The sequence below is a fragment of the Mastigoproctus giganteus genome, chromosome 9 (assembly GCF_048544385.1).
Source record: "Mastigoproctus giganteus isolate SK-2022 chromosome 9, ASM4854438v1, whole genome shotgun sequence".
Taxonomy (NCBI): Eukaryota; Metazoa; Arthropoda; class Arachnida; order Uropygi; family Thelyphonidae; genus Mastigoproctus; species Mastigoproctus giganteus.
Window position 1 is genome coordinate 177,842,073 of NC_143583.1, and position 221,299 is coordinate 178,063,371.

At 37.8% G+C, this 221,299-nt stretch overlaps 1 protein-coding gene across 1 annotated transcript; it reads left to right on the forward strand.

Moving 5' to 3' along the window:
* Positions 1-78,663: 78,663 nt before the first annotated feature.
* LOC150080908 (glutamate receptor ionotropic, kainate 2-like) lies at positions 78,664-197,584 on the forward strand. The gene is made up of 15 exons (XM_090381807.1): positions 78,664-78,896; positions 104,987-105,142; positions 145,358-145,609; positions 146,801-146,979; positions 151,022-151,075; positions 179,931-180,098; positions 180,227-180,379; positions 180,609-180,713; positions 186,090-186,197; positions 186,689-186,892; positions 189,846-190,207; positions 190,747-190,945; positions 193,705-193,927; positions 195,411-195,682; positions 196,582-197,584. The coding sequence occupies exons 1-15, from the start codon at positions 78,803-78,805 to the stop codon at positions 196,726-196,728; spliced, it is 2,676 nt and encodes an 891-aa protein (XP_090237933.1). The 5' UTR covers positions 78,664-78,802; the 3' UTR covers positions 196,729-197,584.
* The last annotated feature ends 23,715 nt before the right edge of the window (positions 197,585-221,299 follow it).

Here is a 221,299-nt window from a genome sequence, read left to right on the forward strand (position 1 = left end):
TAACGTCATCATTCACGCGCGCACGAGATTAAATTATATTTCTGATGTGAAGTTGAAAGTTAAACTGACAAAAAGTTTTGGTCAGTTTAATTTCCAACTTGATCATTCGCGGAAGGATACAGATAATGAGTCGAAGTTCTACAGTTTTATTGGAAGAAGAACAAAAGATGGGGGAAGACGTGGCTTTTTCATTTACGGTGACCTGGATGAATGTTGCTATAGTAACTGCAGCATTGTTAGAAGAGTTAAACGTGAACCAACTTTTAGAGGCGCATAAAATGTCTAGGTGTTTCGCGTTACTTTCTCTCCCAGGAACAATAAATGGCGAAAAATAAAGTCGCAAAGGACTGAGTGTATGTGGAAATAACAAAAAAGTATTATTCAGACACAACGCGTCAATTTTACTAAAGGAGTGGACGAATAGAAACACGTTGACCGACCCTTTGTAGGAGAAATAAATAATAACGTTAAAAGGTTATCATTTCGTAGTAAATAGCTAACTTACTGTGGAATGTGTGGTGACTATGGAGATAGATAAAAAAAGGGGACAGCAATTTCTCCAAGTCACAAAAAGTCGAGCCTTCTCTCCGCGTATGCGTCTCACGTAGCCCAATCGGCACTTCTGAAAGGAAAGCTGGAATGTCACGAAACACAGTTTATTTTGTGCAACGGCCATTACCTGACATCCCTAACAGGCAAGGTAATGGCTAAAAGCTTCCTCACATCTCAGAGATCAGACAATTTCCACACTCCTCTTGGCACGCTAAAGTATCTCCTTCCGTCATCTTACATATCCAGCATTGCAACAGTGGCGCACCCTCTCATCTAGATTGTATTTTTTCTTTCTTTCGCTTGCTTTTTTTACATAGCACTTCTATTTTTCCTTTCAGGGCATTTTCCAACGTTGATATTATACTTTATTTGGTTTTGTCTCTTACGTTACCTGTCCCTGTGCATCCCTAGCCTCTTACACTCGCCTGATAAGAGCATCCAGAATTAGAGTTGTTATTCATAGAAATAATAAAGTACAGTATTTTCTTGGAGAAATTTCAGAAGTAACGTTAGCACTTCAATACTGAATATGACTTAGCAGGTAATCTTTGATTAATCTGCCCTTCTCCCGTGGTCAGATACCTGTTCTGCTATGCTTCGAAATCTTAAGGCTTCATATGGTTAACACTTCCACCCTACCATCGGTACATAAAAGTATAAATCAAGACTCTTCAGTCCACATGGTCTTTTTCCACAGTCGTCTTGGCTTTGGCGACACCACTCCAGTCGAATCTTTCGATTTTTCCCATGCAAACACACGAATCTTCGAATCTTTCATATAGGCACACGACTGCAATATCCCATATTCTTCAACTCCCGCTGCAAATTCAATTAGAAGTGGGTCTTTCTTTTCCAAAATTAATTTTTCAATGATTGGCTGCACACTGAACCTTCTATCCTTACACACAATTTGCTTTAAACTCCTGCGATTTCATTCTTAGAGTACAGACTTTCTGCTGCATTTCTTCCTTTTATACCTGCAGTTTTCTTCCGTCTTCCACTCCATCTTTCCTTCGACTTCCCAGTTATTTTCTTTTTTCCTGAATTTTGGTGCCTAAATGTGCTCCATAAATACACCTTTTAGAAAATCAGAAAGATCTCCTGTTTTCCCCATGACTAGATCGACTAAGAAGCCCCAGAAAAGAGTTCATTTGCAGAACTGAAACCTTTATTGGTAAGAGCACCTCTCTGTTCCCCTTCACAAGATATTGTAACTGTTTCTTGTTTCACTTATATGCACACCCAGGAAATTTGGTCGCCTCATTTGTCTGGTGCAATTCATTTGGTCTATTCTGCACACATGAATACTTTAAAAGGTTTATTAGTTGAAATGTCCAATGACTCATAAGAATTCCTTGAAATTTCAGCTAACTTTGTGTTAAATTCAGAAACCATCCCTTTTGTTGCCTCCATTACGTGTAAACTATTATGCTTGTAATATAATCCACAGTTGTCAGCCATGGATAAATTGAAAGACCCATTTTTCATCCTTTTGGGTTCAGAAGTCTCATGGTCTTAGTCTTTGGTTTGCAGATTACAGCACGCTGGCCCTATTGATGGAAATATTATGAAGTCCATTTTATACTCTTTTTGGCCCTGAGAGTTGATGTTTTATCACTCAAGTTGCCGGCTCAGCCATTGGAAGGCAGGAATAATGCCACGAGTGACTAAGCAGTGGTAGATCAGTTGGGTCAGTGAAAAAGGAAATAAAAAGGAAAGTGACTGACTTTGCTTACTACTTGTAAGGTTGAAGTTTAAATTTGTAACTTTTTAGGCGCATCAGCAACTTGAGCCATATTGTGCAGAAACATATCCAGCATTGAAACAAAGAATCCAACGCGCTCTAATATTTGCAAGTGAACTTTCAAGCAAACCCATTTATCATTTCGAAATCTAATTGTTTAGGAACATTCTTATAAGATAATATTAGAATATGAACTGACAGAATAATGTACATAGTAGTACAACTGCGAACTTGAGATAGTTATGACTTATAAGATAAAGGAATTTTTAACAAGTTTGTCATTATGTTGTGATTGCAGATAGCAATTGTGGAGTTTTACGTTTAAGAGAGTGAGTCTCTCTTCTCCCGCCAGCTTAAGTTGAGCTCTCAAGCTAGGCTGGGGAAATGTGGCTAGGGTGAGGGATGCTCGCTCCAACAGCTCAGAAATGGTGGAGTAGAGTTAAAATTTTTAGTTGATCAACGAGTTGTTGATCGATTAGGAAAAGGTTTCCTGGATGGGGCGACCAACCTCCTCGTGGTGAGGACGGTAACTCTTGGCGGGGGAGGAGACGCAGTCCTCGCCGCTAGGCCAAAGGTCGTTGCGTCCCTTGTCATTCAATTATGTTTGCTGAACTTTGATATAATAACCATGAAAGGTTTAGTTACGGCTATAGCTGAGGACTAGAGGTATATGGACCTAGGTGGCAGTTAGGACAAAGGTTGATGCAAATACCAATCAACCTAAATCACTCAATTCCACTTTTTTGAATACGTTCGTAATTATTATATACAGAACAATATAAAACATCATTTTAAAAACTAAATGCATACAAGCGAGCAGGATATCTGGTTGTTTCAAAATTTCTTAACACTGCGTATGCTAAATGCCATTCATCAATATTACAAACCAGCGCAATAAAACTTCCCGAATTCAAGAGGCTTGACTGTAAACTTGGGACCTTTTACATCTTTGAAGTGGGATCTACACTCTGAAAAATCAGCTCTGACAGGATGCTTGGGAAATCTCCGATCTGAGAGCCAAATTATCCCATTCCCTGTTAGTATGTTGGATTTTGGATGCCAGTGCTAGCGAATGAAGATAAAATATCAGAAGAACAATTTTATAGTAAAAAATGGTAGAACAACGGAGAAATCCCATTTCCTAAGAGACGATGTTAAAAAGAACGAGCTTAGATGAGCTCCATAACTGTATGTTACTAAATTAGTTCACAGGACATCATCTAATTTTATAGAATAGGCTAATTGTAAATAGAAATTGGAAGAGGAAAGTATTTTTGTCCCAATAATTTTGATAAGTAGTATACACACACCCCACACAAACTGATATCCTTTTGTTCATACGATAATCTCTTATGGAAAGCTTTTTCGGTCTGAAGATAGACGTGAAGTGCCACAACGTATTTGTGTAAAATTACTGGGTGGAATCGATGCGCTACAGCACTTTGCAGAAAATTCCATGGCATTACGAAATCTTTCAGTACAATCCCCAGAACCAAGAACAAACATCTCGGAATACTTGTAAGGTGTAATGCAGCCCATATACGTACTCAACCAGATGGAAATACTGGAAGGAGAAAATAATATTTTGCAAGGATAGAAGTGTCATGGATGTACCCGTGCAGAATAACGCAGTTAAATGGTGATGCTTTTTAACGCCCTGTCCACGGGAACTAAAAACAACATCCGAAAAAGAAAACAGATTCTCTCGACAGCGATGTTCATCCGCTAAACCATCAAGTAAATAATCTTCGATAATGTGACCATTTATTCTTTTAGATGATATAAGAAACCAAACATTTTATGTCATTCCCAGTCCTTTGAAGTTCTGATATTTTTCTCTAAACTATTCACCACAGAAAGCGACCTATTATTAGTTTGGATCGTTATAACTACAATAAACAGTCTTTACAATTGTCATTAGATGTCAGTACAGTAGTGGTAGTAGATGGAGGCAATTAGGAATCCAATTTTGCGAGCGTGTGCCAATTCATAGAATATGTCAACTGCATTGACGCAAGCAACAATGCGATTATACCAGGATTAAACTACGCTGCACACTAAATGTGGAAAGTATATTAAAGCACAGTTATTACGTACAATAGCACTTATTAAATCCATTTGGGCGAGTTTGCCCATAGCAGAGAACTCAAAGTATTCAAATCAACTGTAAATATCACCGATAGTTCACTAACGAGATTTTGTAGCAACTATTTGGTTTGTTTGCCAAATAATAATGGAAATGAAACGAAGGAGGAACGTAATTAATATTAAATGAAATTACATGTTTTGGCAAGTAGAACAACCACGATAATTTTGCTAGATAATGAAAGAAAGAAAACCAATGATAGAAAGAGAGAGAAAGATTCAAAGAAAGATATTCAGAGAGAGAGAGAGAGATCTTCTGTACATAAATCAGGAAGAGGATGAAACACTGAAGAGCAGGACGTGGAAAGGATGTGGGATGGGATCCCATAACTGTGATTTAAAGGAAGAAAGATGCGGAAGGATAAATACAGATGGTCAGGAAAAAGTCAATGTGCTCCTGTGCCCAATATACTCTGATGGAAGTTAATAACAGGAATCGTTCTTACATGCTACCAGGATGTTATGGGAGCTAATGGCCCCATCTGGGCGGCACTCTTATCAAAAATGAAGCATTTGCTCTTTTTCTGCACCTGGATACTGAGGAGTCTCATAGGATCGAAACCTCTTCAAAGTTTCCTCCGTTTAATGGGAGGAAGGAATTCCACTGGCAGCGTGATTTATACGCTCATTTTTGCAGCAGGTATCTCACTGTTAACCCCATCTCGTCGGGTTCTCCAGTCCTAATAACCAGTCATGTGTGGCTGCGAATGGACAAGCTTATGTTAATGTTTGTCATCACAAACATCCGGAGTCGTTCACTACAAGGCAAAAGTCCGTTTTGACTGATAAATCCCGGAGAACATTTGTCAGTCTGTGGTTGCAAACTGCAGCCGTTCTGCGTGTGGGTGCTTCGTGCTTCGCTAATATCGTTTTAGGTCGGGCACATTAATCGTTAAGAGTTCATCAGATTAGAACACGATGTCATATTTCTGAAACTCTAAAAATGTTTAATAAATGACATCACTTTTTCATTTTATCCGTGGAACTGTTAATTCTACTCTTTGTTCATAATTAATGATTTGAATTAATATTTGCGCCATGAATATATTTCATTACCACCGATTTTGAGATGATTTGTTCCATAAATAATGAAATCAACGGTGGCATTGATTTTCTCCGTTACAAATGTAGTCCTGCCATCTTGCGATGGAAAATAGAATGATTTCAAACAGACTTGAATTTTGTTTTGAAAATGGCATCCGAAATGTGAAGCTTTCCCAAATAAAGAACTTCTATCTTCAATGTGATATTTTGTAAAGTCATCATCGGAATTCCTTTTTTGGATATTTATTATTTTAAACTTGTTTTAATCTTATTGAAACATCACTCTTCATTTTTAAATAACGATTATCAACAAATTTATTATTAGATTCTAGTAGTAATTCTAAGTAGGAAAACCATTTAAATAAACCGAAAACATAATGGAAAAAAATAAATTAATAAACTTGATATTGGATAAATGGGTGTGAGGATTATTTAATTTGCACTAGTTCATTTTGCAAAAATAATGCTTTTGGTAGTAATGGAACTGTTGAGCGGCTTAAAAAATTTCAAAGTTCAGTAGTACGAGCCAAACTACTCTTTTTGGAAATCCAATAACCCAACGTTGGGTTTGGGATTTATTTCCATGACTGCTTTGAAATATAACATCGTGCCTTTTCAAATATTATTCATAAGAAAATTACAGACAAAAAATAAACAGAGCTAAGGTTTGGTATATCATCACCATCTCTCTCTCTCTCTCAGAATTCATCATATATGTCCTTACTAAATTCTAGTGTTCTATTCACAATTTTTCAAACTATTAAGAGTTTTAACGTTGTTTTTTTTACTGCTACTTATGTAGTAATTCGTGAATTACATACAAAAAAATTACTATAAACAAATCTTATATTGCTGCGTGCGAATCAAGAAACTTTTAAAATAACCAGAAGACGTCATCAGATAACCAAAAGATGGGTTAAGTTCCAAAGGATTAGTATTACCTAAGAAGAGCACTCCCTGTTCAGATAATTAATAGTTGGTGAACAATTGCCTTCTCCGATAGCCTATAAGACAAGCACGTGAGCTTTTCTCGGAATTTAATACTAGAGCACATCCCCAAGAAAAAAAAAAAGATGTCGCGTCTACAATCTGAGGTGATTATACACAACTTCAGTATTGGTAGTGACAAAATTATACCACTCCAGTCGAATCTTTCGATTTTTCCCATGCAGACACACGAATCTTCGAATCTTTCATATAGGCACACGACTGCAATATCCCATATTCTTCAACTCCCGCTGCAAATTCAATTAGAAGTGGGATTATACAGTTTGTACAGTACCAGTCAACACAAATTATCCACTTCGTTTACCTAATCTTTCTTATACATTTATTCAAACCACCACTTCCATAATACTAGACAGTTTAGAGCAATCAATCATTCTCTGGCTGAAGGCAAATTTCTGCATGTCTCTCTTACAACCAGACTTTTCCCAATATAAAAATTCTCTTATGTTATCCATGAAAGAGTAAAGATACTATTATCATTTAGAGTTCTCAGTCCATTTAAATCCTTAAACACTTTAATCAGTTGTGCTCAATACCTAGTTTTGTTGTTGTTCTCTACACAGTTTCAACAGATACATATCATTCTTATAATAAGACACCCAAGACTTGTATACATTAGTCAAGGTGCGGCCTAACACTTGCTGTACACGACAGGATAATCACCTCTTTGCCCGTGCTGGAAAAATTTCTCTATATGATTGACAGAATCTCATGAGCTGTCATAGAAGCCAATCGCCACCGCTCACAAAATTTCATGTTGGATTGTATACAATTATAACAAGATCGCTTTCATTTCCACTACCTTGCTTGTTGTTATTTTGGTTTTTAGGAGCATTAGCGACTAAGGCCATATTGCTCCGGGAATATGCGGTGGTCATTCCCTGACCTTTCCGCATCCTCCGTATTTGGTGGTGACGGGCTCGAACCCCGGTCTAATCAAGAAGCGTGTGCTATGCACTGCTGCTCCTTCCCACCTGGCTACGGAGGCGCCTCCACTACCTTGCGTATGGGATGCTATTGGTGTGTTATTCAAGGATTACTGCTACCCATATGCAGTACCTTTCATTTATCAATATTAAAATCAATTGCTCTTATTAGCCCGTGTGCGTAATTTCTCCAGGTCTTGTTGCAGTATCTTATCCTGATTACTATCGTTAACCCACGTCACCGACCTTTTAATCAGAGCCATACTTAGATATTATACTTGATATGCGTATATCAATATTGTTAATAAATATAGCAAAGAGGAAAGGATCCAACACCGAAAGGTGTGGGAACACACTTAACTCAGCCTATGAAGAGCAGTGTCCATTAATAACCTCTGCTTTCTGGCATTGTCCTTTGAATCCCTCCCCTATCCCTTTGTGAATAGGAGAGACATTTCATCATCTGCAGTAATTGCCTAATATAATTTTAGCTTCAATCATTTCTCCTCCTGCTATCACACAAAAGTATTTAACTCCCACTTAAAATTAAATATAATTATAGTATTCTCATTCCTTATTTTCGTGTGAATGTAGACGAAAAACATTTTTTTTTTTTTTTCAATCCACTTTAATTTTTTTACTTTGTTTTATTTTATTCATCAAGGTTTATTAACACTTCCTTGTAACTTACTTTTTTTTTCTGGATTTATTTTTAAACTAACAGGGTGTACGAATTTAAGTTTCTATCGGCTACATGAATACTTGATAGGAGTAACTATTTTCCCTTTAAGAAGGCTCGTGTCGCTTATTTGGAAAGATTTCCTTTGAGAGCTTTTAGAGTAATTAAAAAAAGAGTAATTAATTAAAGCAATAGAAGCAAGCAGCGCTGTAAAGCAACTAAGTAATACCGTGGAGCAACATCTACAGGGGCTATAATCGTTTCCTCTTTTAAGTTGGTTTTGAAATGGCACTATCTTCGGGACAAGATTTTCTCAATATCGTCCCAAAGATTATCGAGTTCCTCAACAATTTTTCATTAATTTACCACCCACACCTAGCAGGTGTGGATGTTGAATTAATGCCAAGATAGCAACACTTAATGGGTTGATATCTTCTCACTGTGTGGGTATTTTTCGTTACTGATAGTTTTGGAAGAGCAGAGCAAACTTAAGAAATAAGAAAAAAATCTTGAGGATACTAATATCCATCGAAAGTGTGTTAAGCAAAAACTTAAGATGGACATGTATAAAAGATGGGAGAATGAAAATTAGCTAAAAAGACATTCCAAACAAAAATGAATGCTAACTAACCCAAGAAGAAGAAGATGGATCCACGGTCTCAAGCAAGCAAGCAAGCATGAAATGAAAAGAGGCTTAACTCTGGACGGGATTACAGTGAATGGAAGGCTGGCAGTATAGTCGTAGTTCTCCACGAGGACTAATTTAAACTAGATTTTATCACCAACTAAATATAAAAGATTTGAATGATGATGATACATCAGTAGTATCAATTATTAAAACCGAAATTTTTATTATCCTTCATCTCTCTCTCACACACATACTGGTAGAAAAAACAACATTCCACCTTGTTAAAATAACAGTCGAATCAGCCCATTTCGATTAGATTTCACCTGCTGATATTAATAGCTAATGTTAATACTCTGGAAAATTTCACTACATGCTTTTCCAAAGCATGGGAGATTTCTTGGACCTTGAACGAAGGAAGATTTTTGGGGACAGGAGATAGGTTGCTCTCTTGAAACAGCATTTCTAATGAACTGTTCATAAACTGTTGTTGTGATAGTGAACTGAAGATTTACTGCCAGCAACCATAAGTAGAGTGGTAGAAAATAGAAAATTGATGTAAGGGATGAAAGAAGGATCGAAAGTTTAATATTTACCAATCGGTTTATACTCGTAACATTACAAATATTCACCTCGAAATGCTTTGTTTCTTGGCTATTTTTTTTTCTTTTGAGAGCTGTATTTCTGTTGTTATACGGCAGATATACAAGTCAACATCCTCAAATAACCTCCATATTGCAGATATCTACGATTTGTTCATGTCCATTGCCCCACTTTTCCCATTAAAAGAACTTGTGGGTGGGAATGAGTTAATTCGTCCTTCAGACAGTGTGCACTGCCTTTGGTAATGCCATGTTCTGAAAAATGTTTTAAGTCTTTGGGGTCTCTAATACAAGCGTAATGTACATCATGGAACCAGATGACTTGTTCACATACTGTTTTCAAAATATCGCAATATTTTGCCTTCTCTCCTTGTCCTGTTATCTTCTCATGTCCAATTTTATTACTCAATATGATTCGGGATAATGCATTAATTATAAATGATATTTTATTATTATAAAGAGAAAAAATTTCAGAAATGGAGCAGAAAGGAATAAATTCCATTTAAATGCAATTTGCTTGCTGTTTGTAAGTTTCTAGGCAGAGGTAACAATAAAAGGCAGGATATGCTCTTTAAAATAACCAGCCTTTGTTCAAAGATTCCACTGCGACCACATTCTCATAAAGGAGTATACCTAATACTTCTTATGTGGTAAAATCAAACCAGAGTAAATGAAAAGCAATACCAAGACAACCATGTAATATAAAAAATAAAATCCAATTGTGCAGACAGTGAACAATTTTTCTACTATAAAAGAGGGTTAGAAGGGGGAAATTGGGTTAGAAATAAAACAAAGACGAAAGCTAAGGTGTATAGAAAGAAATGGAACGAAACATCATAGAAATGAAGATTAAAGAAGCAGGTGGAAGGGATTATCATTGAAAAGCGAGTTATGAGCCTATTATGATGGGGTAGTATGATAGTAAGAACCAGACCTATAATGCTCAATACGTTCTACGTTGATATCAATATTTATAAAAGAATAAGAGAAGTTTACCTCAATATGATACGTAGAACACTTCCGTATGATACTCTCCAGAAATTAAAACGAAAACAATTTTAAAAAAATCGAAAATCTTACCTTACAGTAAGAAATAATTAACAATAATTAAAAATCAAATGAACACAATTTTAACGCAATTAAAAATAAAGTAAAAAATTAATTTAACGAAAAACAAATGCAGAACGATTTTCCTTCCTGAAGTTGACAAAGCTTTTCGAGCGTGTGTTGTCCTGATCACAGGAATGAAAATTACCGAATAGAGGTGAGCATGGAACTTAAATAGGGATTATTTGTCTTCGCGCATGTGCGTAAAGGGATTAGATATGGCCGGCAAATATTAACAGAATTCTCATGTAATTTAATTTCGACGGTTTCTGCAATTAATAGTCGCGTATAATTACGTTGAACGTTAAGTATTTTGGCCTCGTTAAATAAAAAAGTGTTTTTCATTAACGGCGTGAAAGGCTGATTCTGACGCTGCTCAACGAGAAGCACGAACTGAGGCCGCGTGTTGATTAACACGAAAATTCAAAGGAAATCGCGTAGAACCCTGATAAGACGAGTCGCAAGAAATGCTGTGTACCAGATCATTTATTTGCGTTGAAAACGAGAAAAGGACTGAGCGATTGTTCAGTAGAGTGTGTAATTTCCGTATTGGCCTGGCAACAATTTTAAATTTGGTATCTTTAAAGAATCTGTTAAGCTGTTTGTGCCACTGTTCAACGTATGGGACAGAAATAAAGTATTTTTTGATATTACTATTGTTGGTTGGTGTAGTATTTTGTATCCATCCCTTAGCCTGTACCCTAATTCGGTTTATTGTAGCAAGGGGATAATCCCTGTTTAAGAATCTGCTGGTTAATATTTGTATTCCGTCGTTGAATATTTGTAGGAATTTAGAAATTGATTAAAGATAATCGTTCTTTTGTAGGTGATCGGGTGATAGCTGTTGTAATGTAGAAGTATACCGGTGTTTGTAGTTTTTCGATAGATGTTAAATTGGATTTTATTCGAGTCCCGAGTAAGCGTGAAATTTAGAAAATTTAATGACTTTGTATCCGTATCCTCCCTTTCCAATGTAAATTTGAGTCTAGAATGAATATTGTTAAACGAATGTAAAATGTCTTGGATAGTGCTACTAACGGTAATGACTAGAACATCGTCTAAATACCTCCCACGATATGTGATACGGGGGTTGAAAAGGTGTCAAATGTATCTGCTCAATCGTTGAGAGATGATCTCTGAAGAGCCGCTCAGGCTCAATCCCATTGGCAAACCAAAAATTTGTTTGTACACTTTGTCTCGAAAGATGATATAATTGGCTTCAACTAAGAGTTTAATTAAATGAAAAATTTCCTTAATAGGAAGCTTCGTATAATTAATTGGTATCGAGTTATTATTTAACATATCCCAAATAATATCTAATGTGTATTCAACGTTTAGATTCGTATATAATGAGGTAACATCTAGTGAGAATAAATTGTCATTGTCGCCAAGTCTACAGTCCTTAATGTTATTAAATAATGTATCGTAGTTCTTAATCCCAAATTGTATCGCCTCTCTGAAGGGTTTTATAATGCTGTATACATGTGTGGCTAAGGATGAAAATGCCGAGTTTCTGTAGGAAACAATAGGCCGAATAGGAAATCCAGTCTTGTGTAATTTTACCTGACCAAAAAGAGCAGGAACACTGAAAGTTCTGGCCTTGAATTCCTTTAACTGAGCCATAGTAATGTAGTCGATACATGGTTAACGTTTTATTGTATTCATTATCCAGATTGGTAAGTGGTACCGGGTTTATTCTAACTTATTAATATAATCAGGTTTATCGAGTAATCTCCTTTATCTGCTCTCTAAATAATAATCTCTTTATTTTCCCGAAGTTCACATAAAACTGACTGTCATGTGTATTCAATTTGAAGTACGCATAGAGACAGTTATTCTGAAATAATCTAGATATAGGTCATAAAGTCTCCTATGAAGTGAGTGCAATTTTTTATATATTATTACCCATCTGGCTTTAAAATGTTCAGTGCACAAGTAGTTTCTTAGTAATTTTACTGTATTTAATTATTCTAATTTTTTTAATCAAAGGCCTGTATAACACAAGTAAAGCTTAACGCATTGCAAAATGAAATGAAAGTAAGAAGGGCTCATTTCCCCATAAGAAACGGGTTTCCTTTGAACACGAACTTGACCCTCCATTATCCTCACGGAGAGGCAAAAGAACACGTATAACTTTTAAGTTGTTTCGCTGTGGGACAGTATGAAATTTGAGTTAAATATCAAGTGGACCACAAGTTATGGGCAGCTAGGTCTAGCTTATGTTTCATAGACACTGAATTTTCTGGTTTTTCATATGCTGATACTTCCTGGCGAGTTTTCCAATGACTCTTTCATATTAATGCCATTATGGCAGGCCACTGGCACCAAGATGTTTCAATTGGTACCTCCCCATACAATTAAAATTCTCGGTAGATGATCTTAGGCAGACAGTTATCCACAGTCTCCCACTCTGGCATTTTTGCCGTCAAGCCTTTTGTTCCAAAAAATATCACAATACCGCCTTCGTAGTGTAAGCACAGCTGTCACTATGAAGGCCGTAGTGATAGTTGTACTGACAAGATGAAAAATGGCGTTAATCATACATGCTGGACAGTCCACAAGCTGTGCAGATAAGAGTCAGATGAGAAACGAGTCTCTTCTTCCCTTAGGTGTCTCGTGGCTGTAGACACCACTGTTAACAGTGCCTGAAAATAAAATAAAAAAACACCCACCCCATCTATCCATCCCCTGTACTATTCTTCCTTAAATTTATTCAAATTACTCACTTCCACGACAGCAGACAGATGGAATGTTCCAACATTCAGTTGCTCTCCGGTTGAAAGCAAATTTTCGCACATCTATCTTGCAACCATCTTTTTTAAATTTATTTCGCCATATTTGTGTGTTGTTGAGACGGAGTTAGACCACCACCACCATCATCATTTATTTACTCAATGCAGTTAAAGCTTCAAACAACTCAGTCAGTTTTCCTCTCGATTTCTCAGTTTACACACTCTGCAATTTGCAGAACTGAAATCTTTAATGGTAAGAGTAACCCCCTATTTTGTTGCTCGTTTCTATACCCGTTCCAAGATCAATCTTTATCGCTATGGTACTCATGCTACGACCAAATTATAGGTTACTCGTAAGAGTAACCCCCTATTTTGTTGCTCGTTTCTATACCCGTTCCAAGATCAATCTTTATCGCTATGGTACTCATGCTACGACCAAACCATTGCCTTTTACAATGGTATGATCGCCTCTTTATCCCTGCTGGCGAAATTGTTTATGTCATTAACATTAACGGAACCACTCTGCTCAGAGAACTTCATGTCAGACCGTACAACTATCCATAGGTCTTTTTCACTCTCCGACTACCTGGAGTGTGGGACCAGTTGTATATTACTCTGGAATTACTTCTACCCATATGCAGTACTTTGCATTTATCAGTGTTAAACCTCAGCTGCAACTTCTCGGTTCATCTGTCTAATTTCTATAGATGGTGTTACAGTAATATACGCTAATTCCTGTCCTTAATCATCCTGCTGACCTTTGTATCTTCAGAAAATGTAGACATTTAACTTGAAATCTAATGCTATCCTGGATAACTGCTTGTATAATTAGGAAATGATTGATTCTCTAAATATACAAGCGGTTTATGTCAAAATGCCGGGGATCGCAGAAGTTGACTCAAATCTGGCATAAATAAGTAGGAATTCCTTGGCTGATGCAAAACGTCAATTACCCGGAAACTCAATAGTCTATAAAATCTTCTATTAGTAGGACCTGTAGCCAATTTCCATGAGCCACATAGGAATGCTCTATATCTGCAAATGCTCCAAATCTCAACCTCAACCAAAACTCAACCTCAGTTTAGCTCCGATTTGTAAATCGAGTCTCATGGATGGGCATGTAGGGCTTTGTGAAGACTTGAGCAACCTAGTGACGACATATATCCACAATATATGAGATACGAACACTCACACTCACTCTCTCTCTCTCTCTCTCTCTCTCTCTCTCTCTCTCTGTGTGTGTTTTCTGTTTCTCCCCCATTGTTATTATATGCTCATTAACTTAGTTTCGGATTTCCTTCAAACAAAATAAAAACACAGATCTCTTTCCTATAGGTATTAGGAAATAATTAATTAAAATAACAGGCTAAGCATCCATGGTAAATAAGTTATATTACTTACTCGTATGACTGCCTGCCAAAGACATCGTAAAATAAGGCTAAAACCTTGTTTTACAATGTCCCACCAAACAAAACTTATTTTTTTAAAACGAATATCATTTTTCCAGCTCCAGTTGTTGAACGAGGATGGAAATCTGAATTTTAATAAATGTGAATTGCTGATCTATTCAAGTGAATTTTATTATTTAAAAAGTACTATACATTGAGTGATTAAAAATCCTAAACATAACAGAACACTTAATAACTGGGATGTTGGTGGATTACATGTTGAATCCTATCATCAGGACTATTTAGGAAAGTTTTTCAGATATTATTAATTGTTGTAGGATTTGATGAAGTTGAGTTATAAAATTATAAAATTAAGAAGTCGAAAACTATTATAGCATATGCATATAGAAATCTGCAGCATAATTAAGACCATTAATATCATAAAATTAAATAAATACGAATTCAATTTTTAAAATTTTTATGGATAGCTTTCGAGGGCGAATTCTCTTTCGTCAACTCTTGAATATTACTTCGAATACGCTGTGTCCAAACAGAATCACATTCTGACATCAACACATCACAAAGCGGGGAGGAGTAGACATAATAGTAAGAAGTTGAAAATAAAGCAGAATATAAGTGCAAAGAACTTATTTTTTTCTCCCAGCTAGAGATCACCATTAATTAAAATAACCCTAATATAAACATTTTGTCTCTACTGAATTTGTTGCTCTGCATATGCACCTTGCCATTCGGGCGTTGCTGAGCGTCATTCCAGATTACTGCACACGTACCGTATTCGATGCATGCAGCAGGAATCAGAAGGCTTCTGTCCATTATTAAGCAAGTTAAGGTCCTCTAACTCCGTTATTACACAGTGGGATTATCCTTTGCGTGCACGAATAAGTAGATTAAATCGTACTTGGAGTCTCTCTCCACATCCGTTGTTCTGGTGATAATATCAAGAGAACAACTGTGTGAGAACATGATTATGGAGACGGTTATTCTGTAACATGAATTACCTTTAGCTGTCGATAATACTGCGACTGCTTCCAAAAGGCCTTGGTAATGGTCATTCTGTGTACAGCAATAGATTCTCCAATTCCTTTCACCCTTTTTTCCTAATTCCACTTTTATTGTAATGCTGACTTTCCCTTTCTTCTCCCTTTTCCGATTATCATGCCCCCCTTTTCCTTTGTGGTGTAATGTTGGCATGTGAACCTATTTATGGGCATGGTTGTTAACGTTTTTATTAAGGATGAGAAACTTGAGATGGGGTCACGAACCCATTCCTTTTGCATTAACATTTGGTGGCTGTGAAGGAGAAAAACGCTTGCTTCGATGATCACGTGTGATGTCTGGAAATTTCGAAAAGCATTTTCTTTTCTACTTTGTTGCATACTTGCTGTTTCTCCGCCAACAGTATTATCGTGTCCTAAGGATTTTGGGGGGGTTTTCCATTCGTGTATAGATGTCGACTTCGCAGTATTACACATCTCCTCGGTCAAAATTCCCCTTTAATCGTGGGTTGTGCAAGCATCCCTGTATTTATTAGCAGTTCTCCTTTGGCGTGATTGTGGAAAATCTGTGCTGCTCTACGCGACACCTGGCAGGCACTTCGAGCTGTTTCTTTGCGAGAAAAATATCAGCCAGAGCGTTGTTCCACAGATAAATTTAATTATCTTCCGCTGCCAGTGCCTCGTGTACACGTTAATGTAAACACCGAGAAAGGAAGTCGCGATTCAATATCCTGAAGTCTTCGTGAAGACTGGACGCATTTCTCCACAAAACTCCATAGTAACTGTTGGGTATGGTAAACAATCACGCAGAAATAATGCGCATACACGCTCACAGTGAATAGACCTTAGAAGGATATAAAGATGAAGTGAAAACGCGAGAGAATGAAAATAAAAAGAGCAAAGAGCAGAAATAGAAAGGGGAAAATAAATAGGAAGTGTGAGAAAGAAGGATACTATGGAAAAGGATAGAAAATATCCTTCAGCTACAATATGTGAATAGCCTACGTGATATGTATGAAAAATTGCATATGATTATATATGATTTAGCAAAACCCCTTTTCATCAGATAATAGTGAAGTTTGGACCATAAATTTGTCACTGAAATGGAATATTTATGAAGAAATTAGCAGGATACACAAATAATTATAATTCGGCTGAGCCAAAAATATTAAATTCTTAATTACTAAATACTAATATCAATTAAATACATTATCTAACTGATTTACTGAGAATGATAACTTATTTTTTAAAAGTAACTGCATAATTAGAGAACCCGAATTAATTTCATGCCGTAAATCGGATAAGGTTAAGGTATACCTCTCATTTCTAATCTAGAACGAAATGCAATCATATATTTGGAAGATTCCAAGCAAGTTCTATGGCTAATTAACAAGATGACAACAGGAGAGTCACAAGCTGAGAAGGCCAGAGCAACAAACATGCTAAAAATAATGATAATTTCATGGTTATGATGACAATAGCTGAAGACCGGAGAAGCATCTGGATGGCAAGTTCAAGATTGCCCAAGAGTTCCAACAACCCAGGGTGACCTGATCGCTAGCTGACTCTAAGCGAAATTTACGGAATTCGGGGTCGGGATGACTGCTAAGCAGCTGATGCTCTGTGGAGGCTCTCAAATTCAAGAGGAACCAGAATTTCAAGGAACTAAAATTTTGGTTCCATTTAATTAAAACCCTCAATAAAGAAAGAAAGCGGAGACATGTCTTGTGTTCCCTTAAATTGGCGCACAAGAAATTCCTTATCACGGAAAGAACAACTCTGTCTTTAGAACAAAATTGAATGGATCAATGTTCTCTTTGGAGAACATTGATCATGATTCTCTCCAGATAGTTCCAAATGAGTTCTCTTTGGAGAATACCCACCCATTTGAACCATCTGAGAGAATGCTCCCATTCCTGTATCATCGGGACAAGGCATCATTATGGCAACGGTGGGCTGATCGACTGAGGGAAGTACTTGGTCTTCTCAGTCATCTAATTGGAATCTCTCAAAGATTTAGTTTATGGATCTTTCAGAAAAGAAAAAAAGTTTGCCTTGAAAATATTAAAGTCCTAGCACAACTGAAAGTAATCATCATGAGCCATAACATTAATATTATTAATATGTTCCTAATGTGCGTTCGCTTTGAGCATATTCTTACTACCGAGGATAACACAGTGATAACAAGCCCTGCAGTAATATATTTATTGTTCACAAGTCATTGATTTGGAACTAGCGGTTGCTGTTATTTGTACCTTCTTAATTGTGCCTTTAGTTTTCTATGGAGAGAGAGAGAAAGAATCTTTATTACAACCTTTGTTTCAACACACGTTCATATTGGTTGTTCGCTGTGTGTAAACTCTGGAGAGGGAGGTATGGGTGAATAGACGATCGTTGACGTTACTCCATTTTTTATGGCTAAGTATATTCTTTCTGTCCATTCGGTTCGTCGTGAAACACAGAAGGGTAAATTCTCATCACAATAGTAAATTTTCCACAATCAAAAACATTTCTCAAGGATCCCACCTTTGGGAGGGTTTCTGTTTAATTACCTAATCCCAGTGTATTTTCATCCCGGAAGAAGTCATCATAGAATCGTACTTTTCCGAAAAAAGGCGAAAATGTTATTCTGAATGTAATAACCACCTTGGTGGTAAATTTTGCAACTTCAACAGAAGAATAAAATTTTAAAAATCGAAAAAGATCTTCACATTTTACAATTCTACAAAAGGATGGGGGTGGCATATTTGGAAGAGTCATAAAAGATGGCGTATAGCATTCCAACTGATATCATACGTACCTCATGATGATTTGTCATTCCTTAATGAATTTAGTAGGATAAGTGATATTTCTTACTTAACAATATACACGCAGATGGAAACATGTGTAGAAGACTATTCATAAGAAAAATAAATATCAAATAACGATTTTTCCACCCTGCAGAAACGCTGACGATTTGCAAACTGCCATAAGCACATTATAATATATATTTTTTAAATATTACGTGGTTTCCTACTTAGAGTGTGTAAGAACTATTGCAGGAAACAAGCCAACGAAAACAAGTTAACCCAATGGCCAAATGCAGACACCCACTGAAGAAGAAAAAACAAAAAATGAAAGGAAGTTCAGGAGAATCACAGTGGACACTTTTTCAAGAGTCATCGGTTCTGTGGAAAGTCCCAAACATTGCATTTCCTTGAAAGTGGTAATTGACACCTCAGTACCATTTCTGGTTGCAACCATCTCTTCCACGTTGTATATATAAAAGTGTTTTAATTTTATATAAATCATTATTTAATCGCACCACGTTTTATTTTCAACTTTTGATTTTAAAAAATGATCGCTCTATCAGATAGATGTACAAAACGATATTGTCATCTAATTTTGCATTTGAATTTAGATATGGAAAAACGACATTCATTTGCCGGATGTGGGAGTTAGTATTCCATCCGGAGAGATCAATTACTGTTGGTGTCTGCTGAAGCAAGAATAATGCAACCATAACAATGAACGGTGGAACATCATTAGGGCTAGCAGTGCTGGACAATGAGGGATGATTAATAGCTCCGATGAGATCACTAGGCGTAACATTGTATATTACAGAAAGCAGTCCAGGACTGGAGAAAGGATTGTAAATTATAGTTGTCCGGAGAATATCGACATATGATTGATCAGTTCCTCAAGAGGGAAGGGAATCGGAAGAGATCTTTATTTCAAGAATTCCATTTTATGACACAAACGTTTGGAGGGGATTATTTGGCGATTTGTGAATTTTTGCACTGACATCAATTCGGTCTACTTCAATTTATTCATTCCGAAATATTTTGGAATACTAAGCAAGATTAATCATCAAAGAAATAAATGAATAAAAGGAGAATTCCCAAAAGGGGGGGTAATTGTAAGAGTGTATGATGCTGGGATTACGATAACCATGGGAACGGACAAGTGTGTCATGATCAACCCACACTAGTATTTGACACACGACTGGTATCGTCCTCCCTGACAGGCCACAAAGTTTAATATTTGAAAAAGTGTTCGGCTTTTTTTGAATTGTGCTTGGAGTGCAGCAATGTTTGACCTTTTACCAGTAGACCGCAATATTAATTTTACATCTTTATTTTTAATAATTCACATTTTTTGTAAATGTGGATTTTGACCATAAAAAATACGGATTAGTTGTAATGAAAAAAAACATTATTAAAATGTTGGTGATACAAAGTATAAGCATGAAACCAGTTAGTGGAGTCCCACTGGAAATCAGTGTTGGGCCCTTTGTTATTATCATTATTTATTACCGATATTGAAGGTATATAAAGTTTAAGCTGTTGATGATTTAAAGGTTGGTTAATTAGGGAATACCACTGCAACATGACTTAGAAAAATTAGGCAGATGGACTGAGAAGTAGCAGTAATCCTATCAAAAACATACCATTTGGTATCAGACTCAAAATAGTGCAATTGAGAAAGACTAGGGGTAGTTGCACAGTTCGATATGAAGTTCTATGAACAGTGCAGACAGGATACTAGGACACCTCACGGGAGTTGTCAATGATATACAAGAATTTTATAGCAGAGACAAGAAAATGATTATCCTGTTGTACAAGGAAATTATCATACAACACCCCGCAGTAGCACAGTGGTTATTATATAACCACCATCCTCCTCAACCGGGTGGAAAAGGACCAGGATCGAATCCCATTCAATGACGCGAGGAACTTTTATGGGCTTTGTTCACTCCGTAGCTGAGTTGATAAAGTCGTGGATAACAAGGTCTCCCTAACCCCGGAACCTCCGCTTTTTTGCCTAGTAAAACAGACAAATCTGCCAGAGGACTCACGAAATTATAGACTTATTACACATGGACAGGTTTATTGTCTGGTGGCCCTAATATGACAGATTTTTTAAATGGCTAGGCTACATCCTGAGTACCGCATACAGGTCTGGATGCCTCATTGCAGAAAGGAGGTAGAACTTTTTGAATGTGTGCAAAGAAGGGCAACAAGGTTAGCCTGGGATCACAAAAGGGTTCCCTTATCGAAAGAGTCCTCAGTTTTACAGAATGAAGAGTTTGGAAACTATATGCACCTGCGAGTAGACCGGATTGAAGTGTTTAAATGTTTAAATGGATTGAGTAAACTAAATGCTGATGACACGCACTGTATTTAGTTATGGATACATGGTTGGTTGAGCGGCTCAAGGTAGAAAGGGTGGTTATATGACTCAGTAACAAAAAAATTAAATTAATTGAAATAAATTAACTGAGATAAATTTGCCGATCTGCCAAACCTGCGACAGGTTTGGCAGATCGGCAGCTTAAATTTATTGCCTTCAATAGAAACAGAATCCTCAAAGCTAATTAGCCCGGACGTGGTGGTATCTGCAACGAACAAGATCAGCTGATAACAACATATATTAAATTAGCCACACTCAATATTATGACATTGTCAGGAAAAATTGAGGAGTGTGTGGACATTTTAAAGGAAGAAAAATAAGCATACTTGGATTGAGTGAATCAAAATGGGAAAGAAATAGGCGTAGAGAGTTACGAGGAGGCTATTACTTATATTGGTCTGGGGGGGGTGATGTAGCGAGGAAAGGTGTAGCCATCGTTATAGACCACAGGATTAAGGAAAGGCTACTAGAGGTGAATAATATCAGCGACAGACTCATGTCAGTTAAACTGCAAATGAATGACAGCGAAACATTGAAGATAGTACAATGTTACGCACCGCAAATCAGTTGCGAAGAAATGGAGAAGCTGGAATTTGAGGACAAGCGCGAAGAGAACATCACAGGTGGAGACATAGTTATCATGGGTGACCTGAACGCAAAAGTCGGAGAGGATAGACAAGGACTAGAATACGTTATGGGTCCGCATGGTTGGGAACCTAGGATTGATGATGGTGACAGCTGTTGGATTTCTGTTTACGGAACAGCTTGGTCATAGGAAACACCTGGTTCAAGAAGAGAGAGAGTCACAAAGTGACAAGATACGGTTGGGACCGTCAATAGGAATGCCTCCTTGACTATATACTCGTGGATAAAGAGCGACACAGAAAACTAGTGGACGTCAAGGTCATCCCTAGTGTCTCCTTGGGTAGTGATCACAGGTTACTTGTTGCAGTTTTAAGATTCTCTAAATTGAAGAGGATCAAAATAACAAGAGAGAAAACTAAGGGTGTGGAAGTTGAAAGAAGAGGAAAAAGGGGGCGATGTTCAGAGAACAGTTCAGGAAGGTTGTACCTAAGACAATGGTGAACAGAGTGGAAACAGAATGGAAAGCATTCAAAGACTGTATAGTAGGACTGACAGAGCAGGTTTGTGGAAGGAAAAGCAATAGAAGGAGATGGAAAGAAACCCCATGGTGGAATGACAGGACGAGAGAGGCTGTTAAAATCAAGAATAATGAATTCAGGACCTATTTTCAGAACAGAAATGATGAGAATAAAGAGAGACATGAAACTGTGAAGAGAGAGGCTAAGAGGATAGTTAACGAGGAGAGAAAACTGATTGGAAGAATGGAGACAAGATATTGACGGTAATAAAAAAAACGCCGTATGGTATGGTGAGGAACAGAGCAAATACTTGATGGATAAGAATGAGAACCTAATAACCAAGGGTGAAGAGATAAGAGAAACGTGTAAGAAGTATTTTGAAAATCTGTTGAACGTGCAGGACAGCGAACAAAAAGGACAAAGGCAGGTTGACTATAGAAGAGGGAATGGAAGAGAAGATACGGAATGATGACGTGGATTGATGTAGTGCAGGCATGGAAATACATCAAGACAGGTAAGTCTGCTGGTATGGATGAGATAAATGGAGAGATGCTGAAGGCTGTAGGCGAGGCAGGAATAGTGTGGACATACAGACTGTTCCGTAAGATCTGGGATGAGAGACAGGTGCCGAAGGACTGGAAAGAAGGTTTATGGCTTTAGGCCTGGCAGATCGACGGTGGATCCAATTTTCTGCATCAGGCAACTGATGGAAAAGTGTTATGAACACAAAGAATTATGGATGGCATTTTGGATATAAAGAAAGCGTTTCATGTTGTAAAGAGAGAGAAAGTGTAGGAGGTTTTGAGAAACTTGGGGATAGAGGAATATCTTGTAGAGAGAGAGAGAGAGAGAGAGAGAGAGAGAGAATTGAGAATATGTGCACCAATACAGTGAGCAAAGTAAGAACAGTGATGGGGTTGACGGAGAGCTTCGAAATAACATTAGGTTTGAGGCAAGGAGGCATCTTGTCCTACATTGCACATGAATGATGTGCAATGTAGAGTGATGGATCAACGTGGACAAGACCAGATGAAAGTCATGCTCTTCGCAGATGATCTCTGCATATAGGCAGAGAGCAAGTGCAACGGCAAGTTGATATACAGGCTAGTATGGCCAATGAATTTGGACTGGATTTCAGTCAGGAGAAGAGTGAAGTAATGGTCCTAAAGTGGAGAGCTTGACGGATACACTACAATGGAAGGGAAAGAGCTAAAAATGGTTAACAACTTCAAGTATCTAGGAAGCACCATTACAAAGACTGGAGTGATAGACGAAGAAATAAGTAGAAAGATACAAGTGGGGGTGATTTCTATAGGCAGACAAGAGACCTGTTCTGGAACAGGAACGTACCACTGAAGTGCATGAAGGCTATATATCAAGCCTATTGGGTACCAATTCTGACATATGCATCTGAAACTTGGACTATGAGGAAAAAGGATGAAAACAGAATTCAGGAGGCAGAAATGAGATTTGTGAGGAGCATAGCCGGAAAGACAAGACGCGACAAAATCAGGAATGATGTGATTAGGGAGAGAATTCAGGTTGAAAAACTCCAGAATAGGATTGAAAGGTCCCGTTTGAAACGGTTTGGATATGTCAAGAGGGTGAACGAGAGGCGTTTGCCAAGAAGAATGTTTGATTTACAATTAAGAGAAAAAAGACCAATGGGGAGACCAATAATGAGACGGCAAGACATGATAAAGACCGATGTCATTAAGGGAGGAGGAAACTGGAGTGAAATCAACGAAGGAGAGAAGTACACGGACAGGTCATAGTGGCGCGGCCTTATACGTCGACCCGTGGAATTGCGTAACAATGACAGATTATGATGATGATGATGAAATTTAAAGGATTGCTGCAGGATACATGCAAAGATTGTTTTCAGCCAAACAGTAATCGATAGTTAGACCAAACTCCCTGTAGCGTTAGAAGTAGATAATTTGAATAAAAAGCTGCTGTCCTTTATTTCGACTTCGGTACCTGAATTTCAACTGCAGAACCAGACGATTGTCTATCATAGAAATATTTACAGGATTCATTTAATTTCAAGCCGTTTTCGTCTAAATAAAAGTAATGACCAACATTTTCAAGTCGTTACCTGTTTCTTCCTCATGAATTTATATTTTATGCTCATGACAAATTCCGGATACATTTATGAGAAGGTGCTAAATTTTCTTAGCTTATCTGACTAATCAGAAAAAGTCTGAGAATAAATGCTTTGTTGAATTCCTTCCTCCAAAATTAGTTTTACCTTTCCCTCCTTGCTCATTTGCCTGATTAACTCCCTTGACCCCCCCCCCAAAATTACTGTTTCATTCTTAGTTCTAGTTACAAAAACTACATACAGAAAACATTAACAAATTAATTCTCTCACAAACATCTAAGTGCAATTACTTTAATTCTTTTTTAAATTATGACCTCATGTCTCTGATCTGTTGTCCAACTTTTTATAGCAATCGTTCTACATGCAACTCAACTTGCCTCTGAAACTATTCTCTGAATATTATTATTTTTTGATAACTGCGAGAAATGTTTCTGCAATTATTCTAATTGGTTTAAATTGTAATCATTTGGGACATTAAATGGGTATTTTATGGGGGAATCTTTTTTATCCTACGTAATGTCGAAACATTTCTTTCGCGTAAGATGCTGGTTTAGTTCACTGAGCATAATTACTTCACTATAAACTGTGGAAATATGTTTGCCAATATTTTTCTCTTATTTAAATATTCGCTAAACATATGTAAGAAGTGATATTAAGAATATAAACTCGAGCGCATCAGCACGGCTTCTTTTAAATATTGGAAAGCAATTTCAAGAAAATTCACTCTGTATTAATCGTATTTTAATGTTGAAGTTGTGAAAAAAGAATATTAAATCCAAGTTAGTGAACCTGTCAGGTAGGCGTTGAAAATATTCTAAAACTTTTATTTTCAAAGTTGTGTTTGCATCGTTTGCTTTGTATCTAAAGTCTTCAGATATATTTCAGAGACAACCACTCTCTCTCATATTCATTATTATGTGGAAATGAGAAATTGCAAACTGAGAAGTGCAGTAGTCCTTTTGTGAAGCTTCTTCAACTACTGTTAATGGCAATATGACATCGAAGGACTCTGCAACTCATTATTTCCGTGTAAGATAATATTACTTATTTATTTGTAATGCAGAAGCGATATTTCATTCTAGCTGGAATGCCCTCCCATTTAATTTCATAGTAAATTCGTTCAAACTCGTAGCCCTTGTGATTTCAACCTTTTTCAGTTATTAACTACTAAGCCAGATCAGAAAGTCTTTAATTGTATCAATAAGCGATTCAAAAACACGAAAAACTTTTTGGTTTATGTGAATGGTTTCTGTTTTTGCGAGACGTAAAAACTTTCATAAACTTCCTTTTTCATTGCCATCACCTGGTTTTCTCTATATCCAGACAAATTTATCGTTCTCCTTCAGTTGCTTCTATTCATTTTATGGAAAACCGAATAGTATTACCAATTGCACGAATCTGGGTACTTCTTTTCTCCTTAAACTCTTGACTCAACCTTGTCAATTCTACCTTTCATCCTCTTCGATTTATCAATGAAAAACTTTTGATGATTATACCTTCTGTTTGAGCTCTGAAGAGCAATATAACTTTAATTTCAATTATGTCGATTAATTTTGATTATATATTAAAATCTTAATTTCTCCTTTATTAGTATTTAGTATTAGCCATGTGGTGCACCAGACAAAAAAATAAACTACTTGCTACCTGCGTGATTACACAGGCAACTCTTCAGCTGACCTTTGAATTTCAAGCTCACAGCTTCAACTACCCACTGAGCTAACTTATTCCAGTAATGAACAAATAGCTGGCTAAAAAAAAACTTCTTACAATCCAATCCTAAACCTCTTCCCCCACAGAACTTTAATTTACGGCCCATAGTACTGCAATCATTTATAACGATCAGAATTTCACCTTCACTCATTTTACTTTCTGCTCTCGGTGCGTTATGAACTTCCTTTAGGTCCCCTCTAAGGAGTTTAATTACCATGCTCGAAGTCTTTCCTCATCTGGACGCCAGATCTCATCAGAATCGTTCGTCTTTGTACTCTTTCATGTAGCTCGATATCTTGCCATTTTTAGGTGCAACTTGTATATTTGTACCATTTCATAATAGAATTATTATCTTCTTATCTCTACAAGAAAATGTTTGATAAATCATCAATTGAACACCATGTGGTTTCCTTGCCTCCTGTTTCGCTGCTGCAAGGAGAACATTTTCGCTCCAAGTCCCCCTTATATCTTCATGTACTTTTTTAAATTCAACATCAGTGTGTATTTTGGAGTTGCTATTCCCAAAGTGTGTGACGTTGCCCTTCGCAGCAATTAAATGTATCTGTCTTTTTTGAAGTCATCCTGAAAGGATGCAACTTGGCGCGCTGGTCATTAAAATTCTCTTTCAGCGATCTTGACATAGCAGCCTGTATCCTTCGTCAGTCAACAGCACATTGCGCAAACCGTAAACTTGTGGTCATCGTAAGATTACTCTTCGACGATGTTGCCGTTGATTGTACCTGTCTGTTAATTTATTTAAGTATTTATACAGCATTAACCACATAGTAATTCAATTCTCCCTCCCACCTTTAGCAATGAATGGAAACAAAATAAGTAATCAATTTACAATTGATTACTTATTTAATGTGTTGAACGTAAAATTAGTCAATGGTTGATCTGCCCCTTGAAAAGATTATTCATAAATCCTTGGACTGGCATCCTCTCACAGACTGTAACACAATGATACATCAGCTTTGTTTCAGGAGCATTTTCCAAACATGCCCTGTTCTGCACAATTTGACCTCAATCGTTTTGGCAATTTTAATGAGTTCTTGTTGCCAGTTTAAACAATGCAGAGATAAATAGTGAAGATCTGAGAGTTTTAATCTATTAAACGTCCTCTTGAAATTGAGTCTGTTGCCTAAAATTTTGAGTGCATTATTATACTGCCAACACCAGAAAAACTTACACGAATTTATACAAATTACATCAAACGAAATATAGTCCTTTTCTCGGTTCGGTCCCCTTTATAGTTAAAATCATATTATATAAATAATTGTGTACTATAAAAAAAGTGATTTTTTAAATCTAAATTACAAAGAAATAATTATGACCCTACGAGTACATCATCATAAACACTTTCAACATCGTGAATCTGTACCACATTCTTTTTATTATAATAATGCATATAAACAAAGCTAAATCTCGGTTGCATTCCAGAAATTTTACATCACACTATTACCAAACAAAAGAAAATAGAAATAAGAGCCGAAAACCTTGAAGCTAGTCTTAAAGAACAAAGTTGCTCATTTTCACTGAAGAATACAGATGCTGAAGATACACAGGAGGAAGCTCAAGAGCACCATCTATTGGTGATAACAAGAAACAAAATATTCAATAACTTAGCAATCCATATGCGTTATCATTCTGCTTAGGACATGTCACAAAAAAAAAATTGTTTCGGGGTTACAATAATATTGTATTGAGGCGTACTCTGGCGGCTGCATCCTGAACTAAGTGAAGGTTCTTTTAGTAAGTTAGTACCCGAGTCAGCTTATTATTTTTAATCTTCGTCTCTCTCTCTCTCTCTCATCACTTCCTTCCTTTCTTTCTTTCCCATGTAAGCCAGCTCTTTTGACCCTTTCTTTGGTACACTTTCTTAACTGCATTATTGTAAGAAACTCATTCCCGAAGCTTCTCACTCCAGTTACAAATGAAGACAAATGGGATATTCCTTATGGTGGACGCCATAGAGGTCTGATCCAGAGATAAATGACCTAAGGTCTACGTCCCACCGTATTATCAGGGGAGATAAGGGTGGACAAATGGCAGCAACCTGTCCACGTCTTCCGTATCTTGACCTGGTTGGCGGCAGTTTGGCAAAATGAATAATGTGTTGAAAGATCCTATTTGTCTTTGGCTTCCTGGGACCAATTTATTTTTTGAGGGCGAGTGTAACAGCAGCACCCAGTGTTTCTTAACCCCCCCATACATTCAAAAACCACCTAAACAATTCGAATTCGAATGAAATGTTGTCGAAAATCCGATGTTAAAACAGATCGATTAAATATATCCGTTACAGACTGTGGTTTTCGACTCTCTTTAGAATTGCATTTCTTAAGAAATATTTGGATACCTGTAAAAGAAACAACGGCGAATATCGTAATATCATTTACAAGGAATTGATTATTATAATTCAGGAACCATTGAATTAACATACAGCAAATTTATTTTATCTTAAATACAATCATAAGAAGATTGTATTTAAGAAGAGGAAAACTTCTGATGCAGAATATGTGGAAATTTTCGCCCAGCGATAAGCTTGGCTTTAGATATCGCTCGATAGATGGCGGTATTCCTCCAGAAACGAAATTACTTTTGATAGACGAGAGGGCTGAAAGAACTATCGCTAAGCTTGTTATTATAAGAAATTTTCCGATGACTACAACGCCTATTTGTCTTTGATTCTTGGTACCGTGCGCAATTGTTTCTTATGCCTTTCATGGCTTCTTTATTTTCTCCTTTAGGAGTCCGTTTCCTTTTATGTAAAAGCGTTGACCTTACACATATTGAGCACCAAAATGGTTTTAAGCTCATTCAGGCTAATTGCATTGTTTTTGCTCTGGACAAATACTCACATGTAATCTCACTATCAATGGCCCTTATTCCAGGAACTAAATGATGATCCAGTCATTTTTTTTTTCCTTTTACTTTTTGTCTCGAAGAGATAACGGTCTTGGCCGAATTTTAATGAAATCATTAGCGTGGATAATCGCTTAAATGGATTAATGGTGTGAAAGACCCCGAATCTTTCTCCATTTTTTTTCTCATAGATAGAGACTCGTCCTCAAAGAAGGAACATTAACTTCTTATAATTGCCTGTTCAAGCGGGCACATCTGTTTTTATCGCTCTATCGTATTATGAAGGTGCCTGTTTTTGTTCCTTTTTTATGCAGCGGAGTATATATAATCTTTAATTTAAGTACTCAGCGCAGACAAAATAGCTTCTTTCTCATTACAGATAACATTTTATGGCTTAATGAGACAGCGTAAATCAGATCCCGATGTCTTTGGTTATTCTCTGGAAAACAAATCCACAAATAATTACCACGAAATATATAAGGGATGCGATGAGTCCAATTAAGAAAGCCCTAAAGAGGACCCAACTCATCTCTTGATCCACGGCTAAAGGTCGAACTTTCTGGGTATTTAAACTGAACACAAATATATTGAAACTCCTACTTTTTAATGCCAAACTTAAAAATTATCGTTGTATCTTCTAGGTTGATGATGGTTTGGTGGGTTAGTAAGTGTTATGCAAATATTTGCGATAAAATGAAAAGCATCGTCCTTTTCATTTGGTAATTCCAACATTAGAATACCTTTCAAAGACTCCTCCCTTCCTTTCATTGAAAAGCTAAACTTGTAGTAGAGCACACTACACACATTTCACGCATGTTGCTTAAGCAAACAATCTTTAAAAAATCATTCCACGATATAAAGTGTAAACGAAACCATTATCATAAATGAAATCTGTTTGCTTTTCGCCATATTTTTCCTACGTTTTCTGAAAACTAAACAGAATAAAAATTTCTGCTACCCTAGAGAGTCAACTTGAAGGGTTCTTATTAAAACGCATTTCAATGTTTGTTTTCCCACTTTGTTAGCCAGCTTTGTTCTGACATAAACCACCATATTTCCGGATAAGATTTAAAGCACTGCCTTGTGTGATTTAATGAGGTAAAAAAGGTTTTTTGAAAAGGATACTACGTTCAAAGATATTTAAGAATATGTGTTATAAATGCTAAGAGTTAGTATTATGGTTATATATTTAGTATACTTCTACAACATATATGCAAAATAGCTATTTTACTTTTTTCAGGCAGGATTCTGTGGTCCAGGATGGACCAGGTCATAAAAAATAATCAAAGGATGCACCTTCAGCCTTATAAGTTTTGGTGCTCTTATATTACCAAGAGAAGCCTTAAGAAATGATAAGACAAGCCTTCCGGATGCGCCAATTTACTTCGCAAGCATCCACTGTAATATACGAACTCCTGCATAACACGCATTGTAGGAGAGCTACTTCTAAAAGCCCCTTGTAGTGATCAGAACATCTTTTGCTAATTTTTAGAGCTAAAGATGACACCCACTTGAAGAAAATTCCGCGATATCCGTTTATAGTGAGAAATTTGAATAATAGCAGTGAATAAGCTCATCGTGATGTTGGACTAAGTCCAGTGATCAGATGTAGAGAGAAATGATCAGCTGGTGCACTGGCTAAGAAAGCTAAAGAGTAAAGTATCTAGAAACGTAACTTAATTTTCTAATTTTATTTTAAAAACTAGTTAATAAACTAAAAAAAATCACGAGTAAAAAAACGGCGTTTTTATTTTTTTAAAAGTGTAGCACGGTTAAAAATATCGACATTTCATTTTTGTTGATTGTGGGGGAATATAATTCTTGAAATACAAAACTATCAGAAAACACTCAACAAAATGTCCACTCCAATTCATGTCCGGCTACCCGGTAATTGGCTTTTGGCAGTTCCTTCGCAAAAGAAAAACTTACTAAGGCTACTTGAAAAAAAGAAACGCTGTCACTTCTTAAAAAGAGATATTTTGACACCATCCCAAGGACTTGTTAACTCTTAAAACTAAATGGATAGAAAAAAAAATCAAACAACCTTATGACAACCTCTTGTCAACATACATTCGTTTTTTTTTTTTTTTTTGTAGAAATCGACTCTGTACGTATAATTCCCAGTGACAGACAGATTCTGAAAAGGAGCACGTGAATACTCCGAGGGCATCAATCTCTCCATGTGTCATACAGAAAAGAACAAATCAAAGTGGAAGAAAAATGTTTCTTTCCAATTGGCGAGTTTCTAAGAACATGTGGATGACCTGCCATGCACCATCTCACAAGCTTTTGTTCTTTGTTGTTGTTGAAATAGTGTTGTTGAGCATCCAAATATCCCCTGATACTAATTTTACAATCTGTCCACGTTCCCCTTATTATAATATTAATCCATGCCACGTCAGTACCAATACTCTAATTTTCAAATGCTTCAGGCATTTTTCAATTTTTCCTGTTTTAGTGCATAACTTCTGACCTTTGCTCTTTTCTGAATATTATTATTTGATACCGGTAAGATTACATAGTTTATCCACCATATCGCAACTCAATATCTATTTAAATTCCGTTCAAAGCCTTTAAGCAATACAACTAAGAACTGCGTTCAAGAATTGCAAGAAAAGAGTAATTACGGCTTTCAAAAAAGCAAGTTTTATTTTAAAGTATTTGACAGTTACATACTTTCAAAGTAATCTCCACCTTCATTGCAACTTTATCCTAATCACGGTGAGAAGCGTCTGATACCAATAGCAGTCTGATTTTGTTGAAGAATATCCAGAGAAATCTTAAAGAGTTGGATTTTGACTGACTGTTTCGTCTTGTGAAACAAAGAATTACAAGGAGTCACTCAATAATTTCTGTTGCAAGTGGCAATCTTTCGCATGTCCAATTGTTCTTTTAAAATCAGCAGTATTATTGCTGAAACCCAACCAGCCTGAAGGGCCAACTTTTGCTTTATCCATCTACGTTTATTAATGGAGCAATGACCTGCACCTTCCTCTCATCAATGGATGAACTTCGGCATGCAGTCTCCTTGAACACCACTTACATACAATAGAGAAATTCTTCTGGAAACAAACTAGCTAATAAAGTTAAAAACAAGCTTAGAAAATTTTGTTAAAGAATGTCAAGGGAACGATCTACTTAAACATCTTTGCCCTAAGAAATACTCACTCAAACAACTTGCTCATTCAAGTATACTTACAAAATTGCTACTGCTGTACAACAGTCCTGTTTCCTTTTATACAGTGGCGGTCCCAGGTTTTATAAAGGAAGGGGACTAAAGATGTTAAATGGAATAACTAAAGCAACGTTCGGGGAATCATTAAGCTTTAATAATGAAGCATTAATTTTTCTTAAGTCCTCTTAAATCAAAGCTGAAATTAGCCAATCTCAGGCAGCGGGAATAAGGTTCCGCCTCTTGAGTTATTCCGGGTTTTTTCTGCCTTCACAACAAGCAAATCGGTCCGAACACACATTCGTCTAAAACACAACTTGCACCCCCGTGGCGTGGCTACTACTATTTAATCCCCGTATCATGGACTTTTTCATATTACTGTGCACAGAGAGAGAGAGAGATGATTTATTTTCCATACTCCCAGATTTCAGTATGACAGAGGGTTTTTATATCTCTGCCTATCTCGAAAATTGCTTCAACGGATCTACTTCATGTTCATTGGACGTTTTCAGAAATTTAAACACCATCAGGCAGCCGAATTGTCTTTACAAATTACATCCGCAGTTGTTGTCACTACAGAAGAATTGCGGTTGTTAATTTCATAAAAGTACCATTTAAATGTCACTCGAATGTCGAGATTTCAGTAAAAGCCACACAACTAGACCTCATCAATCTTCCTGGTTCGTACATCGCTGGCAGGAAAAGGAGGAAGACCGGTGTGAGAGACGACCAAGGAAGACAGCTCAGATAAGAAATCTATAATCTGTCTTCTCAGTAAACTATGACAAACTGCCCTCTGGCCAAGACATTATTGTTAAACTCTAAAAGATAAGTGTTTTTATTTTATCGATTTTTTGTTTTTTTCATTTTCTTCAGGATAAGAAATGGTTTGCTATGCATGATGAATAAATGACACTTGTCTGCTACTCTCCCAGATTACTCCCTCACCGGATGACGATCTTCTTTCCTTTCTCTTACGTATCACTCCTTCCAGGAGCACTCACATCTGCGTGACTTTAAAATGTGGTTATCAGTGAGCAAAGGAAGATACAAATTACTTTAAGTGACACTACGAAAAATTCGTGATGTACTTTTCATTTTTAACTCCAAGGATTAGGATACTTAAATAAAAATTATAAAAGCGTTGACAAAAACTTCTAATCGGTAGTTACAGCGAATCGCGCATGCTATACAAATGCACGTATAATCAAATTAAGGGCAAGTTTTATGGATAAGATTTACCCTTAATTTCAGAAAAATCAGAGCTCAACAAATTACAATTTCAATTTGCCAGTTTTGCTGGATGAAAAATCCTAGTTTCTGGGAAAAACCTAGCTGTCTACTCCTGAGACCAACTAACTCAGCAATGGAGTGAAAAATGCCCATACAAATTCCTCTGATCATTGACGTCATTCGAAAGCGGGTCTTTTCAACCCGGTGTGAGGAGGACGATGAGTATACCAACACTGCTCCTCACGAGGGCCATTAAGGTGCACCTTTAACTACTTAAAGAAAAATTAATCTACACGTATTCACGATCAATATGCTTTTCTGCTAAGGCCATTCAAGGTACTATTGCGATATATATTCTTTCCCTATCTATTCCTATTCAGGATTTCCATTCAAAAAATCTCATTTTTAATACCTTTGAAGAAACTGAAATCTAGTTGACGCTTTCACGCTTCTTACATAAACATGTTTTCCAGCAATACCACCACCAGTTTGAAAGATGCGTTTACATAAGAACTGTAATGCTCTTTCGATCAAGAAACTTAGAATGCTGCATTATTTATATCAATACCATTTAATAAACTCTCCATACTTTGGCAAAAAAAAATCGATAACATACAACACGCTATCTTTTATCTGTAAGGGAATTCATACGAAGAGCGTTATCATAAATTCTAAATAGAGCAGGAAAAAGGAAAAAAGATTTCAATTTCCGTTGTCTGATTGAAACACTGAAAACCGAGTTACTTTTAATCACATCTGCCTCTTTCTTTATTGCGCCACTAACAAAATCTTCGCTGTAGCATGCATGAACAAGCCGATGTATTCAATAGAAAATCTGAACTTTAAACAGAATCAGCCTCGCAAGCGCCATCTTAGAAAGAAACGGAAATAACACTATATTCTAACAGCATCAAGTGGAATGGTTCCTTAACGTGGCACTATGTTATTCTCTTCAGGTTAGTCCAACGAAAATGCTTCAGCGTCTATTTCAGCAAGCGCCATTATTATTTTAATAATATCACGAGTGCTTGCATTACAATTTTAGTGGATAATGGAGTTTCTTTAATGTAAGTAGCCGTGTATGGAGGACCCAAATTTTCTATTAGTTTATTTTAAAATCCCTGGAGAGTTATTAAAGATGGATTACTGTTCTTTTTCAATGATTCATCTCAAGCATTTCCGATTTGTATTTCATAGATTGATCGAAGATGACCTCACCGATCACCGAATATTTTTCTCAAACGCTTTGCCCATCAGACATGCGAAATGACAAATATCATCGGCACCTTTCTCTAAATTAAAATGTTAAACCATAAATTGTATCCTAGCATGATTCCCAACATATTTATCTCGGATTGAGAAATGTGAACTCACCTCAGGTCAGTAAGCGCTAGAGAGGTGAGACATTATTTCTGTTACAGAAATACCCAAAGTGAGACAGAAGAAATTATAAAATAGATGAAATGTATTAACCGACATAATTGTATTTATTGGCCCACTGCGAATCCAGATATCCAAACTGAAAATAGAAATGTTACTTCAGAACTATTTATCAAACGTTGCAAAACCCTACTTGTCATAAAATCGAGGATCTTTTTACTTCATGTAGGATGGCCTTTCTATTACATTATCCCCTGAAGTCAGAAAATTCTCTAGATGAAAAATTATCAAAAACATGGATTAGCTATCGCAGTCTTATCAAGTGACGACCCATGACACCAGAATTAACGCCCGCAGATTTTTGTTTTCTGTAGGACTGTTTAAAATATCATATCTGTTCCAGGAAACCTAGAACTATACAGAATCTAGAAACAGTGATAAGTCAAGAAGTCGTCAAAATGATCATTCGCTCTGTCTGAAAACTGCTCCCGACTGATTTATTCTTTTATGATAACGTCCCACTACCTTTTTTCCAGAGAACTTGAGTGTGCCCATACTTCTGCTTATATGTTGAAGTACAAACATGCATAGATAATAACATAACAACGAATTTCACAGGAAAATTAAGAGTTGTTTAATTAAAACTGGCGAACTGTTTTCATCTTTATCAGACAGGGACTCAGGTATCTAAACATAAGGGAAAGTCTCTAGCAGCATCCGTTACCCTGTACACCTTATCTGAGGAAATCCTATTCAGATCGATTGAAAAGGCGTTTAGACATCCTCAACTACATTTGATTGGGATTGATACAAGAGACGACTTTACAACGATACAAACTTTGATTTCTCGAGGTTATTCTCTCCTTCTCGCTGTAGTGCAACTTGAGATCCAGCTAATTTCAAGTGGCATTAACCAGATCTCAACCTGCAATGTTATTGAAAGCGTTAGGTGTCTCCGGTGGGTGGCGTTAAGAAGGGAAATAGAATTCTCTTTCAGGCGGCGGGTATATTTTCAGTAGTTTATTAAACCAACGCAGAAGAATTAGAGTCCAAGGTGTCTTGAGATAAGTGGGAGGTGTGGATGACGTGGCGACAGTGGCAGAAAGGTTAATCGAGGTATTAAATTTGATAATGTATTGTGTGATGGACCTCGATTATTTTCTGCTAATCTTCCAGATAGCAGCGTAATATGATGATGTAAAATAAAATAAAACTTCAGAAAAATCCATATCTTCGTTTTTTTTCAACTTTCTGAATAATTGGTAGTCCGTCGACTAAGGTAAGAATATCATTTATTTACTGCCTCTCAGAGAAAGAAATTTGGGCCATTTTGTTTATTTCTATTACAACAGAAAAAAGCACCGAAGGCATATTTGGATATTACTGGGTGATTCAGAATTTTTCAAGATAAGAAAGGACTTTAGATTGAGAGTGCAGGATAACAAGTTTGGATTAGATGAGAGTAACAGCTCAGAAACAGCCTTGTAATAGGCATCCATATTTTGGAAACTTGCATGGGCCTGCAATGAAAGATATTTGGCAAATTTAAAGACTTTTTAAGGGGTGCTCTTACGAAGAAAGGCTTAGGTTCGGCAAATTGGCAGCTTCTAGAGACTAGGCAGCTGCGAGGCGATTTGATTGAGGTGTATAAGGCCTTGAATGGATTGAGCAGGCTCAATGCTGATGGGATTCTTCCTCCTGCTCAGATTACAAACCTGAGGAGGCATATATTCAAACTGAGGAAAGACAGTTATAGAATAGATGTGCGGAAATTTGCCTTTAGCCAGCGAGTAGTTGATTGCTGGAACAAACTTCCATCTATTGTTGTTGTGAAAGTTAACTTAAAAAAATTCAAGGCAGAACTAGACAAACATATGGACAAACATCAACAGTAGCTGGTGATCAGATACCATGTAAAAAGGGATAAATTCAAAGTAATCATAAAAGACTGGCTAAAACGAAAGATAATTCTCAGATATCTGAAATAAATGGAACTTCGCGTATTTACAACTGTTTCTTCAAAATGACTTTTTTCTGCCTAGAAGAGTCCAAGAACAAGAAATATATTCATTCAAATAACAGTAACTCTTTATGAAATGGCTGGAGTAACTTCAGAGTCACTTTTTTTTTTTATGAAACTCCAAACGCGAAAGGTATTTACAACCTGTAGTACTCAGTAATGTTTATTGGTTGCAGTTTGGAAACGCAGAAGGTAGTTGCCGACATTACACTTGAATTTCTATAGATTGTAATTTTCTGGAAATGCAAATGAAGAAAGGTTGTTCCAGAAACCAGAAGTAGGAGGAATAAATGAGGAAGAGAAGTATGTGACGTTGGATTTGGACAGTGAATGGATGCTGACATCTTGTGATAGGTGTCAGAACTAGTTTGGAAGAAATTGGAACAATTGTAGATGCTTTTTCAAAAGAATAGTGCCCATGGAAGTATCCACAGAAAAGGCAGCAATGCAGCAGAAATAGAATGGCTATGATTAGAGATAAACGAGGGAAGCGAAGATGGATGACTAATCAACCTGACTGCCCTGTTTTGCAGAGTCAAGAAATTTGAGAGGAGAGTTTGGTGGCAACGCATGGAACAATATTCCATGGTAGGGCGATTTGGGATTTATAGAGTTGTTTTTTTTTTTGTTCAGAAGAAATATATCGCAGAGAATGAAAGAGAAAACTATTTTTTTATGCAGAGGAAGCAACGTTTGCGATGGCTTCAGCCAAAAGAGAGTAGAAGTTAGGATAATCCCTGATAAATATATATGATGCTGTCTAGAAATCTGAGTATTATCAATGATGATAATATTCAGATTTCTAAACTCATAGTTGCAATATAACGTTTTTTGCAAGAAATAAAACAGGAACGAATTTATAAAGATTGCAAACGAAAGTTTTCTTCATCTTATTGGAGAATTACCTATAGATCTGCATTTAAGGTATTGCTGATGGATATTTGAAAAGTTGAGGCTGTACGTGCAGGGCATGGTTCCTCAAACTGGAAGAATATACAGCACTATCATCAGCAAAATAATGGATAGGATTTCCAGTCGGCGGAAGTTTGGGGGAACACCAACATTAGTGGAGAAGCTAAAAGACAGGGAGTCGTTCACCATCACTCGCAGTAAACGAGATTTTCTCTTCTCTTTAATGTGAGTAGTGATAGTAGAATGGCACCTGCTCTCCCTCCACCATCCCTCAACGGAAACAAAATTGTGACTCATTATTACTTTATAAAAATAAACTTAGTTGTCAACGAGAAGATGATATCTCCATTCAGGATATATCTGGTTACTACCTTACATAATCTGCTAAAAATAAATCCCCCTTTTAGTATCGCTCATATGATATCGGGTGTTCCCTTCACATAAATATGAGAATTTCACCTAAATGATAAAACATCTTAGCTGAGTAGCAACTGTCAACCGAACAGGCATCTTTTCATATCCGTGAAATTATCTTCTTCTTTCTTTTCTTTCTTTTTGTTACTGGCAATAGTGCGATGCACGCGATATTACTACAAAAAGTGGTTCAAGCTGTCGGGAGACCTGGAAACAGACAAACGACAATTGAAGCTGTCACCATGGTAAGTGCACGCACATGTTGCAAGAAGAAATAAATCTTTCAGTATCGTTAAAATGCAGGTGAAGTTGCTGTTAAGATCTAGACAAAATTCCCTCGGCTACATATTGGGAAAAGAAGAAATCCAATCGATTTTTAGCGTTCGAATATTATGCGTGTTTAATGCGCCAGACATTTAATTAATCCCGTTTCAACCGTTTTGATCTTTCATGGAAATTTTTCGATCAGACAGCTTTCTAATGCCATAATCTGTATATAGGGTGTTACCAAAGTCCCTTGCAACAGAAAAGTTTATTTACAATTCAGCATCAGTAGTAGTGGCAAATAAACACTTTCCACTCATCCAATACATCTAATAATTAGTTCTTCCTTAAATAAAGTTATTCAAACTGTCCATTTCGACAATATCAGAAGTTCACACTGAAACTTTTAGTTTTCAAGATCGAGAATTCGTATGCAGGAGGAAAACAGAAGAAGTTTTGAAAGAAATAAAAATAAAAAACTGAAACGCTCTGAAAAAGTTCACATTGCACTCTAAATTAAATTTCACTAGCAAAATACACATTTTATATTAAAATACATCCATGAGATTGTTTATCAGTATCAGATTGTTCACATTTTATGCTTTTAAAAATTAGATTACCTTATATTTTGATGTCTGTGGATTTCTGTTTCGATATTCTATTAGACATCATCTGATTCTGATCGCTTCAAGAACAAGATGCTTTCGATGCTGTTGCGGACTTTGCCCTCTTCAGAAATGTAGTCAAAGTTTTCTTCATAACAATGGTCCTGCAGCTTAGACTTGGGCATCAGGCGCATTTCCAAAGCTTCACCAAAAAGAGAAGATCTGAATTCAGTTTTTGTGTTTCTAACCTGTATGAATATTCTCCCACACTCGGCATTGCTATGAGGAAATGTTTAAATGACAAGCACGACTTGGGACAATTTTCTACATTTCAAACTTCCTTGGGTACTTCTCAGTTCCCAAGAAAGAAATACTATCCAGCAATTCTTTCATAATTGCATCTAGTAGGTTCTCACACTGAAACTAACAGTGATTCTGCAAAACGTATGTTGCTTCTTCTATTTCTTTAACGACACCAAGAAATACTGGAAACTTGTCACAAAAAATAGAAAATTTGAAAATGATGCACTACCAACTAATGAAATTTTTGCTACCTCTGCCTTTTTAATGATATCATTCTTCCATAGGAACTTCTGCACCAATTAGTCACGTGCAGCAATAAAGTACTTGCTCAGTAAGCAAAAGAACGCCATCTTCTCTTGTTTTAGACACTCCACGACCTTGTCAGTAGAAATGCCTACGACTAAATCAGAATCATCCTTCTGGTTTAATCTGCTATGGTAATCAATTTCCAAAACACAAGAACATTTAAAAACTGTTGTTAAAATAAATGTGCACATAACATTCTTCAACATATCTAGGAGTACATGGATGTGAGGTACGTTCGATTGATGAGCTGCGTTCGGATTTTCAAACGTTGGCATAATATTTAAAAGAAATCAGCAAACTGCTTTATTAAAGTCAAGAGAAGAGAGAACACGAAGAGACCTTCTGATTAGTGAGGGTAATATGACTAGAGTTATAAGCTTGCGTGGAGTGTTTAGGACTATTTTCAGAAGGTCATCAATTTGCCTTTCAAAACTTTTAGATCACGAACTGGATTTTAATATGAATCAGTATACCACCGCTAGTGATCCCTTGTTGTACTTTTTAATTTAGAAACTCTGAAAAGAGCTCAATATTGCTTTTTCTCGCCACCTCTAACCCCTTCTTTAAACAGACTTGTCAAAAGTTGTCACTGTTCCACCAGATCAGGTAATTCAATCTTTCTTTCACGTTGTTTAAAAGATGCCCAATATTGTATTCTGTAGAGTCATCTTCCAAAGCTGGCACCGAAAACAAGATACTTTCGATTTCAAAAAGCCACCACAATGGGATATAGCTTGAAATCACCTTGATTGCTGCTATCTGAATCGAAAATGTCCATTTTTCAAAGCGATCACTACATCTTTCCCAACAATGCCTGATGTTTTTGTTCTTCCACAACCAGTTTCTGTTGTTTTTTGTGCTATTTCAGTATCAGGAAACATCTCTGAACAACGTGCCTGCATAATCAGCGCAACTTAGAGAAATAATGTTCTATGACAACAGATGTAAATAAACATTCAGCATAAGACAGCATCGCTACGAAAACAAATTTGTGAAATAAAAAACAACAATTTTACGTAGTTTTATTTATTATTTTTAGTGCGAAGAAAATACGGAGAAACTCTGTCATTAACTATATTACGACGGCGAGACAGAAAAGGGTCAAAGAGATGGGATGTCCGTCGTAAATCTGAAGAGCTGGCAGCTACAGATGTCTGTCCCAACAATCAACTAATCGTTTGCTGAAAGCTAATTTCCGCACATCCATCCTGCAGCCATCCTTCCTCAACTTAAATTTATGCCCCTTCATGAGTGTCATTCGAAAAAGAGAGGAAGATGCCATCAGTATTTTCAGCTTACTCAATCCATTCGAAGCCTTAAATACCTCAATCAGACCTCCTCGCGGGTGTCCAGTTTCCAGATGCTACAATTTGCAAAATAGAAAAGAAAATTTTAAAGCTGCATCGGGAGTTTGTAACACTCTTTACATCTTCACCCCATTCGCAATGAATCAACTTTTGAGTTATTTTCAGAGAAATGACAGCCATTAATTTAAATTGTCTTTTTGCCACAGAAAATATGAACAATTATCTATAACTACGAATATTCCAGTTATTTTATTTTCAATAAAAAAAAACAGGAGAGTCCCTGCAAGGAAAAACCGTGCTACTTCCTTGGGAGGAAGAATAACTTCATCGTTTGAAATGACCTATGAAAAAGTTCCTTCCATTGATGGGGACTGAAATCCAGACTTCTCCAAACGGAAGGCGCCACAGAGATACAAATGCAACATTCTCGGCAAAAATCTTAATTTTTTTTTCTTCAAAGCCGATAACACCATTTTTTATCAAACATGTCTTATACGGAACACGGAAGGTCTTGAATTCGTTAGAACGCAGAGGTGGACCACTTTGACTCCTCTCGAATCGATGTTTTGAAATGTGTAATTCTAATAAAAATATTCAAAATAGTAACGTTTTAGATAACAGTAACTTTGATTTGAGATTTTTATCTTCGTTTCTTTCTTCGGTGCAAAATGTTTTTGCACTTTCTGCTCCCCAGCAATAAAAAAGCGACAAGAGGCCCAGTTGTAAAACTATTGTTGTGCTCTTGTACGAACACGGTGTTGGTGACAAGAAACGAGACTCGATACGTCGTCATGGTAATAGCACGCAAGTGTTCGGAAATGGATATAAATCTTATACCGAGAACTGAGACTTTCACAAAAGCACCGCGTGTCTTTTGATCGTCATTCCATGCCATCGATAAAGAAATCTACACCGAATAACGTTTGTCGTATTTTTTTCTCACAAGTTTGATGGGAAAGTGTTACAGCGTTCGTCAAGTGGATCGACTCGATGGACCTTCATTTCTCCAGCTAATCCTACACTCCACAACTGTTCCCACACCGTATCTTCCCAAAAATGAAATTTTAAGAGGAAAATATAGTTTTAACACACATGAGAACATTTAGCTGGTTCTCTGACACTCTGTATGATATTGGGCATCACGTTCCCAGTTGCTCCAAATACATTCGTTCAAGTACTTGCGGATCGCGAAACTTCGTTACAAATTCAATTAAAGACTCCTTTGAGTAGCAGCCGTGAAATTTATTTAAATGAGGTACGTGCTTTTTCTTAATCCAAAGAAGGTTTCCTAAAGAGTAAGTAATAAGTATAACCAAGAGTCAATTGAGATAAACTTTTATTCGGATTGGTATGAAGACTACATTTATGGAGGATGTTTGCTGGGTCCATGTCTTATCTCAATGCGTATGCCTGGCTAACGTACATGCCCAGAGTATGCTTATGTGCTGGACGTCTATCGAGTTTTCTCTTTTGACGCTTTCAACATTTCTTAAATTGAACTTAATGAACGTTGTACGACTATTTGCTAGTCTATTCGTATATAATGCCTAGGTACAACAAAAATAAATTTGTAACACTAATTCCTGTATTTATAAATATTTACAAACAAACATTTTTAACATCCTTAATCATTTTATCATCCATCTGCTAAATAATTCAGCACAGAAAAAATTAAAAGATTTCAGAGGGCTTATACTAGTCATAAAAATTATATAATCGATGTTTCTATAAGCTGTTTCTTTTTCTACGTCAATTCAAATGGAACAACTGCGTTCATTTCACTTTTTGTTCAATATAAACCAGATTTAATTTGTTCTGCTGATGCTGTGAAGATTCTCACTCCCACCAGGCCACACAATAATGTTGACTTAATTGCATCAGTCAATGGGTTAGCAAAGTAACTTAATTAGTTTGGCCGTAGAATAAATCCATACAAATAAGAGAACACAGTTCTACTTAAAACACGTATCCATCGGTCAGCCCACTCTACTTGGTGTTCCCATCATCAATAGTCAGACAAACCCAATCCTGAAGTATGCTTCAACTAACACTTAAAAAAGCTCCTTACCCGCTCCAGTCATCTTCGGTGGAATATACAGCAGGTGCCAAGCAGCACCTGCTGTATTTACACTGAGTGATCATTGAATTATGATCACCCCTACGAAAACTGAATGCGACCCGTTGACCACGTGAGGTACGAGAGTGCGCAGTTAGTCGACTACGTAGCATAGATAAGGTGTCAGTGGATCAGTAGGTAGTAAAATTCCGAGCGTGATGGGTAAAAGGAAGGATTTATCGGAGTTTGATAAAGGACAGGTTGTGGGTGCTCGACGAGCTGGTGCCTCGATTTCTCAAACGGCTGAACTGGTGGGGTGTTCGAGAGCCACCGTAGTTAAAGTGTACCAGGACTGGCGTCAAAATGGTCAAACAACGACCCGACGGCAAAACTGCAAAGGTCAGCGAAAGGTTGATGTTAGAGGTGAGCGCCCTGGTCCGATGACTCGTACAGGCGCAGCACTGTTGAAGAGTTGACTACTCAATACAACATGGGCCAACCCGGAACAATGACTGGCATGACCATGCGTCGCACGTATGGGTTATACCAGCAGACGATCCTTACGGCATCCTCTCCTGGCTAAGGTTCATCAGCGTAAAAGACTCACGTGGTGCAAAGAGCATGCACGTTGGACGTTAGAAGACTGGAAGGTGTGCTGGTCGGATGAGTCACGTTATTTACTCAACACTGTGGATGGTCGTGTACGGATTTGGCACAAACAACATGAGGATCTTGATCCATCATGCATGGTATCAAAAGTGCAGGCGGTTGTATGGTGTGGGGTATGTTTCACTGGCAGGAATCTGGATCCCAGGTGCATGCCGAACAACATACCACTGGTCTCCGCTATCGTCAACTGCTTGCTGAATGGCGATGGTGTCTTCTACGATGACAATGCGCCGAGCCATCCGGCACTTGATATGCAGGAATGGTTTGAGGAACACAGTTCTGACTTCCAGTATATCGATTGACCTCCGAACTCCCTCGATATCAATCCCATAGTGCACTTGTGGGACACTACGGAAAGGCATATCAGGCGTCTGGATACACCAATCACCTGCATTTCTGACCGCATTACACACAGCTTGGTTGGCCATACCTCCCGACGTGGCATTGATTCATCTTTTTGAATCAATGCCACGTCGGATAGCTGATGTACTGAGGGCAAAGGAGGACCTACGAAGTATTGGGTAGGTAGTCATAATTCAGTGATCACTCAGTGCAAATAGGACAGCTATCACTGCGAATTATACTGTGGTTTTCGCCTAACTTCTATATTCCGCTGAGATCTGGGCATGAACTTCTTCGATTAATCCGCTCTTTTCAGCTGAGCAGCTCTTAAAACGGGCCATCTCCTAATTCAGAGCAGTTACAGTAGAAATGATTATAGGCAACACATTTCCTCACCCACCATCATCCCGGGACCTGTGGAGTTTCTAACCAACCACGAGGCCAATTCCAGTGCATCTTTATCACATTCACTTCTTTATCCCAAATTCCCCAAACATAATTCATGTAATAAAGAAGAGGACTGTATTTTAACAATACGCCATTACCTTCCCTTTTACTCCTCTCTGTCACTTCTCTATCCCCACATAAAAACCCTTTTAGCAAAGTTTCACTCCATAAGCTGTCACGAGCTTGACGTGGCACGCGTTTTGAGACCGAGAGAAACCTTCTGGCTATAATTTAGATTAATAACTGCGCAAATGCAACTTAATGGTACTCATTGAATTTTATAGCCACGGAATAAACATCTTTATGTTTAAATGGACGATTAAATTACAATTAACAAATCAATACTTACATAAAAACACGTAAAGGAGATTTGCGCCACGCATTTTTTAGCTAATCACCACATTCGTTTATAAACGAAAATTACGTACCCGAGTGAATATTAAACAAAATTAAATTAAAACGAGGCTTTCACACTTGTCAAACCATGACAGCGAAACTACCTCAACTATAATCAGACTTTCTGGATCGTTCACTCTTTTAAAACAAATCGTTTATCATGGCTACAATACTTGTTTTTTCAGTCTTTAACAAAAAAAGTAATTGAAGCAATTTTGAACAGCAACAAACTTATAGTGCGCAATCTTATAGTGATAGAAGGATGAAATAATTTTGATTATCCATCAATGTCAGCTGTCTGTTAATCGACTCTGGCTAGTCACTAAAACGAGTTACATTCCAATAAGTTTCAATTCGACAGTTCCTTAGTAAGACTTAAAATGTCATTGTCAGGAGAGAGACATCGTCTGGATTCAACCTCCACTGATTGAACAGGAACAGATGAATGCAGAATTCTGTTCACGTGATTATAAAAAAAAAAAACTCGTAAAATGGTCTCTCTTTGCTTTCTTTTCATTTTGCAGTCTCACGGTTCTGTCTCCTAGATGCCAACGACCTTTGTAGGCAGACAAAATTCGTAGAACACTTAAGTCTAGAGCCTCTCGAAGGTTCTCTGTTAGACTCGTCAATTTGGGATCAGCCCCTGTTTCTTTGGATCCTGAAACGAAGAATTGATTTTCTAGGAGTCTTAATGTATTGCCTTTACCAGGTATGGATGCCCTTAATGAATTTGCTCTTAAGATCGTTTAACTCTTTGACTACCTAGGAAGACTTGAGTTGCTTCTGAAAGCTGTCGCCTTTCTTTAGAGTCTATCTTCATCTTATATCTATCAGTAACTTAAAGTAAATGCATATAAAAATCTTTTTCTAAGAGAAAAAAAAAAACTTGATAAAAAGTAAAATGAATGATATTTTAAAAATATTTAAATAAACAACTGAACTATATTAACATACTTTTGAAGAGTTTAACTTTATTTCTAAAACCAGTGGATTATTTCTTCGTGTATATAGAAAAACAGGCAGAAATACAGACGTAAAACGCAGGAAAGGTCACTTAATGCTTATAAGCAATGTAAATCTATTTTCGCTTTCTTGAGAAATATAATTTATTTCTTATTTAAAACAATAATTAATAATTATTGGCCTAAACTGTTAAAATAAAGCACGGAAAAAACTATGCTCTTTGTGCGAAAATGGAGATTGTAAAATGATCCAATTGTCGTTTCAGGTTCAGGATAAATATCTTATCGGAATTTTGTTTGGATCGCCATTACGTTATTTAAAATGAAATGTGGAAAAGTTCACTTAAATCACTCATATTAAATTCAAGTGAAATGAGTTTATCTACGAACACCCATACAACTATTACACATATTACTACATTTTAAAATTATTTTGACCTTTGTGGCACCGTAAATTTCATGGTACCAAAGAAAACAAACCTGGCATTGAATCCAGTCCCATTTTCTAATTGAAAGAAAAGATTCATAATTAAGACCATCGAGCGCAACTGTTTTTGCCATCAACTGTCTGTTCCGTAGCTAAAGAAACAAGAAAGAGAGACCTCGTCTTGATGCAACTTTCTTTTGTTACTTTTGTTTTTTTGCTAGGTTTCAGCTCCTGTTATTTTTCTCCTTTTTTTTTCTTTGCTTTACCAAGTTTATGTTCTGTGGGAATATCAAATGACTGGATTTTCTTTTATAAAAATTAACTTTAGTGGAAGAGGATAAAACAGCTAGAATACTATTTTCTACCATGGATTTTTCATCTGGTCTCTTTAGGTCTAATCTTATATAATGTAGGCTGTATTTTCATTTACTACAGTTGCTTTAGCCGCACATGAATTTGATATATTCACCACGGAAGGTCTCAAGTTTGTCATCAACATTATCAATGCTGTTAGATCTTTACAGTTTGCACTGGCCTCAACTGGGGCAAATATTTCGTTAAAAAATATTAAGATTCAACGATCTGGATTTCCTTTAACAGAGTTACCAAGCTGTAGTAAAAAATTCTCCAAATCAAGGTTTAGACAATGGAAGAAAAGGATTGTTATGAACTCGTACATAAGCTTCGGTATGATAAAATGTTTTCAATGGTTTAAACACAGAACGGCCAAGAGGTTCAAGAATATGAGTTGCGCTTGGTGGCAAGCAAAGTTCAGTTTGATTTCTTGGAAGTATTCTACTTGATAAGGAATACCGTGATATGCTCATTCATAACCAACAAGGTTTTCTTGGTGTTCTGTGGTTAAAGCAATTTTCTTGGGAAAAAATGCTTCAACCTTAAAAAGATGGCATTCTCATTGATATAAGCAGTGCTGAACTTCAGAGTGGTAAAACCATCCTTAGACAGTATGAATTTCATCACCATATTATGTTTTAAAATAACACAGATAAACGTAATTATCTTATCCATTTTAGTGATCACCATTTGATCCCAATATCGGTTAAGTGACACAAGTCACTTAACCGATAATTATCAATTAAGAAGTCCACATTTTTAGCTAATAACAATAATCATTTAGCTTAACCGTTATCTTCTTATCGAGCAATGAGCACGTTTTTTCAACAGTTTTATTATATTATTAAGTCATAAAATAAGTTACAAATGGAAAACCTTTCATTAAAATTATTTAAAATAACGTTATACTTCGAATGCAATAAATCCAAAATAAATGCTCCACATTGCCAGAAGCGCATCGGTAACCAGTTGATTAGTGACTTTTGTAAGGTGAGTAATAAATTCTTTCATCACTAATATACGCGACCATCTAACGCCTGTGTAATTTATCTTTTTAAAACCTCATAATAAAGGGAGTACACTTTTCTACCCGCTCTTTTATTTCTCTAACAACGTATAGCTCAATAAAGGCTTTATTCTCAAACAGCTAAATGATGTTGCTTATTATATGTAAGGCATTCTTTAATACTTCAAAGGATAGTAGATAAGCCCTTTAACTTTATTGTTATCTTCAGTTTATTTTAGAAGCATGTTTGCATCCTCCACAAACACAACTTATCTTTCTAGAAACCCACATCATCCTTTGTGTAATTTAGTACCATAAAGTGCTTCCTGGATTAATAAAAAGCTGTTTGTTTAGCGACTTGTTCGTTTTTATTCTTTTACAACCGAGCTCAGCCTTGCAAACGCAGTTCTTTTAAAAAAAACAATAACCTTTGATTTCTTCTGTGTACGATGGAAAATGCATTATCTGATTCAATTATTTTATTTGGACTGATACAGCGTAATAAACTGTATCTGTTTGAATTGACTTCGTATCTGTTTTCACATAGTTTTCATCTATAGCAAACCAGGCTGAAAATCCAAACAATCCAGGCCTTTGACCGTTATGTATTCCTTTAAGGTTGCTTTTATTAGTTCACGCCATAGGGGAGGTCTCTTTTTGTCGTTGCATGCCTGGAATGTGAAAAACATAACATAAAAAGTAGCAAATAAATTTTAAAGAAATGTATCTCACGCGACAATTATTATAATCTGATTCGATAAATATTTAAGCCAAGTTAAACGAAATTTTAGTGTGAAAGCGGTTATTTTCGACTCTGGGAGGAAATGCAATTATAATTGCTTTAATACATTATGTATATGGAAATAAGAATAAAAAAAATATGGCGTCAGCACATTAGAAGATGAAAATTTTGTATTAAAACGTTAAATGTCATTTTTTTGCATTTTATGCTAAACAGTGACTAAAAATGTAATAAAAAACATTGAATTGTAACTGTACAAATTCTCTTATATCTGCTGTGTCTAATTGTTTGCACAGATGCACGCTTGAGGGCGTGATTCTTTAAGCGTTATATATTTTCCCTTTTTTTTTTTCAAATTTCTTCGGGCTCAGATATGAAGAGCCTTTCACATTAATCTAATTTGCTCACGTAATTACCTGTTTCGTTTCGTCTTGCCTCTTTTCACAAACACTTTAATGATCTTACTGTTTCTTTTTAAAGGCTGTTAATTAAACTGCGCTTCCATATTCGTACATATTTTATGTTCAACTTCACTTCCCTTATTTTTTCTCACGTCATTAGTTTCCTTACATCAGAGTACCATTGAGTATAGGTTCGTGTGCCACGTCTTACGCACAATAGGCTATTTTACATTACTTAACACGAAAACAGAGGGATGTAAAACTGCTTACAAACTGAGTTGATGAAAGCGATCCAAATGCAAATTTGAAAAGGCTGAAAATAACAGTTTGGGATTTCTCTTTTACTTTTTTATGTGCGCTACACAAATGTGAGTTTTCTCTTTAGGTTCTCTCCTACAAAATATTTGAAAAATGCCAGAATTAAGAGGGGTTTTTTTTCCCCAGTACATACAAATAAGACTGAAATTCTCCGAAAATCCTGATTCTTTATACTGTACTATAATAATGAGGCTTGTGTACAATTTAACGCGAATGCCATTTCGGGTGTCCTTGATTGATAGTATATGGATTGATATGGGTAAAAACCGGCCAGGAGTCTGCATTACCAGATGTATACACAGATTTCTTGGAAACACAAAGCTTAGATAGAAATATTTTGATGCTCTATGAGCACTTGTTCGCAAGCAAAAAGAAAAGACTGTCCTTTCTGCAGGCTTTGTGGTAAAGTGATATTTACGATTTATTTACCAATTTGCACTTTTCCTAATATTTCGCGAAGGCTCGAATTAAGCATATGTTTGCTTTCTGAGGTGACCCCTTTGAACAGTGTAGGGCTCCTGATTAATCAAACTTTTTGCATTTCTCTAAATCAGATAAGAAAGTACCATCCAGTACGCCTTCTCTCAAATACAGTTATTATGTGGATGACATTTCGCCAATTTATCTTCTGTAATGAATTAAAGAAAGCCGTTCGGTGTCTCAATCGGCAATGAAAATATTCACAATTGCTTCAGAATACTTTAAAGATCATGATCCCACTCTAAGTCGTTTGGATTATCCTTTGACTTTCCTTTCAGTCTTCCATGTACACTACATATGTATTTGTACCCTTGGATCGACTCTTTCCTCATTTCAACGCCCATAGACCTCCTTCCCTTATCTGAACAAAAAAGTGCACATAAACTGAAAAATAACAAACTGCCTACTTGCATTCGGTTATTCTACTCTCTTTTTCAATAATTTATTGACAATGGTTCATATCCTCACCGACTTCCCTATCGGTGTCCATTAAGATAAGAAAAATGCCCTAAACCTTGTTTCAAAATTCTACACGTCGATCTGGCAATTCCAGAGAAAGAACTTTAATGGTCATTTTGGAATTGTTCCAATGGTTACTATACTCGAGATGTTTCCATTAATTTCCATTTGTTTTTTTTTTTCCTTCGTCGCTTGCAAAATGTGATTGGCAGATTATTTCTTATTTGATTAATATTGTGTTCGAGTGTCTTGTCTTGCTCACCCTTTTTCAAGTTGGAGAAATAAATTTCACAAGTGTACTCTGTAGCGAAAAACATACCGCGCTTGTGCAGCCAGCTAGCCTCCTTAACCGTGGTCGATGAATTTCACAACTTCGCAAGATATTGGTCTGTACGAAGTAATAAGATCATCGGCACAGCACACGTCGCAAAGCAAGCAGGATATTCGAAAGTTACTTTATTGAACCTTATTGGTCAACACTAAGAGAATAAATCCAAGAACTGGTATTAATTAAAAATGATTTCTTATTTCCGAAGATTATCCCTAGGTTATTTCGAAATTATCCTTAGCTATGTACTAAGGGTAATCTAGATAAATGCTTACCTCTTGAACCAAATCAATGGTACTCGTAACTTCTTTTGCAGTTAGTTCGCTTGTTTTCATCCATGAAAACAAGCAAACCGACCGAATCCCATCAAATCTTCTCGTTTGATCGAATTCGAACCATGGTGTAAGAAGGTTTGTACATGGTGTAAGAAGGCGATCGAAATCCCCACGAAAGATTACGAGATTTTAATTGTAAAATTAAATGCCGAAAAACAAGAAAATGTAAAAGGTTTTAATTTGGAAAATGGTGTTTGTTTATGCATCTTCCACATAGAATAAAATTTATTGCGATGCACATTCGCACGATTAGAGTTCTCAATCACGACAAACAATGTTCTTTCAAGGACATTGACTGATGTTAGCAGTATTATGGTAATAAATATTAATGGTAACGGTAAGATGTATAATGACGTAGAGGATGTTGGCTATCGATGTAGAGGTTTACTTTACTCAGCTGGTTCAATCGAGGTATCCCGAGGAGCCATTTTTCTCTGATGACGGGTCTTATTATACAGAGCGGTGAAAAAAAGAAGAATCGCTGTCTTCCAGAAGATTCTCTCACATGGCTCAGCCCATTCCGTGTATAGGATGAGCTGTTCGTAGCGGGAGCAGCCTCCAAGAAACGACTTCTCATCTCTCAGGATGCGATCCAATTGCATATCTTCAGCCATTTATTTCTCTCAGCTGACGCGTAATACAGAACTTTTGTCGTCTATAAAACTCTTATCTCTTTGGTGTGGGGTCCTTTTTTAGGCCACAAAACAGCCGACACTGATTTTTCAAGTCAGTTGACGTCATCGGTTTGAGAGAAATGAAAAATGGTCCGCTGAAAATGGTATTTACATTCAGCTTTTACTTAAAGAACGGGCCATGAAACAAAGAAGAGCTCCCCAACAACGGTGCAATAGCGTTCTTTATTGTTGGCGCCATTTTATGTGGCTGGCGTAGAAGGGCCAAAGCATTTCCTTATTAAAGTGAACGCTAACAACTTACTTATAATAAGGATGCTTATCTCGTTCGGGGATTTATAATTTACGACGCGTTTTGAATGATATGCAAACTACCTAAATAACTTTAACGAGTAGAGGAATTCCGTTTTGTTTGCTAGATAACAGTAAACAAATCTATCATCTTTCGCATATTGAAAGCGACCGTGTCAGAAAATTCATATTAATTGAGTTTGTACCTCAACTTCAATCGATTAATCCAATTAACACGAAATTCTCGCAGATGAACGTCTAAAGGTTAACGTGAAGTTCTTTGCATCGGAGAAAAGGAGCGAAAACCAAATTTTTAGCTGAAGATTAGTGGGCGAAATTAATTTCCGCGTGTAAGGTAGAGCCCTCTACGCCCACATTTCCATTAATGCATACGTGATCATCCGATCTCAGACGTTTATTTCAGTATAAGACGCTCCCTGGGAAGCTTATCACGACGATCCATTATATTGATTATGAACAAGAGAGTTGAGGAAGACTGCAAGCCACAAGCTGACACCAATAGTTTACTGCAAGTCGTCTGGATAGAATTCCCATCTGATTTTAGTATGAAATTTAGATGCAATAAAGACGTCTTAAATTCGAAACAATTCTTTAACGGGTAAATAGTAGGGAATTAATTAAAAATTTATTTATTTCGATTCAAGGAAATTCGCAATTTATGAATTTCGTAACGTTTGGACACCACCTGGCGGTTGTTCACGAAATTAAACATTTTTATTTACTCTAATACGATGTAAATGAGCAGCTCTAACAAGAAGCATCCCTCAGATAAATTATATTATTGTTTCTCACTAATGACGCTGAGCTGCCACATGAACTAGGAGCATGTGAGCATGGAAACTGATGAGACGAGTCACGAATCGCCAAGATTCCGCAAAACAAAAAATGAAACCGTTGGGTTTTAATTTCATTATTGTCCTTCCATTATACCCAAGAAGTTCTTTTTCGAACACTGAACACGTCGCTAATGTGGAAAACTTAAGGCTGATGCCCGTTTCGATGATAATCTGGACCATTTAGAACCTCCTGTTTTAAGGGAGGGCAGTTGAGTTTATTGATCCCCCTAGACGTGCCCATGTCTGACTCTCTCACGATACTTGTGCAGCTGAGCGTAGATGTATTTCGAACATGATCTGCAACATTTCTCAACTCTTATTTTGATAAATAACTATTTAGGGCTTCGTTGTTCCGTTATCATTGCAGAATATTTTCAATGTTGTATTCCACCAATATTTACATGTCGAATTTCTGATCAGTGTTGAGAAAAAAAGTAATTTTTTTTGCATAAATTAACTAATTATGATATTATTCAGTTACGTTTTTAAACCTAAAAATTTATGGAACAGAGAATGTGTAAAAATATTATTTCTTTATTATATGAGTTCAACGCTTCCCAGAGATGATTATGACTCATTTTGATGACTTAATGATTAATAATAATTAATTATTATCCTCGGAATGGGGTAAATAAATGGAATGAATAATGACATTGTGGTATCCAGACTTGGCAATAAAATTCCTGGAATATTTTTCTTAGTAGGTGGCAGCACGGGCTTTAGTTTCACTATTCCTCGTGTTTGCTAACTTTCTTGTTAGTACTGTTTGAAGTGTAATGTCCATCGATCATAGTTTGTAGCCGTACTTAGATTTTTTTTAAGTAGCTAGTTTAAATCGTGTTCTGAGGATGAACAAGCAACACTACTTAATCGTAACTGAAATCTAAACATAAGATAATCCCGAGTCAAGATGGTTCCAAAGAACACAAAAGGAGGCTTGGCTTTTCTTACGTTTCTTCGTTTTCAAGATAGCAAATTTAAAAAGGAATTCGTTTTGCTGTTGATGCAAAACTAATTTCATTGTCATTGCACTAACCTTAAAAAGTAAACATAAGAAACAAAATTAAAAATTTATATACCTAAATATTTTAATTAAACGATGAAAATTATCACGAATAGTCAAATATTTATTGAAATTGTTACAAAAGATTCTCCAATAAAATATTGCCTATCTGCGGTCCTTTTTTCATCAATTACTCGCAAGAAGTCCTGAGAAATGCTAACAATAATGAAATTTGCTACCCATAAGAAGGGGTTTGAATTGAAATCATTGAATTCAAAATATGCGTTCAGGTATAAATATCATCAAAACCTGCAACACAGTCTTGTGAAAATGTTCATGAAGACTGAGGTATATCCAACAACACTCCCAACATGTGAATGAGAAGTGTTTTTGAACATGATTCGTAGAATTCAGTTGTCATGATCACAATGGTATTCGTTTCCAGCAATTCTTGTGACAATTCATGAAGACTGACTTGTAAATATATCTTCGGCACTCTCTTACTTTACTCAAAGGCATTTGCATTTACATGGATTTTCATTGAAAAGGATAACCCAATATTTTAAAGCCCCAAAAACGTATCCCCTTTTAAACTGGGAATAATTTTTTAAAGATTTTTTTCCACCTTTCAGCAAGTTATACCAAATTGAAAAAAATACTAAAAACAACGTCTTTGGATTTCGATCTATATATAACGCTATAATTAAATATTAAAAATATATATATCAAAACGTTTTGGTAAGTTGTATTAGCTGAGGATTCTTTGATCCATCGATTACTTTGGTCACAGTGTGCCAGTTCATACATGCTAGCTGTACACTTTATTTCTTATTATGCCTGCGCAAGTGTGCGTTAGCTGGCTGAATTCCTATCGAGTGTGTTGAAAATCCCGAAAAAAAAAAAAAAAACACTCATGGGAGGAACTCTACTCTCTCTCCGTTTGTAATCAACCAACTGCAATCCGATTGGAGACCCTTGAGAATTTCTACATTCTCCTACAAGATTTCGACTCTGACCTTCCCAAACGAGTGATAAGTGGTGATCCCACAATATTTTTATCGCGGAGGACTTGGGTAAACTAAACAAAATCGCATGTTTACTATATATAGAATAAAAATAGTTTCAAATTTATTTTAAAGATGGATGTTTTCCCTTTTCAGTCCTCATAACAAACAAATCGGGTTATTCGCAGTACAAGAGCTTTTATTAACTCTTTATCTAGTCCCAGAAGTCGTGGAGTAAAGAACCATGCCTAAAAATCGTACCAAATTCATAAAATGAAAGGGCAAAGTTATGGGTTGTTGACCCTGACGCATATACCTTTCGGAGCTATTTACGATGCCAGTCTGTTGCTATGGAAACAAAGATGAGGATAACGACAGAGAAAGAGAGTAAAACAGATTTCATTTCATTTCTATAACAACTTTAGCATTCCAACTTAACAAGTCACATGTCAATGCTAATAAAAACAGTCTCCTTAAGGTAGCCCAGACTTTGGGGAATAAACATTGGCCGAGTTCCCTGCGAGATGATTGCCTCTTTTCGTGACAGCAAGTGGAAAATTCCTCAAAAGAACTGACGCTCTAGCTGAAAACGCAAACCAAAATATAATAATAAAATTCAACAGGAAATACAATTATGTTTCATAAATAAAAAGAAATTCATTGGCTGAAAGACTCGGGACTTGTACTGGAAACAAAGAGGAGGGAAAAACTGCGTAATTTTATTTTTGCATATTTCTAATGCACTTTCGTGTCTTTGCACAAGATCTTCTTACAGAGATGACTTTTTTTTTTTTTTTTTTTTTTTTTTTGGTAGTTGTTGGCGCATAGGCTTCTTTGGCCATAATGCACCTCCCAAGGTTTTTGCAGTACTTTGATCCAAGCCCGAGGCGGGAATCGAACCCGCGACCTTTGGGTTGCTAGGTAGGCACTTTACCCACCCGGCTAGCCAGGTCGGCTGAGATGACTTGCATCAACAAATTCGATACCAAAATTTCCGACATTATTCTACTCTAAATACACACAACTACGTAATCAGAAAAGTACGAAAAGAATGGCATTCAACTTTAAGTATTCATTTTAATTGCACCATTTCAGATCTACAAGTACTGCAGAACAAATAATTTCTTTAATCCAGATAGAAAATGTTGAAAAATAATCTTCCCGAAGACAGGTTCTTAATCTTGGAGATTTATACAAGTTATATGCTGTGGTTCCAATTGCCTTTTGGGCTTTTATGTATGAATCTGAAGCGGGTGTGTGGGCTGGTCTGCCTGTTTGCAGAAAGGGAGAAATAACTGAATAAGTCGCCGAGAAACTCTGCACCTCTGTTTGAGACTAGTTGGCTCAAAACTCTCAAAAGGAAATTCTCGGTTTCGATGGAGCTAGGAGCAAAAGTGACCTACTGTTAGCTATGCAGAAATTAATTAAAGCTAAATGCCATCACTACAATGTTCTCAAGAATTCCGGAATTCCTGAAGAGACAATAAAAGGACTCGCAAATGTGAGATGAAATAATGTAGGTAGTTTCTTACTGCCTCCAGAACGTGAAATGATAGTCACAATTCGAATGAAAACAGCATCCTCCCCAGGCAATATGACAGGCACTCTCAAATTATTAATAGTTCATTATGAAAAGAAGAAAATGGCGCGGCAATCTCACGGAGAATTTTTCAAAAAATAAAAATAAAGGAATTGATGATGAATCCGATAAAACAGTTTCCACAGAATTCTGGAAAAGTTTATACTACTTCTTAAAAAAACCACAGAGATATGCAGTTTCTCGCATAGTTGCGCCGATACAGTGAAGCATAATTAATTCAATATGTATGATCGTCAGAAACAGTTCATAAGTGCAAATATTTGTACGCCTATTAGATGTGAGAATGTGCGTTCCACACAAGACGAATAAAAAAAGGGAATAAAATGTCAGGCAGAAAACCACATAGGTAGAATGTGGAAAGAGGCAATAGTAATGAGGTCTGAAGGATGGTGATTGAGTGTTGCTAATTAATAAGGGTGTGAAGGAAAATAAGTATTATGGAAGTGAAATATGTCGGAAAGAGTGGAAAATATTGTTCCAGAATATCTAAAACCATTCAAGTGAATCAGAAATCGGTTACATCTGGACGGATTTGACCTTTTCTTATTAATTTATGTACTGAAACACTATAAAAAAAGAGAAGCAGACAGATTGATAATTCATTCATTTCTCAGTACGAAATGATCATTTTAAATCCATTAAAATGCAAAGTTATATTAAATCGTGAAATTATGCAGCCGCCTCAGTCACAACAGTCGATGAGAAAGACGACTCAATATTCATAGTTGACACGTTCATAGAGATTGTTCATTTACCTACAAATTTAATACCGTATAATCATTCATTTACCCATCTATCGAATACCAGACAGTCCTAACCACTTAGCCGCACCCTTCAAAGTACATGGTAGAAGCGACTAGTCCTCCATGCACTTTAGATCATAACTCGGTGATGATCCCTTGTCCAATTTAGCCTTTCTCAGCGTCATGCTGTTTTCCATTACAAGAACAAAATGGGATGATCTGCGAGATTTCCATTCTTCTTCTTCTTTACGTTGGTTCTTTGTTTTAAATCTTCTGATGTCAGTGTTTGCTCAGATCATGTGAGTGAAATTATTATAAAGATGAAAACCTTTATTCAACCTTAAGATCTCGTCCTTTATCTAAACCTTTGTTTTCTAATAAATGTGCTTGGTTTTTAGAAAACTTGCCTCTTGTCCATGCGGTAATCTAACATTCCAGTCTCTTGCCAAATCTATTTGCCCATTTATACTTCCACCTCTGTTAAAATCTGATGATTCTACTGCCTCCTCAGATAAAGATAAAGCTGATTTATTAGCATCCTACCTTTCTTCTAACTCTTGTATTGACGATACTGGTAAATCGCCTCCTATCATTTACAGTACGCTCAACTCACTGTTTGCTAAGGTCTTCTGTCAAAAGAATGTCTGAAGAATTTTAAACAATCTTGATGCCATGAAAGCTTCAGATTCTGATGGTGTTTCTTCACTTGTAACCAAAACTTGCTCCTGAGCTTGCTGCCGATCTGCGTCTCTTTTTCCACGTTCGTATTTAACTGGTGTTTTTCCTTCTGCTTGGAAACTTGCTCATATCTATCCGGTTCCTAAGATGGGTGATAAATCCCTCCCATCCAATAATCGTTCCATTACACTTATCTACCCTTTATAAAGTAATGTCGAAATTCATTAACCGCCTACTCCTAAAATGTCTTGAAACCCGCCATCTGATCAATGATCGCCAACGTGGAATCAGTCAGTGTCGATCGATTGGTGATATATTGGCTTATGTTACCCATATATGAACAAAATCAATAAAACAGTTTCGTAACATTCAAGCAGTTTCTTTTGACATTTCTAAATATTTTGATCGTGTTTGGCATGAAGCGCTTTTACATAAAGCTTCCATCTTATGGATTACCAACTGTTTTCTGCAATTTGGTAACCATTTTTTCTCTTTGACCGCTCACACTGCGCGCGATGGTAGATGTCACAAATTAATATCTCGACTAATCCTGGTGTTCCCAAGGTTCAGCTCTTTCACCCACTTTTCCCATTCCGTCTTCCATTGACCCGAAATCCTATCCACCTTGCCCTGCACAAACGGCACTAACTTTTCAAATATCCACTACAATTCTTAAAATGCCGATTTCCAGGTAATTCTCCAATGGGAGAAAGATAACTTAGTTAATCTCGCAAAAAGAAGTCTACGGCTCCTATGCTTAATTTCGCTGACACTCAGATCTCTAGACATGATCTCCTATCCTTATTAGGGATTATCCGGACTTCTAATCTCTCTTGGCATAAGCACATCATAGATATTGCTTCTTATACATATAAAAAACTGGGTTTTCTCTTTCGCTCTCGGCGCTACTTTTGTTATAAACAACTACTCACTCTGTACAAATCTGAAATTCGTCCTCATGGAACATTGTCCCCGTATCTGAACATAACTTCTGTTAGACTTCTTGACTCCAGGCTACTTACTCTGTTAGGCCTTCCATTTTCACAACCATCCGTGGATTTTGATAATGACTTACTCATCGAACTTGTCTACAAAAATCACGTTGATTAGTTTTAAACGACTCTTTTGGAGTTATATTCTACTTGAACACACAGTCCTCTATGTTGAACGCCATGTTCATTTAGTGCTTGCACTGAACATGCGCATCGTGCTTTTACAAGTTGTTGGCAGATGGCGACACCATGCGCAGAATAAGGGACGTTACCTGTAAATTTCACATTTATTCGCATTTTTATGGATCCATCCCGATTTAAAATCGTTACCTGTATAATCAAATATGTAAAGGTAGATTAAAGGTTTAGCTGTTAAGTATGAGGTAAGAAAGCAGAAACTTGTGACAAATGGGCGAAATAAATTTGACAAAGGTTAACTCTGCTTGACGTCCTCGGAATGAATATCAGTAAGCGAATTCTCTGGAAAGTGTGCGCTCTCTAATGTGAGTGACAGTTGACATACTTAGCGTGAAATCTCCAGCTACATATGTCATACTTGTTTAAGTGCCTGAAGCGTCTGTATTTTGTCAGTGAGGTTGCTAGTATTATTGTCCATAAAAGTCATTCTCGCTTATTTTAGGTAACCTAACCTTAATATACAATTAGACTAATTCTTAATTATGTTACTTTACAAAGTGGTTGCGACGATCAAATGACACAGACCAGTGATAAACGTGGAAGTACAGTAGTATTACAAGCGCTTCAATTTTTAATCTCTAAAAGTGGACTGTGAGCCCACGTGATCACTAAATACGGTTAATGATTGTATTCTTGTCGAAATGGATAACCAATCAAGTGCGTGAACTAACAACCTTATTTTTTCCCAATGAAAATAGTATATCCAACAACGTGGCTCTGGGAACCTCGGAAAACAAGCCACAAGAAGTAGAATTGATACATGATTCCAACGCTAAAAGGAATTATACTCCCCAATTTTTGTATAATGCAATGCCTCATATGCCTGTCACCCTTAGCCCAATGGTAGCTATAACACAAGGAGATAATAATCAGCTTAATAGCAGAGACACAGGGCTGAATGACAGTAACTCACCCAAACCTGCATCTAACAACACTGGGGGAAGCCACGCAAAGACCTCTCAGGTGGCCCTCTCCACAATACCGACCCAAAATACTACTAAATCCAAAAGGTTAAAGGAGACAATCCATACTGGAAAGGGTACAACAAGACCCACATTTGCAGAAGTAGTCACCGGCAAAAAATATGCTGAGAATAACCAAAAGATCCCACCAGCAGGCCACATAGGCAGCCTCTATTCCCTGGCATCTCTCACCGACCAACATGTTCACTCAAAAGAAACCCGGATGACATATTCAACATATCAGAACATGGAACATGGAAGACGACACGGCAATAGAGATGCCACAGAACTTTCCTCTAAGGGTATTCGTGCTAATTCGTACAATATCACAGCAGTTCAGACTCGTGGTCGAATCTTTATATCTCGACTGGAACCGACTACTAAACCAGACAGCATTAAGGCCATGTTTACAGAAGTACATGGGATGAATATTGATGTGAGACAGAGAAGAACCAGGTATCCAACTTATGCCTCTTTCATCCTTACCTGCCACCCAGAGAAGATGAGCTTCGTACTGGATCCAAGGCTATGGCCCCCTGGAACCCTCATCAAACCCTTCCTAGATCAGAAGCCAAGAACCGCAATAAACCATCAACATCAAACGCAATAGCAATTAAAGCTACCAAGCTCCCAAGCCAACAAAACGCATGAGAAATCAAATAACTTCACTGAGAACAAACTTACCATAGGAAACAAACTGTCCACATATCATTCAATCCAACTCTCAGCAGATTATAATGATAATCCCCAGAGCTTCAGACCTGTAAAGAATATCCCTGTACACATGGCAATGCACAGTAGACCAGTGCGAACCTTAAAAAGAGACCAGCCACCTGTACTAACTCCAGTTACTATGGCTACCACCATTCGAATTGTCTATCAAAATGCAAGGAGTATTTGTAACAAGCTAGACACTGTCGAACAGCTTCTCCTCTCTAAAACCTTTGATATTCTCTGCATTGCTGAAACGTGGCTTGGGAACGGGCGGGACTCCCTTGCCTGTGCTCCTCAGGCTGGGTACCAGATGCTCAGTTCCTCCAGAGAGGATCGTAGAGGTGGGGGAGTCGCAATATTCTATAATACCACTATCTTCTCATTGGCACATTCTGTAGTAACCCAATCCCTTGCATTTGAAGCCGCTATGGTATCCCTCAAGCTCAATGCCAACCTGATAGACATAGCAACAGTATACATTCCACCAGGCCCAAACAGTGACATCATTGAAGATGTGATCCACTGGCTGGTAAATCACCTCCATGCCTCTGCTAAGCACATTATTTGTGGAGATTTCAATCTTCCACCTACTCTCACACATCTTAGTAGGAAACTCATTAGAAGAATGGATTCACTGGGTATCGGCCTACTTAATTGCCACCCCACGAGAGGATCTAATCTCTTGGATCTAATGTTCTCTTCAGCACCATGCGACCTCGAAGACAGTCCTCAAAACCTATTTCAATCCGATCACGAACCCATTGCCATACTCCTGCACTTAGCCGCACCTAACTTTGATATCCAAGGCCCAAAAAAGAAAAAAGACATCACAGCACCCAAATTCATTGATCCACCACGATGTCTAGAAGCTGCATCCTCGATACCTTGGGAGGCTCTCAATAATTGTGATCTCGAGCTAGCTGTGGACCTCATGACCAGATGGATTCGAACCATTGCAAGTTATGGTGCTACAAAGACTGTCTGCATCACTCCCCGTTCGAGAGCTTGGTGGACACCAGCACTGAACAACAGCTTTCAACAAAAACAAAATCTGCATAAGAGATGGAAAGAATCAGGCGCTATACAAGATCGTATTGCCTTCTCCAGAGCCCGGGCAGTTTTCAACCGTCAGAAAATATTTGCAATTAAAAAGCATTTAAATTCAACCCTACGAAAAGGCAAATCGTTTTATGACTCTCAGCACACAGGAATCCCTAAAGCACTGGACCTTGAACTGTGGATGGACCACATTGCACGGTTCTCAAACAATGTGGCCCCGATGCACCTAGGCAACTTACCCATCAACGACGTCCCTACTGATATGCTCGCCACCGTTCGCATCACCAGGAAGCAGCTTATAACTGCTATAAATGGATTGCCACCCACTGCAACTGCAGGCCCCGATCTTGTGCCACAATTCATGATTAAATGTCTTAGCTCGTTTATAATCGGTCCTCTACTATCAATTTTTAACCGTGTATTAACGCAGCAATACTTTCCCCCTCTCTGGAACAGATATACTGTGAGGCCACACCCTAAATGCCAATCTGCAACCCTCATTAAACAGTTCAGGCCAATCTCTCATTCTTCCAGCCTCTTGAAGCTCATGGAGAAGACATTACTTTCCACCATCATCAATCAAATCATGCCTCACAAACCCCCCCAGATTCACTATGGAATTCCAGGTAGATCCACAGTCACCAATTTAACATCGTTAACCAACACCATTCTCAGTGCACTAGAAGCGAAAGCAGAGCTTTCTGTCACCTACATCGACCTGGAAGCTGCCTTCGACTCCATCAGTATCCCCTCACTTGTTCACCTCCTAGAAAACTACTTCTACATAAAAGGTGACATGTTGTGGTTTATCACAGCCCTGCTCTCTGACAGAACCATTCTTCTCAAAGTGGATCAACACACAATCTGGAGAAAGATCACTGCGGGAGTTCCCCAAGGTGGAGTTCTCTCCGGAGCATTATTCACCGCAATTATTATTCCGTTTGTGCAACAGAGAGAAGACATACTCTGCTATGCCGATGATATTAAAATATATACTCAGATTAACCCCGGCGAACATCTCTCAAACATCAATAAAAAGATCTGTGAAAAGTTACATAACCTAGGATCCTATCTCCATCAATTTGGCCTCCTCATTAACCCCGCCAAATCAGCCCAAATGGTCTTTTCTCTGAAGCGCCAACCCACTGAAATCCAAGCTTCACTAGACGGCATTCCCTTCCCAGCGGTCAAGATGCATACAGACTTGGGCGTCGTGTTCGACTATAAACTGAGCTTCAACCCCCACATTGACAAGCTCATAGCAAAATTTTGTCAAATGCGCTGGACCACAAAACAACAACTGCTCCACGTTAGGGATCTGGATGTGACTCGTCGGTACGTATACACCTCAGTATACTCCGTCGTACTGTATGCCTCGGAAATTTGGGGGTCCGCGGCCCCTACCAACATCAAGCGCGTGTACTCCGCCGAATACTGGCTCCTTCGTTGGATCACGCAAAAACATCGTCGTCCACCCCAGCAAAGGACAACTGCGATGGCGACGTCACTTCACTTTGCCCGACTTCCAGATCTTGTATTAGAAAAACGCCTCGTTTTCACTGTTAAGATGACAACCGGAATGGTCTCGGAGCCAAGCATCTGGGAACTGTGTGGCTGGAGGATCCCTCTACCCGGACTGAGGTCAGCTCCCATGCTCACAGCTCACTATAACAGACTATCGCTCAGTGACCGCTTTCTCCCCAAGGAGATGCTTCCCACAATCGTTTCAATTGACGGCGACCTCTGTAGGTTTGTGAAGGATCGGAGGTACCGAAGACAGATCCTTAAGAGCCTGACCTTGGCCAGGCAAAGTGCACATTAATAAGGGCAGCATAATAATGCCCAATGTGTTGTACATAATGTTCAAAGCACGATGTCTTTATGAATATAAATATTAATATAACATAATGTAAATACGAATATCTTTATTATTTCATTGTAAATACTGTCAAAAGCATATATCCTGTAAACAATCTGACACTGATTCTATTTTATTGTTGGCTCTGGGGGATGAGCCCGAACTTCGATGTGGGCCCCGTCTCCCCAAGGCTATTATTGTCCACCAGCCAATGTAAAACCCCTGGCATTACTGCTGTGAAGGGTCTATTGTATATACCATGTTTGTATACAATAAAGATTATATATATATATATATATAACCATAAATTCCTCTGAAGTGCATGGTCAGAGGAGTGTTGCAGATAAACTTCACAATAAAATTCTTTATTCAGCGGTCGTCCTGAAGAATAAATAGAACAGTTTTAATAACCTAAATACAGGGGCTAAACCTCATGAATCTCATTCTAAGGCAGAAAACATTCTCTTTTCTTTTCTTAAACTTAAAGGTTATACTAAGCACCCACTTTACTTTTATATACACCTACCCCTTCATGAAATAGAGCGCTTTTCAGTAACAGTATCACATGTTCTTATCATGTGATATAAAACAGGTGATGAGATACGTAGGGATGTTGTATGTGTGTGAGAAATTTAGTGAAAATGGACATCATGAAAAGCTTAAATGACCTTGAACCTGGTATGATAATCAGGATCACACGCTCCAATATGAGTATCTCGGAAACTGCAACCCTGTTGTGTTTTTCACGTACCACAGTGCCTCGGGTGTATCAGAATTGATCCAATAACAAAATAAAACATCAGCCAGTGGTATCCCTTAGTTGGAAACAGCTCTCTGATGCAAGAGGCCGACGAAGACTGACAAGACCTATTCAGAGTAAGAGGAAAGCTAATCAGACAAATAACAGCCCACTACAACAATGACAACCAAATAGGCATTTCATAATGCATAACTCGTCGTAATATGTCAAGGATGGGATGTCGTAGCCGACACGTTCCGCTCCTGTAAGCAGAAAACAAGAAAGAATGTCTTAAGAATCACCACCACTGGTCAGTGGAGAAGCTGAGAAATGTGCTAGCTCTGATGAATCGCAATTTCTCTCTGATGGGAGGAGCAGAATATGACGAAACTAGAACCAGTTCATGGACCCATCTTGCAGTGTGTTAATAATGCGGAGTAGTGACGGTGTAATGGTATAGGGAGTATTTTCCTGGTGCCCACTGAGTCCCTTGATACCACCAGCGGAACATCATTTGGATGCCACTGGCTGGAACCCGTTTCCGACCAGCGCATCCCTTTATGTGTCAATATCAAGATATGCGCCTTGTAGTGTATCCCATCTGTGAATAGTTCTTTCGCCAGGATAATGCTCCATGTCCAAAGCCAGAATTGTATAGAACTAGTTCCAAGTTCTGTGTTCATAGTTCCAAGAACGTGAGAGAGAATTGAGCCTACTGCAATGCCCCCTCTCCAATCATTTCAATCTAATTGAGTACGAGATAGAGCAAGTTTTCCGTAGTAAATATCCACAACCATTTAGTTTTCGACAACCGTGGAAGTAATTTAGTCAATGTGTAGCATTATTCCACCCTGTCGAATACCTCGCTGAATAATGCCAAAACAAATCCGGGCTGTTCCGACGGCTAAAGGGGGGGGGGGGATCTACTCTATTGTGTAGATCTACCGAATAAAGTGGCCACTGAATATATTTACCTATTAGTAAGGCAACACAATGAAAAACAGCTATATCAGTTTTCCAATTTAAATTTACGCTTCTTAAATTCACTGAAGAAAAACCTGTACTCGCTCTGTACGCGTTCACATCTGAAAATTACAAGCAGGTGTTAATTGTGTTGAGGTAAGGCATTATGTGGCTGTTAATAATGAATTAATATGAATAACATCAATTAAACTAAGTGAATTGTTTAATAAATTACTGAATTCTTTTCGGAAATGATTGTAATGTCTTAGGTAAGAACAAATTTTACATACTAACTGAAGTTTCATACTTCTGTATGTAAATCTTTATTTTTAATTAAAAATATACAAATAATCGTGCCTTTCTCTTTTACGTTTGTCGAAAGGGGCAAGAAAGTACACAGCTGTAAGATTTTTATTTAGAAAACAGCAATGACGTCACGCTGCCATAAAACTGCTCACACCGTTGTCCGTCCAAGCTTATATAACAAAGAGAACTTCCGCTTGGCTCATTCCCTAATGGAGCGGGCCGAAGACCCAAGTAATTGGGCAACCCCTGTCAGCTTGTAAAGTTCCTTAAAGCACTCGCCTTGAAGGGCAGAAAAAGAACAATCACATTTTCTCACTCCACTGCCACGGTCTCTGTTCGCATTTAATATCTTAAGCCACCCCGTTAGGCCTCATCGGTGGGATCTTTATCACTTTCCAGGTCACCGACATGTTTCTGCTTTGATCCGCGGCCACCGTTCGCTCTATCGAAGCGGTCCGCCACTTTCGTACGATTGAGGGAAGCAAGTGCAAGACGGACTCTCCTCCCCCTTCCTCTCCACCCCTACTTTTTCCACGCTCGGCTTGCTCCGGCTACCATTACACAGATTAGATAAATTCGACGCTGGAAGTGTAAGAGATGAATAAATGGAGTATGGACATTGCATTTCTCCATAGAATGGAGAAATGTTATGTCATCTCATGTGCCTCTCATCTTTCCAAGTTATGACCGGGAAGGGGGACCTACCCAGTGCTCTGATTATGACAAACGCATGTAGATGCACTTCTACGAGTACCCAATCTGTTTCTTGGAGACGAAGTCCGAAAAGAAATCTTCAGAGAGAGTAGCCAACCTAAAACATTTCAATGAACTCACTAATTTAGCTAGCACAGATTTTCTGTACCAAGCATGTCCCAATAAAAGCAATTTGAATTTCTTTTTAACTTTCATTAAGAAAATGCGCATGCACCCACGTGTCTAACATCAAAAGAGGTGGAAATCATTGTCAAATGCTTCTTTTGTATGTTGCTCTATTTATAGGACGCAGTTAACCACGTTTAGTTGCTGAGATACTACTTTAGAAGGGGCTGTGCAAAGGTTAATTAGATTTACGATCCGTCGTTATTTCCACTGTTGCTTGCCAATTGTCGTAAACAAAACAGAGGAGGTTAACTGGCTGCAAAATAAATAAAGGCAGTGAAAGAGTTTGCTACTAGGTAATTTATACAAATGAAGACTTTATTTACATCAAGAAGCTCGTGCTCTCCCTGAGTATACGAAAGTTAACTAATAAAAGAAACACAACGGATGAGACCAGGCCCTTTGGGACAACAGTTGTTGACTTATGCATCCAATTGGTGATGAGCGAAACTAAATTTACAACTGAATAATTTCTACATTTAACGTTGAAGAAAGGGAAAGCAGGGATTCAGGACAATTACATGTACATTGGCGATATTCCAGGGACACAAAGGAAGAGGAAAAAGAGAAAATGAAGCCACGAGGTATCAGTGTATTACGTGCATTCTACCGCCAGGTTTAGCCTACGGTAAGAAGGAAAGTCCCAAGGAAAAACACGCCTTTGCTTATAAATATTCTAAGTTCCTGGGTGATCTGCAGATTCAGAAAGTGTACCTTTCCAAATGGGCAGAAAATGAACTCAACTGATACAAAAAAGGCAAAGTAGCACCCATTTTCTATAAAGATAACTATGCTTGAAATTCGAACAGACTGGGTTGACTAGTTATTGCTCTTTTTGGGTGTACAGCCAAACACAGCGTATTTGTAATAAAACGTAGACTTGGACACATGACGAGCAGAATTCTGAACCCCTTGCACCAAAGCGGCGACTTGACTGCGAAGAAAGACGAACTTAATAAGAACATGAAGAAAGAGAGTGTTAAGAAGTTGTTTGAATTCAGGCACAGCGCCTTAGTTTATCTCATCTACAATAAATCTAGTGGATTTTCGGGATGAACCTCAAAATACCAAATCTCCGCCTGAGAATTTTATAAATGGGATTGAGTTAGGTCAACTGCGTTTACAAAACCCGATAAGTTCCCCTTACCACTGATGGGAGCCCCACCAGAGCCTTCCGAAAGAGAAAGAGTAACTAATAATTGGCCACCAAGAACCACTTCCGAAGAATGAGCATTGAAATGAAGTAGTTGGGCAACTTTTTTGTTGTTTTTACTTGATAAGAATTTAAGGCACTATCTGTACGGTCTTTTCACTTGCTTTTACTGCTCACGAGGATATCTGTAAGTACAACCTCCTCCCTGAATAAGTTCGTTTATATGCTACGTAATTTTCTTATATTTTTCTGTATACAAGTTCTGTTCATATGAAGAAGAACGCAAATTCATATTAAATACATATCGAATAAGCATTTTCAATCGCGCCAAAGAAATGTGGGATGAATGAAAAATCGAAGAAATGGAGGAAGACTTGATAAAAAATGGGAAAAAACAAAGATCCTTAGAACAACAACGAAATACTATTGGCAATCGCAAAAGATTTGAGTAAGATAAATCGAGCTCTCGTGGCCTATATTCTAGAAATTTCTTAACTCTGCCTTCCTTTATGTTCTTATTAAGTTAGTCTTTTTTCGCCTTTGGAATGGCTGACAGTCACCAGATAAATAACACCTGTTTTGTAGAGTCGTTTGCGTTACATTTGAAAAAGAAGTTCATATACCCAGTGCGTTACATTTCAGGCTTGTTAGTTAAAATTAAATAATTCGTGATTTAAAGCAAAATAAGTGAATCCATCGACACCAAAATTTGTTACAAAGATTCCTAAAGTGCTCTAAGAAGTACTGAAATTTTGAAATGGATCAGAGCTCCTTGTTCCAAACATTACCAAAATGTAGTAATATTTCTGTAGAGGAAACTGGAGAGGGAATACTATGAATTTGGAATTGAACTTGGAACCATTCCAGGGGCCAACAGAATATATGTTTAAAATTTTAGAACAATCCGCAATTTTCTTGTTGATTAATGTGCTTTCATTTATGCCGATTTTTGTATGGGGTGGAGGAAACGAGGGCAGTGAAATCGTAACTGGACCAGAAATTTTCCCAAAGGCCAAGAGAATATAGGTTGAAAAATTTGGCTTCAATACTGTTTTTCGTTCAAGAGAAATACAAGAAATATACTTTCCTTTAAACGAATAGATTTCTGTGGTTGGGAAGGAGCTATGATTGATCTTAAAGAAGCTTTCCAGAGACCAAAGAAACACATGCTCAAAAAGTAATATCGATTGAACTTTTTCTTTTTAAATAATGTCTAAACATCCGATAACATGCTTCCATTACAAGTCAGGTAACGTAAGCAATGCGTTACATTTCAGACATATTCTATTTTTTTCTTAAAATAGAATTGAATTTCTTTTTCTGTGATTACCTGACTTTAAGAGTAAATATAATTAATTACTAAGATTATAACTTTATAGAAAACTTAAGAAGACTACAGTTTTATGTTCTCGAAACTTAACCGTTCAGTTTAATTGCAATTATATAATAATGTTATTATACTGCTCCATTATTCAGAGATATATATGCAAAGCTAACAAAACTTATTGTAACTACATTTAATCGATGAATTTCTTTTTTTCATACATATTGTATGAAAAAAATAATAATTTTCTATTTTTCGGATTTTAATCAAATTTGGATTGGCTGAACAAATCTTTCTATATGAACCAAATTTAAAATTTCAGGAAAATCAGTCGACTGGAAGTCGGGTTGTTACATGCGTACGGACGAACATACAGGCTGAAAAAGAAACAGACGGACACATAGATAAACAACAGGAGTTTATGAATGTATGCTAACACACCTAAAAACTATTCTGTTAAAATATTTCTAGTCAGAGGGCTTCCGACCAACTTATACTAAGCTTCCGAACTCTGTTATGAAATTAATAAGTAGAGCAGTTATTCTAATTAACCATGAAAATTCATAATGGAAAGCTTAAAGTACCTGCATTAACATAAACGACCTGCCAGGAATGTAGACCCAAAGCAAGAATGGACTCACTCGGGTTTAACACTCACTAAATCAGCCAATAATTGATCTTCCCGATCAACTGCTTCATATTTAATCTCTAGAGCAAAGCTCCCACATCAAATCCACCCTACCAGGGAATACTGTTCGCACATCTGGGGTTAGGCCCCAAAGGTTCCTCGTAAACTCCTAGGCTATGCAAAACAGGGCGGTCAAGCTCAACTCCAAACTCATTGAACTAACTTTTTCTCCTCTTCACTGATCCCTTCTACTTCTGTTCTTTGAAACATCATTCCTTCATATATTTCCTGAAATATACGGAAATTCAAGTCCAAAGTCATCAAATGTCTTCTTTCCACCAGCACAGTACAGCTGAACTACAAGCTGTGAAGTTAGTAATGGACCGAATATGGCACCAAAGTCTGATCTTCACAGACTTTCATCAGTGTAATGCAAGCAATACAGTGCGACTCAAAGAATTCCCATCCGACTTTGAGACAAATTCAAGTCACCCTAAGCAAACTGATTAAAAGGAAACAAAAGGTTACCTTTTGTTGGATTCCTGGACATACAGGAATTAAAGGAAATGAACAAGCTTACCATTAAAAAGGTGATTCTTCGGCTCTACTCATTCCTATCTACTTAGAGCCGAAGAATCACCTCAGTGTAATTAGTGCCAGGTACAACAAACAGTTAAGCATTTACTAATAGATTGTCCAGCCTTTAAAAACCAAAGAAAAATAGCCTTTAAATCTAAAATTAATATTCAAGATGATTTTGTTTTGGAAAACATTAAGTGAAGAAAGTAATATACAAGAAATCTTTCACTACCTAAGATTAATAGGCTTGTTTAATCAGATAACAAAAAATGAATACAATTGAAATTCATCTCCTAATAAAGTTAGGCATTAATTTGAATTACTATTGCAAGAGACCAGACTTGAAAATATAAAACTATGAGAGGTGCATTATGGCCACAGAAGTCGATGTGCCAGCAACTAACAACAACATCCAGCACAGGAATACTTGGTTCGAATACCTTTCGTGACTAGAATCACCATACAAAAAAAAAAAGCTGGGAGAAGGAGCACTAGTAATGCAGAGGATGGATTCTTGCGCAACCTTAATCACTCAATGGAAGATTTCTTGGAAGAATGGGTTATCCTGAATACGCGCCTAGCCAAATAATAAAAACAAATACTCATTCCAAGAAGAATAAAGACAAGCTAAAGTGGAGTAGACTACATGGTCTGCAAACTGCCTGCATTTAATGGCTGGCTTATTCTATTTTGTGGATGATAACCCTGAATTTCAGCGAGGGATTAAAAAAAAACAAAAAAACAACACTTTCGCCACGGAGTGAAGGATAAAAAAAGTACCTCCCGTTGAGACGGTATTCAGACGTAGGCATTTCCAATATACAGCCCAAAATGACACGGTATTTACTACGATAGCCAAGAGGTGGGATTACTCTATTAATCCTTTTGAAGAGATGCCAATAAATATCGAAAAAAGTTGAGATATTTATCGATTTTCCGTTTAGAAGATGAAACAGTTAATCCGCCTTCTGTATAATTATGTAATTATACAGAAGGGTGGAAACGATTTTCAAGGACACGCCATGATGAAGACACGTCATCTTTTCTGTGATGGGTGTACAAAGATTTTAAGATCCTTTTGGAGAATCCCAGGGCTCCACGGAACACAAATTGAAAATGTCTGTTCTAGACGATCGTCAATAGAGCGCGTTTTGGCTGAAAAAATATACTAATCTTTCTTTTGTTAAGAAATTCAGATGTACTCTGGCCTCTAACCGTTTCTCTGTTTAGGCAAGACTGTAACCCCGCTCTGACAGGGCTTTTTCCTCCCTATCATTTTTTTATTTTCAGCAGTACTCAATCAGTCACCTAAACAAGTTACAGAATTTTGTTTTCTTCATTCAAAAACTGCTGCCTCTTCCCTGGCAAACAGAAAAACTGATCGGAGTACTGAACCCTACAAATTGTAATATTATACCCTAAGAAACGATACGTGAAACAGCTCCCCGCAAAACTCCTCCAGCTCCATATTTGTGCGGAAACATAATGGAAATTTGTTGCCAGGGATACGTTAACTACGTTTGCCACTGAACTCTGCGTCTGTCGGGTCAAAGACGTTGCGCCATCACTTACTGCAGTCTCTTTCTGCATGGCTATTTTGCAATCGGCATGTCCTCCAAGTTGTATCGGTTGTGATTTGAAACAGAAAAAAGTGGCATACTAGCTTGACTGGCGAGATGTTTAACAAGGGTCACGTAGATAATTTAGAAAAATAATTCGCTGCGAAAATTAATTTCATCTATTCCTTGTCAAAAGAAATATATTCAGCAAAGTATATTTTTATAAAGAAATATATAAATAAATATATTCAGCAAATTGAGGCCTCCCTAGCCGAGTGATCAGGAGCAGAGTGCAATAGCACATCTGTGAGTAGATGGGAGTTGAAGCCCCTGACTGCTAAATCCGGTCCATCTGTCAACCGCACTGCATGAGCGGGACGATTATGGTCCATTCCCTCAACAGGACTTGTTGAGGATGCCTCCATCCTGCAGTAGATTGACAATGGCTGCAAATTATAATGTGAAACTTTGTCGTTGGAAGAGGATATTAAAGATGTTGTATGGGATAATTAAGCGTAAAGAATATAGAAAAAGTGTAAATCATTAAGTGGCGAGAATCATTAAGTGGAAATCATTAAGTGGCGAGAATGGATAAATAGAAATTACAAAACAGCAGAAAGAACATGGGAAACATAAAAAGAAGCATTGGACAACAAAGGTTTGATAGTGACCAAATAAAGATTTGGTCAATCATAGACGAACCGAAACAGGTAAAATTCAAGGAAAGAGCAGTGGAATAGAATAGAAAAGCTGCAAGAAACGTCATATTCTTATTGATGGTTCTGTCCCTAAGTCGAAAAGAAAAAAAAGATTTTTGATCAATGCATTATACCTGTAGGGATATATGACCCAAAGTCACGACCAAGAGACAAGAAAATAAGATGCAATACGTTACCAGTAATGCAGAGAAAATGGAGAAGATAATATTAGGAATTACGGTAAAGGATGGGAAGAGAAACGAGTGGATATGGAAGAAGGTTAAAGTGATGCATATAATGGAAAATGAAGCGAATGAATGAAAATAGGCAGAAGAGGAAGCAAGCAAGGGTCTGGGATAACAGTTGGACGCGAAAGGTAACCGAACGTATGCCAAGGTCTAAAGAGGAAAAGAAAAGAAAATCTGAATATCAGATAGAGAGAAGAAATAAGGCAGAATAGGAATGCACCGAATGAAAGAGGCAGAAAATAGAAAGTATTGAGAGGAGTCCAATTTTTCTCCGGCTAGCAATAAACATTTTAATTAATGAAGCAATTAATTAGCCAATATTTATTTACTCAATTTTAAGTTTAAAACTTTACCCTGGTGCGGCAGTAAAGGCAAAAAATTTTATTTTATTATATGAAAAAAGACGGAGTTTCCATGACTCCTCACGTCCAATTCAATTTTTGGACTTCAAAAATGAAAATTCAAATCAACTAAAGAAGTAATGGAAACAATCCGAAGAACTTTCCAAAAAATCTTCCAAATTTATTAGAAAGGCGACAGTTTATTTTTTTTTTTTTAACTAGGGAAATGAGAGGTTTCTTTTCTAAAAGAAAACAAACAACCCAACATCAAATTCTCTGAAGGGACAAATCTCGATATACGCTTTTGCCTTCGTACAGAATTTGAGTAAGTCACCAACCCCGAAAAAGTTTTAAAAGAATTGTTCTTTGCCATCCCAGAACAGGGAACATGGTAATAATTCAACTGCTAGCATATATAATCGTTAAAAACTGGAATATTTTGCTTCTTAATCTTGTCTTCGAAAATGACGTCAGAAAAAAGTGCAATCAGTTCTAAAGATTTAAAAGTATAGATACCATGCACAACTCTGACAACCTTGCGGTTGAATAAAAGAAAGATTTGCATTTCCCGAAATACTTTGTGCATATATAAAAAAAAAACCCTAATCCTGCAGTCTGTCAAGAAAAGGCGAAATCGATTCTCCAAGACGAGTGAAGAAATCAAAAGTCTATTAATTGAATTTGCTTCAGGAACTGCGTTGGAGACTAAAGTACTCTGTTGAGTGTAATATAATGGACAGATTAATTAATAAAAGTAAATAAAACTAACTAGGCGGGCATATAAAACAAGTGTGATACTCGTGGGAATTCTTTAATGACCAAATATTTACTAAAAAACGTTTTGAGCTGAGAGTCAGTTGAACTGTCTTATTTCCGAGAAATTTTAATTAAGAGTGAATGATATGGGCAGAGTATTGGTAATAAATATTATTATTATGATACCGGCCCTAAAGACCTAAACAGGAGATTGTTAAAGAAATTGTTAAATATGACCAGCTCAAAGAAACTGACGAAGCCCTTAAAGATTAAATCCATGCATAATGCAAAGTGCATCATACTGTTCGTGAAATGGTGTTTCAGGAAAGATATTCAGAGTGAAGCATAACTTGGTTTACGCAGAAAAATACAGCCCTATAATGTGCATGCATTGGAAACGAACTGTAGTAAAATCATTACCACGTGAAAGAAAATATAGATGTGGTGACAGCCACCAGCGCAATTTTGTATCCATAGAAACCATCTTGTCCGTATCTCTTAAAGACCTGCTACGCCGAACTTTTCGAATTTGCTTTTTTTTTTTTTTATGGAGAAGAGGGTGGGGAGGGACTAGTAGTAGATCGAATACGGTGAAATGAAGATGTGGACTGGCATTTCCAACAGATTCTTTTACCTATACGGCATGATTTGAAACATGAAACGCACGTTTTAGCTTCCAGAAGCAAAATGTAAGACACGAACACACTCCCCTCTGGGAAAGTTACTCTCTAATGAGGCAGAGAAGAAATCTTGACTCCAGGCAAGTCAACCTGATCGGCACAAAAGAAAAACTTTAAAACTTTGCGTTGGAATAAAACAAGAGAAAGTGATTTTTCTTCTTGATTGGATGCCCAGAAGTGGTTAAGAAAACATCAGGAAAATACGTGAGACAAACCGACCTTAAGAAAGTGAAGTGGCCTTCGGATAGCAAAGTTGGAAATAGTGTTGCATACTTTGGCACATCCAGTCCATAAACAATGTTGTGGTAGAGTGAAGTCCTAATGTTTCCCTCGAGGATATAACTTATTTGCGTTGCAACTTCGTGCCTAACACTATGCATGTTTTAACATGTAGTTGCTTTGAAAAGATGTTTAAACAGACTATTTGAATAGCTGATAGCATCGAGATATAACTCCTTTTTTCGTGGACGTGTAATATAAAAGACAATAATATAAAACAGCACGAATGAGATGTTCTGTTTAATGTTGAAAGAAAGTTCAAGATTACAATAGCTTTCTATAATAATATCGAAATTAAGCTGTAGTGAGGGAAATAAAATGTTTTTATTGCTCCATTTCCAAAAAAAAGTAAAGTTTTCATTCTTAATGGACTGTATCTCTGACCCTTGCTTAATCTTAAAGCAAGTTCCGAATTAATTTAGATCAGGAAAACTTCAGGCTACAAAGCTTTAAAAGCGAGAACTTGAAAATGGCAAGCGATGAAAAATTAAAATATAAACTAGATCTTGAATACGCTCCCAAGACGAAGAAAGTTCCCCCCCTCAAAAAAAATCGGGGCCAACTGCGATTTTAATAAAAGAGAACACAGTCTTCAAAAATTGAAGGATTCCTGCTTTTAAAAGACATAAGTCTATGTATGCGCGCACGTGTGTGTATGTGTGGGAGGAAGGGGGTTGAAACAGCTGCATGTCTATTGAGTTCATGAAGAAAAGATTACCTACTTAATGGGTTTCCAAATCCCCTTCGTTTCTTCCCAACCCTGTCTGCCATTGATGCGTATGTCCTCCATCCATCTAATATTGATCAGCCGCGTATCTAACTTATTGACCATAAAGAAATACAGACGCGGCGTTCATTTTAAAATCTCCAGCGTGACATCAGCACCCAAAGGGCTCCCTAGAGACTAGAGGGACTAGCAAAGCAGTGGGGGGAAAGAGAGAAAATCGAACAGCTTAACCGACTCCCCTGGCTGTCGGTTGTGCTAATGGATTTCTGAAAGTCCATCCACCTCCAAGGGAGGGACGTTAACAGTGATGTGAGCCTGATAGAGCAGAGTGGAAGTCAAATCCCACACGCCTCGTTAATCCACGGCTGAAAGTCAATACCACCGCAAATGTTTTCATAAAGTATAACTCAATCCAAACAAAAAAACTCATATTTTTAACTATTAAAAATTGCAAAATTTTATTAAATATTTAATTTAAATTTTATATATCACTTTAATTTGAATATTACACTAATATAAATATAATTTTAAAAATCTACCATCATCTTAATTTTTAGAATAACATTAAATTAATTTACTCATTAAGATAATTAAATTCTCTTCAATTAAATTATTAAAACTGTGTTCCTCCTTTTTATATATTTATTTATTTAACTTTGTTGGTTTATTTTAGTATTTTTCTATTTCTTTTTGTTTTTCAGTGACTGTTAAAGATTTTGACAGTTTAAAAATTCCAGAAGTGAGATTCTACGGATTTCAGATCGATGGTTTTAATTAGTTTTATTAAACAAAAGACGCCTCCTTAAGTCTGTAAAAGGATGAAATGCGAAGATTCTCCAATGGCAATGGGTTAAAAGAGGTTCTGTAATATCAATCAAATATGGTACCGATTAAATAACTATGCAAGCTATTTCCTTCTGGTTGTTATGGAGACCGACACAGTACCAATAAGAATACATCAAGAGTGATGGGCAAGAGATTATAAGATTACTAGAAATGGCATTGCTTAATCTGTTCTCATGACAACAGACATTTGTAGTTTCTCTCACGGCCAATTATTAATTATACGTGAGAATAGAGAAGACAGCAAAAGCAATTAATTTTTCGTTCATATTTAATAACAATACTAATAAGATGGCTTTAATTTTATGTGGTCATCGCACTCCTGAGGAAAACAACCCCAATATTAACAACCGTTAATATTGGGGTTTTTTTCGTCATAATAATAATAAAAAAACTCCTTTAATAAAGAAATAAACCAGATATTAATTGTATTAATCACTATCAACTAATGCTTTTAAGATTTTTGAATAATAACTGCATGTCAAAATGCTCAAACGGATAAAATTCAATAAAACGTATTTTAAAGTTAGTCGCTTTATTTATGTTATTAAAGTACAGTACTTCAATTTTGTCAACAGTACTGGCTTTCCGGATTGTTTTTGATTAGAGGGAAAAGAAGATATAACATGTACCGAAACCTTTAGCCTTTATGACAGCCTTTAATCTCCGTGGAACACTCGCCACCAGTTTCAGACAAATGTCCTCGATATTTTCCGCCATTCGGCCTTCAAACTGGCGACCAATTCAGCTCTGTTTTTGGATAGTCTCTCTTTATTCGCATCCGAAGATCCCTGTGGGATTGAGGTCAGCCTCTGGGCTGGACATTCCAACTTTTCAATGCTCATACCCTCAAACCAGCCCGTCAAAACGCGAGCAGTATTAAATCGAGTGTTGTCCTGCCGACACAGGGATGGGCCTTCCCCAATGTGCATTTATCCAGGACCTTATAATCATAAACCTCAGTATTTATGATTTTGTCCAAAACAACCAATTATCGCAGGCCAAACTATGAAAAACAACTCCAGATCCCAGTTCCACCACACTTCATTGTCGAGATGATACAGTCCGACAGGTATCTTTCTCCGGGAATTTGGGCATGTGTCCCAATCGTCTCACTGACAGCCTGTACGTCACTCCGAGTGGACGATTCTTTGCAGAGCTCTCCTGTCACGTTCCATCAGCTTCGGAGGCTTTCCTTGAAGTTTCATTACGGTTTCAACACAAGTCCGCTTTCATTTGCAAACGTCCACCTGGGGATCTTCACTGCGGTTGAAATGTCACGTACAGATCAGTTTCTTATGTGACACCCTATTACCATTCCGCTCTATAAGTCTAACTCCATCAATTGGCATCTCCGTTCACAAAGAGTGGTTTTATTAAGGGAAGGTCGCCCTGACCAATCTGAAAAATTATTGAAGCAATTATGGAAGCAATAGCACCAATATTCTGTTTTATGTTAATTATTTTTGGCTGCAGAAAAGTTGGCTCACGTGCATCTTTTGACCGTACTTAATACTAATGAGGGCACAGGAAGAAAAGCTTTGCACCAGGCAATATGTCTTGTTCACTTATTAAAAACTGAAACAGAATAGCATTTTATTTTATTCTTATTATCTGAGTTTCATTCTGTTGTTTAGAAAGACTGAAACTTACCTCAATTAAAAATGGAGGAATTCTTGACCGTTGAAAAAGCTATCTGAAAATACATCAGCGCGTATAATGAACCAGTGAGTTTATTTATTTTGCTATGAGTATTTGTAGCCGAGTGGTCAGGAGCGGGGTCAGTCACGCTCTTTGAGTAGACGGGGGTTCAAAGGACCATGACTGCTAAATACGGTCTATCTGCCAACCCGCGCTGGACCAGCGTGGCAGATTATGGTCCATTTCCCTCAGCATGAATTGTTGGGGAAGAGTTCCATTCGGCAGTGGATTGATAATAGCTGCTGCTTATATTTTTTTTAAATTTTATTATTATCCATAATTATGAGCAAAGCGCGCGTGATTTCAATATTTCTTAAATCTACTGCCGAATAAACACAACAGAAACGTTATTTGAGAAACATAGTGCAATTTTTTTGTCGTTTTTTAGAAAATTAATACACTTATTAATTTCCTAAAAGAAAAGAAAACATACACCACACCCGAAATACATGACAATTGAAATTACAATTCGTTGAAAAGGCGTTAAGTATGTCTGTGGAAATTGTGTGGTGGTGGGGGGGACGTTAATACTGGAAAGAACTCTATGGATATACTATAATTCCAAATACCAGGCAATGCGACAAGGAGAATTTAAAATTTAGCGCAATTATTGTCTTCACCTTAAGAACTATTACTGAAGATCAGTAATGTATTGATCTTCAATAATAGTTCTTAAGGTGATGACAATCCTTTCAGCTTGTCTGGATTTGCTACAACCCTTAATTTCTTACTACTCTGCGACATTAGTGTATACACACACACACACACACACACACACACTCGACAACCCCATCTAAATGTAGCTTCAGGTGTCGCTAACGATCAACGGCAGAGGATCCTTTAACATTCAGAAAGGTCCGGTGTGGCCACAAAGTAAGGGAAGAAGGGATGAGTAACTTTCCTTGGAGACCGTCAGACGCAGTGAATTTCCTGTCGACATGCAAAGCATCAGTCATCTCCACTTTACGACGTGAGTTGACGATAACCGTATCTCTGAACAGTGGATGCTCCCACCTAGGTCACTGAACGAAGATAGCGCCAAAACCTTTTGACCCGTGTATTTATCAGCCACACAATTTCGGATCGGCCTTGAATACCTGTCGGGGTCAGCCGACGCCCACAAAGAAATACTCCTCCTCCTCCTTGGGAATCGTTTCTTTTCACTTGTCCGGAGATTTCGGCGCGTGCCACTTTCTCGGTACGGCCAAACACCGTAAGGTGGGTGACGTCACGGAGTGTGTGTGTGTGTGTGTGTGTGTGTATATCACAATTCTCTGCCGTGACGGCAGCAGCAGCAGCACCCGTGGGGAAGGGAAGTAGGGAAGGCAGCGACAAGTAATGGTGGCGGAGCAGCCTTTCGATACCACTTCGGTTCACAGCGCGCACGCGCAACGGATGCTGGAGAGGCAGTTTGTGCGCACGTCCAGGAGAGAGACTGCAACCGCCACCGTTTTCCAACAATTCCCGCTCTCCGTGTGTGTCAGAACAACTCTCCAAGTCTCCGGTCCGCAGCTGTGCCGCAGTGTCTATCATGCGCATCCTCCTTGCACCAGTGATGTTTTGGTGGGTTGGGATGCTCAAGGTATAATCTGGTGCTAGCTAAAGACATGGCCTTGATGTGGAGTACTCTCTGACCGCTTCTGATTGCGGGATGGATGGGAATCAAAGGATTACAGTATCTGTGTTATTATTATTGCCGCTGCTTCCGCTCCCGGCCGACTCACTACCTAGTATCATCAAAGTAGGTGAGTTGAACCATCCTAATTTATATTTGTTCTCTATTTTTTTTCCGCGGTGTTCGATGTGTGACGATATTTAATAATACCGCATTGTTGGTGTGACACACCACCTTGTGGCACCTGCGAGAACTTCATTACAAATATCCTTCGGTGAATTGAATTGTGTGTCAAAAACTCTGCAATAAACGTGTCCCTCCATCCACATGTGGTGTTATTCATGGAACCCACTTCGCCAAGAATTATTTAACGAGGAATAAAAGATGGTCGTTGTGCCACTTTGACAGGTATTTCTGGATCCATCAAAGGGAATATTTAATTTTCTGTTTTAAATAAATGGAATGAATTCAGACGTTGGGAAAACTGTTTCTGGAGGGTGAATAGACTTTCTATCGAAGAAGTTGATCAAATCAAATCTCTTTATCAAGAAAAGAACTCGTCAAATCAGAAAGATCACATCCTTTCCTATGACTAATAAATTCTTTAGCGCGTGTTAATGAAAAGATAAAAAAATATTTCTAAAGGTCAAAGGGATGAAAGACCTTTTGCATTATGTAAATTAGAAAGCCCTGGCTTCTTTGAAAATTCCTAGCACAACTTTGGGACAGCGCTGGAAATGAAAGCTATTAATACAGGGTTCTTTGAAACAGTTGAAGTAACAGACTATTATTTCATTTATTTCAAAACAAGAAAATTTGGACCTTTGATTATCACACGCCATCATCAACTGGAGGATTGCACAAATGTTGATTTTGTGATCTTCCAGTTGATAATTTATTTTATCAGATAATTGTTAATTATCTGACAAATCACTTTTATTAGATAATTATTAACTCTCTCAGAAAAGTACATCGGGAAGATTTTGTGCCAAACTCTTACGTATTTCCGTTATTATAATTCACTGATTATAGTTGATTCAATCAGAGTACTCAAAGAATAAGACATCAAACGAATTATTTTAAAATTAATCGCATTTTAAAACTAGGATACATCTTTACTGGTATAGTTGAACAGATAATCTTGGGTAAATCACACGTTTTCTCAAGTTTTACTGTGGCTCTTACTGAGGAGTCTTTTCTTCTATCTGCCCGACTCGTGTACTGCTCAAAAGACTTAGCATCCAAGTTATAGGATCCCACCGATGGTTTATTTGTTGTATTTTATTTTTTAACTGCTGCCCAGATGGAAGAAAGCTAGTGGTCTGAATATCAGGATTCACTAATTCCTCTTTTGAATCTTGCCAGAGTGAGTTGGACTGTTTTTCTGTTGCCTTCCCTTTTTTTCTCTATGGGGAAGAGAATCTTCTTGTCTTTATTCTTTCCAGCTTGTATTGTAAAGTACCATAATTCCGTTAAAAATAAATAACTAAGAAAGGGAATACAAAAACGTCACCATATTTGAAGTCACATGAGCTAGAAACCATGGTAAATTCAGACGTGTGTTGCTAAACTATCCCTACATTGGCCTCTCAGCAACATCAGGGTTGATAGATCATCCATACTGATGGTCTGTCATCTGTTGTTTATATTAATCTTTCTCTCTCTTTCTCTCACAAACATTCCTCTTCTTGCAGGCAAGTAGGAATTCAACTTCAAAAGTTACTTTCCTTTTCTTTCTTTCACTACAATGCAAAAAGATAGTCGCAAATGTCATCTTTCTTCCATTCTGATTACTGCTTATACACTTCCTAGCCCACCTGGGAGTAAAAAGTCCCAAGTGTATGCGAAAAAAAATCTGTAGGGGTTATTCCACCCAGTTTAGGTTTAGAATTCCTTACTCCAATAACTTAAAAGCACTTTTTCCTCACAACACATTTCTGTCTTTGTTTAGTGCTGGAGGCGACCGACTTAGATGATTTTTGTCATCTCAGAGCTGAAGTTTCTCTTTTTCTTCTAGCTGTCTACTCTTCTTACTTTGCTTTATATTCCCTTTTTTTTCTCAACAGAAAAAGTATCGTTTATAACTTCGAGTTTTTTTTTATAATTATAAATTTAAAATGCAAAATAATAAAATAACTGTATTTTATTTTATAATAAAGTTATTTTTAATTAGACAGCGAGGTATTAATACCGAATTCTTTGGAACAGTTTGAATAATAGTCAGCTATTTTCTTTATTTGAAAACCCAATGATATTTAATTATTAATAATAACTTAATAATTAAAATAATTAAGTTATTAATACTCGAATTATTTCCTTAAAAAAAGAAATTTTATTAGGTCGTTCAAATTGTCTAATTATTTGGAATTCTTCAATAATAATACCACCATTAAATATGTATTTGCTAATTTTAAGACGTGGATAAAATAAAATTGCTGAACAGCGTACAGAATGTGAAGTATCCAATAAGATATTGTATTTAATTAGATTTTCTTTGAAGTCTCGAAAATAATCTTACATGCTCTTCATTTTCCATTTCTTTGAGGATCCGTGTACCGCTACTCCTCCATTGATCGATGTTTTACCTTATCGGCAAACTTGGCTTATTTCCTTTGATGTCCCTCCATTTTCTCCGGAGCTCTTTAATCTAGATTCTAAAAACTTTTCTTTATCGTTAGCCGAACGTGATTACATCAGAATACCTCTAGGTCAGGAATATCATCAATGTTCTCTTCGTACATCTAAAAGACTCTCCATTTGTACTCCCGTTAACAAGGAGATTACATGAGAAGAAACTGAATCCAGTCTTGTTTACAATTTCTACAACTAAAAACGTGTTCAATGTTGGCTTAATGTAAGACCTAATGTGGGGGAAGACAGCTCTCATGAACATAGAAAGATTTCTCCTAGTTGAATGGATTTGTTTTAATATTACTATTCAAATGGGATTTTTAAATAATTCTTCTTCACTACTAAAAGTGAATTTTACAAATTCTTAAATATTGAGCGTTCCAATAAATCTTTCTTTTTTATATTTCCAATAACTCTTTTGGATATTTAAGTTATAAGGGATTAATTAATACTCCTTTAAAAATGTATTTTTTTGGCAAATAAACAACATGATAATTTGACAGTTAAAGCATGCAAAACATGGAAATATTTACCGATACGACCATCTGAGTGAAACAGATATGTGGATGACAGTTAAATAAGAAATACGATGGCACGTTTAAAACAGTGGAAGAATCATAATGAAAGAGACAAACATTGAAAAACTAAAAAACCGTACTTGATATCACAGAACAGGCTTTAATAAGGAACAAAAAATTAGGGTATTTGGGGGATGGGAGGTAGAAAGTAAGTGATAGAACTAGTTTAAAGATAGATCATTACTACACCTCAGTCAACTACAATTAAAAGTGTGAAAAAAAAGTTTCATAATCCCAAGTGAGATTCTGTCGCTTTCAGCTAATTAGAAAGAGGGCAATCAGATGACAAATCAGGTTTTTATGATTCCAGTGGGCTAGTCCAAGGTTTTTGTGATTCCAGTGGGCTAGTCCAAGGTTTTTGTGATTCCAGTGAATATCTTTGCAACGAACAAGCATTTTTAAAACCCCAAAGTTAAGTTGATTCGTAATGAGACAAAATACAAACGATTGTAATGCACTGGGACAAAGAATACCACATGAAGATTGTTATGCCTAAATGGATTTTAATGAAAAACACTTTTTTTGTATAATATTTTAAAAATTTCCATGTGAAATTAAAAGTAGTTGTTTGCTACATTAGAAATTACGTGCACTCAACTTCCTGGTACGTTGGTGGGCCGTGCTCGCTCTCTCTCTCTCTCTCTCTCTCTCTCTCTCTCTCTCTCTCTCTCTCTCTCTCTCTCTCTCTCTCTCTCTCTCTCTCTCTCTCTCAAATTTAGTAAGAGTGAGATAAGATCCGTCAAAATGTCTGTTCCCTCTCCAAAATAAAAAATCTTTGGTAATTACAGATTTATCCTCTTGATCATACCAGATAAGTATGATCAAAAGGATAAATCTGTAATTCATTGGTTACGATCACCAAAGATTTTTTTTTTATTTTGGAGAGGGAACAGACATTTATGACACGAATGTAATGGAACATCTTTGGGATAAGTCTTCAGCTGTGCAACTTGAAGGAATGGTAAGGCGAGGATAACTTTTGCTAACGTATAAAAAACTAAACTTATAATTTCACGTGGAGAAGGCGTTTTAATTTTTTTAGCTACGGTAATCAGTAATTAGATACCGAATATGCTGTCTTTTTTTTCACCAAGATCTTATTTTGTTCTTATTACACAAAGAAGGTAAAACCATTCTCATTTTTATGCGTAATTTACGAGTAAATAAATGGCAGGTTGCAATGTAGTGCTAGTATTACAATGTAACTTGTTTTATGATGAATGTCTGATGGTCACGCTGTCTCCATCCCTCTCTCACTTTCTTCCGTCCATCTCTTCGTTCGTTTTATCGTTGCCATGACATCCGGTTGCTATGGTAACCACTGGCATACTAGTTCAAAAAAAAAAAAAACATTCTCGAGAAGGTATTCTGGTTTCTACGGTAACCATCTCTATTCTTAGGCATGGTAATGACGCTAAATGTATACACTACACCCTAAAAAGTGTTCGAACACTTTTGAAGGTATAGTGTTCCGAAAAGCTAACGTTTATTCGGGAAATAAATAAAAATGTGAGCTGCACTTTTCTTCGTAATCACAGCTTTGAATCTTGTGGAAATATACGTTTGGAAATTTTCAGACGAAAGCGATGATAAAGCTATGATTGTCTCATTCCTTCAAGTTGTACAGCTGAAGACTTATCCTAAAGATGTTCCACTGCATTCGTGTCAGAATTATGTACTGACAATGCTGATTCTGCGATATCATTTTCTGCTAACCACCAGATGTCTATAACCTTGCTTTGTGACTCCCAGAATGACAAAATTTCACAGAAAAGCCACAGTTAGGTAGCACTGAACTGTGTGGCATAACCATGAGAATCCAGCCACTAGGAACATCCATTCCAAATTACTAGAAGCAGCAATCCAAACCATTCCACAATTCCTTCCTCCCCCTAGAATAAACTTTGATGCAATGAATGTAAGTGAACTGAATTTTACAACCACTTTCAGTCCCTCAGCTGCCTGCAAGTCTGATAACTCACCACTGACTTCTTTGCAATATTTCAGAATTCAAGAACGACTAGAAACTCGCTGAAAGAGACATGCGGCATTCTTTCGTGTTAGATTTATAACTACAGCTCTACTTTAGCTGTAGTATAATTAATTGCAAAACTCAATCAATTAATTGGATTACTATAGAAACTTCAATTGTGCAATTCCCTAAGACAAACTTAACTCAGACACACTTAACCACTCACTGCAGAGACTACTAATTCCTCTCTTCAGGTGCCATTTGCCTTCCACGTTTTGTGACAATTATAACACCCCTCTCTCTTTCGTAAGATTAGTTACACTTGACTTTTAAAAGTCCATTCATTCCAGATGGAACAGCAATTAGTAATTCATATGAAGTTCTGCCCATTAGGAGAAGGGAATATTATTATCATCCATTAGGAGCTTAACGCCTACTGCAGCCTTAAAGTCGGATACGATGTTCATGTTTTTTCCCTATCCATCACAGTTCCACTCTTGCAGATTCAAAACAACCCAATGCGCTCTGCGCATTGGGTTGTTTTGAATTCATCTTTCTTTAGACATATCTTCATGTAACCAGAAACGTTCGAAACTAACTCAAATATCGGAGAAAATGATCTCTACTTAGACAGTGGTATGATGGTCTGGGCAGGCAAATGTGTAAGGCCTGTACGTAACTCCACATCATAAAGAGCAGCTGTGAGGTTTAGAAAATAGCACCTTTATTCGTATATTAGACTTCTTCGGAATATAGTGAACCCAGTTCCTTCTAGTGATTGATAATGCGTACCGCTCATGTAGAAAAACTGGTGTAGAGTTTTTCTTTGGGTATTTGCCGAACATACGGGCTCAGATGTCACCAGACCTGAATATTACTTCCTGAATATTCAGGAAGGTAAAGTTCTGGAGAATCAAATTTTATCTCCACCTACCAGAATCTTTCACAGCTCAAATTCCTTCATAAAAGAGTGGGCTTCAATACCATCATCTCCCATCTTGAACATTCTAATTTGCAACAAGAGAACCTGTTGTTAACGTTGGCTGGCTGTCATAGATAACTTTACTCTTTCTGACCTCTCCACAATCAATTCTCTTTGATAACTCGTTTTCACATATTTATGAATCAAATGTATATTTCACAAAAATGGATTCTTTACCACTAAGTTCACTTGCAGTATTATCCTTCTGCATAATAACATTGTGCTACCACCAACTTATCTCAACAAAATTCCACCAACTTGTCTCAGCTATTTTTTACGCTATTGCCTTTTTCTCATCAACCCATTTGGGACAGTCATCGAGCGGAAAATCCAACAACTGTATTCATAGAATACCAAAATGATGGAATGTGAAATAGGGAAGTGACTGAAATGAAGTTTTAAAAATTTCGATTTTTAAAACTGAATGAAGTGAGAGATTGCCTTTCTTTTAATTTAATGGAAATAATTCAATCTCATACAAGAGTAAAGAAGTTTACGGATTATCTCGTAGATAATCCGTAATATCAAAGAAGGTTCCAACAAATACATACGTGAAATTAAGCAATTCAAATGAAAAACAAAATGAGAACCCAAAATCGGGAGGTGCGTCACCAACACGAAAATTCAAGTATATAAATACTTTATTAAATGTTTAAGGTATTACTGAAGAAGATTCTCTAATCCCCGACTACTCTATGAGCAGGTCAATGGTAGAAAAGATTATTCCTGGTGTGCAATTCAACAGTAAAAACAAAACTACAGAAAATTTGGTGTGCAATTCAATGTTGCCCCAGTTCAAGTTGTTGTAGAAGCCCCTAATATTCTCTAAATCACTAGGACTTAGCCTATTTTCAGGTAAGAAGACTCCCATATAGACAAGTAACTGTAGTAGCAGTTCAGAATAAACCGCTAAGATCTTTGATCACATAATCAATACAAGATAGGGTTACATAGATAACGGTTTCCAAAGAGTAGGTCGCAGTAACAAATTCTGCTGTTCTTTGGACATATGGATGTTCGAAAATAGGTCGATATATTGTATCTCGTCTTCAACAAGACACTGTTTCCAGGATCCATGCTCTGCCATTAAATAAACACGCAAATTATGCGTTTATTAGATTATGATCAAATAGTTAATAGACAGACCTTAAATTTCATCGGCGACCCAGTATTTTTCATCGAAAAAATATAGACGATAGATCTTTGGACGCTAATTCCAATTTTCTTTCGGCTTTCTTCTAGTTTTATGATGAAACCGATCATAGGAACATAAGATTATATTAATCACATAAATATACGGCCAACCTACACGAATATAATTATTATTATTGCTTATTAGTTTATATATTCATATTTAAATGTGTCTGAATATAACTGTATCCTTATTATTTCATAATTTAATTATAAATTGTTTCAGGTAAGATCCGATGAACTACTGAAATGCATTCGTTGAAAGTATAAAAATCACTCCAGAAGATTGTGCTGTGTATATGAGACTCTTTCCTAACACACAAAGGCTTACAGTCACGACGAATATTCGAAAACTTTACCAGCTATACTTTGTCCTTCTTCTAGGTGACCAGAATAAGGTGTGTACGCCACATGTTGTTTGTGTCGCTGTTGTGCAAATGGATTACGTGACTGGTTAAACAAAAAGAAAAAGTAGATGCCATTTGCCATACGCGTGACATGGAAAGAGCTAAAACACCACAGTAGTGATTACTACTCTTGTAATGTGAATGCAACTGTATTATCAGAGACGAATAAGCGCAGGACTGTTTATCAGAACTTGGATTCAGCGATGAGACCAATCCCTCCATAGCATGGGCTAGATTCTTTATAAATCTGAACGGAATGCAATGAAGATGCAACTGACAGAGACCTGAGAACTTCGATCATCCCCCTCCAAGGTGAGGGAGTACACATCCGCATCTTAGGTAAACAGAGCTGCTTACCCCAGATGAGTTAAATGGCCTCATTAGAGATCTAGCCATCTCCAAAGATTAAACCGAGCTTCTCGCCTCCAGTGAAGCAGGAACACTTAGTTAAGAAGAAAGTCGAAGCGTCTTGGCATCGAATGAGAAAACAAGTTTTGGCGATATTGTTATGTGACTGCCATAATATCGATGGTGATTTTAGGGAACTGTCAAAAGAACACTTTACATCTGAATGGCCCTCTTTATCAAAAGCCTTAGTCTCTAAGCCTCTGGGTAAATTTATCAAGTATTACATAATTTATAGAGGTAGACTCTAAAAGATGAATAAATACAATACATAAGTATAAAATAAAATAAAAATTATAGGAAATTTAGAAAAAGGCAAAAGGAGATAAGGATTTTTTGTTACAGAGAAATTAAGATCTGACCAAGGTTCTGGGTGCGGCCACTTAGGTGGAACCTACTACAGTTGTGCGAAGAGAGGAAAATGCTCTGAGGGTTTGATGTTGGATCCTCCGATGACAAATGTTTCGGAAATTAGGAGAGCTGATGTAGCTGCTAATCCGTTTTATGGTGGTAGCCAGTCTTCTTTTTCATCGAACTTTGATTTTATAGTTGTGTAATTGAAGGCTGCTATAACAGTGGTAGTGTGGATGTTATTTGTGAGATTTTTTGCTTGCAAGCCACCCGATCATCCAATATTCGTAAGATTGAATGCTGCAGAGGGTGAATGTTGTAGCTGAAGCTCAGATCTCCGAGGTATACAGGACTGAGGGATGAATCATCCTATAAATGTATTTGATAGAAGTCGCAGAGTCTCGAACATGAAGTAAATGCTGCTTTGCTATCCATATCAATCTACACATTTTGATATAAACGGCCTCAAGATATCTGTGGAACTGCAGCTTTGATTAAAATATCACTCCTACAACTGTAGGAGTGATATTTTAGTAGACCCTTCGGATTAAAGAGCCACTTAGAATCACTGCAAGATGTGGTTGGATCAGTTTCAGAAAGAAGATCATCACTGCAGATTTTGAAGGATTTACACTGAGTGGACAGAAATCATGGGACACCTACCTTTCGCCCGGATAAGGGCAGTCACATGGCGAAGCATTGAGTCCACTAGTTCACGAAAGCGTTCCACACGTATTTCCATCCATGCTTGCTGCACCGCTGTCCATAATTCCGTCGCATTCATGGGTGAAGGATCTAAAGCTCGAATTGACCTTTCAACATCATCCCAAAGATGCTCCGTAGGGTTCATATCCGGTGAACTGGGAAGCCATTCCATGGTGGTAAAATCTACGGAATGCTCTTTGAACTTTGCTCTAGTCAACACGGCTCTGTGGGGAGGCGCATTATCCTGCTTGAAGAGTCCTTTGCCCTGTGGGTGCACGATGACCATGAAGGGATGCAGATGGTCTGCAAGGATGGACACGTAATAACCTGGACCGTTCAGAGATGCGTTTAAGCGTACCAGAGGTACCAATGTGTGCCAGTTGAACACGCCCTAGACCATTACCAACCACCTGCCTGAACAGTTCCTTGCTGACGTGATGGGTGCATAGCTTCGTTCGGTTTCCGCCAGATACGCACTCTCCCATCCGCTCGAAATAACTGGAAACGGGACTCATTGGACCAGGAGACCCGTCTCCAATCATCCAAGGTCCAGTGCCGATGTTCCTTTGCCCAATTGAGGCGCAGAGTCCTGTGTCGTGGCGTTAGCAATGGGACTCTGGTGGGGCGGCGACCCCTTAACCTACTGCGGCTAATGATCGCCTGATGGTCTTGGTGGAGACGTTTCTGGCACCTCCCTCGTTGGTCGGCGGTGATTTGTGCCACTGTCGCTCTCCGGTTGGCTTTCCAATACGAGGTTGACAGCCACGTTCATCCACCACTTTTCTTTGCCCACGGCTGCCCATGCGTTGGCTGCACCCTGGTGGCATAGTAGCCTGACACAAACAAAACAACACACATTAATATTTACACACATACACTTACACTTTTCAGGCCCATTATGCAGAGTTTCTGCACCATAACAGAGTACAAAGGTGGAGATGGGCTAACGCCTAGGAGCCACCCCGATGTAAGAACACACACACAAAAAAAAAAAAAAAACGCCCACAGCACTGTCCACGATGACCCTTGATACTGTCGAACGGGGATAATGCAATTTCTGTACTACCTCCGCGATAGAGTGGCCCATGCGTCGGACACCCATTATCATCCCTCTTTCAAAGTCGGTTAACTCACGATTTTTATCCATACTGACATCGAATTACCGTCTATGTGAATGTGGTGTATCTCTATACCTGCCAAGCGGTGGGTTCGTCACACTAGCGAGAGGAGTGACAGCGTCTCGTTTCCCAGAATCCAGATATCCTATGAACCCTGGTCTTTCAGTGTATTTGCCTATCTAACGTTAACAACTATTGAGTGAGATTCAGGAGTTTTAAATTTATGACTTCAATGATTGTTAGTGGTTATCCGTTTAGTTTCTGTTAAAATAATTTTTTATATCTTCATAGCAGAGTATGTCTGATCTGTTGGCGATGAGGGCGGCTGTGAGAGTAAGCCGGAAAGTATGTTATCTTGTGGGAATGCAGTGGTTACTTTGCAATTAAATGACGACTTGCCCACTTTAAGGTGAAGGATTGTATTGGACAGAAGAGATCTTAAGAAGCACGTTGCCTTTGATTAGATAATATTTCTTACAGAGATGGAGACTAGAGATATTGACTGTGTCAAAAGCTGCTTGAAATCCAGATAGATAACTGCAAGCTCAGAATTTTCTTGGAGCACATTTAGAATTCAGTTTCTTAGGGAAAGGTTTGTTACAGTTGGTCGCCATTTTAGTGCATAATGTACCTAAGATTTTTTTGGTAGCATTTGAGCGGTTAAGATTTGGAGTAAAACTTTCTCCATGAGTTTGATTAATGCTGCGACTTTGTCAATGTAATTGTAACCACTCTCTGTAATTGTAAAGATGCTGTTATTAGACTCATCTGTTTTGTAATGAAATCGTCTAAATCAGGCGTCCCCAACCTTTTAGAGAACCGGACCACATATGAATTTTTGGCGGGCCGGAGAAAATTCCTAATTACTGAAAACTACATACTCTGCATAACGCCCAAAAATTTTCCGCACAAAGCCTGCTGGTGAATTATACGATGAAATTGCATCGATGTTTTAATATTTTTACTCTCAAGATATTTATGAAGTTGACCCATGAACCCAATTTTAGTACCGACCAGATTTTTAGCTCCATCCATCGTAACCGCTGATAGCAACCCCAATTCAATTTGAGGCCTCAATTTCTTGCTTCTGACACACTCAAAAATATATTTTCACCTGTTGTTGTATCTTTCAAGCTTTTAAATGCAACTGGCTCTTCAGTTATTGCAAAATTGTGATTTACACCTCGGATATAAGTTAGTAATTGAACTGTACAGACGCAGTTTGTAAAACGTGTACTTCAAACAGAATTGACTTTCCCAGAGGTGAATGTGGACTTCTTATTGGAATGCCAAATATTCGACCCCTTTCAAAAAATACATAGCTTGTTGGACGCACTTTTCTTATAATTAATAAATACTACGAATAGTAAATAAACCGCGTGAACGATCCGTGTACACCATTACCAAGTACACCTTTCCCTGTTTACGATATCTCGCCGATAAATCCCACCAGAAGGTGGGATTTGCCGTTGGAGTTAGACACGTTTGCTAGCTGTAAAAGAGGACAGCAAATTGAGGAGGATGCAAACTCGAATTAAAAAGCTAGTCATACATTGACCCCGGAGTCCATCTCCGCTGCGATTCGAGTGTTTCTCATTAATTTCTGCTAACTGAGCGATAAAGAAAACTGTGGAATTAATATATAATATTGCCAGTGTTTTCCTTCGATCATACCTTGGGATAGTCAGGCATTGACTGTACACAGACAACTAATAAAGCAAAGCTTTTGCAAGATTCCACTTGAACTGTTTGTAAATCCACTTGTTTGGAACGTGGTCTTGGATTTTTAGATTAAATTAAACATTTTTTCATGGATTCTAGATTTTCTATAATTGAGCCAATCGGCGAGAATGAGGCTGGAAACAGCCTGCGTGTGGTCTGGGAATGGGTTCCGGCAAGGTTTCCGAAACGTTACCTTAATGTATAGCGAGTTAGTTAATAGCTAAATAAACTATCTTAATATTCAAGTGGTATAAAATAAGAGTGGTCATTATAGAAATCTAGATTCCACAGAAAATCACCACGTGAGTTCTTCTCCAACTGTATTAAACTATATATTTCAAGCGAAATAACATTGAATACGAACAATATGCAATTTAAATTTCTATTAAAAATGTCCCTTCACATTTCTTGTGCCATTAGCTTCGACTTACAATATTATCTGTACGTATTTAGAATGGGGAAGTCTATGGTAAAGAAAAGTCGTGTTGAGAGAAGTCCAACGTCTTAAAGATACCTTTCACATCACCTTTCCATCGTCTTTAGTAATTTGTCTAATTGTTTCTTAAATTTATTCAACGATCCTATTCTACAACACCAGATGGAAGTTTTTCCAACAATCAACCACCATTTGGTTGAAAGTAATTTCCGCATATGTATCCTGCATATATTCCAAGAAAGCAGCTTCCATTGATAAAAACTCAGCTAACTTCGATGTTCGAAGTACTTTATAATGCCATATTAAATAGCAAATTAGCTTTCGATGTTCTAGCACAGCATACTTTAATATCAACCAAAAATAAAGATAATGTACTTCGGTTGTTTAATATTGAAAAGCTTTATACGAATAAATATTTAACGTAATATTTTCCTTCTGAGTAGTCTTTTATACACAGCTGTTTGCATTTCTCCATTAGTGGCACCAATTCAAAACATTTTGTTTATAAAAAAAATGGAAGTTTATTTCTGTTTGATTCTGTTACTAGCGAAACATATTGATGTAGATTTTCATAAATTGGACTCGAAAATTAGAGTTTGAAAAGTTCCCAATACCACAAAGGCTATCCTCACCTCGTCCCTGTTGGTGTGCAATCGTCGTCCTCATACCTATTTCATATTTCTGATGAAAAGAAACTTTTGGGGCTGCAGCAATAGAATTGCTGAATAATATTAACCATCCGCCTTATGCTAGGAAAATGGATTATTAATCCCAGAATATATTCGTAGTCAAATCTATGATAAACGTACGAGCAGACTTAAAAAAGAGAGGAAAATTCATGCCCACCTGTGGACTGGAATTAACGAAATATTTACCGAAAGTTAAATATTTTTGTAACACGTGTCCGGCTTTTAATGTTATCAGAATTTTCAATAATTCATGGACAGATTTCTTTGTAGTTTCCCAACAGGACTTGGAGATTCCATCTACGATTTCCTGTTCAGAAAAATCAAACTTTATTTCTTTATGGTTCTTTTTCACACCGCGAAAAAGTCCCATAAAAGGCTGAGTTGGTCTCTTTCAGGCGAGAACAGCAAGGCTTTTTGCTGTCCTCGCCTGAAAGAGAAGAAAAACCCCGGGATTACTGGAGGAATCCCAGGCTTTTCCGTCCATCCAGAAAAACAGGTAAACACCGGAGGACACATGAAATTTACAGACATAATACACATTGGAGGATAAGTTTGTTATCTCGGGTAACTCATATGAAATATTATTTATAATTAAAACTTAATTAGGAATTTATTCATCACAATGACAAGAAAAAGCACTGGAAGTCGGATTATATTTTTTAAGTTCTACTAACCACCACCACTGATAATATACGTTTGTTAGGGATATAATATTTTCTTTATTGTATGCCATCAGATCGTACAATAGCCATTAAAGCCCACCAACCCCGGCCAATGAACAATCCTCCTGTTTCTGTATCTCCCATCAAGAAAAACACACTTTGCACAGCTGATATTTCAAACATATTTTAATTATACAATAATAACAAGTAAATGTATTTAGTTCTTATATTTTATCAAATATATTTATTCTCTGCGCATTGCCGGTTGTTTTGATTTAGTACCGGAATTTTACCCATGAAGAATCACAGGTAATGTCTGAAAAATACGTGTACTCTATGATCATGTCCCGCTTTCTCACTGTCCACAATTAATGGTAACACAGGAGCCCAACGCAAATAATTTCTGAGTGAGAACAGCGTGACATGTTCACAGTGCAGCAGCCGGTACGGTTTTCCTCACTTCCAAGAATCTTCGCATAATTGGACATCCGATTACTTGTTTTAGACAACAGTGGAAGGCTTCCTGGCTATTGTACTCAGTGACATGACAGAGGACCGCATTAGACCGAATGTACTATCGATCCACATTCTTTAGAGCTCTTTCTATAAAGGAGATCCTAAAGACGATTGAGGGAAGCAAGATAATGATTGCAGCTCGTGACCAGGAACTTAAATGGGAGCTCTTGTACGTTCAAAGCATCTAGACCACTCCGTGTTAGTATCCCTAGCTTTTAATTCGATTCGCAGTTCAACATAATAAACAGGTATTAACTCGTGTTCATAAGAATTGTAATTCAAATAACTGTCATCGTGTAGTTTTATATTTACCTTCTTTAATTAAAGGGTTTGCAGAATATTTATTCTGAACCACAGAGTAGTTTTGTATACGTTCTAATGACAAACAGACTTTTTCAAGTAGTTCTAGATATCTAACTGGTATACTAAGTACGCTTTAGCAATGTATGGTTTAGATGCAGAGCTAATTTGAACAGAAACAAATTAATATGTGAGTATTCCCATCAATGGACAATACAACTGTATTTCTCCATCTAAATGAAAGAAAAATTACATTAACACGATGAAGTATGTTGAAATCGAGAAAGATAAATAAAAGTCCAAAGCATTAATGAAAATTATGCTAATAGAACTAATTTAAAACGAGCTAAGATGATAATGGAATACCATGCAAGAATAGATCCACAATAGCAAAGAATAAATGAGAAGACTTTTGAACTGACATTGGCAACCACACACCACTATGCATTGCTGGATATAAAATATTAAACAACAGAAGCGGTTCTTATAAGCATGCCATAAACTATATAATTAGAATTTATAAGAACTAGCAAATAACATCTTGTGTGTGGACTATTCCCATTCCCAGAGCAAGAGAGCCATTGATCTATCATCTAAAGTGTAAAACAGTAAAGTTTAGATAACTGTGCAGTGAATGGGAATGCCTTAACTACATTTCCAGCAGTCAAAACACACGGGTAAAAAAGAAAGAAAATCAATAGTTCCTGCCAACGTTTTGGTCTCCATCGCATCAAAAAAAATTGTCACATTAAAGCATTTCGTGTGGAACATGCAAGGCTTCAATTCGACATCGATTTCCTGAAGAAGGAACACTGAAAAATAAAAATCTTTAGACAGATTCTGGCCAGTTAATCACATCAGGAATTCCAAGGAGTGAAATTTTCTATGAGATGTAAGAAAGTCCACTGAATTCTCACAGTCAACTTAAAATAAAACAATACACGAAAGAAAATGGCTTCAGGCTACCAGAATAACTTTGCTGCTGCACATCAATATGAATACCTTATGAATAACTGACCGGCTACTATCTCAAAGTTCTAGTTAGTTGATAAAGCAAAGAATTTAATGTCAAGCTCAAAGTCGTAGTCCAGATTTGTTTTTCTTTCTGACTTGTTCTTATAGTATAATAAAAACAGCGTAAATTAAGATGGATGACACAAGTTAGTTTTTTTTTGGGGGTTTCTTTTTGCTTGAATCTAAAAATATACAGTTTTAACTCTGTCTATTAAGAGTGCTTTAACTGTGTTAAGTCAGGACGCTGAAGTTTTGTTTACAAATAATTTGACATTGGCAGGAGCGGATTGATATTTGTATTAGCAAATTATTCAAGCTTATACAGCATCAGCCAAAAAAAAAAAAGAAAATAGCCATATAATCTCTCCAACACCTGTGTCTGTGCGATAGTGCAATGGTTATAATCACCATCCTCCCCACTTCGGTGAAAAGGCAGAAGTTCGAATCCCGTCGATGTCGCGAGGAACTTTTATGAGCTTTTGCAACTCGGTGGCTGAGTTAGTCGGTCTCAGATGGGGACAACAATGCTTTTCACCCATGAAAATCGAGTTTTTTTTGTCCCTCAAAACAGGCAAATCGACATGAGAACACACGCAATTTATGGGCAAAACCGTTGAATCTCGGGTGGTCCTAATATGACAGTTGTTTGTTCCATCCTTTATAATAATTTGTCTAATTCTTCCCGAAATTTATTTAAACCATCCACCTCTAGAGGACCAGATGGAAGTTTGTTCCAATATTGTTTCTCTCCGGCTGAAATCAAATTTTGCACATCTATCCTGACACCATTTTTGTCCCCTTATATGTGTTGTCCGAGAAAAATTAAGGATACCATCAACATTTAGTTGCCTAACATCCATTTAACACTTTCAACCAGATCTCCTCGCGGGGGCTTAGTTTCCAGCATCTGTAATTTGCAAATCTCAAATCTTTCTTGGGAAGAGCACTATAAGAGTTAAAACCTTAATTGCCACTCCTCTTTCTCCTCATTAATCGTGTTGCTCTTCTGTGTACCTGTTCCAAGAGATCTATGTCCTTTCTAAATGAAGCTTCCAGAACTGTATGCAGTATTCGAGGTTCTGCGTAACTATTGCCAATGGGATAATCACTTTCTCGTCCCAGCTGGCAAAATTCCTGTATATCATTAACATGAGCTGTCCTAACAGCCTATCTTCATTGCTTAGAGAACTTAGTGTCGGACTGTATAATTACTCCTAGGTCATTTTCGTTCCCTACTATCTTAGATGTGGTACCACATAGTTGGTATATTATTTTGGGATTAGTGCATCTCTGGCAGTAATCCCAGAATACTATACTTATGCAGTACCTTGCATTTATCAATGTTAAACTTCGACTGCCCCTTCTCAGCCCATCTGTCTAATTTCTCTTGATGCAGCAGGCACGTCTTGATTCCTGTTATTAAATGTCCTGCTGACTTTCGTATCATCTTCAAACTTAGCAATGCCTTCATCAATGCCGAAAATAATAAAGGGCCCCAGAAATGAACCAAAAGTGCCTTTATTATGTTGCTTCTACTACAATGTCTTCCTATCTCAGCCGCTTTACTCTTTTGGGATCCCATCAACCATTCTAATCCTTTTCTAGACGAAGACGGTTAAATTTTGCTTACAGTATATTCTGCAGTTGAATGGATGATTAGAAACCACGGTAAAATCCGCGGATAGTTATCTTTTGTCCTTTGAAATATTCATTTCTTCCTTATGTCAATTCCACTTTGGGTGGATCTTATTAAAATATCATGAAGGAGGAGTGTTAAATTGCTCATCTTGTCCTTTTAGGCCTGAAGGCTACTTCTTAAGTTACAAGCCATTTCGCTTGTATACAAATGAGGTTAGTTTAATTAGTAACAATAACAAAACTTATTTTTTGATGTTATTGTCTAATTTACAAAAATTTTTGGTTTTTGCTATCTTCTTGAACAATAAACTGAAATTTTAAAGTAAATCACAGCAAAGTTTGCTGTGATCACAAAGAAACTAGCTTTGCACTTGAGGTTGGCAAAGAAATATAAAGATTATCGAAAGATATCGATACCATATGACATGGTTCGTATGAGGCCTCCCACACACGCGCGCGAAGGAACAAGGTGCTCAATCGACAAATATTTCTTTACTTCTGCTAACGTCTGGGATTCCAATGATCAATACATAGTATCATGGGAACACCAATAGGCCTCTCTGAGAATCCAAAAATATGCTGGGTATGGATAAGGATGGTTGGTAGACCACAACTACAGTATTTTGAGGTTTGAAGCGTAGACTGCTACAGAGTAGTAGAGGACTAAGGAAGAAGATAAATAAAGAATAGGAGGAAAATATCGGAGTCAATTTATATCTTTTGTAATTCTGCATGTAGAGGGTGTCTGTTAGCCCAACTTTTATGGATGCGTGTCTGAATTAAGCTCGCATTTAAGAACTACAGGCAAAAACATAGAGAAAATCAAATTTAGAGATTTCTTACTTAGTGCGATTGTACGCAAAGGATTTAACTCCGTAAATTTTGAACTTAAATTAGATATTTATTGGGTACTCAGTATAACTGAATTAATGACTTCAGAAAGCTAATAAGTAAATAAATCGACCCTGCGCTCAACTATTTTTTAATGAGCGAGTTTCGAAACGCAAGCTTTGGGTTTGACGGTACAGAAAAGAAATTCTGCACCACTCCTTCCTCAAGGCAATGGCTCGTTCATTTGAAGGAAATGGACGTATTCGATTATTCGTCTGGCTTCTCTAAAACGTTGCTGAAGTGTCCAGTGGAATTTAGATTGGCTGTGTTCATCAATGCAAGTTTTTACCCTCGGTAGTCCTCAAACCACTGCATTATTAACTAAAACTGTCGCATGGAGTAGGGTTGTGCTGGTATAGCTGCAGTTCTCCTTATAATTTTCACAATTCAGATGTGCCATAACTCTACAAAAGGCCACGGTTAGCGTCAGCATTCGTGGTTCTAGGCATATAAACAGTTGGTTGAAAGACAAATCCCATGAATCATTGCTCAGGTCACAAGTTATAAAGATGAGATTCTGTATGTGCATGTCGAGAAATCTGTTGTCTCTTTCTGAGACAACTGGATTTGCTACTTGGTGCACGGCCAGCAATGACTTCTTTATTGAGATTTTATAGCTTCAGATTTTTGCCCATAACTTCACTAGAGATATTGTCTATATTAAGCCGTTTATTGATATACGTCACACCCAAGCAACAACGTGATGCCTGGATATCTCTGCCACTGCTTTCCCTGACAAAGTTGATTGGAATAGTAACAACTTGGACTGGTGAACAGCTTCACAACTTCGGCATCCCAGCCAAGTTTTCTTTCTGATGGTAGTGTGTCCAACCGTTCTCTGGAGTGCACTGGTGATCATAGAAAAACTGTCAATACTATTTACTGTTACAACATTAGTGGTGACCACTAATGATCAGGGGATTATTAGTGGTCACCTACCTGGTGACCAGAGGCCTCCGTAGCAGAGTGTTCAGGAGCGGGAGTGCAGTAGCACACGGGGTTTGAGTAGACCGGGGTTCAAGCCCCTGACTGCTAAATACGGTCGATCTGCCAACCCGCACTGGACCAGCGTGGCAGATTATGGTCCATTTCTCTCAACATGAATTGTTGAGGAGGCTTCCATCCTGCAGTGGGTTGATAATGGCTGGGCTGCAGTTTACCTTTTTTTTTAACCTGGTGACCATTAATTATCCCCTGAAACGCATTGAGAGAATGATACAATCCCCTGTCATCTACTCGTACAGCAAACTTGCTTTCCTAGTTGACGAATGGACAAACTTGCAATATCTATCCTAATGTCTATTTGGATATATTCTTCCTCGTACGACCATGTTGTTTTTAATCGCCTGTTACAGGAACTTCGCAGCCATTTACTTTCCATGTGACCTCTACAATTTCCGCTTTTCCGAATTGTTTCTAATACCTAATGGTGCATAGTGTACATACTGGTAGCCCTGGGGGGGGGGGGAAGAGACGACGCCATCGATAGATTGCAAGATCTTTCTTCAGATGTGTAGAACAACATTGCCTTCCGTTGATAGTATCCATTATTCTAAGAGATTTTATAGACTTCCGAGCTCTTTCTGGACATGTTCAAAGAATCCCGAAGTAACAGTTTTGACAGCCAGGTGCTTTACGTCAACAGTACCTAATGCAGGATGCCAGTGAGTTGAAGTCAGCAGAAACTCAAGCAGTTCACGCAAGTCATTTCGTGATATAAAAGATATAAAAAGATATAAAAACAAACACCTCGTTCTTTCCATGCAACTTACTACTCGTAGAAACCTATCAAAAACTTCCTGGTTTCATATCCGCGTTGCAGAAGCGACGTTATATGTCCAAACAACACCTACTTCCCACTGAGTACTCAAGATACGTAGAAAGTCGTAAGGAAAGACGATTTTAATGCGAAATTATACTTAACGTAATTTAAGATGAACCATTTTTACATTTTCTGCGTGATGGACAATGGTAGAAAAATTTAAAACATGTTTCCATTTCACTTTGAAAAATGTGATATGGTTGCTAAGTGTTTCTCTGAAGGAAACAAGACTTCCTAGAGAAAAAAATTCTCCTGGGAGAAAGTTGAGTGAATCCCCTACTAGTTTTGAAATTCCGATAAGATTAGCCAATTACTCTTGGTATTCTTATCATGCAATTCCTTTGCGCCTTAATGTAGTTAAAAGGACATTATCGCATCGGCCTAGCAAATTTGATATAATTCCTATGTGGGACGACAGGCTGTGTTTTATGATAATTAGAATTCATACAGCCGAATTCTTTCCTTCTCGACAGAAGCTGACTTTAAAGCAGAGTGGAACTGCAAAGCAAATCTGAGAGAGGAGGAATAAAAAACAACGTAGTATAAAAGCTTATAAATTGGAAAAAAGAATCAACCTCCATTTAAAAACTGAGTGGAGTTCAATTGTTTAAAACTTTACTTTCTTTAGTGCTGGTGACGAGTATAGGCAGTTCTTGTTAGAGGAGCGGTGGAGGAGGTAAATGGTTTAGTAATTTTCGTCCAGAGCAGTTCAGTGGAGAAACCATTACTTAGATTGTTGGGGTGGCCTTCAGTGATGTTGCTTAAATTAGTATTGGAAAAATGATGCGCACAGAAACAAGGATAGGTAGCGTCATACAAAAAGTAATAATAATAATTACATATAAATAAACAAATTGGTAGAGCTAAGCTAGGATGGGCCCGAGTGGCTATCTTTTTCATATCGAATTTCAGAGAGAATTTAAAGTTCAATGTAAAAAAAAAAACGTAGCAAGTGCTCACTTGCAATGTTTTATTGCAATAAAAACATTGCGAGTTCTGAATCCAGAATTCTTAGAAGTACAGCATCTATTTGATATCAAGGAACTTGTCATCAACATGTGACAACTTGCGTTTGCATACAGTACGTTTGATTATCTGTTGATGCCAATTGCAAAAGTTTTAATTTTTTGGTTGGTGAGTGCAATAATATACACACTGAAGTGTGTTGAAGCTTGTATCGTTCTGGTCTTATAACGATAAATAAATAAATAAATAAAACTCTACCATTTAATTAAGGAATGCTTTTCTAGACTTGCCTCATTTCGCTATCTTTGTATTAGCTTACTTGTTTTCTTGAGTGAAAGAGATATGGACATTTCAATGCAAAAACTTTGTAAAACGAGAGCTCAACCTATGGTCTATCCTTCGTGTTTTTTTCCTCCAACTCCAATTGAGTTATAAGCTTCCTCTCTGACATCAAACGTTTCAACCAATGCTGGAGAGTTTCAAGATTCTATTCTTTCGCCTACCCGTTATATTAACTAGGGGATATTAACTGTGTAGGTAGGCGATATTAACTGAATATTAATTTTCTCTTGAGGACAGGGATTAATATCCAGTTTATTCTATACTAGGCCTCGAAGAACTGATGTTATCTCCACCACAAAATAATTTGCAGCAACTATATTAATCTTCGATAACGTGGAAAATTCTGGACAAAATTTCATTTCATGACGAACCTTGGTGTAAAAATATTAAGACGTACCAAAGATTTAGGGAAAACGAACCATTGGAACAATCAGTACTATGCGGTACACTGATATATGGATAATTCTGCTTTTCCATAATTCTACTGTGGCCAGTTCTTTTATATAACAACATCACACACACCTACAATTGCGAGTAACACAGTGGTGTGGTTATGATCACCCTCCTACCACACGGCATGGAAAATGCCCGAGTTCGGAATCAGTCAATGAATTTTTATAGGCTTTTTTATACCGAGTGGCCGAGTTAGTTGGTCCCAAGGGAGGATTTAATGGAGGGATTCCTCCCAGAAACTCGGGTTTTTTTTATCAAAAACACAGAAAACCAATCGAGAAGCCATGCAATTACAGACCCAATATACTGATGTCTCATAGCTTTAGTTGCTTTAGCGCTTAACACGCATCTAATTACGAACTCATGGGCATTGCATCACGCCATACTGCACATCCTGTGCAACAGCGTGCAATAACTTCATTGGAGGATCACTGGGGGCGAGGTCAATGTGCCCGCAATTAGCAGCGGAACTGACCACTGTGCTGAAGGCAAAAAAAGGGACCATATACCGCCTTTCTCTAATCAAAAATAAGTTTCGAAGTCTACCAACAAGGATACTGTGTGTAATCGAAATGAATTCACATTACTAACACTATCAATAAAAGGTTCTCTGAAACATGCAGGTGTCCAGTTACTTTTGATAACAACGAATTTCATAATTCTGTTTTATTAGCACTTTAAAAAATATAGTTTTCCTTTTTCATTCCCTGTTTAGCTCTTTTCTTTCTATACGCTTTCCATGAAATATTGCTTCACGTGTCTGGGGAGACGCTCTCAAAATATTTAAAAAACGAAGTTCTGGAGGAGCTTAATCTAAAAAAAAAAGGAATTCATGAAATCAAAAATCTAAAACTAAATTTTAAAGAAAGGGAATAATGGAAATCCCTCTCATACAAACACTCCACCCAACCGTTATATAGACGTTCGATTTCTTTGAATGTCTTTTCTACAAATATTTTCAATATCTGGTTTAATCTATAAACTTTTTCTTCTCCCTGTAACAAACAAATTCTCAGCAACACACCTTAAACGACGATTGCATGTTCGTCGTCGACGCGGTTTGTAATTTTAAGTATTGTTCGACTTTACTGACAGCATCCTTGTTCCTCCACGATGGTAAAACAAGGATGTTAGCGAAGCCCTTCAATGTTGTCAACTGAAATCCATCGTAAACGATAGATTTCAGATGATTCCACGTGTAAACATTGAGGGGATTCAGATTCAAGAATCGGGCAGGCCATGCAACGGGGCTTCCGCGGTCCATACACTTATCAGGGAAACGCTCACCCGAAAACTTCATCTAGTAAATGGCGTACATAATTCCTTTTAAAAAAAATCGGAATAGGCTTCTCAGGTTAATCTTCCAGGCAAAGCAAAAGGATCGATTAAACAGTCAGCAGTAATTCCTACTCATACATTAATATTAAGTTGTTACTGGTGTCTTAACTGGATGACAGCATCAGATTCTCTTCTGCTCGCTTACGATTGTTGTGGAAATTGATCACCCCATTTCTTGTGAAACTAATCTCAACAGAACAAAACATGGAACGCAGAATAAGAAAATCGCGAGCACACTGTTGTAGAAACCAAGTACAAAAAGCTTCTCTTGGTGGGAAATGAGCGTCAGCAAAACCTTTTAATCTTTGAATGTGTTACGGATAAATCTTTTGTTTGGATAAATTCTTCACACAGTTGCACGTTCCATCCTCCGGATGTTGCCACCTGGATTTTCCTTCGCACCATTCGGAACTCCTTCCTAGAAACTATCAATTCTGGTTCTGATTGTTCACCACTATCTGGAACTTGCTTGTTGAATGATCCCATATCTCCAAGACGTTCGTCTATTCTCTGAAAAGTGTTCTCATATGGAAAACTTTGTGCGTACAGTCTCACTATGGGTGCATCAGTTGGCAAGTCCACACATGAGGTGAAATGTCATTTCTCAGTTTGAATAAACCATGCTCACTTCAAATGCACACTACCATGCACAGCACAAAAACTGAATGTTTTTACTTTGAGATGTAACAATTACGAACAGCAACAGACCGTTTCAAAATAAATTTAGACTATGCACACCTGAACTGGAATTTTTTTTTTATAACTACGCTGTTATAATATGGCTGCTACCCAGACACCAACACGTACTTTTACCGAATCTGGGATTTAAAAAAAAAAGGATTGTAACTTAGAAACAAAGCGATTGGGGGAATATGTTTATATAAGCTTTTTCTTTAATTTCAGGTCAAAAGAGTGATAACCACACTGTTTTTGTGAAGTCGAACAGCGTATAACAACTTGAAGTACAAATTGACTGGTCAGTTTATAACGTGGATTCAGGAATAGGGAAGCACTGATTATATTCTTCCCCTGTTCCTGAAACAAATAGAAATCAGAGTGCGAAAGATATGAATCTTCGACACTTTAGTTTCTCTTTGTTTCGGCCTAGGTGCACATTGAAGTCAAATTCCGGTAGTATTTCAGTCCTAAGTGAGTGTGCATTCCAATTATGTTTTACTGTTGTTTGCAGACCTAGAAAATTATCAAACACTTCGAACTCTCAAATTCCTCCAAATCAGCACTTCCCCCCCTAACCTGCAAACATCCATTGACAGCATCCTAATTCTTAGCACAAAGGAGCACACGGATCTAGAGATGAATTCTAACCAAAAACTGTCAATGTTGATGTCTAAAGGACATCAACATTGACAAGCTTCAGATCAACGTGGATCAGCTCTACTGGCTAACAAAAAATGAACTTACGTCTCTGAACCCGAAATAATAATATCGTGTATCTTTGCTTGTATATTCAATAAAAATCTTTATGGTACTGAAACCTGGGCATCTGCTGCTCCAACAGACGTAATGATAATCTATACAGCAAAATACTGGTTACTGAGAATAATGCCCGAATTCCTCCTGCCCAGAGAACAAATCAAATGGCAAATACGGCAAAAATAAGAAGCCTATCATCCTTAGTTTAAGAAGAAAGACCTGCCTTCAGACTTCACAATATTAATCTTCAGATTTAAAGAATAGCGATTATGCTAACCATGAGGACTTTTAGTTAATATTCTAGTTAGCCAATTTCTCAGTTGGCTAACTAGTCCGTTTACTTGAAGTGACAAAATGCTATAACCATTCTATTTTGAAGTACGCGCATGTCGGCCTTTTAACTGGTAGTGTTACCATCAGTCTTTATTCACACTACACCGTAGGGGGTAGGGATTGATTTTATGGGAATTTTTCATAAATGGTGTGAAAAGTTGCGCGCAAATGCATGAAATATCAAAATGATACCCACGCTTTCTTCGAAATCGTGTTGTCCCAATCCTTCATAAGAACACTGCCATGAAAAAAAATAAATAAATAAAAGTATTCATGCAAGATTAGAACGCCACCACGGGCAGCTCTGTTGTGTTATCTACCACGCCCACATTTTTAGAGAAACTTCCTCTCAGTCTTAATTCGACTTCCTCCTATCCCCTCAATCTCCAGATTCATCTTCAAACTATTTCCGAATTTTGGGAGTACTTGATATCCGAAGTGTACAGTAATCGCCCCTCGAATCTTTTAAAATTAAAAAGAAATCCAACAAAACAGGAAATGTTATTGGACTGAGATGTAAGTGTCTGGTAAAATAAGCAATGTCAATTTGATCTCGTGTACCGGAAGTAATGAAACTGCTATATCCACTGATTCAGCTGTTACCGGTACTTATAATACACTGACTTACGATGTCAGTCAGGGTATTTTAAGTACAATAAGCAAATTCGTTAATTACTTAATTTCGTGTTCGTAAATTAAGTTAATAAATTCTGTTTTATTATCATAAACTCGATTACTGGTTGAGACTTTTCAATGATACTATTTATCTTTGTAGATATAAAACTGGAGGCCAATATCGTGATAAACTTCAAGAAAGTTGTTAATAATGTATAAGAGATTGGTTTCTTTTCAATTAATAGAATTAAATCCCTCTAATGATGGGTTTAATTCCTGTTAATTTAAAACAGTGTTATTGTACTGAATCAGTAACAATAAGTGGTACAGCAATTCTTTGGACCAAGTAACCCTTTAAATTTTTATTCAATTTCTTTGATAAATCCTTAATCTGTGTGTCAAAGACCAATTGAAAACAGATTCGTGTCCACAATTTCATTTAAAACGAATTTTGTGCAGCACTTTAAACAACTGTGATGCAGGTCACCATATTCAAGCAGAAATACACGATTAACAACCCATCATCTCCGGAGGTATCAGAATCCTTCATACCTTGTAGATGTTGTAGAAGTATACTAAATGTGCAATCATAGTACTAACAATTTTAACATTATGCTACCAATGTATTATTATTTTATCTATTGTAATATGCTCTGATATTTCTTTCTCTTTCGATAACATTTACTAACACTGTTTGACTTGCCTTCAGGTGGGCTGTTTGATACGGAAGATGATGAACAGGAACTTGCCTTCCGTGTAGCAGTGGACAAGATAAATGGTGACAACAGCATCCTTCCCAGGTCACGACTGGTCGCCCAGATCGAACGGTTGGGTCAAGATGATAGCTTTCGAGCCACCAAGAAAGGTCAGAGTTCAATTTTGCTTTTGTAATTGTGTGGAGTGATTGACGGAGAGCAATACTTCGATAGAGGGAGGGAGGGAGAGTTTAATTCAAGTTTCCTAGTAGCGAGGCTATTTATAGCTCTGCGTTCACTCTCTTTGTCTCCTTCGCTTCTTAAATATGAGCATTCCATCTTTTTTTGTTCTTAACAAGAACTGTTTTATTTTTCAGCCTCTGAAGATCATTTAATATTTGATGGTGGGCAAAAAAAAACAAGAAAGGAGGATCGATATGGAAATAAAGTGAAAGAGAAGAAACAGGTCAAAGTACGAGAGGTCATAAAATAAGTAATAAAGGAAAACGGATAAAGTACGATGAGGAAAGTCTACGAGCAACAGCAGAAAGGGAACCGGTAAATTGAAAAACAAAAACAAAAAAAAAAAGAGATAAAAACAAGCCCCGAAGTTCTAGTCGATGTTTAAAGGTATATTTACTTTGCCTTCTATCCCGATCAGGATATTCGGGTTGAATTACGATCTCTATCTTGTTTGTAGCATGGCGAATCTGCGACACTCTAGCAATAAACAGAGCAATACTAATTCTTTCTAATCGTGGTAGCCATGACAACAGACACGATGCGGCCAAGATGTTCCGTCTGTAGAAAATACCAGGGGACTTTAAACTGTATGTTAAGTACAAACAGGCCTATCTGCAGTCTGTTCTCTTTCCTTTTAATGAACGCTCGATGCAATTAAGAGCCTGGAAAACCTTTCTTAATAGCACCCTTCGAAAATTTTTGAAGAATTTTGCGCAGCATCGAAAGACTAGTGAAATAAGGAGTGGGAGTTGCTTCTTACTTTCAATTAGTATTAAGAGATCCGTTTCAGGTTAAAAATCCAATGACTTATCCGCGAAGAGACAAACAGCAAAGGAAACAGAGAGAGATGACAAAAGACAAAACCGGTGATGAGAAAGATTAAAAAGTGAAAACAAAGAATGGGGTGATGAAGAGATGACGAATGAGCAATGATAAAAATGGGAGAAACAGAGCAGGAAGAAATATAAATGCAAGGAAAGCACGGCTCCCTCTAGTGACCATTTAATAAATGACAACGCATAAAACATTACGCCTCAGGATCTCGTTTCATTAAAGGTCATCTTAATCGGTTTATCACACGGAGCTTTTTTAACCTTAAGTCTGTTTTCTAATTGATAAACTTGTCTTATTTAACCCGCGTTTGTGATAGAAAAAAAGAGATGAATTGGGCTAATTGAGTCTTTCCCTACCTAATATGGTTACTCATATTAGCATTAATGTAACTTTCACATAGGATTAGAAGGTTAATTAGTCAAATTATTTTATTGGATGGCGATACTAATCCTTTAAACTTAGTCTTTCTAACTCAGTGGTATTCTGTTTCAGGAAGAACTATCCATCTTTTCAGTCTGCCAATTAAAACGAGTCTCTTAAGTCATGGTAGGAAAGTTATCACAGGCTTATTTACATAAGTTTTTAATGAAATCGTTTCGGACAGCATACTGTAACTAACCCTTTTCTTACAATATTGATATAAATGAAATATGCTGGGATGTGCTCCAATAGATAAGAAATCATTGCAAAGCTTTGATGATTCAAATTTTGATTGAAAATTTGATTCTTTTTAAACAATCTATATTATTGTAAATCTCTTTTGTTGGCTTTATAACTGCCAGCTCTCCAAATATCAAAGCCTTCACAGTAGCGTAGTGGACAGCATCATAGCTCACTTACTGACACACAAACACCCTGGGGAGAAGAACTAAATTGGCTGTCATCAAGAGAAATATTTACTTCCATTCGGGACAAAGTTCACGAGTTCCCTGACCGAGTTACTCAGTCTCTGCTGAGGGTTGCCTGATTGTTCTTTTCCTAGGAAACCCATGATTTTCATCCCGTAAAACTAAATACAGGACACACAATTAACAGATACGATACAGTGATGTCTTTGAGTTTTGTACGCCGGTGAAAGGTCTAAAACTGCCCACAATTTAAATGTCATCATAAGCGTAGAGGGGATATATTCGGGACTTTTATTTTCAAGATCGAAAACCGAATTATCAGAAACATGCGACTGTAAACTTCCATTTAACAAAGCAAGCTCTGATTGCTTTAAAAGAAAATCACTCTATTGCGAAAAGTGAAGATCGTGACGTCCATGGTTTGTCAAGGTAGTGTACACATACCAATACAGAAAGAGACACTGATCTTATGCAGAAATATCCAATCCCGCATCCTCTCACTCCCTTTCTCTGCGCTTTGGAAATCTAACTAACCCACCGAGGCAATCTGATCACATCCACGACTTCTCCCTTTCTGAAGAAGCACAATCCTTTGTTATCAGCTGCAGATCAGCCCTATAATGAGTCCCTGCAGCGATTTCATGCCACCAGTGTACCACGAACATTAAACTCTTGCTGGACGAGGTTGTCACCTAGTTGGTGATTGATGGTGTCCTCTGCAGGAAACTCACGAGATGTTTCTTGATGCGGTTTAATTAGCATAACTCCATCCTCCCCTAAGGAAGTACCGTTAATTCGGAGCCAGTAAGGCTTATTTCTAGCCAAAGAGGCAGAGAAATTATTGAAGGCATTTTTAATTAAGTTAAAGTCAAGTGGTCCATCGATTTATTTATCTCGAAAAGTGCTTTATCAAAGCCACCTAACCACTCATTACAGGAAACACCGAGAGATAAATGAATGCTGCTTCACGTGAGACCCATGACGCGAGCGTGCCAGGTGGTATAACAATATGAACGACTAATTATGTGCCACTCGCTATGAAGTGAACAGTACTTGGTGCTAATCCTGCGAGAACTCTCAGGGCCCGGATTTAACTCTAAATGACGCCTCCAAGAAGAAAATTGCATCAACTGAAGTAGTTTTCAAGTTAAATCTAATGATAACATTTGCACGCAAAGCACCCCAGCGCTATCACTACAATCAAATGGGGGGATCTTTTCCTCGAGCTTTTAATATCATAAAAATGGCTGCTGTTATATTCAACGTATTTTTTTTTCAACTTCCCTCACTCGAGGGCGCTATTTAGTATGCAGCAGCCAATTGGAATTTCACAGTCGATGATTTTGCAACTCTTCAGAAACTTGTTACTGATTATGAAACTCCTCGCTCGGAAGCTGTAGTGTCATCGACTGGTTTCGCCTGTCTTCTAGATCGTTTATCACTGTCAGTGTCAAAGTGTCAGAAGCACACAACAGCTAGGATATTAACTTTGTAAATCTCTTCTTTTGTTTCCATCTCGCCAGATCATCCGCCTCAGACCTTGTTATGCAACCAATTCCAACTTTATCTAGGACTTCGTATAGTAATTACGCTTTCTGTCCCCTGGTGGATCAAAACAGACATCGAAGTACACTCGCGCATCAAATATTGCTTTATTTGTTAAAAATTAGTTAATGTATTCTAAGCGAATGCAAAATTAGAATTTGTAAACTATATATGTAAACAAATTCTACAAAACTGTAGAATTTGTTTTAGTGGTTTAAAAAAATAAAAAGGGTTAAAATCAATAAAACAAAAACATTTTTGACCGATTTTTTCCTTCTCAGTTCAAAAGTATCAATCAAATTCTCGAAAAACTTTTTTCTCCAGAGAGTTTTGAAAACTAAGTGGTAAAAATAAGACGCATGTAGAGTCATAACTTCTAAATATTTACTTATTCGAAAATTATTTAGAAATAATAGACGAGGACTTTATTTCTAAACATCAAATCTTTGATGATTTAAGGCAGCCAGATAAGTTTTAACTTTATTAAAGTTAAGACAGCCAGAGAAGCATTTGTAATAATGTCCAAGAATTCTAATGCACTTCAAAATAAAATAAATAGTTAAAGGGCATTTGTGATATTTGAAGCGGAGAACAGTCAAGAGAATACAAATAAGAAATCATTTTTAAGATCTCCAAAGTCATCAGCTAAATGGGAAAGGAATTATTTCGTTTTTAAGACCGAAAGACAGTAGGAGAAAAATAATTCACTCATTTTATTCCGGAGGAAGCCAGACGATTGTCTGTAAGAATCCACATCAAAAATAAATCAAACCATCAACCCGAAATCGTGTGTTACCCCTCGTATATGCGCTTAAGGCAAAAACTTTTCTTTCTTTTCAATCGCCAGAACTTTCCATCAGAGAGATAAAACGCGCCGTTCACAGAAGCGTTTATCTTCATCAGTCATTCCCGACATGACAGAAAGGGGAAAGATGAATGTTCGTTGTTAAGTAGGCAGAGAAGTCTTGATGAGCATTGCTTTGCCATCAGACTGGCAAAGTGTGTAACAGATCACGTGATTAGTCACGTGGGAGACAAAGCAACAAGACCAGGTTCGTAGTACAGGCTACAGATCAACGATAGTACCTTAAGACACGATAAATTAGTCTAAATTGAGAACGTAATCGCTTTACTCTGGAAAAACACGCTCATCAAAATATTATCGCGTCTCGTTCATTTGGAATGACAAGCAACAGATCGAAATAAGCAGCTGTGTTAATTGACCAAAGCCCACAGTAACGCACCCTGCTCTCGATAAGCATTATTTTCAATTAAATGTTTTTTCTAAAGCTTGAAAAAGAGAAGAAGATTCCTTGAACGTTGTGCACCCTTCCAGCGTGGAGATGCATGTTGTTGGTACTCGGTATTAAATCTCCTGAGTTGCTAAATTTTACTAAGTTAATTACCGCTTCGTCGAATGGACCATGATCTATGACCTTTTGCCAGTTGTAGCGATGGGTTCGCGGATAAAAGTTCTGTGGTGCTGCAAAACAAACTTCATTACTTTTCCCAGCTAATATCTGACTACAGAAAGTGTCCAATTTATCAACCATCTCCTTTGTAATTTCGGGAAATCTATCGATTAACCCGACATACGCCCATGGAAGGAAGCCAAGAAGTTGAACTCGGAAATGAAATGACCAGAGTGGCTCACAGATCAACAAACGTCCTCTTGAACGAATAACAATGTTGCGCAGCTGTCGGTAATGGCCTAGCAGTTATAATAATGTAATCACCGGCAAGGCAAGAAGTGAAAGAAACAAAAAAAAAGAAAAGCTCTCAACAATTCACCATCGTAATGAAGAAGTCGTTGGGGACAGGCAAAATAACACTGCTACTGGCGAGACAAAAAACAAAGATAAAAAAATACAAATGCGGCCAGTATAAGTGCTACTTTATGCGCACAAACTGCTTTAATGTGAAATTTGCATAATAGTGCGTCCCTGACAACCCCATCATGGCAACCAAATCTGTCAGATAAGCGAGATTTCAGATGATGCTTTAAAAGAGCACTCGGAGAACACAAGAATGCTGTAGCAAATGGATGAATCCGTGCGTGAGATATCCCAAAGCAATATCTGACATGCTGAAATCGATATGTGGAAGCATTTTGGATTTAATAATTCCGATATTGGGATTTTTTAAAGGCCCTGTCTTCCAGAAGAAGAAATCGATTATATCAATCTAGCTATAATGTCCCGGTAACGGGATTTCTGATCATGGAAGTATATTTTCAATTTCTGACGGTACTATATAACTCAATAGTTAGTTAAAGAGGTGGTTACAGGGGCAGTTAAAGTCCCCAAAATTTAGGTCTTTACTCCATTAACATTTTTACTGCCTCACGTCCTGCTAGTTTTGTTATTTCTCAACTTGGAATACGTTCCGCGTCGATCTCTCCCTTAAAAGCCCTATTTTTATTTAGTCTGACAATGACTCCAACCGAATTCTCAAGACGTCTTCTAGATTAAATAAATTTCCCAATGCACTCATTCGGTGCAGTTGTACGTGTTACTGACTTTATGAATTATTAACCACGAATACAAGACATTCATCTACGTGCATTCAGTCGTAATTTCATTATCTTGCATTTTCCAAAGAGTTTTGCTGTCTTAAAGTCGAGTTCCCTGATCAAAAAGAAGATACCTAGTCAGTGTGGCGTACTCCCCACCCTCAAAGGCAATTTTTTACTTTTTTTTAACAACCAAGTTATAACTGCCTCCTAAAAGAAAATATCAGAATATATTTTCACTTAGTAAATATTATATTTAAAAAACTTAAACGTGCGTATCACGTTTAAAATTAATTTAAAATATAAATCCTTTTGTTTTCATACTTCTGTTTTAGATTTTGAGGAAACAAAGATTGAGGTGGTGTTTAAAATTTAATAATTTAAAATACCTATATCATGAATTTTGGTGCTCTCACCATCAACTTCGATATCAAGTGACATGTCCCCCATCTCCTTTTTTCCGATCATACTAAAAAGGACTGGGAAGGCAATATTCAAATACCCAAAGGTATAAGGCATAAAATGTTCAGTGAAATTTATTCTATTGACCCACCAAAAGAAAAATCGAATGTAATAAAAACAAATGCATAGACCGAGTCAGAGTTGGGTCGGAGTTAACCATTTAGCCATTCCTCCAGAAAGTCTTTCTGGAGGAATGGCTAAATTACAACAATATACCAGAAACTGTAATTAATTAACGTAGCAGCAGGTTGTAAACCATTCAAAAGTCCGAAAACCAGATCAGATCCTCTAAATATCTTCCATAGTAAATCACTTTTGGGATAAAAGGATTTAAGTAAATTTCCTCAATTTTAGAAAGATATAGTTAAGCCGAATGCTCAATCCGACTGGCAAATTATGCTCAATCCGACTGGCAAATTATGTGTTTGTTAGAATTTGATAAAGCTTAACGGCAACGCAGTTTGCATAGCCTTTGAGATTGATGGGGAACATGTCATTTGATATCGAAGTTGATGGTGAGAGCACTAAAATTCATGATATCAGTATTTTAAATTATTAAATATTACTGAGAAGAGACAAGGGAACATCGACAGCAAAAGATAGCCTTCGCGGTTAGTACAGTTGGCATAACCACCGTCCTTCCACACACCGAATGGAAAAGACCGGAGTACGACTCTATCAGTGAAGCCAGGAATTATTATGAGCTTTTTTCGCAAAGTGGCTGAGTTGGTCGGTCTCAGAGGAGGATTTCATGGGTTTTTCTTCAGGCAAATAGACGATGGTACACATGCAATTCATAGATAATGTACACGGCAATACGGTCTAAGTCACTGATGCGAAAAAACCCACAACAATAGTAAAAAAAATACATGCACATAAGTATACAAAGCAGTGGAATCCAATGATAACAATCTATCGTGGGTAAGATTTATTTTCGTGTTATTAAATAATGGCTTTGTACTCTAAACAGCATAATGTACCGAGTTACGCTGTGGTTTCTAATTCTGTGGAAATGGGAAGCTAATGGTGAAAACCCCGAATTTTATTTGAACCTATAGGTCTTAAAGGATGGCCATCTTTATGTATTTTTATAATGCCGGAATATAAACTACCCTAGCATTAATATTCGGACACTTCCATATCTACAAATTAACTTTATATACGTATATAGGAAAAGTCATAACGTGTTCTGAAACCTTTAGTCTTTATCAGAAAGTCTAATTATCGTGGAACACTCTCCTCCAGTCTTTTGTAAATGTCCTCCGATATTTTCCTCCATTCGCCCTTCAAAGCAACAAACAGTTCAGCTTTGTTTTTTGGGCAGCCTCTCCTCACACCCACTCTACGATTCGATTCATTCCAGAAGTTCTCTATAAGATTGAGGTCAGAGCTGTAGGCTAGCCAGTCCAGATTTTTAATGCCCATGTCCTCAAACCAGTCCGCCTAAACTAGAACAGTGTCACATGAAGCGGTGTCCTAAGGATACAAGTATGGGCCTTCCCCGACGTTCTGCCACAATGTAGATAATAAATTTATTGTCCAGGACAACTACAGACTTCAGCATTCATAGTTTTGTCCAAAACAACCAAGGATTCCGGGCCAAACCATGAAAAACAGCCCCAGATCTCACGCTACTTCTGTCAAGCATCACTGGCAGGATGATACAGTCCGGCAGGTAGGCTTTCTCCTGGCATTCGCCAAATCTGGGCACGACCGCTAGACCATGTATCGTGACTCGTCACTCCAACAACCACTGATTTTTTGGTCTTCTGAAAGCATTCATAAAAAAAATACTCCTCACCTGCTACTACGTAACTGTATTGTTATCGATTAGCCATTCCTCTAGAAAAAAAATTGTAACTGAAAAGGTCATCTCCGACTTCGGCTGGGTATTCCTTTAAATCTATCTTCTGATGGTTCAATCTAACAAATTCTAACGAAGAGTGCATGCCGCACGCTTCTATCCAAGGTATTTGAAGCGATAGTTTTTAATATGATAAGCAACATGGGATAGCATATGATTTCGAATTCTATGGTGAGAGCTCCAAAATTCATGATATCTTAAGCATTTCAAATTAAGTATTAGATTTTAAACAGCACCTTGAAAGAAATTAGAGAAATTTCTCTTATTTAATCAAAAGTTTATTCTAACTCAATGTCTAATAACTTCATCTAACAGTCCAATTAACTAATAGTGAGCGAAGGAACCAAGGCCATGAAGCGCTGGAGTATTTGTGGTAATTATATTCAACAGTCCCTCTGTTCATTTGGTGGGATAAAATTCAGGGTAAAATAAAATCTGATATTTCCCTTGATGCTAATACTCTCAATAAAGGAAATTATGAGCTATCCACGGAGATTCGTAACATAAAAACAATACTAAATAATCAACAGGCCGAAATTTCTGACATCAACGCCAAAATTAAAAATCTCACGTCAATTATGTCTTGCCACTTAAGGGAAGCTAGGAATAACTCTGACCCTACTCTTGAAATTAATATTCTCAAATGAACAAGTAGTCATCATTACCTGACGATGCCTTTAGTATTGAGACCAGATCTTCATTTTCCACCGGCCTCAATACTCCTACTGCTGCAAACTCTGAACCTACTCTCGAAACTCAGTACTAAGGGTATCGTTAGGTTTGAGACCAGATCTTCATCTTGCAATGGCCTCAATACTCCTACCGCTGCAAATATTAATTTGCCAAAGTCAGTTAACTTTCATGATTCAAGTCATTCAGCAGAACAATTTACTGTCAAACTGATACTGTCAGACGATTCTTCTGATGCAAATCGAACCACTACACCACCTGCTCTCCTCTGCGGAACACTTCTGCTTGTAACTCTACTTTACAAGCTCAGAGTCACCAAGGGGAATCCTCTTCAACATCAGTTAAGGCAACATATGCAAAAATAACTGCTGCCAAATCTAATGAGGTCTTCAAACTTGTCTATAGGGCTGACGCCAAAGTAAGTAAACCTGCTTCTGATTGCCAGTCTCAAATGTAACACCAAAGATCAAAACAGAAAATGCAAACCCTCAGAAAATGCAAAAGCCTCTATATTTAAAGCTACTTTCTCCAAGCTTTCAGCCAAAATTCACCAAACTCAAAATGTAATTAACGCCGATAAATCTCAATTACTCAAAGAAAAGTACAATATCACAATTATTCCCACTAAAGACCGGATTTTTGTTTCTAGGCTTGGACCCGCCACATTAAATCTGAAGATCTTATCAACTTAATTAAAGAAGAATATGGTTTCGGTGTGGATTTCCGTTCTCTGAAGATACGATGTCCCGCCTACTCATCTTTTATAATAACATGCCTTCCATCACAAACGGAAAAAGTGCTAAATCTAAGATCCCTCTTATCAGGGGCTCTAGTAAAACGCTTCAAGGACAGACCGCCTAGGGAGTCCAAAATCTCTTCTCCAAGTGCATAGCAATCAGTGCCCCTGCTATCTACACGTACTACGCTCTCCTCTCATCATAGAATCCACAGATCTCAACTATTCAGTGTTTACCTTCAGAATTGCAGGAGTATAATTAGCAACCTAAACCACTTTAGAGCAATCCAAGGCTCACATATTTACCACATTTACCTACTCACTGAAATCTGGCACTTCCTAGATATTGATGATCAAGAGAATATAGCTGGGCAATATACAATCCATAGAAAGGACAGAGGATCTCGTGGAGGCGGAGTAGCTATTATATATTCTAACCATATCCTGTGAAATTGCATCAAATTTCACAAATATTGAATCATTATATTGTCTTCTCCATCTTGGCAAGTTAAAAGTTTTATTAGTATTACTTTATTTTCCACCTCCCTTAACTAATAGCGATCTTCAGTACTTAGAAAACTCTCTGGAATTAATCTTCTCGCTAATTCAATCTGCTGACATTGCAATGCTTTTGGGTGACTTTAACTGTTTACTGGCCAATTTAGGATCTTCTTCTCCATCACTGCAGACTAGGGCTCTCTTTAATATGCTTCACAGCTATGGTCTTGAACAGGTTTGTAATTTTCCAACCATAGAAAATACCTACCCTGACCTAATATTCTCCTCTACTGATATTAAGGTTCGCAAAGACAATCCTATATTCCACTCGGATCATTTGCCAATTATTTTTGACATGACCGTGACTTCTCATAACTTCAAATGCAGCTCCCGTTCTCCACGATTCAATTTCAGAATGGCTGACTGGCCTCTGCTCAACCTAGCTCTAAGCAATATGGACAAGTAGCTCTTTGATGCTGTTGATGACATCGATGTGCTCACCAGCAACCTGATCAAATGTGCCCACTCAGTTATATCTGACATTGTTCCTCAATCCCATCTGACGGCACGCTCTACCTACCCGCACTGGTATAACAGCGAACTAATACATAAAATTAAATCCAAAGAATTCTATAGAAACAAGTAAAAGCAATCAGATGACAGTCGATATTAGGAAATATTCAGCCAAATCCGCAAAGAAGTGAAAACCCTCATATTAAAATCTTACAATATGTATATAGAATCAATTCAGTATAATCTACTTACTCACAGAGATATTAAACCATTCTGGAATTTCATGAAGCACAGGAATGTAACCAGTAGAGAGTTACAACTTCATAACGTAGATGGAATTCTCTTATCGGACGAATTCAGTATTGCTCAAGAATTTGCCAAACATTTTTCCAGAATCCAAACAAACGACACATTGAGACCTGCCTCATTTCCTGACTTCACACCTGTTAAAGATGATATTCTCATCAACATCTTTATCAGATGAAGATTTAAAGTCAGCATTAAAAAGCACGAGAAATGACTATACTAGAGCTCCAATAACATTCCTGGCTTATTTTGACTGTGTTTGTTTGTTATTTGGTTTTTAGGAGCATTAGCAACTAAGGCCATATTGCTCCGGGGATATGCGGTGGTCACTCCCTGACCTTTCTGCATCCTCCGTATTTGGTGGTCACGGGCTCAAACCCCAGTCTAATCAAGAAGCGTGTGCTACTCACTACTGCTCCTGCACACCTGGCTACGGAGGCGCCAAATGACTGTCACTACCTTAATACCTCTCATACTGCGGATCTTCAACTTGGTTCTCAGGCAGGGGAAGTATCCTAAGGACTTTAAGCAGGTCAATATAGTTCCACTTTTCAAGAAAGGTGATAAAAATGATGTAACTGATTACAGATCCATATCGTTGCAAAACAGTCTGGCTAAACGCTTCGACACAGCAGTACACAAACATCGCTTCGAATTCTTCAGGCCTTTCATTGATCAGAATCAACATGGTTTCTGCAGTGGCAAGTCTGTAGTCACAAATTTTCTTCCTTTCTGGCAATATACCTCTGAAGTTCTTGATAACCACCTTCAAGTTGATGCAGTCTACACAGATATATTTGAGGCATTTGATAAAGTCCCGCACGAACAACTTCTGGAAAAACTTAAGCAATATGGTATCCGTGACCCTTTGCTCTCATGGCTATGCAGCTATATTATGCATCGTTCCTTGAGCGTTATTGTCAATCAAGTGAACTCGGACCGTTTTATACTATTAAGGGGAGTACCTCAAGGCTCTTCCCTAAGTCCTTTACTTTTCATTGTTTTCATAAATGATCTTCCTTCTTTCATCTGCACCACCAATATTCAATTTGCTCTCTATGCAGATGATCTTAAGATCTACTCAGCAAGGAAGAATATAACCGATTCTCAACAGCTTCAATGAGCCCTCAATAAATTCTCTCTGTGGCTATCTCTGAATGGCTTGTCTGCTAACCCCTCGAAGTGCAAAGTAATCTCTTTCTCATCCTGCAGATCTCCACAACTAATAAATACGGAGTACAGTATTAACTCTGTGATCATCGAAAGGTGTGACCAAGTTAACGACTTGGGGATTCTCTTCTCCAGCAGTGCGAAATTTGATGCCCATGTCCTTAAAATCACCAGTAAAGCATTCAAAACACTGGGATTCATGAAACGGAACACCTACAAGTTCAAAATTTACAAATATGCTGTCATCCTTTATAAAACTATAGTTCTCCCAATCCTTGAATTCAGCTCACCCATCTGGAATCTTCACACGAAAACTTTAATTAACAAAATTGAATTAGTCAAAAAAATTTTGTCCTTTACCTTACGTTCCTTAATCCTCTATTTTATCACACGGTGTACTATGAATCGCTTGATTGCTTTCACCTGAGGCCTCTGTGCACTAGAAGAGTTATTGCTACCATCACCCTTCTAGCCAAAGTACTCACTGGAACTTATGAAGCATCTGATATCCTTAGCAAAATCAACTTCAATGCTCCTTGTAGACAAGTCAGGAACCTTACACCGTTTCGCCTTGACTCTGTCACCACGGACTTTATGAAGTTCAGTCCACTGAACAGAATCAGCAAATGACTCTCTCACTGACTTCTTTGACAACTCCCAATCACTGATGAACTCCATCCACAAGTTTGCTTCTTCTCTTAAACTGCAAAGTGACTAGTTCCGATCTAATTATTGTAGTTTATTATTATTTGTTTTATTATATTTCCATTCTCTAACTGATTAATTATTACTTATTTTACCGGTAACTTAACTTAATGCAATCCTCTTTTGTACATATGATTTTAATGTTTGAATCTATATCAAAGTTTATCTTCCTGTTGGATCTCTTATTATTGTTATTAATTGTATTCATTGTTCTGCTCTCAGATACACATGTAAATGGTTACCTGTTGTGTATCTTTCTGTTAATAAAATAAAATAAATCTAAAGAATGCAGTGGGCAACGCAAGATATGCAAATAAGTACAAATGAAGATTCTTTATTATAAACGATCAAGAGACATAGAAAGATGGAGAACAAAGAAATCGCGTCAGAGTTAACTAATACAGATGCGAGGAAAGCTACGGAAAAAGAAATATTAATTAATGTTGCACCAAGACAAGTTAAGAAAAGATAAGATTAATGAGCTCAAATCAGAAAATTTACATAATTATACAGTACAGAAACCTTTTGCAGCTTGTTACAAACGAAATACTTTCACCCCGCTGTTATCTTTTTCTCTTAAAGCGAACGTTTCGAGCCCTGTAACACGATAGTTACGCTGTTTGCCGGGGAGGAGCTCAAACATATTGATCGGTGTTACCACAGTCGGATTATCGCATACAACACAAGCCTAACAACTTCCTGGCTGAATCCCCAAAGGTGAAAACATAAGACGATACACACACACACAATAAACAAGGTCTTTGGCAAGACGTTGCTTCTCGCGATCGGAAGAAAACATTAACTCTCGATGCCTCCCCACAGTTTATAGCATCTCTGTGTATACAACTCAAAATATGTAAATATTTACCAACCCTAGCGCTTCCAATATTTTGGCAGGTGAGGATAGTTATGAGAAAAGATTTATTTTACCATTTCTATTGAGACCGAATAATTGGATTTTAATAAGTTGGTTTATTATTAAAGATATGCATGTGACTGCCTATCAAAGGGTTCTTAATATTTTGGGGAAAGTATAGGCGAACAGTTTATAGACGTGGCGAGAATTTTACTCGAGAATGTTAGTTACTGCGCACGAACATCGTGAGTTGATGTGGGACTTTTGCAAGTGGCAGGTGAGCGTTTTCTCACCCTCAGCTCTGTGTTTTGAAACATCTCCCTGAGAAGGCGTGATTACATTTCTCCAAGCTGAGTTCATGAGTTCGGAAAATGGAAAACGACATAAACCTTCTAACATACCACGTACGTAGAACAAATTCATTTACACCTTTTCATCCTAAAAATGCTGTATTTTTAATGATTCTGCAATTCTACCGCTGCGCAAACAGTGCTACCAGTATTCGCCAGCATTAATCTTCTTGTAATATTTTAATGTATCTACTTCTATCTGTTCTCTACTTTAAATGCCCCTACATTTCATAAATGCCTCCAAAACTGTCAAAGAATCCCGATATTCGAGGCCACTTAAATGGATCCAAATGAAATAATCCGAGAAGACCATAAAGGAAGGGATCCAACGGTGCATTATACTGTTGTTGAGGTCTAGTGGTATTCTGGTTTGGATAATGTTTTCATGGTAAGTTACCAATCCTCTCGGAACACATGTGACTGCATTCCTCACTTCTTAGCCAGATAATAATAAATGTTCCTGGACTAGCAGCAATGTACGCAAAAAATGGACTTTTTCTCCCTATCGTGACCTTTTATTTTCCAATTTCTTCCAGAGTTCTTTTTATCCTGTTCTACTCCTGATATTCTCGCTTTTGGGCGTTTCCAATGTTTAAAATAAAACTGAAAACAAATGGCTGCTCGAGCTTCCTCGAAGCCCAGTTACAAACCTACCACTTCTCTTTGCCCTAAGTGCCACGTTTTCCTACCCATTGACCTAAACGCTACAGTTCACAACTTCACGCCGCAAGAAAACATGATGTCGCTGAAAACGCCACGTGCGACGGAGAGGCTTCAGTAGCGCCACCCCCATTAAATTTGATGACAAACGCTTTGGCGATAGTCCGGGGAGGTTCAATTTACACGAAATGGAACGTTGTTCGGGGACTCGGTGTGACGATAACGGCCTCTGGTGAATAGTTAAGTAACTAATCTCTTGGTAGGGAAGGGATGGTGCCATCGCAATAAATAAAACTGGTAATTTTGCGGCCACCACAGAGGGTATCGTTTGTCAAACCTTTGTGTCGACAGGAAGAAAACGAATGTCCATCGGCAGCTACTTGTAAATGAGGATCGACTGCTAAATTGCAGGATCGAATTGCTAGAAACAGAAAACTTCTTTTTGTTCATGATGACCACATTTATCAATGATGCATTTTACGCTACCATCCTCGCTCGATAAAATATCATTATAATAAACCGCCTAGCACCAAAGGTGCAATATGGCCTAAGTAGCCATTGCACCGGAAAAATCCAACAACAACAACAACAACAACCTAGCACCAAAAGAATCTCCAAAAGGTTCTTTGGTGCTAGAGGAATTTATATTGTTCAATCCTTAAGAAACAAGAATCATAGTATGGTATTTCATGCTGGAATGAGTTCCTTCATTAATACCAAAGAGTATAATCATGGATTTATTTCGCTAAGGCTGAAATTAAGTCATATTTTTAATCTAAATGGACTCAAGAAACGTGAAAACTCCCGTTATAAAAAACTTCGTGTATCATGGAGAAGTAGAATCCGTATTTGTTACAGAAAGGTTGCTGAGAGGTGTACACTTCAATGTACGACCTTGAAAATGGAGATTCAAGCAATCGTCGAGTCAAAGGAGGTTTGCTATAAGGTCGGCCATACATTGTGTTCCTTGCACAGTTTCTGTGTTTAACCATCCGAAAAACAAAAAAGCTTCTATTTTCGGCGAGTAAATGATCTTCAGTTGGATGGAAGAGAAAATCGTCTCTTAATTTGTGATGTAAATCGATTATTCTGCTTTGGACTGTACGCGGCTTATTTCGCGAACAAAAATGTGTCGCCAGTGAATCTCCACACGAGCGTTTCGTTTGCGTCGTGTATTGAAAGTAAGCAAGTGGGGGGGAAGGGGGAAGCAGAAAAAAGAAATAAATCAATTCCTCTTAAATGTCCTAACGTCTCAAGCAAGCACACAACACGCACCTCTGGAATCCATCACACGCTAACATCAAGCTGGCGAAAAAATGAGGGGTTGGGTCTGAAAGGGGGGGGGGGGTAGAAAAACGCGAGAAGTCTATAATTGATTTTTGATGGTGCGCACTATTGGGATAAAATAAAGGAAAAAAACACGGGAAGTGGGGGTGAGGAATCCGTGTACCTCGCAATGCTCAAGCGAATAAGAGATTCTCAGTTCCTGGGATTTAAAAAAAAAATAAGAATCGTTAATGCGCTTAGGATGATATTGATTTTATGCTCTCGAAGAATTAATGGGAAACTGGGTATGGTTTTTGGAAATTCTACTTTGGCTTTGCCAATTAATGAGAAAGAATGAAGAGAAGCTTTGAAAGAAAGTGTATTTAAACGCGTTCAGTTGTTTATAAATTCTATTTAAATTCTGTACTTCTTGAAAGGCGCCATTTACTGAATATCAAGCACCTGACATTTGGTGTAAACAAATGTCGCACAAATCTAGCAATTAACCGTTTTAAAGAGAACAGCGCGGATCTCATCCACCAGTAGCACCACACGAGAATGTTTTTTATGCCACTGAACATTTATGCACGAAATTAAGGTGAAGATTCACTAGAAGAAAATACTACACATATAAACAGACTGAATAATTGTTATTAATTATAAATATCAATCAATAATAATCGTGAATTATCGATTATTAATAATTTTGTTAATTACGATGGCGAGTCAAATATAAACGAAATGTCTATTGTCCAAGGTTAAATTAAGCGCAACTCTGGAAGAAAATTGAGGAACTCGTGGACAGACAATGTGCTCTGATGCTACTACGTAACAATAGGTCATATTGGCTGCCCAGATAGTGATGCATGGCAAACGAGAAATTATGGCGTTCACAGTGATGGGTCCAACTAAAGGTGGCTCACCTCGGTGTTATTCAGTTTCTTATATTTGAGGGAGTCTCTCCAACAGAAATTCAGTTCGTAGACAGGGTCGAGATATCTTTCACGGAACTTCCTGCATCACCATTCATTACAGACTGCAGTACACGAAGTGGGTTACCAAGTGTCTCAATGATTTTAGAAAAACAAGCTTTTGTGAGTCGGATAATGTCAGAAGATGAAGGGAGGAAATTACTTCGTGGATCTCAGAGTGACATGGATGAGACGTGGTTGAAGCATTTTGGCCCAGAGCGAGCGACACAGTAGTGGGAACGTCAAGTACGACTTGCCATTCACATAAGAGAGAATTTAATTATGGGGTTATTTATATTCCCTATTATTTGATTGGCACTTTCTATTTAAAGAGTTAATTACATATCATCATGAACGAATTTATATTAACATTAGAATTATTAACATTTATACATTATGCTAGCACAATTTAGATTTTTAACAGAACCTTCTTAGCTCTGTGCAAATCAATTTATTTATATTTTGATATTTTACTTTTAGCTTTTCTATCCTATGCTGACATGCTTCGCTACCTTTTATTGAGTTTTATACAGGGTGTTCATTTAAAAATATAACCCATGATTGTTCGTTATCGCACTTTGTTTGTGTGAGATTTTATTGGTCTTTGGTAGAGTTAGCTCATTAAATTTAACCAGTGAGACAATTTTAAGCAAATAATCTGTTAGGAACGTAAAATACTGACGTGCGTTGGTGTGGTGTGCCAGAGAAAAAACGCGAATTTTTATCAAGAAAGTTGGTTCTGACTTTTGAGCAAAAAAAAAAAAAAAAAAAATGTAGTGGTGAAGCATAATTTTGATGTTCCAAGAAGCTTTCCAACAAGCTTATTGCATTCGATGGCCAGTTCTTTCTAATGGCATATCTCAAAGGACTTGTTTACAACAGTAACCAACACACCACACAGTAACTGAAAACAAACATCTCAGAGGCTACTTCAAGAATAAATCAAACAACTCTTCGTTGAGAGGCAGAATAATTGCATTCACCAGCATCGAGCACTTGCAGCATATTTTGTGAACTGCATTTAGGTACTTACACTCAGTGGACAGAAATCATGGGGTACCTACCTAATAAACCTTTCGCCCATATAAGGGCGATCCCACGGCGAAGCATTGAGTCCACTAGTTCACGAAAGCATTCCACGGGTATTTCCATCCATGCTTGCTGCACCGCTGTCCATAATTTCGTCGCATTCCTGGGTGGAGGATCCAAAGCTCGGACTGACCTTTCCACAGCATTCCAATGCTCCAAGGATTCATGTCCAGTGAACGGGGAGGCCATTCCATAATGGTAAAATCTGCGGTATGCTCTTCGGACCATGTTCTAGTCACCACAGCTCTGTGGGGAGGCGCATTTCTACTGGAAGAGTGCATTGCCCTGTGGGTGCACGATGATCATGAAATATGCAGATGGTCTGCAAGGATGGACCGTTCAGAGATGCGTTTAGACATACCAGAGGGCCCAACGTGTGCTAGTTGAACACGCCCCAGACCGTTACCAACCGTCCAGCTGCCTGAACAGTTCGTTGTTGACGTGATGGTTGCATAGCTTCGTGCGGTTTCCACCAGATACGCACCCTCCCGTCCGCACGAAATAACTGGAAACGGGACTCATCGGACCAGGAGACCCGTCTCCAATCATCCACGGTCCACTGCCGATGCTCTTTCGCCTAATTGAGGAGTAGAGTCCTGTGTCGTTATGTTAGCAGTGGTACTCTGTTGGTTCGGCGGCTCATGATCACCTGATGGTCTTGTTGGAGACGTTTCTGGCACCTCCCTCGTTGAAGTCGGCGGTGATTTGTGCCACCGTCACTCTCTGGTTGGCTGAAATAATGCGAGACAGACATCGACGGCCCATGTTCATCCATCACCTTTCTCCACCCACAGCGCTCTCCCCGATGAGATGTAATTCCGGCATATTCCTGATATACTCTTGATACTGTAGAACGAGGACAGTGCAATTTCTGTACCACCTCCGCGATAGAGTAACCCATGCGTCGGACAACCACTATCATCCCTCTTTCAAAGTCAGTTAACTCACGATGTTTATCAATACTGGCATCGAATTACCATCTACATGAATGCAGTGTACCTATATACCCGCCATGCGGTGTTCATGGTATACCAGGAACCAGGTATACCATGAATTCTGTCCTTTCAGTGTATTTCATTGTGCTTTACATATCTGGTTGTTATTATATTAAGTATTATAAAGTGAAAATCCGGTTACGTGTTAAAATGAACACCCTGTATTATTGCAAATAGCAGGTTGTCAGCTTATGGATTTTCAGCTGATAAAATTGGTGGGCAGTATCACTGATCTTAGCTTCGTTTCTAGCATACCAGTGTAAAATCCTTAGCTTACAACTCCAGAAAAGTAATAAATATTTGTAAAATTTTGAAATTTATTATATATATTAAACAGACAGGGTTAAGCAAATTTCTGTTGCGTTTCCACAGTTGTTTGTTTGAGGTAGAGCGCGGATTAGCGTTGTGGGGTGGGGCAGTTCGGTCTACGAACGGGACAATTGTAGTGTCAGTTGGAAGCCGTTTTGTTTACGGTAAATAGAGCGGGAGCTGCACTTGAAGAAAGAGAACAAAAGGACAATTCCTCTCCCCCACCCACACAAGAAAGGGTTAGGACTCCAAAGAAGAGAGGCCTGGAATTCTAGAGCAAGCCAAGATCTGATATTATAGCGCTAAATAAACAGGCCGACCCCGAAGTGCGCTCTTATAAATTTCAAGGGCGGTCGCTTCAGAAAGGCGTAACGAAAGGGTAAGTGAACAACGACGGTCAGAAGAAGTGTTCCAGAAATTTCTAAGCATCCAAATATCCCCGCTACGACTAAAAGAGCCAGAAGGTGGGCCGAGACAACTGAAAAAGAATTGGACGAATAATAATAAAAAAGATGGAAAAAAGAGAAATGAGTGGTGATTGCTCAAGGAAATGGGGAATAGGATGAACAAAAAGGAGAAACAAGAGTCTGAGAGGGTGAGGCAGAATTTTTTGGGGAGTGATACTGGTTTCGGAAGGTGTGGGGGGGAGAATTTTTGGAGGACGGAGATTTTTGGGAAATGGCAGTGAGAACCGGACCGGCACAGTTCAGTGGGTATTAATAATGGTAAAGTGAGGGGAAAGGAATAAGAAAGAAAACGACATGAGAAGTGAATATAGTTGCAGGAAAGCCTAAATGAATGGCCAGAGCAGTGTCCCAGAAGCAAAACCCTTGTATTGTGGAGAGAACCAACAAAGAACACAGTCCAAAGATGTACGCCTAGTGGACCAGTAAGCCAGACCAAAGAAGACGATCGCTTGAAGGAGAACAGAAGCAGGTATCCCATCGAGGCAGAGGGAAGAAAAGAGAAAGTAAGTCCTGAAAAATTTGATTATGCTAACTGAAAAAACGGGGAAAATGAATAGGACTGTTAGACAATGAATAGGCTGAACTGAATACGGTATTTTAAAGTAAGGGAGGGAATAGTAGTAGATAGAGAGGAAAAGAGTGAGAGAGTGAGTTACCTATCTCTACTAGAAGCATATGTAAAAAATGTAGAGGTGTTATTGTTATTAACAAATAGTCTGTGCTCAGAGGGAACAACCAGTTTGTTGTTCATAACCCACTGAAGGCTCTGAAGGGCCAGGGAAGGTTGTATGCCAAATTTGATGTTGCCATGTAACAGGAGAGAGATGGAATATAATGAAAAAAAATACGTTGTGTGTAAATATATGTTAGGTGGTAAGACACTTTAGAAAAGTAAGTCAAAGATAAGTAAAAGGGGGGGGGGGAGAGAGAGAGAGAGAGAGAGAGAGAGAGAGAGAGAGAGAGAGAGAGAGAGAGAGAGAGAGAGAGAGAGAGAGAGAGAGAGAGAGAGAGAGATAAGTTCCCACTATTGGTTGCTGTAAAGCAATTTAATAGAAAAGAAAGAGGTATGTGTGAGTTTAGTAATTTTGTGGAGTAGAAGAAGGCTATGGGTAATTGTATAATCATGATTTATTTAGTGTTTGTATTTTATTTATGATTTTAGGATCCTAACGGTGAAATAAACTTTGTTATGTTGATAATATACATGTCTCATCATTCAAGAGAAATACACACAGCTCTATGGTAAATAACCTGACTTATCCTGGTTGGGCGAAGAATAAAAGAAAATCCATTTTACATGGCATCTTCTGATACTTGGAAAGGGAAATAAAAATAAAATAATTGAGCAGCAGATAGCTTGTGGACCTTGGGAGGAAGTGAGGACCCACTGTTCTGGAATTGAATTTAAACACACAGCAACAGACTATTGAGGTTCCAAGGAAAGCTGGGGAGTACTAAATGACCAAGTAGAATTATAAAGCGGAAAATAGAATTAAAGAAGAAAGATTAACTCAGCAATTTTTGATCCCATCTCCCACACCAAGTTATACGAGCACACTGCTGGGCACAAACTAGATTTATTTAGTTCTACTGCCTTTGTTTTTTTTCTTGCATTTTTTTAAAATTTACTGCATACGACATTATTAAGGTACAACTCTGTGGTTTCGTGTGGTACATTGAAAAAGACCATTGAATTAACATTTTTCTGCTAAATTATCTATGCCCACTTATTATAATGCCAGATCATTTTTTAATGAAATACCCAAGTACCAGAGGTATCAGGAAATGTAGTGATTAGAACCGTGCATGCTTGAGAAGATGAAAGAAGATACTCGATGACATTAGACTTGAATTTCTGTAGATTTTAATTTTCAGGAAATACGTATGAAGGAAGGTTGTTCCAGAAAACAGAAGATGACGGAATAAATGAGGAATAAAGAGAAAAGTTGGTTCTTAGAGTAAAAAAAAAAAAAAAAAAAAAAAGTTGAATGGTGGGGGCAAGTATTCGGAGTGGTTTGGAAGAGAGAGAGAGAGAGCGTGAATTACAGAAGCCAATTCAGAAGAACAGTGCCCACGGAAGTATCTATAGAAAAGCCATGCAATAGAAAGTCTATGAGATAGAAATGGGGAGATTTTGTTAGGGATAGGTCATTAATTAACATAACTGTCCTCTTGTGAATGGAGTCTAGAAGCCTGAGAGGCTTTGGGGGCACCGAACTATTATTTTTAGGCCACCCGAATAATTAAATTCGTCTGCCATGCTGCGTGTCTTATGTCTGTTAATTTCGTGTGTTCTATGGTCGATTTTTCAGTTTTGCTGGACGAAAGAGCCCAAATTTATGTGGGAAAAAACCTTGCTATCCACGCCTGAGACTGACTAATTCAGCCATGGAGTGAAAAAAGCCCATTAAATGTCCTCTCGTCATTGACGGGATTCGAACCAGGCCCTTTTCCAACCGGCGTGGGCAGGACGGTGACGTGTGCTACCCGCGCATACACTTTGGGGGCACCGCCCCGGATTTGGGAACAATATTCCATGATAGGGCAGATTTGTGATTTGCATTGAGTGAACAGAGCTGTTTGGAAGAAATGTAATGCCGAGAAAGAAAGAGAAGATTTAGTTTTTAGATGCAGAGGAAGCAATATTTGTGATATACTTATGCCAAGAGAGATTAGAAGTCAGGGTAATTCCCAAAAGAAATATCATTTTGCCAAGAAATCGGGGTGTCACCAAAGATAAGCATAGGAGCTGAAGAATCCTTTCTTGCGAAATACAAGACAGGACTGAGTTTAAGAAGGATTAAAATCAACTAAGTTATTTGTTCACTGGAAAATTCCCTGGAGATCACCATTTAAGGAATTGGTAGTGGATATTCGAGAAGTTGAAGCTGTTTGTGCAGAACGAAGTTTCCCAAACTGGTAGGTAAAACGCAATATGCCATCATCAGCAAAACTATGGATAGGATTTCTGGTCAATGGAAGAAGGTCATTAATATACAAGAGGAAATGAGTGGAATAAATAAATGGGGAATATCTACATTACTGGAGAAGTTAGAAGACAGAGCCAGCTAACATCACCCGCAGCGAGGGGTCAGAGAGAAAACTACATATCCCATTACAAAAAACAGTTGACAAAAAAAAAAAAAGATAGAAGCTTATTTAGAAGACCGTTATGCCAAACACCATCAAAAGCCTTTGAAATGTCAAGATCAACTGCTTGAGTGTCACGAAGCTTTTCCGTTTAATTTTTCCACGGATAGATAACATAAGTCAATATATATCAGTGGACCGACACTGAAGGAAACCATACTGGCGATCATTGAACAGATTTAAGGTTTCTAGATAGTTTAAGAGTTCGCAGTTAATGAATTTCTCGACTACTTTAGAATGAGTAAAAGTAAGAGCAATCGGACGATAAATGGATGGGGTGGATTTGTCACACTTTTTAGAAACTCGCTGGATATGAGCAAATTTCCAAGCTCATAATTCTTATAAGAATGGAAATTTGAGCAAATTTCCATGATCCTCAGAAGGGAAACACCTATAAAATAAGACAGCAAAAAAGGGAAACACAGAACAAGAGTAAGCTCAGGAGCATGGATTTGAGAACGAATGGGAAAATACTTTCAGGACCTAGGGCTTTCATGGTATCAAAACTATTCTAGCATCCTTTTAACGGAAGACCACGGTATTGAATGGAGTGTACTGGGAATGGTTGGAGGTGGTTTACCAAGATCACGGCGCCACCGTAGCCAGGTGGGAAGGAGCAACAGTGCGTAGCACACGCTTCTTGATTAGACCGGGGTTCGAGCCCGTCACCACCAAATACGGAGGATGCGGAAAGGTCAGGGAATGACCACCGCATATCCCAGAGCAAAATGGCCTTAGTTGCTAATGCTCCTAAAAAAATAAAAAATAAAAAAACCAGAAAAACCAAGATCACAATACACGAGTTAGAAGAAAAGCAAAATGGTAGGATGTGTCAGCTTCGTCTTTAGCTGAGGTGAAAATGGAACCAAAAGGTTTTAACAGAGGTGGGAATACAGATGCGCAAAAGTTGCGGCCGATAGCTTTGGCAAGAGACCAGAATGCATGACTACAGTTCGGACCAGAAACAAGATTTCTACTTTTAGCCTGTTCAAAAATAATTTGGACTGATTAATAGCTGCGTTACAATTGTTATGAGCTTTAGTGTAGGCAGAAAATGAAGCTGGAGAGTTGGATACAATCCAGTTGCGATATGCAGCATTCTTATTTTGAACAGCCTTAGCACATTAACTGGAAAACCAAGATTCAAACAAAAGACGAGATTAAGTTGCACTGGGCTATAAAGAATTCCATCAATAAAGAATAATTTCACTGACACGATCTGAGCAAATGTTTATATCAGAAGATTCGAAACAGCAATCGGACCACGAAAAGAAATCTCGCAAATCATCCCATTTTGCATTCTTGTAATGCCAAACAACACGAAGCTAAGATTAGCCACGAGAGAAAGACTCCATTGGAGAAGAAAGCATCACCAAGTTGTGATCTGATATGTCTAGATAGAAGACACCCACCTTGACAGTGTACTTGGAAGGGTTGTTTGTGGTAAAACGATCAAGCGTGTTGGCTGCGTGGTTTGGATTATCTGGTATTCTGGTAGGTAAATAAATAATCTGTGCGAGGTCTTTAGTAATTGCAAAAGCCTCAGCATCTCTACCAGCTGGAGTTTAAACATTAAAATCACCAAGGAAAATTATCTCACTGTTAGGAAAGCTGGACTGGAGAAAGTCAAGTTTCTCCAGTCCAGCAGCCACTCATGTCATATGTGGAGACTTAAATCTTCCGCCGTCTATCCAACACCTCAAAAGTCGGCTCATAGAATCTCTCCAAATATTCCAAGTTAACCACCGGTCAACGAGAGACCAAAACCTGCTGGACAGTCTATTCTTCGGTGATATGTCAACTCGAAGAAACTATAGGCGATATGTTTCAATCGGATCACCAAGCCAATCATATTTACAGCTATCCTACCAAAAAAAAAAAAAAAATTTCTATATCACCAAAACCAAATCTGTGCGTAAGGTCACCGCCCCACAATTTCTGAACCCAGTTGTTCAAGTTATTTTGGTTTTTAGGAGCATTAGCAACTAAGGCCATATTGCTCCGAGGTATATGCGGTGGTCATTCCCTGACCTTTCCGCATCCTCCGTATTTGGTAGTCACGGGCTCGAACCCCAGTCTAATCAAGAAGCTTGTGCTACGCACTTTTGCTCCTGCCCACCTGGCTACGGAGGCGCCTCTGAACCCAGTGCACTGCATTGAAGCTGCATCTACTATCCCATGGATCTTAGATGTATGCGAACTGAGCTTCGCAATTGATCTAATGACCAGATGGATCAATACTATCGCCCTTCACACCACTACTAAGACCGTCACAATTACCCTGCGTTCCAGAGCTGGTGGACTCCCCAACTCAAAGTTTCCGTTCCAAACAATCACTACACGCCAAATAGAAATATTCTGACGACGTCTAAGATCGTACTGCATTCTCCGGAGCTAGGGCCGAATTCAACAGACACAAATCACCTCGAACTAACCCTAAAAAAAAGGGGAACCGCTTCTACAAAACAAAGGCTAGTCCTCCCAGTAACATCGACCTGGTTGAGTTGCTCGACTACGTCGCCAGATTTTCTAAACAGCCTCCAGCTCTACCTAATCTACCAGGCTCTAGTCACTCTCATCGCCTCGCTACAATCCGAGTTTCCAAAAAACAACTGATACAGGCCATTAATGCTCCCCCTCTCACAGCAATCACAGGTGATGATGGCATCTCCCAGTTCATTATGGATCCGCTCCTCAAAATATATAACAGATACATTGAAGATCATTTCTTTCCACCACAGTGGAACAGGAATGGCCTCTTCCTAAGCACCAACAATCAACTCTCCCAAGCCAATACAGGCCCATCGCTTGCGCCTCTGTATTGCTAAAAATTCTGGAGAAAGCACTGCTACCATTACCCACCATATTCTCCGTGACACTCCTGAGCAAATACACTACAGGGATTTCTGGAAGATCAGCTATAACTGATCTTGCAACAATCACACTTCACATTTTAGATTCCTTAGAACAAAGACAGAAGCTGTCAATTATATTTCTTGACATCCATTCTGCATTTGACGCCATCCACATACCCCAACTCCTACATCTGTTAGAAAGCTACTTCAATTCCCGCCGCGATGTTTTCTCGTTCCTCGAATCTCTTCTATCCAAGGGGACCATTGTACTAAAGATCGATCGGAATGAAGACATTTATGCGTCAGATAACTGCTGGTGTGCCTCAAGGAAGGGGTATCGTCCGGTATTCTCTTCACGACAATCACGGTGCCATTTGTGGCCAACAAATGCAGTTGGATCATATATGCTGACGATGTCAAGCTCCTTACTAGGATATCGCCATCTGAAATCACTGAGCAAATCAACCGAAAAATACAGGACATAACTGACTATCTCAACACATTCAACGTATTTAAATATTAGTCGCTTTGTATATTATGTTTGTAAATACCCTTTACCCTTTCATTTATTATTTAAATTCATAGATCCCTGAACATGTAAACCCGTGGCCGTGACGGGTAGGTTGCAACATAAACTGTATTTTGTACATATTGTTGTTGTTGCAAATAAAGATTCTTTTCTTCAAAGAGGAAGTCAATGAGTTCCAAGTGGCTAGTGGAGACAGGAGAACGATAGAGGCAACAGATGAATTAACAGAATATGGTAGAGAGATTTCAAGCCAGAGAAGATCGAAAAGAAAAGATTCAAACTTATTAAGTCTCTAACAGGGAACATCAGAACGGACATAACCACAAGTACCACGTTTGAAGCGAAAGGAATCATACAGAGAATCATTTGAGCAACTGAGATGAGCAGTAGTTGAATCGTCCGATAACTGAGATTCTGTCAGAAAAAGCACATGGAGTTTGGCAGACTAAGGGAAAATGGACATCACTGAGATTGGAATTAAGACCAAGCATATTTGTAAAATGCCCTAGGAAGCGTTTGGGATGTTTAGATCTTTTTGCCGATAAGTTTATTCTATTATATACGTAGGACGTTCGTTTATTTAGCTATTCCTGTCTTCCAGCTTAAATATACGCGTATATAATTCAAGACAAATGGAGTTAAAACAGAATTAGCGCGGTGATTCTCGATGGCACTAATTTTGTCTGATGCTTTATACAGTTAGCAAAGTCTATCGCACAAACTGACGTGCAAGTGAAAAGATGCAGCGGCTGTAAGATAAACAAAATATATTTTATAAAACATGCACGGTTTGCAGACTGGATTACTGTAAATTTTGTGTTAATGAGAAACAAGGTGCTTGGAGAGCTGCTAGATTTAACTAGAGCACTTGGAAAATTAAAGAATACTTGAAAATGTCATAACTGTGAACAGAACGAACTGCACACAACAGCGAACAGAATTTTTTCCAAGGGGCAAGAAAAAAAGGTGAAGGAACGAAATCATAATGATGCTGAAGGGAAAGAAGAGCAATAAGATAAATATGGAAAAAAATTAAAAATAAACATGCTTAAAAGGCGAACAACAGCGAGAAGACAAAAAAAATGGTACAGATTAATAAACTATAAAATGAAATAGAAATTAAAAAGGTGAAAGAGAAGACAGAACAGAAATAAAATATTAGAATAGATTTTTTTTCTAAGTCAAGAAAAAAAGGAATAGCAAAAAGATACTGAAATTTAGGGAGAAAGGTACATGTGACTGGTAAGTTCGTTAAAATAAATTGCTGAAAGCGTAACAATCTGAAATATGGAAAAGTTTACCAAGCTAAAATTTTATGGAATACTCATTCCAAAAATAAAACGCTCGAAAGAGTAATAAAAGATATCAGACTAATATCAAATAGAAAAACGTTGTAAAAGCATTGTGGGCAATGTCCAAAGCAGCCCGCTGCTTTGGACATTACCCACAAAATATCCACTCATTAACATGGTGTAAGATGTAGATTTTACAAATTAAAATAGAAATATTTGTTTCGCTAAAATAAATCCAGGAAGGGCGGTGGAAAGTGAGAATTAACATTAATGCCCGTGTATTAAGTTAAAGATAGTAAGTAAGATAGAATATTTAGATTGAATGAAAAAAAAGGTTAAAGTTGGAAGAACACTGGAATTAGGAATGGGCAGTTTTAGGCGTGGGAATTAAAATAGTGGCTAAATGCAGACAAGAAATTTTGAGTAATATAAGAGAACAAACAGGGACAGCAGGACTAGGTAGAGGGTGCCATTTAAGAACAGGCGAGAAAGGGTTGCTGTGGGCAAGAACAATAGGGCCGTAAAATGGTATTACGAAGCGTCTCTTTTAATCTAAGCCACCACCGTTAGAAAGTAAACAGGAAATTAGTGGACGTCCAGTATTCGCGTAAAAAAGAAACTGCGTCAGGGTGACTGATATATTGGGCAAGTTGGCCATATTTAGCAGAGAAAGTGAAAACGAAAATGAGTGTTTTGTTTGTTTGTTGCTTGTTATTCGGGTTTTTAGGAGCATTAGCAACTACTGCCATATTGCTCCTAGGATATGCGGTGGTCATTCCCTGACCTTTTCGCATCCTCCGTATTTGGTAGTCACGGGCTCGAAACCCGATCTAATCAAGAAGCGTGTGCTACGCACTGCTGCTCCTGCCCACGGAGGCGCCATGAACTCAAGGACTCATAACCTAGCTCTGTAAGGAATTGAGTGATAGCCCCTTAAAAAAGGAAGATTCCTGTTGTATTAGGCAAGTTAGTTATTAAGGTTGAGATAATCTGTTATGAATGTTGATGATTATGAAATAACGAAAGGGTAGTACAGGGATAATAAAAAGAAAGTAATAGTATAAAGGAATAGTAAAGAAATTTTATGTATAGAGAAACATAAGTAAAGAGGAATGATAACTAGAGAGTAACTAAGGTAGAATGAGTAATTTATAGTGAACATTATTGATGAAAGAGGATACTAGTTGTAATACACTTCGTGTGTTAAAGGCTAGAAAGAAATATACAAAAAGAAATGAGTTTACTGATGTAAGTGATAAAAATTGGTAATGTAAGAGAATGATTGAGTAATCATCGAGGATTCATAATCAGTAAGATATAACTGATGTTAATAATTTGTAAATTGAGAGTAGTTGATGAGACAGTGTATTGTACTAGTATAGTTCACATATATGAAAATGGGTATGCATGTATATAATTATTGGTTTTTTTGTGTAAATGTTGTATATAATGTTCATTAAAGGTTGTAAATTTCTTGTAAATAAATGTGTATCTTTAATGTTCTGCTAACACCCGCTTTACACGCCCTACAATCTAGAATTTTCGGTGAATTGCAGTTAATAAATTTTTTTAATATAATTCCCCCCCCCCCACAATGACACAGCTGGACGTATTGTTTTTGGATGTGTCTGTGGCATGTGAAAATGTTTATACAGACGTTATTGGGCAATTTCTTAAGAAATATTTTCATATTAAATAGAACTGCTTGAAATGCTATTGAAGGCTACGTCAATCAGGATATTAAAGTTCAGCTATAATGGAGTAATTGCTGAAATTAAACAAAAATCAGGCATATTCAAGGAGTTCTTGAATGAGATTTGTAGAGAGTGAGAAGGAAGAAAAGTAACTCCGAGAACAAAATAGAAAACCCACTTTTTTTTAAATGCAGAGGAAGCAATTGGTGTTTATGCCAAGAGAGATTAGAAGTCAGAGTAAACCCCGATATGTGATCTTGTATAGAAAGTTGAATGTCATCAAAGATGAGAATAAGGGCACAAGAATCCTTTTTGCGAGATATAAGACAGGACTGAGTTTTAGAAGTATTGAAATCAACTAAGTTATCTTTGCCCCACTGGCGAATTACCTGGAGATCAGTATTTAAGGAATCGGTAGTGGATATTCAAGTTGAACCTTTTTTTTTTTTTACAGGTTTCTCAAACTGAAAGGTGAGGTGCAATGCAATGTGCTATCTTCAGCAAAACTATGGACAGGATTTCCAGTCAATGGGAGAAGGTCATTAATATACAAGAGAAAGAAAGTAGGAGAAATAACTAAACCCAGGAGAACACTAGCATTATTGGAGAAGTTAGGAGACAGAGCCATCTACCATCAGCAGTGTGCGGTCAGAAAGAAAACTGGATACCCAATTACAAAAAAACAGTTGGCAAACCATAAGATGGAAGCTTATTTAGGAGACCTTTATGCCAAACACGATCAAAAGCCCTTGAAATGTCAAGAGCAACTGCTTGAGTTTCACCAAACTTTCCCATTGAATTTGTCCACAGATGGGCAAAATATAAGCCATTATATCACCAGTAAATCGACACTGAAGGAACCCATATTAGCTATCATTGATCAGATGGAAGGTTTCAAGATAGTCTAGAAGTTGGCGGTTAATGGATTTCTCTATTAGTTTAGAAAGAGTAGAAATAAGGGTTGGTTGGTATAGGGTTTCAGACGCATCAGCACAGGCCATATGGTGCCGTATATATTATGTCTGTAAATTTTGCGTGTGTTCGGTGGCCAATTTGCTTTGCTGGACGAAAAACCTGACTTTCGGGAAGGGGGAATACAGGTGGGCAAAAGTTGCGGCCAAATAGCTTCCACAAGAGACCAGAATGCACGATTACCATTTGCGGCAGAAGCAAGTTTCCTACTCTTAGTCTGTTCAAACCTAATATGGACCGATTAATAACTGCGTTACAAGTGTTATGAGCTTTAGCGTAGGCAGAAAATGAACCCTGAGATTTGCATACAAATCAATTGCGATTCTTATCTTGAACAGCCTTAATAGACGTATTGGAGGGCCCATGTTTACATAAAGGACGAGATTTTATAGCGGAGTGTGGAATTAAAAATTCATCCCTAGAAAAATAATTTTACTGGCACGATCTGAGCAAACACTACGATCAGAATATTTAAAACAATCATCCAACCAAAGAAAAGAAGAATAAAAATCTCGCAGACTATTCCATTTTTCATTCCTATAATGCCACAAATACGAGGGCTGAAAGGGATCACGAGAGAAAGACTCCATTAGAGATGAGACCATAACCAAGTTGTGCTATAAGGTGCATAGAGGACTATTCGCCTCGAGCGTGTACTTCGAATGGTTGGTTATGAGATAAAGATCAAGAGCGTTGGCTTCATGGTTAGAGTTATCTGCTATTCTGGTTGGTAAATGAACAATCTGTGCAGGTGATTAGTAATCGCAAAAGCCTCAGCGTCTCGACTATCTGAGAACGTGTGAGTAGAAAACCGAAGCCAACTGGAGTTGTGAACATTAAAATTACCAAGCAAAATTACCTCACTGTTAGGAAACTTGACTGGAGAAAATCATGTTTCAAAGGGAGAGAAAGCCAAAGAGTTAGAAGTGGTTAGTGGAGTTCAGAAATCGATAGAGGCTGCAGATGAATTTTACAGAATTGAGCACAGACATTTTAAGCCAGAGAAGATCCAAATTACTAATTCACTGACAGGCAATATTCGATTAGACATATGCACAAGCACTACCTTTGAAGCGAAAGGAATCATTAGGACAATCATTAACAAATAATTAGGACAACTGAATGATCTGTGAATGAATCAACCGGATAACTGGGATTCTATCAGAAAAGGTAAGCGTGGCTTACTTCCAGTTTGGTTTGGTTTGGTTTGTTTGGATTTTTTTTGGCGCATTAGCAACTACGGCTATGATGCGCCAAGACTAGGTAATATTAAATTTTTTTTTTTTTTTTTTTAAATTCTCGGTGACCTAATTAGTAAGGCCACCATGTCCATATATATAATAACAATGATATAAAAAATAAATCAATAAAAACGTAACAATAACATAAATTAAATACAATTAAAAACTTTTATTAATTTCAAATAGCTAAAAACAGCCGATACGTTGTCATTGTCAGATAAAATCTGACTGAGTGTATACGGCTCAGTCAGATGATTAAAAGCGGTAAGACGGATATTGCTAAAATCTGGACAGTCAATTAAAAGGTGTCTAATCGTTAAAACTGTGCCACAGGACACACACATAGGAGGGTCATCAGCCCTCAAGCTTACTTCCAGACTAAGTGGAAACGGACATCATTGAGAATAGAACTAAGACCACGTATATTTGTGAAATGAACGAGAAAGTGTTTGGGTGATTTAGATCTTTTCGCCGATAAGTTTGTTCTATCAGTTTGATTATTCATGATGTATTCAGTAATATAGAAAAGGTGGAGAGGACATATTGTATGAAGTAATGAAGTTTTTGGATATGGAGTACACACAACAGAAATATACCAGATCCTTAGCACAAAGTGACCTTGACAATGGCTTCCTAATATACACTACTCGGACTCCCTCCAGTTATTATCTGACAGAGCAGAAACAGCGAGATTATGCACTAGCTGATCCAAATTCTTCCTAGAGATTAACAATATTTTCGGTATATCTAGCGACCAGCCTGCAAACACCATTTTAGAGCCGTACCTTCGAAATACAAGAAAGGTTGGATCTGGACATGATGCCCATCATAACCTCAAAAGATATCAATCATGCTGCATGAGGGAAGAGATGAGGTGTGAGGCAGCCGGAGACTAAACATGTATTTCGCCATTTCAAGCCTCCAATAAGCAAAGTGATGGTTTACACCGGTTGATAAGTCATCTACCATCTTGTCTTGTAACACAGAGAGGTAGCATTCCTCCTTGTGGTATGGATGTCACGTCTCAACCCCTACTTATATTGGTTCACACTTAGGTGGTCACTTCCAATATACTAGGTGCCATATTTCAGGACTTGCACACGAGGATTATGCCTGGGTTACTAACAGTCCCACCATTGTGAAACTCCGAGCAGAAGATTTGTATATCGCAGAATGACTGGACTGGATTCCGTCCACTTGACTCAGTGTCACCGAACTGATATTCAAGTGACATAGTCACCTGAATATAAGTTCCATGAGGGTTTTAGACTCCCAGGTAGTAAGCCCTAGCTTGCCATGGCTGAGAAAATGTCTGTGGCAAGCCTCAAGGATTACAGTGTTGACAAATCAATCTCATTTGGAGAAATACATGCCGAGGGACGAGCGTCGCTCTTCCAAAGGCAAATAGAAATCACGCACAGTATTAGAAAGGGAGGAGTGTGGGGAATGCTTAAACTCTCCACTGAAAGTATTTGAAAAATCCGTGGTGTTTTAAAATTGTTTCATTTAAGTTATGTAAATTAAATTTTCGATTTAAAAAGGCATAAAACAGATAAACAGAAGGAAAAAAACAATTAAAAGTTGTTCTCAATTTTCATAAAAAAGTGAATCAAGCTAACTGTCAAAAAAAAAAAGAAAAAGCAGGATAATTTTATAATTGCTGTTTAGCAGAGCTGATGATCTCTAAAATCCTTGAAGAGGGCCCAAACAAAAGTACCAGTCATTCACAGATTACCACTCTGTTGAATTGTAACTTTTCAAAAGTTATCGAAGCAGCACACCCAAAGTGAATACCAATTGACGGTTTTCTTTCGACACATGACACGCCAATCTTTTGCGAATCACAATTGAAATCTCTTCACCCATCGGACAATAAGGAGGGATCTTCGTCTTCCTAACATCCTGTACTTATCCCATTGCTGCACATCTAACATACACCAGAGGAGGAAGAAGAAAAAACCTTGATAGCTAACGGCAAAGTATCAAATGCCACGTGCTGCGACAAAGCCCATTTACGTTGTGCTTCTGACACCAATCGATCTTGAGGAAAAAGAGCAGTTGCAGCTGGTCAGGTTATTGGCGGCCGATGCAATATTTTGTAGGGCCCTTTCCGCCCTCTGAAGACCGTTCTTTCACCGGAGACTCTCCATCACCTTGATTGGAAATCCTCAGAATTGAAGTAGTCGAGGCCGCCGATATAAAATGGAGATTATTCTTACGGCCAGACGTGAATGATATAAATATCGTAGCACGTCCTCATTACATGCTGCCTATCCTGAATAAAAGCCCAGTATGTGTCAAATAAAGTACCGAAATTATCACTACCAGCGCTGTTACATTTCGATATATTTTATTTTGAAGCACACTGTATAAAAGGGTCGTTTGGAGGTTCTGCATGTGCTATATATGGTGTAAGTAAAACTAGTTCTAGGCACGATCGAACTGTAAACCAGTTCAATGTATCAGTGACGTTTTACATGCATAAATGTCAAAGTGCTCTTTGAAGTGCCATGAAAGACTTAACCCAGCCAACCTCATCTAAAAAAAAAAAAAGACTTTTTGTAGTTCCAGACTTTAAATTCACCTCATAAGTTCGTAAAGTGAAAGCAAAGGATGCTCTTACTTGTGGACAGTTTGAAAAATTGCTAGAAAAATGTTGCTGAAAACACTCCAATAACCAGCGAACACCTGAAAGTGACCGTGATCAACGTCTCTCATTCAAGAAATACCGTGTATTGATCTAAAGGGCTTAACATGAATTCTCACAGGATAGACTTCCAATAATGCTGAGATAGTTGGTTCTCTTTCGATGACAGCAGTTTTGTAACTCAATAATATAATGGTCTTGTAACTGCCCTTTTTTGAGAAGGTTTCAAAACTTTATTTTTATGAAATGCTCAGAGGAATAAATTTCTATAATCAAGATTCGGGAATGTGTTTCGCACAAATTTCTAAATAACTTTAAGACATTCCTTCGACAAGCCAAAGGAGTCCTTACGATATCTTCGTCATCGAGGTTGGACAAGAAAGAAGTTCTAGCTAGATAATGTTAGAACATTACGGGACAAATAGGGCCACTAAGAGGAAGCTGTTACTATGGAAACCTTTATTGAGTATGTAAATGATGATGTGCGCAACGAAAACCATCTTTAAAAGAGAAGAGATACATTACGGGATTATGAGAAAGAAGCTTCGCTACGGTTACACGTGCTCACCAATATTTGGTGAAAATGGAATAATAAATTGAATTATGTTTATGAATTTTGCAAATAACTGAATCCAGCGTGTCGGCAATTTAGCGGTGGTTTAAATGGGTTTTGCGTGCATTTTAAAGAACACAGGAAATGCACTATAAATCGAACCAACTCATGTGGTTTATACATTTGGAATCAATTTTAAACAAGTCAAATTTAAAGTACTCGAATTTGGGGAATTGCTTGATTATTAGAGCTGTATCGCAATAAACTGAACATCGAGTGATATTTGAATCCTTGAACCGTAGTCTACGTCAGGGTGCATTAATAAACAGATAAACTGCTATCAAAACGTTCAAGATACAAACAGAATTTATTCCACATACTTCCATACGCATACAAAATTTGTACACGAGAAAACCATCCCTCTTTTCATCTACCACAAGCAAAATTCATACGCCAACAAAGATGATTTGAAGAGAAAGAAAGAGAAAAATGTGAAATCAGTAATTACAAAATTGATTAACGAAATCCAGCAATTCGATTCTGGAGGCAAGTAACAAATTTCCTCAAGGGTGAATCTAATTCTAGCTTGGTGCCCCTTTTATGATTTTATTTTTGTTATGTTTTTGTAAATTATAGTTTTGTATTCATGGCAGTTCCTGTCAAAAGGAAATTCGCTTTCAAGCAACGTAAATTAGTTTACAAAGTGTGAATTTGAATACGCGTCATCCTTTCACGTGAGGCACAATTTTCCGACATCATCCGAGCAGATTCACGAAGCTCTTGTACTTTCCTCTTTTCGAGATGTTTTAGTGCACAACGTTGCAGGAATGGCAAAGTGGTTCATTCCGAGCGCACTTTCGTTATTGGCCTGATAATAACATACTTCTGGTAGCTTGGTGGACCACACGCCCAGAGTTACTCCAAAGAGCTCGCTGATGCAAAAGTGTGTGGTGTTTGTTGGGTACAAAGGGATTTCATTGGCTGCGTTTCAAAGGTAGAATGTATTTGCTTAGTTCATCTCAACTATTTTTTTAATAAAACAAACTGGAGACTTAATTAAATCCTGTCCATTATCTACTAGATTATTAACATTCTTTTGCATCATTGAAATGCTTGTAAGAGGATACGTAGATTAAACTATAAATGCAGCATCTCTCTTGAGATGCTGCGAGACCGTATCACTTCTGAGATTACAATCGATTTGCAAGTGGTATTTCATGCAAAGATACGCTTCTTCAACAAATAAATATTTCTCGTTTGGGGAAAGTTATTAATATAAACTACTCTTCAGTGGTTATGATATCTAGAATGAACAAATATACTTATCTGAATAAAGATATTACACGAATAATCGTTGATTATTCGTGTAATATTCTCAGTTTTTCTCTGCAGTAGCTAAAAGTTCTCTCGTTTTACGTTTTCCATAAATAAAGATAGATGTATAAAGAAGAAATAATTGCGATACTAACACTAGTTGTTTACTTAGCCATTCTCGAGCCTTTTATCGGGTTGTTTTTCATTTTTATGTAACCCGTCAGCCACAGCTGCTTATGATATTGACTCTGAATCCGTCGGAAAACAAGGATGGAGTCTTTTGCTATCCGAGAGTTCATCAAACTCTGTTTTTGCTAAGACTAATGCCCAAAACATCCGAGATGATTAACCTGCTGGTCTCGTCTGTGTGTATGGCAGATTTTTTGTTTCTTCCGTTGCTTTGTCATTTGTGGACGGATGGAAATCTTTCTTCTCACTAAGGAAAACTCAGAAACCACGAGAACAGATAACCTCGCAAAAAATGAGAAGTCTGATATCACAGATAATACAGCTGGTTAAACAATTCGTCTTTTCCAAAGAAAAATCAACGATTATTTAAAGTAAAGACAAATTACAGTTAAAGCCAACTTTCTGATGTAAGATCACCTTTTAAAGAATTGTTTTGGTACTGTACCATGAAGATTAGCTTCTTTCTGTTCTAAATGGAATTGTTTAACCTTGTCTTTAAAGTAAGACGTCATCCTTATGACGTCTATAACTTTTCAAACGCTCATATCAAAAATACAAACTATTGGGAATTAATCTGGAGCTGCTTTTCTTACAGACTGAGGATTTCTTTTATATACAACAATTCAAGAAACAGAAAAGCCATACACGCAAATAAAAATGTATTTTTTAAATATCGGCAGGAGCTCTAGCATTCCAGAATATTTTCCGACCACTCGTTTTTTTTATTATTATTTGTATTTTTTTACAAAATAAACTTCCCAAAAATGAGGTTAATATGTTCATCTTATCTGACTGACTTATGCATAAGTTTCCAGAGTACACGTTACACAGGGTGCTTTCTGTCAGTCCTGGTTAATCACGTCATCAAATAGCATCAGAAAAAACATCAGGAGTGTTCGGCAGAAAGTCACCCTGGGAAACTTTACTCTTCGGCTGTTCTTTTCTTTTACTGATGGGAAATCGTTAGAAAGCGTTGGTTGCACTTTTCTAATGAAACGTTTGGTGGTTGTTTAGCGTGGACACCATCATCCGACTGTTCGGGTTATCGATTTACCGAATGGTCTACGACTTCGGGTGTCATTCATCCGACGTTTAAGAAAAGAGTTTCTCTGCATTACAGAAGCCCAATACACAAACTATACGGTGGAAACTAGCGATGACTTCGTTGGACGTTGATTAATAATAAAAAAATAAAAAAAAAGAAAGTTAAGTGAGAAGAAAAGTTTAGTTTCTTCTTCTAATGTGATTTAATGAGTGAAATTCTATAACTAAGATAATGTAAAATGAGATTTCTTGGCTACGACCCCTCATCTCCCTCACCATACGAAAACGACCCGGGTACAGTTCACATTACTACCAAAGACTAGCAAATATTTCGGCAAGGAGGAAATGAAATTTTATAGACTATTTTCACATTGGGAAACTTAGTCAGTCTCTTGCGAATGTTACATGGATTTCATCCAGCAAAACAATTACAAAATCCATCCAAAATCTCCTAAAGACCTGCGACCAAACTCCATCAGTTGTTCTTCACTCAAAATTTTTGAAAAAGTAATCAGCCAGCAATTGCCCAGCATTGTTTTCGACAGGCCCAAGTACCTGCATACCGTTCTGCACAGGAGATCGACAACTACCAATCATCCTGATACCCTCTTCAGAATTCAGCGGACCCATAACAGCAAATCATAGATTGATATCATATTCCTGGACATTAAATCGGCTTATGACAGAATACATCTCCCAGCTCTTTTTACCATTCTGAAACATTACTTCGGCCTGACCTTACTTCAAATTTTGAAGTCAGTTTTATTTCCTAGACACCTGTCTGTGACGACAACGACTTCCAGATAACTATTGATGTCTCAATAGGCATCCCGCAAGGAAGCGTGCTGTCAGCTATCCTGTTTGCAGCAGTTTTAGAACTTTCCCAGCTCAGAATTCTAACTGTCTCTTAAGCCTGAAGTTCTACGTGAGCTCAGATCATAATCATCAGATTCCTGATATCAACCAACAAGCTTCTAGGCAGATATTGAGCTTGGAAAATTATCTTGCCACAACTGGACTGCATCTGACCCCTTCCAAATCAGCGCAACTGCCGATAACCAAGAAGAGAGTCAAAAATGATATCCAAATCTTTGTTAGTGGGGAGCCGGTGCAAAAAGTTACCTCCTATACTGACCTTGGCCTTACCTGGGATGTTGGGCTCACCTTTCAGCCTCACTTTGTCAGGATGAGGAAGAAGACGTACGCACCTCTTTGGGCAGTGCATCAGGGGCTCGTTGGTGTGCATCGGCCAGCGCTGCTTATTCGACACATCTTGAGGTGTATTACGCCGATCCCTCTCTATGCATCAAATTTGGTCATCTGCCCCTGCCTCATACCTTCACAAATATCACAGTTTACAATACTGGTTGCTTAGATCGATGAACAGGGTAGTAGGCAACCCCCTAACTATCTCCAGATCGATCCTACAAGCAAATCTGGGCACCACTCTCTGGAGACATATCATCATGACAAAAAATGTCCTCACGCTTGCACGGCTTCTAACGGGGCGAATTGATGCTGCATCGGTATTTACATTAATCTCTGGCCCGAAGAGGGCAAGAGGGGAGTTGTTATTGTTGTTATTTGGTTTTTAGGAGCATTAGCAACTAAGGCCATATTGCTCCGGTGCGGTGGTCATTCCCTGACCTTTCCGCATCTTCCGTATTTGGTGGTGACGGGCTCGAACCCCGGTCTAATCAAGAAGCGTGTGCTACGCACTGCTGCTCCTTCCCACCTGGCTACGGAGGCGCCTAAGAGGGGAGTACCCGACTCCTGTCTCCCTCTGCGTCTTACGCTGTCAAGCATTGATTCCCGGAGGAACATGTTTCCGGCCAATTGTTTTCGGATCTTCAATAAATTTAAGATCCACCCTAATAGGTTCTGTGAAGGCAAGCTCTACAGGAAGGAAATCCTCAAGAACTGTTGCCAGATAATGAATCTATGATTTTCACCTGCTCCTGGACATGACTGACTGACTTTTTTTTTTTTTTTTTACTTGCCTATTTGTATTTGACAAAGACTTTGTTTTGTCTCCATGCATTTCTATATTTAATCCTGTAAATTGATCGGGTCGGGCACGCATGTACTCGTGTTCCTCCCACCTTAGTCTGCAAATATTCACATCCTTCTAGCACAGTGACCCAAGGTTTCTTGGGAAATAAACTGATGTTAATAATAATAAAATAATGCATGCTAATTACAGATATCATATACCCACGCCTTTCGGCCTTAACTGCCTCTTCTCAAAATTCTAAACGACCCAACGCGATTCAAAAGAAAGAAATATAGTATCTATAAAGAAATTCAACTGGTATTACAATAAGATCGCCGAATGAAGATTTTTAAATAATAATAGGTCCAGCAGATGGGGGAAGGGAGGAATTGAATTGGTGAAAACATGAGTTCCCATTCTAAAGCCCTAAACTAGATGAAAATGTCATTATGTACCGAAAAGGTCTCGAAATTGCGGAGGTTAATGGCGCGTAGCGAGGAAGTTTTGAAATTTCTCAAACGTGAAAAAGATCCATTCTGCTAGCAATGAAATTTCAGTAAAGCACGGGAGGGCGCTGAAAGAACAGCGATAGACATCTTAAGCATGCCACAGAATACACGCACCTGCCATTACATGGACAGTAAAGCAGCGAACATTTGGAGAAACCCCAAATGAAATCGGTACGTATTTCAGTGGATCGCAGATGCCATTGTATGTTTCTGCTTAACACAATGGCAGCTGTCTTACGTAACTTTGAATGAATACCCAAGGAATCCAGCAATACGTACAAACAGAAATTGAATTATTTGTGAAGGACTTGAGTGTTTGGCGATTTTCTTCTATAACTAGGCCCGTAAGACTGCGTCTAACATATTCGCATCATCACCGAATTGAATCCAATATTCGTGTTCATCATGGCGTGCAGTTCTTTATGTGGTGAATCTACTTTACAAAAAAATCAACTGCGAAAAATCTAGAAAGATATATTTCTTATCTATTTTATGTTTCTCTTATCTATTTCAGTGTGTTCTTTGATGCAGACAGGTATAGCAGGTATCTTCGGACCCCTGTCTGACATCACCAGCATGCACGTGCAGTCTATCTGTGATGCCTTGGACGTTCCTCACGTGGAAACTCGATGGGACTTCCAGCTACAGCGGGACGACTTGTCAATCAACCTCTTTCCTCGTCCTTCGGTACTGAGTCATGCCTACGTGGACCTCGTGAAGGTATGGGGATGGAGGACCTTCTCTCTAGTATACGATGAGCACGAAGGTAAGCACCGTGACCAATTGACTTGATACTAGAATGGTTTACATAAACTGCGAGGATGGAAAAGGCTTCCTAATTATGCGAAAATAATGTCAGTACTCCAATGGCCATAACAGTATCGTGAATTTAGGGGAAGTTCTCTCTCACGAGTAATTGAACTCGGTGGTTTTCATCTTGATGGGGTTGGAGGACGCCGAATTTTATTAAGCCCTTTATTCTGAGTGCACGGTGTGCTCACAGACACCCGCTGTCAATAAACAACTTATCCAATGCCTGTAAACAGAAATTATCTGTAATTAACGTTTTTCCGGACAGGTAGATTAACGATTGTAATTACTGCGCAATTAAATTAGTCTTTCCAATTATTCCCCTTCAGTTACTTCGAAGAAAAGCCCATCATGCCGCGATATTTATTACACATTAATTACAAAGACAGGTACGCTCGAGTTTAGCTTCCTGTGATCGGTTTTTCTTTCAAAAGACACAATGCATTTTAAAAGAAATTTCTCCAAATGCTTCGCTCACAAAAACTCCTCACTAAGTTTCAAGATATCAGAGATGAGAACAATTATTTCGCGTATCAGTAACCTTCTCCTTCCCTCGCTGTTATTGATTATGTAATAACTTTCTCAGCTGCCCCTTTATCTGCCTTATCACACAATTTTTCACCGTTTCGAAACGAGGGAAATATTGACCGCGTGGAACTTACTTCTCGTGTATCGCGATAAGCATTTCGAAGTATACAAAAGGACATATAATAAAGGATACGGAAAAACCTGCTGCTATTTATAGACATTTCCTGAGGAATATCTTTCGCAGCATCGAGAATACCATGTTTGATAAATGTTGGCTTCACACTGTACTTGACTTTATACTGCTGAAAATATTCACTGACTGTTGCGTATTCCGAAACTCATAATTATCATTGGTTTCAAAAACTTTTCAAATAACAATCCCAAAGTAAATTTGCCTTTTTTTCATAATGGACAGCAACTGGGTTCATTAGGCAAGTCTAAGATAAGTTAAAACAATTCAAAAAGGTTCAGTACGATACGTTTCCAGATAGACATCGAGAACAGCCATCCTCTTTCGATATCCTCACTCCCATTTCTTTCAATTTTTCACAAGTTTCTTTATAAACTTTTGTCAATGTTTTCCAAATATCTTTAAGATCAATTACTTTCTTCGTTCTAGGTGTGATTAGACTGCAGGATTTCCTAAAAGAAGCTCAAAAGAATGACTGGAAGGTTCAGTTATATCAATTCAAAACAGGCCAAGCGTATCGAGACCTTTTTTGGAGGGTGAAACTGACAGGAGAGACGCGTATTGTGCTCGATGTACGAAGGGAGAGTCTCCACACCGTCCTGAAACATGTAAGTTAATCAACCAGAATTTCTTTCCTTTCTATTTCGAGGTGGTTGCAATAGTTCAATTATCGTGATTCAAAGAAAGCGCAGAATTCGATACAACGTATAAGAAATTATTGTCCAAACGACAATTCTCCATTGGCAGATCGAAGGAAGCCATCTCTCGAAGCCAAGTCTGTCTCCAAAATTGTTTGTTCTTTGAACTTCTATAACATTTAAACGCGAAATACTATGCTGCCATCTTCTGAGCATCTTGCGAGTCTCATTCGAGTCGACTCAACGTTAATTTGCCACTTTAAAGTGAATTAACTTCTTAAAGAAGTTTCTTCCTAGAGAAGAATAAGATATGGAATTTGAACTTCTTAAACGAATATTTAGAGATGCCACAAAGAAAATCTCGTGCGTTTTCGTGAGTGTTTGATTAAGGAAACAGTGAACAAAGACATCTTTCAGCCAAAATACTCACGTCAGTAAAGAACGCCATGATCTCGTGCAAAATCTCAAGTAAATTACGCATTTTTTTCCATGACGGTACTAAGAGGAGATCGCGTTACTTAGAGCAGTCAGCCCAGCCCAGTGGGTGTCGTTTTTGCAGGGCGTAATCGATATTGCACTGACTTACGCATAAAGACGAAAGAGAACCATTAAGTCCCCCCCCCCTTTCGTACGACACGAACTTCCTCCGGCGAAACACATTTAAGACCCCTTCAGTGTTAAGAGCCTCGCAAAAAGAAATTTAAATAATAAATAAAAGAAATAAGGAAGAAAACCCTAAGCGGTAAATTATAGTTTTTAGGATTTAAATACTTTTCATAACATGAATTTCCCACTTCAGTTTTAATGAGAGAATAAAGCGAAAGTTCTTTCTTCTACCTCTGCTGATTACTCATGACTTCGAACATCCAAGCATTTCAATATTAGGCGCTTCCATCAAGAAAAGTAAAATAATACAATTATTTGGGACTTTCTCTCTCTTTATGATGCTGTAAAGTGTCCCTAGTTGCGATTGCAGTTGCTGCCATCGTGGATTTTTTTCCTCATTTGAGATAATCGTAACATTAACTCACATTTATTCCAGAATATCTCAGATTTTTACAGGACTAAATGCTCCAGTCCTTCCATAGAGTTGAGAGAAGATTCTAGTTCGAAACCAAACCCACCACTACAAAAACATATGGTTGGTGATATCAACGCGTGAGTAGTTGACGGCTTTTCAGGATACCTGTAGAATGATGGGCACTAAGAGTACCAGCTTCTACTTTTCTCTTTATTAGAGGTTAAAAAATTGATGAAAAAACTCTTATCTTCCAGTTTTCATAACCTTCGGTTCAATTTTTTACGTAGTTATTAATTCAAGCGTCAGTCACTCATCCTTCAGTGCTTTTAACTTATTTTTTAATCTCTTGAGATTAAATTCTTTCGCGAGTGAGTTAATGGTTAAAATAATAATCTGGAGTTAATAGAAAGGCGAAATTAAAATACCAGAACAAGTTATTCTACTTCGTCAACTTAAGAAGAAAATGAATACAGCATTCTTTCGGAAATTTTCAGGGGCTTTCCACTTTCAGCCAATTACGTACAAATGTGTAAGAATATTTATTATATTAAAAAAAAAGAAATCATTGATCTTATAAGTGAAACTACCATCGAGATATTACGAAAATTATATATCTAGAATTTATTAAAGTTTTGATACTGTCCCTCATGGAAGACTGCTGTATAAACTGGAATAAATTTGAGTTACTGGTAAGGTGCTACGCTGGATCGCAGGCTGGGCCAGCGTAACAAGGGGACTCCCTCAGGATTCGGTTTTGGATCCAGTCCTTTGATAATTTTATCATAACTAATAGTGACGGGTGTGGTATCCAAGGGAAGCTGTCAAAGTTTACTGATCATTTGAAGGTGGCACGGATGGTTCGAGCCAGGCCGCGTTGCTTCAAAAAGAGTGGATGGGTTCCGTACATGATCTCAAAAATGGCAACAAAAGTTTAATTCTTCTAAATGTCAGATTAAACATTTAGAAACAGAAATCCTGGAGTTAGGTATAAACTAGAAGGGGTTGAGGAGTTAAATATGATTCAAGACGAAAAAGACTAAGGTATTACAATTCAATCTGATATGAAATTTTCCATTCAGCTTAAACATGTCACCATGAAAGCATGTGGTGTCCAGTTTGACTTGTAAAACCTTTGCTAACAAGGAGAAGGAGGTTATCTCTATAAAAGGCAATAGTTAGACCCGATTTAGAAAATTCCCTTCAGGTCTGAAGACAGCACCTCAAAAGCAAAAGACATGGAACTTCTGGAAATGGTTCAAAGGGCGACCAAATTGGTGACGAGGGCAAAGCGATGCACACATGAACGGCTTAGAAGGTGTGGACTGCAAAGTTTTGCGACCGGACATCTAAAGCGAAATGATAGATGTATAAAGAACTGAAGGGTTTGAGTAGAATGAATGAGGGTCTGTTCTCCCTCGTAGGTAGGACACGAACTAGGGCGCACACATGTAAAATATCAGGGAATAGAAGAAGATTGGATGTCATGAAGTTCAACCATGGAGCAACGGATTGTTGAGCATTGCAATACGTTGCCTCCCAACATGGCAGAGGCGGTGAGCCTAGCTAAGCTCAAAGAAGTGGATGGTTACTTTATGATAATTGGAATAGTACGAATATTCTGTTCAATTTTATTTCTGATTATTATTATTATTACTACTGCACTTTTTGATGCATCAAAGTCTGCTTCCTTTCATCATTTGGCCATAATATTAAATGCAGGATTGTAATACTGTACAATTGAAATTTCAAATATCTGAAATTGCCGTTGTGACTGGATATATATTGCAATTTAAGTTTGAGGAGTGCTTTTAAATGCTAGTGCTGCAACTGAATCCAGAAGTTTTGTAATTACACCCGATTCGTTTACCTCAAGAGTGTGTGCTTGACCTGGTGAAACGACAACTCTGCTCCATTTCGGAGTACCTGCTATTAAGGCTTAATTTGTGGTAACAAGCTCCAGCACCAGATTCATTAGGACCCCGAAACAGGTAGAAATGTATATGTTTCAGTTTCAGAAATGTTTCAGTCGTATTTTATGACCTGTGCATGATTTATTAAAGGTCCGGTTCAACAGCTGGACTTGTACCTATTTACAATCTTAAGTGTTATTCTTTCTGGTTTCACATATTCCTGTTACTTAATGTGGCGCAGGTTCGCGGTGGACGAAGAAGCTTTATTTATTTTATGATGGAATTTTAAAAAAACTTTTCTGGCCAAGTGTGCAGAGGAAAAAATTGATGTAATGGAAAATACTGAATTCAAGTTTCTAGAGAGGAGTTTTTAGAATTTTAAATAAGTCAACTTTAAATAAGTCACTCGGCTACGCCACGCGATATCGAGTCCAATGGGTTCAACGACTGGATATCAAACTGAAAGGCTTTAACAAGGGGAGGAAAGGAGAGTCAAGAGACTCAATATTATTGACATCAATTCCCCATCAACTGCTTTAACTTACAACAAATAATACAGAAACTCTTCCTTACATCATAACATAATTATTTAAGGAACACTGGTTTAAAATGAAATGAATGGGTACAGACAGGTAATTTTCTTCTCTTTCAAAATATCCTCCATTTTTTGTAAAGTATCATCAATGAAACACCGTCTGTCCCTGTATTGTATTGTTCACTGACAATTTCTCTCTCTAATACAGCAATAATTTATTTCTGTCCCGATTGAGAAAATTCGAAAGAAACAATTTGTAAGAATGACAGAGAAGATACATCTGAACCAATTCAGCAGCTACTGCGTTTGCTTTTATGATGCACTACCAAATTTTTGTCAATTCGTCAGAAGTTTAAAGGAGAATTCCTGAGGGCTTTTTCTTAAAGCAACTTTACTCTGCAACGAACCTTTGTTTCGTTATTTGGGATCAACCCCGTTGCTCTTTCAGCATTATGTCATATTATTACTAATAACATTACGTGCTTTATCAGCAGCAGCTAAATAGTATCTATTCAGCTGAAACAATAACCTTCCTTCCTTTTCCAGGCTCAGCAAGTGGGAATGATGACAGAAAGCCATAACTACCTCATCACCTCTCTGGTAAGACATTTTTATCTAAAAATGTTTTTTTTTCTTTACCAAATCTTTTGAATAATTATGTTTTTCCTTTTACTTCGATTCTTTGTTCCCTTCTATTTCTGTTCTTTATTTACTTCGCATGTATTTCTTGAAAATCATAGAATGTAATTAATTCTGTACATTCTGTAATTAATTTTTCAGAAAATTAATTACAGAAATTTAAGGTCAATGTGATCAAGTATATTCGCATACAGATCTTACTACTTTATAGTATAAAACGCCTCTCCTCCATCTGGGAGTGTGCTTCTAAATTAGCCATTATCACCTCTATCCAATCTTCATCTTCTACTGGCTTTAGTAACGCAAAGATAAGTTTAGTTTTCTCAAGTTCGCTACCACCGCTTGCCTTAAATCCAACTCCAAATGAAGCCGATTCTGATGTGCTGGAAGATAAAGACTATCATTCGCTTATTGAAACTTTTGCGACAAAGGACCATTTCGTGGAAATCTGGGCTTAACTCAACTCAAGTGGAGAATCCCCTGGACACACGAGATCTGCGCCTACTCTACAACCTGATCTTACCAGATTGAAGGACTTATTTTCTTCAAAAAGCTGTGATCTAGTGTAAGCAACATAGACGAGACCTTGTTATTTGTTTTCAGTTTATAAAGAACGGTATGTTCAGGGTCAGTTTCTCTTTAAGTTTGATTTGTTATCATAATTTGTAAGACTGCGTTAATTACACAAAGTTCTGGCTAGCTTGCCAATATTTTATGCCATATTTTTTATTTTTAGGTTTCAGACAATATCTGGCCTCCTCTGTTAAAATTGAACTGCCGTTTAGATTTCAGTTTTCTTAAGTCTTGCTTAATCAACTTCTTTTATTCAATGGGAAAGTTATTTCTCATTCTCGGTTTAGTCTAAAAACGTCATCAATGTACTCCTGAACGTAAACCGAATTTATTTTGGGAGGGGGAAAGAACAGTCGTAGGGCGAAGAGATGAAACACGTAACTACCTCGTACAGTTGATGTGAACACAGCTAAAGTGAACATTGCATACAATGGTCGTTTTTTGTTTCTTTTCACATTTTTCTTCGGGCAAATTCGATTTACGTTCGTTTCAGAAGTAGATTGATGGCATTTTTCGCGAGTACAAGTTACAGCGAGTACACGTGGCGTAGATGTTAAGTTGTATGTTCAAACAAACTGACAGCCCAGGAATATTCGTTTTGTCCTGTGGTATTAATGAAAATCAAAGACGCATTTCTGAGATTTCGCCTTAGGCCCAAAAAATCGTAGTTGCGTCCACTGGTAAGCGTTACATTATTCTTTTATGGACAGACTCCAGCATATCATCCCATGTGTGATCTCTTTACAGATCGACGGAGGCTCTTAAGATTCATCTAAAGACTTCCTCATACACCAATAACTTGGCCTTTGGCTGCGGTCGTGAATAATTTTATTCGTTAGACAAAGTATGCAAATAAATTAATAACTCCTCTAATCCCAGAACAAATTAACGATATGCAAAAAACCATGCTTAACTTTAGCTGGTGAAGATTACACGAGCATGGATTCCTCCTCAAATAGAAACACGCCGTTCACACCAAAATAATAAACGCAGGCACTGACTGCTACTGACCAGCTTTAAGCTACTGTGACGGTCCATACGCAGCTAATGCGACAACATAATTTCGGTAAGATGATAGGTACTGATTATCCACAGATTAATTACGTAATGAAACACGCTAATTAAAAGTTACTTTATTAAGTAACTTTTAATTATTCACCCAAAACTTGTTATCAGGCCAATACATGAGCCGATAACTGCGCCCTGAAATTATTTCCACACTTATTCCAGCATGACTTACCAGCAATACGAACTTTTATGAGGTTGTTAATGATTTTGCTAAAAGAAAGTTTAATTTATTGTTGGAATAAAGTGGTTGAATTCTTTTTGACGTCCCTGAATAGGCCCTAGACAGAGGGCCTAATGGGAAAGACGGGCCAGCAAATAATAACAAGAAATTTAAAAATATAAGAAATATATTGGAGGTTTTCGTCTGCTTTTGGTAATTAGTTCAGTGAGTTATGTCAGACGAGCCCACACATGGCTGAGTTAGCCAGTCTCGGACAAGGCTAGCATGGCTTTTTTTTTTTTTCCCTTTCCCGGAAATATTGATTTTTTTAAGTCGGATAAATAAATATCCGATAATATTTTTGAACATATCTCAAATTATACAATTTGTATTATAAACGAAACATAATAATAATAATATAAATTTATTATATTGTTATTATTATAAATTTTCAAAATTTCAGGAATTGTTTAGAGTATTTCAACTACCAAATTTCATGTCGATTGGTTGACCATTTCTCCTGAGTTAAGTGCAGAGAAATGACGTGTGTAGTGCAAGAACAGCTATTTTTATGTAGCAATTAATTAATTAATTAATGAGCGAAAAGTTAGCTATGCAGGGTGATTCACTACCAGTGCGACAAACTTGTAGGAGGTGTAGAGGACACAAAGACGAATCGGAATCACATAGCATTGCAGGGTCCGAAATGCCTTCGTCATGCGGTAGAGGACGTTGAACGGGAGGACAGCGATCCCGCTGGAAGTCAGCATTTGCGAACCGGTTCCCGAGACAGTAGGATGGACCAGTATTCAAACGTTGAACTGGCCGACATGCACCTCGCGTATGGATATTGTATTATAAGACTATTTTTCTCCAGATAGTGGCATATGCGGCTGTTGCTTGGATTTCTGTGGTAACTAAAACTAGGATTCAATCGAAACTTTTATCGCTTCAGCGCTCTATGTTATTAACTTTATTGAAAGTACCTAGAACAGCGTCTACAAACGCCCTACAGGTAATTGCTGGTATCATGCCATTGGATTTATTTATTGTCTACAGAGGGTTTTTGTACAAATTGAAAAAGGGTACATCAGTAACGTTTTTGGATATTACAATCGATTTGGAGAATAATATTAAAGAAGAAAAACAAGGAATATGGAACAAATTAATGGATTTATGGCAGACCAGATGGGAAAGTGGTGATGTTGGAGCTGTGACGAGGAAATATATTCCCCAGGTGAACTATGCATTGGCAAAAACAGTGGCATCTTGGTTTACGCCTTCTATGTGCACTTCTTATTTGTTAACAGGACACGGGCCAAATTATATGAGAGAGGGTTGGAGACAGATCCTTTCTGTACATGTGGCGAGCAGGAGACTTGGATGCATGTAATTTTTTTATGTCGGGAGTATGAAGACCAAAGGCGGATTTTGATGGCGCATATTCCTGACTTATCATTTGATACAGTGCATTTGCTTATTGCAAATCGTGACTGTTTTAATTTATTTCAGGGGTTTTCAGCTGCTGTTTTTGCAAGAAGAACTGTTCTCAGAGCCTTTCTTGAGAGGCAAACCTAGTGACTTAATTGTCTTCATGGAGTTTCACTATTTGTTTCTAACTCTGGCTAGCAGCTGGGGTGCTGGACCTGATTCATGGTGTTGGGTCTAGTGCTCTGGTTAGTTGTCTTTTGTGCTGCGATCATGAATACTCCATTCTGGATTCTGGGGTGCTGGATCTGATTCATTGCGTCGGGTCTGGTCGTCTAAAGGTTCTATTATCCATGGCGTTAAGTTGGAGATTTGCTGGATAGTACCGTTATTGGTTTTGGAGGTTCCAGTGCATGTGAAACAGCAACTGAGGAAATATTCAATTGAACTGTGATTTTTGAAGTTTATAGTTGTGCCATCCAGACTATTGAATATTATTGTTGTTTTATTATATATATATATATATATATTTTTTTTTCCCCCTGCTGGCTCCCTTGTATGGGCAACCCGGGGCGCGGGATTGCTGGCACTCACTGGTATTGCACTACCTCCAGTGGGTGCGGGATTTCAAGTGCGAATTGCGCTACAGTAAAATCAGACTCAGGTAATTTAACATACTTTTTCACGACTTCTTTGTAAAGACTACATATTCCCAAGTTCTCAAAGTAGATTTGGGCTTATGCCTGGGAGCTACCCTGAATAAGAACACACTTTCACACACACACACACACGAGAGTTTAATGTTTGTCAGAGCATATAATTATATGTAAATATATCTTGTATATAAATCATGTATATACTTTTATGTACATAATGTTGAGACTATATTGTGTGTGTAATTAATAAATGAATGAAAAACCTCGCGTATGGAGCTGCGGACTGTAATGGGCGCGCCGCTCTGCGCTTGTACCAGGAACGTTTCCCGCACAGGTGTGCTCCTCATCATACGATTTTCGCACGTGTGCACAGGGAGGTTACGTGAGACCGGTTGTTTCACGAGAGGCACCATGAATCGAGAGCGAACGACGAGGACGTCAGACAATGTTCAAATAATGAGGAGAATGTCCTACGTCTTGTAGAAGGCAATTCGAGTACGAATACTCGAGCGATTGGGTATTTCCCAATACACTGTATGGAGAGCGCTTCGGCCATTGCGTCGATTACTCCTGACCACTGCCAGCGTCAACTATGTCTGGAATGGTTTTGCACATGGACTACAGATGTCGTCAATGGTCTTCATCAATAAATCTCACTTCTGCTTGGGGACCCAATTATAGTCGCATACATGTGCGGCGATGAGGTAGTGAACTCAATGATCCTGTTGCCGAGATTATGAAACCCGTCGTTCTCCCATTTATTTCTTACTGCATTTTTCAGCAGGACAACTTCAGAGTGCCTTCGTGGTGGGAAGTACTATATTCGAGCCCCCATCGAACACGTGCGGGCCATGATTGGACACCATCCATTGAGCCATCCTATTTGGCATCTCAATGCCAAGACACTTACCTCAATGTATCTGCAACCATGATGGATTTACAACACACTGATCTGTCCATTGTAATCATTTTGTAATATTAAATGTGTTCACACGCACATTACCGTCTGCAAGTTTCATCATGTGTTCCTTAACTCATAGACTATCATTACCCTTCATGAGATAATCTGTGGCTCTGATTATCATCTCTGTAATCCTGTTCCTTCAGGCTGCTGCAATTTCGACGTCACAGAGTGCATTTTTCATTTCTATTAATCCCGGAAAATGAGAAAAAATCAATTTAACAAAAAATCCAACGCACTTGAAATATATCGCAATGAATACATTAAATAATGTTGTTTATTTATGTTTAGGGCGACAGTCCCATCTAGTTTCTATAAATTTTTCTAATTCCCTTCTTGAATTTGAGGGAAATTTGGGCCAGTAACCAGTGCCCATATTTACCATCCCATAACGAAGCTGGTTTTCATATTTTTTTTGATACGTTTGAAATTCAGTGGTTGGTAAAATGTTTTAATAAATATAATATGGGCATATGCGTCAAACCCCTCTTAGCAGGTGCATGAAAAAATGCTCTTTATCCAAAAACATACAATATTCAAAAGGTTTAATGTAACAGCGCAGTTAATATTGATTTTGCATTACGCTGTTTACTTGATGATCATTATAAGTTAGTTGTGGTACACAGCTGTATTTGCTTCTGTATTTTTGCTCCAAGCCACCGAGATGGTAAGATTATATAACTGATCTCACCGGCCCTGTATTTTCGTTCATTAGCCCTACAATTTAAGTGAGTCCATTCTTTCTGATAATCAAACCGCAACTCACAGATGTGTGGTTAATTTCTTTAAAATCATAACCACAGTCCCAATAACTGTGGCTATGACGTTGTAAATTGAGAAAAAAACAAATTTTCAATATTTTGTTTTTCATTATGTTAAGAAGAAAATAAAGCTCCTTTAAAGTTATCTTTTTCTTTCACATTTCTTAAAGTGTGTGGAGCATTACCTTTTGGAACGATCCTCTCTATTTAAGCATGGATAACAGCTAAATAATTTCGTTTACCTTCTAAATAATGTCCATCTTTCCTTTTAATAGAGAATTATTCCATCATGTTTTTAAATATAGAATCCGAAATGTTTTTGTCAATCAGAACCAAGTTCTCAAATTTTTATGGCGATAATTAAGAAGCAGAAATGGAAATTAATTAAAGGGATAAGAAATGAAGTCCACTAAAGCGAAAAAAATATCACAGTGGACATTAATGATTCATTTTATTCCTTTTTAAATGTTTCTGAATTTATTAGTTTTCTCTAATAAATATCAAGTATAAAACAAGGCTAAAATTATTTTAAACAGAAAATTGAAATTATAAAACTAATTTTTATCAAATATCCAAGGTTCCTCGGTGGTTTGTCTTTAAGTAGTTTCATTCAGATAAAAGATAATGCTCGAGTAAGTTCTTATTAATCAGTAATACCACACAATAACGATGTTCTGCAACAGCAACTTGTTATTGTCGTGTCTTGAGAATACTTCACATGCAGGTGGTCGTAAACAGGTAAATAACTTTGGAAGCAGTAAACGTCAACGTCACTCAGACAATTCAGCTTCCAACGGTGATAAAATTTAGTCATTGTGCTGCTTTGCAGTCCAAGTCGCTTCAGCTATGAGAGGGAGGGTTCTGCACTATATCAAGCAAAATGATAGAGCCAAAACTATAAAAATGTGTTCTCGTCAGTTTAGGGAATTCGAGTTTTAATTCCAGATCCAGCAATTCTAGGATGCTACTTAAATAAATTAAAAATTGTGGGGAAGGAGAGAGAGAGGTCTAATCGACTTTGTAAGGTACAAGGATCGTGCAAATCGTTTGAGTAACTTTTATTCGGAAATAAAAGTATTTTTTTTAAGTAAGGTGTTGATTGGCTAAGTTTACTGAATCGAAACTGGGTTGATAGCGATCTTAATGATGATGTTAAGGCTGAAGCCGATGAAAGCCCGCATTCAGTGATAGATCAAAGAATTCGATGATCAAAGGATCAGCGAATTCTTTGATCTATCACTGAATTTTTGGGAAAGATTTAGTTATTGAGACAGAGTTGTAGTGCCACGATGCGCTGCTGTTATAATGAATGACATCGACAAGATAATAAAGCTTTGATTAGAAAGAGGAATGATGATTGCTTGTTCGACAGAGCTTCTCTACACACCAAGTTAAAAGCGGGTCACAGTACAAAAGTACATGAATCTTAAAAGATGATAATAAGCTATATATAGACAAACTGAAGACGGAATCCTGCAAAAATGGCTGGTTAGCTGTTAGGAAATTAACAGCTTTTGAGAACAAACATTTTTAAGAGTTATTAGATCGCATTCTTGGAACTATTTTAGGACGAATTCTGTTACTAGAATTTTCCTTACATGAAACCTTGCTACAGACCACCATAGTACTCGCATAGGAATTCAGGATGACTATATATATTGAATTTATAAGAAACTGAATGGATATATTAAATAATTGTAATATGGTTTATGGAAGCTGCACTTTTTAGCAGAAGGAACCCAATGACCATAATGCATATATAAGTTAATTGAAAGGTTAACAATAGAAGAACTACAAAAGGAGATTGCAGCTACAGAAAATGAAGAAAAAATAAGGAAGTACTTATTGCTGAAAACCTCATCTTCAGGGATCAACCATCGAAATCACAAGAAAGACAGTAAGAAGTGGGCCTCTGTTTCTGACATGAAATATACGCTTATATGCAGAGGTAGACGTAAGGAAATTAATTTAGCGGAAATGAAAATTAAGCCTAAACGTATATTTCAGGGCTGACTCAACAGAGGTAGAAAGCAAAAAAGAAAATTAAAATCAAACTCACTGATGAGGTATGCAACCAAAGGAAAATTTCTGAATCCGCCCTGTACGTGTATATACTCATTTTGTGTACATGTTACGGTCACAGGAAAAGGCATAGCAGTTCAGCTGACAGGAAGCGAGATTAGGTACGGAATTAGGAGAGAAACAGACATTACTGCCCTCATAAACTAATAGCCCTGTGTGTGGAAAAAAAAAAATTAGTTGGTGGAAAGTGAACAGTATATATGAATGAAGAATATAAAGCAGTACTCGGGTTATCCGGGAGGGAAATTTCCCATCAGTTCTAGTGACGACCCTGGAGATTGTAGATATGTGGATCAGTAAATGGTTGCAAGTACACAAATATATTTATTTACTGCATTAATAAACTTTAGAATCTCATAATAATCTAATATTATTATATTAATACATATATTAATCTCATTATAGTCATATTATGTATATTAATAATCATATTAATCTATAAATTTATAGATAATCAGTTACATATCATCATTTATCGATGACTATTGTCAGGGAAACGGAAATATATTGTGCAAAAAGGATAAGTGGAATAGGACCAGTATGTCTGCCAGCTGCAAAAGTTGATTTCGTTGTACAGCAGATGTTTTAAGGGCAGTAATGACTCCATTACTTCCCTTAAAAGAGGGAAGCCAAATTGCTGGGGATCTCAAGAGCTGCTGGCAGTCATCATGAAACAAGTAAATACATGGGCTGTGATAGGGTAAGTAAGAGTAAGTAAATAAATTTGAAGGTACTGCTTAAGTCATCAAATGCACACAGTGGGAATATTAGCAACGTGGCTTCACTCAGATATAAGGGAAGCAAAATTTGAATATGGGAAGTACAGTGTATGCATGAAGGACAGTGTATAGTACTGATTGTCAAGAGGCACGGGGGTGGATTCTCAACTCCGCGTTTGTATACGCTATGTAGCAGGGCACACACTCTGTAAAGGCCAGAGATAGTGCGAGTTTTTTGTTGGTCTACATAGTGTAGTGTTCGGTTGTGTTTATTTATTGTTCCTCCAGCCATTTAGCCGCAGGGACCGTGGTGGAAATCCGTGCCCCGTCCACTGCCCCGAGGAGGCAGGCCGAATGTAATAGGGAATAGAAAGGTCCCTAGCGGGGGCAAACCCTAGCTGACACCTGAACTACACTAGCAATGGCCCAGGAAAAAATAAAAATCAGATGTAAAGAGTTCTCTGGGCAGTGCAGACAGGCTGCCTGGCCTGCTCATGGGGTTTTATCAATGTAATACAGGAATTTAATAGCAAGGATAAGATGATTATCCCACTATATACGACAATGGTCACGCCATATTTTGAGTACTGCATACAGGTCTGGAAGCCTCAGGAAGAATATAAAACTCCTGGAACGGGTACAGAGAAGGGCAACGGGATTGTATGGGAGAACAAAGGGGTGCTCTTACCAAGAAAGGCTTCAGTTATGCAAATTGCAGCGTCTGGAGACTTGACACATGCGACGTGATCTGACTGGGGTGTTTAAGGCTTCGAATGGCTTGAGCAAATTTAATGCTGATGATATTCTTCCTGTTGCACGTGAAGGAGCATAAATTCATATTGAGGAAGGAGGGTTGCAGAATAGATGCACGGAAGTTTGCCTTCAACCAACAGATGGCTAATTGCTGGAACAGGCTTCCATCCGATGGAAGTGCTTTCACTCAAATGGATGGAAGTGGATAGTTTGAATAGATTCAACGAAGAACTAAAACTATTGGACGGGATAGATGGGTGGGATTTTTTTTTTTTTTTTTTTTTGCTGATGTATAAAGTTTGCCAGTATAAAAACTGCACGACTGGTGCACTATGATCAAAATAGTTGATGTGCGAGAGAAAATAAAATCTACCATCCTAAGGATAAAATGTTCTACCAATATATTCACAACGGGATACTTCGCACTTACAAAATTTGAGTGAAAGCACCAACCCCTGGATTTTATTTTAACAATTGAAAAGCATGACATGTTCAAAACACAATAACAGCACACAGTTATTGTGTTTTGAACCAAACCAGCTTACAGAAAAACGGATTAAACGATTTTCTAAACTCCTTATAAATTTTAAGGGCCTTCACGTTCGCTGACGGAAAAAAGAAAAGAAAAAAAAGTGTGGTGATGTTAATAAGTTCCAAAGAATTGAAATCACGTGATGTTAGTTAATAAATTACTTGGGGAAATTAATTGCTCTCGGGACTTATTCTGCAATATCCGATGGGAATGCTTTTTATAGAAGGGCTTTAACTATTCTTCCTCGCAAGATAATAAGCGCCTTGCTCTTCAGACTTAACCCCTTGCAGAAACTTCCCGATAATCCCCTTTATGTAAATATTGTTTTTCGAGGCTGCCAACGCCGCAGTTTTTTGGAGCTTTTCTAATTATTCGGAATGCTAAATCCAGAAAGCTAAGACCTCTCTTTTCTATCTTAAGATTACCAAAATTTACTCGAACTACGAGTGGAAATTATTGCGGACACTGAACCCTTTGTTTAAACTACTTTATCAGCATATACTAAAACGAAGGGAAATGTTTACTTTCTTTTAAAAGCTTCTTAGCATATTTATATCGTTTTAGGGATTTCACATCTAAGAATTCATCAGACACCTAAAACAGTTTTCGCCCCTAAGTGATAAAACCAAGTGAAGTATAAAAAGCATAAGAATTTCAGTTTTATTAAGATTTTACGAATAACATTTGTTTGAACACTGAAATGGCTTCCACTATTCACAAAGCTACAAGACCATCAGATCACATAGGATAACAGACTGGAAAACGGACCCCCAAAGTGAGTTTTTAAGCTATATCAAATGCAGTACTACATTGATTCAATGAGATACCTTTGAAATTAATTTTCTAAACAATTACGTGTGTGAAGAATATCAGATCCTCAAAATCTTGAATCTCTCTCTCTGTGATTGCATTGAGAATCCACAGATGGAGAATCCGAATGTTTCGTGTTTACAGTGTCTCTATTACGCGTAATTTCCATATACTCGTAAGTGAACTGCCATTAAAATTTAACTGGATAAATACACGGTAACCGCTGAATGCACGCGTTTGTATACATAGCATATATTCATATTTAAGGATAACAGTATCTGACAGTCTTGTCAACTGCAGAACATACAATATTCTAACACCTAATACAAACAGGCAGCAAAGAACTGTTGTTGGCGCGCAGAAAACTTCTCGTAAGATGAGAAAAGTTTATTTACAATCCGATCCTCCAAGCTGTTCCAATACAAGGGATTCGGGCACCTCTCTAAATGTCATTACATTTCGTCTCCCACCGGCAATGACAAAGCAAACCGCACAAATCTGCGTCTCATCTCAGTTAAACCACAAATTCCCATCAGACACTCTGCATAGAGCAGTGACAAAACACTGCACGCAAAACCTCTCACAACAGAGATGTCTGACATTCGACGAGTTCGGTACACACAGAAATGTCACATGCAGCACGAGATGCTGATCAGAATTCACAGCCTGCGCATATGCATGGGAAAACAGATGAATAAACCACCCGACTCCTTTGCAGGATGCTATCTTTATTCACAAGTCACGGTTTTCTTTAGCCGCTTAACCCTAGTGGATTTATACGTACGGAATGCCTGCAACGCTATTTGCTAAGAATATTTTGGAAAGTGGAGACACGACAGAGTCAGTAGGATAACAGAAAAGCCATCACTTCCTATGAAATCCCGCTGAATCTATTAAACTTATGATGTGCACGCATTCGCTCCACAATAAATCTCTTCCGTTATGTTTGTGCGCCTTCCTACTATTAAAGTTCTTATACGCTAGAACAGGATCTATTAAATTAAATTAATGAAATTAGTTCCGATAAAATTGATGTTATTTAAATTCTATTCAAAAAAGGCTGTCTCAAACCTGGATGTGGCCAACGGACGGTTGAAATGAATGACGTGACTGCTCCCCCTCTTCCTCCTCCTGTCACTTGACCAGTCACAGAAAAGCCTCGCGACAAACAGAAGGTCACGTAACACACCTGAACTGACAAAAATGGTTGCGATTAGAAAAAAAAAAAAAATAATAATAAAGAAGCAAAATGAAAAGCCAATAACTTAATTTTAGGGTTAAACAGAAGACAAACACAAGGAAGAAAAGAAATGATGGCAGCAATACGAAGAAATAAAAGCAACCAAAGAAAAAACACACGGCACCAGCACGAGGACATCAACACCAAACTATGGCAAACAAAAACTAACGAACTTCCACTAAACTCGCAAGCATATTAGCAAATAATCAAAAACGCAAATAAAACAAACTACGCATTCCCAATAATCACCCAATGAGAGAACTACGCGAAACGAGGGAGAGCAATAACATCACACGACCTTTTCTTCATCAACTGACATTTCTCAGTAACATACTTTCGACTAATTGCCAAAAACAAGTCAGTAACGGGTGGAAGATAGGGATGAACTGATAAATTAAAGTCTATTAAAAAAGCCCACACTCCTTTTTCTTGAATCATCCGAATTAGTGGTGTAAACTAACCAAACAAACCTCCTTTCATTAAAATCTCTTAAAAACCCCTACACTTCTTTTTCTCGAATCCGTCCCGAATTAGCGGCTTAACTAACCTAACGTTTTTTCACTAAACAAAAATGGAAGTCTATTAAAAACAAGACCCTTCCTATAAGTATTTTTTTCCATCTAATTGCAACTATTATTCTCAGTTCACGTCCTTCGTGACCTTCTATTCCTCACGTAACACGCGGAAGGGAGTAGCAGTCGCGTCCCTCACTTCGACAGAATCAATCACATCCTCCACTTCTGTTTTCGAGTAATATCGTGAGCAGAGGAGTTGTTGGAATGTATAGACTTCCCACGACATTTTCAAACAAGTCCCTCCCCTCTTTACAAACCATATCAAATTACATTATCGGCTATTCTGAGTGAGTGGGCCTCCCCTTCAACATTGCTGGATCTGACGGTATTAGGCTACCGATATCAGTTCAGTATCTACTAATCCCCCCTCTCACTATTTAATCCTTACGTGCTTAACTCTCCAGTGTTATAAGTTTCAGACCTGCGTGTGGCATTTTAATTTACTCTCATCATTCATCTTTAATTTGTCCATTAACCTTTCTAAATCATATAAACAGGATGTTCACGGTAACGCTTACTCATAATACATAGTCGTATTTAAAAAAAGAATTCCTAAATTTAGACAAGATGCTTAGAAGCTCGAGATTTTGATCTCGAGGAAAACGTCTTACCTTCATTCAGTTGAGGGGTGGATCATCTCATTCCTTCGATTATTAGTTCAGCCCGTTGGTGATGAGTTCAATTTGACAAGCTTTCAGCAGTCTTCACCGAAACCACCCACAATTATTACAGTATCCATCCCTCTCTCATCCAGTTATGATTTTTCAAAGAACTAAAGCTCAGGAATATCTTTCCATGAGATTATTTTAGACTTGATCAACGTCTTCTTTCAAATCAAATTGCACAAAAGAATTTTTTGTATTTCTTTTTCGTTATTGATTTCAGTCATTACACTGTTCCTTATTCGCAACACGATCAAAGTTAGCAGTCCCGTGCACGCATACAATCCATGGTCAAATATTAAGATCGACTACAACGATATGCCACTTGACATACCACAATCTCTGCACTAAACAAAATCTTCCACAACTAACAGATTGACTTTTCCTTCCATCACAGCGCCATCTCATCTATTGCGAGTCCACATTACAGTCTGTAATTTAAGGAATGCTTTTGTTCTTTCTCTGCCTAGGCTTAAATCATTATTATTTCCTGCGATGATATTCCGAATTTTATTCTAAAAACAGTTTTATAGCCATCACATTAATGACACTGCAAATACAATTAATAAGAGAAAAATACGAAAAACTAAATATTATAATGCATAATTCCTCAGAATTAGTTATTAATTGTATTAATAGTGACTGTTGTTGTGGGATATTATGGGTATCTGCGACTTAGACATATTGCGTGATATATATTGTCTATAAATTGCGTGTGTTTTCTGGCCTGTTTTGCTGGAGGAAAAACCCCAGTTTCCAGGAGGGAAAACTGTGCTACTCTCGCCTGAGACCGACTTGCACAGCCACAAAAAGACTCATAAAAATCCTCCAAGTCATTGATAAGATTTGAATCCGGACCTTTTCGTATAGTAGGGAAAAACGATGCTTGTATGATATATATGGTCCAAAAAATGGCCCTAAAATTTAATGCTTCAAATATATGGGTTAGTGAAACAGGAATTCTGCAGTCACACATAAGCTAGGGAAGAGATGATAAAAGTGGTTCGAGAATAAAAAGAATTAAATGTGACGTGTTTAATCTTAAATGAAATTTTTCACAACAGGCAGCTAGGAAGGCATGTGGTGTTCTGTCCATGATTTATATAACATTTGCTAGTAGGTAAAAGGACGTCATTTTCCATCTATACAAGACGATGGTTAGACCGTATTTAGAATATTGCGTTCAGGTCTGTGACTGCACCTGAAAGGGCACATAGAACTTCTGGGGAGGTTTCAGAGAATGATGAGAAGATTATTGACGAAAGTTGTTCTCAACTCAAGTATCAGAGGCAGTGAGTTTGGCTAAATTCAAAGCAGAACTGGATGTCAGTACTGGTAAGGCCTGTCATTTGGTCTTATCAATACTAACACAGATTACTTTTATTTTTATTTGAAAATTTCAAGCAGATTAGACCTGAATAGAAGGTAAGCTATCTTCGTGTACTTCTCTGAAAAGAATAGACCTTTTAGGTCTATTCTTTTCAGATGCGGCGATTAAGCGAAAGAAGAAGCATTGTACTGTACATTAAAACAACACTGAGGCGAATTACTGCTGTCCAATATTCTTCTTAAGGCTTTGGTGGTTTAAGTACATCACATGGTAACAACCTCTGTAGGAGTGAATCTTGAAAATTAGTTTTTCAAGCAGTGAGAACACCAGTAAGTGGATCGCGCAAAAGGTTGCCTCTTCAGCAGTGGATGGATCCTTAAAATGATGTTTCAACAGTGCAATGAACATGGTCCTAATGATAAAACTAAATAAAACAGTTAAGCTTCCACCAAAACGCCTATTTTAACATTTATTAAAGTATAAATATCTCTGGATGCATTGCCTGTGTTGCTTCAAAATAATATTCTACCTTTCTGCATTTAGACATTTTTTCTTTGTTTTAACATTATAGTTCCTACCTTCCCTAATTGTAAACGGAAGCATTTCCCCGTTATTTAATAATACCATCATCTAGATGACGAATAACTTAAATTCAAACTCATTACAGTAAACTCATCTTGCCTTCCCATTAAAATGCTATGCGAAAGAAACTTAAATACAATTACGTCATGCAAAAGAAACGGCTAAAATTTAAACCCATATAAAAAATTTACATTAGCATAAAATCAGCTCTTAAAATTAATCTCTCCTCCCAAGAAAAAACTATGTAATTTCCTACTTATTAACTTATGTAAGAAAATAAGGTAAGGCAGTCACTTTCTTACTAAAGACGCCATATTACCAAACTGCGGGCATAAATCTTAATAATCCCATTTTTGCTCTCGTAATTTTATCTTTGGAGTGAAGTCAAAAATAAATATTTCCTGTTTATTACTAGCAGAATTTCGATGCGCACGTAGCCCAAAAGTTAAATTAAGATCATGTTTTAAACGTACCTTCATAATTTTTACATTGAAATTTTACGTCTCGGTATAATTTCACGTGAGATTATACCTAATATTCTTATATTAAGTTTAATTTATATTAATATTCTTAAACTGAATATAACATCATAAGTTTTGCTCGGGAATATGATGAGCGGGCATCAAAAGTAAATGGCCTCCAACCATTCTAATCTAACGAAATACCAAACGCATCCGATCAGCGGGTGTATGTGTATTTTTGCGCCAAGGCAGCTAAGGCCGTGAGGCACCGGAATATTGTGGCTGTCAAGATCAGCCAAGAGTTACAACGTTCTAGGATGATGGTTGTCTAGCTCCAACAACGAGGCACCGCTGGGAGATAACAGCCAGGCAGCTCTCTCTCTCTCTCTCTCAGATTCAGTCCCCCACTTGAGAACGCGTCGATAATTGCTTTCAAGACTGAAATCTCCACTAGGATTTACTACGCTCCCATCCCCCTCTAACGTTAGGAAAAGCAACCACTATCACAGCATGAGATAAACATTGATTGCTCAAAGGTATAAGGGCAACATCCTTGAGCTCAATAAGACGCTTTTTCAGAGAAACCAGGGATCACAATTCATTTTCATAGTACAATAATACTCATCCATATACGAATCAGCCACAGCTTTGAACTTCGGATTGGGATATATTGGATATTTTAGAGAGACAAACTCAGGATAAAACCTGCTCTTACGGAGAAGGTGAAATTTATTATCACAGCCTTGTAAACACCACGAGAGCAGCTCGTTATAAGGATTAGGCGGATTAGGGTGGGTCAGCTTATTCGACACGAGCTACTATATTCCAGTATGACTAAAATATTTAAAAAGTTCATCTATATTATCTCGCATTTTTAGGCTTATAATGTTATTTTAATTTTTACCAAGAATTTTATTATAAAATTCTTGGTAAACATTTAGCGTTCAAAACACTGCGCTGCCACTTTATTATGTATACCTACCTAACAGCGTGTTGAGCCTCCTTTAGCCTTCAAAACAGCCTGAATTCGTCTAGGCAAGGATTGAACAAGATGCTGAAAACGTTGTGCAGGAATGGAGTACCATGCAGACATGAGTGTGTCACGCAGTTCCTTGAGATTCGACGGAGGTGTAGGCCTGCAGCGAACAGCCCTTTCCAGCTCATCCCAAAGATGTTCAATAGGATTGAGATCCGTGGACTGAGCGGGCTACTGAAACAAAGAAAAGTCATTGTCATGTTCCTGGAACCATTCCATAGTGATTCGGGCTTTGTACACCCACCGGCGCATTACCTTGCTGGAAGTAACCATCTGACTGAGGATAAACTGTCAACATGAACAAATGCACTTGGTCAGCAACGATGTTTAGGCACGATGTGGCATTCAGATGTGAACCTATGGGTATTAATGGACCCAACGTGTACCAATAAAACATTCCCCACACCATAACACTGCCCCCACCACCTTGCACAGTAGTCATCAGACATGACGGGCCCATGGATTCATGTTCTTTTCGCCAAATTCTAAGCCTTCCATCAACGTGATGCACCAGGAACTTCGACTCGCCAGACCAAGCAACTGTTTTCCAATCCTCGATAGTTCAGTGCTGGTGTTGCTGTGCCCACAGGAGAGGCGCCTCAATAGCCAGGTGGGCAGGAGCAGCAGTGCGCACGATTCTTGATTAGACCGGGGTTCTAGCCCGTGACCACCAAATACGGAGGATGTGGAAAGGTCAGGGAATGACCACCGCATATCCCCGGAGCAATATGGCCTTAGTTGCTAACACTCCTAAAAAACAAATAACAACATCAACAACAACGGCCCACAGGAGGCGTGCTCTCTTGTTCTTCATTGATAACAAAGGTACGTGATGTGGCCGTCGGCTGTTGTAGCCCATTCGCGACAAAGTGCGACTAGTGGTCCGTTGCGATATTTTCTTCTGCGCACCAAGGTTGTATTCTGACGTGATGTGCGACATTGTGGCCCGTCTGTTTGCTTGCACAATTCTAGCCATCCACCTCTGACCTCTCTCATCAACAAGCGATTTTCTTCGACAGGAGTGCCGTTGAGAGGATGTTTTCTGTTCGTTGCACCATTCTCGATACACCCTTGAAACTGTGGTGCGTGAAAAGTTCAGGAGAACTGCCGTTTCAGAGATGCTTTGTCCAGCACGTCTTGCACCTACTACCATGCCACGTTCGAAGTCCCCTTTAGATCACTCCTTTTCCCCATTCTTGCTACGGTTTGTACGCTTAACTGATACTAGAAAGGTTGTTCTACTGCATTTATATCTACAACTGTGGGCATGTGAATTGCCGCGTTGTGGGAGAGACAAACCATTTGTGTGCACAGCAGGGGTGTACCTAATAAAGTGGCAGCACAGTGTAATTCAGTGGGAAACATTGCCACACAGCCAGGTCATCCTCTGGACTTGTCAGAACCAACAGTATTCTTGAAATGGAAGAAGACTCGGGAGTTGTTTGTATTCACTGAATGCATAAACAGCAAGGAAAATACTCAGACACATCCACCTGTTTTTTTTTTTTTTTTTGAGTTATGAAATATTTGAATTCTGCATATAAATGAGGTATCTTTTGCGGTAGACTAAATGAACAATGAATATTTGGGACAGATACGTTGGTGAGATCGCCGTCCTCCCCACACCGAGTGGAAAAGATCTGAGTTCGAGTCCCGTCAATGACGGGCAGAATTTTTATGGGCCTTTTTTACAAAGTGGCTGAGTTAGCTAGTCTCAGGCGAGGGTAGCATGGTTTTCTCCTGAAACCCTACTACAACAACAGCACTTGGAATGCTCCGTGATAAAGTAAGACTAGTGAAAAGAAATACTATGGACTATTCATCTCTTTCCAAAGCTGGTTCTTTCTTTCTTTAGTCTGTCATCGAGACCAATAAGCTATGGATATTCCAGTGGCTGAAAATGGCAACAGATTTATTTTCAAGGAGGTTGTCACTATAAAGCAAAAAGGCGGAATTCGCCTATTGAATATCGCATCTTTAAAAGGTTGGGTCGGGCTGTAGAAAACTAAAGGCGTCACTACGTCGTGTTTGTAAATCGTGTATTCTGCAGTCAATGTTCCTGTTTTATAGGGATGAAAATCCTGAGTTTGCACGAAAAAAAAATCTTTACAATCCTTATAAACTATGTGATCAATAAAAGTTTCTCCTGTCCTAGTTATATCTATTTCTCAACGTTGAGAACAGAGTTCAAGACTCTTCACTTAAAGGAATCATATCTGCCATATTTTTAAAAACTGGACATTCTTAAAGAAGTTCATTGTTTATCCTCCTCTCTGCTGGAAACAGTGATAGATCATCTCCAAAATACTCCGTTGATGTAAATTCCATGCCAATACTTTCGTTCGCTCTTTCCTTTGCAAGTAAAATATGGGCCTTTATGGGGTTCGGCTCTCGATTTCAACTGATTGTTATAAATATAGCGGGGATATGAAGTCAGAAACTCTGACTATGGAAGAAAGGCAAGGAAAAAAAGAATTTCGACCACAATCTACTTATAATAAATAAAATTTTAATAGTCTATTGTTGTATTTGAATAATACTAAATGCAATGATGTTTTAACATTTAGAACTTGTCTCAGTGTCTTAAACCCCAATGACTACACGTATATTTTAATTGCGAAACCTGTGCATCTTATCTGTCCCAAATATTCATCGTTCATTTAGTCTACAGCAAGAGATACCTCATTTATATGCAGAATTCAAATATCTCATAACTCCAAAAAACAGGTGGATGTGTCTGAGTATTTCCTTGCTGTTTATGCATTCAGTGAATACAAACAACTCCCGAGTCAGTCTTCTTCTTCCATTTCAACATATTCTGTTGGTTCTGCCAAGTCCTCTGCGTTTTAAATTATAGTACTTTCATGCATCACATGTTTTTATCCAACTAATCCTAATGTCTGGAGGAGTTTGGGTGGGTAGCAAAAAGAATAAATTCCTTTTCACTCTGTAACCTGCAATTCCAATAAGAAAATTTGACTTTCAAACTAGTCGATAGGAACACAGAGTGAATTATAGAAGTCGTAACTTGGTTTGATGCTGTTTGAAATACAACTTCAGATTCGGCTATAAACGAAACACCGAGCACCAAACTCAATTTCGGTAACTGGCACCGCAGTTGCTTTTCTTATTTATGTGTCAGCCTGACTGACGTGATCTAAACAATCCCAGCTGACTTTGCGAATCCACAAAACCGTAAGCTTTTTCTTCGAACTTCGAAAAGCAATGGTAACATTCATTTCTAAATACGCTCTGGAAGTATAATAAGGCCTTATAATCTGTAAATACGTTTTCATTTGCATAATGAGTCATTTAATCTCGCAATAATGCAACGCTTTCTTTGAGATGCTCTCACATTATCTCTGGTGGAACACAGCGAATAAACAGCTCGAACATCTCTTAGAGATGCTTTACATTTCTATCCTATTAACTACCACACATCGTTGTTAGCTGTATAACAACTAAAGATTGTAAAAATAACAGCTTCTGCAGACACGATGGTGATTTGTGATCGACGGCAGCTTTTAAGACTGTGCGTGGATGCTCGCGCAAGTTGTGTCGTCTCTGGGGAATGTTTGGTGATTTGCATCGTAAATAAACAACCCCGCTTCCTCCGTTTCCCAATTGTTTCGACTGATAGCGCAGCTGGTCTGTTCAATCCTTCAACGTAATTAAAAGGTGGCAAAATTATCAATGACTTCTAATAGAAGCGTTAAAAATTCATGGGTTTTGATTATACGTTGGCTCCCAGGCATACACTTTGGGAGAGTTCTAATTTGGTGGTTATTAAGAATAAAGCTGCTGAGCATTGAACAACGCATTTTCTTATCGTGAAGTAACGCAGGTTCCAATTAGCCCAAGAGGAAATAGATGGAAAGATACGACCCAGTCGATAAATGACCCGAAGCGCCATCTACCAAACGGTTATGGTACTTTTGGTTAGAAAGGAGAGGAGAGAAGCGGTAAGAGAACGTCCATTGACCTTCCAAATATAAAAGAAAAGTTCCATCTAGCGTGATGCGCAGTACAAACAACTAATGCTAAAATTTACTTCACTAGATAATCAGAAGAATCACAAGTTTTGCAAACTTATAAAGACGAATTAAACTGTGGTTGGAATGAAGAGTTCAGTGTGAGACAATATCACGTCTCAAAGAATATCATAAAATATTTGTATAATCTCTTCGTATGGTTCAATAATACTGAATGAAGACTGATTTTAGTTCATGGCTGGTATTATTCATTATAAATTATTAGTATTATTATTATCCTTTTTATTTCATCATCCGGTTTCGCTTCTACATAGCCTGGATGCAAAAAGACCATGAGAAACTAAGACACATTCATCTCTGAGAGTTTCATGTGGGCATTCTGGTTTCGCTTCTTATAGGCTACTGACTATCGCGATAGAAATTATACAAACTCATCAGCATACTATCTGTACTTATTTACACTTTATACGAGTTATGTGTTATTGGCTAAGGGAAAGTTTGTACACGTATTTAAAACTCTGTCTCTGAAACGCTGTCAAAATGGTGCCAAAAAAGTGCTGTCAAAATGGTCTTCAGGTAGGATTTCGATTTGTGGAACAGAAAATAATCAGCAGGTGTTAAATCCAGCGATAAAAAAGGGGGTGGATAAGTACTTCCCGTTTCAGTTGTCCAAATAAATTATTCGCTGTATGATTCCTTTCGCTTCAAAGGTGGTACTCGTGAATATGTCCCCTCTGATATTCCCCGTCAGAGACTTAGTCATTTGGAATCGCCTCTTTTCCATCTTCTTTGGCTTTATATCTCTCTACTACATTTTGTCAAATTCATCTGTTGCCTGTATCGTTCTCCCACTCCACTAATCATTTGGAACTCTTTGACTTCCTCTCTTTGAAATTTAACTTTCTCCAGTCCAACTTTCCTAACAGTGAGGAAATTTTTCTTGATTATTTTAATGTTCACAACTCCAGCTAGCTTCCATTTTATAGTTATACGAACCAAGCTGGTCGAGATGCTCAGGCTGCTGCAATTACTGCAATTACCCCGCACAGACTGTTCATTTACCTACCAGAATGCCAGACAATCCTAACCACACAGTCAACGTTTAATATTTTTCTCACAAACAACCCATCTAAGTACACGGTCGAAGTAAGTGATCCACTTGACACCTCAGATCACAACTTGGTGATGGTGTCTTCACCAATGGAGCCTTTCTCTCGTGGAATACCACTGTTCTCAACCTCGTGTTGGTATTACAAGAATGCAAAATGGATGATCTCCGAGATTTGTTTTCTTTTTTTTCTTGGTCAGATTACCGTTTCAAATCTTTTGATGTCAACATTTGCTCAGATCCTGTCAGTGAAATTATTCTTGTAGAAATCAAATCCTTTATTGCACACTCCACCTTAAAATCTCGTCCTTTATCTAAACCTTGGTTTTCCAGTAAATGTGCTAAGGCTGTTCAAGAGAAGAACTTTACATATCATAATTAGCTTGTATCCAAATCTACAGGTTCATTTTCTGCCTACACCAAAGCTCGCAACAATTGTAAAGCAGTTATTAATCAGTCCAAACTAGATTTAGAACAGGTAAGAGTAGAAAACGTGCCTCTTATCTAAATAGTATTGGAGCATGCATTCTGGTCTCTTGTCAAAGTTATTGGTCGCAACTTTTTGCCCATTGTTCCCACCTCTACCAAAACTACATGGTTCTAGTGCCACTTCAGCCGAAGATAAAGTTGACCTGATAGCATCCTAATTTTCTTCCAATTTGTGTATCTATGATCTTGATAAACCACCTCCCACCATTTCCAGTGCACTCCATTCAATGCCTCCTGTATTCTTCCGTCAAGAGGATGGCAGAAGGATTTTGAACAATCTTGATGCTGAGCAACAGCTCCAGGTTGTGATGTTATTTCTCCATTTGTTCTTAAAATCTGTGCTCCAGAACTTACTCCTGTTCTGTGTCGCCTTTTCTCACTTTCGTATTCCAAAGGGGGTGACAAATCCCTCCCATCCCATTATCGTCCCATTGCACTTACTTTTACTCTTTCAAAAGTAATGGAGAAATCAATTAACCGCCAGTTCTTAACCTATCTAGAAACCTTCCATCTGATCAAATGATGGATTCCGTCATTTGATCAAATTACATGGATTCCATCATTATCAATCAACTGGTGATATTATTCAGAAAAGTTTAGTGAAACTTAAGCAGTTGCTCTTGACATTTCAAAGGCTTTTGATCGTGTTTAGCATAAAGGTCCTCTAAGTAAGTTTCTATCTTGTGGTTTTCCAACTGTTTTTTTGTAATTGGGTATCCAGTTTTCTCAATGACCGTTCACTGCGAGTAATGATAGACGGCTCTCCGTCTTCTAACTTCTCCATTAATGCTGCTGTTCCTCAAGATTTCTCCTCACTCTTTTCCTCTTGTACGAGGGGTTATCGTTTATGGCGGACTGGTGCAACACCCCATCTTAAATGCCATCATCTGAATCGTTTGTTGATTTCTCCTTCTCGAAATAATCTTCCTTGAACTTTACATACGTTCATCATCATTTTACCCACGTATTAAATGCTTCTTTTTGCCAGCCATTTTTCGAAAGACTGCGAAGTGCTTCCGTTGTGGCTCTGCGAGCATCGTTGTGACGGACGCGAAAACGCTTGCCTTTCAGAGGTTTCTTCAGACGTGGAAACAGGAAGAAATCATACGGGCTGAGTCGGTGAATAAGGGGGATGTGGCAGAACCTCAGCACCTATAGCAGTAATCACTACTTGCACAATATTAGCCTTATGAAGCATGGCATTGTCTTGAGGGAGAAACCACTTCATTCGGTCACACCGGAATATGGCCGTCCAACCAAGACACTCATTACTATATGCTTCATTCATCTCCTTAAGGTTTCCGATGCATTTAAGCCCCGTCTGGCACAAAAAATGAATCACATATCGCTGTTCAATCTGTATGTCCGACATGGTACTTGCTTGGAAACGATCGCCAGTGACACATGGCTAAAATAAAACATTCTTCACGCAACACTAGCTCGACAAGTATTGGCATGCGCACATGGAATCTGCTCAGTAGCGATCAGGGAGAGCGCCACTAGCGACAGTAATGGAAAGTTTTTGCGGTAAACATAAAATCTTGCACCAGACCGCGGATTAAATGATCACCCCTCGTATATTAGTGACGTTCTTCCATTGACCAGAAACTTAACCATATTTTTGCTGATGATGGCACATTGCATTTCGCTTTCCAGTTTCAGTTCGAGAAACCTTGTCCTGCACAAACAGTTTCAACTTCTCGAATATCCACTACGAATTCCTTAAATGCTGATCGCCGAGTAATTCTCCAGTGAAGCAAAGATTTCAATCCTTCTAAAACTCAGTCTTGTCTTATATCTCGTAAAAAGGATTGTTCTGCTCATATGCTTATCTTTGGTGACACTGATTTCTAGGCAAGATGATATATCTCTATTGGGCATTACCCTCTCTCTCTCTCTCTCTCTCTCTCTCTCTCTCTCGGCACAAGCACATTACAAACATTGCTTCCTCTGCATCTAAAAAACTTGGTTTTCTCTTTCGCTCTCGGCGTTACTTCTCTTTCAAACAGCTGCTCACTCTGTACAAATCGCAAATACGCCCTACCATGGAATATTGTTCCCATCTACGCCAGTGCCTCCAAAACCTCTCTCAGGCCTCTAGATTCCATTCAGAAGAGGGCAGTTAGGTTAATTAATGCCTCATCTCCAACAAAGTCTCTCCACTCTGTCTTGTTGTTCTGTTTCTGCTGTATGCCTTTTCTGTAGATACTTCCATGGGCATTGTTTTTCCGAATTGGCTTCTGTAATTCCCTCCCTCTCTTCCAAACCAGCCCGAACTCGTGCTGCACCAGTCAACGTTCTTTTACTGTCCAACTTCAAACTCACTGAACCAACTTTTCTTCTTCCTCATTTATTCATTCAACTTCCTTTTTTCTAGAAGAACCTCCCTTTCTACGTATTTCCTGAAAATTGTAATCTAAAGAAATTCAGTCTCATATCAACAAGTATCTTCTTTCATCATCTCAACCTTAAATCCATGCGCAGTACTAAGTAATATAGGTTCTAATACCTTTGGTGATTAGGGGTTCTCAAAAAAAACTGTAACGCCCTTCCGTGCAAAAAAATTGCTTGACGACGGTCGCGTTGTGTGAAGGTGCATTGTTGTGAAGATGTAACCACTCACCTGACTCGGTTGCGTCTGGACTAACGTGCCAATTCTTTCGCTTTGCTTTGAGTGTTTTGGAACCGGAGCTTCTTCGACTTCGGAGAATTTTCTCCACCTCATACAGATGTTTTTTCTCATACGGATGTCTTTTTGTTTCGGGTTCGTACGCAAAGCATTCTGGTTCATCACCAGTTATGATCTTAAAAAAAAAGTCTGGATCAATATCTGCCATCTCAATCAAATGTCGACACGCAGCAACTTCTGTTCCGCCATCATGTGATACGGAGTTCGATCACACTTTCCTTTTTTTTTTTAAATCTTCGACAACAATCAAGCGCACGGTATCCTTGCTGATGTGAAGCTGGTCTACTATCATTCGGAAGAGCAAGCGACGATCTTCCAGTAACAGCTGCCAACGTTTTCGACGGTCGAATCCGGACAAAACTGGGACTAGCAACCACTCCGCGCATCGTCCTGAACATCTCCCCCTAGCTTCACGGAGCCGACCATACCAGCGAAAAATCTTGGATCGTGGTATTGCTTCATGTCCATAAGCTGGGTAGGATATACTGCTGGCACCGATCTAGGTGCGGGATCACTGGCACTCACCGCAATGTGGGATCTATAACTACCGTGCCATTGACAATTACAGGGGTGCCTGTCCCCTCTGACTTTTAAACCCTCACCCTTTCCCTTACTTCGCCTAAACTAGGATAGATTAACTCTCTCCAGTCAATCCACACAAATTCATTCCCCTTTCAATCCTCTCCTCTTCTATACTCCTCTTTTCTTGCACTCCTTTTTTTTTTAAACTTGGTCTTCGTTAGGAAGCTCAGGCAATCCTGACGGAGGCCAGCCAGAGTATAATCGGCAGCCTGGCTCACCTCCCAGTGGTGGTGGCTGGTGGGGTTCCCCTAGGGGCCCTGCGGCCAAGCAGCCAGAGACAGAACAACAGAACATAGCACTACTCTGTCACAAACCAGACATTACACTTTTTCTGGCTTTTACAGAGATTCTGTAATTCTTCACAAAGTACCATGGCGCAGATATGGGAAACCACCGGTGGCGCCTTCCACAGAACACTATGCCACTATGTCCATAAGCTGCACTCACCATTGCAACTGTTTCAATTACAATTTTTCCTGCTTTAAAAGAAAATTTTATTGCCACTCTTTGCTCGGTGCTTGGATCCATGAAAACGTGATTTTACAGCGCCAAATTAAATACGACTTTCCAGTAGAACGCCTTTGTACACACACACACACACTGATGAAACTTGGCACAGAGCCAGTTCAGACTTGATAATGAATAGTTTCAACAGTGGCCAATGTATGGCACTAGTAGTATCGTTAAAAAAAAAAACAGTTCTAAAACTTTTCTGACACTTATATAAGCAAGTTATATCTTATTTACGCATGTCCATTCCTCTGATGACCCAAAAGACGATTCATCGTGCCAAGAGAAAACATCACATGCGTATTCAAGACTGCTTAAAGTTACTCCGGTCCTGATTTCCATGATTTCATGTCTTCTTGATGAGTAGAAAAAAATCAACCTTTGTGCAGATTCCAAAGTGCTGTTAACCTTGTTGCCAGCCGATTACAGGTGGCATTCCAATTTCCTCTCTCGTCACCATTGCACACCTTCAACATAAAATTTCAAAATTATCCAGTTAAATTCATTTAAAGCACAATTCAGTTCTAGTTCTCTCAGCTGCTATCCTTGAAGATCCTTGGCAGTTGATTACTCATTCCACACCATGTGAAAAAGCTGGGTTCCAATACTCTCAAAAAGGGAGTTAGTTGACGCAGAGTTAGTTGATCTTGTGCAATGGTCGCACACAGTTTTTGTCCCTAGAACAGATACGATTTAGACAACAATACACTGACGCCTCACTGCCTTAGTTGCTTTTATAAAAAAGCAAAACAAATAAACATCAAAGATTAGTGATCTGATGGAAAGAATTTCCATTGTAAAGGAGGAAGAATCGTGGTAAACAACTAACCCATCAGTTTGATAATTGTTATGTAAAACGCAAACAGGTAATAAAAATCTAATGAGCTGTGAAAATGAAAAAAAAAAAGAATATTTTATGAATTATCATTCTGCAGTCGAATAAGCATAAAATTAAAAGAAAACTAATTAAGGAACGGATGTTAAAATTTGAGAGACCCGACACAGTTAAAAATAAAGAGCAGCTACTACTTTTGCCCAATAATTACTTTGTTAATTACTAAAACAATAGTAGATATCTAGAATAAAACCTAAAAATACTAAAAAAAAAAAGCAGCCTCAAAATTATAGACTTATTACACAGTTATAAATAAAATTACCGAAGCATGTTCTTGAATATATTAAAAATATATGTATACACATTATAGACCAAAATTATAACAACTTTAAAAAACAGTAAAATGAATCTATTTACGTTTCTTCCAGGTACAGCCATATAAGGAACAAATGGTCGTTACGGTCATGTTTAGGGCCATGGTTAAAGCAAATGTTCAATATGACCATTAACATGACCATTAAACGTTGCTTGACCTGTTCTGGCTTTTAATTCATGAAGCATAGGACTAACCCTAATCAACTACATAGACCAGACATCCCCAACCGATGTACTGCAAACATTTAACACATTGCGTCCCCAAAACCCAATTTTGATGGTGTATGGTTTCCAACCAGGGTCGGAATGGTAGGTTGTCCCTGATCTCAAAAACTTTCGCCCCATCTGAATCACTTATGTCGTAACTATCAGATGATCCAACATTGCTGTTTTTTCCCGATGGCTATCGCCTTACCAAATTACCTAGTCATCTACTTAGTCTCCAATTACTTAGTCAACTGCAAATGCAACTTTGTGGCAATTCACAAATGACACCTGTAACCACAGGTCAAGCACGAGATTCGAAAATAACGGTCCTAAACACTGACCCCTGTGGACACCCCATATTTATAAATTTCTTGTAAACTTTCAAATAATTTACCCAAATTGGGCAAAAGGGAAATTGGCCAGTTACTTCGTGGGTTAGACAAGCTCTTGTCTGGTTTCCATAAAAGTTTGAGTAGTGCGTTTTTCCAAAACGCTGGGAAAACTCCTTCCAACAAACACTTATTATAAAAATTTAATAATACTGTTGGATATAACTCTAACAGTTTCAATATTTCGTTGTTTTCCAGTAAATCAAGGCCAGGAGTCCTGTTAATATTCACTAGATGTACTTTCACGAGTCTGGCCTGATTCTAACTGATATCCGCTACCGCGCACACACACACCCACACACAGGGAACCATTGTTAACTGGGCGCTGTTATGTGAATACCACAACTCTCTTTACCCATGACTATCTGGAAGTATAAACAGCCACGTTGTAATACATCGTGTTTCTGTTAAGATGACTACGCTTACTATTACCGCTAAAGAGTAATTTGTATGGAAGAGTACAGCCTGCAGTTTTCTCTGAAACTGTTTAATGCGTTGGAAGGAAATCCATTCATCACTGTAGTTTCTAATGCCCCCTTGTTTCTATTTAAAGTCCATAATAATGCTGTTGTACAGTATTAATTACGTTGTTAATTATGCAAGCGGGATAGTCGCGTTTTCTAAACGATCTTTTAAGGTACGTTTTGATTTGATTTCACCTACAAAGAGAGGAGAAGAGAGCGATAAACCATCAGCAAAAGCATTGATTAAATGCTATAATGACTATCGAAATCATTATAGGTTTATGATAAATCTTTGTACTCTGTTAGTTTCTCTAATTGGAGAAACTCATAGCCAAGCCAGTATTTAGTACATCGTACGATATTACCCACATGTAAGTAGTCCATAGACTTTTAAATTAAGAACGAAATAAAAGAGTCTGCTGTCACTGTCCACAAAAATATATTTGTACAAGAAAGGAGATCAGTATTACGAATCCGATATTCCATTGTGACTGGATATTTTGTTATCATTGTTCCATTAAAACTAATTATGGATCCAAGTGGTTTACGAAGTTTAAAGACCCTAAAGATTGGCAGCGATCAACTTCAGGTAATCGTAGAGCTCTCAACTATCACAGACTGAATAGTTTAAGGCAATATTCTGAAATAACATCTCACAAAGCTGAGTAGAATTATAATGAACCAAAAGTTCATTGTAAATCTTTTACATTACAATAGTTGGATTGATTTTTTGTACTAAAACTAACATTTCCACCAGTGCAGTGTACTTAAAAGCTTATATATGTAGGACATTCACACAGTCGACATGGAAGACTTCAAGTATGGTAAAACGAATATCACTGGATTTCGTCTGGTAGATGAGAGTAGCGGTGAACTACAGAGCTTACTAGTAGAGTTGAATACAAGGCTACTGAAACCACAACGTAGAGGAGATTCTTCTATTCGTACCGTAAGGGTGAGTTAAATGACAAAAAACATTCGTTTGAAAATTTCAGTCAGGTTTTACGTTGCAAATTCATTATGGTATTTGGTTTCCCAACTAATAATGCAAAATATTCTGATCGAAGTATTATTTCTCCACAGACAGAGACAGCTCTCATATACGACGCCGTGAAACTCTTTGCCCAAGCTCTTCAAGACCTGGATACAAGCAAGGCCGTTGATTTCCCTCCCGTTTCATGCGAAAGTGGGATTCGTGGTCTAGATGGAAGCAGTATTATTAATTATATGAAACCCGTAGGTGAAATAACTTTATTTTTTATGTTACATCAAAATACCTCATTCCTGCTTTTAGTTAGTCTTAATTTTAATAACCTCTTATAATTTCTTTTAAAGTTACTCGAGCTATAAAAATCCATCTTTTTTTTCTAAGGTTGCAGAGAAGCTAAATGAATATTAGTTAAAAAAGAAATGTTTTAATTATATAACGTAAGAAATTATATCCTTTGCCTCTTTATTTACATAGAGTAGCATTCAAGGCCTAACTGGAAAAGTTAAGTTTGATGAGCAGGGATTCCGATCAGAATTTGTTTTAGATTTGCTGTATCTGACGACTGAAGGCCTCCAGAAGGTAAGTTTTTGCAAATGACATAGAAATAGAGAGATAAATTATAAAATGGTAAGAATATATATTTATTTTAAAAGTGTAACGCTTGAAACTGATGATGTTGTTAGCATTGTGAATACCCTGGGGACCAAAGTTAAAATATAGCTGACTTTCCACACTTATCCGTTGTAAATTGAACTGAAATTGCGTACATATATCAAGTAACCGATATACCAATGAAAACTAATAAACTTTCTGTTTGTTTGTTTGTTTTTTTTTTACTTCATTTTGACAAACCGAGTCATGAATCATTAGTATATTGTGTCTATAAATTGCATAAATTTCTTTGGTCGTTTTTTGTTCTGGTTGTTGAAAAGGCCGAACTTTCGTAATACGGGTAGTTTTAAGCACCAAATTTTTCACTCGTTTCGATTGAGTACTTCATGGTGGTCCAATAGAGGCTATACGAATGGCTCACTGCAATAGAAAGCGGTCGGCAAGATAGAAGTAGAGCAGTAATAAACGGAAATAACACGAGTTCGAAAGGACAACCTAAATTCAATATGCTAATAGAGAAAAAATTCCATAAGACAGGAGAAGTATCCAGAGCAGCTGTGAGATTGACTAAGAGTCACAACACTAGTAAATGGATGATATGGCTCTAAATACCAGAAGAAATGACAGTACATCATGTATCTTCAGCGTTGGAAGCCACTTCAGGAAGGAATATTCCCGCGGAACAGTATTTTGTATCTTGCAGTTGAAAAATGTCCGCATGCAAACTGACCCATGGTATCATCTCCCTTTCCACAAATTGCAGAGAAGAATTAATTTGAACCGGCATCGTGAACATGTCCATTCGAAAATAAGAACCATGGTTTTATGTACTGCTCACTGATTTAGTGTGCAATTCGATTTTCGACAAATCCCCTGGTAGGGAATCAGAGATAAAATAGGGGGAATTAGAGGTAGAGAGACCCAAAATTAACTCATTTGCTTAAGAGAAAGGAATATTTGCGAGAAAGTGGTGTGATGGCAAGCATAATGTGCTGTACATGATCAGATCTGCACCTCTTCGAGCACAAATGGTAGGCTGTCTTCAGAATGAAGATTTTTCTGGAAATACAGTGGATTTTTCTCGAATACACTGCGGCCTCCACAACTGAATCCTGTTAATAATGTACTGGATGCCCTAGAGAAGAAAAATTTAGTTGACTTTTATTTAGTTGTAAACCACTTTTCCTAATTTAACATGAGTCACGAAGTGCCCTCTGATGGGAGAGCGGCTGCAACACCATCAAATTCCCGAGCACTTTCGTAAATAAGAGGAGAGTCCATTGTGTTTACTCCTAGATGTCAGGAGTAAACATATCTTCTGTTAAGGTCTACAGCCTCCTGTGCTAGTTTATTTGATGTAGCCGCGTCATTCCTGAAATATTTACATATTTCAGGAATGATGCGGTTTACTCATAAGCTGATACACGGTACTCTTGCATCTTAAACATAATAAACTTCCATACTGCATTTCGTTCGAAAAATAATGATAAACGTTATCGGCGTTTTTTTCATTTATACATTAGCTTTTGTCCACCCAGAGCCAGTCCAGGTAGGAACTAAATGGGGTTATAGCCCTCCCCTTGATCAAAATAATCTGATTTTTTTTAGCGCTACACGATGATTTAAACTTAATGATGTAGTTCCCCTTTAACTGCTTTAGCCTCTCTCTTCAGAAAATTCTGTTCATTTAGTTCATTTAGTTTTTGCTGTACAGAAGAGCTCATACCTACCCTTTTCGCTAAATGGAGTGAAAGCGAGTGTAATGTGATATAAAGCAGGTTGGCAGTTACATAAGGATGCTGTGAGTGGGCAATTCGGTGAGAGAATGAACAAGACGAAAGATTTAAGTGACTTTGAACGCAACGTAGTAGTCGACACCACATGCCACTTATGAGTATCTCGCACACTGCAACCCTGCTTAAGTTTTTCACGTACGACTGTGTCGCGACCACCACTATCGAGACTGTCCCAATAACTAAATAACCAGGTACATCCCTTCAATAGTTGCAGTATATCTACGAATCTTCCAAAGTATAATGCACCATGTCACAAGGCCAGAATTGTAACACTCTCATGGTCCTGAATGAACACGAGAGTGAATTCAGTCTACAGACACCAGACCTTAATCCAATTGAGCAGTCGTGGGATGAGATGGAACGAGCTCTTCGGAATAGACATCCGTAACCACCTAATTTGAGACAACATGGAGAAGCATCCCTGTGGCACACTTTCGACACCTCGTTGAGTCCATGCCAATACTATTAGGTATGCGTACCTAGTAAAGTAGCCAGTTATTCAAATGAAACACAAAATTTTGGTATAAACTGGACGCGTGAACGTCCTCTACACAGATGTGTAAATATACTGTGTAAGATACTGAATGCAAGGTGGTAATGGTGGCTCTAGTTCTGAAAGCATTGTGAAGTTCTTAAAGGGAGATGATCTATTTAGGACCCTTCACGTCTGGGTCAAGCACACAAGACTATTAATGAAAAATCCGTTGGCCAAGTGAATAAGCTGGTGCAGGCCAATCATCGTGTAACAGTGCAAGAGAAGATCAGCAACCTGAAATTTAAATTTAGGTGGGGGGTCTACATTGTAATCCGTGACCGACTTTGTTATCAGAAACTGTATGCTAAGTGGATGGAGAAATGTTTGAATGAAGAACAGCCCTCACTAATGATAGGTCTTTTCGTGGAACAAAGCCTAGATACTTCATCCGGAACGCTCTCACTGAGGGGAGGGGGTAACTATTTCCTGGTCGATTTGTAGACGACAATATGAATTATAATGCCACCACTATGACGCAGAAACCAAACATCAATGGCACCATGTTCAGCGAAGGTAAAATGATGTTAAAATTTTTTATCGACACGAAACTACTACTGGTAGTCTTATTGCCCCAACGTACCCCACATAATGCCCATCATTACGGCGAGACAATGAGCAGTTACAGTTGGCTATAAATGCAAAGCGGCTAGTTGACTTAGATCATGACATAGTGTTACCCAACTGGAAGTTTTCTTCGAATCGCGCAACCATGGAAGTTTACTCCGCGAAACCTCGTATATTCTTTACTTCCAGGCTCTAAACTTCAATGGTAACCGATCTCATGAGGCGGGAGCAGGTTTTTCTGTTGTGAGCTCTTCCGAGTATTTCAGCCAGATGCAATACGGCCCATAAACACACATTTGTGCAGTTATAACACGCGACGGTTAAAAAAATTAATTTGAAGCTAGCGAAGAATGCCGCATCATCAAGCTTACGCAATGTACACTTATGACCTCTGAAGAAGACGTTCAAGGGTCGTTTCTTTTACTCGATGAGATGGAGATCGTCACGCATTGATTTTATCAACAACTACAGAGCTCTGCGTTAAGGATGTACCTCGCTGATGACTCAATACAACCGATTTCTCAATGGGTTTATGAGTTATTTATTCCAAAAATCTGTTCATTAAACGACCCCCTTTTATATTCATATAAGATAAAATTCTCAGCTAGATTATAGCTTTGATTATGCTCTGATATTTAGTTTTCACAGTTTATCGATATGATTAAATCTCTTCCTGGGAAAATAAACTATCCTCCAAAAAAATATGCCGGGAACCCCTGTTTTCTTAGTCCATTGCACCTTTCCGTAAACAAGAGACACAGATGAGCTATACAAGTTAGGTGTCTCGTCATGTCACGTAAAACCGAGGTGAGGAGATGAGCTGGTGTTCGTTCAGCGAGAAAGATTGCAGTGGAACACGAATAGTCGCTAATGCGCATCACAATCGAGCATAGTTGATGAAATTCATCAACAGCTACAAGAAGCCTATCAAACTGTGCTGTAAGAACATGTACTCCTGAGACTTACTATTTGGTAAGACATTGGGGATCTGAAGGGCATCATTTCCTCTTGCGGAAGCTAATTTAGCATAGAAGCTTTACTGTGTGTAAAGAATTTAAAACTCTTTAATTGACTTTTAAAACATTATTTTGAATTCATTTCCAAAAGATGTCTTTTTTTTTTTTTTCATTAAAATCGCAGTGTTAAGTGGAAAGAATGCAGAAAATATTACAGTGAATTGGTGAGAAAGCTGGGAAATGCAGCAGCGCGACATTAGTGGCGCTTCGTTTCATTTTAAATTGGTGGGAGCACGTCAAAGACTTGAATCAGAGGATGTCCGTTTTCTGTGCATAATGAGGTGTCAGTGGTGCTGATCAATCATTGTCTACAAGGGGTAGGAACAAATGGTTAGCCTGTGAGGAGTTATCGAGGAAGTCTGGCATAACGAAAACACTTGTCTTTTGCATCTTGAAGCATGATTAGAGAATGAGGAATGTCCCCGTGAAACGGATTATACATGCATTAACTGAAGTTCAGAAGAGGACTTGCTGTAAGCGCTATAGGGTGCACTAAAGTTGTGAAGAGGAAGAAGGAATGATATCGCATATTTGAATTAGATGTTGTTGTTGGAGGGTTTTAGGAGTATCAGCGACTAAGGCCATATTGCTACGTATATACTGTCTGAAAAATGCGTGTCCTCTGAGCGATTTTCTGTTTGCTGGACGAAAAACCCAAGTTTCCGGGAGAAAAATCCATGCTACTCTCGCCTGAGACCGACTAACTCAGCCACGTTGTGAAAAAATCCATAAAAATTCCTGACGTCGACAGGACACGAACTCTGATCTTGTCCACCCGGTGTGGGGATGACGGCGATCTATTAACTGTGCTACCAACGAGCGCTTGAATTAGATGAAGTTTTCAGACCAAAATGTACGAGCTGAATTTCAAACGCCATTTGAGGACGGCATCGTAAATAATCTCCACTTCTTCAGAAATTTAGAACAAAGCATATTCTGAGAATTTACTGGAATGAAATAAGGCCTGTTTGTTGCAATACTTTTGTGGTAGTAGTGGAAGTTGGATTAGATTGACTTGGTGCTAAAGAAAAGAGCCAATATGCTTCTTTTGGATCGGAAGATTGCAGCATTGCGAAGTCTCTCCGATCCCAAGGAATAGCTTATTTGAAGGTTTCACATTCTGTAGTCGGTTTCCCTGTTTTTTTGAACGAAAAATCCGATGACCCGAGATGGACAGACTCTGCTGAGGTCTAAAAAAAAAGTGCATAAATGTTCCTCCATTTATGCACTAAGTTCAAATCCGTCGAGACAGGATTCGAACTGAGGACTTTGAACCGTTAAAGTAATAACTTGATTTGATTTGTAAACACAAGAAAGCATACAGACATACAAACATGGCGATCTCATATGCCCTCCTCCCATTTTGGAAAGTGTGCCAATAACGACAGTCTGAAGTGCATCATTTCCTCATTCTATGTTTTCTTATACGCAGATCGGAACTTGGATCCCAGGCAAAGGTATCAACATCACCAGAAACATGTCCAATGATTACGATTCTCTTCTGCTGCAGAACAAAACTCTTATAGTAACAACATATCTGGTAAGTAGTTTTATTCTCAAATTTTGCCTTTTGACTAATAAAAAAAAGCGTAATTTTCATTCCTTTTATACAAAAATAGACATTGCTGCGGTCTGTGTTTTGTAGAAAAAGGTCGGCTTTTCATAATGCTCATTTTTCAAGTTATCATCTTAATCAGCCTTTCCCCTTCGGAGAGACATATAATTGTTATTTATTTGTAATGCAGCACCATCACCCTGATGGTTGTGTCGAAGTTTTTCCTTTAATTGCTTTTCCTTCGTCTTGATACCAGATGACGTGTTTGAAATTTCTTAAAATACTTTATGATAGAGTAACCATTTCTGCAAATTGATCGCGAATCTTCTTTGCTTTCTGCCACGTAATGTGTACTGAGTGTGCCCTTTACACGGACGTGTTTCTTTCTTATAGACATCTAATTTCTGTTTTGTTTTTTGTTTTTTTTTTGTGAGTTATTAAAAATATATCAGTTCCATTTTCTTCTCTTCTTTCAGAATTCTCCGTATGCTATGCTCAAGGACTCGGCGGATAAGCTAACTGGTAATGGACGTTACGAGGGCTTCTGTATCGATTTAATAGATCACCTGGCCAAGCATCTTGGCTTTAATTACATTATTAGAGAAGTTGCTGACAGAGCTTATGGAATCAAGAACGATAAAGGAGAATGGAATGGAATGATCGGGGAACTAATCAGAGGGGTAAGAGGTTACCGAGTTGTTCTGGTTATTACTAAGTATAGTGCAGCTTTCTTTAATTTAATCTTGTAAAAATCCCCTGGTTTTATTTGTTATATCTACACTATCCCCTTAAAAGCACTCTATTTAGGTATCATCCATCTGATATTAGTGAAATCGGTTCGAAAAGGAGCATCTTTAAAAGCGTAAAGGAAGCGCAGATATATCAAATCGAAATCAGGGAAATTTAATTTGTTATATCAAGATAATGAAATCAGTAATGAGCTATTTTCAGGACACAACTTATAGAGTTTCAAAGTAGCTTGACTGTTGAATGTTGTGTTAATTGATTTGTTGTTGTGTGCTTCTGTAATCCTTTCGAACCCTGCAGACTTCATCACAGCCGACCATAGAGGATGAAAATATTAACCAGAGAAGAGAGAGAGATAGAGAGAGAGAGATATCTACATAATTCCCCATATGCTACATTCAGAGACTCAGCAGACAAACTTACTACGGACGATACGATGGTTGCTGATTGGTTTTTTTGCGCATCAGCAACTTAGGCCATATTGCACCGTAAATAATACTTCTGTAAATGACATGTGCTGTATGGTCGATTTGCTGTTTTCTGGACGAAAAACCAGAGTTTTGGGGAGAAAAGACCGTACAACCCTCTCCTGAAACCCTGACTCAGCTACGTTGTGAAAAAAGCCCATTCATAAAAATTCCTAAAAGATTCGAACTCAGGTCTTTTCTACCCAGTATAGGGAGAACGATACCAACTGTGCTACCACGAGGGCTTGCCTATCAATCCAATGAATCTCCTGGCCAAGCATTTGGAAAATCTGCAGCTCATAAGTCCAACGAAAACTCCAGTGCCAACGAAAGTTAAGTCACTTGGAACAGTATGGTTCGCGTTGTTGAATGACCTGTGGAACGATCGAAAGAAATATTATGCAGTATTGTGAATTTTCGAGAATGCCCATAAAACTATCAAATCACGACTCCTCACAAAGAAATCTAGAAGTGGCGTGTGATGAGATGCTTTTCGTCGTGCTATGGATTAGGGCGATTGTTAAGTGCCTAAAACAGGGCATGTCCTAGATTAACATTTTGGAAAATCCCTTACTAACTGTCCTTTGTAAATTCTGTGGAAATGAATCTTACATGTATTAGCATCATAACATTCCAATCCACAAAAACTGCGCTTGTACAATTCGTTTTGAAAAGAATACCATCACTAAATTACCCTGTCCAGTACCGGTCTTGAACGCCATGGAGCACTCAACATAAGTGCTTTGAAGAAAGAGCTGGCTGGAACAAGCTGGTCGCGGCACTCTGTGAATATAAGAGGTGCCTGGCCCACTGCTGGTGTCAAAGCAGCTAAACATAAATAGACGAGTCACTTCTGTGGAATTAAAGAGTGCAGGAATGGCACATTCTATCATTCAATATTCTGGGATAACTCAAAGTGTGGAAAATATTAAGGATTTCATAATGTAGAAAGTTCTTGTTTATACTCCGGCACGACTACCAGATCAGTGGAGTTTACAATAAATCATCAATACAAACGTTAATCGTATTCAGCGGCATGAATACCGGTCCACTGAAAGAACAAGTGCTACTGCACTCTCGCTCCTGACCATTCAGCTACTACATTCACAGAAATTACACCGTGTGTAAAACCAACGCCAGAGTTAATTTCTGCCTACACCGCTGTAACACGTGCATCGCTAAGGTAATCTGTAATCGGCAACTTGAGTACAACCTCAAGCTGGCCATTTCTGTCTACAGTTTCTGTTTTCTATAACCAAATCAAATTCGATAAATAAATTCTTATCACTCCACAGTTCAAATGAATAATCACAAACGTATAATTATTACTTCGCGATTCAACTCTGACGAAGAGCACTAAAATTTTTGCACGTATCTTTTTTTATTAAAAGATGTCTTTCACCCTCTTAAATTTGTCATCGGCCTTATTCAATAGCATTCTGTTGCTTTAAACTTACACACGCTATTTCCTTTACATTAAATGCTATTTACGCTAATATCCCTCACTTTTATAAACTAGCGATTAATCCAATGAATAATCCCACCACAAACCTATCCTATTGATTAATTCTACGATACTCCTAACTCAATTATCAATCCCATCATAATTTAAACTATAACAGCAACGTGTGTGTGTGTGTTAAGCAGCATAGCAATTAAGGCTATACGGTTTCGTATACTGTACTGTGTTTGCACATTGCGCATATTCCGTTGTCGATTTGCCTGTCTGCTGGACCCAAAACCCGAGTTTCCGGAAATGAAACCACGCTATCCTTGACTGAAACCGACTAACTCATCCACGTTTTGCAAAAGTCCATAAAAATTTCTCGCGTCATTGACGGGATTAGATATCGCGCCTTTTCCGCCCACTGTGGAGGATGACGATTAAATCCACTATGCTCCCTTGAGAGGGTAAATTTAATCCATAACATATTTACTGTATTTTTAGTTAAGTAATTTCAATTTATTCATGATTAAACTCCGACGCATCTTCTTTCTCGCAAATTTGGATGTGCAAATCATTCATTTAATGTACTTAAACAATGTCACTTGATTATCCAATTTATTTATCCATCTATTTCCAAAAGTGTTCAATTCATATATTTCTACAGTAAAAGAACTGAAGTTTTCAGCTGTTCTTGTTGCTAACTATTTTGGAGAGAACCCTCAATTCTTTCCGAGCCATTGAAACATTTATATACAGAATAATCTCGTAAGCTCATCTTTCCTTTTATTTCGAACAGGTGTTCACTTTCTGAATAATTTAGAATTATTATTCAGAATAATTCATTTAAACTTCAACCAAACCTATATAAAGTAGCCTGATCTCAATTATTCAGAAAAACTGTTCTCTTTCATGTTTTATATGAATTAATTTCCATGGTACAGCCCTTAATCCTCTTCAATTTGATCTCTTCAGGAAGCGGATATAGCTATCGTTGACCTGACGATAACTTCATCTCGAGAGGACGCCGTGGACTTTACCATGCCTTTCATGAACACGGGCATCAGCATCCTGTTCAAAAAACCGACAACAAAAGTCACGACCTTGTTCTCTTTCTTATCTCCCTTCTCTATGGAGGTGTGGATATACGTCATGGGAGCCCACATTGGAGTCAGCATAACCCTGTTTTTGGTGGGCAGACTCAGCCCTTACGAGTGGGACAATCCTCATCCGTGTCGCCAAGACGAGCAAGTATTGGAGAATAGTTTTAGCCTCCTCAACAGTCTGTGGTTCACCATTGGATCATTGATGCAGCAAGGATCGGATCTGGCTCCCAGGTTAGTTAGCAGGTTCTTAAATACATAAATAAGCCATTATGCTTCTTTGAAACCAGCCAGAATTTGGTTGTGCATAATGACTTCTGTATATTTACAATACAGGAGATAGTTTGTCTTAATGAGGTATTCCATTTATCATTACACAAATATTCTTCATTTAAAAAGATTTAAACCTTCATCAATATGAACTCCAGAATCTATTTAGGAGCATTCTGTCTAAGAAAGTTCCCCTTAAAAATTTTTACTTTTTTTAATGTTTAATTTTTTAAATTATATATTCCTGTAGATTTTTATATTAACTATTAATTACTAGTGAACGATCAGAATCATAACAGACAGCAAAACCTCAGTGTTTCATTATATCGATATAAAAGTTTCATTCCTTCAGAAACATTTTAATTTGATTTATTTGTTATCGAAAGACCTTGAATATAAGAACAGAAGAATAATAACTATTAACTTCTACTTCTCACTTATCTTGTAATATAACTCATGCTGTCCATAATATTCAACTAATTGTTTTTTCTGCTTTTTTTCAGAGCTATGTCTACTCGGACCATAGCTGGAATCTGGTACTTTTTCACGCTCATTATGATTTCTTCTTACACCGCCAACCTTGCTGCCTTCCTGACAGTAGAGAAAGTTATCTATCCAGTTGAGAATGCTGAAGACCTTGCAAAGCAAATCAAAATCAAATATGGTTGCTTGGGAAGTGGTTCAACTAAAGCTTTCTTTAAGGTAGGATAACAAACACTATGAGTGGCCCAATAAATATCTTGTGATTATACAGCATTCTATTCTGGAAAGAGAGCATAACTGACATCAGACTAAATCAGTCCTACCGAATAGTTTGTTTATAAATCTCATTTCAGAGAAACAAGAATTATAAACAGTGACATATCCTTAACAGTTGGGTTTTAAGGCGCTGAATTTACGCAGAATGTGCAATTGTTCCGATTCTTTTTTGCTGTTCTAGGCATGTGAAAAAGATGTCAATTTGATGACCGTTTATTTGAAAGCAATACGCAGTAAACTGTCAATAACCGAAATAGTAATAGTTTACTACGTATTACTTATGAGAGAAGTAAACCCATGCAAAAGGCACCTGTCTCTTTCATAGTCATAGAATAGCACAAAGGAATTGAAGAGTTCCATCATTTACATAAGTCTCCATATTTCATTTCCCTGTAACTCGCCTTACTTTATATTTTTGCAAGCCCCCCCCCCCCGTTTTAAAGGGTATCTGTTGTGATAGTGAACAATTTCTGTTATTTAGAGATAGTAAGCATCAGGAAAACTGAATTTTAATTAGTTCTTATTGGTGTGTGGAATAACAGACTTTGCAGGTATGCTCATTACAACCATGTACGGAAAAGGAGGACAGCAGTCCTTTGCTACCTTCCATCTGTAGAGCGAGAGAGCTGGATCTCGCAGATATATTCAGATCTTTACCAATTTCTCCTATTGAAATCGGTTGAGTTAAGAGTCAAACAAGACTTGAGAACTGAATGTATCTATGTTGAGAACTGATACTATCTCGAATGGTGAAGAAATTTTATGGGATTTTTTTCATAGCGTGGCCAAACCTATAGGAAATTAAAATTGGAGAAAGTCTAAGCTTACCACTGGTATGGCAAGCTTTCTACTACTGCTATTGGTCGACAAGAAAAATTTACATTTTGTATGTTTGGTTTCTTGCGTTAGAATGAAGAGAACTTGCCATGTTTAAGTTCTTGTTTTTTCTTGTTCTCCGTTAAATTTGCATATTCATTGATTGTTCTGTTACAGGTCGTACATGGGCACTAGTGAACGTTTGGCTGCTCTTCAGTTCATTGTATAAAACAGCCTTTCACTTAACCTTTGAATCTTTCTTTTTTCGTTGTTTTTATTATTATTTTATTATTTAAAGATCTGCATTTGTCTACAGGACGCTGTTTATGTTCTTGAGTAACATAAACAGCAGTAGCAGCCTTGCGCCAAACTCAGGCATTGCTGGAGGTTCGTCGAGTGGTAAGCTGACTGAAGAATACTCGAAATTTACGTATGAAATATTTTGACTACTTATGGCATGAGTTGCCGTAATATCGATCTAAATCAGGGATCCTTAACATTTTTGTACAGTCACCTCCCTTCTGATTTTGCCCTATCGCCTCGTATGCGAAATACATCGTCAGAAAATTCAATTTTGGAGGTCTGTCTCACCTCGCCTTGACTCTTTTCCGATCATCCCTAGGGACAAAAGCCTTCCCGGTTAAGAACACCCCTAATCTAAATATTCCTGAAAAAGTATATAGCGAAGGAATTGTTTCTTTTACCAGGAATAATTCTGGAAAGTATATAATCCTGAAGCATGTAGAGGGGGAGAGAGAAATATATTTCTAAGATTAGTTTCATCTTTCTTTAACCCCCCCCCGTCTCTCTTTTTCTCTCTCTCTAAAATCGTATTTGTATTTTTATTATTCAATTATGATGATGAGTTTGTATTAACATAGCTTCTTAAATTGACTTGGGTTGACAATTGTGCAATTAAATCAGTTGGATCCTCTAAGGTAATTTGGGATTTTAGGATCTAAATATCGGAACCTGGTGCGGACTTCGTGCACTATGCTTAAACGCGGCCCTGTGGTTTGATTTTTCTTAAGGGGGAAGAACCTATAATCAAGCTACACAAGTGAATTTGTCTCTATCCCAGGAGTAATACTATGGCCAGGTTACCTACTGGCCGAATGAAAAATCCCAAGAGCATTTACGTGGAAGAATTACTCCACTTCTGCCCATTCTCACACCAAGTAAAAATGGTCCGGTTCGAGAATTGAACCCAAGCTATTTTAACTCCGGTTGAAAAAGAAAAAGAGGCAGAGACGCTATCCACGATTACTTCTAGAGAGCTAAAAGTGCTTTATATCAATTAGAAATTCCTTTTCACTTACATGAACTACATTTACAACCGAGACTATCACAATGGCCAAGGCATCCGTCCAACAGCAATGCATGGAAAAGAACTGGATTCGAATCCCGTCGTCAGAAGGAATTTATATAGATTTTTTTTACGACATCGTGGCCAAGTTAGGTCCGGATGAGATCTGCATAGTTTTTCACGCAGATACTAGTTTTCATCCTATAAAATATAGAAAAGCAGATCACATAATATACGTAATTTAAATACATTTCCTCCTCGCTATTTAACTAAGGTAAATTACATTAAACGTTCATAGCCTCAGTTACTTTTTTGGTGCAAAAAAACTTCATTCAACACAACAGTTACCACAGAATGTATGTTTTTGAGGAAGCACACAGTCGACTGCAATGTATGTTCTAAGGACCGCGTACACTGAACCAGGACCGCGGTCAAACCTAATTAGCATTACTCTCCTTCGACGTTGTATAAATTCTATAATACAATAAAATTCATTTTGAAACAGAAATTGAAGGGAAGACGTTGTACTAGGTTAAATGAGGCAGAACAAGCGAAAAATAATTTTATTTACCTTTTGCAGGAATCAAAGCTGCCAACATACTCCAAGATGTGGAAGGCCATGAACAGCAATCCATCTGTGTTCATGACAAATAATGCCAACGGGGTTAGGCGAGTCATGCAGGGAGATTATGCATATCTTATGGAATCGGCCTCCATTGAGTACATCATCGAAAGGAACTGCAATCTCACACAGATAGGAGGGCTTCTGGACTCCAAGGGTTACGGCATTGCAACACGAAAAGGTAAAAATATCTTTGTATATATATACTGTATGGTACTTTAATATCGAGCACATGCATGCTCTCACTTATTTAAATATATATATTACATAAATGCAGTACATTCATATATCCCTCAATCCAGCATAAAAATTCTACTTAATTAAGCTGGCGACGTTTCTACGTTCGCTTAGAAATGTTGTCATCACGCCTAAACGAAGGCAGAATGAAAACTGAAGGAATCCTGCCTAATTCGCTCAGTTGTTACATTACATTTGAGACGCATTTGATAATCAAATAACGTACTTCAGGGTTTATAAATCTCTTGAGTAGAGAACAGTGCCCAAGAAGTGTTTACCAAAACTTCCTCACATGATGTTCAAATGATGGGCAGCCGTCATGTGGAATTTGTGTGGCACTACTTAAGAGAAGGAGGGCGCAAAGTTTAAATGGTTAAGCTATCGGTAAGTTGTTCCCCGTCGGATTTATTTAGTTATCATTAATTCGTCTATTCCTAAGAAGATTCCAAGAGAAGATTCTTCGGACTGGATTTTGGTGTTCATGGGCCATAGGCACTTTTGTTCTGAAATGTGCTAAAAAAAAGGGTAAAATGTTTCTTCTATTTTAACACTTTGACTGCAAATCATATCAGTTAACGCCACTCAAGTTCCAACTATAATAAATGATAAACCACCTCAATTGAGGAAGTGACCATCACTTCAATTCTTCTAGTTTCGAGAACAGTCGCTAGATAGCGTATGCGTATTGAATTGAAGCTCCTAGAGCTTCAATTAAATTACGCACGTTTTCTCAGCTCGTTTTTTGTTAGTCACAGTGAAAAGAGTGAACTGTTGTTGTTTTTAATTTTTGCCTTCCCTCGTAGGCCCTAAAAATTTCGTAAGCCGTAGACACTGTGCCTAATGGGAAATCCGGCCCTGCTTCGGAGAAGAAACTTCGCCAGGTTAGTTAAGTAGGTTTTTCTGCTGAAGTAGTTGATATTTTAAAATAAAAATATATATTTTAGATATAATTTATTATGACGAATATTTGGTTAAAGAAATTACAAGAGAATGCATTCAAGTATCCCTTACTTCTTGCATAAATATAGGTACTTACGCTAAAGCCATTACAAAAATATGACACGACCTTTTGTTTATATAAAAATAACAAAAAATAAAGCAGAGTAACAGAATTAACACGGAATGCGCATGTTTTTTTAGAAGAACACGAGCTTGACCACGATGTGCGATTTGCTTATCATATAAGATCCCCATTAAAATCAAAGAGAATACAAATTCCATATCTCTTACAAAGGCAGCATGAATAATATTTAAATAATATGAAATAACATGAAATTTGGTGCTAAGGTCCAGAAGAATTGCATATTATATGGAATCGGACTTATAGGCCTTCCTATGATTGACTTGTTCTGGCTTTTCGAACAAGTATTTAATATATATATGGTAATAATTAATTCTAGAATTTAAAACTGAAACGTTTCATTCAGGTTCGAAGTATCGAACTCCATTGTCGGGCGGAATCCTTAAACTTCAAGAAGATGGTGTTCTTCACATCTTAAAAGAACGCTGGTGGAAACAGAAGAAAGGCGGAGGACAATGTACCGACGATTCTAAAAAATCCTCCAGCTCAGTCACCGAATTAGGCCTAGCAAATGTGGGTGGTGTTTTTGTAGTTCTGTTATGCGGCTTAGCATTGGCAGCTCTGGTAGCAGTCATTGAATTTCTGTGGAAAGCTCGAAAAATGGCAGCTGAAGATAGGGTAAGTAAAAATTTCAATCTTTTTCTGTATACCCCTTCAAGATATGGAAACCTTCTTCCTGGTGATTATTTCTTTGAAGTGATTATTGTATTATTTTACTAAAAAATTAAATACTAAAGTGGTTCATCAAATATGAATGAGAATTTTTATTAATATTTTGTTGTCACTCGAGACGCAGTATTACTACTTCTCCAGATAGCCTTTCTCTTCATTTAAATGCCTCATCTTTTTGATACCTTCCGAATGCCTTTCATCGAAGATTCTTTGTGGGCATCAGAATGATAATTGTATAACCTCATCGTTGTTTGATTTATATTTTCTAAGAATATTTTAATGGTTCAAAAAATGATAACCAGAACGTGCTAAATCAGAGATATTCGTTGCCACTGAAGCTGTGTGGCCTGGCGTTGTTTTGGTAGAAAGATATCTCTTTGGGCTGTTTACGATTTGAAGTATTGTGGGATTTACCTTATCCTTCGATAAGCTGCAAGAGTAAACCTGCATTAATAATCTTCTGCTGAGTAAGAAAATCAATAGAGATGACACTTTTGTTATATTTCACGACCTTCACTGCAGTCTTTTTACCACTTTGTGATGATTACTCACCGACAAAATTGTTATAATTGGTTTTATCCGTAAGTGACACCCATACCAAATCAGCCGTCGATCATTCTGACTCCTCGCCCCTCCCCGGCGATGGCGAACCTAGCAATATGATGGTTTCGCCACTGGAAATGAGTCTCGTGTACACTTTCAACCATGAGGTCTTACTGATTACTGGAAAGCAGATCTTGTGGCAAAAATTTTGGCAGCTAAAACCATTTTTCAATATTTTTTGTTCGTTTTGTTATTGTTAACCTTTTATCAAAATTAATTAACTGACGTTTCTTACTTTACAGGAACCAGTGTGCAAAGAACTATTCCGAGAATTACGGTTTGCTCTTTCCTGTCGCAGCTCAACTAAACCAGTGAACAGGAAAGCTGATGTTGGCAGCACCAGTGACTTCCGAGTGTCTACGTTACCTGGCTTCAGTACTCAGTATTAGAAAACATAGGTTTAATAGCTCACGGAACTTGTGTGGAACGAAAGAATACTACAAGGTTTCTGATCTTAAAATTCAAGAACAAGTGGTCATAACTCCCTTGAAAACAACGTCTTCTTCAGTCTTTATCCCATCATATCGTTTGTCCTCCCTTCCTTCATCATTCTCTTGTTATCGTTGCCATATTTCCGAGATGCGCATGTCCCCGAAAAATCGGCACACATGCCTAATAGTTCAGGAGATCTTAAAGAAATCTGTCTGTTGATCGGGAATTAGATTTTTTTTATATGAGCAATAGAACTCAAGTTCAGTACCATAACCTATATACTGTATAAAGAATTACTCGGATAAAGTGAAATATTACATACTGCGCAGAATACCTAACATGAACAATTTTGTTAAGATCGGAGATGTTTCAACTGGATCAATGACAGCAAAAGGTTTAGTGAGGAACTTAAATTTAGTTAATATTAATAGCCTTTCAAGTCATACTTGACAGTTATTTAAATTAGGTCAGCATTATGATAATGGTTACTAGTTACTCGAGACGAAAGAAGGAAAAACTGTAAATATGCTTAGATAGTAATATTTTACATTGGAGCTGTGATTCATGCACACATATATATATATATATACACACACACTGTTTTCCAAAATCAAGGCAACAAATATATAATCATAAATCCCGAAAACCATAAGAAGCATGGATAGAAAAATTTACTACTCGGTATCTTGTCAAGTTGACTAGCAAACATACGTGTCTTCAAAATAAATTGATATTTTAACTGTTCCAATTTTTAATGCAGATCGAGTGCGAAAATTAAATAATAAAGACCTTTTCTTTAATATGAGACGTAAAAGCTGCAGGCAAAAATTTAAAAAAAAAACCATGTCATTATAATATTAACATCAATAATGTTCAAAGGAAATGGATATTTTTAATTACATATGAAGAAATAACTGTAAAAGGCTTTAAAATAATTTTATACACTTAAACACGAACGTGGTTTCACGAGGAGTGATAACCTTTAAAAGTAGACGGATTTCACAAACTTATAGTATAGTACAATTAATGATTTTGCAAGTTCAGCAGGTTATAAGGGCTAGCCTGACAGTAGATCATTCCTTAACATTCTTCGAGGAGAGTGAGATAAAAATTGCATCTGTCTAATTGGAAATCTAGATGGCCAAAGTATGCAGACGATTCTTTGCTCTTTTGTTGTATCCTCTAACGATGCCATCTCTAAGTGGGATAGACTTATCATTCGTAAAAACGAAATTTATTGAAGACACTTGCATAGTATCTCAGTAGGGTACAAGGATCTATTGTCCAAAGATTTCTTGTTTGACCAAATAGGGAGAATAAGTGCACTCATTCACGTCAATTTCTACTCAAAATAAGAGACCACGTTTTGGGAATCTATTTTAATAATGTCTCGAGATTGGTATCACACTCTCTCAGATCAGAACACAATTAAATTGAAGGTCAACTTTCAGTTCATCAGCATGATCTCTGTTCCAAAATAACCGTTCTCCCTCTTGTCATAAACAGTCAAGTGAATACAAATCTCAAGTCGTCATATTATAATTCCCTCCCACATTTAATCTGATATGCCCTCTCGAAGCAGATAGCAGAACTCTTTTCTTATTGCATCGATCTGCTAACGCTGGACTTGAGGGTGCTCTGATCTGCAGCTCGAAAGACGGTTCCAGTGATGATCTCTAACATCTCTCTTAACTTGCATGCGGTTCCTGTTCCTTTAAATCATTCGGATAACGTTATCTGGCTAGGCGCATTCTGTTTCTTTCCATTCAGATTTTGCATTCGCCACTCGCTCTTTATTCATTAATAAGATACAGTGCTATTATAAACCAGATAAGGAATTACCATACTTAAAGATGTAATTCAGAACATTAACCCGATTTTTGGATTATATGGTAATGTGCGCACATACAAGTTGAATTTCATATTCGCACTTTTTAAATTCGAAAAATGATCACAAAAAATTGTAAACTTTAATTTTGGAAACCAGTGTATATACTTATATATATATATTATATACACACTGTGCACAAAACAGCTAAAAGGGAAATAAGATAGCATAAAAATGACGTGACCGATTACCTTAGAACAAGAAAATGCTAAAGATACGACAAACACCTAAAAGTAATGTCACATATCGTGTTCAGTACCATCTAAGTGCCTAATAACGTAAGTAAATCAGAAAAGACATAAACCAAACTTCCGTATACTACAAATCATTTTTAATACCTTCATTGTTGGTATATGTCTTTTAAAATAGTTCCAGCAATTCTGATCTTAACATAATTATTTCATCTTTGAAAAATGTAACTTTTCCATGTCATCGTGAACAGTAACCGCTTAATGAGGAACGAAGGTTCTCTTCAGAAATAATTCTCATGGACATTGGAAAGATCCTTATGCGGGGATGTAAATCTAATGAAATAAATAAGCAATAAAGCTTCGATAATCTCCTCACAGCTGTACAATATCGCTGATCAATCGCTAATCCTGTCATTGATATTTAATTTATAAAAACATGTGCTGTGGTTAAGTTTTGAAGATGAAGTCACTTAAACATTGAAAATTACAAAAATAATTTTAGACTAATAGCACGAAAAGTTGTATGATTCATCACATTCAAAAATTGAGATCGTCAGATGCAATCTCCTAAAATGAACGAAAATAGGTTTTAGAAATTGAAAAATGATGCTGTGGACGTATCCAGTAGTAGAGAAGACAATACCAACTGAAATATTAAGATATTAGTGGGGTTTTTTTAAAATAATCATATCGGTGTCAGTCCCGAATAGTTTTTTGACCAAATGAAACTTCTGAAATCTTTCACAAAAAATATTTGAGGAGAAAATATCGCCTTTTTACTTGTTGGGCGGTCAGAAGTAGTAATGGAGTTATTGGCCTATATTACTATCCTGATGACAAATCTTTGTGTTCCAAACATAATTATTTTTCTCAATGAAGATTAAGATTTAAGATTAAACAAAATTATTTATCATTTAAGATTAAACAAAATTATAAGTATTTATTGTTCTCTTTCTTTGGTGAAGTCCAATGTACAGCAGCATTCATCAACCATCTTAATAACACAGTACACCTGACTTGATGAAATTTTGACGGTCGACAAATCATGTCACAGACTTATAAATCTACAAATCATCTACCCATGTACGGTAGACTCTGTTATATTACACCTGAATTTCAAATGCAATAAAAATCGTTATCATATGAAGTTGTAAAATACGATAAACAAATAAAGTTACAAGTATATTAAAAATCTTAAAACTTTTCGAGATACATCTGAAATTCCTTCACGACCTAGTTCCTAAGAAAATTTGCTATTGAAGGCAGCGTAATGATCAAAGATTTAGCTAATGCCATATGGGATTTAAAAAAGTATTTCAACGTTTAGTGTCTAAATGTGTAATTCTTTAATAAGATTGAAGGATCTTTCCCATTACTCTGGACAGAAGAGAACGACTATGTCCCAAAAACTTACGACTGGCCTTACAAGGAATCATGTTTTCCTTTTTTCTTTTTATTTCTTTCTTTAAACAAAATCAGATGGAGATATTTCTTTCTACTATGTGAAACGACACTACCCCTTGGCAAAAGCTTAGCTTGAAGTGATGTGTACACTCCTCAGTACAGTGATAACTTGAAGTGATGCATACACTCTCAACACAGTGATAACCACCGTACTTCTCTGTGGGTCTAATTTTTCATCGTCATGAAACTTTTCACGCCATCAAATTTTAGGAATTTTTAATCACTTTTATAATAACTACAAATGCATCTTGAAAACTTAACTACCAAACATTGTATTTCTTAATTCTTCGATCAATGGTGTTACGTGAGTAGAGATCAATGAAGCTTGATTACTAATTTATTTACTTTGATTCTTTTGGAATAAGCAACTAGTTGAAGTTCATTATTATTATTTAAGCTATACTATAAATGATTTCTCTCGAGTTATAATGGTAGATGTCGAAAGAGCGTTTGTTCAATAGATGGGACTATAAAAACGAGGGAGAACTGCCACAGGAACTGTGGACATTAAATAATCGATCATTTAAGTAATGATAAGGCATGTGGATCATATCTAATACCTCTTTGGAAATTTCCCACAGTCTTCCTAAAGAATCAGGAATTCATTCAGATTCAGCCATCTGTTCCTATTAATGTTCTCATTTAAGGAATAGGTATAATCACATTATGTTGGTGATGTGAGAAATAATTATTCTGAATCTTTTTCAACAGCTATTTCGATAATGCATAGCTGAAGAAAAAAAAATTACAACTGTACATGTTTTGTAATTTGACAGAAAAGTAGGTCACAGTAAAAAATCAGAATTAACAGACAGGAAGCAGAGCCGTTCCCAGGACATTGAAAGCATGACTTTTAGATGTCATTCAGGGCACCCTCCACACACACCAATTGTTGATGCCAGGTAAGGATGCTACTCAGCCCGGGCATCATTCAGTTTTAGTGCTCTTCTACCAACGGCACTGATCACAATAGCTACCAGATGTCGTTAAAAAGTCGTATTTGATATTATGTATAATTTTTAAGAGTTTGTGTGCTACAAAGAATACTCAATATATGAAATCACTTGGGTTTTTCATTACCTCAAATAGCATGGTCTTCGTTACTAACAGTGTATGGGTTCCTAATTTTAAATTTAGAGTTATTATTACGTCAATTCTGAGCTATCAACGTACGCTGTTCCTGAAATAATAATAATATGGATTAAAGAGCTGTGTATAATTTTATGGTTCCTTGACACTTCCGACTTAATCAGAAACTAAAGGTCAAGTAACCAAAATCCGAAAACTCCCATTCAAACCAATAGTGACCAAAATGAAAGGTTCAAAATATATTATTAATTCAGATCAAAGGCTACAACACGCAAACACTTCTCCGATAAAAAAAAAAGATTTAATTTCATAATTTAATTCTAATATATAGAAATAAAGAGATATTTACCTCAATGCTTTTTTGTAGAATACTTCAACACGACGCACTCCTGAATTCAATCGAACGTAAAACTATTTTTTAATGGCTTCCTTCCCTCAAAGACATGATAGTCCGATGTATCTGCGATAAAAAGCTAAGGGACCTTAGCTTTTGATCCCGGATACATCGGACCATCATATGTCTTTAGGGAAGGAAGCCATTAAAAAATAGTTTTACGTTCGATTGAATTCAGGAGTGCGTTGTTGTCGAAGTATTCCACAATAAAAGCATTAAGGTAAATTCCTCTTTATTTCTATATATTAGTGTACAAATGTAGAACTCATTGAGCATCATAGCTCTGTTTTCTATTTATAATTTAATTCTGTACTGTAATTATTTCCAAAATAGACGTCATTTTTGAAGGGTCTTGTATAGTAGTGCTAACATAATGGTTGCGCAAGTGAATTCTTATTAAACGAAAGCAGTATTTCTTCAACAGATTATGGGACTTGCGTGGTATATTTTTAAAAACACGCGAAAATTAATCATTGTCCCAATATCTGCACTTTCTCACGATTCATATCTGCAGGCTGGATGAACCCGTTGCCCATGTAATTAGTACCACACCAAACAAGAGTTCACTTGCGTAAACCATTACTCACCGGAGCTGAAATTCAATTCAACGTGAAACTCTACATGAAATGTGTAATTCTAAAAATATCTGTAACTTCTAAAATGTTTTTATTTGAAACGTAAACTACAGCTTAGCAATATAGTTCAAAAAATTACTTAAAAAAAGTATTTCTAACACCTTGAGCAATTCTAAATTTCTTTAAAAAGTCCCAGGCATCAAAAACTAACCTCTGTTCCAGGGAGAGTTCCAGGTAGGGGCTAAAGGGACTGCAACCCCCATAATTCAAAATAATGTATGGTTTGCATGGTTTCACTATAGCGACACACTGCTTTAGCCTACCATTTTAGAAAATCCTGGGCAGCCCCTGTTTGTCACTATAGTGAAACCCGTTCATATGATACTTCAGGTTATCAGGTAATGTTTTTTATAATAAAAATAATGCTGTTTTGTGTTTCATCTGACTGCTGTGCGATTACCAATGAAGTAATGAAACTGCTTATCAAAAAAATCCATTTGCAGTATTACAATATAGCCTTAAAATTCTTGGGAAACAGGCACGCCTCTTATTCCCCTCCTGCATCTCGCGACCATCCACCTGAGAGAAAATTTTAAAAAATAATAATATATTTGGCTCGCTTTTATTCTGCATTTGTATGTGTGTGTGCGCGCGCCCACACGCATGCGTAAAATTAACTGATATTAAATGAATGCAATGTCCTTTCGTTTAACATCTTAATTCAGTCAGCTTTCGGTCATAAGTTAAGTTGGGAAAATATTCTTAACAGTGATTTAAAAGAGAAAGAGAGAGAAGAAAAACTTCCCTAGGCGTTGAGCATCCGAAGAAAGAAAGTTTCGATTTCTTGTACATGACCCTCATCAGGAAAGTGAAGCATGATCCAGTTCATGTGGTAGTGATAAAAACTGTAGTGAGTTTCTTTACTGTGAAACTGTTTTGTTAACATGTAAATTTGTAGGATATTCATAGGCGCCAGGGAGCCATTTAATTCTTATATTAGATTAGGCCTAGCACCAAAACTTTATGTGTAGATGAAAGGAAGTGTCAGAATCATACATCCGTCCATTCCGTGTCTGATGGTCTCGATTTTGGGAAGAGATTAAGAACACATTTGTTTCTTGTGTAATGTTTTATATGAAAATAAAATTCTGATCTTCGATTTCTGTCTATTATTTTTAATTTGTTGTTCGTTTCACAATGATTTTCCATCGCAAACGACAAATAAATTCAGTACCACATACAGACCTTCAGGACAGGCTCCAGATATACTGTCAAATGCAAATTTTCCCTCTAAAAACGATTTGCATTTCAACTAAACCCCACCTGGGCACTTGCAATAAAAAGGCGCTCTAGCTGCTGCTTATTAGAGAGGCCCACATGCGGTACTATCACGCCTACCGTCTTGAGCAACTCTGCAGACATTGAAATCCATCTAGTTACTGTTGCATATAAATACCACAGTTCTCAACAGATATATAGGAAGTGTATAATACGACAAGCAGTTAATTTCTGTTGCTTTGGCAGAATCTGTAGGAATATAAAGGGTGTGTGATTAGTTATAACGTATTCCATATTTTACGTTTGATTCTTTCAGCAGAGTAATCCGTTTGTATTCCAATACGATGTTAAAACAATACTCGATTTCCTTTCACATCGGCAGCATAAAATTTAAATCATTACTTGGGGATCTTGGACTTTAAAAATGAGTAACTCGAGTATCATTTTCCATAAAAGGTTGAATCAGGAGAGGTAGTGTCCACCATTCACTAAGCTCGATAGAGACTCTGTCAACTACTGGGTTCTGAAATTTCTTCTGGATATTAACTAGATGGACAAAGAGACCCACTAAAAAATTGGTGGATCAAATCATCAAATAATGATTAACCAAATTAAATTAATAAGTTAAACTTGTGAGGTATTACCACTACCTATAATCAAACTATCATTAAACACGCTAAACAATACAAAATAAATAAAAAATAACTGTCATAACAGGGCCACCTAAGAACCAACTCATCTGTTCATAAATTACGTGTGTTTTATGGTCTATCTATGTACTTGTTTGGTGGACAAAAACCCGAGTTTCCAGATGAAAAACCTTGCTGTCCACGCCTGAGACCAACTAACATAGCAACGGAGTTTTTAAAAAAAAACATAAAAGTTCCTCGCGTCATTGACACTATTCGAAAATCCTCAGGCCTTTTCCATCCAGTGGAGAAGAGAGAATGGTAAATCACTGTGCTACCGCGTGGACTAAACAAAAATAAAAACGAAATTAAACTATCAGCGAAAGCAGATGCTCACCCAGAGAAATAGAACAGCTTATTGTGCTGAAAGAGCTGGAGCAACTGCAGCAGGAATGTGCGAGGACTTCACAACCATACACAAAGAAAATACTGACACCCACTCCAAGATGAAAAATAAAAAGAATGGTTGGGGAAGCCCCATTAACGACTTCATCGGAGAAGCATAAGACTGTGAATTCAGCATTTCTGCGTATCATAATCTGTCTGTAGAAAACGAACAGACTATGGAATGCCCCTATACGGCTGGGAAAGACCGATGAAACTAAAAAATACATGCTGAAAATCTGTCACTCTCAGTTCTATTTCTATGAGCAGACCATTATATAAATACGACTGTTCGGGAATTCACACTAGCTTTGCTATCTTGGCTAAGTTGTGTAGAGTGTAGAGTGTGTTTAGTGTCAAACGGCACCAGGGGTTTCCCCCATCTCCGCGTGCTATACATTGTGGGTGTGAAACAGAACACTGTCAATACCAGAGGTTTAAAAGTGTATGGATTTTACATGTGTAGTGTCGTGTACCGTTCTTCCTCTGGTCATTTAGCCGCTGGGCCCCTAATGGGACCCAACGTTGTCCACACTCTGCCTCGTGGAGGCAGACCAGGTACACCACTATTATAGTTATTTACTCTGGCAGGTCCTGCCACCTAATTTCCTGAGATTTCAGTGGCTAGGACCTTAAAAAAAAAATAATAAATAATAATAATAATAATAATAAAATAATAATAATAATAATAATAATAATAATAATAATAAAATAATAATAATAATAAATAATAATAATAATAAATAAATAAAAAATAAAATAAAATAAATAATAAATAAAATAAAATAAAATAAATAAATAAAATAAAATAAAATAAAATAAAAAAAAACCGTTATAGTTATGGGTCAGCCAAAAAGAAGTACTATTTATGCAAATAAATGTTGTTAAGTTTTTGGGTGTAGGGCTCAAGCAATTTAACAATGGTTCAAACACTAGTAATTATAATTAAAAGAGAGAGAGAGAGAGGGGTGGGGAGACTGAAGGCTGGGGGAAAAGACAGAAATAAGGGGTCCATAGAGAAGATGACCCCCAAATCAGTGGAGCAGGCCCATGCCCCACCAGAGGGAAGAGAGGGGCAGCGAGGGGAGGAGCCCAGACGTCACCTCCCCCTCCTGCCCGGGGAGTGGAGGCAAAGGGCCACGCAAGGGAGCATGGCTTAAAAAAAAAAAAAAAAAAAAAAAAAAAATTCTATAGAGTCCCAAAGGAAGGTCTTGTATCTGGGTGAGAGCCAGCTTCGTTGAGTCCAAGGATGGTTAGTTTAGTCGTGGTGCCTGTTCTTGATCCCTGTAGATAGCAGTAAGTGTCCTTCTGCGGGTGAACAGTTCCTGGGCGAATTTTGTCAGCTCCTTATACTCCTCTTGCGAGTCCAACAGGTTTGATTCCCTATCGCGAGGGAAGTAAGTGAGCTTTGTCATCAGGAGGCAGCGGAGATCCTCATAGTCTTCACAGTTGTACATTATGTGAGACCATGTCTCCACTTCCCCACAGACACAGCGGGGATCGTTTACTAATTTGAAACTGTTTAGTTTGGCGTTCAGGGCCCCATGACCTGTTAAAAGGTACGTAGTGTACAGTCCAGGGTGAAACCATGATGGTGCTTTTAGGTATAATCTTCCGACATCAGGCAGAAATTTCCTCGTTATTTCCCCTTTTGTGGATTCTGACCACCTATCCTGCCAGATCTGCTGCAGGTGGGTGGCGAGTTTTGTTTTCTCTCTTTTCAGGTTTCCTGTAGGGTCAATGGAGTGGCCCAGGAAGGTGCAGGGAAGCCCTTTTGCGAGATGCTGCACCATGGCACAACGCACCACCTCGAGGGCTAAGTTGTGGTATTTCTGGGTTCCCCAAACTTCTCAAATAGAGAAGTACATTGGCTCAATGCCACGGTACTTCTCTGTTTATCGGCTCTCGCTAATTAATTTTAACTTCCTTTTTGCACTGTTTAAGAAGAAGAATCTTTATTGCAACACATAGATGAAGATTTACATCATAGTGTAGTTGCAAGGGCCCATCACGGCACAGCGACCAGAGGTTAACAATGTACTATAAAGACAAGGTTGCTTTAATAAACAAACAAAAAAAAATAATAAATAGATAAATAAAATAAAGTATTATAAAATGAAGAAATGAATTGAGTATACTGTATATAGAAACCATTAAGTTATACAGAAAACATTATAGAGAACATATAGAAAACATTAAGTGAGGTAAAAGATCATTAATTAAAAAATACATAACATCAGAATGTACATTGAACTACAGAATTATTTACATTGAATTGAATTAAGAGTATACATTGCCTGGGACTAGAGTTATGATAGTGGTAGCCTTGGCCACCCACCGAGTATTCTTTTTCTATTTGTCGATCCCGACTAAACTTGTTGAAGTCGATATCTAGATCATGGTCTCGTGATAACATCTGCTGAGGAAGAAACCGGTCCAACAGGTGAAGGCATGTTTGAAGAGGGCATAGCTGCGGAGTTGCACGCAGATGCACCACTGGAATCCTCCACGCACAGTTGTCCCAGAAGGAGGGAGAGGATATGAGACCAGTCATGAGCTTGACCATTGTGACGAGTTCCCTTTCATCGATGACCTAGGTGAGTGAGCCTTGGGAGGTTGAGTGTGTTGGCCATAGCAGTGGTCCAGAGTTCGGTAGGTAGCTAAGAACTCTGGCTCTACCGAACTCTGGTAGGCTTAGCTCTACCAGAGTTCGATAGAGCTAAGCCTACCGAACTCTGGACCAAGTAGCTTAGCCTACTTGGCTCCTCGAGTAGGCTAAGCCAACTTGAGGAGCCAATACTTGGAGAACTGGTTTGGTGATAGAGGGAGATGCGGATGTCCAAATCTATTAATAAACTATTGTTGCAATGTATCTGACCATGGTGGATTTGTGTTATATGTAGCAGTTGCTGCTTGCATATCCATTTGTCTGGCAGATTTTTAGAGAAGCATGTCTACACGTTGGCTGAATAAAAGCTTTGAGTCAAATCTGATCCCTGGGTCAATGTGGTTTTGGACAAATGGGATGGGGGCTCCATTGAGGGCTGGATGGATTTTTGTTGGGTGTTGCTTTAATGAGAAGATCATGGTTTCTGACTTCTCAGGATTGATGCGCAAACCGAATTGTTTCAGGTAGGTAGATATTGATGGAAGTGGAGGTTAGCTCTTCTGAGATTTGGTGAGGGTCTTGGTTCGCCTTAATTGGCGTGGGTGCCTTTTAGGTCATCGGCATTTACCAGGGTATTCGGCTTTTGGATTACCAATGGAGCAATGAGGGAGGTGAAGAGGAGGCCAGATAGTACTGCACCTTGTAGGACTCCAACCGAGATTACTTTGCAGTAGTGGGAGTTATCTATAGACAGTTTCACTATGCGGTTATGCAGCATAGATGCGAGGAAGGCTAAGATGTCACCACCTGTCTGATAGTGGTTATCTAGTAGCTCTAGGAGAGATGGGATATGCACGGCATCGAATACAGATTCGATGTCTACGTGGCTGCCAGTTCTTCTCTATTCTCAAAGGCTGTGAGAATTCTGTTAATAGTCGCTAGAAGATTGCTCACAGTTGATCTATGTGGAAGTGCATAGTGGATTTGCGGGTGGTCATTTGGATCAGCAGTACTATTTTTTCTAGCATCTCCAACAGGTAGGATGAGTTTGAGATCGGTCTGTATTGTTTCACAAGTAACGGAGTTCGAATTTTTGGCCTTGGTTTGGCTGGGTATTCCTTCCATTGTGTGGGAAGCACCGGTTAGAGAGTACTGAATTAAAAATATGTAATAGCTATAAGACTTGCTCAAACTAAAAGCCAACTCATACCTCAAAAACTAAAACACAAATTGAACCCCTCCCCCCCTTCAAAACAAAAAAAAAAAACATATGAATGAATGTGGGACAGCGAGATCCGACTTCCTAATCTGTCATCTACTATTTAACACCACTATTCTCTTATCCATCGTCATGACATGTTTTAAGCATCATGTATCTTTCAATCACAAAGCAACGTCATTCTACCATGTCTTAAACCAGTGTCAACTTCAAACAGGTTCTCTAACTATTTTAAGTCAATTACTTTTTCAACAAATTTAATGCCTCTGCAAGGCTAGGTTTACCAAGGCAGTACCAAGGAGTCAGTGGCGTAGTTACCATGTAGGTAGGCAAGGCAATTGCCTCCGGGCGCGGGCCCTTTAGGAGCCCGGCGTCTTTGGCTGTCCCCTATTTTTGCAATTTTCATTAATTAAGTAGGGGCCCGAACATGTCCTTTGCCTCCGGGCCCAAAAAAGGGTAACTACGCCACTGCAAGGAGTGAAGGAAATGCCAGGGACCATGCAGCTGCTGTTAGTCCAGAACCCCTTGGAACCTTATTTTTGGGTCCCTGACTAACTACCTAAATCCAACACTGGATCTTTGCTTGCAAGTTAAATAAGTAAGGTAAGAAACCAAGAGTCCCTCGGAAAAGAAATTGAAAATCATTGCCCATGCTGGCAAACGAGAAGTTGATAATGGATATGAACATGACATGCCACTGCATCAGGTAAAAGCAATTAAGGCTGCTAAACAAAAAAAAAATAAACAAAAAAAAGTAAATACTGACAGTTCCTTACACAATTAAATGTTTGAGAACCAGAGAAAATATTTTAATGAAAGTGGCCATGTTATTATAGATTTTGATTTCTGATTGTAAGCCAAGTGTTATGTGAAATTCATATTAATAAAGCACATGATCTGACACGTATTTGTGGTTTTAACATTTGGAGCACAATGAAATTTCTGAAACCAAAAACATTTTAGGACAAATCTGGCTTTTTCCAGTAACTTCAGTAGGATATCCCAGTATGAAAAGGGTTTAAGATATTTGATATGACAATGAACTATACTTTTCTTGGACTCATCTTGAACTAGGTAAGGGTCTCAGTTCTAAGGATATTTAAGATAGTGGAGTACTCTATTTAGCTGTTATTAGTTGTCATTAGCAAATAATTATTAAAGATATCTGCATTACATCTGCTAACTTGAAAATGATATTATTCACCCATGAGGTGTGGTCTCAACTCTTAAAGAGAGCACAATTTAAAATTCTTTTTCTTTTATGCTCACTTTTTTACTGTTTTTCTACAACTCTGTAGCTACAGTTAGCAGCAATTGAAACTACTTAGAACGGTAACAGTGACGATTCCTTTAAATTAGTAGACCTATTTACTAGGAAAAAATGACCAATTCATGTTTTAAATTACACTTCTGAGCTCATCACTATATATATATATATAAATACTTTATTATTATTGCTGAAATCAGTTTAGTATTTGTGCTGGGATGAGACCACAAGACAGCCCTAAGTTATAATTCGATGTCAGTATGGATAAACGTCGTGAGTAAACTGACTTTGAAAGAGGGATGATAGTTGGTGCCAAAAGAATTGGTCATTCTATCACGGATGTGGTACAGAAATTGCAATACTCCCATTCGACAGTATCAAGAGTGTGTCGGGAATACGCCATTTCCGGAATAACATCTCATCGTGGACAGCGCTGTGGGTGGAGAAAGGTGGTGGATAAACGTGGCCATCGACATGTCTCGCATTGTAGTAGTAGTAGTAGTGGTATGTGATGCAAGAAAGCAAATGTATGAGCTTATGCAGCATCAGCCAAAAAAAAAAAAAAAATCACACCATTCCCTCCAAATGCCTGTCCAGTTCCTCCTTAACTTTATTCAACCTATCAACTTCCACGACAGATGGAAGTTTGTTCCAGCAATTAACCACCCGCTGGCTAAAGGCAAATTTCTGCACATCTAATCTACATCTGCCTTTTCTTAATGTGAATTTATGCCCCCTTATGTTCGTAATCTGAACAAGTGGAAGGATCCCATCAGAATTCAGCGTGCTCAATCCATTCAAGGCCTTATATACCTCAATCAGATCACCGCACAGGTGCCTAGTCTCCAGCCACTGCAATTTGCAGAACTTAAGCCTCTCTTGGTAAGAGGATACTTTCATTCCCCTCACCAATCTTGTTGTCCTTCTCTGTACACGCTCAAGTAAATCTACATCCTTCCTAAAATGAGGCCTCCAGACCTGTACGCAGTACTCAAGGCGTGGCCTGACCATTGCCTTATACAGAGGGACAATCACCTCCTTCTCCCTGCTAGCAAAATTCCTATATATCATTGACAAAACCCCATGACCTGCCCTGGCAGCCTGTCTGCATTGCTCAGAAAACTTCATATCTGCCTGCACAATTACTCCCAGGTCTTTTTCATTTTCTACCACCTTAAGTGTAGTACCACACAGTTGGTACTACACTTAAGGTTACTTTTCTCTGGGGTTACTTCTACCCATATGCAGTACTTTGCATTTGTCAAGGTTAAACTTCAGTTGCCACTTCTTAGCCCATCTGCCCAAATTATCTAGATCCTGTTGCAGTAGCACACTGCCATTAGTGTCATTAACTGCAAATAGGTTTGCCAAAGCTGTATTAGATCTCAACAGATATTTAATACATTGCCAAGATTCCTTTACTCAACAAGATAGGCTTCCTCAGATAATGAACTCTTGTGTAGTCTTAGCTCCACATTATACTGAGATTCTTAAAATTATAGAACAATTAAAGAACAAGAAATCTTACGGACTGGACTGAATTACAGTAACCGAGGTAAAGAGAAACAAAGAACAGTTCTCTGTTCTCTTGGTAGAGCTAATAGCACGGATGTTAGAGTCGGGAAGCTATCCTACAAATTTACTCTCATTTAAGGTAATTCCTATATATAAAAAGGGACCACCTGATGACTTTTGCAATTACAGACCAATAACAATACAGTCAATTTTAAATAAGATAATAGAAAATTATATATTTACATCAATATGGACTGTTAAACAACTCTCTATTCTCATATCAGAAGGGCAAGAGCACACAGACATTATTAGAGAACTTAGTAGACTCTCTAAACTTACATTTAAACAACAATAACTTCATATTGATTTTATTTATAGATTTGACCAAAGCATATGACCTAATTAATATCCCAATATTGCAACAGAAATTACTGAAATATGGTATAAGGGGAAGACTCAATCAACTCCTAGCAAATTATTTAACCAAGAGAAAAATAACAGTAGAAGTAGAAAATACAAAGGGAAAATCTTATAATGTAAAGAGAGGAGTACCTCAGGGCACACATGCTGGGCCAATCATGTTCAACATCTATATAAATGACATATTCGAAGTAATTAAGAACTCTTTTATAAAAATTTATGCAGATGATATAACCTTATATACAATAGGAAAGAACCTAACAAAAATGGAGAATGATTTACGACAGGATGCAATACATTTACAAACTTGGTTGCACGATAATAAATTAGCACTCAGCTTTGAAAAAACAAAATTTTTGGTAATAAGACCCCCTCATCAAACCTTGGACATTCAATCCTCTATCAAATTGCACAAACATGATTGCCTACATGATCAGAATTTCAAGAATTGCAGATGTCCAACTGTGGAAGAAGTTTCAAATCACTGTTACCTTGGGTTATGGATTGACTACAGTCTAAGTTGGGTAATGCATATAACAAACTTGTACAAAAAAATGAAATTTTATGTGTACTTTTTCTACTACATTAAGAATAAGTTAAATCTTGGAACAAAAGTTACCTTATTTTATGCATTAGTGGACTCCCAACTCAATTATTTAGTAAATATATGGGCACGAGCAAATAAAACAGAAATAAGGGCAATAAACAACTTAATGAATAGGATTCTGAAACTTTTAATGGGGGACAATTGGAATGACCTGAACAAGATAAGGCAATTTTTGTTGACACATAAAATACTGTATCCAGTTCAAAAACTGAAGTTAAATCTATTCTTAAAAAATCTTAACACTATTTTTGAAGAGTCGAATCTGCAAAGAAATGTCTCACAAAATTTAAGGAACCCAAAAGCAATTACTTTGCCTCACCCTAGGATACTAAATAGATTTGGAGATAGGCACACAATGAATATAATAAACAACTTGTTGGCTAGCATTGATTTCAGGCTCAGGAGAAGTTACCCCATCTCCAAATTAAAATTCCTAATAAGAAAATTCTTGATACTCAATGACACAGTAGATTAGAATTGATATGCAGATAAACTACTACTTCTGTTTACAGTGTGGAACATACTATGTGTAGTGACTTCATAGTCTTTTCTGTAAGATAACAAATTTGTACAAAACTGTTGTAAAGGAAGAATTACAACTTGTTATCAAGAAATTTACTTTTCTTAACAAGTTCATTTATTGTAAACGATGCTCTTGATAAATAAAATTGTATTGTATTGTATTATTAGCCATATGGTGCAAGGAAGCTTGCTGCTTAGGTTGCACCAGCCAAAAAAAAAAATTTCTGAGTTACCCTGAGAGAGAGAGAGAGAGAGAGAGAGAGAGAGAGAGAGAGAGAGAGAGAGAGAGAGGGAGGGAAAAATGATGATATCCAGCACAGAACTCTGGGTGTGCCAAGCCCATACTCACCAGATGTGAGCCCCTCTGATTAGACCATGGAGGCATTCAGCTGAAAATCGTTGAAGAGGGGTCACATCTGGTGAGTATGGGCTTGGCACACCCATGGTTTAGAGCTGGATATCATCATTCTTCTCTCTCTCTCTCTCTCTCTCTCTCCTCCCCCCCTCAGGGTAACTCAAGAAATTTTTTTTTTTGGCTGGTGCAGCATAAGCATCAGGCTTCCTTGCACCATATGACTAATAATAATAATAATAATAATTATTATTATTATTAGTTGAAATCACAAGTCTGTGCAATTAATAAGTGGCTGTAATTAAACTTTATCCAATGGCATTTATGGAACCTTTTCACAATTGAATAAAGTGAAACTTTATCCAATTCTTTTGAACTGACTATTTTAGATATCCCCACGCATAAACAGTTTTCAAGCAATCAGAATTGAAAGTTATCCTTTTACATAAGCTCTATAGCATTTATCTTCTTAATTTTTAAATAAGCTAGTAAATAATATAAACAGTACTGACCTTTCAGTAGAAAAGATTGCATTATATTTGGAATGTGGCTAGTTGTAAGTTGCCTGTTCTTGAGTTCCATCAGAAATCATATAAAAAGAAATGTTAAATATAATTCGATTGCAGATTTAGCTTTGCTCTCTCCAATATTATTTAACTGGACCTAAGATTATTCTTTACCTTAAGAGTTTGTTTTATACCATATACTTAGAGTGGTGGTCTCTTCATTTTTGAAGACGCCTCTTCAAAAATGAACTTGTAGCCCATCGTCCTAAGAAGAAGCCCCTCCTCACACAAAAAATGAAAAAGGCCCGATTAATTGGTGTAAGGAGCATGTCAAATGGAAATAACTGACTTCAGCTTCTCGGGGGAGCAGTGGAAGTCAGTTATTTCCTCGGTTGAGAAGAAATTCAACCTGCATGACTTTGATGGGAAACAAACGATTCGCCATAGACGTGGTGAAGAATACCATCCAGATTGCATGTTGTCTACAGTGAAATTCCCTACCAGCCAAATGATATGGGGGTGCATTTTTTATCGCCGAGTAGGTCACCTGCAGTTTATAAAAGGTTCCATAAATGCCAGTGGATACCTGGCTATATTGGAAGGCAAATTGCTGCCAACCATTAAGACCATTTCAACCTGGCAAGTAACTGCATCTTTCAGGAAACTCTGCTCCTTGTCATCGGGCAAAAAGTGTGTAAGTAGGCACTTCTTACTTTAGCTTCATTTCTACATTACAGGTTCGAAAGTAATGTGTTTACATTTGTTTCAGGTGATGACAGCAGCACACCATTGAGGCATTGACAAGATCAATTTATGAAGATAATCAACTGATAGTTCGTGGTTCTAAACACGAATTATGGCTTCCTGAAGTTCACGAAAGGTCTTTGGTTTCTTTCTGGCAACTGCAGATTTCACACGCTGCAAACAGCCCAGACCTGAATCCTATAGAGAACTGTTGGCAGCGTGTGAAATCTGCAGTTGCCAGAAAGAAACCAAAGACCTTTCGTGAACTTCAGGAAGCCATAATTCGTGTTTAGAACCACGAACTATCAGTTGATTATCTTCATAAATTGATCTTGTCAATGCCTCAATGGTGTGCTGCTGTCATCAGGGCCAGAGGCGGTTCAACTAAGTATTAGTTTGCCTCTGGTGAACTTTTCATTTTATTTTCCATTTAACGTGATAAACTGAAGCAAATTGAGGGCTTCTGATAACATTTCAGCCATAATTGTCGTGTTTACCAAAACTGTTGTATAAAGGTTGCAAATGCTCATTTTTGAATATTTTGAGAGCACCTGTCAAATTACTTAGCTTTGCCTTAACTATTAATAAATATCTTTTGTTTATATTTCTATTTGTGATGCTAGTCATTAATGTAACATACCATCGTGAAAAAGAGTTAGAAATGTGAAATTGATAAGTGATGCACTTTCTTTGAACACCAGTGTAGAAGCACATTGATTTAAATACTAAGATCAAATCCAGAGGCAGCCATCCTGTTATCACCTACAAGGCCTCATTTGACATTCTACAAGCCATACTAAGTTGTAACAACATTGTCCATTGAATTGAAAATATTCTCCTAACATTTGACTTTTGCAACACACAATCTAGCCAGACATGTGCACCATAGCTCGCAATTGTCAAGAAGATATTCATAAAATAGATTCAGTGACTTGCCTTTTATCCCCCATTCTTTCTGTTGCGCAGGCTTTTTCTCCATTGTAGTGTGTGCTTGCCAATGTTCCAAAGCTTCTCGGTTATGGTGTGATATGTTTGTCAGTCAAAACTAGCTGTGGGCCAAACAGTTTCTGGCAAGTCAACACTACTATTTGTATCCAGAGAAACCTGGGTTTTATATGATTGCCTAGAGGTTTTGTATTAGGACAAAAATCTTGTGTTCTGAAAATTTATCCAGGTGTACATTGAGCAAGCTTGCAACATCGAAGATCCCGTTGTGTTTTACACTTTGGGCTCCTTTCTATATGATTGGGCTCCAAAGTGCCGCATAACTATGGTTCTTCTTCAACAATTTGTTCAGTGAGTTATGTGTAACAGAGAGTAATCATGAGGCAAACATTAACAAACAAAACATGGTTTATTACACAATACAATAGGCTACACATAGTTAGGCGAAAACAATGCATATACCTTTAACATAGTAACATTAGGCTCTATACCTTTACATATTTAGGTAACCGACATATTAATATAACAATGGTATGTATTTGCAAAGTTGTGTTTTTCATGTGGATTTGTACTGCCAACTATTGCTCATACACCGTGTAGCTGACGAATATTACAATACACTTGTGGAACATGTAAGTTTGTAGATTATAATTACTATTAAGGCATTCGTGGTGAGAGGTTACAATATCTATTAAATATGAAATGCTAGGTGTAATAACAAAACTCTTATCAAAGTGTGAGTGTCCATGAGAAAAGATGTCTTTAAATGTGAATAATACAAGGGGGGGGGGGGTTAGGTTCGACTTTGGGCAATTTAGTAAAGTTTGTTATTAAGCAACAAGGGTTGACTTACCCGAATAATTGAGCATTGCCTCTGGAACTGTAGTTACAGGACAGTAGTTCATCTTCAATTCCTTTATATCTCTCCTCAACGGGTTTTCTCCTTTTCTTCTCCCGACTCTTTGCCTCTTCTTAAGGGTATTTTTTCCACATTCTACAAAGGACTATCATCACGACGGCTCTCCAACTTACTAACTACCAACTCCCACTAACTGCCAACTCCCACTTCCAACTGCTCACCACTGAATCCAACTGAACCCTCTCGCTAACTCCCCCTCTTTGCGTATTTATATGTCCCCCTTTTCTTGCCAACCCCTCTTGCATTCCTCTGGTTAATTTCATCCAGCAGAACAACATCTGGGAAACTGTCATTTACAGAGACCTGACTCAGCCAAAAGTCCGATTTATGAAGGTAGTAAAAAGAATTTCATGTTTGTATGAGGTTGTGTCTCTGAACCGGACAAAGGCCAAACGGACATAAAACTCGCCCACTCCGACATAAGAATCTACGAAATAACAAACACTCTGCCGATGCCTGATTCAAATTTCAACAGAAATATTATTCTCCCAAATGTGACTCCTCTTCTCTACGATTAGAGTCGCGTCTATCCCCATTTTGTCAACAATGTGCCCCAAGGCCTGTCCACTCCGAACGAATAAATAACCTCTGGTCGCTACATAGCAGGCACCCGACGGTGGTTTGCATTTCATGGGTGCAGCTTCTGCTGTACGTGCAACCGAAAGTATTACAGCCTCGTCAGGGAAAGTGAGCGTTTCTTCAAATACAGGGCAATGGCAAAAGCATGGGACGCATTTTCTCTCCAAGGATGAACCAAAACGGGAAAAAATGAATGCATTTTGAATGCTTCTTAGTTACAGGACCAACCATGCCAACAAATTTACGAATCTTCTCAGCGATGTAGTTGATATGTGAGACAAAGCGTAACTGTCTATCTATCTTAACTCCTAGATATTTGATAGTACTGAGTCTACACACTGTAGACTGACTTCGTCTATCCGGTACTGTGCATTTCTCGTAATACACTGTTGTGCAAAATTTAAGGACAGTCAGGTTTTTACTTGTAGCTTCTCATGAGTGGCCTGAATATGAGAAAATCATACCAAAGGAATGTCATGAGGTACAGAAATAATGAAGGAAACAAGACCAGCACAACAGAAACAAAATAGTACTGAGGGATTTTATTCAAAAGTGGCAACATAGCACTAGCTGCCATGATACAGATGCATCACTGCCAAAGATGGAACAAAGGGAAGAGGTGGTCCTCAGTAGGAGATATGGCCACCCCTAATGTCGATGCAGGCATTGTACCGCTTCTCCATATTTAGAACAATGTTGTTGATAAGTTCTTGCAGTAACATCGTCCATTCCTCTGTCAGCGCCATCTTCAGCTGGTGAACATTTTCTGGTAGGTGTGGATGTGCCGCTAGGCATCGTCCCGGAGCATCCCATATGTGTTCGATGGAATTTAGATCTGTGGAAGAGGCAAGCCAGTCCATACGAACAATGGCCTAACTTTCCAAAAGCATATCAACAGCTGCAGTGCGATGGGGTGTGGCGTTATCATCCATAAACACGAACTCGGAGTCAAAGACACCTCGGAACAGACTCATATGGGGAAAGATTACCACAGTACAGTAGTGTGCACCAGTCACAGTACCGCCTTCCAGTATCTGGAGTTGTGTACGTCCATCCAAGATAACGCCTCCCCAGACGAGAACACCTCGACCACCACATTGATCCCTTTCAGTGATGTTTGCTAATCTGGCCAACCTCTCGCCAGATTAGCTGACATCCAGAATTGCTGTTGAGACTGAATCTATTCTCATCAGTAAAGAGTACCTTAAAGATTTTGTGGTTGTAACCTTTAGAAATAGTGTTGGTCCTTAAGTTTTTCACACCGGTGTATTCAGGTATCTTTTTAACAGTTTTTCTCTTTTCTGTTGAAATCACAAGTCTGTGCAATTTACACATGGTACTCAATTCCAACAAAATGAAGTGTGATTGTTCCTCTAATTGGAGCCTCAAGTCACCATCCACAAGCAAAACTAAGTCATCAGTATACGCGATCATAAAACATTGCTATAGTCCAGTTTTAACCAATCGTTTAGGAGTAAATTCCACATTAAACGGCCAAGGCCTGACCCATGTGAGCAGCCTCTTAAAACTTGTCTGGTAATACTTCCACATGCTGATTTAACTTTAACTGTTCTGTCGCAGAAGTAATCTCTTATAACAGAGTAGATCTGGGCTGTGCATTTTCTTGATGTAATTCCATAAGAACACTGTGTCAGTCTATACTATCAAATACCCCAGCAAAATCTACAAAGATACCTAGACAATATTTTTATCTGCGCTGGTGTACAGATTCCACCAACTTTCCCAATGCATCATCAGTCCCTTTCCCTGCTGTAAACCCATATTGGTTTTCAGACCACTCAGTTTTCTTCAATGCACTCCATAATTCTACCTCATAGCAATCTTTCATAAACTTTTCCGAGTCCGCTCAATAATGCAATTGGACGATATAAAGCTATACCTCTTGATTTCAATGGCGATTTTGGCAGGTTTTAAAAGTGCTTCCTTCTATGGTGGTGAAAATACTCCATCTCTAAGATATGCATTAAAAGTGTTTAGCAGGTGCTCTGGTATCTCAATTTCAGACTCCATTTTATGACCTCTCCCTCAATGAGGTCCATTCCTGGTCATTTATTATTCTTGATTCTTTCTACTGCAATTTCTAACTCGTTCAACTGGAAGCTGCAGTCTTCCCCGCTGCCTGTCTGTAATTTTTTAATTAAGCGATTTCATTTCCAAGTAATTGTTTTCACTGTCATCAGGCTACCCATTTCCCTTCATGTCACTCACCAAAGTATCTAAAATCATACCTACATTTTCTTCCCACGTTCAAAAAGTACCACCACTTGCCTGAATTGAACATGTGATCTCCCGTTGGGTGTTTAAGTTTGCTACTACATAATTTGTAAATTAAGCCCCAAGGTTCACTCTTCCCACATATCCTTATAAGTTCCTTCCAGGCAATCAATTTTTCTTTTGCAATCAGATGTGTGTATCTTGTCGTTAATACTCATTCTGAAAATGCATTTGATCTTCTTCACTGCATTTACTTCTTTGGTAAATCTTCCTAGCTTTATTGGTTTCTTTGCGTAGCATTGTTAACTGTAGAGTCCACCACTTAACAGGCATAAATTTAAGTTTGACACCTCATTGCAACTGCAAATTATTATATAACCAACATTGCATCAGCTGAACTGCTGCAAGGTCACCCAAATCGTTTAACACTGTGCCTTCTGCGTAATTCTTCAAGCAGATTCCAGTACGTACAGAGAAGCATCGCAATTGAAAGATACTTGAAGGTAACAAGACTTTCTAATGGTACGAGCAGACTCAATCCATACCCCCTCCAGTCAGCTGTGGTAGACACGAGATAGTCTGAATTCACGGATTAACGAGATTCACACTTTTGCCCTATTATTGAGGTAAAACAAGTATAAATCAAAACTCATCAGATCACGTGATCTTTTACCACTGTTCCACAGCTCAACCTTGAAGTTGGTGACACTTCAGTCAAATCTTTAAAATTTTTACAGAAAGTGCCTTTCATATAGGAACATGGATGTGTTATTGTAAGGGTAGAGGTGGTGTTATGTTTGGATGCATAATGTGTGCTGTGTTGTTTTGGCCACTTGAGTTACCCAAAAGCAGCAATCCCCTGGAAAACTGCTAAGTACCCATCCACACTATGGGAACGTGAGCCAGTTCCAGTAGTTAAGACACATAAGGTCTCAGATTATGAGAGAAAAAAAAGAAAAAAAAAAAAAAAAAAACCAGCTAGGAGCACACCCCAGGAAGGGGATAGGCATCACACGACACTTTTTCCTTATTATTGGTGCAAAAAAAGTATAAATTGAGATTCATCAGATCACATGATCTTTCACGACTGCTCCACAACCCAACCTTGGAGTTGGTGACACCACTCCAAATCTTTCAAATTTTTACCGTAAGTGGCTTTCATATAGGTGCATAATTACCAAATCATATGTTCTTCAGCTCCTGCAGCACAGGTCAATGAAAAATTGGTCTTTCTTTGACAAAATTGAATTTTTTAAGCTGAAGACCAGATTCATTTTAAATTACTGTGGTCTCTTGGAGCACTGACTTTTTGCCAGATTTCTTCCTTTTAGAGCTGCATTTTCGTGTTTCACTCGTTTTACTTTTGTGATGGTTTCAACACAGTGGTTTCCTGTTTTCTTAACTGTGAATCCAACTAAACATGCTCCAACAATTACACCTTTCTGAAAATCAGAAAAATCATCTATCTTCCACATGACCAGATCAACAAACAAGAAAGCATGCAGTATTAATCTAATAGCAAGGAATTTGTGTTCATACCATACATTTAATTATCAGTTGTTGTCAGTTGCAAAGGGTTACAAGTTTCTAATTTTTTGGCCAATGAGTGATTGTAGCAATAGTGAAGCTACATCTTGAATAGGCTTTGGGATCCCCTTTTAGGAAATGTGTACATGCTGGAAATGCACAGAAAAAAGAGCAACCAGATTGGTTAAGGACACAATGAGGTATTCTTATCAAAACTTGAGATTTTGTAAGCTAGCATTTGGAAACCAGATATTTGCAGGGTGACCCTGTTCAAGGTGTTTTAAGGCAATGAAATGAACTTTCATGCTTAGTTACATGGCATACATAAGGAAACAAATTTAAATTGAAAAGAAATAATTATAAGACTAGATGTCCAAACTGTCTTTTAGTCAAAAAGCAATTGACTGTTGGAATGAACACCCATTACTCTTGTGGAGGTTGAATGCATATCTCAATTAAAAGTGAGATTGAATAAATACATGAAAGAAATAGGTAAATAAAAGGAGGGAAGTTGACATCTACCACTGTATTTTATTTTACTTTTTTAGTTAATGCTATATAAGCTTGCTCCCATGCATCATTTTGCTGATACTAAATACTGATTTATGTAA

Coding starts and splice junctions, on each gene's coding strand:
- LOC150080908 (XM_090381807.1), top strand. CDS start 78,803: ATGGATGGGAATCAAAGGATTACAGTATCTGTGTTATTATTATTGCCG. Junction 180,380..180,608: donor TTATTAATTATATGAAACCC/GTAGGTGAAATA, acceptor TTATTTACATAG/AGTAGCATTCAAGGCCTAAC. Junction 186,893..189,845: donor TCGGGGAACTAATCAGAGGG/GTAAGAGGTTAC, acceptor TGATCTCTTCAG/GAAGCGGATATAGCTATCGT.